The 252,683-nt window shown below is 39.0% G+C and overlaps 36 protein-coding genes and 5 long non-coding RNA genes across 53 annotated transcripts in view; 20 read left to right on the top strand and 21 right to left on the bottom strand.

The window, feature by feature from the left end:
• The first annotated feature begins 12,866 nt into the window (after positions 1 to 12,866).
• LOC133739874 (protein OXIDATIVE STRESS 3 LIKE 4-like) lies at positions 12,867 to 14,218 on the top strand. The gene is made up of 2 exons (XM_062167692.1): positions 12,867 to 13,534; positions 13,638 to 14,218. The coding sequence occupies exons 1-2, from the start codon at positions 13,191 to 13,193 to the stop codon at positions 14,035 to 14,037; spliced, it is 744 nt and encodes a 247-aa protein (XP_062023676.1). The 5' UTR covers positions 12,867 to 13,190; the 3' UTR covers positions 14,038 to 14,218.
• Positions 14,219 to 17,036: 2,818 nt separating this feature from the next.
• On the top strand, positions 17,037 to 20,451 carry LOC133740213 (uncharacterized). Of its 3 annotated transcripts, none has more exons than XM_062168149.1 (3): positions 17,037 to 17,413; positions 17,862 to 18,036; positions 19,819 to 20,451. In XM_062168149.1, exons 1-3 carry the CDS (start codon positions 17,063 to 17,065, stop codon positions 19,923 to 19,925), a joined length of 633 nt encoding a protein of 210 aa, XP_062024133.1. In that variant the 5' UTR covers positions 17,037 to 17,062; the 3' UTR covers positions 19,926 to 20,451. The 3 variants fall into 3 exon arrangements, with proteins under 3 accessions (XP_062024133.1, XP_062024134.1, XP_062024135.1); XM_062168150.1 differs by having other exon boundaries at positions 17,038 to 17,413; positions 19,830 to 20,451; XM_062168151.1 differs by lacking the exon at positions 19,819 to 20,451 and having other exon boundaries at positions 17,039 to 17,413; positions 17,862 to 18,305.
• Positions 18,639 to 19,294, bottom strand: LOC133740214 (uncharacterized). Its single transcript, XM_062168153.1, has one exon. It carries the CDS (start codon positions 19,005 to 19,007, stop codon positions 18,807 to 18,809), a length of 201 nt encoding a protein of 66 aa, XP_062024137.1. The 5' UTR covers positions 19,008 to 19,294; the 3' UTR covers positions 18,639 to 18,806.
• Positions 20,452 to 23,093: 2,642 nt separating the features above from the next.
• LOC133738707 (F-box protein AFR) lies at positions 23,094 to 25,193 on the bottom strand. Its single transcript, XM_062166288.1, has one exon. It carries the CDS (start codon positions 24,392 to 24,394, stop codon positions 23,231 to 23,233), a length of 1,164 nt encoding a protein of 387 aa, XP_062022272.1. The 5' UTR covers positions 24,395 to 25,193; the 3' UTR covers positions 23,094 to 23,230.
• A 1,271-nt stretch (positions 25,194 to 26,464) lies between these two features.
• LOC133741483 (pentatricopeptide repeat-containing protein At5g10690) lies at positions 26,465 to 31,523 on the top strand. The gene is made up of 12 exons (XM_062169380.1): positions 26,465 to 27,749; positions 27,839 to 28,021; positions 28,084 to 28,216; positions 28,376 to 28,473; positions 28,658 to 28,819; positions 28,928 to 28,996; positions 29,201 to 29,336; positions 29,590 to 29,822; positions 30,118 to 30,195; positions 30,601 to 30,669; positions 30,860 to 31,036; positions 31,193 to 31,523. The coding sequence occupies exons 1-12, from the start codon at positions 27,603 to 27,605 to the stop codon at positions 31,460 to 31,462; spliced, it is 1,755 nt and encodes a 584-aa protein (XP_062025364.1). The 5' UTR covers positions 26,465 to 27,602; the 3' UTR covers positions 31,463 to 31,523.
• A 626-nt stretch (positions 31,524 to 32,149) lies between these two features.
• On the top strand, positions 32,150 to 33,861 carry LOC133738433 (large ribosomal subunit protein bL28m). The gene is made up of 2 exons (XM_062165974.1): positions 32,150 to 32,475; positions 33,135 to 33,861. Exons 1-2 carry the CDS (start codon positions 32,276 to 32,278, stop codon positions 33,598 to 33,600), a joined length of 666 nt encoding a protein of 221 aa, XP_062021958.1. The 5' UTR covers positions 32,150 to 32,275; the 3' UTR covers positions 33,601 to 33,861.
• A 1,323-nt stretch (positions 33,862 to 35,184) lies between these two features.
• On the top strand, positions 35,185 to 35,562 carry LOC133737951 (uncharacterized). The gene has a single exon (XM_062165410.1). It carries the CDS (start codon positions 35,185 to 35,187, stop codon positions 35,560 to 35,562), a length of 378 nt encoding a protein of 125 aa, XP_062021394.1.
• A 465-nt stretch (positions 35,563 to 36,027) lies between these two features.
• LOC133735377 (uncharacterized) lies at positions 36,028 to 39,333 on the bottom strand. Of its 2 annotated transcripts, none has more exons than XM_062162788.1 (2): positions 39,047 to 39,333; positions 36,028 to 37,614 (listed from the first exon to the last, which is right to left on the bottom strand). In XM_062162788.1, the coding sequence occupies exon 2, from the start codon at positions 37,532 to 37,534 to the stop codon at positions 36,224 to 36,226; it is 1,311 nt and encodes a 436-aa protein (XP_062018772.1). In that variant the 5' UTR covers positions 37,535 to 37,614; positions 39,047 to 39,333; the 3' UTR covers positions 36,028 to 36,223. The 2 variants fall into 2 exon arrangements, with proteins under 2 accessions (XP_062018772.1, XP_062018773.1); XM_062162789.1 differs by having other exon boundaries at positions 36,028 to 37,603.
• Positions 39,334 to 43,873: 4,540 nt separating this feature from the next.
• Positions 43,874 to 48,205, top strand: LOC133738343 (E3 ubiquitin-protein ligase MBR2-like). The gene is made up of 6 exons (XM_062165866.1): positions 43,874 to 44,094; positions 45,635 to 46,853; positions 46,994 to 47,044; positions 47,124 to 47,222; positions 47,449 to 47,610; positions 47,771 to 48,205. Exons 2-6 carry the CDS (start codon positions 45,660 to 45,662, stop codon positions 47,954 to 47,956), a joined length of 1,692 nt encoding a protein of 563 aa, XP_062021850.1. The 5' UTR covers positions 43,874 to 44,094; positions 45,635 to 45,659; the 3' UTR covers positions 47,957 to 48,205.
• A 2,982-nt stretch (positions 48,206 to 51,187) lies between these two features.
• On the top strand, positions 51,188 to 51,952 carry LOC133737949 (uncharacterized). Its single transcript, XM_062165409.1, has 2 exons — positions 51,188 to 51,703; positions 51,785 to 51,952. Exons 1-2 carry the CDS (start codon positions 51,188 to 51,190, stop codon positions 51,950 to 51,952), a joined length of 684 nt encoding a protein of 227 aa, XP_062021393.1.
• Positions 51,953 to 60,259: 8,307 nt separating this feature from the next.
• On the bottom strand, positions 60,260 to 63,031 carry LOC133739095 (uncharacterized). Its single transcript, XM_062166818.1, has one exon. It carries the CDS (start codon positions 62,036 to 62,038, stop codon positions 60,779 to 60,781), a length of 1,260 nt encoding a protein of 419 aa, XP_062022802.1. The 5' UTR covers positions 62,039 to 63,031; the 3' UTR covers positions 60,260 to 60,778.
• Positions 63,032 to 66,823: 3,792 nt separating this feature from the next.
• On the top strand, positions 66,824 to 69,045 carry LOC133740131 (uncharacterized). The gene is made up of 5 exons (XR_009861031.1): positions 66,824 to 67,111; positions 67,394 to 67,589; positions 68,268 to 68,386; positions 68,486 to 68,587; positions 68,700 to 69,045. It is a non-coding gene; the product is annotated as an uncharacterized LOC133740131 (long non-coding RNA).
• A 2,979-nt stretch (positions 69,046 to 72,024) lies between these two features.
• On the bottom strand, positions 72,025 to 73,242 carry LOC133736380 (uncharacterized). Its single transcript, XR_009859527.1, has 3 exons — positions 73,142 to 73,242; positions 72,825 to 72,962; positions 72,025 to 72,432 (listed from the first exon to the last, which is right to left on the bottom strand). It is a non-coding gene; the product is annotated as an uncharacterized LOC133736380 (long non-coding RNA).
• Positions 73,243 to 74,199: 957 nt separating this feature from the next.
• Positions 74,200 to 79,687, top strand: LOC133739327 (uncharacterized). Its single transcript, XM_062167080.1, has 13 exons — positions 74,200 to 74,362; positions 74,517 to 74,564; positions 74,710 to 74,758; positions 74,862 to 74,910; positions 75,491 to 75,561; positions 76,628 to 76,686; positions 76,854 to 76,952; positions 77,297 to 77,354; positions 77,730 to 77,866; positions 77,950 to 78,006; positions 78,462 to 78,559; positions 79,021 to 79,205; positions 79,370 to 79,687. Exons 1-13 carry the CDS (start codon positions 74,285 to 74,287, stop codon positions 79,432 to 79,434), a joined length of 1,053 nt encoding a protein of 350 aa, XP_062023064.1. The 5' UTR covers positions 74,200 to 74,284; the 3' UTR covers positions 79,435 to 79,687.
• Positions 79,688 to 81,234: 1,547 nt separating this feature from the next.
• Positions 81,235 to 88,684, top strand: LOC133737948 (probable disease resistance protein At4g27220). The gene is made up of 3 exons (XM_062165408.1): positions 81,235 to 81,919; positions 82,023 to 83,638; positions 87,716 to 88,684. Exons 1-3 carry the CDS (start codon positions 81,235 to 81,237, stop codon positions 88,682 to 88,684), a joined length of 3,270 nt encoding a protein of 1,089 aa, XP_062021392.1.
• Positions 88,685 to 90,352: 1,668 nt separating this feature from the next.
• On the bottom strand, positions 90,353 to 93,731 carry LOC133739840 (uncharacterized). 2 transcript variants are annotated; one of them, XM_062167647.1, is made up of 4 exons: positions 93,492 to 93,731; positions 93,004 to 93,136; positions 92,834 to 92,918; positions 90,353 to 90,564 (listed from the first exon to the last, which is right to left on the bottom strand). In XM_062167647.1, exons 1-3 carry the CDS (start codon positions 93,653 to 93,655, stop codon positions 92,862 to 92,864), a joined length of 354 nt encoding a protein of 117 aa, XP_062023631.1. In that variant the 5' UTR covers positions 93,656 to 93,731; the 3' UTR covers positions 90,353 to 90,564; positions 92,834 to 92,861. The 2 variants fall into 2 exon arrangements, with proteins under 2 accessions (XP_062023631.1, XP_062023630.1); XM_062167646.1 differs by lacking the exon at positions 90,353 to 90,564 and having other exon boundaries at positions 92,661 to 92,918; positions 93,492 to 93,728.
• A 1,074-nt stretch (positions 93,732 to 94,805) lies between these two features.
• LOC133738138 (peroxidase 16-like) lies at positions 94,806 to 97,284 on the top strand. The gene is made up of 3 exons (XM_062165591.1): positions 94,806 to 95,197; positions 95,297 to 95,494; positions 96,088 to 97,284. Exons 1-3 carry the CDS (start codon positions 94,988 to 94,990, stop codon positions 96,658 to 96,660), a joined length of 981 nt encoding a protein of 326 aa, XP_062021575.1. The 5' UTR covers positions 94,806 to 94,987; the 3' UTR covers positions 96,661 to 97,284.
• Positions 96,912 to 103,714, bottom strand: LOC133738137 (plasma membrane ATPase 4). The gene is made up of 16 exons (XM_062165590.1): positions 103,415 to 103,714; positions 101,707 to 101,826; positions 101,369 to 101,605; positions 100,510 to 101,271; positions 100,295 to 100,417; positions 100,107 to 100,211; positions 99,877 to 100,021; positions 99,580 to 99,744; positions 99,116 to 99,354; positions 98,987 to 99,019; positions 98,812 to 98,893; positions 98,568 to 98,728; positions 98,309 to 98,482; positions 97,833 to 98,015; positions 97,536 to 97,717; positions 96,912 to 97,308 (listed from the first exon to the last, which is right to left on the bottom strand). The coding sequence occupies exons 1-16, from the start codon at positions 103,469 to 103,471 to the stop codon at positions 97,212 to 97,214; spliced, it is 2,865 nt and encodes a 954-aa protein (XP_062021574.1). The 5' UTR covers positions 103,472 to 103,714; the 3' UTR covers positions 96,912 to 97,211.
• Positions 103,715 to 113,239: 9,525 nt separating this feature from the next.
• On the bottom strand, positions 113,240 to 113,693 carry LOC133741013 (uncharacterized). Its single transcript, XR_009861548.1, has 2 exons — positions 113,422 to 113,693; positions 113,240 to 113,326 (listed from the first exon to the last, which is right to left on the bottom strand). It is a non-coding gene; the product is annotated as an uncharacterized LOC133741013 (long non-coding RNA).
• Positions 113,694 to 114,840: 1,147 nt separating this feature from the next.
• Positions 114,841 to 118,128, bottom strand: LOC133739760 (COP9 signalosome complex subunit 5b-like). The gene is made up of 6 exons (XM_062167556.1): positions 117,667 to 118,128; positions 116,844 to 117,125; positions 116,613 to 116,760; positions 116,435 to 116,517; positions 115,349 to 115,426; positions 114,841 to 115,237 (listed from the first exon to the last, which is right to left on the bottom strand). Exons 1-6 carry the CDS (start codon positions 118,075 to 118,077, stop codon positions 115,148 to 115,150), a joined length of 1,092 nt encoding a protein of 363 aa, XP_062023540.1. The 5' UTR covers positions 118,078 to 118,128; the 3' UTR covers positions 114,841 to 115,147.
• Positions 118,129 to 118,530: 402 nt separating this feature from the next.
• Positions 118,531 to 124,799, bottom strand: LOC133738159 (protein KAKU4). Its single transcript, XM_062165604.1, has 10 exons — positions 124,415 to 124,799; positions 124,017 to 124,087; positions 122,998 to 123,083; positions 122,404 to 122,489; positions 122,181 to 122,302; positions 121,696 to 121,875; positions 120,463 to 120,733; positions 120,232 to 120,321; positions 119,415 to 119,502; positions 118,531 to 119,338 (listed from the first exon to the last, which is right to left on the bottom strand). The coding sequence occupies exons 1-10, from the start codon at positions 124,659 to 124,661 to the stop codon at positions 118,891 to 118,893; spliced, it is 1,689 nt and encodes a 562-aa protein (XP_062021588.1). The 5' UTR covers positions 124,662 to 124,799; the 3' UTR covers positions 118,531 to 118,890.
• Positions 124,800 to 125,409: 610 nt separating this feature from the next.
• Positions 125,410 to 127,887, top strand: LOC133739935 (cytoplasmic 60S subunit biogenesis factor REI1 homolog 1). Its single transcript, XM_062167761.1, has 5 exons — positions 125,410 to 125,676; positions 126,099 to 126,692; positions 126,794 to 126,963; positions 127,092 to 127,307; positions 127,509 to 127,887. The coding sequence occupies exons 1-5, from the start codon at positions 125,572 to 125,574 to the stop codon at positions 127,666 to 127,668; spliced, it is 1,245 nt and encodes a 414-aa protein (XP_062023745.1). The 5' UTR covers positions 125,410 to 125,571; the 3' UTR covers positions 127,669 to 127,887.
• Positions 127,888 to 129,116: 1,229 nt separating this feature from the next.
• On the bottom strand, positions 129,117 to 132,204 carry LOC133739973 (uncharacterized). 3 transcript variants are annotated; one of them, XM_062167802.1, is made up of 4 exons: positions 131,988 to 132,204; positions 130,271 to 131,324; positions 129,676 to 129,712; positions 129,117 to 129,494 (listed from the first exon to the last, which is right to left on the bottom strand). In XM_062167802.1, exons 2-3 carry the CDS (start codon positions 131,164 to 131,166, stop codon positions 129,676 to 129,678), a joined length of 933 nt encoding a protein of 310 aa, XP_062023786.1. In that variant the 5' UTR covers positions 131,167 to 131,324; positions 131,988 to 132,204; the 3' UTR covers positions 129,117 to 129,494. The 3 variants fall into 3 exon arrangements, with proteins under 3 accessions (XP_062023786.1, XP_062023784.1, XP_062023785.1); XM_062167800.1 differs by having other exon boundaries at positions 129,117 to 129,470; XM_062167801.1 differs by having other exon boundaries at positions 129,117 to 129,470; positions 130,271 to 131,314.
• Positions 132,205 to 135,413: 3,209 nt separating this feature from the next.
• Positions 135,414 to 142,854, bottom strand: LOC133738503 (uncharacterized). Of its 3 annotated transcripts, XM_062166059.1 has the most exons (13): positions 142,714 to 142,854; positions 142,359 to 142,496; positions 142,135 to 142,244; positions 141,522 to 141,680; positions 140,914 to 141,135; positions 140,657 to 140,734; positions 139,815 to 140,281; positions 139,604 to 139,714; positions 137,511 to 137,989; positions 136,932 to 137,100; positions 136,160 to 136,399; positions 135,931 to 136,062; positions 135,414 to 135,819 (listed from the first exon to the last, which is right to left on the bottom strand). In XM_062166059.1, exons 3-13 carry the CDS (start codon positions 142,238 to 142,240, stop codon positions 135,688 to 135,690), a joined length of 2,295 nt encoding a protein of 764 aa, XP_062022043.1. In that variant the 5' UTR covers positions 142,241 to 142,244; positions 142,359 to 142,496; positions 142,714 to 142,854; the 3' UTR covers positions 135,414 to 135,687. The 3 variants fall into 3 exon arrangements, with proteins under 3 accessions (XP_062022043.1, XP_062022044.1, XP_062022045.1); XM_062166060.1 differs by lacking the exon at positions 140,914 to 141,135; XM_062166061.1 differs by lacking the exons at positions 142,135 to 142,244; positions 142,359 to 142,496; positions 142,714 to 142,854 and adding an exon at positions 141,243 to 141,319 and having other exon boundaries at positions 141,522 to 141,662.
• A 561-nt stretch (positions 142,855 to 143,415) lies between these two features.
• On the bottom strand, positions 143,416 to 148,435 carry LOC133738589 (protein ACTIVITY OF BC1 COMPLEX KINASE 1, chloroplastic). 4 transcript variants are annotated; one of them, XM_062166157.1, is made up of 14 exons: positions 147,936 to 148,435; positions 147,370 to 147,576; positions 147,075 to 147,164; positions 146,817 to 146,963; positions 146,431 to 146,595; positions 146,149 to 146,289; positions 145,886 to 146,065; positions 145,438 to 145,633; positions 145,125 to 145,252; positions 144,841 to 144,912; positions 144,276 to 144,388; positions 144,039 to 144,186; positions 143,864 to 143,933; positions 143,416 to 143,689 (listed from the first exon to the last, which is right to left on the bottom strand). In XM_062166157.1, exons 1-14 carry the CDS (start codon positions 148,251 to 148,253, stop codon positions 143,625 to 143,627), a joined length of 2,040 nt encoding a protein of 679 aa, XP_062022141.1. In that variant the 5' UTR covers positions 148,254 to 148,435; the 3' UTR covers positions 143,416 to 143,624. The 4 variants fall into 4 exon arrangements, with proteins under 4 accessions (XP_062022141.1, XP_062022142.1, XP_062022144.1 ...); XM_062166158.1 differs by having other exon boundaries at positions 147,952 to 148,090; XM_062166160.1 differs by having other exon boundaries at positions 147,075 to 147,150; positions 147,952 to 148,090.
• A 17,549-nt stretch (positions 148,436 to 165,984) lies between these two features.
• LOC133739171 (replication protein A 32 kDa subunit A) lies at positions 165,985 to 169,026 on the top strand. The gene is made up of 10 exons (XM_062166904.1): positions 165,985 to 166,334; positions 166,492 to 166,602; positions 166,708 to 166,805; positions 167,032 to 167,073; positions 167,180 to 167,257; positions 167,939 to 168,008; positions 168,133 to 168,237; positions 168,335 to 168,414; positions 168,588 to 168,656; positions 168,755 to 169,026. The coding sequence occupies exons 1-10, from the start codon at positions 166,230 to 166,232 to the stop codon at positions 168,828 to 168,830; spliced, it is 834 nt and encodes a 277-aa protein (XP_062022888.1). The 5' UTR covers positions 165,985 to 166,229; the 3' UTR covers positions 168,831 to 169,026.
• A 1,375-nt stretch (positions 169,027 to 170,401) lies between these two features.
• On the top strand, positions 170,402 to 172,155 carry LOC133739635 (transcription factor MYB1-like). The gene is made up of 3 exons (XM_062167418.1): positions 170,402 to 170,643; positions 171,121 to 171,250; positions 171,334 to 172,155. Exons 1-3 carry the CDS (start codon positions 170,511 to 170,513, stop codon positions 171,989 to 171,991), a joined length of 921 nt encoding a protein of 306 aa, XP_062023402.1. The 5' UTR covers positions 170,402 to 170,510; the 3' UTR covers positions 171,992 to 172,155.
• A 50-nt stretch (positions 172,156 to 172,205) lies between these two features.
• LOC133739633 (uncharacterized) lies at positions 172,206 to 176,394 on the bottom strand. The gene is made up of 10 exons (XM_062167417.1): positions 175,750 to 176,394; positions 175,569 to 175,660; positions 175,307 to 175,409; positions 174,903 to 175,165; positions 174,580 to 174,711; positions 174,186 to 174,308; positions 173,864 to 173,992; positions 172,988 to 173,205; positions 172,716 to 172,869; positions 172,206 to 172,618 (listed from the first exon to the last, which is right to left on the bottom strand). The coding sequence occupies exons 1-10, from the start codon at positions 175,946 to 175,948 to the stop codon at positions 172,400 to 172,402; spliced, it is 1,632 nt and encodes a 543-aa protein (XP_062023401.1). The 5' UTR covers positions 175,949 to 176,394; the 3' UTR covers positions 172,206 to 172,399.
• Positions 176,395 to 177,919: 1,525 nt separating this feature from the next.
• On the bottom strand, positions 177,920 to 182,240 carry LOC133739632 (3beta-hydroxysteroid-dehydrogenase/decarboxylase-like). Its single transcript, XM_062167416.1, has 12 exons — positions 181,888 to 182,240; positions 181,695 to 181,784; positions 181,467 to 181,600; positions 181,188 to 181,358; positions 180,938 to 181,063; positions 180,593 to 180,672; positions 180,157 to 180,355; positions 179,577 to 179,682; positions 179,247 to 179,421; positions 178,983 to 179,139; positions 178,742 to 178,808; positions 177,920 to 178,265 (listed from the first exon to the last, which is right to left on the bottom strand). Exons 1-12 carry the CDS (start codon positions 182,117 to 182,119, stop codon positions 178,120 to 178,122), a joined length of 1,683 nt encoding a protein of 560 aa, XP_062023400.1. The 5' UTR covers positions 182,120 to 182,240; the 3' UTR covers positions 177,920 to 178,119.
• A 425-nt stretch (positions 182,241 to 182,665) lies between these two features.
• On the top strand, positions 182,666 to 186,890 carry LOC133739631 (DNA cross-link repair protein SNM1). The gene is made up of 10 exons (XM_062167415.1): positions 182,666 to 183,485; positions 183,588 to 183,746; positions 183,837 to 184,232; positions 184,417 to 184,480; positions 184,582 to 184,799; positions 184,930 to 185,043; positions 185,309 to 185,414; positions 185,653 to 185,864; positions 186,154 to 186,257; positions 186,641 to 186,890. Exons 1-10 carry the CDS (start codon positions 182,952 to 182,954, stop codon positions 186,783 to 186,785), a joined length of 2,052 nt encoding a protein of 683 aa, XP_062023399.1. The 5' UTR covers positions 182,666 to 182,951; the 3' UTR covers positions 186,786 to 186,890.
• A 983-nt stretch (positions 186,891 to 187,873) lies between these two features.
• Positions 187,874 to 190,828, top strand: LOC133738104 (3-ketoacyl-CoA synthase 10). Its single transcript, XM_062165550.1, has 3 exons — positions 187,874 to 188,323; positions 188,742 to 189,370; positions 189,819 to 190,828. The coding sequence occupies exons 1-3, from the start codon at positions 187,904 to 187,906 to the stop codon at positions 190,381 to 190,383; spliced, it is 1,614 nt and encodes a 537-aa protein (XP_062021534.1). The 5' UTR covers positions 187,874 to 187,903; the 3' UTR covers positions 190,384 to 190,828.
• A 676-nt stretch (positions 190,829 to 191,504) lies between these two features.
• LOC133735207 (uncharacterized) lies at positions 191,505 to 192,479 on the bottom strand. The gene is made up of 3 exons (XR_009858839.1): positions 192,421 to 192,479; positions 192,046 to 192,331; positions 191,505 to 191,733 (listed from the first exon to the last, which is right to left on the bottom strand). It is a non-coding gene; the product is annotated as an uncharacterized LOC133735207 (long non-coding RNA).
• An 8,645-nt stretch (positions 192,480 to 201,124) lies between these two features.
• Positions 201,125 to 204,087, top strand: LOC133735237 (probable flavin-containing monooxygenase 1). Of its 2 annotated transcripts, none has more exons than XM_062162646.1 (5): positions 201,125 to 201,690; positions 202,085 to 202,325; positions 202,757 to 202,820; positions 203,053 to 203,403; positions 203,612 to 204,087. In XM_062162646.1, exons 1-5 carry the CDS (start codon positions 201,208 to 201,210, stop codon positions 203,988 to 203,990), a joined length of 1,518 nt encoding a protein of 505 aa, XP_062018630.1. In that variant the 5' UTR covers positions 201,125 to 201,207; the 3' UTR covers positions 203,991 to 204,087. The 2 variants fall into 2 exon arrangements, with proteins under 2 accessions (XP_062018630.1, XP_062018629.1); XM_062162645.1 differs by having other exon boundaries at positions 201,125 to 201,693; positions 202,082 to 202,325; positions 202,757 to 202,935; positions 203,054 to 203,403.
• A 497-nt stretch (positions 204,088 to 204,584) lies between these two features.
• Positions 204,585 to 210,523, bottom strand: LOC133738515 (uncharacterized). Its single transcript, XM_062166071.1, has 2 exons — positions 205,613 to 210,523; positions 204,585 to 204,919 (listed from the first exon to the last, which is right to left on the bottom strand). The coding sequence occupies exons 1-2, from the start codon at positions 206,806 to 206,808 to the stop codon at positions 204,871 to 204,873; spliced, it is 1,245 nt and encodes a 414-aa protein (XP_062022055.1). The 5' UTR covers positions 206,809 to 210,523; the 3' UTR covers positions 204,585 to 204,870.
• A 5,756-nt stretch (positions 210,524 to 216,279) lies between these two features.
• Positions 216,280 to 219,492, bottom strand: LOC133736824 (uncharacterized). The gene is made up of 9 exons (XM_062164421.1): positions 218,998 to 219,492; positions 218,687 to 218,890; positions 218,549 to 218,606; positions 218,394 to 218,456; positions 218,236 to 218,311; positions 217,536 to 217,651; positions 217,155 to 217,244; positions 216,928 to 217,059; positions 216,280 to 216,614 (listed from the first exon to the last, which is right to left on the bottom strand). Exons 1-9 carry the CDS (start codon positions 219,315 to 219,317, stop codon positions 216,480 to 216,482), a joined length of 1,194 nt encoding a protein of 397 aa, XP_062020405.1. The 5' UTR covers positions 219,318 to 219,492; the 3' UTR covers positions 216,280 to 216,479.
• Positions 219,493 to 220,139: 647 nt separating this feature from the next.
• LOC133736825 (E3 ubiquitin-protein ligase AIP2) lies at positions 220,140 to 221,560 on the bottom strand. The gene is made up of 3 exons (XM_062164422.1): positions 221,038 to 221,560; positions 220,546 to 220,949; positions 220,140 to 220,459 (listed from the first exon to the last, which is right to left on the bottom strand). The coding sequence occupies exons 1-3, from the start codon at positions 221,399 to 221,401 to the stop codon at positions 220,310 to 220,312; spliced, it is 918 nt and encodes a 305-aa protein (XP_062020406.1). The 5' UTR covers positions 221,402 to 221,560; the 3' UTR covers positions 220,140 to 220,309.
• Positions 221,561 to 221,640: 80 nt separating this feature from the next.
• Positions 221,641 to 223,925, top strand: LOC133736827 (uncharacterized). Its single transcript, XR_009859754.1, has 3 exons — positions 221,641 to 222,907; positions 223,266 to 223,398; positions 223,514 to 223,925. It is a non-coding gene; the product is annotated as an uncharacterized LOC133736827 (long non-coding RNA).
• Positions 223,926 to 224,372: 447 nt separating this feature from the next.
• LOC133736298 (F-box only protein 13) lies at positions 224,373 to 227,311 on the bottom strand. The gene is made up of 2 exons (XM_062163747.1): positions 226,340 to 227,311; positions 224,373 to 225,759 (listed from the first exon to the last, which is right to left on the bottom strand). Exon 2 carries the CDS (start codon positions 225,740 to 225,742, stop codon positions 224,474 to 224,476), a length of 1,269 nt encoding a protein of 422 aa, XP_062019731.1. The 5' UTR covers positions 225,743 to 225,759; positions 226,340 to 227,311; the 3' UTR covers positions 224,373 to 224,473.
• Positions 227,312 to 227,446: 135 nt separating this feature from the next.
• Positions 227,447 to 232,402, bottom strand: LOC133736297 (ubiquitin carboxyl-terminal hydrolase 18-like). The gene is made up of 11 exons (XM_062163745.1): positions 231,887 to 232,402; positions 231,150 to 231,348; positions 230,958 to 231,046; positions 230,742 to 230,827; positions 230,486 to 230,648; positions 230,251 to 230,374; positions 229,716 to 229,873; positions 229,368 to 229,452; positions 228,619 to 228,831; positions 228,473 to 228,534; positions 227,447 to 228,314 (listed from the first exon to the last, which is right to left on the bottom strand). The coding sequence occupies exons 1-11, from the start codon at positions 232,135 to 232,137 to the stop codon at positions 227,660 to 227,662; spliced, it is 2,085 nt and encodes a 694-aa protein (XP_062019729.1). The 5' UTR covers positions 232,138 to 232,402; the 3' UTR covers positions 227,447 to 227,659.
• Positions 232,403 to 240,875: 8,473 nt separating this feature from the next.
• On the top strand, positions 240,876 to 243,882 carry LOC133737947 (uncharacterized). The gene is made up of 3 exons (XM_062165407.1): positions 240,876 to 241,038; positions 241,402 to 242,845; positions 242,966 to 243,882. The coding sequence occupies exons 2-3, from the start codon at positions 241,414 to 241,416 to the stop codon at positions 243,880 to 243,882; spliced, it is 2,349 nt and encodes a 782-aa protein (XP_062021391.1). The 5' UTR covers positions 240,876 to 241,038; positions 241,402 to 241,413.
• Positions 243,883 to 250,427: 6,545 nt separating this feature from the next.
• Positions 250,428 to 252,683, top strand: part of LOC133739008 (histidine kinase 5) — a 5,432-nt gene continuing 3,176 nt past the window's right edge. The window contains exons 1-5 of the mRNA XM_062166717.1: positions 250,428 to 250,945; positions 251,287 to 252,099; positions 252,180 to 252,236; positions 252,329 to 252,556; positions 252,652 to 252,683. The exon at positions 252,652 to 252,683 is cut by the window's right edge and continues 269 nt beyond it. Coding sequence (XP_062022701.1) covers positions 251,380 to 252,099; positions 252,180 to 252,236; positions 252,329 to 252,556; positions 252,652 to 252,683 — 1,037 coding nt within the window. The 5' untranslated portion in view covers positions 250,428 to 250,945; positions 251,287 to 251,379. The remainder of the gene's footprint in view (positions 250,946 to 251,286; positions 252,100 to 252,179; positions 252,237 to 252,328; positions 252,557 to 252,651) is intronic.

Raw genomic sequence — 252,683 nt, 5'->3', positions numbered from 1 at the left:
TACTATACAGCCCCCCCCCCCCCCCCCCCCCAAATTTGCCAAGTCCCAATATAGATCAGCTTCTGACCACAAATCCATCACACACGGAATCCTCGTCTCCAGCAACGGCTCTCCTCAACTCAACTCCCTAGACTTGGAGTCACCGTGGTTCGGACATGATTCCTCTGCTAGGAAGCTGCATTTCCCATTCGAGAAGCAACTGGTACGCTGCTGCCTGCTGCAACCTGCTGGCCTCCTCTAATGGTTTGGTGTTTGTAGCATTGGATGAGAGGTTTAACATCTGGAACCCGTCGACTCGATTCTTCATGATCAAGAAACTGCCTGACATTGGTGCTGGGTATTTGTCGGCCACTGACAACTACAAGGTTCTGGCAGGCTACATGCTTAGAGGTCAAGAGGAGGGGGAGGATAATGGCGAGGTGGTCCACAATTTCTCATTGAGAGCACACATTTGGAGAATGATTGACATTCATAACCTCGGGAGCGATGTTTTTCCTACTCTTCATGGGACTCTTTCGAATGAGGCACTTCATTGGCTACATGGATACAGCAATTCCAGATATGATCTGGTTGCTTTTGATTTTGGCTAAGGAGGAGTTCCGGATAATGCCAATGAAGTGTTGGAAAATTTAATATTAAATATTTTATTTTTCATAATTTGTGGATGAATAATTTAGTGAAAATGTGTGAAGTTAAATAAATGTAAATGACTATGCATTGAGAAGTCATGACTGTTCACAAAGGACAATTTTTGGTGAAAAGTCATTAATCTTCCAAGAATCATCTTACATCAATAAAACACTTATCACACCGCATTCTGAATCAATCATTCATTGAATTCATATTTCCTCTTCTCATTTTACATATGAGTATTTTCTAGTGTCTTGAAAATTAAATGAGCACCCTAAGACAAAATTTTGGTTTAACAATCCTAAGACGAAATTTTGGTTTAACAATCTGCATAAATGATTTCTTGTTTTTCCTTTTAATATAGCAATTAGACCATATATTTACCAACATGAAGTTAGTTGGAGTTTGTATAGGAGTCATCTTGGGTTGTTGGAGGGTGCCTGTGTGTATCGAGTTATACAGATGAGACTTTTGCTTGTGACTCTATTGATTTTTGGGTGATGAGAGAATATGACGTGCGTGACTCAAGCTTGGACTAAGCTTTTTAACCTGAATTTTTCCAACTTCCCTGTGCAGCTATTGCTTGACAAATCACCGTGTGGTTTGTTTGTTACGGAAAGTGGCACAGTTGGCATTAAATGGACTGGCAACGGGATTTGGTTCATTGAGGATTGATCATAAAGAAAAAGAATAGCTTGGCCTGTATATGACTGAGGGGAGCCGATTTTTCCACGGTTGAATATGAAGAGTCTAATTTGGATCAGAAAGAAATTGTCAGAAAGACTAAAACCTCATATCGAAGCCAAAAAAGCTGAAGTCGTGAGGAATGTTTGCTCTTTTAATTCAAGTGCTGGCATCTTCATTTTTGACTCTGATTTCATGGATTTGAATGCTATTTGTTTGTCATCTGCTAATCTACTGAACAAGTTATTGATTACTCTATCTTCCAATGATGCCTTTGAACACATGATTGTGAATTCCTAACAAAAGAAATGGAGTTTCTAGTACCCTTTTTATGAATGCATGCTTGATGCTCGACTGGCTTTTTGACAAATGTATTAATTCTTTGGAAATTTTGCTAAATGACGGGCATGGCAGTCAATCTTATGGGATTAATTTCAGGCCTTGGTTTAGGCGTGGTTGCTAGAAATTAGATAGTTGGCTTCCTACGCAGTGATGTATGTAATGTACAGTAGTTGGTTACAACTTAGAAGACATCAAAGACGTACAAGTATCTTTTTTGGCCAGCATAGGATACCATTTCTCTTGGAGTTTTTAAGAAATAACCTATTACAATCGAAAATTCAAGATGGTTTTGCTTGTGATTTTTTTTTTTTTTTTGGCAATTAAAATAATTTATTAATTAAAAGGGAGAATAGTCACTTTGGTGGTGGTGACTTTTGTGAATGACAGTGTAATACTTGAGTAACCAAAGTGATATATTTGAAACTTGAGTGACCAAAGTGTCGAATGAGTCATAGTTGAGTGACAATTTGTGGAATTCTCCCTAATTAAAAAAGATAGTACGTAAGGGGGGGACATGAAACCAAGACCCTTAGAAAAAAAAAAAAACAGCTAACTCAAAAGACAACAAAACATAAACAAGATTAAGCAGAGCCGATTGAATCAAATATGGTTTTGCTTTTTATTTGAAATGAGGTTGCAAAGAATTTTCTCCTGTCCCTTTTGTTTTCTTGATTTCTGTTCTTCCTATTGTTTGCATGTAGGCTGTAGCATTAGAATGTCTCTCAGCACACTCGCAATAGTGATGTCAGACCAGTCATCGTTTGTTATGATGTTTGTGATGGTTATTGAAATCGTCAGTCCATATTGGTGACCAATCTGAGTCCCTCGATTTGCTAGCTCTTACAAGTTTTAGTTTGTCATTTCAAATAGCCACGATTTACGTAAACTTTGCTTTCTACCAAAGGCCGAGTCAATGGAATTTAACCACAAGCAGCGGCTTTCCTAGCTGTTTGACGTTATATCAATAAAGATAAAAATTTAATAAATGATTGGATTGCTTTTTGTTTGTATGCCTGCTAAGTTGCTATTTAAACCTGAGAAATCAACTCAACTACTGTGTTACATGCTTTGAAACTCAAACAGGGCATGTGAGGTTTGAATCAGTACTTTTCTGATGAACATTGAAGTTAACTTTTGGGATCAACTTGTTTAAACTTGTTTGGTTGGTTAAACACAGACCAACTTGTTTCATGCCATAGCTTTTTGTCCTTGTTAGGCTGCTGGCTTGGTAAGACTTAAATTGGTGTGTTCTACAAGTTTTTCAACACGAAAATTGCAAATCTGAAACTCTGTCTTTAGGATAATAAAACTGGCCGGGACCTTTCTTGGATAATTGGAATTAATCAACCTTTCTCGCTGGGGTGGCTGTGATGTAACACTTCCGGGTTTGGACTACTTTGGCTTGAAGAATATACTCAAATAGAACATCTTGTAATTAGAAATGAATTATTTTGTAATCTTTTCCATTCACTCATTGTGGAAGACTGGGAGTGCAAGAAACCAGTGAGAATTTTGGCTCAAGTGGTGATGGCGGGTTGAAAATTGAGTTAGCTAGATTAGCTTAAGGTTCGATACCCTCTAATGATAGTGCTAACGCATATGTTGTTCATTGGGATCAAGTCTTTTGGACCAAGTTAAAATCATCCCCAACTACTTTAGAGTTATTATTTCAATTCCTATGTGCCCCTAACTGCCCAACCATAGCATACCAGTGATTGGTGTGTGAATGATGTAGTGGTTGACTTGGTTTCTACTTTTTTCGCTTCGGTGAAGATGCCTCAAAGCTCTTCATGTTAGAAGGGCACCCCCACTTGATAAAGGTGGGTAGCATCACAACAGCATTGGAAAAGCCCTTCGAGTTAAAAGAAGGGCGACCCCCACTTGACAAAGGAGGGTAGCAATGTAGCATCACCTTTTTATTTTTTTGGTCGTGAAACTGATATTCATTAAAGTCAAAAGGCATAAGGAGGCCCAAACAAAGCCAAAGGCAGACAACATACCCCTCAAAGTCAGAAATTAATAAGAATTAAGACATAAGTAGGATAATAACTTAAAACCAAAATAAAACTTAAAGGCCCAAGCAGCCCAAAAAACTCAAACCCTAATCAAAGCTTCTTCTTCATCTCCAACTTGCAGCCGCCATAGTAGCTTCGTCACCGGAGCTCCGACGGAAATCGCGGGTGAGGATTGGTAACCAAGGGTGGTCTGCAGAGGTGAGGATACGGACAAAGCCGCCATACATTCTCCAGTTGACCGATTACGAGAAGATCTCGCATAGAGGAATAACAACCAAACCAAAATAGATCTCAGCAAAGAAACCTGAGATCTGAAGAGGGGGTTGCAGAGGAGTACGAACTCTTCCATGGCAGGGCAAGGTAGACAAGAAGGAGATTTGTTCACGGTTTGGACAACTTGAGGAGCAAAGGGACAGTTTTTGCTGAGAATGACCATGAGAACAAATCTGAGGCCACGTTTGGTTCGCGGAAAGAAAGCATCAGGAAAGGAAACTTGTTCCTTTCCAGTTTCCTTTCCTGCGTTTGGGATGCAAAAGGAAAGGAAATCGTTTCCTGACGGAAGGGAAAATAAGGAGGAAAGTGGTTCCTTCCAAATCTCAAATGAATCACTTTCCTCCCTTCTTTCCTTACATTTATTACTCACAACATATTATTTTATTACATTATTTACAAACTTTTTAACAACTTTCCTAATAACTTTCCTTACGTTACCAAACATCGGAATGGAAAGTTGTTGGGAAATTTAATTTCCCTTTCCATGGAAAAGACAAAGGAATTACTTTCCTTTCCGTGAACCAAACAAGGCATGAGAGTATATCTTAGAGATTCAGATCTAAGATCTAAAAACAGATATGATCCAAATAGCCAAAAGTCAGATGCAAAAGAATAGGAAAACAAGGAAATCAAAACACCACTTAGGTGAGGAATCACCACATGGGTGAGGAAAATCAAAGAAAAAAAAGTTGTTGCAGAGATGAGGGAGCCTGGGTTAGAGAGAAGTAGGAGCTTCTCTCTCTTCTATTTTTCATTAGCATCACCTCTTTAAAAAAGAAAGAAAAAAAATGTGCCTCTAACTGAGAAGATGTTAAAAAGAGATAATATCCTTTTTTAGTGTGAGAACCTCTGCCTTCTCTCTACAAAACCCAACCGACTAGTTTTCCATCTCCTCCCCCCTCTCTTGCCAGATCTAGATCGTTTTCCGATCTGGATCTCTGGTTTGAGAGTTGGGGGAGCGGCTTTTTCCAATTTACCGGCTTTATGTTTCTCTCTGTCCGTTTGTTTCTGTCCGTTTTCTTTCCCTCTACCGTCTTGGGTAGTTTTGCTCGGAGCTTGTCTCCGTTTCTGGCCCTGTGGGTTCCTCTTGTTCCCATTTTTCCTTTTTCCAGTTGTTTCTTTCTTCATCCTCTTCCCCTAGTAGTTCTTTCTTCTGTCATGATCGGTTACTTTGCTCCTCGGAACTTTTTAAGTGGGGTTTACTCACTATTGCACTGGGTGATGCTACAAGAGGCTGTGTACCTTTCGGTGCCTGTTTCTTTGGTCCCTTACTGGATCTCACCTAATCCTTTCATCCGGTTTATACCGGTTGTTGTTGTTCTGGCTACTTTGTTCTTGGCAGACTTGGTTCGCTGTGGTGAAGGTGATGTTTGCAAATACCTCTGGAAATCTGATGGTTGGGACATTGAATTCGATATGGGTCTTTCCTCTACGCTTTCGATTTGGTCGGATTTGGTGGGTCGGCTACTTTGCGGTGGTGCGGCGGTCTCATCCTTCTCGTCGGCTGTTGCAGTTCGTTCTGGTTCTGTTGTTGTTTGCTTGGGGCTTTTCGGTCCTTGTTGTTGGTTTTCTTGGGAGGTTTTGGGCCTCTCTGTAATAGCTTGTTTTATTAATTAAAGCTTGCTTTGTTCAAAAAAAAAAAAAAAAAAAACATTGTAGAGATAAAAATATCACTAACAAATAGATAGTGATAATATTCTAGTCGGCTACAATTTTTTATGGTTCTACATTTTGGTTAAAGTCTTCCTTGAATTATATTTAACAACCTTGAGAGAGTAGTAATGCAAATGTTATCTAACATTATCTGTTTATCATTTTACTTGTACCGAAATCTCTTCCAACTAAAGTCCTCATTTCTTCATATTTTTATCTCCACTTTGCAGTAAACACGACAAGGAATATACTCATATAGCATTCCACACTTTTTAGTTTTCCCAAATGTGACTTTCAACAATTTCAATAATGTCAACAAGAATATTAGATTGAATTTGTGCAATTTTCTCTATGAAAATAGTGTTTTTGTGATGAAAATTGAACACAATGTAGTTTAGCCAACTTCGTATAAGAGTGCATGTTAAAATGATCAATCGTTTACGCGTATGTGAATGACTGAATATGAGAGAAGTATGTTTTACACACACAAATCGGAAACAATGATTTCTATCTCATTTTGTATTGTCTTGAAAGTTAGGTTTGCCATGTTGTCCTGAAAGGAAGGGCATGCATGATGACTAGGAAGACCATGACCATAACGATAAGAATTGCCATTAATATTCTGATAATGAAACATGCATTGCATTGTTGATACACATTTCTTTTCAAATCCTTCTGGTTTCCTTACATTGGAGGATTGGGGACGAGGACTGACCGACTGAGACATCATATGGGTCATGTTTCAATTTTAATTTTTAAAGTTACCCATTAGTTTGCTTTCTCTAAAACTCACATTTATGTATTTTCTTAAATCATACACTTATATCAATCAACTCAACTCTGTCATCAGTTATCATTTTCGTATAAATCAGTCTGCGTGTCATCTATATAAATTTGTTTTTGTTTTACAGTTTTTAATGGGTACCATTTTGACCTAGAAATCAAAATAAAAAAGGGTTTTTGGATCTTAGAATACAGAATATTATATGTGTGAGGTTCTGGTTTTTCCTCAAAATTTTAAAATAAAATGCCGTGTTGACCATTAAGACATTTTTACAATCTTACGGGCAATATTAAAAGTCCTTTGCTTAAATTATTGAATATTGATCATCCATCTAATTAATTAACTAGTTTATCTAAAAAGATAAGGTGGATTTGCAGATGGGTATGAGCTAGCACTACCATTGGTCAGTCTTCTCAGCTTGACCTCGTACCCACCAATCAAATAATTTTGAATTATATATAATTTTCTTATTTAGCAAGCCTAGGTTAGAATATCTGTCTGCCATGCCAATAAGGCAAAGTCCACCTTAGTTAACACTTAACAACTTAAAAAATCGCTGTTTCTTTGTGTGAAAGTTGTGTTAATGGTCCATAATCCAGGTCCTCAAGGCATAAAAAATGAAGTAAAATCTTCTATGCTTTTACAAATCCAGCTCTCACTTTAACTGAATCAGCCAAATGTGTTGTACATTAAAATTTATAAATGTTTTGAAACATGCTACGTAAGTTAGAAACTGGTCGAGTTGTTACTGGTACGTATTGAAATTCATAAAATATGTACATCATAACTTTTTGAGATGCTAACGTCTTTCAAAACTAATTCTACGAAAAATGAATGTTTATGTTCTTAAATTAATCTACAATATAAATTGTTTTTCTTCAATGGCCCTAATTAGAGTAGTTGTCATAATTTGGCTCCTTTGCCCTTTGTTTAATCAAAGGTTTCTTTCTTTCTTACATTTCAACTTTAGCTGTAATTTTACCCCTTAATTAATTCCCCAATATTGGATTTGTGTGCCCAATTGGTCCTCCAAAATTGATAAGATTTGATTGAAAAGGATCCATGTTTTGAATTTTGATGATATTGCCAATTGCATTATCAACCACAGCTTAGATAATTAGTCACATTCATTATTGAAGTGAATTCTAGACAACTTCTTATAGGGACCCCATAAATCATATCCCCTATGGGTTTTCATTGCTTTGCTTTAAATATTCCCTTGTTGCTATTATTAAAGCTAATCCAAAACCTAACCATTGTGTGGTTGTTTTGGGCGGCGACTCGATCGAGTAAAGATCATATAATTGGAGCCCCTAATTTATATGATATGATGTGATATGACCCAATGGCTTACGAGGACAAGAAGAAGATGCCAATGGAGGTCAATACCTCAAATTTAAATTTACCCCAATTTTGAATTTACTAATTGTGTTCGAATATAGTAAGGCGGTGTCATTTTCACCTTCATATATGTACGTAGGTTAGGCCTCATCAAAAAACTCGCGGATCAAGTAGGTCGATAGAGGCCCGCCGCCCTGGAAGGCTAAAATCCAGGCCCGGCCCGTTAAAAAGCCCGCCTTGGTGGGTAGAGGGCCGGCCCGCCAAAAGCCCACTAGCCTCAGCCCTTAAAAGCCCGGCCCGTAAAACCCGTAAACTATTATATATGTATGTGTGATATATATATTTATAAACACACACACACACACACACACACACACATATATATATATATATATATATATATATATATATATATAGATCCTATCTAGAGCGGAGCTCCGCTTTGAAATTAATCGTGTGAAGTTCGAGTTTTTGGTCACTTTTTGGTCGCATATCCACATCTCGACCGTTCAGTTTTTAGGTACTAGTGTATAGATCATCTCTGCAAATTTTCAACCAAATTGATGATCGTTAAGGCATTGATAACTGCCTTAAAGCTAGTACGGTTCAGGTTGACAAATTCAGTCCGTCCATTGGTTTAAGCGAGTTAGATACCTTAACGATCATCAATTTGGCTGAAAATTTGCAGAGATGATCTATACACTAGTACCTAAAAAATGAACGGTCAAGATGTGGATATGCGACCGAAAAGTGACCCAAAACTAGAACTTCACACGTTAATTTCAAAGTGGAGCTCCGCTCTTGATAAAATCTGTATATATATATATAAACACATATTCTATATAAAAGTATGAGAACTTCCACACATACACACACACACACATATATATATAAACACACACACACACACACACACACATATATATAAACACATATTCTATATAAAAGTATGAGAACTTCCACACATATATAAACACACACACACACACATATATATATATATATATAAACACACATATTCTTTTATATATATATCTATAAGAATATGTGTGTGTGTGTGTGTTTATAAATATAAATAAATAAATATATATATATATATATATATATATATATATATATATATATATATATAGTGTGTGTGTGTGTGTGTGTGTGAGTGTGTTTATATATGTTTGCGGAAGTTCTCATACTTCTATATAGAATATGTGCATATATATTATACATATCATGACTGCGGTTGACCAATTCGATCAGATTCGAAAATATGGTGAAATTGGCTAAATTTTTTACCACACTCATAATTTATTGTAATAATCTCATCAAACGGTCGGTTTTTCCATTTTTATTGAATTGATAGGGGTTTCTCTTTGGAGTGTATGATATATAAATATAGGTTTATAAGAGTAACTAAGTTTGACCTCGTTGATTGAATTCGAAACAAGAACCAAATTAGCTGAATTTTTTACAACCACCATAAAACATTACAATCTCTCCATCGAGCGGTTGGTTTCTCTAAATTCATTTTCTACTTCATGGTTGCTTTAGAATGAACCTCAACAATTTAAATGCAATGTACAAGTCATACAACTTTAGGAGGCAAATTGATATAGGCCAACGTCTTTGTAATTAAAATTGAAATTTTCATCTTATGTACACGCACATCCATCGATAGGATATTTACAGACGTGATGTGAAAAAATAAGCACGTTTCGCCGTCGTCAAGCCATCGGTCAACCAAGAAAACATACAAGTGACGACAGTTGACCAATTCGATCGGATTCGAAAATATGGTGAAATTGGCTAAATTTTTTACCACACTCATAATTTATTGTAATAATCCCATCTAACGGTCGGTTTTTCCATTTTTTTTTGAATTGATAGGGGTTGCTCTTTGGAGTGCATGATATATAAATATAGGTTTATAAGAGTAACTAAGTTTGACCTAGTTGATTGAATTTGAAATGAGAACCAAATAGGCTGGATTTTTTACAACCACCATAAAACATTACAATCTCTCTATCAAGCGGTTGATTTCTCTAAATTCATTTTCCACTTCATGGTTGCTTTAGAGTGAACCTCAACAATTTAAATGCAACATATAAGTCAGACAACTTTATGAGGCAAATTGGTATACGTCAACGTCTTTATAATTAAAATTGAAATTTTTATCTTATGTCCACGCATATGCATCGATGAAATATTTATAGACATGATGTAGAAAAATAAGCACGTTTCACGGTTGTTATGCCATCGGTCAACCAAGAAGACATAGAAGTGACGACGGTTAACCAATTCGATCGGATTCGAAAATATGGTGAAATTGGCTAAATTTTTTACCACACTCATAATTTATTGTAATGATCACATCCAACGGTTAGTTTTTTTATTTTCTTTGAATTGATGGACGTTGCTCTTTGGAGTGTATGATATATAAATATAAGTTTATAAAAAAATTAGTGTCTATAAATATTTATTTGTAAAAGTAATGAAAGCCTAAAGAAGAAAATATATTGAAATATCATCTCGATATACCTAGCAAAATAAGTTGTGACAAACATTATATAGCATATGGTGTTTCGCCACTCCTCTGAATCTTACCAATTTAATTGATCGCCACTATTATTTAGGAGTTGCCCGATACCATTCGATATAGTAGCATAAATGTTTATTTTGTAAGTATAAAGTTTTGAGTTCGACTCAGACTAGTTGTTCTACATTTTTAGAATCTTAGTTGTTATATTATCAATTGTTTATTGACGATCTATTAAAAAAAAATTAGGAGTTTTTTTTTGACACACTCCTTTCGAATAATTCACGGTATCCCAAATGTTTTTGACCCAAACATTAATCTATTGGGGGTCTGGACAACTAACAAAGTATTGCAGCCCCTCCCTTGCCACATTTATAATTCAGTAAATAATATTAAATAAACAACTTAGCATTTGAACGCAAGACATGAAAATTCTATATCTTGAACATTCCCGTAATGGGATTCAATGCATCAATTAAACCACTTGTCGTAATTAAAATAATAAGAGATTGAGGATAGCTGCACAAGCATATATATATAATAAGAGTTTTTTATTTTTTCTCGGAATATATAATAAGAGTTTTGAACTAAAAGAATGCATAAAATGATAATTGATGTTTCAACTTTCAAGATCATGTGGCTGCTAATCATCCATAGATTTTGTAATAATAACTATGTAATTAATTAACGGGTCCACTAAGAAAATCCAGCTCGTAATAAGTCAGTAGAGATATTCGTATCTGTTTAGGGCAACATGGATAAGGATGTATTTATTACTCCCTCGTCACACTTAACCGACAATGATAAATAGGATTATAATACTTGTTAATCCTTAATTAACAGACACATATTTAATCTGGTTGTCCTATTTGAGAAATTTTATTTGCACATTGTTATATGTTGGATACACAACCCCAAAAATTTTGTTTGTATTTTGTACCTGTAAGTTTCTATTTCGGCCCGATGGTGATACACCTTCATGTTCACACCAAATTGGGATTCCCATTGTGAATTAATCACTACAAGATCTGGTATAGATCACAGCTTTAAGAGAAAGGGAGTAGAGTTCAACCATACTTGATAGAACATTAGAACCTTGAAAAAAAAACCTACAGATCAATTATTTCTTAGCAAACCGTCATCCGCTCACTGCTTACTTAGTTGCATAGAAAATGAAGAAAAACAAATTAAGGAAGAGTTGCAACCATTTGGAAGATAAACCTTTGAGAAGGTTTAGAGCATCTTTAATAATGCTAGCAATTTTTAGTCAAATTTTAGCCAAAGTAGCTAAAAAGTTATTTTGGCTAGCCACTTTAGAAATACGTCTGTATCAATGCTATCTATTTTAGCTAGTTTTGAATTTATATTATTTTTTAAGTGAACATTAAATAGTTTAAATGTATTTATAAATTATATAAAATAACTTAAAAGGAATATATTAAATTATAGAGAGTCTCATCTCGCTCTCTATATTTAAGAGCGAGATAGCTAAAAGTTATAATGGAAAGCCACTTAGGAGTCTGGTGTAGCTGTTAAAATATATAAAAAGCTAAACATGCTCTCCAAAATAGCTAAGGAGCCAAAATAGAGAGTATGCTAAGGGAATTTAATTTTTGCAAAAAAATGGTGAGAGATTTTAGTATGTGTATTTAGAAAAAAGGAATGTGTAAATATAATTACCCCTCCTATTTTCTTACAAAATATATTTCAAATGTTTTTGTTTTTCCTCTATCCATATCTTAATGTCAAAGATAAGATAAGATAGGAATCAAATCAGTTTGACATTATTTTTTTTAATGAAGAAAAAAATCAATCCTCCATCTTAGAGCTGATTTTCTATGACCAATCTCAAGCGAATTTGCACTCATTAAAATAATTGCAAACACAATTTTTAATAATTCAATCGAATAACATCTTACTGATTTGAAACCATATAGAAACAAGTTAAGTGATTTCAAAATATGAAATAACCCTGTAAATCTGTAACTATGTGTGTTTGCTTAGTGCTTACACAAATAAAATCGCAATACAAAATAGTTCCGCTCTCCTCATATAAAAACAAACAAGTTCTTTAATTCCATGAACGATTAGATTAGATTAGATTAAGTCATGCCAAATTTAATTTTATAACAAAACAAAAATTTCTCATATCTATACAAAATATTTTGTTATTAAAGTATACTCATTAAACAAGATATCCACACCAAAATGGTTAGTATTTTTTTTTTTTTTTGGCAAAGAAAATGGTTAGTATTGATCAAGGTTTATTGCTTGAAGATACCCAAATTTCCATCTTTCGATTTTGAATATGATTTTTTTGGTAGGTAGTCATAACACTTGACAAGTTGTAGTAGTACGGAAGAATGTGGACCATTTTTATTTTTTCTTGATCTAAGAAAGGGAAACAGGATAAGGGTTTGGACTATGGACCTAACCAGAACAAATTGATTTTTCCTTATCAAAAAAAAAAAAAAAAAATTAAGATTTTTGTGGTGGCCACGTCATGGCGAAGGTGTCAAACCGCGTGGCAGCTTCCCAATTTCACCGGCGGCGGGTCTTAAACTTAGCCTTCCTCCGTCTTGTCTCAAATATCGCGTGCCTCTATAAATATACCTCTGCCCTTAAACTTATCCTGTTCCTCTCTCTCTCTCCTTCTCTCTCTTAACTTATCAGTTTCTCTCTCTTTATCCTCTATCCATAACTGTTAACACAGTGGCAAGTTCCACCTCTTCGTCTTCATCTCCATCTCCTCCTCTTCCACCAAACGCACCGTTTTGTCTTCTCCTCCGGCTCCGTTTACGACACCGTCGTCTCTCCGATTGATGACTACAACCCCAATTTGGAAGCTCAAACGCAGAAGAAGACGCAGCGGAGAAGGCTAAAAATTCCATCACGCCTCTCTACCAACCGAACCGGAGACCCGAAATTGGCTTTGTTAATGGACGTTTTGGTGGGATCCACCTCGGCGGCGACGGCTTCCTGTCTGTTTCTCAACCAAAACGGCGTCGTAGGAGGAGGGGGAAAATCGGGGATCGGAGCTTGCGGCGGCGGAGGAGGAGGAGGAGGGCCGCAGAAGGCTCGATCGGAGCAGGCGGAGTCGTTTTCGAGCAGTTCTTCGTCCTCCATCGGGGCTCCGGATGACAGTGACGAAGAAAATGCATCCAAGCAAGGATCCGGTGACGTCACTGACAGCGAGGAGGTTCAGAGCAAGTTTAACGGCCGCAGAGGAGGATTGACTTCTCTGGGATCAATGGGTTCTCTAGAAGATTCTCTTCCCATCAAGTAAGATTTGAGGATTAGATCTGAAAATAATTAATTGCTGTCGCGATTTTTTGAGTGTTAATTACTTTGAAGAAGAGTTTAATTAAATTAAGGATGCATGCAGGAGGGGATTATCGAACTACTTCTCAGGAAAATCGAAATCGTTTGCGAGTTTATCAGATGTTGTGACCACCGCCACGACGGTGAAGGAGGTGGAGAAGAGGGAGAACCCATTCAACAAGAGGAGAAGGGTTTTGATCGCCTCAAAGTGGTCCAGAAAGTCGTCGTCGTCTTTTTACAACCACCCAAACCCAAAATCCATGCCATTACTAGCCTCCTTAAATGAAGATGAAGAAGAACAAGAACCAGAAGAAACACAAGAAGACCCATCATCAGGCCAATCTTCATCAGATGAGAAAGAACCACACATGGTCAGAACCCCAAAATTGCTTGACAGGGGATTGAAGAGCTTCAAGTCCAGGAGTTGCTATTGTCTCTCAGATCTGCAAGAACATGAACAATAAGAAACCACACCACCCACTTTGGCATGGGGCAGATCCCTTTTTTTTTTTTTTTTTTTTTTTAAATTTTCTCTGGTTGGTGGCAGGGTTTGTGTAATTGGAAGCCCACTATTAAAAAGAACAAAATTATAAAATGTGTATTTTTAGTAATACGATTCCCTTTGTTTTTTGTTTGGAGTTATTATTTTGCTATTTTTATTGTTACAGGATAAGGATATACATGATGAGCTGACTCGGATATCTTAACTGGAGGAGTAGAAAGACAAGTTTGCCCTCTTGTTCAATAATGCAGCTTGCTGAGTTTTTGGGCATAGGACTATAGGATATTGTGGGCTTTAAATATTAAAGATATACCTATGCCTATCCATAAAAAAAGGAACAAGAAAAGATGGTATGTCTCTCAGTGAGATTGAGCTGGACATAGAGATTAGAGATGGAAGTGGTTCACATGGTTTAACTTGGGTTACCCTAAAGTTAGGGAAAAGAACACAAATAGCTTCAAGCATTTTGTCATGGCGATGCAACCCAAGAAAAGAACCCAACAGAAACTGATTGAAGTGGAATTGAACGCCCAAACAGCGAAAAACAACCGCGAATGACGGAAGTCAAGTTCGAAAATGTCCGAAAGGGGTGACTTATCTGATCCATTAGGGAAAATGTGGTTGAAGAACTCAAATAGATTTCTTTCTAATGAAGCAGCATGATGTGGTGGGTGCTTGGGTTTGGTTTATTGCCTTCACGTCTCACCTAACTACAATGGAGTTTTGGTTATACAAGTTGGTGTCAAAAAATAACAAATTTGCTTTTGGGGGACAATGAGAGGAAATTTGGATTTCTTGAAATAATTCAATTTATTGAAAGATTTGCAGACAACCGAGTCCTTTTCTCAAAAAGAAAAATTGAATGGAAAATCGACGTGCTTGAGGTACGGTCCAAAAACCACCTCAAAAAAACGAAAGGAAAAAAACCCATTTGACTCGCTAGGATTGTTAATCACATTGATTGCTTCCATCAATATGTGGAGCCTCTTTATAGGGCTTTAAGCCTTTTACTCCAAAGGGAGCCCTGCCACAAATTCTCGTGGATAATGGGCTGAACCTAGGCCCAAGATGAAGTTTGGGTGTAGTAGTTATCAACAAGAAGGCCAGTTGCAGCAACTGAATTCCCCAATTCTTTTTTATTTTTTGGACAAGTTGAATTCCCACAACACCCTTGCAGCAACTGAAATAACCAAAAAAAAAAAAAAAAAAAAAAATGAAACATATTGAGAGATCAGAGATCTTGGATACCAAATCAGACTCAGCAAAATCTTCAACTGATTGTGGAGTTGATATTTACAAAACCCATCAACTCCATGACAATTGACAAGAATCTCTCAAAGCATTTGGCTTTGGCGCTGCTGTTGCTGATAGGTAATACTTTACTTTTTCTCTTTATCCCACCATTGACGAGAACAATAAACGATGATTCCATCAATTAAACCACCACCATCTTAATCATACCCAAATTGGATGTTGATCATATTATAATGATTAACAATTATGGAGAGTTGAAGACCTCTTTGTTTGAACTTAAGTAGCAAAACTTCAACTGATTCTTGTTGGGTATTACAAATTAGATAGATATCATAATAAAGTCGTTTACGATTTTCAAGTGAATATCACCATACTTGCCGATATCTTTAACTGATAAGAACTTTTGATTTTCCTTTTCAAAAAAAAAAAAAGAACTTTTGATTTTTATAAGCAAGGTTTCTTCTATTCTCCAAAAAAAAAAAAATTCATAAGCAAGGTTGATAAGAACTTTTGATTATTATTAAGGGTCTTTCTAAATGTAGCTAGCAAAGTTCTAAGTATACCCAACAATTTTTTTTTTCATTACATTTAATTATGTCTAATTAAACCAACTGATTTTCCCAAAATACCCTAGAATACAATGTACCCAGCAAAACAAAACCCCAGATTTTTATGCTCGGAATGACCCATCATGCCTGACCCAAGTCTTAGTTCATATTTCAATCCTTTTATGAAAGCCGCTGGTCAAGAATCAGAGAAAGTTAGACAAAACACACACGTTTTCAAAACTCGTTCTCTTTCTCAATGATTCATGAAATAAAAGAATAAATAAACAAGCTAAAATATGGAAGAATTGCTCTGTCTGATCTATGGCACTATATTGTACATAATAGGTAGCTAGGTTTTATTCTTCTAATAGTTCAAGTTTTGCAACTTCCATTCAATCAACAAATTAAAGAACGGGAAAAATGGGGACCTATCTAGTTTTGAGTCTTCTAGTGGCAGTAGTGGCTTTCGCTTCGTAAACGTCGGCAAACTACCCTTACTCCTCTCCTCCACCACCTGCTTCTCCTCATTACCTCTACAAGTCACCGCCACCACCAACGCCGTAAGTGCACTACGCACCATCCCATCAATGAGTAGAATTGAATATTAAATAGCCGAAATCGACGAGTAGAAAGACGTGTTCGATAAGAGGTTTTTCTTTGCTGGGTGTATCTTATGAGGGTAATTTAGGAACAATTGATGAATTTATTTAGATATAAAGAAAGATAATTAAAAATAAATATTTTGCATGGTATACTTAGAAATTTGCTGGGTACATTTAGAAAGATCGGCAGAAGGAGAGATAAATGTGCATATTCAACAAGGATATAATAGAAATGTTTTGAAAAAAAAAAATAACCAAAAAGAAATGGGATGTGTATTAAGAAGTGTGGGATGTGTATATGAAATTTCTCGTTGTAAAAACTAATTATATTTTGTTAAGTTTAAGTTTATAGCGACACTGATTAGAGTTTAAATCTCAATCTATTTTTTGTGGTCAAAGGTAAGGAAGTGCTTTGACATGACTCCCTTGCACAGATTAGTTTATAAGCTTAGATAATTTTTGAGAATGCCGTGTGATCTCAATATATATATATATATAAAAAAAAAAAAAAGGTTTTCATAGTAATTTTTGCATAAAGGAGTACAAAGAGTATAGAACTATAGATGCTCCTACGGGTAATTATATGATGGCCACCTGTATTGTCTCGCCACTTCGTTTCACTCTCCCCCTTTCTCATCTCTCAAGCACCCGAGTTGGATTCGGGCCAAAACCTTCACCCACCGCCCCGAGTCGACTCGGATTCAACTCAATGTCTCAACCGGCCTCGGAAGCCAATCCGGACTCCTCGAAACCCGAGACCCCCGACGTCCTCGTTCAGTACGTGGTGCTCCGGCGAGACCTAATCGACACGTGGCCGCTGGGCAGTGTGGTAACACAGGGCTGCCATGCCTCCGTCTCCGCCATCTGGTCCCACAAAGACGACCCACACACGCTCCAGTATTGTAGCCCTGAAAATATCGATTCTATGCATAAGGTAAAAAGTTCAACCTTGCTTTGTATCCATTTGCGGTCAATTTTGGGCGGCGAGATTGTACGGAGTTTTAGTTTCTTGGTCAATGTGATGCTTGAAAGTTTGAATCGTACAAATGTTAGTTGATGTTTTTGGTCCAATTACATGTTTGATAGTTTTCCTATTACACGCGACATTTACATAGCTAGATATATATGCAAGCAAGAATCTGTAGCTACATGTTTGGTTAATATGAGGTTGTGTAGTTTCAAACTATTCCTCATTTCATCGTGTTATTGAGATTTAGACCGAAATCTTGAGCATGATTGTAGATTATAAGCTACTTAAAGTTTGGATTTGTATTATTGTTGATCAGTTAATTGGGATTGCAAAGTTGTCATTTATTGACTGCTGGAACTATTAGCATTGTATATGCTAGTGGTTAATATGCTGTTCTTAACTTCTTGTGCAGGTTACTCTTGAGGTGAAGGGAGAACCTCAAATATTGAACTTGTCTGAGAAGCTCAAAGCTGGTGGCATAGAGCACAAACTGTGGATTGAGCAACCTGAGAATTTCCCAACTTGTCTCGCTACGAAACCTTACCCCAAATCCATCGTATCTTCGTATTTTAAAAAGTTGAAGCTCTGTAAGTGATGTGATACTCTGTCCTCGTCTGTTCGCATGGCAATTTAGTTGATTGACAGTGACAGATATTAATGTGTTCCTTACAGGAATAGATTATAAACTTCTGCAGTTTTGCTTTCCCATTGTGTCGAAAGTGTTAGAATATAGTCAATTAACAAGTCTCCATGTGAACGGTGTGATATTGTGCCGCCTTCATGTCTTCTATGGCGGCAAGAACTGTGTTGGTTTGAGAAAATGAATAGCATGTGCATTGTTGGTTTTACTGTGACACCCTCCCAATTTGACCTTATAACCTAGCAATTGAAAACTATTGAGGAAACCGACTTCTCTAGCTACCTTTCAGTTTTTCTGAGCTTTGATATTCACCTTTTATCCCTGAAGATTCAGCAATTGTAGATGTACTTATCTATGGTGTTGTTGATTAGGAGAAGTGGCCCAAATAGAAACCATCAAACTCTTTTGGTAACGTTGTGGGTTAGCAAGTAAAATCTAGAGGATAGCATTTTAGGTTCTGGATTCATTCAGAGCCACACTTGGATCAAGAATGAGAACAATGAAACAAAACATGAAAGAAAAAAAAAAACTAAACAAAAATGTTTCAAGTATGTAGAAAGAGTCCTGTCAATTTTATAGTTTCTCTATAATAACGAAACATCTCATACATACTTGTGCCAACAAAAAAAGTCACTACATATACACAAGCACAAACTGCAATCTTTCTATATTGCAGAGTTACAGCAATCTCTATGTTTTATGAGTCCTATCACTGGTTCACTGCACTACCAAGCGTCTAGCACAGAAGCTGCAGTAGAGCTTGCGCTTGGTCCTCCAATAGAGAGGGAAGAAACAGAACCTCCACTGTTTCTCTACATCCATGGCTTGAACCAAACCTCCACAGTACGGGCACGCCCCCGGTGCTGGTTGCCGCGAGAGAACCGTCTCATCCTCATCACAAACGAACACCAGACACATCGATCCTTCTCCCTTTTGCCTCGAAACTTTCTCTGGGTTTCTGGGTTTTGCCCCTCTTTTCTGTCTTGCTAGAAACTGAAATTCTTATTGCTGGTAGTTATATGATCGCAGAGTTACACAAGCCTTCTGAAATCGTTGTTGTTTGCTGGTAGATTTGGCCACAAAGTTCTGCAAGGTTCGTATTTATAGTCTGCTCCTTGGAGTTTTCAATTGTGAAGATCAGAAAGAGGTAGGGAACTTTCTTAATGGGAAAGGTCTAGATTCTGGAAAAACGTAGCTAGGTCTGGAAACTGAAGGAGAGGTTCGTAAGGTTTCAGTACAAGAAGCGTGTATGTAGAATATTCCAAACCTCGCACGTGTCCTAAGATAAGAATTCTATCTTGGTTTGGTACTAGGATAAGAATTCTATAATATTTGTGCTTGCATCATAAACGTGTTGACGCTGCTTCTACTTTACCCTTTTCACATAGATGATAATCCATGCAATTTTCTTCTGGGCTGCCGTCTTTCCTGAAAAGTAACTAAACTGAGAACTGATAAAAGGGAAAGATCTCGGACGATATGAAAGGTCGCCGATGATGAGTGGTGCGATTTGGTGACTATACAGTTATACTCGTTTATTTTTTTTTATCTAAATTCAACTTGCGGAAAGTTTAACAGCGAATTCATGAATTTTTACTGTTTTATTTTTTTTATTATAGGTTTTTGTCTATTTACCTCAATTCTAGATATTTTTTTTTTCACTTACCCCAGTAAGTTTTTTTTAATGAGTGTTTCTATTCATACCTCTAAAATTAGTGTTTGGCTCCAGTTTTGTTGCAGTTGGTCAACGGTCTCTTTTCTGCGCGGCCGTGCCAGCACCGTTCGGGTGCGGTCATTGGGGTGTCCCTTGACCTGATTTCCTTTGAGCGACTGTAGACGAGGAGAGCACCAACCTCGTCGTGGGGGTCTTCTGTGCCTCGTGGTGAGGACTTTGTCTTGTGTCACCAAGTCGATACTCAACGTTGTAGGTTAAGCAGAGCGCAATCACCGGGAAGTAGAGAGAACTTGCTAAAGCGTGACTTTAGCTTGGTTGGTTTGCGAGGGCTTTACCCTTGTTTGGCTGGTTCCGTAACCGTTGTGGTCGCGGTACTACAGTCGGCTCCTGAGGAGACTAGGACCGAAGCACTTTGACAGAGGGTTTGGTGGCACTGACAGTCGGCTCTTGAGAAGATTAGGACTGGAGTGTGATCACCGGTAAGAGAAAGAGATGGGTTGCTCTAGAGAGGCTCGGATAATCTTAGAGATTGATTGATGAATTGTGTTGTGAATTGTTACTTGTTGTAGCCTCTATATATAGGCTACCAAGCCATAGTGGTTGGCCTTAAACAAATCATGATGGGTTAGGTTTGAGCACTTAAACACTAATAGAATTTGTTAGGTTTGAGTCACTTTCTGTTCCTTTATTCCTTCAGTTATATTTCCACCAAGAAATCATAATGGGCCTTCGACTTCTTCATATCAAATTATCCATAATGAGTGTAGATCATTGTGGTGGAATTTCAGAGCTTAATTCCATGTTGACGCAGTCGGAATGATCGGATTGATAACCTAGGTTTACCAGCAATAAACCTAACAAAGAATTCTGGAGTCCACTAGAGATAAAAAAGAAAATCTCTATTTTATTGATAAAAGATGAAAGATGCGTTCTGCAGCCACATACGGCTGCTTAAATAAGAGAAATAAAACCCTAGGGCGACTAACATTGAACCCTAAAGCCCATGGGTAAAAACAAAACAAACTAGAAAACCTAAAATAAAAAGAATGCAAAACTAGCCTAAAATATTAAATCCCGAATCGGATAATTAAAACGACATATTTTGGCCTAAATCCGTTAGGGCTCATTAAAGTGAGGCTTGAAGATCTCGTCGTTCCCATTCTGGAAAGGTATCATGCGTCTCAAACGGACATTCTGGCCAAAAGTTAGTCAAATCTGATTCAAAATCAAAACCTGACTTTTAGCACGAGAAACCCGAAAAGTCCAAAACCAATTTTTCTTGAATATTCCAGCAGCTAATAACCTCTTTACACGTGAGTTATATATTTTCCAATCACTTTTCTTGATTCTATGCCGCTTTTTTACTTTTATGGTTTTCTGATTGAGTCGGGTCCATTTTCATCTTACATCACATGTGGTTGGACCGGAAACGCTGCTGGACTCCTTACAGGTCTAGTTTTCCAGTTTTGCTTCTGCAGAAAATTGGACTGATTGTTTGAAGGCTTTTCACTCAAAACTAGCTCTGGCACTCCTTATAAGAAATGATCCTTGGGATGTCTAGAATTAATCTGGAAAGTTTTAGCTCATTTGGATTTCGTTTGGTTAGTTTGCGGCCATTCCTTCCTTGTTTAGCTCGGTTTCTCCTAGCCGAAGTAGGAAAATGTGCTAAAGTTGACTTTTCATTTCCATGCTTCCATCATTTCCTTTTCTTGCAGCTCACATAATTTTCCATAGTAGGCTTTATTTAGCCTCTAAATAATATATTTCGAACTTGTCGACAATATATAGCATGAGCCACTGACATTGGCTCAATTTTTTCAAGACACTCATTGTCAGGCCAAAATGCTCATTTTGGGTTCAAACAGCGTGCACAAGATATTCTCGACTACAGGAAGCTTGTCGACGTGGTTAAGAGGACTATATACCCGAAGCAAACGATGTCATTGGGGAGGAGATCGGAGTCGCATACGTCGATTTATATGGAGGTTGGTGTCACAGACGTCGAATGAGCTGTGGAGATTGGAGAATTAGCTTGAAGTGGTCCAACGAGGAAGGAGGGAGGGAGGGGTCGGTGGAAAGGCGGAGAGCGTTGGATGGGAGGAGCGTGGGGAGGATGGTGTCGGAGGAGAGAGATCGGAGAGAGAGAGAGAGAGAGGCATGACGTAGTTTGTTAATTAGGTTAAGGGCAAAACGGTCATTTGATGTTAAATTGGGTTAGTGAGAACAAAAATCTGCTGCTGGAGTAAGTGAGATAATTTTAGCTCATTTTAGTGCTATTGGTCAAGGGCCCTTTTATTATTATTCTTGTTAGGGAAATTAATCCCTCCGCCACACAAGTACTAGAAGTAGAGATAGAAAGAAGAAATAACCAAGTCAAGAAGACAACAAGATTTTGACAAGGTTCAGACAATATCCTTGCTTACGTCATTGGAGAGTTTCATTTTCATTAATGAGAGAATTACATAAGTACAAGATTACATCTCTCAAGTTTATGCCCAACCCAAGCCCTTGTACACACTCTCTCAACCTAGAAGATCACTCTATCCCAAGAACTATTCACACTCTTGAACACAACTCACTTTGGTTCTATACACGAAGACCCTTAGAGTTGCTCTTGATCTCTCATTGCTTGCCTCCACACAAGCTTCATCTATTTATACCATTGATAGAAGTCTCTAGACTCACTTCATCAATGCTCCTTCATGAATCAACCACCCATCTCCCACATTAACTCCTTAGGAAGACTAAAAGGTCAAAACATGAATGTAACTATGCATTTCTTCCCAATGCATCAATTTGACCATGCATTTATACTCAATACATGCACTTGACCATGCATAGTTGTCACCTTGAATACACAAACCATTAATACCATGCATTCATGCTATGCAAAATATCTCCACCAAGGAGAGATAGGCACCAAACCTAACAATTTTTAACCGTTGGATCAAGATTTGTCGAAATATAGAGAGAATTGAGCGAAAATCTCATTTATTATCTAACTTTCCCTTAATTTGAAAATATATGCAAGAAGCTTTGGGACTTATTTAACGATTTTGGGTTTGAATTTTCTATGCAATAGTGAAAGCATGAAAGATTCAAACCCTCAACAACTCATTGGTCATTTTATAATGTTATGTGATCTAGGTTATGAGTAAAGGAGCAAACCGATTTCGATCTCCACCCAATCTAACTAATGATTATCGTCAGTTTTATTACCATAATTGAGCACCACTATGACTAGAAATAAAATCAATTCGTACCAATGAAAAATATTCTGCAAGATTTGGATAAGATCATGAATGATTTGATAACCCACCAAGAGATGATTAAAGATTTAAAGGTTGGAGCGTGAGTTGTTTCAATCAATTGTGGAAACAGGAGTAGCTGTAGAGACGAATATAGAAATGCCTAACCAAGCCAAAAACAGGAACATAATTGACTGAGAATCAATTATTCGATACATTCAGGCATAAAGCACTTCACAACTAGAAGGAGAAAAACCCCTAAAAGCACTTGGAGCTGGCAGAACCTGCCACTCAACTTGTAGCTCACCCTTTTCTGCTTCTGATTCAGACAGCCTTCCTATTCCCACATTCAGCCCACATGCCACCACATATATGCTCCCCTCCACCGCGCTCACAGCGAAAGGCCGTCTAAGTGAGTCGCACGGGAACTTGTCCCCGCCGACGTACCGCCATGTATCCTTATCATGGTCATAAACCTTCATCGGACAATCTCCATACTCCGAGATCACTAATAACTTGTTGCCCACGACCACGCTGACACCTGTCCACCCTTCCCTCATCCCAGGACTCATCTCTCGCCACGCGTCTGTTTTCGAGTCGTAGACCAGGCCGCGTGGCGAGAACATGAAGGGCCACGTCCACCCCTCGGTGACGTACATCTTATCCCCCACCACGTGGGAGTCATACTTGGCAAGTCCAGCTGGCATCGTGGCCAGTGTCGCCCATGTGTCATTTTCAGGGTTATAACACTCAACGGCCTTGATCGAGTCATTCTCGTGGGTCCCACTACCTCCGACCGCTATGATCTTATTATTGATGCTTCCCGAGTCAAAATACGATCGGGCGGTCGGCATGGGAGCCATGCTGGACCACTGATTGCTAGATGTACGGTATACAATAGTGGACCGCATAGACGATTCCGCGTCCGATCCACCCAACACGACAAGCATCCCCTGACGTGGCAAGGAGGCACACGCTAACCCCGGTGGACTCGCGAGCTTGGAATAATGCCCCGGCATCGGAGGTAGGACAAACCAACGGCCCGATCGAGGGTCGAGCGCTTGCCACTGAATCCTGGCCGTCGATTTGTTGAAGGCGAAAACGAAAAGATAAGGCAGCGGGAGCGAAAGTGACTTCTTGCAGTGAAGAAAAGCCGGGTCAGAAATGGCTCTCCTCCACGAAGCAGAGACCGAACGCACCAAAGCTTGGTACGGATACGGAAGGTAAACAAGACACAGCTCGGCCACCTCGTCTGGAAGTCCAGGAATCAATGGCTCAGATTTGTTGCTTCTGCTTGTGCTCCTTTCTACGTCAGAATTCTCAGTTTCTGGGGTTGATGCAGAGGAAGTCAGAGCTGCCATTGTTGAAAAACCCATGGACATAGAAGCTATTCTTCCACTATATCACAACTACCCAGATGGAGAAAAGGCTGTGAAAGCTTAAGCAGCTAGAGATTTCAGAGTGCACACAAGTGTTTGACGATTTGACTCGGGGAGTTAGAGTAGTAGTACTTTTGTGCCTGTGTTGAGCATTCTATTGAGTGTTTGGTATATATAGTGAGAAAGAGAGGAAAGAGATCATGTAGATGACGAAGCAAAGATTCACTTTGCGGAGAAAGGTAGGGAGAATTATTGGGTCGTCAAAGGAAGTGGAGTTGTTTATGGTAATTGGGTCACTTTGGAGTGGATTTATTCTAATGGCGTATGCATCTAGAACGCGGAATATAAGGTGGGTTTTAGATGAAAAGAAGTAGAACACATATACACCGGCGGATCCGAGAGAAAAAGACTTGTGTGGGATTAAACAATTGGAGCAAGAAGACGAAGATTTAGTGGAATGCGGTGGGATTGTTTTTTTTTTTTTAACAGAGATGAATACCTTGTTCAAGGGATACAAACTACAAAGGGTTGGAGGAGTTTGGGGTGAATTTAAATAAGGGGCAGCTCCATTGGGTTGGTTGGGGTTAGATCCAATTGAAGCAGAGTGGTGCATGATGTGGGGAAAGTGATGATATAAAAGTTGTGGGGTAGAAGAAGTAAGAAGAATTGATGAATCGAAAATGAACTTCATGGAGATATAGAGAAAGACTTACGATCACGTTACTTTAATCGTGTGTGCCCCATGATAATGGTTTTTGGCCCACCTCCATTGTGGTATGATTAGGGTTAGAGACCAAGCAATTGTGGTGTTTTTGCTTAGGTGATGAGCATCTTATATAGATTGTATTGTCAAATAGTTTAGTATGTTAATCTGGATTGACAAGTATCATACTATCATCTTTATTTATTTATTATTATTTTTTTTTTACGGAAGTTATGATATGATATCATGAATACGAGTGTATAGATACAAGTCAAGTTGATAGTCGATATATTTTATTTAAAATTAAAGGCGAAGATGTTTTTTGCTGATCATATTCATACCCTCTATCTTACCGAACTAATTAAATAATTATGTCGCTATTTTTTAAATGAAGAACTAAAATTTTAAATTAATTGGAAGTAATAGAAATAGAGAGATGCATTTGACTGCATAAAAAGAAGTGTGCAAAACCACACATTATATATAATATCGTTTTGTAATTACAATTGAACAATTTAACTATTTGATTTGAGTAGTATTTTACATGAATAATTAAATGGTCGAAAATCTAAAGAAAAAAAAATGGTTATGCACATAAGAATTTTAATAGTACCTCCACCTTCTAATTTCTAACTAATTTCTTTCTTGGTTGCAGCAACAAAATGTAGGACCATGTATTGCTAGGCTACTAGCTACACGATTTGCGTATTAAAAATTAGTGTTTTCATTTTCAAGGCTTTTGTGGACCAAAATTATTAAAGCGTTATTTTTTGAAGTGTTGAAGATAAGTCCGAAATTTCATTATCAAATTTAATTCATTCAAATTATATCAACACCATTTGAGTGATAAGTTAGGACCACAATAGTTACGTCTATTTCTGTGTCATTGAAATTTCCATGCACCTGCCGTCTTCATGTGTGAGGGTCTAATTATTCATAAATTTTGTTTGTTAAACAATCTGATATATCTACTCAAAACTTTAATATACATCATCATGAATCTAAAAATATTGTAAATAAAACCATGCAATTTTTGAAACTGATTGAAAGGACCAAAACCAAAATGAGAAATGAATGCAGCACATGGTCTTTGGGAAAAAAAAAACACAAAAGAAGCCAAGAATTTGTTTGCCCACCACAAAAAAATAAAATAAAATTGAAATGAAGTGTTATGTCGTTTTCTCGTGTTCCAGAAGAAATCTGATCCCTTTTCCAGAATTCCCTGAGCTGTTTTTGCAGGCTATTGGGGTCAGTTTGAACATCTTGGTTAATTTCAAAGGCACTGCTTATCCAAATCAAATTATTTAAACGAATGGACAAATGAAGCTTCATCTTCTACTATTGCAGCTACCTTCATTCGAGCTCCACCCATTTCATTTTATAGTTGCCGTCAAAGTGTGAAAAGTGGGAGGTGTTCGCTTTAGAAATTCTGAGCATGAAGCTCAAAAAGTTGACTCTGATGTGTTGTTTATTCTACCATGAATCATAAACAAAGACGTGAATGATGACTTGAATGCATGTGGACGGGTTCAGGTAGGGTAACAAGGTTCGTCAATTATGTTTACAACAAATTTATACTATTTCATGATTTTTTCATTTTTAACGTTATACGGAATTGTGATTATAAATGTCGCATGTTGTCTTAAGTAAGTCGTACATTTGAAGAAATTTTGGAGTTGATTCACTTATAACGTCACTTTAGTATCAAAGTATGAAGAAGATGGTGGGGAAGTTCATCAACCGGCATGGTTTTTTGCAATGAGAATATCACTTTCGCAGGGAAAAAACAAGGTCATACACTCATACTTAGTTGCTTGCCTGACATGCGCGCATATGTTTTCAACTATTTAAAAAAGTGCCTTTTTGTTTGAAGGGATTGGTCTCCATGTCCACCTCGTTTTGTACGATATTGATAGTGTTTTTCAACTCAATTGCATTATGTCTATGGTGGATAGGAAATGTTGTCTTATCACACCTATTTATGTTATAGTTTTCACGGTACATACATGACAAGTTGAAATTTAAAGAGAAAAGTAAAGCAAAAATATGAGGATTTCAAAAAGAACATGCAAATCATTTTTCTGTTACCGCTCATATGATGTATTATCATGATCGCACATTTGATATAAGTAGTCAATCGCAAAAAACAAACAAACGAAAAACACATATACTCGATAGTAAGAAGCAGAGATACGTAACCAAGACAAGTAGTTCGATAGTGCGACATAACGTGGTTCTTAGGCTGATAAAACGAACTCTGAACAAAGGAAGAAGTACCACCCGCAGAGATTGGGGTTGCAATAATCGCAAAAGTGAATTTGAAGTTATATCATGCTTGGGCCGGGCCTTAGTGAGAGAAAAGATCATTGGGCCTGTATGGCAGCAGAAGCCCATAAGAGTCCAGCAGACCTCTACTTTACCCGCCAAACGGCTTCTCCGTCTGAGACAGACAGACATTATCCGTAGATGGCCGATGGGTAGCTCTCTCACTCTTTTTCACCATAAACAATGCAAGCCTTCTCGCCCTCCTTCGCCGCCTGTTCCTATTTTCCGATACGACGCCGTCGCATCATCACCGCCTCTCCCCGCAAATCCAACCTCAAGCGACTCACCTCCCGCGTCGTTCAACTCACTCGCCGACGACAGCTCCACCAGGTCCGGTCCTCCTCCTCCTCTTTTTTTTTTTTGTTCGGACATTTTCTTCTTCTTCTTCTTCTCAATTTTGATGATTTTGTTTTGTGTAGATAATGGAGGAGATAGAGATCGCTAGAGAACGGTACGGGAAGCTGAACACGATAGTGATGAACGCGGTGGTGGAGGCGTGTGTCCATTGCGGCGACATCGACTCTGCACTTAAGGTGTTCGACGAAATGTCTAAGCCGGGGAGCTGTGGCGTTGATACTGTCACATATGCTACCCTTTTGAAGGTACTATTTCTCTTTTTTTGAATTTGGATGCCATGGATTTGATAATGTGTTTTGTTATAAAGGGATTGGGCGGGGCGAGGAGAATCGATGAGGCATTTGAAGTGCTTGAATCCGTTGAAAGCGGTGTTGCTGTGGGAAGTCCAAAGTTGTCAGCACCTCTTATTTTTGGACTGCTGAATGCTTTGGTTGAAGCAGGTTAGAAATGCAAATTACAATGCGCACATTGCAATGTTGTGATTCTAGAACAGCCAACTGTAGTACCTAATTTGATTTTTTTGGCTTGATTACTCGGTATGCTCTGTTTTTATGTTCTCATTAATGTGCATGTGCTGCTTGCATGTTGCTGTAGTGCAGGAGATTTACGCCGAGCTAATGGACTTCTTGCACGGTATGGTTTTCTGCTTCGAGAAGGTGGCAGTCTTTCGCTCAGAGTCTACAACTTATTAATGAAGGTTCTGCACTCACCTATATGTAATTCTTTAAGAGACTTGCACAAACGAAAGTTTTAGTTGTTTCTTCCCTTTTCAAGAACTGAGCTTTGAAAGACAGATACAGTTATTTTGCACATGGATTATCGTAAACTTGCAAGTCTAATTTGATGTTGTTGCTTAAGGGTTTGCTGCTTTTGATTTTCAGGGATGTATTAATTCAGGCCTTCCTCAGGGTGCGATAGACATGCACAACGAATTAATACGTCTAGGGTTCAAGCCTGATAGGCTCACCTATAATACTCTAATATCTGCATGTGTAAAAGCTGGGAAGTTGGATGCCGCAATGCAATACTTTGAGGAAATGAAGGTCCCAAGCTATATGAAAGGCCAGTTTAGAGCCTGTGTATAATATTCTTATAGTTTTAGTTTGTCGGCTGCATCAAGGAAGTTACTGAAATATTGTTCCGTTTCGTAGGATGAAGCGCAGAAATTTAGTGATGCTGGTCTATTCCCTGATGTCATCACCTATAGTACATTGCTTAAGGTCTGCATATTTTTGTTTCATTTACTTTCATGAAGTTATATGAAAGTGCTTGTACTGGAACAGCTGGATTTTTTTGCCCCCTTCCCCTTCATTGAGGAATTGGCAACTTTATTTTTTCTTTTTTGTTGGCAAATAACGTTAAATTTTCAGTTCCTATCATCAAGCAAACTGTGATGTTTTGTGTTCCTATATCTTCTCTGGCAGGGTTTTGGGGATTCCAAAGATATCCTTATGGTTCATAAGATTGTTTCAGAAATGAAAACATATATTGGTTTGTTCATTGATCGAACAGCATATACGGCAGCAGTTGATGCTTTGCTAAATTGTGACGCAATAAAGGGTATGCTGTACATAAAACAAATTAAGTTGCCAAAATTTTCTTATGCCTTCTGATTTGAAATGCTATTCGCTCCATTGTACATTCTGCAACATCACATATGTCAACCACACCAATTATTCTGCTCAGTGGCTGGACTAGTTAAAAAAATTCTGTCCTTTTGCTTATCACATTTAGAAAGATGCTGGATTTTTGACGTGTTAAAATTTGAAGTTACTGCTTCTGCTTCTAACAATAAATATTGTCTGATGCTTAGGTGCTTTATGTATTTTTGGAGAATTATTAAAGCAGGCTGGTGGAAATCCAGAGTTGCGACCCAAACCTCACCTCTATCTTTCCTTGATGCGTGCCTTTGCTGTTAGAGGAGATTATGACACAGTAAACAGTCTGCATAAGCACATGTGGCTAGATACTGCTGGAACTATCTACCCAGTGATTCATGAAGAAGCTGATCATCTTGTAATGGAGTCAGCTTTAAATGACGGGCAGGTACGATATGAACTCCCCTATGGTCTTCTTCAATGGGGTGTTACTGCATAAGTCTCTTTCATTTCCTGATTAGTAATTACCTGGATGATGTTAGAGCCATTTGGATGGTGGTTTTAAAATCCAGGTACTTCACAGGATAAAGAGCCTTCCTTTAGATTTTGTATTTCTCTGTAGTACTAATAAAAATGCACACCCGTAGTTCAGTCACTGATTACTTTTGCTGCAACGTGATTAGCAAGAGAAGTTGACTACTATTTGCCATTTTGATATGATTTTCTACTTTTGGTTTTGTCAGGTAGATTTGGCCAAAAATTACCTTGGAACCATCATTACAAGGTGGAAGAGAATAGCGTGGACAAGTCGAGGAGGCATGGTATGTAATTTTCTTTTATCTTCCAGGACTATGTATGAAAGAAAATAGAACTAATATGACCATTTGTTTGCTGTTGACTTCTCTGGCATTAGAGTACCTGTTGATGATTTAAATTATTGTAACGGATATAAATTTCCACCATAATGTTATATATATTTCTAAACATTTTAGGTGAAAGTTCTCTTGACACTTCAAACCAATATCAAGAAACTTGCTTTAAGGATTTTGTCACTTAACTGGCACTTTTCTCATTTAAGTTCAAAACATTTAGTTGAATGTTCGTTTTTAGATATGTGGTTGGTTTACTATTATACCTTTTACTTGAAATTTTATTACACTACATGTTAGTGTTTTTCCGTTTCCTAGTCTAATTTCATTTGTATAATTTCTGGCCTTGTACTGCAGGTTGCTCTACGCACAGAGGCCTTGTTGGGAAACACAAAATCGATATTGACTCCTTATCTACTTCCTCAGGTCCTTGCATATTCCTTGGCTTTAGAATTGTAGGGAAGATTACCATACATTACCTAATGTCCTAAAAGACTTGGAGAATATTCTGTCATGTATAGGGTATGAGTGTATGTTAGATGCTTCGTACTGGATCTACAAACTGGGTGGCTGTAGTTAACTTTTGTTGTCTGCTATTTACACCTTTTGGATTTAGGTATTGGCTAGTGATCCGATTGAGAGTGTGATGATGCCCTTTGAAGCAGCTCGGCCACTTCTTGGGACTGTGAAGTTGAGTGAGGTGGCTATGCGTTTCTTTAGAGATTCAGCAGTGCCTATCATAGATGACTGGGGTAACTGCATTGGAGTATTGCACCGTGAAGACTGTACAGAGGTAATTATTATGATGTTGCAAACCAAATGCTTTCTTTTCTTTCTGGGTACAGTGATAGATCTTCTCTCTAACATTTCATATTTATTGGAACAAGCATATTTGTCTCGACAGCTATACATATCATGAGCTAATGCAAGTATGCATGCTATTTTGTAGTTGGATGCCCCTCTTTCTTCAATGATGAGAAGCCCACCTCCCTGTGCCGTAACAACAACATCGATTGGCCATGTGGTGGATCTAATTGTGAAGCACAGATTCAAAATGGTAGTCGTAGTAAACCATAGCTCCTTGTTTGGTGGTACTGCAAATTTGAGGGCTGTAGGTGTTTTTACAGCTGAGCAACTGTGTAAACTTGTCACACCAGTATCAGAAACACCACGATTGAAACCTTCTTTCTGTAGAAGTTTAACAATGTGCTGTGTATGAGACTAATATTCTCCTTGTAAATACAATTTTGTTATATATTGTAGTGAAAACATTTTTTCAAGGGTTTAGACTTTAGAAGCTAATTAAGTTTTTCGATTCTGAATTTGAGTATCATAAGATTGTACTCAACAATAAATGTTATCTACAGAAAACGACTTAAATTTTCTTTTTGTTTAAAAGTCTATATTTTTGTTGTGCAATTGCAAAAGTTTCTAATAAAAAATAAAATCAGAGGGTATGCACTTTTATTGATGAAGAGTTTGTTTGTTCGTCAACAAAAAACTATCACAAATAAGCATAAAAAAAACATGACACACTATTATGACGAATATTGCATCGAAACCTCCCATAAGACTAAAATAAAAACATGCCGGTAAATTTTCGCTTGTACTAGGCTTTAAAAGTGATTTACTTTTGGTTTTGCCTACTGATATCTCTCCTAGGAATAAATATAAAACAGTTTCTTACCCAATTAAGTTGATCTAGTTGAAACATGCTAGACTGCGAGTGGGACGGACGCTGCCGGCTTCTCCTGGTCACAAGAGGTCTCTGGTTCGAATCTCAGCTTGAGAAAAACATCCCTTGGAGATGAGCCATACCCAAGTTACTCTCGGCCCTAGAGTGGTAATTCACTCGGCTATCATTTTTTGTACCAAAAAAAAAGAGAGAGTATAAAACAGGGTAGACCTCTCAAAACGCACCGTATGCTCTGTGACCGACTGTGTTGCATGTCAGATTATCACAAACACTGAAAATGAACTAGGCCTCAAAATCGCAGCAGTAAAACCCTAGGTTTATCGAAGACGGGTGAGAATGGCGCTGAGGACGAAGGAGATGATGAGGAGCGTGATGAAGAAAGTCGGAGACAAAAACCTAAACCCCCGATTGAAACAGGAGCTCAAGAAGAATCGCTTGCCCGACCCCAAAATCGTCATGGGCCGAGCCCAACGTGGCATCTTCGCCGGCCGCCACATCCAGTTCGGCAATAACGTCAGCGAAGACGGCGGCAACAAGTTTGTATCTTCCCCAATTTCTCTTGCTTTTCAATTTTTAAGGCCAAAGTTTGAGTCTTTGAGCTCTGTTACATTGATTCTATAGCTTTTCTTTTAAACCCTAATTTCTTACCCTAACAATGCTAAAGATCAAGGCTTTTGAGCCTAAAGTATTGAAAATGATTAGTGACTTGATTATATTTGATTTGATTTGCTTTGAATGTGTTATATCCTGTGTGTTTCTAATTTCTGATTATTCTCAAATGTTGAAGTAAAAGAGTTGTTGAGGTTGGTAGTGGTGCTATGGTGTTATCATTTTGATCATTGTTGATGTAGAAATTGTATTCTCAAGTTATTGGAGCTAGGTTGAGCTGGGTTTTATCATGAAAAAACTATTATGCATTCGATTTTGTGACTATGGGTTGTTGTTTCTTCTAATGATTCTAGATAATGTGGACAAGTGCCAGGAAAATACTAGAGGTGTGTGAGTCTCATATTTGTTTGCTGTTGCCAGGTTTAGATTGTTTTGTGGTTTACTGTTTTCTTTATGCATGTTATACTGCAATTTGTAAAACTGGTTCTAGCGTATATGAATGCACTTTAAAGTTGTTTTGGTCTGTAATCTTGTAAAAAGTTGCAAGAATGGGTTATTTATGAACCATAACTTGTTGTGTTGATAGGACAAGGAGGAATTGGAAGCCAAATGTGCAGGAGAAGCGGCTCTTCAGTTACATCCTAGACCGCCAGATTCGAGTCAAAGTCACCACCCACGCTTTGCGTTGCATAGACAAGGCAGGTGGGATTGATGAGTACTTTCTCAAAACTCCTTACCACAAGATGGACACCGAAATGGGCCTTGTCTGGAAAGCCAAAATTGAAAAGCTGTATGAAGAGGTTGGGCAGACAGGGGGATATGCTTTCCTACAACCTAAAGATGAACCCAAGGTTGAACAGGAATTTAAAGAACTAAAACTAGATGAGAGGGAAGTCAAGAGACAGATGTATGGTTGGTCGAAGAAACTAAAACAGATTGAGGAACGAAAAGACAACCAAATCAGTGATAAAGAAGCTCATGAGGAAGGTGCAGGAATAGGGGAAGCAAGCTCTCATGTAGAGGATCATGAGCAGTTGGTTGCAAACTCCTGAATTGAAACTCTTGAACCAGCTTTTGGGATGTTCTCATTTTTGTCAGCTACACCCATTTCTGGAATTTTGTCTCTTCAGGATTTTCAGGGTAATTTAATTCTAGCCATAGCCAGCTGATAAAGCAGAAGTTTGTGATCCTTTCTGATTGTGAAAATTCAGTTCCTTGTGGTTTTATATACAATTTTGTATCAAATAATTATCATACTATGCATTTGAAATTTGATGAACCCTTTGCAATGGGGATGAAGATTCATTTAGCTGCATCTTAGTCTATAAAAGTTGTAAGGCATATGAATCATCTGAATGTGGTAAGATGGGCAAATATTGATGGATCCAATATTCATTGCTCGGATCCACATTTGGATTTAATTCCTTTGCTGCATCTTTAACAGGAGGTGTCATGGAATGTAACTAATATGACCATTTTCTTAAGAAACTGCTCGAGGATTTTGTCATTTAACTCACACTATTTTCATTCAAGTTCAAAACATTTAGGTGAATATTAGTTTTAGATATGTTGGTAGTTGACTACTATACCTTTTATATGGTTAATTGTGCGAAGATCTACATTGCTTAAGGTCACAAAGACTTGGGAATGTTCTTGTTTTTTTTTTTCAGCTATACACCCCATTTCTGGAGTTTTGTGCCTCTTCAGGATTTTCCGAGTAATTCTACACTTTGCCGCCCAGCTGATAAGCAGAAATAGTTATATATATTTTTCTGATTGTGGAAATTCACTTGACATTCCTTAGGGTCTTATATTTAATTTTGTATCAAATAATTATTATACTATGCTTTTGATGAGTCCTTCGAAAGGGTGAAGATTCATTTAGCCGTGTCAAAATCAATGAAACAGAAATAACATCCAGTCCGGACCGAGTCATCTTACGAGTTACAACTCTATTGCTTCCATTCACTCCCTGTTTCATGATGATATCCGAATATACTGTCATTCATTTTCTACTTCCTGTCACTGTGCATGTTTCCATTCTATGCCTGATGACGTCGCTGCTAATTGCATCTTTCTTTCTCAATGTGATTGATCTCTTCCTCTTGATCATGGTGATTATTATCATACTGTAAAGAGGGCTATATTCATGTTCAATTTCCTCCTGAATTTTACCTCATGTTTTATGGCACATCAAAGTTTATACCAACTCGATCAGGCTTAGTCAGCATAGCTTTCAAATCCTTAGTTAGCAAGTTATGGCCCCCATGACAACTATATCTTGTTCCTACATTACAAATAAACGATTACTTGACAATTCTTCCATTACTGAAAGCATCTCTTTCACACTTCACACTTGCCAATACTCCCCCTCTTTTCCCTTTAAAGTCATATATGTAACCAAATTATACCTGTAATTTCGTCTTAAAAAAAAAAAAAAAAATTAACAATAGCTGTAGAACCTGTCACATCCAGAATTCTAACACGCCAATGACTCAATCATTCTCTAACACGCTCTCTAGTGACCCACAAAGTCATAGCAGTTTCTTGCTCAAGAATCTTCTCAGTTATATAAAAGCGAAGCCCTCTTCATTAATCACCACCATATTCATTTCCAACAGGACAACATTATAGTCATGGGTAGAGTCAGGAGTTCGTCACTTGTTAGTCACCTGAAGAGAGCAGTGAAGAAAGTGAGACTCATTTTGCTTGGCCTTAAACTACAAAGGTGGCGTGTAGGTTCAATTCTTGGATGTGGTGCAACTAAAAGGCGGTGCTTGAGCTTCAATGACAGATTGGGTTTGCAGGGCTGCATAGAAGAAGTTGATACATCTGATGATCAGAATAGCTCCCACTTGAGAAGAGTTCATAGCACAATCAGTCGTTCTTCTTCGATTGATTATCAGGATGTTGATCAAAGGGCTGATGCATTCATTGCTAATTTTCGACGGCAGCTCAGATTAGAGAGACAGGTTTCTCTGGAGCTAAGCTACTGCCGGAAGGAGAGTTTTTAGAGACAAGAGAGTTCATTGTTTTGTTTAGCTGTATTGCAAAGAACTAAGGATGGTACAAATTTGATTCATTTATTGCTACTACTACTTCATTTGGGCGTTTTCATGAAAGCCATTTGATGTAGTTTTCCAAACAAAATAATTTTGTTGGTTTTTGCAGCTATGTATTACTAGTTCTGAATTGAGTGTTATCTACAACTGCTGAGTTTTGTTCTGTATAGCCATATGAATCATCTCAATTTAGCAAGAGCCACAAGATGAGAAGAAATTAATAGATGCCAGTCAAATATCCAAAAGATAATGAATGGCAAATTTATGCAGGAAACCATCTGCAGTTTCTTCTGTATTTAGCATTACTGTATATGTATATCTATGTTCAGTTCAGGAATATCTATAAGAATATGCTTTTTTTTTTTTTTTCTAAACCTTTTATATCTATGTTCCTTATTCCAATTTCCAAGCAACATGTGCAAAACCAATTAATGTACAGATTATATTATGTTACATCATTATACAAGTACATTTCGACAAAATAAGGGAAACTACAAATTTAGTGACACCTTCCTCCCATTCTAATATCAGAAAGACTTGCTGCATATGTCAAATGAATGTGTGTTAGTTTTACACAGACTGATTCAGTTTATAACAAGAACATCAATTATGGTTAATTTAATTTGGATCCTGATTCATGATCTATGACAGTCTCAAAAGCCCCAACCAAAGCTTTGACCTTGTTCCTCCTCTTCTCTTGGGCCATCAGCTTACTCGCAGTCTCCTCAATCACATCATTGTATGCAGGAGCCGCCTCCTTCTTGTTATTCCCTGTAGTAGCAGCAGCCGCTTGCGGCGTTTCTGTTACCTCTGGTTCCTCAGGCTTTGCTTCTTCTTTGATATCTCCATCTTGCCCTTCCTTTGGATCAAGCTCATTGCTTCCTCCATCAACGACTTCCATATCCACCTCATTCTTGTTTTCATCTTCTTTCTTTTCTTTGATCACCTCCTCAGCTATTGTTTCCTCGCTTGTCAGACCCGAACCCTCTTCTGGGTGGTGATCAATGTCATTGCTTTCATGATCTTTGCTAATGTGATTAACCTCTTCAACTTGATCATGGTGACCATCAATATTTTTCTCTGCTTGAGTAACTTCTTCATTATTGACATCCACATTTGCTTTTGATTCCTCTGCTGCATCTTTAACAGAAGTAGTGTCATGACCATTAGCTTGATCAGTATCTGAAGCATGATGTTGCTGCTGATCATCAAGATCTTCTTCAGCTAATTTAGGGTCCGGAAGGTCTTGACTGTTGTCCTCCTCAATACTCTCAATCTTATCCACCTCTCCAACTTCATGATGATCTAAAGCTTCCAAATTAGTTTCAAGATTAAGAATTTGTGTTATGTCATGACTCCTCGGAGCTCTTGAACTACCAGTAGTACTTCTACTACTTCTACTTTCCTTCTTACTTGAACCAGAAGTGATACCACTAGTGCTTCTCCTCAAACTAGTGCCACTACTCTTTGCAAACGAAGCCTGTGGTTTGGTTCCAGATACAGATTTACTGGTGGGTTTTGGAGCATTTGAGATGCTTTTAACTGAAAAAGATTTAGATCGAAGTGCTGGGTCTCTTGACTCTCTTCCTGGGGAGATGATTTTCCGTGGTCCTGAAGGTGATGGTGGCTTGTCAAAGGATCTTCTTCTATTTAGTGTAGGCTTTGGGGAGTTGGAGTCTTGATTATCAGAGACATGATGTTTCTTTAATGACCTGGACTTGGTCAAAGAAGGAGTCTGGCGTGATGAGCTTGCGGTTGATCTCAAATAGTTTGGCACTGGTTTTGCTGTTGATGATGAGTTTGAGGTTGAAGAAGGTTTATCAGGAGTAGTTGGTTTTGTGGGTCTTTTGGTGAGGCTAGCTGGTGATGTGCTACTTCTCCTCTCCCTCCCAGGAGTAGTACTATTTTTTGGTTTTGTTGCCATATATGCAGGTAGTACTGTCGAATTTTGTGATGATCAATCAGCTTATAAGCTTCAAAGGCTACTACCTCCCTGCATATTATCTAAACAGATTCATTAATTAGAACTTGGGAATTCTAATCTGTCCGTATGCTCTATCTGCTAATGATCTATAAACAAACAAATATGACTGCCAAATTGAATATATAGCTCCTCATAAGTCATAACTGAGAACTTCTCTCTAAAAGATTGACTTGCTACATGATCATGAGACTTTTAACCCGAACATATGTTCAGGTATGATTTTTCGTAATGATTTACATTGACAATCAAACAACATATCATTCTAAACTCTGAACTTATATGTTGATGCAAGAAACTCTATATGCAGGTCATTGGCATTGGGTCGTCCAGAAATAAACTACAACTTCATGGGGATGGGGAGGAAAGAGCCATTGGTTAAGCCCATCTGGGTCATGCATATAGGGCCAAGATGCAAAGAACCAAATGTGGCTGGCTAATTCAGAAACAACTCTCAAGCCCAAAGCTTTTCAGTCGGTATCAACTCCCTTATTTGTTGTGTGCAAGGAGAAAACGAATCCAAGTATAGGGGAGAAAATGAATTCTTGATCCTGGATATGTTCTAAAATATTAGCAAAATTTGACTTTACTGCAGAAACGGAACACCTTTTGTTTCGTTTTCTTATTCATTTTTGGTGTCAAGTGTCAACAACATATTAGGAATTTTTCACATCAGTTAAAAGAAATTGGCTTCTCTGCTATAACTATAATTTGCTAGAAAAAAAAGTGCATCATCTGGCCCTTAAAATTTCTTGATGTTTCTTGATGTGACATCAGCTGACCCTTAAAACTATATCTGACGGTTGTGATAGAATCCAAGCAAATTATAGCATGTCATATTATAGCAGAGAAGCCAAGTCCCAGTTAAAAATACATGAGAATCGATTTTCTAATATAAATCTCTCATTTAAAAATATATATGCAAGAAACGGGTCTAGAGCCCTTTATTCAAAAAAAGAAAAGAAAAAAAGAAACGGGGTCTAGAAGAGATTTCTTCATTGTACATAAAGTATAAACTATTGATCCGACTTTGGGGATCATCAATTTTGGTGTCACCTTCCTCAAGTCTTGTTCTATACGATATCAAAACATTCCATCTTTAACCCCCAAGACAAGCAACTGAAATAGTATCTTTTATAACAACCATGCATCTGATATATATACGTACAAAAGCAACCAAAAGAAGGGATTCAAAATTGAATATTTCACCAGATCAAAAATTCCATCATCAAAATCTACACATGCATGATGTTATATATGCTTGATGATCGATTCAAATGCCAAGCAAAGAGACATCCCCTCCTCCTTGTCCACCAATCTTAAAGTCAAATAAAAACTTAAAGAAGCAAAAACAGAAGAAGAAGACGGATCTGTGCAAAAGGATATGGCGTAAAAGAATGTAAATCAGAAAGAACAGAGTGAAGAGAAAGAAAGAGAGAGAGGGGGATAACGTACCTTGATGGAAGCAAAAATTGAAGGAAGAGTAAAATTAAGGGTTGGATGAATTATATGAAGGAGGAGGAATATAAGGGAGGTTTGCGGCAAAACTGAAAATAAAAGAAAGCGGGAATTACGTGCGCACGACTCAAATCAGAAAAACTGGTGGTGGTGTTTAATTCATATGGATGGATCGCACAACTCAAACTGGCGAGGTGTTGTGTTTGTTGGTGAAGATTAAATTAGTCGGAGGGCATGAGAATCAAATCAATGATCCATGTCTAATTTTGTTCATCAACAATCGAGACGTGTGGCTGCATTTGACTCTTTCATGCAATGTAGTTCATCAATATTTTAGAAGCCGATTCTTAATCTTGGTACTAACGGAATGGATCGGATATGCTTCGTGGCTTCTTTTGGAGTTTGGAATATGATCAAATATTTCCGGAAAAAAAAAATGCCGGCGATTATGATCTATATTTGTTTCGGTTATTTTACAAAATAATGTTACGCTAATCAAATTTTGTTTAAATGCGTTGTTATAAATAGTTTGGTTAAGAAAAGGCGTCTACATTGAACCGAAAGTTCAATAAATAAATCATTGTAAAAATATGAGGTCATTTTTGTAAAAATTCGAGAAGCCTAAACAAAGTTAATTATGCCCATTTTAACAAAAAAGAGAGAGTTAATTATGCCCTAAATCAGATGGAAAATGTAATGCAAGGCAAAGTGGTAGAAATCATAAGAAGTTTTTTTTTTTTTTTTGAATTAATGGTAATTCCATTGATAAAACTCATGCCAAAAAGGTCATTACATATCCACCTGCTGCCTCACAATGTTCAGAACAAGGCTTCATGGTGAAACCACAATGATACATAGGATAGACCAACTATATTCGAACTTATCGCTCACTTAAAAGCGAGCCTGTAAGTTATGGAAAAAAAAAAACATAGCGAATAGACAAGCAAAACTACACTCGTTAGAGCTCATTAAGTAACCTAACCTAGCTAACAAGCATAGGGCCCTAAAAAAATAGGGAATTATTTAGCTAAAACAAAAACTAAAAACTAAAAATTAGAGGCCACAGCCCAATAGCCCATAGTTTGCCCTAGCTTGAGCCTAACAGCAAGCAGCCAATCTAACCGCTGTCGCACTATGCCAAGCCACCAATAGTCTAACATAGCAGCCCCGCCGCCGCCACGAGGAACACCACCACCATCATCACCTGATGCGGTCAACCAGAGCCTTCAACGAAACCCAACAGGTGAAGACCCGACCTACCAAGATCAATCTCCACCACACCAAATCACCACCAAACAACTCCGCTGCCTACGCCTCCATCAAAGCCATCACTTGTGCGTTGCCCCTCGACCCACCATGTTGCCGTCAATCCCACATGCCACAACGCCCAATAGACCAAGATCCGGCAGCGATGCTGTCAAACTCCAAGCAAAGAGACAAACTGAGAACAACTATCAGCAAGCCTTTGAGGCCTGTCCGGCAGCAGCCTTGACATCACGCGATCAAGGCCGACATAGATGCCAGGCCACCACCGGACGAGCGCCGTTCGAGTACGCTGGAAGACGCGCTAGGGTTTTAGGAGAAAACTTTGAAGAGAGAGAGAGTGTGACCAACCAAGTTTAGCTAGCATTATAAGAAGTTTTTTATTCGAAGGCAAAATGGTTGAATGCACAATGCCTAAGTTCCATTTCACTAAACTTTTTACTAAATTAATCATATTAATTTGAAAATATAGAATAATATTTTTAGAGTGCCAATAACAATTCTCTTTTTCGGCCGGTATCACTCATAAGAGAATAAAAAGCTCATTAGACTTGTTTTTCTATTTTTATTTTTCCTACTTCCAAGGCAGGAGGTGCCACCGATTACTGGGCTGCGTCGTCCTCGTAATGGTGACGAGGTAATTATTTCTCCAAAAAAGCTTCGTCTTAGTTTGGCTGTGGGAAAACAAAATTTGGATGCAGTAACTATGGAGCTTATTGAGGCGACTCCTAGCACTAATGATCAACCAAAGAGAAAACATGGTCGCCCTGTAAGCAGTCTCAACAAACTGCCATATGGTACTGCGGGAAAGAATAAGACAGTCAAGAAGGATGAGGAGCAGAAGAAGACTCCAAAAAATAGCAAGAAGACCAACATGTTGCCGAGGTTGTTAGTTGCTGAAGATGGTGCTAATCCCGACCCTAAGGGGAAGGAGTTGGCATTGTTTTAGGGTTCTTTATCAGAAGTCATTCTGGATGCAAGTCTTGTTTCTTGAGTAAGGTTTAATCTCTATATGCTTTTCTAAGATGTTTCTTGTTTGTTTTTGTACCACAATTGCGTGCTGGCAAGAATAGGGTAGATGATTAATTTTGCCTTAGAAAGCGAGGTTATCTTGCTTAGTATAGGCTTGCATTCAACGAGCGTCCCTTAGATTATTAATGAGTTTAGTTTTGGCTTAGATAGGTTTATGGTTCTGTTGACCAGCTTGCTTATGTAAGTTTTGTTAGACTCTGGTCTGCTTTATGGTTTGATTACTAATGCAATCAACTCCTTTTCAAAATAAATAAATAAATAAATAAACAAAGTTCTAACTTGGAAAGGGGTTTTGTTTCATTTTACTTTTAGTTACTTGTAAATTGGATAAGAGTGCTTGTGGATTGTCTATTGGTTTGAAACCCAATTAGAATCCAAAAATAATGTGATTACGTACGAACTCATGTAAAAGACTAATTATGTGGCCCTCTACATGTCGAGGCATAAAGCATTTAGCCAAGCTGTTCTTGTGCCTTTTCTTATAGTTATGGACTTGATTAGGTATAAGAACTTTAAGATACAATTGATGTGTAAAGTGCAATTGTAGCTAGCTAGGTATGCACATTTGTATCGAATTTGTGCCACATAAATATAAATGATATATAAATCTCTGCTTTGCTTTTCTTGTTGTGCAGGCCGCCCATTACTTAATAATTTCGACCACAATGCTTATGGCATTACGCTTATCTTAATCCAACACATCGCTAAAGAACAAGATCGAAGAGCAAACACAACTAGGGCTACATCATAGATAGTGGCCGGTGAAATTAGCTTAGCTAGATCGCTAATCATCTTTCTCTTCTGCTAACAGGCAGACATGCACCTACTCGTTCTATATACTTTTATCTATCAGAGTTTGGTAAATTTGGTATAATATTGAAATCAAAATGTGTATCCCATTTGGACAGGTAAAGGGTCTACATGTTGAGGGTACTATTCCACATTGGAATGGGAGGCTAGGTAAGTCTTCAAATCATGTTTATACGTTTTTGGGAATTAATTGTTGCTGGTGTACCTTATTAATGTTATGTTCATTCTATGCAGATTTTTTTTTTTTTTTTTTTTTTTTTAACGTGAGAGTTTAGAGAGGGTTAGTGTGACTTCATCGAATCGAACAAACTAACTACAACTCATTCGGATTAATTTCACGCACACGCCAATATTATAATTAGTTACTTGTCCGTTGTTAAATATGTTGATTTCAAAGTGAATGACGAATTAACAAGAAACCGTATTTTAAATCTAATATATTAAGAGTGTATATATTATCAGATTACCTGCACAAAAACTTATTCTCGACATATATAGCACATTGTTGATAGTGCAAAAGTAAGGGCCAGAGAAGATATGGGGCGATCGAGCTTCTTATTCCTCATCAAGTGACTATTATGATGAATATATGAGGAAGGAAGGTACGAACGAATTATGGAAATTGAGACCACGACAGACGGGCGCAGCAAGGAAAAAGGTCATGATCATGATAACAATACCCATCAAATTTACTCACATGCTGCTTCTCTCTGAAGCCATCTTTGTCAGTGTGAAGATTTGTATATATTTTGATTTTTGAGTCTCTAATTTGAGTGATTGTGAAGCCTCAAGTTTACATACGTCGTGCTCCCCAAACTCTTCCTTCAAGAATCTGTGGATTTTCATCTTTGACAATTCCACAGGTTTTGTGGATAGAATACTTGTGTACTCGGATTGCTAGCCAAGGAAAAAAGTTTCGAACCCTAATTATCTGTCAATTAAGAGAAGAGGGCTTGTATATATTATTGAAATTAAAATTAAATTTCTTTTATTGATTCAAGAGGTTAAGATGATATTTAATTAGAAGTCCTCAATCAACTTGTAAGAGCTTCTATGTACAGTGGGCAACAAACATCAATCATCCCCGATTATTAGTATCTACAATATGCTAATAAATAGAATTATCGGACATGTATAAAAATAGAATCATCGCATAGTTTCCTAGCAATCTAGAGCAATTTTTTATGCCAATCACAAATAAATAAATTGAAGTGAAGCTTCAACATACTAATACAATAAATTACACCAAAACCACGTCACGATATCAGCTTTCGAACCCCTCCAACTTATCTAGAGCTAAAAGGAAACCGGTACCCATGAATACAATCCTTATTACGAGTTGGATACGTAGCCAAGGCCTTATCCACATAAGTGAATCCACTTATTCACGCATCCTCTAATAAGCGATTGCACCACACGCGCATCAATCATTGCGTGGTTGAAAGTAAAGAAAAAACCCAAACAGAAGAGAAGAAAAAAATAGAGAAAAGTTAGGGGACGGCTGATCGAGGAGTTGGTGTGGGGCTTCCAGTCTCTTCTACAAACATTAACACCCTTCCCCTTCTTTGACCCTTCCTTCACCGTCCTCCTTCCCATAACCCTCCATCTCTACCGTCGATATGATCCGACGGCTCACATCTAACGCAACCGACCTTTAGGGACGGGCACTGCTTTGGTGGTTAATTGTTCTTGTTAAGCTTCCAAAGCAGGAAACTCAAATTTAATTCAAAAATAAAATTAAAATTTTAAATAGAAAGAAGTAAAGGGAGTTTGGATCATTTCATTCTCTCGCAGAAACGTTTTTGCCTCCTCCGAAAAGGAGAGCCCTTTCTCTCTCCAAGTCCAAAGCTTGAGATAGACTTTCTCTCTCTAAAGTCCAAAGCCATCAACTTTTCGCTTCTGGGTATTCAGGCCACGAAGAACACAAGCAGAATTGTTAGGTAGAACGAAGAATCATCATCCTTTACCTTTCTATATAAGTTCCACTGATTGTTCACGTATATTGGGTTTTTCTTTTCTTTTCTTTTCTTTTTTGAATATGGGTTTATATCTCCACGATGATAATCAGTTCTGCTGTTCATAGCTAGCTGGGCTTTCATATTCAGCATCATCATGATCATGATTCTATTTTTTTTTTTTTTTTTGATGTTCCGCTAGTTGCTCTTTCTCATCAATAAGTAAATAGTATTTTGTGAAGCTCTGAATTCTGTTTTGGTGGTTTTATCTGTGAGAGATTTAAGCTTTTGAAGCCCTTAAATGAAGGGATGAGAGAGGCTTTTGTAACCATTGCTACTTATTTTGTGTGGAGAATAATTCAAAGGAAAAAAAAAAAAAAAAAAAAAAGGAATGAGAAGCCCACTTTTTTTGGGGATGATATAAGGGGCGTGTGGCCATCTGGATCCTTTTTCTACTCATTCATTTGTTCCTTTTCGTGTTTTCACAAAATCAAGATATTGGGTTCTATTCCCTATTATCAGTTCTTTTTCCAGGAATGATTCAACTAATGGAAACAGAGGAGGTCTTGATATGCTTATATTGTGCTTTGTTAATCCTAGTTTCGCATATTTCAATCTGATTATCAGTGCATGTTACGGCTTTTTTGATCGGTTCTTGTGTATGCTGTGTTGAACGTTTGTGTGTGTTTGGAGTTGTGCAATTGCTTTGTATAGGTTGGACTCGGAAAAAAAAATCCTAATGATGGATATGAAATTTATGCATCATTGTAGGGTAGACATCAGTAGTGATAACATATATGAAAACACGTATTCATGTTTATGGAGTGATTTGTTAATGACTTTTTGGCAAGATGACAAATTTGTGTTATAATAATGGTGGCAATGAAATCTGTCTGAATTTCAGCATAATGCCAACTTTTTATATGAGAGGTTTATAAACTTTTATATCGAGTAAGAATCTGAGATCAAATCAACCATGGTTGCTGGCTTTAGCAGCCTTTCTCAGAATGGAAGTAGGGGTCTGTTTTTGGCTAATGTCATTCACAACAACCAGGAAGCTTCTTACTTGATTTTATTACTTCCAGAAGGTGAAATCAACCAGTATATGTCCAGCCCCCAGTATCAATTCTGATCAAAAGATGTTTAAATGCAACCCTTCGTGGCCCAGTATTCTTAGACTTTAATTAGATACTTGAAACTGGAACCTTAATCATTTCGGTTCGCTTATACCAGTGGGTTTTCCATTCTCCCTTTATTTATTTTTTCGGTTTACATTGAATAATTTGACTCAATGTGTGATTTCTTTCTCTACAAAAACTGTGTGTATAATTTGCCTACAAATTAACAAACCTAGCCTATTAGCAGCTTTTCTTCAGGGTTATTAGTTATAAACAGTCAATGCTCTTTTTATCGTACTAAGGTTCCTTTAAATATTGACAATGTGTATCGGAACTTTGAAGCTTCCTATTGTTTTACTTGGAAATGGCATCTCTGATCTAAATTATTGATCTTACTGTTCTTATAGAATTGAAGGACCCAGACCGCCCTTCATGGATGAGTATTCCGGTAAAAGAGCTAGTGATGGACTTGTCTCTAGAAAGGGGCCTAGTCTTGTTTTGAGGGAAACTCCAAACAAAGATCGTAATGCTCAGGTCTGCAGCCGACTGGGATGCAGTGGAAGACTGAATTCTGTGAAAGGTGCTCAAATTGAAAAGGCCAAATCTTCAAAGCCTGCATTCCGCTCTTCTTCAAATGGTAAAGAGATAGTTGGAAGTTCCTCTAGGTCTTGCATTTCTGTTGGCAACTCAAGAAAATCCGGTAGAGAACCTTGCAAAAAGCTATCTTCTAATTTGGAAACAGATTCATCTGAAACCAGCAGTGTTCAGGATGATCCAGAAGTGTCAGAAGTCACTCCTCCACCTGGAAAGATTCAGAGAGGACTTCACCCTGAATCTAAAAATGGGGAGTCTAGTGAAGTCTCCTTGATGGAAGTTGGAAGCTCCGATGTATCATCAAATACAAGATCCCGGAGGAATTTCAATCAGAGAACTGGATTGCGCAACCAAGAAACGTTATTGGGTTCTTCTGTTCCTTTCGGATATAAAAACAACAACCAGACAACACGATCTAGCACAACCAGGAATGGCTTAAGAAATCTAAGGTGCAATTCAGTATCTGATGTTGTTCCGTCCAGTTGTTCATCATCAGACTCGAGCGTCAACAGGAGGGAGACCCTAAAGAAAAGAATTTCTGAAGGAGAAAGTAGCTCAGCTGCTAAGGGGAAGAAGATGAATGGGTCATCTTCTGGGCAAAACTCCAGTTCGAGCCATGGAATCTCAATTGCTGATTCAAGAAGAGGTAGAAATATACCTCCTAACAGGGATAATGGTGTTGCGTCAGTTAGGACTCGGAGAACTGTTACTGGTCACACAAGGGCTAGGATTTCTAATCAAGGAAGTGGAAACAATATGTCAAGCAATGGATCTTCTGCAGTTGGCCCTCATATGTCCCAACCTGAGATGTCTATCGATATGAATGGTGCTAGTTCATCACAACACTTATCTTCTGAAGCTCCTTTAAATCGGCCAAATTCTTATAGTAGACCAGGTAGTAGCAGTAGACCAGGTAGTGGCAGTGGGAGTTTACATGGCATGATGCGATCTGGTACTGCAGATATTGGTTTTTCCCGGTCTCTAATGAATCAGGATGGTCAGCGACGCTACAACATGGATGGAATTGCAGAGGTATTGTGCAAAAATATTAATGTACATCTTATGATATCATTTATAAGGTTTTCCTTGCTTCCTTGGTGTGGAGATTTGTAAAAGAACTGATGTAGTGATGACTTCATTCTTTTATCTGTTCATTTCATAAATTTGTGTAGGTATTGCTAGCACTGGAGAGGATTGAACAAGATGAAGAGCTATCATTTGAGGTAGTTAATTATAGGGTTTGGGTGTTTCTGTTCAGTTGGCTGAGTTTTGTTGTTAAAACTATTATTTGTCTTATTGCAGCAAATACTTGTTCTTGAGACCAATTTGTTCCTGAATGGCCTAAACTTCTATGATCAGCATAGAGACATGAGACTGGATATCGATAACATGTCATATGAGGTTTGCTATTGCTGTCATATTGCTACATTACAATAGTAACTCTCGTTGTTCTGTTTTGTTTTAATGATATTCTGACTTGGTCATGATGCCTGTAAATGTTTCATTACCATCAATGCCACTATAATAAAATCAATCCTAAGAATCAACTAATGGTGGGTCAATAACACAATTTGTTGCGGCCATTCTTATATCTTCAGCAGTTTTGCTTACAGCATTTCACTGGCAGGAATTGTTAGCATTAGAAGAGAGAATGGGTTCTGTAAGCACAGCATTGCCAGAAGAAGCACTGACAGATTGCATTAAGAAAAGCATCTATCAGTCTGAACCTCCAGAGGATGCATCCATAGGCTGTGATAATAAGGATGAAGTCAAATGCAGTATCTGCCAGGTCACTTACCCATAGCTCAGAACTAGTTTTTTTTTTTTTTTTTTTATTTGTGCAAACAATTTTTATGCTTCCACAACTGTTTTTAGTTATAGGGTTGCACACACATGCATCAGATTCCTCATACAGAGACTAACAGCCAATACTCTTTGATCTTTTACAGGAGGAATATGTGGCTGGAGACGAAGTTGGGAGGTTGCGGTGTGAGCATAGTTATCATTTAGTCTGCGTAAATCAATGGCTGCGGGTTAAGAATTGGTGCCCTATATGCAAGGCGGCAGTGGCTACAGCTGCGGCTGAACCCTCATCACCATCACCATCATCACCCTCATCACCATATTCGACATAATTCAATCGTTAAAATCTTTTGGAGGAGAGGAGAGAGAGAGAGAGAGTGAGAGTGAGACATTCCTCATTGTACAAAACTTGCTTCTCCTCCCTTTTCTCTTCTGTTTTAGTTCTCAACCTCTTAATGTACAGATCAATTGTCTTTCATGTCAACTAGTTAATAAACCCGAGCTGTTGGTGTTACAGCGGGTAACTCTGCACTCTTTGTGGAATTGTGAATACATACAACAAAGTGGTGCTCTTCTTTCTACATTTAGGTTTTTTTTTTTTTTGGATTGCCCAAAAAAGAAAAAGGGTGTTTGGTTGGTCTATTTGGTAGTTTGTTAGTGGTACCTTCTCCACGTGATCTTGAACACTCGTAGCCCCCTTTTGTATATATCAACCCAGGCAGATCAGGAACTTGGCGTGGACTTTATATCTGGAAAAGGAAAGAATTACCATTTCTTTTAGCGAACCCCAGACAAGTGAACGTGTATGATGGGATTGGTCCCCATTTTCATTTCCACACTAGAACATCAGAATCTGGGAAGTTTTAAGAACCTGCCCCTGTCGATTTTGGGTTTGATTCATCTTGTACTTGTAATGCACGTAATAGCATAGGAATCTCAGAAACGGCCCTGGTTGATTTCGGGTTCAGATTTTGCCTGTACTTACTTGCGGCGCAAGCAAGAGCATAGGAAACAGCCCCTTTCCTTTCATATTTAGGTCCAAGAATCAGAATGTAAGAAGAAAGGAATCCTCATCTCTACCATCCGGTTCTGATATGATCATCAAGAAACTCACTGCCCCGATCCTCCCAGTCGAGAAACGTTGCTTCTTCTCTTCCATCAGCTGTTATCTTCCTCCTTCCCAGCTCTTCTTCATCCTCTCTCACCCAAATTGGCAAAAACACCCTTCCCTGAAAAAGCTAATCCCCTCGATATCCCCATCACATGTCACTTTTCTCTTTAGTCTTTACCCTCAACCTGGACCCAAAAACTGCCTTCCAATTTTTCACATTTTGGGTCTACCAAAACCCTAGGCTGCTTTCAGGTTCATTACGTCTACATATAACTGTTTGATATTGGGGCATCTTAGAAATAGGGATATGGATATATAGTGCTTTTAGGGTTCTTAAGCTAATGTGTGTGATGAGGGTTGTGAAAGAAATGTGGTTCATTTAATAATTTAGTAGTTTAGTACAGGGGCTTTGTGAGGCGGGGGAGGTTGATGAGGCTTTGGAGTGGTTCTCTCACATTGGGGAAAATGATAGGTTCTGGAATGTGAGAACATATAATGTTGTTATTGATGCATTGTATGGATTAGGAAGGAAATCGGAAGCTGTAAAATTATTTGATAGAGATGTTGTGAGCCGGATGTATGTACAGCGTAACATGTGTAACGGAACTATGCTGGATGACGCTAGAAAGTTGTTTGATTTGATGCTAGAAAGCTACAACATCCGATAATACATAGATTCATGCATATTGCAAGAAGGGAATGGTTGAGACTGCAATTGATGTAGACATGTAGTCGAAAGATTGTTGCCCCGATGCTAAAACGTTTAGTATGTTGATTATGGTTTGTTAAGAGGAATCAGGCAATGGGATTGCTTGATAAAATGCTTTAAAGAAAGCTCTCACCAGATGTGAATACATACACCTCATTGATACAAGGGCAGTGTAAAGCAGGTCATTTCGACGGTGCTTATAGGCTGCTTGATTTGATGAAGCATAGTGATTTGGTTCCTAACCAGTGGACTGCTAGTGTTATTATCGACGCTTTTTGTAAGAGGGGGAGAGTAGAAGAAGCTCAAGCCTTCTTTGATTCTCTCTAGGAGAGAGGCATTAAGCCAAATAAGGTGATATTGTTATAGTGTAATTGATTTTATACTATTAATGTCTATATCATGTATTAGGTACAATAGTAAAGAGATAAGTGTAATGGAATGTGGGGGTTATAATAGTGTATTTTCTATGCTTTTTTAACCCTCCAATTTGAGAAGAATAAACTCACCAATTCACTCTTCAATCTCTCCATCTACACTCTCTCCTTCTCTCTGTTTAGTTTTCGATTGTTCTTCAACACGTTATCAGCACGACGCTCTAGAATTAGAATCGAAAAAACAAGAGTAGAGGAAGTTCATCATCCGATCGAAGTCATTTTCCTAAACCTACAAAAAAAACCTCCAAACCCTATCACATATCAAAGCTCTTGATCCAAGAAGCCCAGAACCGGTTTCAGAACCTCCAGAACCGGCCGGAAACCCACTGAACCGGCCACCGAAAAAATTGAACCGCTGCCGGACCGCTGTCGAGTCCTGCCGAAGCCCTGCCGACACCTACCGAGCGGATCTGCCGAGACCTGTCGACAGCACCTGCCGACATCTGCCAGGGACCTGCCGACATCTGCCAGGGACCTGCCGAGCACCTGCTGAGACCTGCCGAGCAACTTTCTGGCCACTTTCCGGACAACTTTCCGACACTTTTCCGGCGACTTTCCGGACACTTTTTCGGCGATTTTCCGACACTTTTCCGGCGACTTTCCGACAACACTATTTCAATGTATTCTTTACTAAAAGTTCCCGCTTTTGAGTTTTTACTCCTTTTCTTTTCTTGAAAACTTACAATTGAAAAAGCGGAATTATAGAAATTCACGCTAAACGAACTAAGAGCGTTCGTAATCGATGAACTAAGAGTGTTCATAAGACTTCGGACTAAAGAGCGTCCATAAGCATCGATTGTTTCGGTCTAATCCAAATATCTTGGAAATTGATTTCTTGGTAGCATAGCTCGGAAATCTTGTTATTTTAGTTTTCGTGGAAGTTTAAACTCCGAAACTAATATATCTTCTCCTTATTTTCAGGATGTCGAATGAACCTAGACTCGACTTTCCCATGCTTGACTCAACAGGCTCAGAATACCACAGTTGGGTCACCGATGTTGAGAACCACCTCACTTCACAAGGAATATTGCATATAATCCAGGTACCTAACCCGGATCTTGTGTTCGCTCGAACACCGACAAAGCATGCTCATGCAGTTATATTGATGCGACGTCATATGGACAAAGCACTCAGGTTAGATTATATGTCCATCAAGAATGCAAGAGAGCTCTGGGTAGCACTAGAGGAGCGTTTTGGCAATATCCAAGATACCCTCCTCCCTGACTTGAAGGGTTAGTGGAACAATATACGCTTCTCCGACTTCAAGTCTGTTTCTAAATACAATTTAGAAGCTCTTCGCCTCAAAGCCATGTTGAGGTTCTGTAACAAACCTATCACAAAAGAAGAGCTAATTGAGAAGACTCTCTCCACCTTCCCAGTCTATGCAATTGTACTGTCAAAGCAATATCGCACTGACTTCAATGCTGGACGAATTACGAGGTTTAATGAGCTTATAAATATTTTGTCGGTATCTGAGAAGCACGACAACATCCTCATAAAGAATTATAATTCAAGGCTCGTCGGAACCAAGAGCGTTCGTGAGGCAAATTATAGCGCACCCAAAAGAGAACGCAAGGAACGGTACCCTAATAACAGGGGATATGAAGGACAAATGGGGACATATAACCGCTCCAATAAGGAAGGAAACCGCAACTTTAGAGCGGGCACACGTGATGGTAACTCCACACGTGGGAGAAGTGGATATGGCAACACCATGGGCCGTGGAAGTAGCACCATGAGCCGTGGTGGCAACATGGGCCGTGGAGGTCGCCGCATAAGACGTGGTAGTAGCAGTCGAAACCCTCCTAGGGAATATCCACAAAATGCATAACGTGCACCTCAATTAAAGGGAGGCAACCACAATGATTTGTGTTATCGATGTGGATCAACTGAGCATTGGTTCAAGCTATGCAAGGCAAGTGACCAACTAGTTGCAAAATACAGGGCATATAGGGACCTGAGAGAGCAAGAAGTTTACCTTGCAGAAGATGAAAATGGTGAAGATGTCAATCTCACCATTGAGGACTTCAAAGCTATAGATGAAGAGCACAAAGATGCTGCAGACTTTGATTAGAATAGTCCTTTCTATTTTCCAAGAACGGCAAATATGCCTTAGTCAATAAATGACAATTGTATTAACTCTTTCTCTACTGGCGCACCCAATGAAATATGATGTCTAGGAAAGTGATTAAGATTGGGGTATTTAAGTGAGCCTCGCTCCACCAACATCTCTCTACTTCTCTGGTCATATTTTATTGGAGTTACCAAACGGATTGAGTGACTACAATTTGTCTAGGTTTGATTTTTGGAATGGACTTTGGAAAAACCATGATGTAATCATTGGAAATTTTCCTTACTAATAAAGTATCGCATTATGTCATAAGACATGTGTTAATATTCCGAGCTTTATTTTTTTCAGTATGTTTTCCGGAGAATTGGAATGCCTTCTTGATAGTGGTACCACACATACTATATTACGACATAGGCAATTATTTTTATGGATGACGCCTAGTCGATCCTCCGTAACAACGATGGCAGGACCATCACAATTGATTCATGGTCGAGGACCAGCTCAATTTCTGTTACCAAATGGCACAAATATTAATGTTGCCGAAGCTCTATATGCTCCAAGCGCCGGAAGAACCCTATTGAGTTTTAAATATATAAGAGCCAATGATCTTCATGTGAAAACACATTGTGAGAATGGACAAGAGTTCATTTGCATCACCTCTAATAACTACGAAAATACACAAGTATTAGAGAAACTAGTGTGTCGCTCTAGTGGATTGTATGCAACCACTATTAGAGTCATTGAATCCAACCATATCATGAATGAAAATTTATGGGATTCTGACACATACAGGCTTTGGCACGATCGTTTGGGACATCCAGGTCGTGATATGATGCTCCGTATATTAAAAACTTCACACGGACATCCATTCTTCAAAACGAAAAGAAGTACGAACCAAAGATTGGTCCAAAGAGTTACTTCTGAAACATATAATTCGTTTTGCAAAGCTTGATCTTTAGCAAAGGTAGGATCGAGGCCATCCTATGCAAAGGACACTAAAGACAATATACCATTCTTGCAAAGAATACAAGGTGATATTTGTGGACCTATCCAACCAACTTGCGGACCATTTAGATATTTTATGGTGTTGGTTGACGCATCGACACGTTGGTCACGTGTCATGCTATTATCCACAAGAAATGCTGCATTTGCTAAACTCCTAGCACAAATCATTAAGTTAAGGGCTCACCACCCTGATCATCCTATTAAGTCAATTCGTCTTGACAATGCTGGAGAGTTTACATCAAAGACTTTTAATGATTATTGCATGTCCATTAGGATCGAGGTTGAACACCCTGTCCCTCATGTACACACCCAAAATGGTCTCGCAGAAGCTGCCATTAAAAGACTTCAAATGGTTGCTAGAGCATTGGTCATGCGCACCAATCTCCCTATCTCTGCTTGGGGTTATGCAATATTGCACGCAGCTGTGCTTATTCGTCTGAGGCCCACTGCCACCCAACCCTTTTCTGCGTCTCAGATGGTGACTGGGTATGAGCCTGATGTCTCACACTTACGCATATTTGGGTGTGCAGTTTATGTGCCAATTGCTCCGCCACAGCGCACCAAAATGGGTCCTCAAAGACGATTAAGCCTTTATGTTGGATATGACTCTCCAACCATTATCCGCTACATAGAACCCTTGACAAGCGATCTATGTACCGCAAGATTTGCGGATTGTCACTTTGATGAGACGGTCTTCCCGTCGTTAGGGGGAGATATGAACACTAATGTTCAACAGAAACGACAGAATTTGTCGTGGTCTGTCCCCACTTTGTCTCATCTTGACCCCAAAACCGCACAGTCCGAAATTGAAGTGCGGAGAATTCTCGATCTTCATAACGTGGCAGAATCAATGCCTGATGCGTTTTCTGATATCGCTAAAGTGACGAGATCATACATACCTGCTGCAAATGTGCCTGCAAGGATTGATGTCCCTAAAACTAGAGGACATGACGCCATCTCAAAAATACATTATGAGAATAGTGCCAACATCCCCTATATGGGTGACGCAGTGGCTAGGACCACGACTCCTGCCAGGAAGCGCGGGAGGCCCAAAGGTTCGATGGATTCTCGCCCAAGAAAGAAAGCGAGTTTGGCACAAAATAATCCATTAATCATCGATACAAATAATCCATCTCATGAGAATATTCCGGATTATGGTTATGTCCAAGAGACATCATTGGAGGATGCTCCAATAACAGAACCAATTCCAGAGAATAGAGAGATCTCCATGAATTACAACAGTATACATGTGATGATGGATAGAAATTCTATGACTATTGATGATGCATTTGCATATCATATTGCAAAAGGAATTCTAGAAAACGATGATATCGAACCGCGCTCCGTTGAAGAATGTCAACGAAGAGACAATTGGCCTAAATGGAAAGATGCGATCCAGACTGAATTGGATTCACTAACAAAGAGACAGGTATTTGGGCCTATAACGCTGACACCCCCAAATATAAAGCCTGTTGGCCATAAATGGGTCTTTGTTAGAAAGCGTAATGAGAAAGATGAGGTTGTTAGATACAAAGCTCGCCTTGTGGCGCATGGTTTCTCACAGCGCCCTGGAATCGACTACGAGGAGACATATTCTCCCGTAATGGACATTATAACGTTCCGCTACCTTGTCAGTTTGGTAGTTTCCGAAAAACTAGACATGCAGCTTATGGATGTGGTTACAGCATATCTCTATGGCATGGGGATCTAGATTCAGAGATATATATGAAGGTTCCAGATGGACTTCAATTACCCAAATCAAGTGGCTCTAAACCACGGAGCGCGTTTTCAATAAAATTAAGACGCTCACTATACGGATTGAAACAATCCGGACGGATGTGGTATAACCGTCTAAGTGACTACTTGATTGGAAAGGGATATGTTAACAATGAAATATGCCCATGCGTGTTCATTAAAAGAACAAGTTCCGGATTTGCAATTGTAGCAGTTTATGTCGATGACATGAACCTAATTGGAACTCTAGAAGAGTTAAGAGAAACTGCTAAATATTTGAAATCCGATTTTGAGATGAAAGATCTTGGGAAAACACGGTTTTGTCTCGGAATAGAACTCGAGCACCGTAGAGATGGGATTATGATCCATCAGTCAGCGTATACTCAAAAATTACTAAGACGCTTTAATGAAGATAAAGCAAAGCCTGTGAGTACTCCCATGATCGGCCGTAGTCTTGAGCCCAGAAAAGATCAATTTCGTCCAAAGGATGAGGACGAGGATTTATTAGAGGCTGAAATATCCTATCTAAGTGCAATAGGCGCATTATTGTATTTCGCTCAATGCACAAGACCGGATATCTCATTCGCAGTGAACTTGTTAGCTCGACATAGTTCTGCGCCAAACACGCCGCCATTGGGTTGGTATAAAGACAATCTTTCGATACTTAAGAGGTACGATTGATATGGGCTTGTTTATCCCTACAGAGAGAAAAGAAAAGACGGAAGCATGGGATCGAACCCCACAAGGCAAAAGGCCACCTTCCAAAATAAAGGCGCTGGCGACACCGTCCATGGTAGCCAACGTTCTCCTCCTCCCCTCCATCAAAATAAAAATGATGTTTTGATGGGCTTTGCTGATGCAGGGTATCTCTCTGACCCTCACAAAGGTCGCTCCCAAACAGGTTATGTCTTTACCATGGGAAGCACCGCGATATCTTGGAGGTCTACAAAACAGACCCTTTTTGCTACTTCCTCAAATCATGCAGAGATTATCGCTCTACATGAAGCTGTGCGTGAATGCATATGGCTAAGGTCTATAATTAGACATATTCGAGGAAGTTGTGGTTTGAAGTCTACCACGGATGAACCTACATGCATTTATGAGGATAATGCAGCTTGTATTGAACAAATGAAGTTAGGTTTCATTAAAGGCGACAACACCAAACATATATCGCCTAAGTTCTTTTATAATCAACAACAACAATCACTTCTAAATATTGAAGTAAATCAAATCCGATCAGAGGATAATATAGCAGACTTATTTACTAAGTCGTTACCAAAATCCACCTTCGAGAAACATGTGAAGAGCATCGGATTGAGAAAGTTATCTGAACTCCCATAATTGTAATTATCAGGGGGAGTTGAAATTAGGAGGAATATCCAGACCATCGTGTACTCTTTTGTCCTTCGTCTAAGGTTATTTTTCCCACTGGGTTTTTACCTGGCAAGGTTTTAATGAGGCACATCTTTAGTATGGTCGCCCCACTTATACTGCATCCCTCTCGTAGACATACTACCTACTTATGATGCTGATAAGAAGACTCCACTTATCTCCGAAGATACGGTATTGCTACTCCACACTCATGCGCGTTGTGCTCTTTTTCTCATTCGACCATGATTGTTTTTTCCCACAGGGTTTTATTACTTGGCAAGGTTTTTAACGAGGCAACTTAGAAGCGCATCACCAAGACAATACTATTAAACATGATATATCCAAGGGGGAGTGTTATAGTGTAATTGATTTTATACTATTAATGTCTATATCATGTATTAGGTACAATAGTAAAGAGATAAGTGTAATGGAATGTGGGGGTTATAATAGTGTATTTTCTATGCTTTTTATCCCTATATAAACCCTCCAATTTAAGAAGAATAAACTCACCAATTCACTCTTCAATCTCTCCATCTACACTCTCTCCTTCTCTCTGTTTAGTTTTCGATTGTTCTTCAACAGATATATAGTTATATACTGTTTTGATTGATGGTTACTGTAAGTTTGGGGAAATCGGTGATGCTCTTTCTTTCTTCGATAGAATGCTTAGTGAGGATTGTTTGCCAGACTGTCACAATGCGTTTATACACTGGTTTTGCCAAAAAGCCAACACAACAGAAGCAATGTCAATGGTGGGCAAGATGTCAAGTACTGGTGTGAAGCATTGGAGTCATGCAAGTTGCTTCTATGCGGACTTTTTGATGAACATGTGGTGGCTCCTATCCAAAATTTTCAGCCGATAGCACACATTGTGGCTCAACCTCAAGTGTCTATCACCACGAATGCTGCTGGTTCATCACAACAGTTATTTTCTGAAACTCCTTCAATTCGGCGAAAAGGTAATGCATCCGTTCTTTAGTTAATCTCATTATTTCATAAAATTGGTGTAGGTGTTGCTGGCTATTTGGAGCATAGGAAGAGGTGAAGAAGAGCTAACATTAATGTAGTTAATTATAGAGCTTTTTGTGTTCACTTATCGATTGTTGGTTGTTTACAGCATTTCACATTTTCACTATTTGATGGCAGGACTTGTTACTGGGCAGTGTAAGCACAGTGTTCACAGAAGAAGGAATTTTCAGATTGCCCTAAGAAGCAGATGTGATAATAAGGATGATGTCAAATTGCTGTATTGCCGGTTCCTTTTCTCATAGGTGTTGATTTCGTTGTCCTTGTACAAGGACACAGATTCTTTATATAGCACAGTGATAGTTATTGCCCTCTCTTTTCTTACAGTAAGCGTGTGTGGCTGAAGATGAAGTGGGTTCTTGCGATGCGAGCATAGTAATCGTGTTGTCTGTGTAAACCAGTGGCTGCCGCAGCAGTAGCATCACCCTGACCGTCGCCACCGTCTCCGAAACTCGATTGTTAAGTCTTTCAGAGGAGAGATAGAGAAAAGAGGAATGTACTTTGTACAAACTTTGCTTCTTTTACTTATTTCCTAGTAGTTTTTACCCTTTTTTTATGTACAGATGAATTCACTTTCACGATTTATTAGTTGTGAATGTTTCCGTATGGTTGTTTAAACTTTAACGATGACCCTTCTTCTCTAGAATAAGAATTCCCATTATAGTTCACTTTTCGACTTTTACTGCGATCATTATTTTATCCAAAGGAGGTTACAAATGCCCAAAAAGGAAAGGTATACAGAGCTAGCCTGTATTTTCTTGGATACAATTTCAGAAGTGGGGAAAGGGGTTGGGACCAAAAAGTTTCCAAATCAAAACTTGAATAGATTGACTGACTAGGTTCCGGTACAGACTGAGCCTTGGAATAGTGACGTGTGTAGGAACTAGGATATGGGCATAAAGTTAAGGTTTGGTTCGATTGAAACAGGTAAACGTGGCACTACTTTAAGGATGTCCCAAACCGTACATACGTACTATTGCGGAACATGCTGCTCATCATTCCTGCGCACAGCCGCCAGAGAGACAGACACAGAAACTGAGTTCACCGGAAAGATGATCGGAATCTTCAACCCGGATATCAGAAAGGGACCCACATGTGCCAAAATGTCAACCACATGTGGGCCCTACATTACCCTGCTCTCCCACAACAGAAGAATCACAAACACAATTAGTGACCTGAATGTTAACAAAGCCAGTGTTAATGATAATGAATTAATGGAACCTCTCCAGATTCCGAGTTAACTAACCTAACCCGACCGTGGAAGCGGTCTCATATCTCAGAAGTCAAAGCAGAGATGAGTGCGGGTGTCATCTTCCCCAGCACAAAATGACGAGGCCAGCGACGCTTACCAAGACAAGTGAGGCTAGGCTAGCTAGTATCCAGCAGACACATCAAGCCCCAACATGTTTGTTTTGTCTCTGCAACTCTATTTAGTTCCATAGTCCCAAAGAACCAACAATGATATAATACAAAGAATATGCAGCATCCCAACTCCAAATTCTCTGCTTCTTATGAATCTGAAGAAGCTCCCTACCAGAACAATTCAGACTTTAAAGAAGATGCAGAGAACTAAGCCTTGGGACCTAAAACAATTATTTTTTGTTCAAAAAGGAAAAAGAAAAAAAAATATATGTGTATATACAAGTATATATCACATCAATCATCCATCATCTGTGAATCAACAGTTCCTTCTTCCACTTTCTAGAAGCCTAGGCAAGAATGTGGCAACTTTCTAACTAGCCTTCACCAGAAAATTCTATATTTTATGTAAAGAAAGAAGCAATAAATTGTAAAACAAACAGAAGATATATCATAGTTCCATTATCCAAGGACTTTCCACAGACCTGGGCAAGATGTATGGTACCATAACCTATTTATAAGTACGCTTAAATAAAAATAGTTGAAACAAATCTGTATGTTATTTCCTAAACGTTTCAAGGTAGACCACAATCAGGTTGGGCCTAGGGTCAAAACCCACTCAGAAACAACAACCCAGATACTTCTAAGCTGCAGTTCCAAGAACAACCTATCTTTAAGCAAACAATGAAATAGAGAATAAAATAATCATAAGAAAAAAACTGCAAGTAGAAATATGTTTACAGAGAATTGAGCTCTTCTTGCCTTCTTGGTTACCATGAGAAGTTAGCACAAAACCTTGACCAAATTAATTTTTTTTCTTTATTATCAAGAAAGTTCTTTTCTTTTATCAGAAAAGCATGCTCAAAGTTCAAGCTTGAAATGTGACTCTGCTCAGACACCTAAACCTAAGCAAAAATTTAAGAAGTAGGAGAATGAGAGTAATGTATGTAAGATTATTTGCCTACACACAGATGTACAAATAAGTGATATACACAATTGTACAAACAAGTGAAGTATGTACAAAGAATTTGATCTTCATGAACATTAACACCATCATGATCAAAGTTCAAGCTTGAATTTTAACATCGCTTCGACGCCTTGCCCTAACCAAAAATCTAAAAAAAAAAAGAAGGGGAAAATGGAGGAAGAGTGAGAGTAATGCATGTGAATGAAAATTTTGGCTCATACATTATACTTTTCACATATAATTCAATACCAAAAGTATATCAAAAGCATCCTATAACATTAGACAATAAACAATTGCAGTAAATCTGCATGTATATCCACTCTCAACTATATAATCCTAGTGTATATGCATGAATGTCAAACCACAAGTGCCCATCATATTTCATGGAGAGAAAGAATCTATATGTGATATTAAAGCAAATCCAAAGCTCTAATCACCTACAGAAAAGTTTCAAATTATGCAAAGAACTTGATGTGGATGTAGTAACGGTATTTGCTTATTAACAAATGTTGCTATTTTACTTTAACTTTAGTTGTGTATGTATATATATGTTCTACACATTCTGTTGCTTCTTATACTTCTTATTTTGGCTCATACTCTTCTGAAGCCCAATTCACCACTATGAGTTCAACAAGCTGAGTAGTGAAACTCAAAGGCTAGTTTTTTGAAAAGAAAAAAGGTTAAATTTGTAACACATTACCAAAAAGAAGAGACCATGGGTTGGTATGAGTCATGAATAATGTGTGTGTGTGCCTGAGCGAGCGTGTACTTGCTTGCTGAAATATAACCACAGCATAATAGTGTTATTTAGTTGAAACACTAAATTCATGCTATCAAGGACAGTCCAATGATGTCAATGTGTTATTGTTATTGAAATTTCAATCAATTCTCAGATTTTAAAAATACATACAGAGCATACTGCAGCTCTTACACAAGGAATTGTACCTCTCACCGAGCTACAGAACAGTATCCCTGCAAAATTTTCTTATATTTCTTCTTCCTTGGCTGCAATTACACTGAAAGCTTGAGATCTTGAGTGATTGCAAATACAGCAGCATCTATGTTAAACAACAACAAAACAACCAAACATGGGGGTTTAATTTCAAAGCACCCCTTGATTGGTTGCAGTTAGATCTGGATCGGTCCTGGCTCTATAGCAAGCAAATACAGCCATTTGATGCTTGAACAGATGATTTCATTTTGGAAGAACTGGAACTTTACCCACTTAGGAACCATCTGGTCCATCCTGACAATGTGAATGGAATTAGTTGTATCAATGATCTCGAACAACCATCGTCAGGACTTCGAACTGGAACAGACCGACCCAACCACAACTTTGGGATGAAGGGTATCTTCTTAATGATGTTTCATTCCTCAAATGACTGCATACAAATCTTCTCCAGCAGCAATGGCCAGTCTTCTCCAAGTTGCTGTGGATTTAGCTCCATTGCAACCTTAAAATCAAGCAAAGATATTGAGCGCTGCGGTCTTTCCTCCTGTGAAACTTCCAAGGGCCCATTGCTGCCCTGCATATGCGGGTGATTGCTTGGCCACATGCCATTAATAACCTTTCCTTGAATCTGCTGCTTTGGTGCAGCATTCTTTCTTGGCTCTAAACCAGACCTTGATCCCACCAGCTCAACACAGGATTTGATCAATCGCTTTAAGTACACATCCAACACATTATTTAACATATTGGCACATTCCATAGAAACACCTCCAACACCTTGTGCTGCAGCAATCTGCTCCATACGGTTTCTCAGGGTCTCCGTATCAGACAAAACCCCACTGTCATAATAGCTAACAAAATCACAGCTGCTACCCACCGGAATAGCTTTGCGGGCCCCACCTACACTGGCTGAGTATAATGGGATCCCAAGTGGAGCAAGAAGAGGACTTCTGGAGAAACTCAAACGGTTTGATTGTTCCGCCTCTTCCCCATCTTCCATAACTGCAAAGTTGGCCTGATTGCTGAGTATCTGTGGTTTTCCTGTGGGTCGCCTGACTGCACCATCTCTTTCACGTTCAGGTAGCTCGGCAACTGGTTGAAGATGCTGCATTGGTCTCTGATAATCAAATGGATTTGCATCCCCATTCTCCGTGATAATCTTACTGCCACTATCCTCTGAACCTGTGGATGGATGTGACACACTGTCTACCTTCCCATTTGGTCCAAGTGGGCTAGGCCTATCCCTTAGCTTCCGCTCACGTATAGCGGACCTCCCCTTCCTTGGGGACACAGGCAAAACCCCATTAGACCAAACAGACACATTTTGATTCTGATTTGGGAAAAGGTTCCCACTTTGTTCGTGCCCATCTTCCCTACTCGGAGAACTGTTTGCAGCTTGCACCCCAGGTTTTGCAGGACCTGATGAATGAACTGGTGGCGGGATCTTGCCTTGGCATGCATTCTTCAAGATTGACAGTATAAAATGATTGTGCAGCGGCAAGTTTTCACTTCCTAACACGCGGTGGCACAACTTATCAAACTCTTTCTTGCTCAGCTTCTGACTCAACAACTTGTTCAAGTAATAAAAGTATCGTTTCGACTTCTCAGGCCCGATCCTCTTCACTAACTGAGCTCTCAAATCACCCAAATCGATCCTCGACAACTGCTGAGGTTGCATTTCTCAACAAACAGATTCATACACCATCCACAATACTTTACAAATCCCCCAGCAACCCCCAAATTACTGTTACTCCTATCTCGAAAAAAACCAGAACTTGCACTCCCCCATATCATTCATTTCAAATCAATTCTTAACACTCTGCATATCACACCAAACAGAGCCACAGTCCAGAAACCCCCAAAAATAAAAAAAGTAAAATAAAATTAAAAAAAAACCCCAATCTCAAATGAGACTACCGTTAACCTTCTTTCCAAACAACCCCGAATTGTCCCGCCCACAATCCACACAATGCAAAACCAAATCCCATCTCCTCAATCCCAAAACCCTAAAGATCAAACCCACAACACACCTAGCTCAATTCATCGAAAACCAATACAAATCAAAAACCCTAAGTCCGAATCACCACAAATTCGGGTCCGGAGTTCCTCCCAAACTTGAATTGCACCGCCGCGCCAATGCAAACCCAGTATTGAATTCGCGCAATTGGCGAGCTCCGAACTTCAAGACTTGAAATTTGAAGTCCGGGGAATGAGATCAGTGAGTCCGGCGAAACAGAGCTCGAATTGCAGATAGAAATTGGGATTTGCAGATAAACAAATGAAGCGCCAAAAAAAAAAAAAAAAAAGAGAAATTGAAATAGTGAAAGGGTTTGGGGGAGAGAGAGTGTGAGAGGGCTTTTGGAGATTGATTGAACTCTGACCTTAACGAGCTTGACGAATTTGCAGAGGGAAATCGAACCTCACTGACTTGCGAGCTTTGCCTTTCGCTTTCTCGCTCTTCCTCTTCTTTTTTTTTTTTCTTTTTTTGAAATTTTGGGGTTTTTTTATTTTTATCTAATTTTGTTTTTTTGGTGCTGCTGATTTATATTCGAACATAGGCTCTCTCACCTCTCTCTGTGTAGCTCGATCGCTGCTCTATTTCTTCCTTCTTTCTTTTGTTTTTCTCTCTCTTCCTTCTCTTCTTTCTCGGTTGCTCTCACAAGGTCTCACCTTGTATTTTTTTTTTGTTGCCTTTTTTCGTTCTATTGATGAACATAATACCATGTTCATTTACACTTCATTTTTTGTTTTTTGCCAACAAACATCGATAAGCTAATCAAGTGATTCACGATTTAAAATTTAAAGTTTATGAACTTTAATGTGACTCGATTGATAGCGAACCGTGTAAATTAAGTTGGTTGGATTTTTTTTATTGCCATTAGGGTAGAAGTCATCTCTTGCGCTATTGTACTGGTGTCACGTGTGATTATTGTTTAGTTTTGTCAGTAATAAAATCTTTTTTAACTAAGGCTCTATAGCCTGAGAGGTTAAAAAACGCGGTTGGATTGTTACAGTGAGACTTTCCGCCAGTGCCTCATATGGTCGATGGCTCATAGGTGGCTATGATTGTCAGCATTTGGAACGGTTGGTGCCCCATATGAATTTCGACCGAATATGTATGTTTTTGCTATTGAGTTGCAAAAATGTAGATCGCTTTTCATAGTTGGTGTGACTAGAGTTTGTTTATGTTATTCTTGATCACTGTGGCGGTGTGACTAGGATTCGTTTATGATATTATTGATCAATATGGTGGTCTGCGTGATTTGTGTTGAGTCATTACCATGTTGATAAACCATGACTCGTTTGTGCACGTTATAGATCACTTATTATGTTTGTATTGTTAGCTCAGTTTTGAATTCTTAGCGTATAAAAGTATTTTCACAGTGCATCGCTTAATACGATGGAAGTTGATTGTCTCTAGTTACATCTCTACATGGGTATAGAAGAAATATAGGTTGTACTAGTTTCAATATTTGTAACTTATTGTTTCCGATTGTTCAACTTGTTCTACAAAACGATTTATAGCTGAAAGTGATGTTACATGGTTACTGATCTCCTTTCTGGTTTTCCCAAACAAGAACGAGTTATTGTGTACATAATTCGTTTGCTTACATTTGTTATGAATATAATTGTCGTTCATAAAAGCTCATTTGAAGTAAAGTATTTTTTTTTTTAACAAACCCAAATAGGGTGACTATCATTCATCGAAAGCCAGAAAGGGCCATTACATATCCTCCCTCTACCATCAAGGGGTAGATAAAGAGTTTGTGGTAGTAGCACAGTGATACATAGATTAGGTCCAATCATTTGACGGTTCTATGCTCCGAAATGAAGCCTATAGACTATTAATTACTACATAGCAAATAGGCCGAGTACACTAGACTAAATGACGCTCACTAAAAACTATAAGCATAGCTCCCTAACAAAGTATGGAATTATTTTAATCAAAAAGACTAAACTAAAATAGAGGGCCTAGAGCAAAAACCAGCCCAAAACTAGCAGTCCACACAGCCCAAGAGAAGGCCCGACGCAGGCCCAACAAGAAAGCCTGACCCGAGCCCAAATTCAATCGCCAGCCACACTGTTCGTCGACCTCCGCTACCTAGCGCCGGACTTCGCCGCCACAATCCAGCACCGGACCTCACCACCGATCCAGAGCCAGATCTCGCCTCCTCAATTCCACATCGGACTCACCATCGCACCCACGTCGAAGCCCGATAGAGCCAGGCCGCATCGAACCCATCCTCCCAAGATGCAGCCGATCCTGGAGGTGCCCCCACTATGCCGACCCACGCCATGCCACCGCCCACACGCACTCAAGATTTCGTCTGATGCTCATAGTTAGACCATCAAGCCAGACCCTAAGCCAAACCACATCCCACAAGACTCAGGCAAATAGTGATCAAACACCCGTCCGGCAGCAACCCATTAACGACGTGGCGGACTGACGCAAACCATGAGAGCCGCTGGACGAGGAGGACGTCGCAAACCCTTGACCAAGCCGGCCGAGTTTTTTGGAGCTCGAGAGAGAAAATTAAACAGAAAAATTTGTCTTTTCATTCAACACAAAAATGGATGTTATGGAGGGCCAATTCTTAGGTGCGGGTAGCCGCACCACGTGTACGGTGCGGCTGCCCAATCAAATCTCAGAAATTTTTGTCTTTGTTCCGAAATTGTCCCTGGTTTTTAAATGTGAAATACCCAAAATACCCCCCTGCTAGGGGAATGATTGGCCTGCCGCATCGCCACGCCGCACCACGTGGCGGTGCGGCTGCCCCACGCAAGAATCACTCTGTTATGGAGAGCCATTTGAAGTAAAGTATGAAGTTAGGATAAATAAATTTCAATTTTTAAGAAAATGGTCGAAAATTTTCTCTTGAACAAGACAAAACTCAAAACTGGTTTAATTATTCTGTTATCCAAAAATAAATATGAATAAAAAATAGGGTTTTTGTCAATTTACCCAATTTTTAGAGATTTTTTTTCTCACTTATCCCATTAAGTTTTTTTAATTTCTCCTTACCCAAAACACTCTAAGGAAGATACCCCATAAAGTTTTTTTTTTTTTTTAAAATTTTTAATACCATTTTACCTTCACCCATGTGTTACTTAGAGAGAGAAAGAAAGAGAAAATAGAAGAGAGAGAAACCATAGGAGACTTCGCCGGAGCTCCGTCACCGGTTGTCGGATTTCGGTCACCGGTCGCGCGGATTCATGTCACCAGCTGTCGGATTCCGGTCACCAGCCGCCGCTGCCGACCGGATTTTCCTGAAAACCTCCCTGAAAGTCCCTAAAGAGGTCGTCGGAGATCTCATAAATCACCGGAAAGGTTTATTGCCCCCAATAGACGTCTATTGCCCCCCAATAGATGGGTAGTAGACGTCTATTGCACCCTAATAGACGTTTCGATCACCGAAATGGGAACTGATATTTCTAAATTAGATAAATAAAACTTTTGATAGAAGAAAAAAAAGAGGAGATTACATCAATTCAAAAAGTCTATTGCCCCGCAATACAACTTTTTTTTTTCCTTCTTGCATTTCTGGCTTTATGCCCACAGTCTAAAAAAAAAAAATGCTCTATGCTTTCTTGCACTCTGAGAATATCGAAACAAGCTGCTCATCCTTCAATTCTTCATCCCTATCAAGCCATATCTAGCCCAATTCGTCGGCGCTCACCTATTGGACTTTCTATTTGCTGCTCAGGACTCCTTCACGTATCGCTGTTGTGGGTGGTGGCGTCGCTCGACTCGCACCCGAAGGTTCTGGCCAAGGTCCGGGAACTGATCACGGCGGACCAGCTGGCACGGATAAGGTGAGGTCGTGAGGTACCGTGCTCCGGCCACCATGGTCCCTCACTTTGAGCCTCCGACGAGTACGCCGATGCAGATCTAGTGAGAGGGATGAGAGAGAGTGCTGAAACAGTACAGATCGGAGAGCGAGAATTCTGATTCCTCGGGGTGCCGGACTCGAGAATGACGACCTGCAACGCTGTCGCGAGAATTCCGATTCCTCGCCATGCCGGAGGCGTCAGGTTCAGAATCTGGGGGAAGAGAGAGAGAGAGGGGAGAGAGAGCTGTGCATCGGGGAGGAGAGACAGTGGCATGACTGTAGTTAATTAATTAGGCTGAGGTCATATTTGTCATTTCTCTTTAAATTGGGTTAGTGAGACTAAAAATCTGTTGCTGGGGTAAGTGAGATAATTTTGGTCAATTTTAGTGCTTTGGGTCAAGAACCCAAACAAATATTTGGTATTTATTTTCTTGCAGAATTTTATTTAGGGACGATGATAAAAGAGGTCATTTTAAAGTACTTTATGATAATCCAGACACCACAAATGTCCCCCTGATAATTAAGGTCACCTATTAACAACCTACCACTAAAGTTAAACTTAATTACAAAAACTGCCACTGCTGGCTCTCGTTCCCTCCCTTCCGTTAATATGTTATCCGTTCAGATTCAACCCTTTACCAAAATCTCTCTCTCTCCACAAACCCTTACCATCCCAACCTCCTTGACCGCAACTCCTTAAGACCTTCCTCGACTTCTCCGACTCGCCGCCCTTCACCATCGATCTCTCCTTCGAGTGGATCCTCGACTCCCGTGACTCCGACACCGATCAGATCAAGCTCATTGATCGCGCCCTGCAGTTGGGATCGGTGCTCCTCGAGGCCGGTAAGAGCTCGGCGAGACGACGAGCCTCCAAGCACAACTCCATCTCCTGGGCTCTCCCTCTCGACCTCACCATCAAGGTAAGCCCATGTTTAATTGTTGAAGTAAAATTTGAACTGTAATTGTTGCCGGAAACTGGTTTGATCGTGTTAGTTTTTGGGCATTCCGATTCTTTTGTTTTGAAGTTGCACTTTGCCGTTTTCAGTAGCACTGGGTTGCACATAATCAGATGGTTTATGTCAGTCACTGAGTTAATTTTAGTCCTACCTTTTAAAAAAAGAGTTGGTGAGACTTTTGATTGGGAGCGTTGAGACCGATATATAATGCGTACATGTCAAATTGAATAAATATTGATATTGCAGGGATGTGATGGGTCAGTTTTGCTTGATGGATCAGCGAGTGGTCCAAGTGAGCAGGAGGCACCTCCAAACCTGAGTTTGAGGGCCACGGCCTTCGAAATCATCAATGACCTCCGTGAGCTAGCTCATAGCAAATGTGGGAGGGTTTGTTTCTTGTGCTGATATAGCTGCTCTTGCTGCTAGGGATTCTGTTTTCCTGGTAAGTAATTATTTTTTCCTCTTGCCAATTATATTGTTATATATATGTATATCACTTTATACATCCATCTAATGTAGAAATGAGCTAAAGACATAGTTGATATCTGATTTTTGACCAATTATTGAGATAGGTACTCAATAAAGGCAGAAATTTTTGCAGTTTTTTGAAATATTTACTGTATGTCAATTGGATACAGAAATCTATTTACATTTATGATTGCCTTTTGGACTTGCATTAGCTATTGATCACCAAGTAGGATCATCTAGGCTAGAAGATATTTAAGTAATATGAAGATAAAGAAACCAACTCCTCTCTCACAAAAAATGCCTCATGCAGATCCATTGGCTCTTCGATTCCAATCCCTCCAATCTCCCAAATTTAGTAAAGGCTCCGACTCTCTCAATCTCTTCAAAATATTAATCCAATCTCGATCCACTTCTAATTTTTTTTTCTTCTAGACTCATTGGCTTTGGCATGAAAACTCATAAAGAATGTTTCAAAGTTTCCAAGTTCTTGAACTACTGAACTGTTAAACTGTTGCTGATTTGAAATTTTTATAATTATGTTATTTGATGTTTCATGCCTTTTTCATAGTTGGAATGTGATATTTAATAGATTATATTGCATTGACATTCTATTGAATTGGCTTTGTGTTTGATCTTATACACCGTAATGCAGTTTTTGTCAAGTGGTTTTGTTGTGATGCTTTTTCATTATGATGGTAACGTTGATGAGTGGAAGCAATTTCAATGGAATGATCTTGTCATTTATGTGTCTGTAGTCAATCAAACAAAATGGTACACATGACTTATCTTCATGCCTTCAATCATTTCATTTGTATTAGAAGTTGGCTTATTTTAGATGCATTTCTGAGTGATAGCTTTCTTGATGCCTAGGTGGTTCGCAAAGCGTTTCTTACATCCTGATATAGTTGATCAATATAGTCGCATTCTTCTACGGGATGAGGACCTTGGAGTTGACAATTTCAATCCTCAACGGTACTGTAGCTGCATTTCCTTTTAGCAAAGTTAGGATGCTTGCTTGCATTTGAACTACTGTAAAACTCTGTTGCTCAAACTCTATATTGTTCTTCTTCTACAACACTTCTAGGTATGTGTCCATTGTTCGAAAGGAAGGGCTTGAAATATCACAACCGGCACTTGATTTTTCCAAGACAGAGGTGAACTACATGGAGAAACTTTCGAAAGAGGAGGGGATTCAGAAGAAACTCAGCAAGGATATTTTGCAATATAAAGCTCATATAATCAAGATATTTGCGGAACATAGGCACAATTGGATCTCTGCAGATTTAGAGTTTTAGAAATTTGCCTAGGGCTTAGGATGCAAGTCACTGATGAATTGTAAACTCCAGTTTATTAAATAAATTAGCTTTTTGTATCTTTTTATGATGTCACTGTTATGTTTTTTCCTTAATAAAACATTATTTTTATAGATCTTTTACAACACATTCTAATTTTCGGCATCTTTTGAATTCAACAAGTCAATGTCACTGACCATGTCCAAGGTTGATCACAAGTCAGTAGACAAGTCACTGAACATGTCATTGGCAATTGCATATCACTTGTCAAGTTATTGTTATATTCATGTCACTGGTCATGTCACATTGCATTTCACTGTAATATAAGTCACTGACCAAGTCACTGGCCAAGTCACATTGCATCATTGACCATGTCACTGTTATATACTTGTCACTGACCAAGTTACTGGCCAAGTCATATTGCATATATTCATAGTAATCTCCTCAAGGGAAATCTGGATGAGGAGATATCCCCTCAAGACCAATATGAGTGAGGAGTAATCTCCTCAAAGAAAATCTGGATGATGAGATATCCCCTTAAGGAAATTTGGGTGAGGAGTAAAATAATTCCCTAAAGGCTAATCTGTGTGAGAAGAAATCCTCTCAAGGCTAATATGGGTGAGGAGTAATCTCCTCAAGGGAAATCTGGGTGAGGAGATATATCCTTAAAGAAAATTTGGGTGAAGAGTAAAGTAATTCCCTAAAGGCTAATCTGTGTGAGAATAAATCATCTCAAAGCTAATATGGGTGAGGAGTAATTTCCTCAAGGGAAATCTAGGTGAGGAGATATCCTCTTAAAGAAAATTTGGGTGAGGAGTAAAGTAATTCCCTAAAGACAAATATGTGTGAGAAGAAATCCTCTGAAGGCTAATATGGGTGTGAGAAGAAATCACCTCAAAACCAATATGAGTGAGGAATAATCCTCTCGAGGTGAATCTAGGTAACTGCCAAAGTCACTGTTAATCTCAAGTAACTGACCATGTCACTGTCAATCACCGAACAAGTCACTATCCATGTCACTGACCCAAGTCACACTGCATGTCACTTACATATTTTGGAATTTTCAAGTCACTGTCTGGGTAACTATTAACCTCAAGTAACTAACTAAGTCACTAATCATGTAACTGCCAATGTCACTGTCAATCAAGTTACCGGCCATGTCACTGTCAATCAACGAACAAGTCACTGTCAATAACATGTCACTTGTCAAGTCATTATTATATCCATATCACTGACCCAAGTCACACTGCATGTCACTTACATATTTTGGAATTTTCAAGTCACTGTCTGGGTAACTATTAACCTTAAGTAGCTAACTAAGTCACTGATCATGTAACTGACCATGTCACTGTTAATCTCAAGTAACTGACCATGTCACTGTCAATCACCGAACAAGTCACTTGTCAAGTCATTATTATATCCATGTCACTGACCCAAGTCACACTGCATGTCACTTACATATTTTGGAATTTTCAAGTCACTGTCCGGGTAACTATTAACCTCAAGTAGCTAACTAAGTCACTGATCATGTAACTGACCATGTCACTGTTAATCTCAAGTAACTGACCATGTCACTGTTAATCACCGAACAAGTCACTTGTCAAGTCATTATTATATCCATGTCACTGACCCAAGTCACACTGCATGTCACTTACATATTTTGGAATTTTCAAGTCACTGTCTGGGTAACTATTAACCTCAAGTAACTAACTAAGTCACTGATCATGTAACTGACCATATGTCACTGTTAATCTCAAGTAACTGACCATGTCACTGTCAATCAAGTTACCGGCCATGTCATAGTGACATGGTCAGTGATCAAAACTAACACAATTTTTTGTGTCCTCCAATAAATCAAAATTGTATAACATAAACATAAGTAACAACAGTTCCAAAACAACTACAAAATGGCACCAACAAGATTCCCAATAATCCACTTTAAAATGGCACCAACAAGATTCTCAATAATCAGCTTTAAACGTGTATGTTACAATTCTAAATTACAAACTGTCAACAGATTACTTCTCCAGAAACACAGACGAATAAAAAAAAAAACAATATTGCATGACACTATACAAAGCTATCTCAGGGGGAAATGTGAAATATCTAATGAAGTTATCATCTTCCAAATGCTATTACATGTTTCATAGGCAGTCATCTTCTCTGCATCAAATTCAAAGTTTTGTACCGCTTTCGTATCTATATCCACAACATCTGTAATTTATGGCTTAAGGAGAACAAGTTCATTGCAATACTAAAAACCCATCAGATTTACTAAGAATTATTGCACAGTAGAAAAGTGAATAAACGTATGAATGATTTATTGAATACAAATATTATATGCATGTGATAACTACTAAGTAAGATGTTGCAACAGTAGGATATAGCCCAAGATTCTTGACTGATCATCCAGGTTTGGTATAATATTTGTAACAGAAGCATACATGGAAAGCCTCCTCCTGCATATAAGAGAACCCAACAGTTCATTGATGGAAATATAGACATGATTTGTCAGTCTGGCAGTCAGTACCTAAAATTTAAATTGGCTTGGGAATTCAATGCCAGAGAAATGCTTATGTCTCTACAAATGTACCCCTGATAATATATTACTACTTTTTTTTTGTAAATGTTATTTTTGTTGTTTATCACCAAATATTATGATTCTTATTACCACAAAAAAGATGTTGTAGACCTGTTCAGGCCCTAGGTATGAAAGAATCTAGTAAACCACTATGTCCTGAATAAATGCACACAGCCATGATAGATTACGTACTTGTTGAATTTGAATTAGCACCATCCACTCTTTTAGCAGCACTACCAGGTTCAACTAGGCTACAAGTAGATGCAAAGTCACTTGACCTCTCCTGAGACACATCAGATGAAACATCTGGCGTATCTGGCAAAAGGATTCAGCTCAGATTTGCAATCTGTATAAATTGAGAACAAAAGATTAAAGTGTTCTGCTCAAATGAAATTAGTTCATTGTTAACAATCCTAATGACTTTCCTTTGGGAATAAAGGTAAACCAGCTATCAGACCCAAGCTAAACTATATCCATGGACCTATTGCACCAGCCATTCTACTAACTTCTTGATTCCAGTTCTTAATTTGCACGTATATCACTACGTAACAAAAGCTGCTAACAAGTGAAGAATAAGAAAAGTAATGTTTGATAAATCATCTTTGACTTTATTTAACAGCAAAACAAAATTAAAAGAACAACAAAGTAAACAAAACCTAGCTATAAGAAAATGATGACCTTCTAGCACTACACGAGCATTATTCCCTGAAGCTAGAAAATTAAACCGGCCATAATAATTTTAACTGATTCAAGAGCATGCAGCTAGTATTTGCTCTAGTTAGTATTGTTATTAGAAGATCCTTCCGGGTGATACATAGCTAAGTGTAGATTGTTGTTAACCTCTGTGAAGCACCATTAGCTGCACCATATCACCGACCTGAAAATTCTCAACTTGCACCATCCTTGACCAGCCGCTTGTTAGACCATACCTGAGGTTTTGATACCTTACAAGGGTAAAAAAAGTATTAGGATGCCGAGGTGATAGGAACCACAATGGAATGGCTTGGTTCGAAGCAAAATTAATATCTACGTTGCATAAGAATTGGGGTAGAAAGTGAATATGTGGAGGGTTGGGAGAAAGTGAATATGTTCAAATTATCGGCCATAACGGCATTATTTCACATGTTCTGCTCAAATGAAATTAGTTCAGTGTTAACAATCCTAACGACTTTCCTTTGAGAATAAAGGTAAACCAGCTATCAGACCAAGCTAAACTATATCCATGGACCTATTGCACCAGCCATACATAGCATAATCAACGTCGGGAGTCTCAATTTGCAGAAGTATGTTACATATGCAGTAAAATGAACACATGACTAGCAAATATAGTTGTTACCTTCAAGAATCAACATGAGGATTCTGAAGCAAATATGTAGCATTATGCAGCACAGCACTAGCCTCCTCATTCAAAGCATCAATCGTGCGCAACTCTCTGATCTCATCCTGCCATTTCTCCATTTCCTCCTTGTGAATCCTACACAAAAAATTTCAGTCAGGCATAAACACAAACACCTTCCGGTCACTATTGAGATACATTTTCTTGTTCTTTTCGAAACTCACAGATTCAATCTACAATCACAGTCACAACTATTTCTCACAAGCATCTCATCAAACACCTTATCTACACAAAAATCTATGCCTAATTCAACGAACCTCTCTTTGGAGTTTTTGCCGGAGCTCATTGGAGGAAGCTAATTCGGCCTGAAATTCATGCAACCTCCAGCCATATTCTTCATCAGATTGCTTCTGTTTCTGTATCCAAACACTTAAATTGATACGATCGAGCAAAAAAAAAAAAAATTCAATCGAAAAAATGCTTAAAGTGAATTTCAGAGCAAAACCTGAACAAGGAGTGACGAGACGTCGAGGACGAACACATTATAGAGCTAGATGCAGCGATAGTCGACGACGTTCTCGTCAGCCGTTGTTTCGAGATTGTGCCGATTAACTCTTCTTTCCTTCGTTTTATCGGCAGAGAAAGCTTCGATCTATTCTTCTGATCTCGACGGTATAGGCATTGCAGGCAACGGCGAATTCGACGCCCCCGGTTCCCGATCCGGCTCGGGTTCGAGCGCGGAAGAAGGCAAAGGACAAATGACTGTCGTCGAAATTCTCATTGTCGGAGGACGAGGCTTCCAGGTCGATAGGCACGGTGGAGGAGATTCTCTCCCCGGACTCGAAGAAGCGATCATCGTCTTCTTCGTTGTGGAGGTCGTCCCAGTTCCTAGTCCTCTTCCGCTCCATGGTCATCTTGTTGCATTTAGGGTTTCAAATTTCTGGGCGATCGGGCTCTACTGTAATGGGAATCAGAAACATGTATTAGGCTTTAAGGGTAGAATCGGAATCAAAAAAAATTAAAAACTGACATTTTTTAACATCAACTTATTATTCATAAGGACTAAATTAATATTACTAATAATTTACAATGGACCTTTTTATCAAGTGGAAAACTAGATGACATTTTTATCATTTTACTCTCTAAAGTGACCTTTTCTTTCATTTCCCTTTTTATTTATTTATTTATTTACCTTTTTTTTTTTGGCAATAATTTTTAATATTTTCCTTTAAAAGTAAGAAAATAAGGTGGGTCTTCTATTGCTACTAATTTGCCTCGTATGGGCCCAGAGTGTCTTTGTTTCACTTGGCGGCCCTTTCATATCAGTTTCGGATTCGGGTCAGAGTCAAATCACCCGACCGCAAATAAGCCCTAATTTCCGACCAAAATTGAAAAAAACACAAAGCCCTAATTTTGAATAGGACCCCCCTTTCCTCTCTGCTCTCTCTGAGCAATCGGCGATGGATTACAGCGACACAGACGATTCGCTGCGCCGGAGGTCCAGGAAGATCGCTTATCTCGGCGAATCCGCTCGCAGGGTCAGTTTCTCATTCGTAATTAATCGTCTTCGTTCACAAATTTTCCTACTGTTTCAATTTGATTCATATATCAATTTATCGATCATTGCTTTCGTATCGCTGCGAACCTGAGTTGTTATGGACTGAGGAGCTCAATCTGTGTTGAATAATGCAGCAATTTGAATCGCCAAGTGAACGTTCCTATGGATTAATGGGAGAATTGGTAACAATTCTTACTTGTTATTTCTTTGGATGTGTTTCTGTGCTTCGTAGTCTGAAATGTGTTATTGTGATCTTGTTCCTATTGGTATTCTCTAGGTATATTTTGATAATTTTAGTGTAATTATTTTTTGTGTTGCTTGTAACAGAACTATATGCAGGAGGAAGATATTCGGCTAGAGGCGACACGATCTAGATGTAAAACCAATCTCTTTTCGTGTTTTATTTATCTTCGCTTTGTGTTTACCACCTGTGTTTTGTGCCTCTTCCTAGTGCCTGAAGCTTTTTCTGTACTTGGCAGTGTCGAATGCTTTGAAGAGGCATGGTGATTTAGCCGAGCGTATGTCTAGGTAAAACCTTTTCGGAAATTTTTTACTCTTCATCATGTATTTTTGGTTGATAGTTTGCATTTTATGGAGCTGTCATTGCTTAAAATCTTTATTCAAGTTATCTTGTTTTGAAATTTGTTTTTGAGGGACTTCAGTACCGGCAGTTCTCTTGTATCTCCTGGCACAGTAATATATCTACAATTTTTGTATACTGTAGTTATCCTTGTTTTCCTTTATGTGTCATACATGTGTCCATAAAATGAATGCTAAAGTCGTTTCTTTGAGTCCTTCAAACTAGTATTAAAGATATATCATCCAAATATCAGTAAGGGTAGGTTATTATCACGGATGGATTTTGCCAGTACACTATTGCTGGCTGCAAAAGGAATTCAAATTGAAGACCTCGGGAGTTGTACTTCTTGGCCTCGAGGTTATTAAGAAGTTATGTGCATCATTTTCAAGAGGATGCATTCATTGAAATAGGAGAAAAATGTTGTGGAGTAGTGGAAGAAGTCAATGGCTTTAATAAATTATCTTGTATTACCAGCATCTATATATGCAGAAACAATTATGTGTCCAGTTGACTGTATTGGTTTAACAGGGATTCTGACAAGACAATTTACGAGCGTCTACATAAGGAATTTGAAGCTGCACGGGCTTTGCAAACTCAAGGTAGCTCTGAATAGATTTTATAATGCTTCATTTTAAAGGTATAGTTGCATCTAGCTTTAGGTCATCATGGCAAGTTTCTCTTTCTTTGCTTCACTTGTTTCTAAAGTTGGAGGTAAATCCTTGGGTGTGGAAACTAGAGTCCTGCATCTTCTGTGAACTGCAGTGGTTTTAAGTCTATGTAAGTCTAAGGAACCCAACCATGATTAGGTTGTGATATCTAAGTTGACGATGAGTCTTGTGGGTTACTGTGTGATTGTATAATATAACCCTCTCTGAGGATTACTGTACTTTGTCCCCCTGGGTCATTCAATGGGTTACCATGCAGTGCATATGTAGGTCTAGGGATTGAATCACCAACTTCGGGCTAGTTGCTTTTGGTACATGTCACGAAGAAAACTGCAAGAATTAATAATAAACATTTAGAAATGACTGGGTAGAATTTCATTTTTCTTCATTAGTTGTGTGCTTGTGCATCTGCTTTTGACTTGCAACACTAATTGATAACGCCAATTTACAACTAATTTGAATTAGTTGGGTGTGTAGAGCTCTAGTGGTTGATATCATTAATCATTCACCAAAGGCCCAAGTATGAATACTGAATACTCTCTCCCTCACTCCATCATCTGTCAGAAATAAGTGATTTGAAGTAGTAACCAGTTGTCTGATTTACAAGTAAAGGGGAAAAAGAGCTGAGAAGAAAATCCGTAAAGCAAAATTTGGTTCACTCAAATTTTTGCTGGGAGGCACAAGTTTATTGATTGCTTGTTTAATGGCTCACCTGTGTTGGAATTACTTTTGGTGCTCACACTTTTTTGATGAAAGCCTGTCTACTTGCATTTTATTTGCCAACAAAATTATGGTTCTAAGTGCTATGAATCTTGAAAGTAATTAAGCTGAACTTATGAAAACCAAGTTTGTTATTATGCTGGATTGTAAGCTTACAACAAATAAGTCATCCTATCTAAATGCTTTTTCCCCAAGCCTTTCTATTCTTTCAGGAGAGCAAGCTTTGTTTCTATTTGACTATGAACTAATTTTTTATTTTCTTTTTCTTTCTTTCTTGTAGAGATTTATTTAGATGGCGAACAATGGAATGATGGACTGCTAGCCACAATAAGAGAACGGGTATGGTTCTGTCGGATATTTTAAAGTGATTGAGATTTGTGGCTCTCATTATTAGTTGAATGTTAGAATTCAATGATTGAGTTTTTATCTGATTTTCCTCGTGCTGTTCCATGTCTCATGGTAAGCATGAATACATGCCTAATCTAATTGATTTAGACTTTAATCAGGTTCACATGGAGGTAGACAGAAAGGCGATGGCAAGAGATGTAAGCACGTTGCACAGTCCACATTTCCAAGAGAGAATCACTTACAAAGTTGGGGATAAGGTAATTTTCAGAAGATTTGTATTTAATTAGTAATAGGGGTGGAAGTCATTATGCCATATCATAGCCTTGGTTAGAAAATTAGGACATATTGTCCCAATGCAACCAAGATCCTTTCTAGTCCAAGAATAACTATGCACTTGTGCAGGTAGTTAATCAGGTCATTAGGACTTTACTAACCTCTTGCTGACTTAGTTTCCAAGAACATAAATACAATTTATTATAATTAAATAATAAATGCAAATATACGGGAGGTTGATGACATAAAATTGGTTATATTTATTTTATTTGATATTGGTTGTAGGGGAGAAGTTTCCTGACTATTGGCCAAATTATTCTGTGAACAGGTGATATGTTGTTTAGAAGGAGCAAGAATTGGCATACTGTATGAGACATCTTATGCGGGTATGCTTTGTATTGTATTTTCAATCAATTACTAATTCAAGTGTTAGCTATAGTTCATGACATGTAGAAGTTTGATGTTAGCAAGAAGGGAATTTTTTTTTGGAGGGGGGGGGGGGGGGGTTTGTGCCCGCCTCTCTCTTTCCAATGTGGTTTGTAAAAAGGGGGTGCCAATTTTACCAACCTCTTTTCTGTTGGTGACATTAGCAGACCGAGGTTGAAAGGTAAACAAGATTAAGGGGTCATCTCTCTCTTTTTGTGGCCTTATAGGTTTGCTTAGGGCTTATATAGATCGTCAAAATATTTAGCGGTTGAACACTCATGGGCCTTTTGCCTTTAGTACTGGTAAAGCTAACTTGTATTTCTGTAATGGTGCAGGAGAACCTTGTGATTTATACCATTTAGTACTTGAGAGCAAGTCATTTCTAGAGAAGATGACTGTCCTTGAACACACCATTCCATTTTTTTTGCCACTAAGAGAAGCGGAAAATGATCTTCTTTCCTCCAATGCTATGGTAAGGTTTGTTTCCTGCATTGGCCTTGCTGACTCGATATTATTACCTGGTCTCATATTTTATCCTGGATGATCTGCTTTCAGAAATTTATAGATCATGTTGGAGAGCTTTTGCAGGCTTATGTGGACAGAAAGGAACAGGTACTTTACTGGCATAGCTCAACATTAAAAGGGAATCGAGTGACTTTAGAATCCAAGATGTGTGCATATAGAGAAGGCAAATTGTAACTATCAAAATATAAAGAGGATTATTATATAAGCATACTCGACCTGCTCTGCACCTGAACTAGGTTAAACCAAGTCCCATTCCTTGTGGTTCAAGCCCAATTCTGCTCCATTAGATTTGGGTGGAGGATGGGTTACCTGTAGCATCCGTACATCCATGAAATGATGATAGTATGAATATATGTGGAACTCAGAGTAAAATTGAAGTGTTGAAAAGATAAAAGAATTGCTGGAAGTAACATGCAACGTGTGATGGATTTGTGTTAGAGCTCTGTTTAATGTTATTAGGTTTCTCATATTCAATATAGATATTTTCAGTAATAACAGGATTTAATTTGATACTGCTGCTACTTCACTGATTTTGCATGCAGGTTCGGCTCGTCAAGGAGTTATATGGGAACCAGATTAAAGAAATTCACTGTAGCCTGACCTACCATTTGATTTTGTTTGCAATTGCTGATTTTGGCTGGTTGGTATTTTCCTTTTTGCGTAATGCTTTTTTTTTTGTTGCTTTCGATATAGTATTGCATTACATTTTGATATACTAAACACGTTAGTAGTCATCTGTCAGGATTTTTTTCTTTTGGTGACCACATATAATTTGTAGGTCACATGGGTTTTACATATTGAGTCTTTTCCTTATGAAGGTTATCTTTTGAGATCAGCAGTTTGTTTTTGTTGCTGATCTGCGAATATCCTAAGTTGCAATCATGAACTCGCCACTTTTTATATTTCTTTGAGAGACAAATGTAGCTGGTACTATCTGTTGCTTTTGATATCCGCTGTCACGTGATAATAGATTGTTTTCCAAGTCATGAAACTAAATTACACCTGATTTTTCTAGAATGTGGTAAGCATGAATAGATTTATCTTCTGAGTAAAGATGTTTATCATCACGCTGAAGGGTGTAATTTTTTTTTTTTTTTGCAGCAAGGTAATTGTTAAGCTTAAATATGCAGATCTTGTTTCCGTACTTCCAACTAATGTCAGTGTGGTAGCATGGCCCATTCAAATCCGGAGATTCAGTCTAAATACGTCAACCATGAATACACTAGAAGGTCCAACTTGCCTCCTCTATGCAGAGGATGCCTTGCGAACTATGAGCTTACCTGAAGGTATACTTGTAATGTATGATGTTTTTCCTTGCATAGTACTGTCAATAACAAACTGTTTCCTGATGATATGAACCCGTGACCTCCATGATGTTCATGTATAGGCTTCATATGCATCTGCATTTTCTAATATAATTCTGAGTTTGTGTTTTTGGCTCCTACACCAGCATATGCAGAGATTGTCTTGAATTTGCCGCAAGCTCTTCGGGAAATGCATGAGGAGTCCCCTTAATATCACACCTGTGAATGCATCTGGATTTGTACAAAGCCATAGCAAAAATTGGTTTCAGGAAAAGGATAGCTCTAGTTGTTTAGTTATAGGCCAAAATCAGTAGATTTTTTTTTTTTTGTTCATCTCATCATTGTATATATGAGACCTTGAAATATTTGTATCAGGAGTCTGGTGTATCCAATTTGTCCATCACTATAATCCAGACCTGTTTATACTTGAATAAATTTTGTAGCAACTTGCATTAATTCATTTACTTCACCATCGTAAATTGAGAAACCTTCCTATAAAGATCAATTACACTGTCAAACAATCCAAAAATTGGTAATATTTAGGGTATCTCAAATTTAGGTTTCAGACAGTAAACTGCGAAAGTGTTGGTTTCTCAAATTTGAGGGCCGTTCTAAAATTTGGGAATGCAGGCTGTTGGTTTCTCGAAGTGTTGGTACTTGGTAGTGTTCGTTTCAGCTACCAACAATTGGTCCACATCCAAGGTTATATTTCCCCTCCCGCGCAATTCAAAATCAAGCACTTGAATCACACACTCTGGAATGGGCTCCGAGTCCATGTAGCAGCAGCAGAAAATGGCGCGTATATCCCAGATTCTAAGAGTGCTAGTTCAGTTTTGTCCAACTCCCATGCCCAATTTGATTGCTTGCAGAGGAGGAGAGAGAATGGTCCTTTCTATTCTAAAGCAAAGCAAAGAAAAGCAAGGAAAAGAAAAGAAAAGAGTGTTCTGAAGAATCTAAACTTTGGAAAGAAGACAAGTTTAGAATGAAAGGGGGTGTGGCAAACGAAAGGGATCAATCCCATTCTAAATTGTCCATAATGTGTGCTCTGTTAGTTTTCTTGTGTTGTGTCTAATTTTCTCGCTGCTCCAAAGATCTTTGCATTTCTTTCTCAATCTGGTTTACAAACATTTCAACAGATCGATAGAGAAAGATAGGTACGCCTTGCACTTGCAATATTATTAATCAATCTCAATTTCGTTGCTTTCTTTCTTTCTTTCAGTCCCTTCGTAACATATTGATTCTGTATTCTCTGCTAGTCATCAAAATTCGAAAAACAAAAAGAAACTCTCTGTTCGACTTCATTATCTGCATTCTTCTTTCCATTCTTTCTTTCACCGTGTTATTGCTTCATCGATCTGTTGCATCTGTGAATCATTCACCCCACCGCAAAACCAAAAAAAAAAAATTGGTGCTTCCTTTGGTTGTTTCTCTCTTTCTCGTCTCTGGTATATTGATTCATTTATCATTACATTATCAATCTGTTCTATTCATCCAGAAAACAAGAAAAGAAAAAAAGAAAAAAAAAACAATAAGAACAGTGGTCCTTCATTTTTCTTTAGTTGTCTCTTTCCTTTGTTTCGTTTCTTCATCTTTGAAACGTTGTTATTCCAGTCAAAAAAAAAAAAAAAAAAAAAAAGACAAAAGATCAGTAGTGAAAGAAAATGGACATTGGTAGAACCATTGGTAGAACCATTGGCAGAATGGGCAGTGAAACCAATTCGGCGACGGTTGAGTTATGTGTTTCACTACAAGAGCAACATTGAGCATCTCAACGAACAGGTTCTGCTGCTGCGTGAAAAGAGAGAAGGAGTGGACCTGGAGCGCAAGATGCTTTAATGACTATTGATCCCAGAGTTGAAAGCTGGCTGGGCGAGGCACACAAAGTCTTAGTGGAAAAGGACAAGGAGGCGTGTTTCAGTGAAGAAAATGTAGCGGCAAAGGTAGCGTGCTGTGATGGGTGGCTTCCAAATATGAAGTGCGCCGTTATTCTTTGGGAAAGAAAGCTAAGAAGATGACTGAGAAGGTGGATAATCTTCTTGCTGAAAATCTCAGGACTATAGCGCATCCTGCTCCTCACCCAGAGGTGGAATTCCAACCCGGAACCAACTTCCATGAAGGTGCCAGCTCCTCTGGAACATCAAACCATGATGGACAGCCACCTGCATCTGTAGGAAAGACAATCAATTTTGATTCCAGAAGATCAACCATTAGAGATGTGATGGAAGCTCTCAAGGGGAATCAATTCAATCCGATTATCATATGCGGCATGGGTGGTATCGGGAAGACAACATTGATGGGGCAAGTTTTTGAGAAAGCAAAGGAAGAAGGTCTGTTCGATGAGTATACAAAGGCAACCGTTAAGGAATCTCTTGACAAAGCTCCTGACGTGATTCAGATTCAAGGTGAACTAGCAGAATATCTAGGTCTGCCACTTGAAGGAAAAGACAGTGGTCCAAGAGCAAATAAGCTACGTCAGAGATTATCTCAAGGCAGCAAGAAGATCCTTGTAATGTTAGACAATGTTTCCACAACAAACCCAGACTTTTTGTGGGACATTGGGATTCCCCCTAGTTGTAAACTTTTGGTGACATCAAGACAACAAGATCTATTCAAGGACATGGACACAAGAAAGAATTTCCCCATTCATGGTTTGCCGGATCCTGATGCCTGGAGTCTGTTTAAGAAGACAGCAGGAAGTTCTATCGAATCTGATCGCGAGTTAGAAGTTGTAGCAAAAAAGGTTTTGACTTTTGAAGGAATGTGCTGGGTTGCCCATTGCAATTTCAACTGTTGGAACAGCACTAAAAGGTGAAAACATTGCAGTTTGGAAGAATGCACTAAGGGAACTAAAGAAGGCTAGTCCAGAAAATGTTCCAGGAGTGATAGAACATGTGTATGGCAAAATCAAGTTCAGCTATGAATGTTTACCAAGCGAGCAAGCCAAATCATGCTTTTTGTTGTGTTGTATATTTAAAGAAAGCGCTGATATAGAGATAGAAGATTTGGTTAAATTTGGGCTAGGTTTCAGGCTCTTTAAAGGCATTGATTCAATGGTTGAAGGAAGAAACTGTATGGAAACATTGGTTCAGACACTCAAATATCGCTTTTTATTGTTAAAGAGCGATAAGCCAGAGTGTGTGAGAATGCATGATGTGGTGCGTGATGTTGCCGTGTATATAGCTTCTGAAGAGTTTGTAGAAAAGAAAAATGATAGAATTGAAAAGAGAATTGTGGTGAGAGACAAAGCAGAAACTGTGAAGTTGATGGATTGGCCTAAGGATAGTGGTTCTGAGCAATCTATTTATTGCAGTTCACTGAGTATCAATGGGTTTTGGCAACTTTTATTGTTGAGAAATGAAGTTGGACCTCCATTGAAGCCTCCACCCACAATTTTTAATAGAATGGAAGATCTCAAGGTTCTAGCAATCATGAGGATGTCTCTGTTATCATTAGTGCCATCACTTACAGTTTTGAAAAACCTTCAAACACTCCGTCTAGAGAGCTGCGATCTGGTGTTTGATGTATCAGTCATTGGGCAGCTAAGGACACTCGTGATACTCAGTTTGCGTGAATCCGAAATCAGGGAATTGCCTGATGCATTAAAAAATTTGTGTAATCTGAGATTGCTTGATTTGTTCGAATGTGAGGATCTTGTAATAATCCCACCAGGTGTCGTATCAAGATTATCCGGATTAGAAGAATTGTACATGTGGAACAGCTTTGAGAATTGGGTTGTTGATAAACTAACCTCAATCAAAACAACCGATTGGATCTCTCAATTAGAGGCTGAGAAAAGAGTTAGACCCGAACAAGTGGAGGAGTGGAAGAGAATCAACACATTGGCAGCTGAACAACCAGCCAAGCAAGAGGAGATTATTGGGCTTTTCTTCAAATGTGAAGAGACGACAAGATGGGCCAACTCCATGGACTGGACAAGTGGGATACTTTCAGAACTACTTTCCTTGTCCGGTTTGACTCGTTTCAGTGTTTTTCTACCACCGCTTGATATTCTGCTAACAACCGATGTACTGGGCAAGAAGCTTGAGAGATTTCAGATCTCTCTAGGATGGACTAATCCATCGAGATTATATGTCCCGCCTTCTGAGAACTACTTGAGACTTTTTGATCTTGATGCAAGCTCACTCGTGGGTAGTAATATCAGTTGGTTGCTAAACAAAACCAACACTCTTGAGTTAAGCATGAAGAATTTGACAGATCCTCTGAATGTCTTCGATTTTGCAAACTTGAATTCTCTGGAACTCGAGGACTGTGATGCTCTGGAATATCTGATTGACATGACACGTGTAAATCCTGCTACTCCAAGCAGTAGCATCTTTCCCCTCTTGAAGTCACTGCGAGTCTTTTATGCAGCAAGGCTCAAGCATATTTGTCATGGTGAGCTGCTCCACACCAAGGTATGTTTTTGTCCTCTCTTTTTTTTTTGTTTTTTTTTAAAGGTTGTCCTTTTCTTATTTGATCATAATCTTCTTCAGAATGTCAGACCTTTAGTTTATCTTTACTCCTGCTTGTTGGTTACACTTTTAACTCTTGCTTCATTTAGGCCTTCAATTCTTTCGAGACCTACAAACACTAAGACCCCCATATTAAATATTAGTCTCATGATACACTACATTATTTACTGATCTCATTACATTATATATATATATATATATATATATATATATATATATATATATATATATATATATATTTCTAACAAATGGTCACTAGTGAAATAGAGAAGCAATCCGCGGATGCGACGATATGAAGAAGTTTTATTTAGGACACCAAGGTATTGGTCTATTTGAGTGTTTGGGATCCAGATATTTGAGCATCCCCAACAGACTACTTATTTTAAAGAGAGAATTTCACAAATAGTCATTCAACTATGACTCATTCAACACTTTGATCACTCAAGTTTCAAATATATCACTTTGGTCACTCAAGTATTCACAAAAGTCACCCAAGGGGCATTTTTTCTCACAACAAAGTGACTTTTGTGAATGACAGTGTAATACTTGAGTGACCAAAGTGATATATTTGAAACATGAGTGACCAAAGTGTCGAATGAGTCATAGTTGAGTGACCAAAGTGACTATTCTTCCTATTTTAAAATAATTTGAAAAATTTAGTTAATTTTAGGGTAATATTTCACTCCAGCAGATTTTTTTTTTTTTTTTAACCAAGGAAAACTTCATTCATGGTGGTGGATTACCCCAATTGTTTACAATCATTCTTAAGTAACTCCAGAATGAAGTCTGGAAATTGAACTAGCCAAACAGATGCATTGCTAGCTTCATAGGCCGAGTTGCTAAACAATGAGCTACTCTATTCACTCCAGCATAATAGCTAAACGAAAGTTAAATTTAACTTTTGTTAAATTCTCTAGCTAAATTTAGCTAGAGAGGACATAGAATTTAACTAAAAGTTAATTATATTTTCCAACGTTCACATAAATTTAGCTTATCTTACTGGAGCAGATTTCAAAAACTAAACCTATATATCTGTTTTAGCCAAATATAACTAACAAAATAACTTTATTGTTGGAGATGCTCGTCTTTTCTTCAAAATGTCACGGCCTTAAATTACTCATGTTTATCTACTCTTTATTTGTTTAATCATTTAGGCCTTAAATTTCTTTACACCGAGAGAAAAAAGAAAAAAAAAGGCTATAAAACATGTTTATATTTTGGTAACCTGGACATGGTCATATAAAATATTAGATAAACATTAGTCGTTGAGTTTTGAGTTGAACTAAGGTCTTTCCACTCATAACAAATTTTATAAAATTAGAAACTAAAAAAATTAAAATCAAAACCAACGTATGGGCTCCTTCTCTTCTTCCTCTAGCTTTCGTATCAAGTTAATCTTAGGGCACATTTACTTACTTGGAAGGAAAAGGAATGATTACGAGGTAAAAACATTCCTGCGTTTACTAACACATAAAGGAATCAGAATAATTCCGGGTAAAAGAATTCATGCGTTTACTAACACACGAAGGAATCGGAATGGATGTAGGTCTCACCTCCTTATCAGGAATCGATTCCTGAATACTCAGGAATTCGATTACGAAGGGGGGAGATGGGTTTAGGAATCATTCCTCCGGAATCAATACCGATTCCTTTCTTCTCTCATTCCACTTGTCTCCGATTCATGATTATTTTCCATTCCAAGTAAGTAAACGTGCCATTAAATTCTCTTTGCATTGGGTTCTTATGGGAGTTATTCGGTAATTGCTTGTACTAACAGTCAGACCTCCCTTTTTTTTTTTGTCAAATGAATGAACAAATTTTCATGGTCCAAATAGTGTACTTTAATCACTTTTCTGGATTTTTTTTTTGTCTTATTTCATATTGTTTTTCATCAGCTTAAATATCATTTCAATATCTTAATTCATGTTGTAATAGCCCCATCCCTTGGAGATGTACAGTTGAAAAGAATATAGGAAAAATAGCCACTTTGGTTCTTCAACTTTCACCCGATCAATACTTTCGTCCCTCACATTTAAAAAATATCATTTTAATTCTTCAATTTTAACTCCGTCTCACACATTCGTTCTTGTCGTCTATTCCCCTATCATAATCCTATATAGAATGGGGGTATTTTGTTCATTCACTAAATATAATTTAAATATAATTGTATTTGAGGAAAAAAATGTAATCCGATAAAATGACACTTTATTATTAATTTTTTATCAGAATGAAATGACACTTTATTTTGGTTTTCACTTTTCAATATAAAGTGCAAATCTAACTCCCATAAAAAAAACGGAGTGGAAACTTTTATTCTCTAGAGACTGCTGCTGTCTTCCAACTTAGGGTTTTGTTCCCTTCCTTTCATTCTCGTCCGGCGGCTCTCGCGCCGAGCGGGGCCTTTGGTCTCATCGGATTGCGGTGAGTGCAGCCGGGCGAGGAGTATTTTTTCAACGGAGCTCGGTGGCTTTTGCAAGATTGAGTCTCTCTAGGATCGTCGGGATTGGGGTTTCAGGTGGGAGGTCGGCGTCGGGTTCTAGATTGCAGCTCTGAGACTATGGAGGTCGCAAGCACAGGTCCCATGGTTTGGGATGGTTTCAGTTTCCTCCAGATTTATTTCAAACTATGGTGGAGGCGTGTAGAGGGAGGTCGACGGCTTGGGGTGCTGCGGATCCTCATCCGAGGGGATTTGGGTCCGTGCTTCGGTACGCCGGGTCTCTCTCGGACTCTTGGAGTGTTGTTGAGGTGGTGAAACGCTGGGGTGTGCTTGGACTGGTGGTGGCGGTCACGTTTTGCAGCGGTGCAGCTTTTGCCCTAGCAAAGGAGGTGGTGTCTGGGCCTGAGATGGGGTTTTCCCGTTTTGGACCCTGGCCTGGCTTTTCTTTTTGGGCTCAATAATTGCTTTTATGGTTTTTGTTTTTAACTTATCCAATAACTCCCTCTTTTGGGGGAAGATAGTGGGCTTCGGCCCAAGTTAGGTTGGCTAGGTTTTAGTCAGCATAAGTCTGCACGGTTATGGTTTCTTTTTACACCAAGTTAATGAATCTCCTGGAGTACCACAATTGAGTGCATTGACGAAGGGAGATTCAAGGTAATTTTCTTAGTGTAAGCTGAGATTTGTAATTGTGTAGGCTCTTGAATATTTGAGCGACAATGTACTAATGGATGGTACACTTTTTCCCTTACCTGCTAGACCACTAATGTAGGGTACATGCATATGGGGATTACGTGTAAGTGCCGTTCTGGCTTTGGGATTGAATGAAATCTCTATTAATCTATATATATATATATAAAGTGCAAATAATTATTTTTTTAAATAAAGGATACATATTTGTTCAATTATTAGAATTATTATTTTTTATTAGAATTAATTGATCTCTTGGAAAAAAATGGAAATATTGATAAAAAAATTATAATGAAAAGATATATTGATAAAAAACAAAAAATTTAAACAATATTTTTTATTTAGTAAATGAAAGAAGTTTAATTTAATTTTTTAGTTCTTTTCTCAATATTTATTTGTTATTTGATGAAAATATCCTCGACCTAATTGAGTTTTTGACGGTAAATTTAATGGATGGACAAAAATATAAGAAGAGGTTGAAGTTGAATGACTAAAGTGATATATATATATATATATATATATATATATTTATATATATATATATATATATATATATATATATATATATATATTATAATAGGAAAGGTCATCTAGTCAATGAAGTTCAGCAAGCAATACAAAAACGACGTGTACTTGTGGCCTTGTGGGGTTGTCATCAACCGTCATTTGCAGAGAACCCTAACACATTCTAAACAAAGAATAAGATACCTAGAACACCCAAGTACACCCACATTTTAGAATTAGATCCAAACAAAGAAAACTAGAGTCCCAAAGATTTAAAAATTGGCAACGGGGCTTCTGTTTTTTTTCTGCGACTTTTCTCTCAAAAAAAGACAACCAAGTTTGGGAGACAATACTATATACTAATTAACTGACTTTGATATATGTACTTGCAGGTTCATTTTCCAGTCTTAACAAAACTAGAGATATGGGGCCTGGGCAACCTAACAGAGATATGGGACAGCCAACTTTCACCCGAATCCTTCTGTGAACTTAAATTTGTAGATGTGCGCGAACTCTTGTGTGTGGTACCATCATATATGCAAAACAGATTGCAGAAATTGGAGCAGATAGGGGTAGGTGGATGTACTTCACTAGTAGAGATTTTTGAATTCAGAAGATTTAGTGTCAATGAAGGGGATGCTTGTGAGTCAGCTGGGAAAACACTTTCACATATTTCCCAACCAGATCAAGGAACAACGCAAACAAACGAGAAGATCATGAATGTCAGACAATCTCATCAAGCCTTTCAGAATCTGACACTCCTAAAAATTTGGGACTGTCAAAGTTTGAGAACTCTGCTCTCCCTTTCAATCGCCAGAGGTCTTGTGAAGCTCCAAAGACTAGAGATAGAAAACTGCGAGGAGATTGAAGAGATAGTAGCAGCAGCAGAGGGTGATGAAGAAACAGAGGATGACAACATCTTCCCTCAGCTAAGATATTTGAGTCTTGACAATCTTCCAAATCTCAGAAGCTTTTCATCATTTCGGAAATGTAGTTTGAGAACTCTGCTCTCTCCTTCAATCGCCAGAGGTCTTGTGAAGCTCCAAAGACTAGAGATAGAAAACTGCGAGAAGATTGAAGAGATAGCAGCAGCAGCAGCAGCAGAGGGTGATGAGGAAACAGAGGATGACAACATCTTCCCTCAGCTAACATATTTGCGGCTTGAGGATCTACCCAATCTCAGAAGCTTTTCGCAAGGCAAATATAATTTCAACTGGACACTAGTGAAAAAAATAACAATCCAAGGATGCGGCAATATGAAGAAGTTTTGTTTCGGATCCGTCAGCATACCGAGGAAAGTGACGTTGGATGTTGGTGAGAATGTTTTGCAGGAGCTGAATAACAGTAGAAAAGAAAAATGATGGATCAGGTATGTGATTGCATTTCTACTCTTAATTGTTTGTGTTTTTAATTGACGGAGCATATATATATATATATATATATACAGTCCGGCTACACTAAGGACGTCCTTACCTAGCCTTAGGTACGGATTTCAGGTTTTCACCCACTTTCCGATCACATTTTCACATCTTAACCGTTCAGTTTTTAGGTTCTAATGTATAGATCACCTCTGCAAATTTTCAGCCAATTTGGTGATCGTTAAGGCATCAAAAACTGCAATTTACCATTATAAATACGAACGGTTCCGGTTCGACAGATTCGGTCCGTTCGTGTAAATTGCAGTTTTGGACGCCTTAACGATCACTAATTTGGCTGAAATTTTGCAGAAATGATCTATACATTAGGATCTAAAAACTGAACGGTTAAGATGTGAAAATGTGATCTAAAAGTGGGTGAAAACACAAAATCCGTACCTAAACCTTACGTAAGGACATCCTTACCTGAGAAAAATCTTATATATATATATATGTATGGCCATGATTGAATGTGTAATGTAATACATACAGTGTTTGTGTTTAGGGCCGCTCTAAAATCTATTTAGTTCAATAAGGGATTGGCCCATTTCCGGCCTTCGGCCCCCGAGCAGACAGGGGGACGCCTGCTTCTCCTTCAAAATCACGACTCACCAACTCATGGGCCACCAGGTGTTATTTGAAATGGCGCTTAGGGACTACTTCAATTCTCATGGGCCATCATCATGATAGTTGCTTATGCCCAAAATGCCAATTCATTCCCCATAGGCCTTGCCACACCAACACCAATACCATGTCAGTATCCAATTTCTTCTTTTACTTGATTCACTTTAATCAACAGCAACACCGCTTTAGACTTGAATCAACTTACCCTAACTTGCATTTTAGTGCTCATCAACAAGCTCCTTTGCTAGACAATTGCTCTGCTGCATTTTTTGCAGCTTTGGTTTTTTGAGTTTTGATTTTTAGTATTTCAAAGTTTCGATTTTGGATTTCAACATATAAACCTCCCAGGACTGCTATAAAAACACCCGTCGGATTTCAAACTAGTACAATCTAGGCTTTTGGCACCGCCCAAATTTCACACCCAATTTGCCTTCACTTATTCGTGTCCAAGATTCAAAGAGTGCTAATTCAGTTTTGTCCAACTTCCATGCCCCATTTGATTGCTTGCAGAGGAGGAGAGAGAATGGTGCCTTCTATTCTAAAAGGAAGAAAAGAAAAGAGAAAAAAAGTGTATTCTGAAGAATATAATTTTTGGAAAGAAGACAAGTTTAGAATGAAAGGTAGTGTGGCAAACGATTCTAAATCTCGAACGTTTACGATCTACCAACATGTTCAGAGGGTGAAGAAACAGAGGATGACAACATGTTTCATCAGCTATGTACTCAGACACATTATGATCTGCCAAATCTCGAAAGTTTTTCTCAAGGCAAATATAAGTTCAAATGGCCAGCAGTGAAAGACATAAGAATCCAGGGATGCTGCAATATGAAGAAGTTTTGTGTAGGATCCCTCAGCACACCAAAGGAAGTGGAAATAGATGTCAAAGATGCCGGTTAGAGTCTTTTGCAGCAACTCAACAACAGTAGAAAAGAAATCTGATCGATAAGGTATGCGATTGCATTTCTACTCTCTACGTACAGCATTCTCATTTGTGTTTTAATTGACTGAGCTATATCGGGATGAATGAATGAATGTGTAATTAATGCAATATATACAATTAATGTTGTGTAGATTGGATACAAATTGTGCATATCTCTGTTCGTGGGGGAGTGAGTAAATCCAGGAGCTGCATGCCGGTACGTACAGATTGAGGTATTGTTATTTATGTCTGCAGAGTTGCCTGCTCGAGCGGAGACTTCAGCCTGAGGTCAGAAGCAGTGGCGATTAACAGTTCCTTCTGTTATTTCAAATAAGTAATAGAAACTGCATTGTAGTTTATTTTGTTGGATTGAGAGCTTTTTGTAATTTGAGATTTTCTGTTGGTAGTTTGGGTGAGGGTAGTCATCTTATGTAAAAAAAAAAAAAAAAAAAAAAAAAAAGAGTGAAAATTGTTCAACTACAATTGAGTGTGAATATGGGTGTTGTTGTTTGGGATTCGAATGATGATAGTTGTGTGGTATGTATTGAACAAAACAAAAAGTGTGATTTTTGTTTTTGTACTATTCAGAGTGTGAGCGAGTAATTTTGAGAGTGTTGGTCTATTTAGTCATTTAAATGTAATTTGTGGTTTCTCAAAAAATTTGGGAAGAACCTACATATTCATCTCTTAAAATGAATATAAAATAAATATGATCAATCAGGAATGCGATTGCGTTTTTGACATCTTTTCAAGATAAATGAATGTGTAATGTCATATTTTACAATATTTTGTGCAGTTTTTTTAGCTCAAACAAAACTAAATTTGAAGCAGGAGTCTAAAGTTCTAAACACACTATTTTTATAAAATAATTTTTAATGTTTGATCGTATAAGTAATTTGAACAATGTCTCAGGCTTCCAACATCCACTCAATACCTTCAAAAGTAAACATGTGAATTGCTAAATGACACATATTAAGCAATAATACTTTAGAGCTCGATCCTCATAATAACGTAAAGTATCCACATTTATGATATTGTAGAGGTTCTTATGGTCTTCGAAAGTCTTTCTTAGCACTCATGTATAATAATTGATTAAACTAGTGATATTTTCCAAAAACTCGTGTGCTATGGCAACTTGGCAAGAGGTTTTGGCTCAACCATGGGCCAAACTGAAGAGGGAGACAAAAAGCAATTTTGTAGAATAATGAACTTTCAAGGTTCGTATGAGACGACTGAAATATGCCTCAGTCGTAGGAAATCCTCTACATGCCTCAAAAAATAATAATTGGATTGTTAAATGCTATTCGATATATCTGATAAAAAATTATGATATTCTAATTGTTCTTACGATGTTACAAGGTCTTTTATAAGCCCTCATGAACAAAAATATTTGTTGATTTAAAAAAAAGTGAAATGTGCCGAAAAACTCATGTGAACACTATCTCAAATATGGCCAAATTTGAAGTCGGGGTCAAAAATGCAATTTGTTAGAATATGAGTTATTGATGTCATCTCAGCCTTTGGAAATCTATTCGATACCTCACACGTCGCAATCTGAATGGCGAAATATCACACATTAGGAGTTGGATATATTGAGTTCAATCCTCAGAAATAACATAATATATCTTATTTATGATACTTTAAAGGATTGTATGATGCTACAACAAGGGGTTTTGGCTCAAAAAGGGAAAATTTATTGATTAAAAAAGGTGAAAATTACCGAAAAACTCATGTGCAATTTGAAGATGGGTTCAAAATGCAATTTTGTTGGAAAATGAGTTATAATTGCCCATATAAGACAATTGAAACATCTCTCAACCTTGAAAATTCACTCGATAACTTCAAAAGGTGTATAATTTTGGCCTTTGATTAGATCACTATGAGTTATTTAACGTATCCACACCACTGGCGGAACCACGTTGGAGGCTGTTTGGGCTATAGCCCAACCCATATTTATTCGTATGTTTTATATAGTATATGTGCGCCCCTTTACACGGAGCTGCAGTTGGTTCAGTTGGCTAAGTTGCTGCATGTGTGACCCTTCTATGACAAGTTCGATCCCCCACTTATCCAATTTTTTGTGTTTTCTGCCTCTTTTTCTGGTTTTCTATTTCTCACCCATTTTCTTCTCCATTTCTTCTTTGCTTACAATATTGTTCTTTCCCCTATTTTTTTCTCCCTTCCTTCTTCTTGGTTACTATTTTCTTTCATTGTTTTGTAAATTTTTTATAAATGTTTATGTATAGAATTTTTTTTAATTCATTGTTTAATTCTTAGTGTCTTAAAATTTTTAGAAACATTATCGACAAAAAAAAAAAAAATCTTATAAGCAATCTTAGATTAGCCCACCCCACTTTTGTATCCTGGTTCCGCCACTGATCCACACAGAGTATATTTTTGGCTTTTTATTTGATCGGTATGAGTTATTGAACTTATCCACAAAGAGTTACTGAACGTAATACACAGAAAGGAGAAATTTCGCATAACATCTACTCAATGAATTCAAAAGTTTTCATAATAAAATCTACAAGAAGCCTACTTCAGCTACTCACATTATCGAAGAGCTTCGCTTCTGGAGCCCTACGCTGGTTCATAGAGGCCTAACATGTGCCCATCAATACATCGCAGGGCAGCAACCTGAAAACATGGTCACAATGTTAGATTGCTTCATTCGCCACTAAAATGCGTGAACGGGTGTCCTTAGAAATCTAGCAGTCGTCACCTTCCCATGGATTTCGTATTTGATAGGACCATCTAGCTCAGCTCCTAATGCCATTAGCTTCGTCACTGTTTGGTTAATGTCCGACACCGTGAAAGATACAAGGGAAGAGTAGCCCTTCTGCATGGCATGGTCACTGTGAAGCTTGATTAGCAGCTGCCAGTTTAAGTCATAGGCAAACCCCATATAGTTGAAATCGAAAACAATAACCAAATAGAGGCCAATGCACACAAGCTAAAACAATGCCACCATGTTAACAGATGAAACACCAACAACTATGAGATTTCGAGTTTCAAATCAACTCCAACCATTAATCTTATTCAGAAAACTGGAACATGGGTCTGTTCGAATCATGATTTTTTCTTCAAAATACAAAACACAGAGACAAAATGTAGTAGGGTGTGGTGTGTGAAGAGCTCTCACAGACATTTCGTCGAACACATGGTGTGCATTGAGAGCGAGTTTTGGAGAGAAGAGTATGAGGGAATTACTTGGGGGATTGCATGAGGGCGAGTTTGAGTGGGCCGGACTGAAGCTCGGCCCAGCGGAGAGTGCAGACGTTGACGGTGAAATCCAAGCCTTCGGAGTAGAACCGAGAGGCTTTTGGGACGTCCTTGTGCAATTGCAGTATCCACCTAAACGACGCCGCTGCCATTTCTCTCCATCCGTTGGTGGCTTTTGGAGACTTGAATAATATATTGGCATAGCCGCACCAGCTGAAACGACATTGTTCTGGCCGTCGCATGTAGCGAAAAACGACAACTGAAGATAAAGCGTTGGCATTGGGCTAGCCTTAAATGTGGATCTGGCTCTATTGCAATGGATATTTGGGTTATTTGATAATGGTCTCCGCCTCTCTGCCTGGTAACATGTGATGGGCCGGGTTCATCCTAAATGGGCCGAGTCAAATATAGTTCGTAACTATGGGTCGAGTTAGTGGACCGAAACGACTCGCATATTAGCGTTAGAAATGATCATATCTAATTTTCTTGTTATAGTCTTTTCTTACTAAAAGAAAAACTAATATTTGAAAGTATTCAACAATCAATTGAAAGTATTCTTGATGGTGAATCCTCAAACATGTTCTTTATTGTCCCGGTTAACTTGATGTGCATTATTACTTTAAATCTCATTTTTGATTTTTCAAACAAGAAAGGAAAGCGATTGCTTTTGGCAAGACCTTTTCAATCTGGTTGAAATTGAACCATGTGAGAAGACTGGCGCTCTTCAAAGTTCAAACTTCAAACATCAAACAAAGCAACACATACTACAAAATAGTCTACACTCTCAATCTTATTTTATATTCTGGGTCACCCATATTCCATCTGGCAATGCTTGGGGTTGCCACATTACAATAATGAAAATGAACTTTAGTTAGTAGGCACTGCTTCTCAGTTCTCACTTTTTAAACATAACTAATTAAGTCATCATTGTAATCAGTATACTTTAATTTGTTCCTTAAACCCCACATGGCACCAGAACATGACCTGCAATAGCAAATTTGGATTTTAGCTTCAAACCATGTTCCTCTAGAGCGATTATGGATTTCTAAATCCTATCTGCTTCATGTCGCAAGCATAAAGTTGAATTCATATAGATACAGAAATCCAAAATGGATTTGAGTCACAGTCCCACTAAAGCAAAAGGAGCAATTACTTTAATGTGACCACGACGAAGAGTCTAGGAGACCCTAAAACCAGCCAAACATCTTAATCAGTAGTAGCTACTAGCTAGGCCAGGCATGCTTGCCAAATGCCAATGGTCATGGCCTGTTTTTTCAAACTTCACCCCCCTTTTCACCCAGACATTCCTTTATGGGTCTTATTTTACTATTCCCTTGTTTACTCCATGCCTCAGTTACCTCTCCAATGTTCTTTACAGATAGACAGAACCAACCCAACCCACCTCCCATCATGCTTTAATATTTAAACATAACAATTGCAATCAAGAAAAACCCCAACTTCTTCAAGTTTTAATTACACTAACAATGAATGCTCATCTTCTTCCTTTGCTCTCTCTTCTTCCTCTTCTTCTTCTTCTGAGCACAACTAGTGCTCAACTTCGAGTCGATCATTACAGAAACACATGCCCAAATGTCGAATCAATTGTCCATGCCGCAGTTAAACAGAAGTTTGAGCAGACATTTACGACTGCACCAGGCACTCTCAGACTCTTCTTCCACGATTGCTTTGTCCGGGTAATTCCCTCTTTTACTTTGCTTGTTTTGCAATCAGTGATCATATCGAAGAAAATAAATGGAACTGAGTGTGGAAGTTTTGGATGTGTGTATATATAGGGTTGTGATGCTTCAGTGATACTAGCTTTTAGGAACCACTCGGCGGAGAAGGATAACCCGGACGATATGTCACTCGCCGGAGACGGGTTTGACACGGTGATCAAAGCCAAGGCTGCTGTTGATAGAGTGGCTGGATGCAGGAACAAGGTTTCTTGTGCTGACATTCTTGCCATGGCCACAAGAGATGTCGTATCACTGGTAAACAAAAAGTTATATTTCCTCTTGATTTTGTTAGCTCGGCCTACTCATGATCATTCATTTCCGTAAAATTTTCTTGAGATTCAGTGATCGTCTAACATCTTATATTAGCATCGTATCATAGTCTTAATTTAAAAATTGACTCGATTTCTCATTCCTCACATTAGGATTGTTTTCAGTAATAGTTCATGACATTTTAGTTTTGAGACTATATTACAAGGTTCTGGCTGGGTTCACAACCTCAAATACTTCGTGTTAATTCAATTTGACACCATTTTTCAACACTCTAAACAAGGTTTTAGGGGGATGAAGGTGATTGTTGGTGCTTCCAGTTTTAGTGGGGGAGATTATTTTAGGGGCACAGAATGAATGTGCTAGGGTCCAAAGTGATAATTGTTTGTGCACTGTCAGTTCACATGTAGTGCGGTTTCGTGTAGAAGCCAATTCACGGACTTCACTCTCCACTCTCCACCATTGCAAAGAAATTTGTCTTCTTTCATACCTTGAAAAGTGAAATGCTGCTTTTCCAATACACTGCATCATCATTAATTCAATCACTATTTTTAAACGTTTTTAGCTACTCTATGGTGCAGAGTGGAGGACCATATTATGGAGTTGAATTGGGGAGACTTGATGGGAGGGTGTCCACAAAAACCAGTGTGAGGAAGCATCTTCCTCATCCTGATTTTAAAGTGGACCAACTGAAAGCTATGTTTTCCAAACATGGTCTCTCTCTAACCGATCTCATTGCTCTCTCGGGGGCTCATACGATCGGGTTCTCACACTGCAACCGATTCAACCACCGGATACACAACTTCAAGAGCAAGAACAGAATTGATCCGACAATGAATGTGGATTACGCAATGAGCCTCAGGAAACAGTGTCCGAAGAATGTAGACCCAAGAAATGCGATTACTTTGGACCCAACCACGCCGCAGAGATTCGATAACATGTACTACAAGAACCTTCAGCAAGGAAGAGGATTGCTTACTTCTGATCAGTGTTTGTTTACTGACACCAGAACAAGGCACATTGTCAACTTCTTTGCAGCAAACAACACAGCCTTTAAACATGCCTTCGTGGCTGCTATTACAAAGCTTGGTAGAGTTGGGGTTAAGACCGGAAAGCAAGGTGAAATTAGACGGGATTGTACCGCTGTAAACTAATTCATCATAAGTAATATGTAGTTTTCCGAAAAAAAAAAAAGTAATATGCAGTTTACTACCCAAGGATTTTCAAGGAACCTCTAATGTCAATCTTGAAAACAAGAACTCAGAAAATCGGGTACCTCTATAGTTTACTAGCTAAGGATTTTCAAGGAACCTCTTGTGTCAATCTTGAAAACAAGAACTCAGAAAATCGGGTACCTCTAATTCGAAGCAAGAGAACTACTAAAATTTCTAATGAAATCCAGAAGGGTGTCTTAAGAATCCTCCAAAGGAATTCCCAATTTCATTATGAACCATCCAAAGTGAAGCCCTTAGCATATGTACAATAAAAATGCAAAGCATGCAGCACTGACATGAAAGACAATCGATGAGAAAAAACGAATACTGTAATTCATGTTATTTGGCTTGCCAAATAGGTAACCATAAAAACCTAAACTAGTACACTAGTTCAGCTCTCATACGGTTATTACTTTAGCTCTAATCTAGACACTAGTCTTGATATCATCGAAGCATTTAGCCTCGTTGTTCCCTACAGAAAGCTCCTCTCCTCAAACTGTATAATGCTGTTGGATATTATCAATGTCGAGCCCTTTCAGCTTCACAACAGACTCAACATGACCCTTCAATGTAGTCAACTCCCTAAGCCTGCAACAACAGTAAGATGAATTCTCTTAGCAACTCCACAACAACTTTTATGTCACAAATAGGATTTATGTTGAGTCATCTTAGACATGATATAGTATATTAATCATAGACCTGCACCACAGTCAAGGCAAAGCCTCTTGGCTCAAGTCTCCGAACAAGTTTGCTTCCATTGAAATATATTCATTACTAGAACTCAAAAACAAGCAGAGTATATATTTCGTGCTTACCTTGCAACCTCAGCCCTTCTCTTAGCTTGTTCTGCAATCTCTGACAGTTCCCGGTAACTGCTCTTGTCACTGAAGATATTGCTGCTTTCAGGTGGTTGAAGACCATGTAGGGTCCTTTGTGCGGTAGCCCACTGTGCTTCTCTCTCCTCTTTTCCATAGTCTTTCTTTGTAGTAAACGCAGTCTGTCAATGGGAAGAGAGAATAGATGAAATAATGTTAAAGAAACTTGCAGGATCTGAACAATCAACAAACAATTGGGGTACCTATAATTCTAAAACATTAAATCATAACATTTACCTTGTTCTCCAAAAGGTTATCCCAAGCTTTTCCACTAAGGATGTAGCGGATTGCAAACTTCAGAAAATCAAGAGGTATATATGTCACCACACTGAAAATCCAGATAACACCAGCCCATCCCCAGCCACATCCCTTTATCCGTGCAAAACCCCAGCTGGCATAGACCGCTATCAGAGTCGCCACCTGCCATACTCAAAACGTGAATTCTCTTGTTTTGTACATCCAACATCAAAATTTAAAGATGTCATAGCAACAATCAATAAAATTGGGTCTTTAACTACCCACTAAAATTTGTTATGCTTATTTCAAATAAATGCTCTCTGCACGATACATGTTGTATTTCAGATAAAAACAATACAACAAGTGATACTATAGTCTTTCTAAGTGTTTTTGGCATCAATAAAAGAATCCACGTGCAGCGCAAGTCGCAAAGGAAAACTGTACTATGTAAGATAATCAGGCTGTAAAAAGCTTACCAATTGAGCAACGATGAAAGCTCCAAGCAAGAGAAGTCCAGGGCGTTCCATAAAGGAAAAGCTGCGGGACCTTGTGACAAAGATAAGGGCTTGGCTAATAATACTCACTTGTAAGTATAACGCTGCCATCATTTCACTAGGGCTATACCTCAAAGATCGCACACCAAACGTCTTCTGCATTATTGAATGAGAGATTGTAAATGGTAACAAAATTGGGGAATACGCTTTTCTAAACAAATCTGAGCAAATTTATTCCTACCGAGAAGAAGTCTGTATCTCGCATCAACCAAAAAAACACTACTGTCATCAAGGCCATGTAACCTCCAAGAACAATGCCAGTAGCAAAAATTTCTTTCAGTTTCCAGCTGTCTGGCATTGGAGATGGTTTCACTCGGTCCTTGGATATTGTCATTATCGTTCCTAAGAAAATGGTAACCACAAAGTCAGACCAAATATCACTCTAATCTAGTAGGGTGAACTATATAAAAGTGCTTAAATCTTACCATCATTTAGTATAGCGATGATCAATACCATGAAGGGTGCAAAGTCAAACTTCCATATCAAAGCGATGAACATAAAGCCAAACTGCCAGAAAGTATAGCATAATGAGAACAAATACACAGCATAAAATACAAAAAGCAACACTAACATCTCAAAACCTATTATTGCTTCACTTACCACTATACGTATGGTAATTGAAACGGCGTAGATCTGCAAAACAGAGTAGAAGAAGTTGAGTGGCATGAAACAAAGCACTTATTGAAATCTATTTTTTACAGTTCAGAGAAGAGCATTAAGGTTACTAACAGTATAGTTCTTCATCCTCTGGAATATGGCCCTGCTTGTAAGTACTGCGCTTATTATCACACTTAATCCAGGTTCAGTCAGAACAATATCTGAAGCACCTCTAGCAGCATCAGTAGCATCAGCTACAGCAATTCCAATGTCTGCTTTTTTCAAAGCAGGAGCATCGTTGACACCATCACCAGTCATTCCACAGATGTGCTTCCTCTCTTGCAGCCTCCTTACAATTTCATATTTGTGCTCTACAATATGCAAAAGTGGTGTTAGAAAAAAGGGAGGCATAGTAAAATGTGACAGACTACTAATAGAAAACAAAGGGCAAAATGGTGAAGCTGTTTCCAAGTCCGCGAGACAAAATTTAGTAATATATGGCAATTCATATTCAAAATTTACTCCTACAGGTAGAATTTAAATGACTGAGGAAGTTGAGTAGTTCAGGACAGGAAAGAAATGCCAGAAGAACACACCTGGAAATACTCCAGCAAATCCATCAGCCTTCTCAATCAATTCATCAATGGGGAGAGCAGAAATGGACGCATCCTTGTCTTGGCCGAGCAATGCAGAAGATGGATACATGTTTGTTCCCATACCAAGCCGCCGTCCAGTTTCCTTGCCAATGGCCAGCTGATCCCCTGCACAGTGTCAAAAATTATACGTAATGACCAAAACACCATAGTACCCGGACATGGAAAAAAATAAAAATAAAAACTACTGGGGAGGGACTCCGATGGTATAATACAGAGATTAAGGAGAAATGTACTTACCAGTGATCATCTTCACATTCACACCAAGATTGAGAGCTCTGCGAATAGTTTCTGCACTGTCATGCCTGGGAGGATCAAATAACGGCAACAAACCAACAAACTGCCATGGTGCTCCTGGACTCTCTTTTGTTTTCTCAGGGATTTGCTGGAGACATTAACAACCTCAATAAGATCAGGAAATTATTTGTGAATCAGCAGCAAGTACATAATAAAGGTAACATATATCAAACCTGTCTTGCAACCCCAAGAGATCGAAGCCCACGTTCGGCAAATTTATCAATCACGGCATGAACCTTTTTCTTGAAATCTTCCTTGCAGTTGCATAGGTCTAATATCTGCCATAAAGGGTAAGAAAAATTGGAGTTTGTCATCTAGGGGAACATTTTGATCAATACCAAAAATTGAGGCCTTACATTACCTGCTCAGGGGCACCTTTGCTAGATCGATGCCAATTCCCATCAGAATCAATGTAGGTCAAAGCAGTCCTCTTGTCAACAGGGTTGAATGGAAGGAAATGGATTTCTCTGACACCAGCTCGCGCCTGCCAAATTATGTCAAGTATCAAATAAAAGTATCTTAAAGTCTTGGAGCTGGAGAGATTGGTAGCCTGTAGGAAATGGGAGACAAAAATACCTCCTTTGGATCAGCAAGCATATTTACTATGGCAGCATCAATAGCATCCTGATTTTCAGTCCTAGAAGCCCTTGCTGCAAGAAGGATAACATGCTCTTTCTCCACACCCTTGGGAAACACTTCAATCAGATTTCTATCAACTGTCAGCTTGTTCAGGGTCAAGGTCCCAGTCTTATCACTGCACAGTACATCCATGCCAGCCATTTCCTCAATGGCAGTCATTCTCTTAGTAATAGCACCTTGTTGAGAAAGCCTGTGAGAACCTATAGCCATCGTGACAGATAAAACAGTCGGCATAGCAATTGGGATTCCACCAATCAAGAGAACCAGCAAATTATCAATCCCATCCCTGTACTTGCGCCTCTGAATTGGGTACATGACAACAATCTCAATAAGTATTCCCACAGCAATTGAACAAATGCAGAAGTTCCCAATGGCTGTGAGAACTTGCTGGAAATGCCCAACATTGTTGGTGCTGTCCACAAGATGTGCAGCTTTACCAAAGAAGGTGTGCACACCAGTCGCAATGACCACTGCTTCAATTTCACCCTGTTTACATGTTGAGCCAGAAAACACTTCATCTCCAGGATTTTTAGTAACAGCAAGGGACTCGCCGGTTAGGGCAGACTGGTCAATCTTCAGAGGATCACCCTCAAGAAGGCGAGCATCAGCAGGCACTATGTCTCCCAACTTAATGCTGATTATGTCTCCTGGAACCAAAATTGAAGCATCTTGCTCTGTCCATCGACCATCTCTGAGGACCTATATCATGACACCACCAAAAAAGATCAAAAACATACCAAGCAGAATATTCACTAGACACATATAAACCATGAAGTTCATCACTTTCATTCTTCACCTTAGTCTTAGGAGCAAGACCAGCCATAAGTGCAGCAGCCGCATTACCAGCATTGTTTTCCTCAATAAAACTGATGGTAGAGTTAACGACCAGCAGGACCATAATTCCGACAAAATCCTGCCAATCTGGAGGCCTTCCATCACCATTTGCCAGGACAATAGCCATCAAAGCAGCAGCTTCCATGACCCATGACAAGGGATTCCACATGAACCCCAAAAACTTGAGTAGTTTGTTTTCCTGTTCACAGAGATACAATTATCATATGCTATAACGAGACTTTAAATGGTTAAAAGACATATACAGGAGAACATTTGTCTGTTAAAATCTACAAAACAAACCTTTTTCTCCTCTAACTTGTTTGGTCCAAAGACTTGGAGCCTGTTCTGACCCTCGTCGGAGGTAAGACCTTCCCTTGTACATTTCAACTGCTCAAAGACTTCCTCAATTGGAATCCGTTCCTGTGAACCAAAAAATGAACACTCATAAGTGAGCTATATTGCAAAGTTCAGGAGTAACTGCATGCAACCAAAAGATTTGTTACTATTTTTTATTTTCAGCAAAATAATTCCAACTTATTTCACGCATGCCACTCCCAGATGTATGATATTTCAGTTAAATTGGTTACAGTTAACCTCGTTGCCACCACAATACATTTACAACAGAATTAAATAAAACAGTTCCCCATTAACCAAGAGAAAAAACCAAATGATCGGTCAATATCAACAGGTCATTGTCAACGTTTAATTCAAGACTTTGCTTTCGGTAAACAGAAAATTACGCTTCCACATGAAAGCAATCAATATATTCACAAGAAAGACGTGAAGATCTGATTTTGCTCACTGCTGAAATTTAGAAAAACACCCATGCCCAAACAAATTGCATGGACAAAAAGTCAAGCATGACTGTTACCTTATTGACTAAGACAACAAATAGGAAGTAAATGAAAATTAAATAACCTTGATATATTGGGATTGCCAATAAATACTGCAACTACCTAATTTATCCAATCACACATGAAGTACAAGCAAGGTACTCACCCAAAACAAAACAGGAATTATAACAGAGGAAATCACAGACCCAGGTCATAAATGGAAATATACAACAGAATGATGAATATTATAAACAAAAATTAAAAATATTAAATCTGGGTACGTATGAAACACGGGTTTGAAAGAGGCACGTAGAGGTCATTTAATATTCCAATAGTCAGCCATGTTCTCTAAGCAAAGCAGCGTGCGTTGTCAAGCCGCTGATTCCATGTGATTTTCGGGTGCGTATCACAACCACACTCCTCCAAAAAGCGCAGACCAATATGAATAATGATTTCTTTTTTCTTTTTTGGTTACAAATATGAATAATAATTTTTCAAAAAAAAAAAAAAAAAAATCAGAACCCTTTTTTTTTTTTTTTTTTGATTTCTGTTGATGTGTTTGGACGGTGGGGGGGGATTCGGAACCAAAATAATAACGCTTGGAATTTAAGCCAAAGAGGGGGACGACCAGAGGCATCTGGGCCGTACACGCAGGCATCCGGGCCCACGATAATAAAGAGTCCAAAATGACACAACGTTTCCGATGAAACGCAATTTCAGTTACCTGAAAAAGGTCCTGGTGTGTGTGTGACCGTACTCTCTCTCTCTACGGTCACCGCCGAAATGACAGACCACAAAAAACTAAAACAGTCACCACCGCAGTGAGTAACAAAAAAAATAAAATAAAATAAAAAATCACGGATAATCTAAATCTAAATTTCCGTTTGGTGAGGCGAGAAAATATAGTAGAAAATTAGAAAGAAGAAAAACATAAAATAAAATATCCACCAGACTGAAAATCAACGAAGAGTGTACTGATCATCAACGAAAAGCGAAAAAACAACACACAGTATTAAACCAAAAGCAATATGAATTTCCATCAATTTCACATAGATCCAAAATTCTCACGGCGTTTGGTTTCGTTTTCTTCTGAGCAAACCAAACGCATGCAGCAGAGTCAGAGAGACAGAAAGAGAGAGAGAGAGAGAGAGAGAGAGAGAGAGAGTATTGTATACCAGATCGACGGACTCGTTTTTGATCTCCTCGAGGCTGATGGCCTTGGGGCCGCTCATGGTTGCAGAGTGGGTGAAGCGCTGAGCTCAGAGGGAGCTCAAAGGCTGAAGAGAGGACTGGGATTGTTTTGGTTTTGAACGAAAGAAGAAAACGAAGCGATTGAGGATTTTATAGTGCGGAAACCCTAGAGAGAGTCATGGTGGGAGAACGACGTTTAAGAGGGAATGAGGATCGGGTCAGGATTCGGGTCCGGGTTTCCGGGGCCGCGAGATAGAGAGAGGTGTGAATGAGGAATATGAGAGGGATGAAGAGTCCTGAGTAGCGTGATTTATATACCCGCATTTTCGCTGGTGTTGGGGGTGTGGGACCCCGCTCCGACGCAGACCCAAACACTTGGCCCGTTTGACCTGGCCACGCGCGCGTGGGGAGGCGAGCTCCCGTGAGGGGGTTTGGTTTTGAGCCGGGGGAGTGGAATTGACGGTTTTAGCCTTTGCGTGGTAAAATGAGATGAGGTTTGGTGGTTATTTAATTCTTTTGGGTTACGTTGGGATTCTCAATTTTTTCTTTTTCGGTAGGATTCATTTAAAAGTTAAAACGGTCCAAAACTCCAAACTGACTGCGATTTTCTAGCAAGAAAATACTCATCCGCATTAATTTTGTTGAAATTATAAATAAATGAATTTTAATATTGAGGTTTTAGTTTTACTGTTCTCCTCATGCGCTCGTTCAACAGAGTCCACCGATGAGAGTGACGTTGTATTAGATAATGATCGACTTTTGACGTAATTTAAATCTTTAGTCGTTTACAAGCTTTTGCCATCTGCCTTTCAACCAAACGAGACATAAATCTTACGCCGTCATGTATGCATTTTTTATCGTGTACTAATTTCTAAGAGGATTGACAAATTCTTTTCCTATGTTTTTATTAAATTTTTATTTCTTTTAAGAAAAAATATAATTTTAGTCACTCAATTTTCACTTGATTGACACTTTAGTCACTCATGTTTATAAAATCTCACTTTAGTCACTCAATTTTAACTCCGACTATCACTTTAGTCCGCCGGTGAATTTTTCTGATAAAAAAAGTCACATGACGCCTCACATGCCATTTTTTAAGGGTTATTTTCGTCTTATAATTTCAGAAAATTTCAACCTATATTCAAACCAAATGTCTTACATCTCTTCAACATCTTAAAATAACCCTTAAAAAATGGCATGTGAGGCGTTATGTGACTTTTTTTATTGGAAAAATTCACCGGCGGACTAAAGTGATAGTCGAAGTTAAAGTTGAGTGACTAAAATGAGATTTTATAAACGTGGGTGACCAAAGTGTAGATCAAGCAAAAATTGAGTGACTAAAACTGTATTTTTTCCTCTCTTTTTTTATACCAATTGTTATGTAAATTTTATTTTAAGATTCACAAGTTGACGACCTTTAGTATCTTTTCGTTTTTACATGTAAATATAATGCTTGTAGGCTTATAACAATTTATTATTTGGCTTCGATTATTATAATGCGAGCCAAGAAAGATCAGCTCTAGGATTTAAAAGAGCAAATATAGAAATTTTAATAGTTTTTGATGTTGTGCGTCCTTTAAACAATAGGTTTATCATAACCCTCACTAACCTAACCAAATTTTCCTTCATTTCTCATCAAGCGAGTCATAGATCTCATACACTACAATGCTATGTTTTTTTTTTTTTTTTTTTTTTTTGAGGTGAAAAGGTCAATCTCATTCAGCATTTCAGCAAGCAGTACAATAATGACTTGCCCAGAGGGCCGTCAGTAGAAGCCATTACATAGAGCACACAACCCTAGCACACCTCTCACACGAGCATACTACTTAGCATACCCCTAGCACACCCACCTTTTTAGATTAAGCGCAAAAACAAGAAACTAAGTAACCTCGAAATCAATAAACTACCTACGAGGCTGCTTGTTTCTTGTCGATCTTCCCCACTCAAAGAAAGAAAAACATAGGCTCATCATCATTTTGTAAAAAAGGATGAGAACCCACTAAAATAAAAAATACAAACTTAAAAATTATGTGAGCCCACACTGAAACCAAGGCCCACAAAGGAGCCCAAAGGAGCCAGAAAGCAGTCTTCTTCCTGGTACAAGCCCACTCGGCCCAACTAGGGCAGACCCTAGCAAGAACAGGGACTCGGACGTCCGCCACCACAGTCCAACCACCGTTGCCTCCGTCACGAACCAAACTCTGCATCTGATCACCCTCAATGGTATCCCGACCAACAGCGACGATGTCAAAAGCATACTCGTCAGCACCTACGTTAGAAGAGCGCCATTACCAATCCACCGAACCATCACCGCTGTCGTCCAACACACCTAAAGATCCCTCGCCACCGTCTGATGAGGAAGAACGATCCAGCCAATCTGGATCCCACCAATCCCCGTCACCAATAACAGGCTTCCAACTATCTCCAGGTGCCTTCAACCAACCCGCCCCAAGCTTCAACCCTTCCCCAGTCCTCCCAACTTGAGGATCACGGATTTTGAACCAATCCAACACCAGATCGGGCTTCCGATCTCCATCCCCGCAAACGCCATCCGCGAGAACAACTAAAAGCAAGAGACCATAGTCTATGAACACGAAGGAACGCCGAGCAAGCCCGCTGTCACCCACGAGTAAAAAACGAAAGGGAGGAGAAACCCCCTGCTCAATCGCAAGTACAAGACCGCCGCCGTCGAGAGAACCCTCTAACGAGGGTTAGAGGAAAAAACATAATTTTCATGAACTTGGATACTACAATGCTATGCTAGTCTATGTTATTAAAGTTTGTATAGGTCTGCTCACCTAAGGGACAGTTTTTAAGGGACTGTGAGGGACAAGTGAATCTGATGGCTGAAAATAAATGCACAGTTTTAAATTGTTATAACTTATGCTTTTATATTTAGGGTCCTGGACCCAAAGCACCAAAATTGACAAAAATTATCCCACTTACCCCAACAACAGATTTTTATTCCCACTAACACAATTTGAAGTGAAATAACAATTTTGACCTCAGCCTAATCAAAAAACTACATCAATGCCATCGATCTCTCATTGCTCTCAGATCTCTCTCTCTCTCTCGAAGGCTCCGTCACCGTGTTCTTCCTCTTCCCTTTCGACCCGGCCGGATCCAACTCAACCAAATCGGAGTCCAACTCGACGGAGAAGCTCACCCTTGACATCTCGTTCTCGCTGACGATCAAGGTCGATCTGGAACAGCGACTTCTTCAGCTTCCTGCCGCCGTCGAACTCACTCCTCCACCACCTTCTCCACACCTCGAAAAACAATGTCTCCGCCGGAGATCACGACGCCGGGGACGAGCCTCTTTCGCCTCGATTCCACTGCAGCCCACCGGAGAACAGTCATCTCCGGCAAGATTCGGGTCCAATTTCAGGGTATTTCGAAGCGGGGAGAGATGGTTCTTGTTCGGCCCAGTCTCTCCATGTCCGGCCAGCTCGACCGTGGGCTAGTGGCTTGGCTCAGCTCCGAGAATTTGTTCGCAGTCGACCCGTCGTGATTGTGCCGGTGATGGCTTCTTCTGCACACAAGTCAAACTGTACAAATAGCCTCGGTGTCTCACCTTCCAACTGGTTTTGTTCAATAGTCTGCTCTGAATCTCTCTTCTGATCTCCCTTCTCCAAAATTGGGAGTGAGTTAAAATTTGATACCTTGAAACATGTTAGGAGTTGTCATTGGGTGGATTTTCAATAGTAGCTCAGAGTTTGCATTGTAATGTCTGTTTGGGTATGATTTGTTTTTTTTTTTTCAAAATTTGGATGGTGGTTGCAAGACAGAAGGCCCAACAGAAAGAAAAAAAAAAAAATTATTGGAGGGCAATATGGGTCTATTGGGGGGCAATAGACGTTTTGAGTTAAATGTAATCTCCTTATTTTTTTCTTTAATCAAAATTTTATTTATCTAATTTTAGGAAGATTAGTTCCTATTCTGGCAATTGAAAGTTCTATTAGGGGACAATAGACGTCTATTGGGGGGCAATAGAGGTTTATTGTCCTCTATTGAGGGGCAATAGTCGTCTATTAGGGGGTAGTAAACCTCTATTACCCCTCTATTGGGGGGGGGCAATAGACTATTGGGGGCAAAAAAAACTTTCCGGTGAGATTTTCAGCAAATTCCGGTGGGCGGCAGTCGGAATCCGGCGGCCGGTGACGGGCTCCGACGAAGTTTCCTATAGTTTTTTTTTTCTCTCTCTCTCTCTCTAAGTAAATAAGGGGTGAGGGGTAAAATGGTATTAAAAAAAAATTAAAAACAAAAAAAAAATCTTAATGGGTTATTAGGGAAGACTCCCTTAGAGTGTATTGGGTAAGAGAGAATTAAAAAAACTCAATGGGGTTAGTGGGAAAAAAATCCCTCGAAATGGGGTAAATGGACAAAAACCCTTATATTTAATACACTTGGTTGAGATGCATTTGTTCCTCACATTTCCTTAGGTGAGCAAGCCTGAAAGTTTGTATATAGATAGCAAAAAATTTTCAAGGGGCGCTTAATTATCAGAATTATTATAATAAAATAAAGTTAAATCCGATAATATAGTGACACAATCATATCAATTTCTCTCTAAACCAGTAATCTATACCGATACAAACATAAGTTTCCACCCTCGCCATCCACAGGAATCCAAACTTTTATTTTTATTTTTATTTTTATTTTTATTTTTATTTTTATTTTTTATGGATGAAATGTGTTGCCTTCTTAAACAAACTCATATCTACAGCACTGGCATGGTTGAGTCCGAATCATCATATTTGGAGTTCTAGACTTCTAGTGTTCCACTACGAAGTGTAGCCTTTATTGGGGTTAGGTGGCACAGTTTCCCAAGTGATTTCCACAGACTTTTATTTTATCAAATAAATACTTAAAAAATAATCAGGTAGCTCCAATTAAATCTCTCAAAAAAAAAAAAAAAAAAAAAAATAGTTTCCGTTTTATACTTTGAGTAGAAGTTACAATCTTATCAAAAAAAGTAGAAGTTAAAACTTAAAACATACCACTAACGCAAAATGGTAAATTAGCTGTATAATTGTTGGATGTTAATCATTGAGGTTGAAAATACTAATCACTCTACTAGGCGTGAAATTAAAAAATTGAAGCAGTTGTAGTAAGTTGTGCATCAATTTTGTAGAGCAGACATTTTTGCAAATTAATATTTCTTTCCTTTTTCAACTCATTTAGAAATAATGGAATTTCTTTAATTTTTTATACCCTAATACTATTCCATATTCTCCCCAAAAGGTTTAAATTATTGAAACCAAAAATAAATTTATTAACAAATACAATCTATTATATTAAGCAAACTCCTTGAGAATTGTTAAAGTTTTGAACTTCTTATAATGTCAATACTCTCTTAATATGTAGAAGAAAAAAAAACATTTTATCAGAAGAAAGTAAAACACGAAAAAATTGTCATTTACCGCACAACAGGAAGAAAAAAAATTTATCTTCTTCATTTTGTTATAATTCATTGTTTATTTACTGTTACCATATAACACACGCTGTGTCAAGACGCTACTACGAAATTATTTTCTTAAAAAAAAAAAAAAAAAAGAACCAACACCCCAATAGTACTTTGGAAGGAATAAGGAATGGAGCGTCAAGATAACGCGCCCTTGCATGCGCGGACGGGTGGCAGATTCTACCCCTAACAGAAATCTCTCTCTATCGCAATCTTTCCAGTCCATTAAGCCTCTAATATGGTTTTCAAAGTGAACACGTGTCAATCGATGGTGGCTCGAGGCAGGAAGCTTCCGTACCCTTGCTGGTCCCTCAAGGCGGGACTGGCGGAGAATATATATCATAATATTATTTAATTTTTTATTGCAAAATATTATAATGGTTGTTCAACCCAGGCGTTTCGGTCTCCGACTAAAAAAAAAAAAAACGCAGGCGTTTCGGAGTGATTGGTGTGGGATTGGATCCCTTTTTGTGGCAAAAAATTATATTATAATATTTGATAAATTATTAATTATCCCAACATTTTTATGTAAATTTTGATTAAAAGTACACACCCGCTACTTCAGCCGTACAATAATTTTGTCCCCTGAAGAAATGATTATAAATTTGGGGAGATTTAGGATTTGTTAAATTTGTCTCATATGAAATCCGTAGAGAAGAATGAAGAATCCTGGTTAATGGTATACATTAGTACGAGGCAACCAAATCCACTACCAAATGAAGCCATACCAAATGGTGTGATTTCATACCTAATTTAGTTAGGAAAAGTCATTTCATTTCTTATAATACGAATGATTTTGGAGTGAGATTAATAATGAAAGATCATCATTATGTATGAAATGTGAAATTTGGGAACAGGTGAAATGTGAGATTTGGGTGCTGGGTGGATTTGTTATTAGGATTGAAATGTATCTATACATGAGACAAAAATAAGGAATAATTAAAATCTAAAAGAGGGTAGAAGTTGTTATATCATTGCAATTCCCTTCGTACCAGTATCTGAAACTCCGACAAATTAAATATGTCAAAACTCAAATGTCACAAAATTAGGTCAAAAATATCCGGTTAAAGGCCTATATTACCTATGGATGCTTAAACTTTGATTTGATTATGACATTCTATTGTCATGCATGAATGACATTAATTTTTATCTTAAAGAGAGATTATAACATATTTGTCTCTTGCTAAAATATCTAATTAGTTCCTTAATGCCTTGCCAAGGTGTAAATTTGCTTCTTGGAGTATAAAGTGTTTACTTTTATTGTGTCATCTATACCCCAACTAATGTTTCTTTTTAACTTTTACTTCATGATCCTATATGTAGTAAAGCATATAAACCATGACTATGAGGGGAGTCCATGACCAATTGACCATGATAGTGGCATTGCCAAAGAAAAAAAATGTCATAGACTTTTGATCTTGCACGAGGCAGAGGAGTAGACGACCATACACACAAGCAATATGCTTTTTGGATAGATAGTCAGTAGTCTAATATGCTGCCGTAATTGGCTTTGGCTTTTCCTCAAAACAGTTGTGTGCATTTTGAGTTGTAATTGTTTGGTTATTGCGGAAGAGATTTCAAAGTCTAATTGATCCCTACATTTGTGGTACCTACACCAGATAATGATTCACATCTTAATAGGCTAAGACTGTTTGACACTTGAAATATCAAAGTTGCCAAAGCCTATCACATATAACTGCCACATTAAAACTTTTGGACCCTCATATTAGAATTACCTATGGATGTTAACGTTGGGATGTTAACTTAAGATGATAAAATCACTAAATTGGGGAATTTTAGGAGGTACTTTTACTGTCTGTTAACGAAATTCAACACTTCCAACAACAAAAAAGAGACAAGGGTGGTGGGTGGTGGGTTTAAAACTATCTCTTTCATTAAGATTTGCGACGATTGTTGTTTTATTGGTCCGTGTTTAGGGTTTGTATCTCATAAGGGTCTAAATCTCTAACCCTATGCTTTGGACCTCTAGACTGTCAAAATGATTTTGCTCTTGTATATATGGAAGTGATGATCCAAGTTTTTCAGATGAATATCGTACCAAAAAGGGTCTAAAGAGAGTAGAATAACTTTGATAATTTGGGTTATGTGAGTACTTTTTTTTTTTTTTTGGTCTAAGGGTTATGTGAGTACTTAATTAGAGGCTTTTGGTCAAAATAGAACGCCTACCTTCACACAAATATCTTCACACGTGGAGAGGGAGGAAGGTTTGGATTAAGAGGTTCACACAAATCCATCTAAACCAGCAGGATAGATATAGCGTCATTAATTTGTAATGGTGATTACTAAAGAGACTCTGACAGGGACGAGCTATATTATAAGCCTGCCTGAAAAGAAAAAACACATTGCAGTCAAGAAGAAGCTTCTAAATTACTTTTACCACTTTTTTCTTTTCTCTGCCATTTTCTTAATCTTAATCTGCAGAATCTTCTCCTGTGAATTATATTCATATGGGTATATGTATACAAAAACAAACACTTTACTTTGCATTTCTTGACTATCAATCTAAACCAGTAGAGTACGTATTGAAACAGTGCCAGTGAACTTGCTGAGAAGTTGCATTGTTCAGCAACTCATTTCCAAAAACTACTACTTGACTTTGAATTCCGACCATTCGAATAATCCTAAAAGTCTGTACGGATTGAACGAAACTTGTACCACACCAGAACCAGAAGAAAAAGAAGAAGAAGAAGGAGCTTTCCACAGGAAAAGTCGGTTCGTTAGGCGAACATGTTTTTTTACCTACTTTAATTAGGACTAAAATCTCATTGGGCGATTAGCAAAACCAGATTAATTATTATGAGTTCAATAACAGCGACCATCTTTCCCATTCATAATAAACCCTAGAATAGTGAAACTGGCCCAGGGTTTTGGTTCCAGAGGGCCCACCTACTTCATTTAGGTCCCTTCAAATTGGAAGCCTACCCTTTACGACCAAATAAGAAGAGAATTAAGATTTACACAGAAATGTAAAGCAGACAATGTCATTGTGGGAAAAGAAAGGCAGAGAGCAAAGATGCCATGAGAGAATAATTGCTAGCTGCTACGTACTGCTGCTAAACATGAAGCTGCTCTATTCTATTATGGCCTCCAATTTTATTGGCACCCATGCTTTTGCGCACATCACTAGGACAAGAAGATTCTCATGAGGGGTATAGGCATGGACTTTCCGATCGTGTGTGTGTGAGTCTTCAAAATCACTAAGTACTTATATACCCTATAAACTGCAAAAGGTTTTACTAAGATATCTGCTATATATGTTCTCGGTTTTGTACGGTAGAAATGATGGAAGTCCCTACATGATGGGGATTAGACAACCCACTTAGCAAGTGGATGAGCATTTCATTTGTGAGAGTATTCCTAGTGACCCTTTCTCTTTATCATGTTACACATAATTACTGTATGAGCTAATAGTTTTTAGGATTATGATGTATGCTGTTTAATATGGTTTCAAGAGTTTAGGTTCTAAGACTTGAAATAATTGTCGTATCGGAACTTTAATTCTAAAGGATTTTAGCTCCGAAAACATAAGTTCTAAGAGGTTTTAGATTAGAAATTTCCAATCTCTCACTCACTTGTTTCTTGCATCATGGGATTAAGCTTTTGGAGGCTAGTTATTGTTTAACTCAGCTAACCTTCATTGAAGTTACTTTTGATCTCTCCCTCCCTCCTCACATTCAAATTGAGATCGAGCGTATGTGAATAAAAATGGTAACTTTATTTACATTATTGATCGATTAAAGGGTTAGTGTGTTATAAATTCTTTTTTTCGACCACTAAAAAATTCCGAGTTCCCTACACTTTTTGAGGGAATTGAGAGCTCCCTTGGTATAGTATAACCTCCCCCAGAAATTCACAGCAACGTGAGTCTGTGAGAATAATTAAACAAGAGAAAGAAAGAAAGTAGGGCTTTACTTTTTAGTGCAGTGCATGAGCAGACTTTGAATTCATTATAGTTTTTTTGTTTGAAACTTATGTCCAACGAAAGACCTAGTGACCCTCCTCAAGACATGTAGTAATGAGTGTGATGCCCAAAATCAAATTTGGGGTCCTCACATCTTGAATTTGACTTTGTAATAGGAGAGGGATCTAATTGAGAATTTTGCCTACCATATAAAATATTAATACATAGGAGGAAAGCTGTGCTAAAGCTGGTAATTATGCTATGTTGTAATCGGGTTACATATCGAGTTATCTTTCCGCTGTGTCACTGCTATGTTAAAGTAAATAGAGTAGCTATTTGTGCACTCTTTGCTAGTTGGTGCTTGTTAGAATACAAGTCTCCTGTAGAGATTTCTGATCTTATTTCGGAAAATACTCTAGATGCTTATTGTAATCAGGGGTTTAGGCTCCATGTCCCCCCCTTGTATTCGACAGTTTCATTAATCAAGGCTTGAGGGCAGCCGCACCAGCCCTTTATTCAAAAAAAATAAAATATTAATACATTTTCCCAAATATGAAAGACCTATTTCCCTAATAAAGTGCATGGAGAGAGAGGTGGAAATCAACCTCTTCTTCAGATTTCATTTTCACTAGGAGTACTTGATTCGGCCATCTCATTCCTGTTTAGATTATGCTGAAATAAAACAAGTAAAGAAAACAAAGAATGAATGATGTTGGATTCTTGGGCATCTCCCTATCCTTTATGCAAATTGTTATATAGGAAAATTGTACACCAAGACATGGAGAAGCCTCAAAGTGTGACTGTGCATAAAAGAAGCTAATTAAGTTGGGCACGACGGATCACATGGACATAACACAAATTAACCACTTGTCCACAAGTTATAGTGGACCATATCTTTTTGGAAAATGCCTGAGCTCATGAAATGCCCCCCCCCCCCAACTATTTGAGCTATACATACAACCTAAACACAATGCATCTAATTAGGGCTCTATCTAGGTTAGTGGTGGAGGCTTATTGTCATGTGAAGTTGTCACAAGTGCTGGAAAGTTATATACACAAAAACAGGGTTAGATATATAGCTAGCTAGCTTAGCTAAAATTGAAAGAGGACCATTGCCTGTGAACCAAACCTTTTTGTTATCTTCTAAGAATCTAATCCTAGCTAGCAAAATGGTGGGGAGAGAGAGACACAGAGAGAGATAGAGAAGGAAGAGGAAGTTGGGAAAGTCATGAAGGGCATGATTTGCTTGGAGAGTCCACACAAAACCCACTAAAGATAAAAAGTGAGAAGATTTGGTGAAGGCTTTTTCTCTATAGTGGGATGGTGATGGGTGAGAAAGATGGGCATTGGTGACGACAGGTCCCAACTTAAACTTTCCGGCATCTGCATATAATCTCTGCAGAAGAAGAGGAGGAGGAGAGAAGCTGCAGAAGGAAGGAAAAAGACCCACGAGGGTTTTGCTTCTCTTTGCATGTGAAAGCCACTAATGCATCGAACCTGCACCTTCATCCTTCATATCACCGTCCATTTTTTGTTGCCAACCATCCGTTTCTTTTTCTTTTTAGATTTGTATCACGTATTGTTGCATTTGGTATCAGTCTATCAGATTGTGTACCTTGGATTTATTTTCATGTGTTTCGGACCCTTCTCTATTTCTACTCAAACATGCTGATGCTACAAACACGTCTGTTGGAATTTCTAGCTACCAGCTAAATGAGCAATGCACCATATACAAGCCTACCAGGGACTCGGTGACAATATGACGTCAAAATTCATATGATGCTTCGGTTGGTAATTTTGTTGGGTTTTATGGCCAACAGTGATCCGGTCTTTGATCAGACCCAGTTTTGGTCCGACTCGGTTATAAAGCCCAACCATTTTCTACTTTTTGCCTACTGAAAAGGACAAACTACAGCAGGCTTTGCTTGTCTATGCCCCAAGATGTTCCTTTCAGGACCAAACTGAGAACCAAGAGAAGTTGGTTGCTGACTCGTTGCCCAACCCATTACTGAAAAAAGCTCAGCTAAAGTAAAGCAAAGCAAACCTAGTAAAGACCATACGAGGTGATAAAGGCCTACTTACAATATACCGATTAGCTTTGTCAACATGCACCAAACACAATAGATATATAAATTCTAGAATTAGCAAAATGGCAATCCCTATAAAATCACCATCAACACCGCAGGGAGCCTCAGGGATTTACAAAAGTGTAGCAAGCAACAATGGACTCAAATATCAGTCTATAAACCGAAACCCGGACTGGATCAAAATTCAACTGCAGACAGGTAAATGGATCAAGGATCAGTTGTTGCTGCCACCAGAATGCTAAAATCAACTTTCAATCATTGGTTCAGGACCAGATGGTTCAGTGTTGGATCTGTTGGATTGCTGTACGGAATTGAAAAGAATGTCCTTGATAACCTAAAGCAAAAACAGATAAGAGCAAAGTAGTTAATAAATGAAATGATTCGATGAAAACTAATTATTAGTATGAAAACTTTCTGCACTTGAGCTCTTCAATTATACGCTCACCTGTGACATCAGACCATGCACCTGCTCCACAGTTATCTTTGCACTATCCCTAGTAATTTTAGCAAGTTGTGATTCTTCCTGCAACTCATGAAAGCAATAAAATTAGCAACCGTGGGCAAGCGTGGGGTGAATAACAGTAACACGATGTTATAACCTTCCCCTTTAATCACAACTATGTCCTGTAAGGAATGAAATCACCAGCTATACATTTGCAAATTTATACGGATCTAAATCACTAAATGGCCTGTGAGTGTGACCAACTTAAAATGACAGACCAGACTGAAAAAATATTGCATGGCTACTATAGTGATAGGCAGTGAAATGTATAAAATAAACAGGATACATCCATATAACATAATATCCAGTGACGATTACGTTAAAAACACAAACAACTGCAGTATTCATTTTCCTTTCGTACTATCATTTCCAAAAAGACCGGACAGCCAAGTGTAAGAGAACTGAGAGTGAGTGTGTGTGTGTGTGTGTGTGTGTGGGGTAAAGCATAGGAAAAGATCAAAAGGGAGAACAAGATGATGTGATGACGAAGGACATTAACATTTGCTTGTTGCTTGTATCAAAACTTTAGTTATGAAAAAGTTGTATTCAAAGTCATTCACCCTTCAAGTTTGCATTAACATCTACAAACATACACATAGAATAATATAATCACTGAAGTGTGGTAGTCTGGTAGAGCATAGGAAAAGATCAAAAGGGAGAACAAGATGATGTGATGACGAAGGACATTAACATTTGCTTGTTGTTTGTATCAGAACTTTAGTTATGAAAAAGTTGTATTCACCCTTCAAGTTTGCATTAACATCTACAAACATACACATAGAATGATATAATCACTGAAAACTTCTCTTGATGAAATTAATATGACCGTCATGTTGTGCTTTATATGACTAGATGAATGAAACATATGAGAATGGTTGGCGATTAATGTCCATACCATTCTCGGATTCTCCCACTCCTTTGCTACATACACTTTCCTTTTAGCACTTCCAGTATAATTGGATAATAATTTATTTAAATGTGAAGAAAGGTTTATCCTTGTCAAAAAGTGGACGCGGATGAGACACTTACATCCTTCTTTCGTTGTGTGGGTGTTACTAATGGTCCAAAGCGGGAATGAGACAAATGATTCTCTGCTTGCTCCAGCTTTTCAGCTGCATAATGCAAAGGACAGAGCTTTAAACTTGCTAGAATACAAGAAATATAAAATAAAAGGTACTCAAGTAGGTTGCAACAGCTAAGGAAGTACCTAAATCCGAAATTTGTCCTGCAACATAGTCTCCATTACCCAACAAAGGTGAGGAAGAGAGAGTATTCACCCAATACTTGTTCCAGAGCAGATCCAAGAGGTGGGAGTCAAGACAAGACTTGAAATAAGTGATATCCAGAGAGTAATACTGCAGAAACAAATGGCAATGGAGCTAAGATAACAGCAAACTAAAATCTTCACTAAAGAACTGGGAGACAAAAGGAGAGTAACCTGTTTACAGTGCACACCAAAGTCCTCAATTTTGTTAAGAGGAATAGTCTGATACTCGGAGATGGGATCATCTGGAGGCTTATATCCCTCTGGGTATGTCCTGAATGCACCGATGTCAACTTTTCCAGCAGACACTGTCCGAGTTGGGTCGATAACAACAGCCAAGAAGGGCTCCTGAAATTGCTGGTTTAACATCTGAGTTGAAACATCAATACCCGAAAGCCAGCATCCATAACCAGGGTGAGAATGGTACCATCCAACAACATTCTCCAGTCGCCCCGCCTACACAATAACATAATGTATTAACCTTAAAAAATGTAAAACAACTGATACATAGGACTCTTAACAGAAGAATTCTATTCCAAGTTATACTAAAATCATTTGAGAAACTATGTGTATCACATTTAGCACAAGTCCCACTATGAATCCTAGCAATTCAAAATCTCACATCTAGCACAAGTCCCACTATGAATCCTAGCAACTCAATATCTCAGTAGACAAGTAACTAGGGCACCATATTCAATGTAGTGATTCATTCACAAGCAAGCTCTTTCCTTTAGCTTGTAAGACATACAATGTCTCCAAAATGACATAATTAGGGCTTTTTAGGGTAGCACTAGGGTTTCTAAATCGCAACCAATGCAGAAATTCCATGATGCAATTCCTCAACCACAACAGCAATTAAGTAATAACTGTAACCAATGCAGAAATTCCACGATGCAATTCCCCAACCACACCATCAATTCAATTAGGGTTTCCGAAACGCCTCAGCCAATTAGGGTTTGTAAAAAATAAAAAAATAAAAAGGAGAAGAAGCACGGACCTGTTTGTTAGTCTGGGAATAATCGACCATATACTCATAGGCATCGGCCTGGGCATTGACCCTAGTCTCGGTGCCCTCAACCGGCAAAGCAAAGGCGTCCATGACGATGATGGCGTCGCCGTCGGTCTTGCCCTGCATGAGGCCCATGACCTCGATGGTGCCGCCCGAGCGCGCGTGGACGACCATCTTCAGGAGCGCGAGTGCGGAGATCTTGACGCGCTTGAAGAAGTGGGGATCGTTAACCCACGGCTTCTCCTGCTGGAACTTGGTCTGCGCCGCCTCGTCGTAGTAGAATATGGCGTCGGCCGACGGGTCCGTCTTCGTCCTCGCCGCGCCGCCGGACGGAGGCGTGTCCATCGGGACTATGTTGTTCTCGAGCTCCCAGGTTTTCTGGGCTATTTCGGCATCCATGGTGCTGGTCACTCTCTCTCTCTCTCTCTCTCTCTCTCTTGTGTGTCACTGCGAGAGTGGGTAGTCTGGTAATTAAGTAGTGGATCGATGCCCAGAAAGGGTAAAAGCATAGTTGGACCGTCACTGGGATACGTTTTTGGGCTTTGAGAAGGGTGACTGGGATAATACACTAGCAATAAAGGCCCAAAAAGATACAATGTATTTCAAGGATAAAATTGTTTATCAAGAAGTGCTTTTATCCTTCTTCACCTGAAGAAGGGTAACTGAACAAGAAAATTACGCTCGATTACAATTAGATGTAAATCAACAATGGAAAACAATGCAACTTCACAATAATCTTCTACATTTTGATTTACATTTAATTTAATGATGGTTGAACATAATTTTCTTAGTTAGTAACATTTAATGATGGTTGAGCATAATTTTCTTAATCAGTTACTGACCAAACGAATATTATTTCTATTCTCATGTATTTAATAAAAAGTTGATTTCCCTAAAGAAAGAGAAATTCTTAAGATGCATTACAAATTTAAAACCCAACTCAAAGAATTGGACTTTCACATAATATAAAACCCATCATACAATGGGGTTTTCAGATTACACAAAACTGATCAAATTCTACTTCTGGAGAATGCTTTCCAGTTCAACTTAAGTTCAGCTAAACATGGACTAAATCCGCGGCATAAATACCCAACAGTAGTTCCTACCTCAATGACATTGAACAAAAAACACAAAAAAACAATTAATTTGCCAGGTTACAGAGGCTAGTTTACAATAAATTACAGACTAAGATACAAAGGCGCATTTCAGCTGTCATTTACCCCGTGGCCTGCCTCTCCTGTTGTATCTGGTGAGTCTTGTTGCCTTCTTCGGCTTCTCAACAACGCTGTCTTCCTTGGCTACTGCAGTGTCATTTAATTTCGACTGAGGCTGGGTCAGCTCCTGTGATAACTCATCAGGCATACTTGAACTGTTTTGGGAGCCACTTGGAGCACTGTCATTTTCCTTTGTGCCATCATTATCATTTTCATTCACATCTGGGACCTTGACACTGGCTTCATTCAAAGGCATAGAATCAGGGCCATTTGTGCCATCAATATCATTTTCATTATTCTTGGAGAGGTCGATGGTAGTTTCCTTCTCAAGCTCAAAGGTTTCCTCCACTAGGAGGTTTGGAACTATCTTCTCATCACTTGAACTGACCTGATTTATTTCTCCATTTAGCAGTGTGGTTTCCTCTCTACCCAATTGGGTAGACAAACTGAAATATAGAAAACAAATTCAATAAGATTAATGGGCAATGCAGCCCTAAAGCAATTAGGTCAACAAACACTAACCTCGGTGCTGAAGAAGGGAAGCCATTAGTGGTATGAACAGTCACTTCTTTTGCCGTTGTTGAAAAGGTTTGATCATGCACCTTTGAATCTGGAACAAACAATGTATAAAAATTGGGAACTCATGTATACACAAAAAAGCATGTAGCAGGAGTTTTATACATCAAGCATTTCCTATATGAGAGAAGGAAAAAAAAAAAACCAAACAAACAATCTGACATTCCAGCAAGGTAGAATGGAACATGACAAGACAATGATTACACCAGTTCTATGCAAGGACTAAGCAACAAGCAGTGCCTACAATATCCCAAGTATAGTTAACAGTACAGTTTAGAGATTGCTAACTACTAACTTGAGTGTATATGGGATACAGACAACTCCATCATCAAAGCTACCTGAACCTCTAAACTGATCTGTATCCAAATGAATAATGATGTATCAAAAATCTACTTGCACACATGGCATATTAAATATTCTCTACTATATAGTGTCTACCTTCTGAGTTTAAAGCATTTGTACATATGATGATACACCAATCAACAATAACATATCGCACACCAAATAAAAAAAATAAAATTAAATAAAAACCTTGAAGAGCCAACTTAAGATAAGCCACAACTCATATGAAATAGATAGAATTTGGTTATTCCATAGTAATTTAAGATCTTCCCATGTTAAGATATCTAATTCTTTCTGCACAAATGGACTAGCATGTCCCCCTTCATCTCAAAATGCCAGCGCATCATTAATAAGCTGTACAGTAACAACAACATAATGCTGGCTTTTAAACCATGGCAACCAATGTATCAAGGGAGCTTACATTGTATGGTTTCTCCTACAATTGCACTTGGCTGTTCAGTCCCACTAGTCAAAGCTCCTTTTTGCAGCACATCTTGTGTCTTCTCCGTAACTGAAGGAGTGATAAATGAAGATCGAAGTTACATTTTACTCTTTTTTACACTTATAAAATTAGGCCAGTTCAACTACAGATGACAATAGATTACTGTAATTTAAACCACAGATATAATTCAATCCATAAAAAGGAACATACCGTCAGAGCTATGTGTTGTAGTTATGCCTAAAGACGGGTCCATTGTTAAACCTGCAGCTGTTCTAGGATTCTTAAGTTTATCTCCCAAATCAGCTTCTTGCTTTCCATCTGGCAGAGACTTCAAGGTACTTCTATTTTCCAGAGAATATGCAGACCAATCAATTGTCGAGGAAGGTAGAGACCTTAGCATTTCTTCTGTTGCCTTAGTACGCACTCTTCGTATTTCCTCCTGGATATTCCATGACCCAGTAGCAGGCGAGTCCCTTTTCAGCTGCATTGAAATTTCAGATTGCACCAACATGAACATCAACAAAGAGAATACACACCAATCCCAAAAACAAAGACACGTGTCCTCGTTTCTGTTTCCCTGATTTAACAACCATGGAAATGGAAAACATGTGCCAAGACATTGTTCTCACAGTTAATAATAAAAGAAATAAAGAAACATACATACAAAGTTCAAGGTCAATATTGGTTCCAATAGTTTATTAATAAAATCACATTATTTAATGAGGAGCCGCCAATTGCTTTCCACGTTTACAAGTTTAGTTGAGAAGAACCAAATTTTTTTTAGTTCTTCCAAAAGTCCCTGATGTAATTGTCAAATGCCTTGTTTTTGGATCCAAAACATTGCTTATCATGTAACTAAGGATAGCAAGTGAAGTTGTAAAGTGCAGATAGCCAAAACATTGCTTCAATACACGGAGATTAGTGAGGATCCATTCAATCTTCATCAGTGTAGGCCTATGTTTGGCTATCTGCACTTTACAACTTCACTTGCTATCCTTAGTTACATGATAAGCTATTCTTAGTCTTACTTGGCCCAGCAACCACAACACTAATTAACATTCTTAACTTTCAGTGCAAGTACTACACTCTTCCTAAAATCAGCAACTCAGCCTGGCTTATGCTCATGGTCACACATACCAGTCTATATATCATGACCAGAATCTATTCCAAATTTATTCCTGATTCCAAGAACGTCATCACATTTCAAAAACTTCATTCATCCAAAAGTAATATGACTTGTAAGTTTTGTACTATCTCCAACCTCAATCTTTTCTAAAAAGGTAGTAAGGGATTGTCACATGCATTTATCAATAACCCCCAAGACTAGTATCTTTGTAAAGGGGACTTCAAATAATAATGAGTTCTACTGCAGTGTCAAGACCCCTACAAGTCACAACACCCAAGGGACAAAAACAATACACTACTACAAATTTCATATGTTACCTTGGACTTGACAGAAGTTCCACCAATTGAATATGGGGTTTCTTCATTAAATAGTTGCAACCCTAGAGGTGATGTAGATCTCAATTCTCCATGCTGATTTGAAGGAGATGCCCATGGAGGTAGTGCCCGCATGTACAATTTGGCCACATCTACTGGGGAACCACCATCATCTTCAGCACCCTGCACCAACAGAATCAACTTGAAATTATAACCGACATGGCATTGTCATTCCTTCCATAGAAAACATAATGATATAGCGAAATCACCAATTGCTAAACATTTGGTGTCTACCAAATTTCTCACAAACTGGAGAGGCAGTGGCATATGTATTTCTTTCCATAATAGATTACAAATTTATGATTACCTACTTCACATGAGGAGGTATATACAAATTTTTAACCATAAGACTAAATACCAGACATGGGGGAAGAGATGCAGATATAAAGAGAGAGCCATGCTATAATATCAGATGAAATAGAACTAACTTGTGGAAACAGACTTGTTCCATGATCCAACTTCGATTTTGAAGCTGATCCCAACCTCTTCTCCATCACCCACTTTTTGGCCTCTGAAACAGCTGTTGCAGAAAGATCAGTTGTATCTATATCTGCAATATGATCAACACCATAAGTCAAATAGGGTAAACTGGCAAGTTTTAGTCCTACATATAAGCACTAATATTGCGAGTTATATTGTTAGGCATCTCACTTGGTCTGGTATTTTCCGCATCTTCAGTGGTGGTACAGCCTACGACTCTCGATTTAATAATCTTTATTAACTTATCACACTCATCCCTGGACAAAAGGCAAAGTTGAAGTCAAATAATTAGTAAAGGAAACTAAAGAAACGATGCATAACGCTAAGATATTTTCAATAAAAGACTAGATTTTAAACCAACTTAGTACGCACCGTTAAACTCGCATAAACCCTCAATATGCATGCCCTCAACTTGAAATCAAACCAATTAAAAAAAAAAAAAAAAAAAAAAAAAAGAGATCTCTGACCAACTTTGTTCCTCAGCATATAAAATCGAGATTCAAGAACACAGCACTCATGGGAGTACTAAAACTTAAAGAACAAAATGTAGAAAATATATCAAGGAGACTTTCTTTCTTACTAAAAAGTAAAAATTTAAGCTAGGGATACAACTAATATCAAAACAAAAACAGTTATTCCAGGAAAAATAGAAGATAACAACACATGACCGATATAAAAGTTGAAACAGATGAAGCAGGATACAACCAAGGAACTCCAAACGTAAAATTTAAGAAGTACAAGGTTTTGCTTCAAGGAAAGTGTTACCTCGAGAAGGTCTCCTGCCTCAGCAGCTGCTCAATTGCATGCTTGGTTTCCCCCTGCCTGAATACTGTTTCTGATGTCCCATTCCTCTAAGTCAACCACAAAAATCAATAGTGCATGTGTAATAAAACGAAAATAAAACCAGAAAAGCCATATGTGTGTATATATATCTCATGCATCGTATAAAGAAACTTGAAAAAGTTGCTCAGGTCAGAATTTAACTACAGGTAATTCTAGTACTGTTCATATTGTATGTGGTCACTAAAGGTGGTTTAAACCAAGAATCAGATCATTGTTGCCTAAAACTGTAACAACAGTTTTTTCAACAACGTATAGCTCCCAGATATCCCACTGAAACAAACCTTAATGTTACCCCTTTGTTGCTGCTAAGAAATTTGAAGAAACCTGCTATTTATTCTTAACCACCCCACAATATGCCTTCTGCAACCTGAGTATATTAATTCTCAACTAATTATCTGAATAGCGTGCTTTTCAGGAGCTAGAGCTCATTACAGAAGTGAAGATATGCTGATTTCCAATACTGTCTATTGACAAGAAACTGGAGGTTGAACCCTAATAGGATAATATCTGGGTGAGTGGGAAAAAAAAAAAAAAAAAACACTGATTTCTAGTATCAATAAGTTATTTGTCCTATTCCACTGATATTGCAGGCAGTTTTGATAAATCTTGCCAAAAGTGCCCTGTTTATGCATTTCAGGTAGTGACCAGTACAACAAACATAAACCATCTTCAGAGTAGCAAACCACAATCATACAAAACATTAAAAATTTGAAATTGCAAGGGGAGAAAAAATAACTCCAACTATAACTTTCAGTCACTTCACTCAGAAAAGTTCAACAATTGTGCATGCTTACTGTAAAGTAAAAAAAATTTCCTACGTGTATTTTTAACTGTTGAAAAAATCTAGTACAAGTGCTTCCAAATATCCAAAAGAACTTCCCAATCATAACCACAACGATACGCAAAAGGCAGAAGAATAAATGACATGTATATCAATTTACCTTGTTCAATGCATCATCTTCTTGAGAAGAAACATAATCATCATCACCTTCTTCGTCGTCACTACCAAGCTCTGAAAAATTACACAAAAAATCCAGTAAAAAACGGAACAACTCCAGGCCAGATAGGCAGCTTTCGTTATGCTTTATTAAAGCACAGAAACGCCATACATCCATCACATACATTCTAAGTTCGCTACCACTCAAGTATGAACAAAACAGATTCAAAAATAAAAAAAATAAAAAAAAGTATTTTGAATTGCTCCTCCTAATTGGCAACATGTAAAACCTAGCCAACTAAGTTCACTACAGCTTGACCAATTCCTACTCCGAAAATTTCAAAACACTAACTACTGGCTTCCCTAACAAATACATAGCAGAAAGGAGCTTCGAATTGGAACCTGAAGAGGAAGAGGAGGACGAATCGGAGCGGAAAACAGAGGAGAGGACCTTTCCAGCGCCGCTGACAATGGAGCGAGTAGGGGAGTAAATGAACCTGGCGAGCCAATTAGGGTTTTCAGGAGGAGGATTGACGGTGAAGGTGGGGCGTTCGTAGGGAGTCCTGGTACGAGCGGGTCGTCGGGTTCGGACAATCTTGCCGCCGGATCCGGCTTCTAGGGCTCGCCGGGATCTGGAAACGGAGGCCATGCTAGAGAGAGAGAGAAAAGAGAAGGAAGAGTCGAGTTTGGGTTTCTCTCACATATCTTCTTCTTCTGTGTTTGTTTTAGGAGGGAGGGGTTGATTCCGTTGCGACATGAAGAGGACCCAGCTTTGTAGCGGTTATTTCTTTTTTGTCTGCGGATGGATTAGCCCTTTTTTATTGTGACGACACGTCACTGCTTTTTTTTTTTTTTTTTGGTGAGAAATTTTTTTTTTATATAAATTCAATGATACTAGATAAAGGTAGGAGTGATAGAATTTAAGAAAGTTGTTTTTATTATTTTGTGAAAATTTTAATAAATAAAATATATATTACCAAATATTGACCGTGTTTTAAGGATGCGGCTGTTGCCACCTTACTATTTTCTTTGTTCACCCTACTTGCTCATTACACCCTACATTTTAATTTCAATTATTATATTTACTTATCTAAATCATTTCTCTTTCCAGAAATATCCTTATATAACATATTTTTTTTAACGAAAATCTCTCATTTAATTGATACCAATAAACAAATATTAAAGTTTCTTAATAATTTACTTCCATTTTTTTAAATTTTTTTCTTTCAGTTTCAATGTTCATGGACCAATCATGTGATTCGGAAAAATTCGAATAATCGCATAGCACCGGTAGGAATGAGGTCAAATATCAGGAAACCAAAACTCCGGGCCTAAAGGCCCTAAATCGAACCGTCCAAAAGAACCCAAAAAGAGCAAGGCCCATAGGATGGTATCAGACGCTGAGCGCAATCAAGCACGTACCTTCTCCCTTTGTAGCCACCCACCGTTTCCCTAACACCGACTCTGAGCCGAGCCGTCGCACATTTCCTTCAACCCTATAAAACCACCACACAGCCTCCTTGGTATCAAAACGCAACCGTTTCGTTCTGCGATCGAGGATGTCAGGGCTAGCTTGCAACGCCTGTAACAAAGAGCTCAAGGACGACACCGAGCAGAGGCTCCATTACAAGTCCGAATGGCACCGCTACAACCTCAAGCGCAAGGTCCCGTCTTTCATTTTTTTTTTTCATCCGCACAGATTTCTTTAATGAATTAGGGTTTTGATTAGGGGAACTGGAATAAGAGAACGATTTTCCAATTTTCTGGGATCAATGAAAATTGCTTTAGTTTTATTCTTAACTTGTGTTAGAAAATTGTGATGCTTTATGAATTTTTGTTTTGTTTTATGGTTGAAAGATGTGGATTTATGTTTGTATGATATTACGTCTGTATTGATCAAGATGAGCTAAAAAAAAATTAATTTGGATTCATTGCCACGGTTTATAGAATATTTATGGATATTTTGCGGAGAAATAATAATGATTATTAAGGAGAAAGCTAGGACTTTTTTGTATTTGGTTGTCAAGCCAGAGTGCTCATCGATTAAAAGGAATCTCACATTGCTTGTGTTTTGATGGTTCATCAGGTAGCTGGGGTTCCTGGAGTGACAGAAGCATTGTTTCTTGCAAGACAAGCTGCACTTGCTCAGGAGAAAAATGGTGCAAATGAAACCCCAATGCTCTACAGCTGTGCTCTTTGTGGCAAAGGGTATAGAAGTTCCAAGGCTCATGCTGAGCATCTCAAATCACGAAGTCACATTATGCGCGCTTCTCAAGGGACTGGTGATGAAGAAGAAGACAAGGCAATAGTCAGGCCACTTCCGAGTCGTGCGAATAAAGCTCCCCCTAGGAGAGAGGAAATTGATGAGGAGAGTCACGAAAGTGAAGAAAGTGGAGATGAGTGGGAGGAGGTTGACCCTGAGGATGAGTTGGTTAGTGAGACTGCAAAATCTTTGACTGGTTTAAATGTAGATGGGCATGCTTCTAATGAGGATATGGATGAAGATGATGATGACGATGACTATGAGGAGTTGGACCCATCATGTTGCTTTATGTGCGATAAAGAGCATAAGACCATAGAGAGATGCATGATTCACATGCACAAACACCATGGATTCTTCATTCCTGATATTGAGTATTTGAAGGACCCGAAAGGTCTTCTTACTTATCTTGGTCTCAAGGTACTGAAATATCTCTCATGTTCTTTTTTGAGAAAAACTGTTACCTATTTTTGGCTTTCCCCTTCAGAAATTGCCTCACTTTCATGGCTTGCTTTTTTCAGGTTAAAAGGGATTTCATGTGTCTGTACTGCAATGATAGGTGCCAACCCTTTAACAGTTTGGAAGCAGTTAGGAAGCATATGGTGGCAAAAAGCCACTGCAAGGTACACTATGGAGATGGTGGTGATGAAGAAGAAGCAGAGTTGGATGAGTTCTATGATTACAGCAGCAGGTTTTGTTCTTTCTCATACATTGGCTTGTTCAATACTTGTATTGGCTGCTATTTTGTTATGTTACTAGTTTTAAGCATTAGTTTATGTTAGTATATCTTACCTGGACTGCTTGTATATTGGGTTTCAGTTATGTCGATGAGGCTGGCAAGCAACTAGTTGTATCAGGTGAGACGGCCAACAGTGTCGAACTTGGGAGTGGTGGTGCTGAGCTCATCATTACTACAAGATCTGATCATGGGATATCAAGCAAAGCACTTGGTTCCCGGGAATTTATGCGCTATTATCGCCAGAAACCACGCCCATCACCTAACCATATGGCCATCACAGCTGCAGTGGCTGCAAGGTTTGTTTCTAAATCCCTCATACTGACTCTTCTCTGTAGTTTCGAAAAAACAATGAGGCAGTGCACCCATCTAATCTAGATTTTGAGTAAATAAAGAGAACTTCCCATTTATTTCAAAAAAAAAAAGAAAAAAAAAAGAGAGAGAGACCTTTTATATGATGAGCTTTTGCTGATGGAGAAAATTGTTTTCCTTCTTTTCAGGTACAAGAGCATGGGGTTGGCAACTGTGCAATCAAAGGAACGAATGGTGCAGCTGAAAGTACTGAAGGAAATGAGAAGATCAGGAGTCGAGGCCATGCGCAGTAAGATGGGAATGAAAAGCAATGTGATCCGAAACCTCCCCAAGAATGTTCCATTCTAGTCCTTTCAAGAGTGTTCTATGCCCAGAGTTTTTTTGTTTAGTTCCTGCACTTTTCATTTCTCAGTAATAGTTTCTACCAGTAAACATCATTAAAATATCTTGGGGTTTTGCCTGTCTGACATGAATTGCGGGTTCCTAAGTAGCAATATTATAGTACTTACCATGGATTTTCTATAAGTTTCAATGTTATAGTACTTATGAAGTTGTATTTTTTGTAAAGTAATGATGCGTGTCTGTCCATCATCTATGTTACATGGACACATCGCCTTAAGAGTGCAAGGGCAGCTGCACACATATGAACACATACAGCTCTTGTGAAAAGTATGAGCATTCGCCCTGCGTGATTCTTTGGGCACATACGGTAAAAGACCCTCAGTCAAAATAAAAAGAAGAGAGTATCACAAATGGTCATTCAATTTTTACATATTCGACACTTTGGTCACTCACTTTTTAAATATATCACTTTGGTCACTCAACTTTAACTTTGTTATTTAATTAATTTTTTTCATTAAAAAAAATATTTATCACAATATTAATGATATTTTCATCCAATCAATTGTGAAAAATTGAGAAATCTGTGTTTTCAGAATGATTGGGAGAAGTGATTAAAGTGAGATAAAATGCTCTTTGGGTGACTAAAGTGATTGACAGAGTAATAGTTGAGTGACCGAAGTGATATATTTGAAAGATGAGTGACCGAAGTGTCGAATGAGTCATAATTAAGTGACAATTTGTGGAATTCTTCCAATAAACTAGCTTTCTGTCCTTTAATACCATTGCAACATGCACTTTTTCATGTCCACTTGGAAACAAATTTTCACTGTTGTGCTCACAGACACAGTACTATGATTTGTTCACATACATTACTGTGTTGTTTGCTTTGTTGGAAGTATTGGAGGGAACTAATAATGTTAACTATGGAGATTTTGTTTACACATTACTTCATCCATTTACTTTTCAAGTCCTCGGATAAAATTAGACGCAGAATAGGTTGGTAAAACAGACGTAATTCAGTAGGGGATCTGTAATTGTCTCCTCACTTGTGTGGCTGCATCATGAGCAAATTTATCAGCACACAAAAAAAACATTAGGAAACCTAATTATAGATCCCCTATACTTGTTTTCTTATGGGTGCATCCTAAGCATATTTTTCAACACAAAGAAACAGTAAATTCATTGATGTATCAACTATGCTCGACATGTGGAGCGACAATGTGATGAGATTACTTATGATAAACTAAAAGTCTGACTTTAACAACAGAAATGACGTTACGTCGTTACCTAAACTAAGCCTGCATCTTTAACAACAGAAATGACGTTACGTCGTTACCTAAACTAAGCCTGCATCTTTTATGAATATTTTTGAACATGCTTCCAAGTTCCAAGAAGATATGTCATTGATGTCATTTTCAGATACGGAAAGAAAAATAAATACAGATCAAAAGACGTCATTTTATTTTTATTCTTTTTATTTAAGATTCGGGTGGGCAATCACTAGGTCAGGTGATTTGGGTTAACAAAGGAAACATCATACCTTCCATAGCTGTATATATATTACACTAGTCCTTTAGACCACTGAATGCAAGAAGATTATAGTTCTAACAAACGGACCCATGCAGCCAATGGATTTGTCATGTAATGTCCAATCAGTACATCTAATTACAGATTTAAAAAAGCTAACACTGTATCTAGATGCATCTTTAAGCACTGAAGAGATCCACAGCAAGCATCCCGGTGCTTTCCACTTCTCGACTTCCAATGGATCTCTTTCTGTCTTTCCCTTCCTTTCTATCCTATTAGCACTGCCAGAAGATATAATACCAGATCTAATGAGATACACACATTGCCAAAATAGTGTTACAAATTCAGGGAACTGATATTTGATAAAGGTAAGTTTCACAACCAACTCCACACAGAAAACTTAGTTTTATATCAGCTGAACCAGATGTACAAAAAACTTAAACCTACACGAAAGAAGATGCAGGGTGATCAATGCATAGAGCATACCTAACTGTCATAGAAGCGAGAGCGTCGTCTACGGGAACTGCAAATACAAGAGCAGTGTTTATAAATCATAGGTAAAGACACAAAACCAATGAATTCTAGGGTCATACTCACATAAACTAAAACAAAAGCAATAAGGCTCAGCACCAGCAGTATCAGTGCCAGTGCTGAGCTCCCAAAACCCCATCAAAATGTTCCTACTGGGTAGTGACACAATGAACTAGGTCAGGTGACAGGCCAACAACAAAATTAATTAAATGTTACATTTGTTATGGTATTGCAGTAAGATGGTGCACTAGGTTTCTTGCAGACCAGGATTTGTCCAAAAAGATTGCTAGTGGGTACAGGATAGAACATGATAAGATAGACAGTAATGTTGTCAGATGACTATTTTTCTGCTAAATAGTTATCAGGTTCACTTCTGAGACCATCAGATCCGGTCCAAATGAAAATCAAAATTGTTATCAACAATTGATCTACAAACACAATTGTAAATGGAAGAATAAAATCAGGAAAAAGAAAAGGGCAAGGATCATAATCGAAAGAGCATCCAATCTTTCAAGGAATCCCATACAGAAATGAAAAAGAGACTACAAACCTGCGATGACTTGAGCCACCCCTGGAGGAGCCACTTGAACTCATAAACTCATCATCAATCTCATCTGCCCTGTAGTCTGTGAAGTCAACAGATGTCACAGACCCGTCATCAGAATTTGCATCATAGCTTGCTCGGCGGCCTCCTCTTCTAGTGTCACCAACTCTTGACCTTCTTCTATTTCTGGAATTCCTCAAGTTATCAAATACCTGATACAATATACAGGAGGTCCACCAGTTACGTTCGTCGCCAGGGAAGTCCTCGAACTCATCCCCAGTCTCATCATCACCATATTCAATCACATAATCTCCTAAAACAACCCCCCGAGGGACTTCCGAATGTATAGTGCTCAAAACATCTATGATCTCCGAAGACTGTTGGAAATTTTCCCAATCAAGCTGCCGAGCAGGATCAATTTTTGATGGTTGAGAATGAGGGTGCTCCAGTTCAGCATGTTTTTGCAATTCCAAGTATGTACCCATAAATGTGCATCGTTGCTCCTCGCAACAACGCTTCTTCACATCGAGATGAACACGAGCCTTATCGACAACAACCCACCCAGTCACTTCACCCCTACACAATGGGCAAGTTGGCTTGCAGTTGTCTTCTGACGCCACTGGCTCAGTGTCACTTGTCGGACTAGCATCAGATTTTGAAGGAGATGACATACCATTTGCATTTTTGAAACGGTCCAAACAATTTGAGTGCAAGTGATTTGTGTCACAGACAAAAGGACGGCATCCATTATTGTGTGATGTGCACTGTAGGAGTACGCCATTGTGAGGGAAATCCAAACATATAGGACAAGTCACATCTTCCCAATTTGTATTTAACTCGATATCATCCACATTGAATAAACTGGGCTGAAGCCCTCTTCCATTAGAAGCTTCAAAGGCCATGAAGGAGATATTACTTAAAATAAGCACAATCGCATGACACACACCACCGCACACTTGGATCAGAAACACCACTTCAACAAATGTAAATTCCAAGCACAAACCCACCAAAACTTCCAGGTTAAGAGCCAGTCATCCAAGACGATAACACCTACACAAGACTAAAGGATCACAAAAAGTATGGACGAATTTAGCTCAGCTGATCAACCAAACATAAATTTATCAATCTATCTCCTCTTCAATTCGTTTAGTGTTACGCCGTACGTTTATTCCCAATTCTTCATGTTGAATGTTGATTACAGAAACCCAAAAAGAAAAAGTCAACCAGGCTGAAACAGCCATCAAATAAATTCCAACAAGTAACTTCAAGCCTATTGACCATAATCAAATTCAATAACCCATATGATTCAGGCATTAAAGTAACAAACCCAGAAACTACTCTAACGATTCATCAATAAAAGGGAGCTCAAAAGTCAGTCAATCCATAATTGTGGACATCAAGTATCTTGATCAAAGAGAGAGAGAGAGAGAGAGATAGATAGATATTCAATGTTATTCAAAGCAAAGATGCATCAGAATCAAGAAGTAATAACAAAAATGATCAAACCAAAACAGCAAAACTGAAAATGATCCAACAAAACAACCAAGGGGCAGGAGAATCATTGGTCACAAATTAAAGGGACGAGCTTTCACACTCATGGGTATTCAGAAAAATCAACAAAATTGAATTCAAATCAGCTCACATGCATAGTATCCCAGAAAAGAAAACAGAAAACCCAGAAATTGGAGACAAAAAAGAACAAGAATTGGAATCTGGTTCTCACCTTAATATATGAGAATCTTGGAGTGGAAAATGGGTGAGAAACCTAGGTGGAGATAAGACCAACAGAGACAGAGGGCCTCTTTAATTCTTGTACTTGGTTTTGTTTAATTGATTTGATGAGAGTAAAGAGAGGGGGGAGAGAGAGTTTGTTGTTCTTTCTTTGTTGGTCTGTGTGTGATTGGGAAGGTCAGTTTTCTGAAGGAGTGGGTTGGTAGAGTCCCTCGCTCTCTTTCTTCCCTTTTTTTTTTTTTTTTTTTTTTTTTTTTCAAAAGAGGTATTATAAAAAGGTAATATTTTTCTTTCTTTCTTGGGTCATATAAAAGGTAAAATAATAATATTAGACAACCAAAAGCCATATGACTTATACACCCTTGTACTTTGACCAAGCTCATGTGACGGTGACAGAAGCATCCATTGCTACCCTTTGCAATAATATTGCACTCTTCAAAGTTCAAATACATCGTATCAAAAAAAAAATATATTCAAATACATGCAAAAGAAAATTCCATCCCAACGACACAATTCATGTAAAAGACTATTGTGGTGTTATTAACATGTACTTAATTACTTAGGTTAAATTTCTTTAAGTACTAAAATGATTCTCACAAATTAAGCAAGCAATTTTGAGCCACATTTCATGTTTAGTGGGGTAAAAAACGATTTTTTTTTTAAATTAATATTTTTTAAACAAATATATATAGATATAATGCTTCTATACGTCTCAATTGTTTTCCTAGCGTACTTAACTATATGTCTACTTTCCTCTTGTGTTGAATGATGAAAACAAATTGGAAGTTTTTTTTTTTAATAGGTTTTGATATTATTAGAAATCAAAGTTACAAAAACAGGTCAGAGTCTAATAGAACTTACATAAGAAAATCTAAGAACTAGTCCGGATAACCTATCTAAGTCACACATAAACTCATTGTAGTCTAAATGATCGCTCACTGAAACAGCAACCAATAAACCAAGTAAGAATAATCTCGCTTTCTAAGACGAAGTCTATCATCTAGTCTAATGTGCCAGCACTCAATTGTGGTACACATATCAACTAGAAACATCTTAGAGAACCATGTCAATCCTACTTGAGAAGGCTTGAAGTTCAGAATGTCTGGATTTTTCGTGCCCTAAGCAAGTACCTTATCTTTCCCCTTAGGGTCAAAGCTAGTACTTGCCTCAGGCTCATCAGCAGCCAACAACCTTGACATCATATTGGTCTTCTTGCTCTTTGCCTTGTCAGATTCTCCATCCTTCTTTGCATTCTTTCCTTTTCCTGTTGTCCCATATGGCAGCTTGTTCACACTACCAATTGGGCGCCCTATCTTTCTCTTAGGCTGTTCAGTATTGTTGGAAGGTCCCTCCAGCAATCCCATGCTCACTGCATCCAGATTTTTCTTTCCAATAGCAAGACTCAAACGGAGTTTTTTAGGAGAGATTGTTACCTCATCATTTTCTCTAACTCTGTGTTGTCCTGTGATTGGATTTTCATTGTGCCTTAGTTCAGGCAATTCTCTGATTTGCACCTATCTTCGATGACGTCACATAGTCACCACAGATTGAGGAAGAAGTGCTTCTGGTATACTCATTGGTACTTAAGCCTTGAAGATTATGGTTTGGTTATTCGCCACCACCCTATTGAAATTAGAGTTTGGTTCAGCTTGTCCCAGCATAACAGCCATCGCCGTGGGTGGCGCCACCATCCCCACTGGTGCATCATTATCTTCAATTAAGTCTAGCCCGGAGCAGGGAATGCCAACGTGAGTAACCAAACCACATGTGCCACAACGACCAAAAATCTTGTCATGCCTGAACTGCACCATGAACTGAACTTCATCTTCTACCCAGATTCGACGATGAAACAACAGAGGCTTCACATAGTTGATCTCAACTATGATGAGCATGACACGATTCCTGAATGTCGGACGATCGATCTCTTTGAAATCGTCGAGCGTGCTTCCGATAAGGCGCATGATGCGCTCTAATCTGAACGCCGGCGGTACTCCTTGCAGCGTCATCCAGTATGATGACTTCTTCAGCAGTACTTCCGCCGCCGGGCTGACACCATCATACGGTGCAAGGGCTATTGGAGCTCTGTTATAGCCCCATAGTCCTCCTTCCCAAACCTGATCAACATCATTTGGGTATGTGAAAGAGAACAGGACCCTGTCATCTTCTCCAACTTCCTCAACTCAGAGACTGTCATTAATCCTCCATGCAGACCGAAACATTTCCAGGAACGATCGACAAGAGTATTCCCTCGCCGTAAGTAACTTGCCAACCATGAAAGCTTCGGGTTGTCTCAACTCCTTGGAGGGGCGCAGATCCACCGGTTTCTTCCTGTCAGCCAAGGCTAGGGAGGAGGCCAAGCGGGCTGCCATTGCATCGAGCGGTGCCATTGACGCGAAAGAGAGAGCTACGTAGTCGACAAAAAAACCCTAACCCTAGGTTAGAGAGAGAGCGGCTGCGGCTTGACGAGGAATTGGAAGCTCTTATTTACATATGATCGTGTAGATTCTTTAAATTTTCTTCTTAGATTTGAAATTAGTATGGATATCATTTTCACTCAATTAATCAGTAACAAATTTGTTCCAAAGGGAAATACTTGTAAAATGAAGAATGTAAAAGAAAAAAGGATTAAATTATGTTTAGTCCCTGTACTCTGACTCTTTTTTCGTTTCAGTCCCTGACATTCTCATTTAATCTGAAAAGTCCCTGAGGTCATAATTTCCGTCTAATAGGTCCTCGCCGTTAAGATTCCGTCAAGTTGGGCTGTTAAGTTGCTGATGTGGCACTCAATTAAGGTTGTACCACGTCAGCCTGTTAACGGAATAATTGGACGGCGAGGACCAATTAGACGGAAATTGTGACTTCAGGGACTTTTTAGATTAAATTAGAATGTCAGGGACTGAAATGATGACAGAGTCATAGTACATGGACTAAACAAAATTTAATCCAAGAAAAAAAATGGAAAAGAAGAGAATTGACTTTGTTTTTTCCGATAAGAGAGAATTGACTTTGTTGGGTGTGGAGTTGTGCCCACTCAGGTCGAGTACGTCCAAATCTCAAAAAGTCAAGTCTTGCAAATCCTCGTGTTCCATAGACCACACTTTAAAAGTCCTCCACTTTTCTATTTTGGTGCAATGTTAAGCATCAAAAAATGAATGAATATTATTGAAGCTTGATAATGCATTTTAAAGAATGCAAGTGGCCTACTATTATCAATAAAGAAAAGGTATTAGAATCATCCAAAAATTGATGGGTTTTCTTGATTTTGAACAAGTCCCGGTTTAATGTAATAAATAGGAAAAAAAAAAATATAACAAGTTGGGGTTTGCAATGAACTTGTGCGACTTTAAGGGCATATAATAATAATAATTATTATTATGTTTCTAAGCTTTCACCATATGAAACCAGAGAAATAGACCCATTGAAAAGCAAGAGTCCAGCAGCTAGTAGCTACCTTATATGGACTTCACCTCTCTCTAAATGAATTCACATGAAAGAACCAATAAATTATACAAATTACGTATCGGCTTGGGTCCGCTATCACAAACCACTTGAAGTGGTGAACATCATGTGTAGATGACCCGAAAGACTGTTAAATGTACATACAACAATCAACCCCAAAACAAAACCACCACTCAGCCATTGCGGCGATCGGTACTAGTGTACATGATGTTCTCCCATGACAACTGCTCGAACTACTCCTGCTCCTTTATAATCCGGCTTACAACACCGAGGGCCACAGTGTTTCCTGATGCCCTCAGAGATACGCTCCCTAGAGCTTTAGAACTTGTATACTCTTCCACACAAACTGGTCCTTGCAAAACTACCTGAAATAAGCAGAGAAAGCAAGAATTGGAATAAGGATTACTATTGCTTCTGTAGCATTTTACGAATAACATGCAAATCTAAAGAGCGGAGATGGTTTTGATTTCAGTCACCTCTATAACAGCCCTCTGCTTTGCAAGTAGACAGCGAGGAGACTTTTTCGTCACTTTTCCCTTTGGATCAATTAATGACAATATTTTTACAACTCTTGCAGCCTCCTTGGCGTGGTGTATGTGAAATTCCACCTGCTCATTCCAGCCATAGGTTACATCATTTTCCATAAAAGAACTGTAGGGCAAACAGGAAAGAATTTGTTCTCAAACCAGAATACCAGATACATACCTGAGAGCCAATTAAAATAGGGGTGGCGACATCCAAAAGAAGCACTTTCAATTCCAAATGTTTTGCAACTGCAACCGGAAAACCAGGGTGACAGAGCACGCCCCCTGCCATCACATGACCTCCATCAATGCCTTGAAGAGTAACACCCACATTGTCACCAGCTCTTGCAATGGAACATGCCTGAGAATCCCGTTCTAAAGAGCGGACAGTCCCTAATTCTCCTGAAGGCATAACCAGAACCTACAGAATTTTACTTGTTATAAGGCTTTAGTATAACTAAAACTACAAGCTGTTGATGTGTATATACTCGATTTAGTTAGACCAGAGATCATCAATAATATGCATAATAATGATATCACATAGATCATCTTCATCTAAGATATTTCAAAAGAAACACATATCACTTATTTAACAGCTGATGCAATAACCAATAAACTGTGATATACAAGTATAAACAGATAATTCCCTCGACTACTATCATGTATATATACTATAACGTTCTCTTGTCAGATTGTTGTAATATGGATCAAACGTGCAAACAAGCATCCGCCAATGGTTTGGATTGTCATGTCTGACAAGACAACATTTCTCCATATACATACGTACATACTTACACGTGTGGACATCCTTAGACAGGTGAAATCTAAGACTTTGATTCAATGAACTATCAATTTGGGAATGACCAACTTTTAGTCTGATTGCCTATAATTATATTAGTTATGTGGAAAGTACACAATAACCTCTATTTCTCTCTCAAATATATGGTACATACCTTTGATCCACTCCGAAGAGCTCCTGCTTCCAATTTACCACAAGCAGACACCTGTCCCAGAGAAGTAGATCTAATGACATCACATATTGGCATGAGCAGTGGCCTTTGAAAATCTCTCGTGGGAGGTTGAAGGGAATCAATTGAATCCAACAGGGAAGGTCCACGATACCTGCATTTCAATTACCTCAGTCTATTAACTCGTTGCAACATCAGCACATAATTGAAAATTTTTCCTCACATAGTTATTAAGAATGCCAGAACATCTACTGCAGAAGGTGAGTAATACTATTTTCATGACATGCATCTTACCATCCCATTATTGCCATGACTTAAGGCCCTAATGGAACATGTAATTTACTAGTTACCGTCCCATTATCACTATCACCATAGATTCCAAATTGTGTTCAATTATTTTACAAGAAGAGATACATGTACTAACACTTTCTGTTTTTACCATTTGCCTCACTGACAAAAATGAACATACTTTCTAATTCTAATTTCTGACAAGAATAAACTGGACTTCTTAGCTAGCACGTGAGAATAAGATAATACAATCTATATGAAAGCAAGCAAACTCACCAAGACAACAAACGAGCCTCAGAAGGAGCTGATACCAAATTTTGATTTTCCATGACACTCAATGGAACCCAATACACTGAAGAATCTTTGAAGCCACGGGAATGGAGAAATGTTCCAAGTGTCTGTTTGATTTCATCAAATCGATCCTTGGAGTATTCAACAACATCCATCTTGTTAACCGCAACTATAATTTGATCAACACCAAAGCTTCTGATAAGTTGTGCGTGTTCCATAGTCTGTCCCTTTATACCAGCTTCGAATGCACCACACGAAGCATCTACAAGAAGTATTGCAGCATCAGCTTGTGTTGCCCCAGATATCATGTTTGGAACAAAGTCTTTATGGCCAGGAGAATCGAGCACAACAACATGATACTTTCTGGAATCAAAATATGCAACAGCCACATTCATAGTTATTCCTCTTTCCCTTTCTTCTGCACTCTCATCCAATGCCCAAGCATATGCAAATGACCCCTTGCCCTGAATAAATATTGAACACAAGTTGAAATTCAAAAGAAAAAAAAAGGGGGCGTGACCACTTACCCAATTTCAACCTAAAAATTGCCCACTCACTCCACCAAGAGTTTTTTGCTCCCATTTACCCAATTTAATATTTAATGACACTTTTGCCCTTAACTCAATTAATTAATTACATTGCATCTCCTTGCCTCTCTCCTCTCCCCGATCTGCTCTTTCTCTATCATCCCCAGTCTCTGATCTCTCTCTCTCTCTCTCCCCCTCCCCCCCCCCCCCAAGAACCAGGTCTACATCAATTTCCGATTGGCTGCGTGCTGGCTTAATGTCCATTGTCGTCGTCCTCGAGGATCATGGATCGCAGCTCGTCCCGCGCCGCTGGAAATCTCTTCCTCGAAGCACTTCATGAATGAGTTGAGCTCCTAAGTCACCTAAACGGGATCGAAATCAGCGAGGAGGTCCAGTAGGTCATCTCTAAGTCGCAATTTAAGAAGGTTCCAGAACAACAAAATGGTGATTACCAACTTAAATGGAGCTGGGTTGGATTTGGATTTGGTATTGGCTGCAATTTTGGGGTTGGATTTGGAGGTGTAGCTTTGAATTTGTTGGGTCTAGATCTTGATTTAGATTTCTTGTTGTCGAAGCACACCTGAAGATCCATTGTTTAGGTGTGTTGTTCTTCCAGATCTGAGCTTTTTAGAACCTGGATGTTTGATTAGTTTCTCTTAAGAACCTGGATGTTTGATTAGTTTCTCTTAACAGCGTAATATGAGGTTGATTATTTGAAGTGGGCAATTGTTGGGATGTTTTCAGATTTTTTTTTTTTTTTTTTTGGGGTTAACTGTGGGCAGAACGAGAAGGAAGATCTTGTTCTGGGCTTGGAGTCTAGTCGCCGGAAGATCTCGTCGGGAAGGCACGTTGATTATTGAGGGGCAATAATACAATTAGTGGGACAATAATATGATTACTGGGGGTCAATAATACGATTATTGGGGCAATAATAAGATTATTGGGGGGCAATAATATGATTACTGGGGGGCAATAATATGATCAATTGTGCCTGTAGTGTATTCATTTTGGTTTGGGGAGTTTATATAATTCACTAGACAGAAATAATATGATTATTGGAGGCAATAATATGATTTTTGGAAGGCAATAATAAGAGTATTGGGGGGCAATAATATGATTACTGGGGGGTAATAATATGATCACTCGGGGGCAATAATAGCCGGATTCTGGATTCCGGTGACCGGTCGCCGGATTCTGGTCATCGGTTGCAGGATTCCGGTAACCGATCTCCGGATTCCGGTCACCGGTCGCCGGATTCCGGTCACAGGAGTCGACTGCCGTCCACTGGTCACCGGAGTCCGTCAAGGTGGAGGATGACTTCTCCCTCTAAGTGAGAAAGAAGGAGAGGGCAAAAAAGTCCCAAAAATAAATAAAAAAGAATTAATTGGGTATTAGGGAAATAATCCCTTAGAGTGTTTTGGGTAAATGGGGTTTTTAAACTGTTGGTGGAGCAAGTGGGCAATTTGTTAGCTGAAAATGGGTAAATGATCATTTCCCCAAAAAAAAATCAAGCCTAGAAAGCTCTCACTCATGAAATTGCAATGAGGTTACCTGTGACTTTGCCTCTTTCTCATATTTGTGCATGTCTTTTTTAGATACCCGTCCCAAAAGGTGAAGCAGTCTACCTGAGAGTGTTGATTTTCCTGAATCAACATGTCCAACCTACATTGACATGTGAAATAAAAATCGGCTTCATTCCCTATCACATAGTAGCAACACTGGTGCTAGCACTAGGATATAAAACCAGAATTAGGAGGCTTACAATTGCAAGATTCAGTTGAGTCAATGTATCAACAGCTTTGTCAGGAAGCATCCATTTTTCAGGTTTATAGTCTGCTCGTGAATGCGATCCGCTAGAACTAACAATTTTCGAATGCCCAGATCTAGCATCGGAAGACATGTTCTTAGAGCTAGTAGTAAGACTCTCAGGCTTGCCTCCAATCACTAAAGAACTAATGCCCTCTTCCATATGAGAGCTTGTTGGCTGCAAGGATGAACTGTCTGACAAACTACCATTTGACTGTATAGTTGTGGTGCCACTACTTCCATGGGGATGGCTAAATGCCCTATTCCCTGATGAAGTTCCCTTATCTAATCTAGCTTGTTGGTCTTTTTGTGCTGCAGTAGATGAGCTATCTGACCATTCAGCACTTGATTGTGCCCTAACTGCACTATTCTTCTTAGCAGCTTTCGAGGAAACTCCCGAAGACTCTACGTCACTAACACTGGCTGCAAGTTAAACATAGTAGATAATTAGAACAGAAGTATAGACTAATTAATCAGAAGACTTTCATAGTATTCTGAGAAACAGACATTTCTTGCAGGCCCAAAAGAAAATCATTGTTCCAAACTAATCCAAACTATGTGAATTTATTTCTGTCCAGTTTTGGCAAGAAATCCTAGACCTCCTCTAAAACTCAGCAACGCTTGCATTACACATATGACATTGAAATCATAAAACTTATAAGACTTTCAAAATACCATTCCTCCAGCTCTTTTCATGGCTTATTATAAAAAAAATCAGAACTTTTTCTTTGGACTGGAATCTGTGACAAATCAAATCACATCCACAATGGAGTTCTAATAACAATAAGAAAACGGTACCTTTTGAACCCACTTTGGAGGATCGCAATCCATTGGAAACCACATCATCTGGGGATGGAACATCAAACTTGAAAGGAGCTGTATCATCAATGCAAGTATTGTTAGAACTGACTGAACGTATGTCACAATCTCTACTAATAAAATTCTTAAGAAGCAAAAGACAATTGAATGCTTGGATTATAAAGTATCTCTCAACAGATAAAGTGGTGATGTTCTAGTTCTACAGATCCACATCATCTTTTGGAAAGGGTGCGGACCTATATTAATATCATCATTCTTATGAATAATAAAAGCATTTTGGAATTCATGAATGGGTCCTTGGATATCCCCAAGCTTGTAGAACTTATTTCCCTCTTCTATCAGAAAATCATCTTTCTGCTGATGAAATAATACAGCCTTTTGGGTTATCTTGCGCGGCAACGATGCAAAAAGACACTTGGCCATTACGGATGCTCCAGAATCTTTGCATCTGCCTTCAACTGCATGAAAGAGATCTACTCTAAAAAAGGGAAATAAACTTGATTTTTCTTTTTTATATATACGAGGCGATAAAATTGAAATTAGCCTGAGTAACAAGGACACTAACCTAGAAACTGGTGCCTGAAACATATGAGATCTACCCCAAGAGTGACCTCAAAAGATAATGGAATCAAATGTAGTACCCTGCCCAACCGAAAAGTGCATGCAAATTCTTCTAAATAGAAAATTAAAAGCAATAATGATGAAAAGAGGAGGGCTAGTTAAAGGAGTGTCCTTGTCACACAGAGTTGAAAAAAAAAAAAAAAAGTAATAATACAGTAGCTCATTTACTGCACAGTAGATACAAAGAAAAAAAGATTGATAGAAGCATGGATACCCTTATTACCTGTTTTCTTATCAATATTGCTTCCAACTCTACCCAAAGGTTTACGAAGAACCCCACAAATGTCACACGCAGTCAAACCTTCTTCATTATCATATGTACAAATGGAACAACGCCAAACATCACGCCTTACAGTTTCCTGCTTTAACTCAGGTTCTTTGCCTATTATAGTATATAGAGGTTTACCAGTCAATAACACAGCAGTAAATAAACAATGTAAACAGATGGAAAGAAGAAAAAAATGGAGATTTGGCATTTTAAAAACTCAGCAAGTTTCAGACAGGACTATAGTAAATCATAGTATGAGACTTCAAAAAAAAAAAAAAAATTGGAGGAACCAAAATCTTCTGGATGCATAGGCATTTTCATGATAAAATAAAATTTGTGTTTTCCGGTGATGAAAGAATGATCCAACAAAATAGTGTGGTAAGGGAATAAAGCAAAAGAAAAAATCAGTTCCTAACATGCATATACCGCGCATAGTGAAATTGTTCTGCTAACCACTCTTCTGTTCAATGAAATATAAAAGTTCAACAAATTACTAAATAGCTGCTGTGTACCAAAAAAAAACTACCTTAAGAACAGGCAACTAAGAGCAAAGAAAAAGGCCACTGACCATTATTTTCTATTTCCAAATCGTGGTCATGGTCATAATCATAATCTTCATAGGCATCGTAGTCTTCATCATCGTAATCAAGCCCGTAGTTTACTTTACGAGGCATGATCCTATCGCGAAAAACAGCTCAATTAAAGCCACCAAAACTTACACAGAGATACCGAAAACCAAATCTAACCAAAACAATACAAATGTGGAACTGAATGAACCAGAGCAGGACATACCCGAAAGATGCACAACCCTTGATAAATTGTTGTAAGCTTAATCTAATACACAATATTGCTTATCAATGTCGAAAAGTGTCTGGTTTTGAGCTATTGTAATTGAATATACTGCTTTGTCTTTCTTCCACATTAATAAAGCTGCACCCAAACATTACAGAATTATCAGCAGCTATCATTATGATTCCATTTACATAATTAGGATCATACAAACTCTTCTTTTTTTCTTTCAGAAAGATGGAATCATTGAAATCGTAAACTGAAGCAAGTAAGCAACTTGTTAATTCGGGGAGAATGAGAGAATTAGGGGTGGGTGGAGTCGGGTAAATTCAGAGAGCTGTTAGGAATTAGGGTTTACCTGGTGAAGGATTAGTGACGAGCAAGGAAGATGGTTCGGTTTGGTCTTCTTCGCTCTCTCTCTCTCTCTCTCTCTCTCGCACTTTAAACTAAACTAGGGACATTTTGCAACAAGATTGAAGGAGAGCGTCGCCTGAACCCTTTTTCTATAAGAAATAGAAAAAGAAAAAAAGAAATATTATTTCATGTCGGTATTTACTACTAGAACAAAAATATATCATTATTATTTTTTTTTTATTTTTATTTTTTATGAATCGGAGTAATATCACTTTAGAAAATAAAAATTGTTTGCAAAAAATTGTTTGATTACTTTGGTTGCAAATTTGTAAGCTTCAAAAAATTTGTTTGATTACTTTCAAAATAAATTTATTTGATCAGAAAATTCGTTGTCTTTTTCTTAACCGCAAAATTAAAGTATATATATTTTTCTTAAAAAGAAAGTTTTTCATACTGTATTTGCAAAATTACAATGGATGATAACAATCTCTCGAACAAGAAGTTTATCTTGCGAGTTATTTGGTTCAACTTTGTGCAATTGTGCATTGAAAAGTACAAGTTCCTTGGTTCAAATTTTGTGCATTGAAAAATGGATTGCGTACCATACCGTATATAGAATCACATTCTTATGGGAGATCCTTTTTCTTTCTTCTTCAGCATAGGGGGATCCCTCTGGCTATGGAATTAAGTGCTTTGCTCAAAAGACTACATTTGAATTGCATATACTTGCTATACCAAAATGTTTGGTTCTATACAGACTACAGAGGCGGCGTACTCTCATTTACAACACTGGCAAGGCAATTTACAACTTCAGACAATCGGATGTCGAACAATAATAGGGTGTAAGATTGGTTCGTATGGTATTACTCAGTAGTATAGTAAGTTCTGTGTTTGCAGCTACTCCAAAACTTCCAGCTATCTATCAGTTAAGACGGACTCGCTCCACGAAAGCATCACATCTCGAACGAACGACGGAAAGTCTGCAAGTTGCAGCACAAAATTTTGAGAAACCAACATAGAAATGGATTGGGAGAAGTGGAGCGCATAGACTGTACTTGGGCCCACCGACTTGGGTAGAATTCCAAGTGGTCTCACTCTTTTACCCACTATTGTAAAGATGTGTTGAATATGGAGTAAATAGTAATGAAGTTCACCTCGTGCTACTTCCACAGCAACCGTTGGTATGTCTATCTGATCTTCAACCAGTCTATACACATCCACGAGCTACAGAGAAGAAATTGACAGCATAGCTTGTCATAACTTGGTGGAAGAGGAGAATTAAAACAAAAATTTAGAGAAAAAAAAAAGTTCCTTCTTAAAGTTTCATACCTCTTCTATGTGAAGCTTTGAATCTTCGGTCAAAGCAAGAATGAGCTTTCTACGGATTCCTTCGTCAAAAATGAAAAGGCGAGCTCCATCTTTGATGGTGTCAGTGAGGTCCAGTTTCTTGCTAACTTGCAACTCTCTTAACCCTTGCCTGCACAGAAGCGCACAGAGAAAATAGATTACGCTGTTACAACTTTCAAGCAGAAGAATAAACAAAATTGTTTATTAGAAGATACAGACATTTCTTTCGCTTGCAATGCAGGATTGCTGCTCATCATGGACACATTTTCTTTTGCAAGAACAATGAGATTTTCTAGCCGCTTCCATTGGAAAACACCATCCTTAAATAGTACCTAAAAAACATAGCAAGTTGCAGATTATTATTATAGGATTACAATTCCAAAAACCACTATAGTGAGTATAGTCGCATGGCTGACTGAATAAATGATAAGAAATACATAAGCCAAACCAAGAAATGATAAGTATATATTTGTCAGAAAATTAAGAGAAAAGTTGACCAAATATAGAAATAAGTATGATGGCTTTCATTGGTACCAAGTGCAAAAAAAAGCTTTTCATAGCCAAGAGAAAATTCCTCAAAATAAACCATAACAGTTCCCATAGGCAACATAGCTCATTTCAATTTTTCTTCAAAAAAATAAAAATAAATAAATAAACAAATATGGTCATTTCATTCAGAATCAGTTGTTGATTGGAAGGCACTTTCACATGTAAAGATATGCTCTGACATTCAACACACTTAATCGAAGGACATTATAGACATAATATACAGCTTTGAACTTACTTGTATGAGGCGTTCACGCAGAGCCGGGTTTGGATCTGTTAGGAGGCGTTTTGCCACATATGGATATGCAACCTATTTGACTGAAGAGTGTCAACAATAGTGTGGGAAAATAAAGCATGTCATACAACAAGATGGCTATCACCAAACAGTCTATCCAGGACGTGAGGTTTCTAATTGTAAATCATGGGTTTCTCTATAAAATTTCTACATACCTAACTTTATCAATTCAGAAGATATAATCCCAAGAAAAAGTGTGAGGGAAAGAGAAAAAGATCTGCCCTTACCTCAAGAAATTTGAAATCTGGCTGCAAAGTAAAACAGATACCCTCTTGAGTCAATAAAGATCTGATAACAAGCGAAAACCTCTCTGGAATACGAATGGGATAGTTGTAAACTAATTCATTAAACTTCCCTGCACCAGCAGAACCCATAGTTCATTACATGTATTATGAGTGTGTCCTAAATAGACCAGCCAATGTAAACCACAGTCAATAAATAGAGGAAAACGTATATCCAAGATTTCTTAAACAATGTTGACAGACATCCACAGGAAAACAAAACTGAAATGAACATCAAATTTGGAGGATATTAACTTACCAGTAACACTTCGAAAATTAAAGTCAGACAGTCCTTTTCCAAGAGAATTCTGCCAGATTGCTTCTAAAGCTGGAACAATAGGAGAGACATCAGTCCCAGGAGCCAAGAAGCCCAGTCTGGTGAAATCATTTGCCATCTCAACATAGTCCTCATTTACAGCATGGACGACAGCATCGATCAAAATCTGTTTGTTTTGCTGAAATAAAAGACATTTGAGCATAGTACAAGAATTAGTAACAAACTTATGGCTATATATCTTTATATGATGCCTAGATATCCAATTGAAGAGAGACATCCTATTATCCTGTCTACTGCAATATATTGATTTCGTCCATTAACCCCAATAATCAACACAAATGCAAAATGCTGGTCCCTATAAACTGAAGCGAAAAGAAACAAAGACAAGGCCTTATCTACATATCAAATGTCTTTGAAGTACGTATTTCACCTGACTAAGCACAGCAACATTCCCAAAGTCCACATATCCAATACGTCCATCACGCATAGCAAAAACATTTCCAGGATGTGGATCTCCATGGAACAATCCAAATTCCAGTAATTGGCGCAACGCAGCACTGACTCCAACAGTTAAGAACCCATTTACATCAATACCGGCTTCTCTAATTGCCTGCAACACATGGTGGGATATTATTGATAGACAACTGATATCTTATCATGGGGCAACAGCATTGTTCCAACTGACAATTATACCTGTGGGTTAGTGCACCGAACACCATCGATCCACTCCATTACTAGAACACGTGGACCAGAAAGCTGTTTGTAAACGTCAGGTATCTTGACAGTAGGATCATCTTTAAAGTTCTCAAGAAAATCTTCAATATTGCGGGCTTCCTGTAATAGAGGGAAGAGAGTTTTATTAGTAATTAAAACTTCAAAATAAAACTGCAACCACAGTGAGAGTAGAGATTGAAATGCAGATATGGCAGGCGAGGTCTATTTTTTGTGCTTCTATAGAGCAGGTCTGAAAGGTACCAAAGTGTAATCAAGCTCCTCCAAAAGCTTCTCACCGAATTCATCAACAATGAGCTCAGCATTGCACCCAAGTTTCTGTAGACTGATTCCATTTAAGAATGAAGCAAGATTACGGAACAGAAAAAGATCCCTATAAATTATAGGTTCTATCTCTGGCCTTTGTACCTGCAAGTACAGAAGAAATTGAATATTATATTTTGATCGGGCTTGTTCTTACTCCTGCAAGTAAACTACATGTGTAGACACCTCAATCATTTTTTGCTACAGGAATGTATTCAAAGTACAAGTTTTGAGGAAATCAAAATATCTATTAAACGAGTTAATATGACACTTAAATATACATGTGTGTGTGAGAAATTTGGAAAACTTGATGGTATCGGATAAACCTTAATAGCTACATCCTCGCCAGTGTCACGTAAAGTAGCTCGGTAAACTTGACCCAAACTGGCAGCTGCTATTGTCTGTGGCGAAATCTTACTGAATACAGCTTCAAGGGGTTGACCCAACTCCTCTTCTATTATGTCAAAGGCAACCTGAACAAATGTAGAGTACGGTTATAAGTTTTTAGAACCCCAAAACTGTCTCACGAGTGACAAATACAAGCAACTGGAAACAAAAAAAATTTTGGTAGAATGAGTTTTTACCTGATTGGGGAACGGAGGAACATCATCTTGGAGAATGCAAAGTTCATTCATGTAATCTTCTCTGATAATATCAGGTCTGTTTGCAAGAACCTTTCAATACATGAGTCAAATCAGTCATGCATTCAATAGAGCAAACTCAGCAAACATATGAATGTATAATACAATGGCAGTACACAACAAGATTTTCGAATTTGAAGTAGCAGAGAAATCTCCCTTTTCAGTTCAATCAATTGATAAAACAATATGAACATGCTGGTGATCATAAATTCAACTTCACTGCTGGTGTTAGTCTCACCTGGCCAGCTTTGATGAAAGAAGGCCCCAAATCACACAGGAGGTTTCTAAGCTGTCGAGCACGCTTTGGAACAACTTCTTGATCCCTTCCGACGAAGCAGTCATACATCAAGGCAGACCAATACAAGCCCAAAGTCCACACTATCTCCACACCTCTCGAAATTAGCGATGCAACTGCCCCATTGGATTCCAACACCTTATTCCTCACCTAAATTGTAAACAACAGCATGAAGTCCATACCAAATGATTTACAATTTCCAAACAAAATCCAAAAAAAAGCTTCTTAGACCAGATATTCATCAAAATTCACCCGCAAAATAAACACTAATTCAGTTCCAGAAACACAACAGGCTACTGAATTCGAATCACGTATCATCATCAACACAAAACTTAGCACAAAAATTGAAACTCTTTTAACTGCAGAATCATCACAATTCACCGGAAATTAAACACTAATTCAGCTCAGAAACACGAGAAAATACTAAATGCGCTAAACTAACACAAAATTTCGCATAAAAATTCAAAAGAAAAACAGATAAAATGAACATGCTGGTTGAAATCGCATACAGTCTCGGGAGTATACTTGCGAAACGGCACGCAAACGCCGCGCTCGAAGTCGAGCTGCTCCATGGCGGCGCTAGACTTGCTCAGCTTCCCAAAACCGATCTCGCCGTCGCTCGGAGACGCCAAGCTCCGCCGCGTTTCGGTCGCGGCATTCGAAACTCGGAACCTCCCGCTTCTCCGGACTCTTCGCCTGTAATCAAACGAACTCCAACCTTCCGACGGTCCATTTATTTGACCGGCAACACTACGAGCTCCGGCGGAGCTCAGATGCTTGGCGGGAAACGGAGCTGCCTGCGTGCAGTTTACAGAAACGGAATTCATGGATGTGATTCTGGTTTTTCAGTGGAGGTGATTTTGAAGACGCGGCATAGAGAGAGGAAAAGAGAGCGAGCTGCAACCACTTCAAAATTTTGGTTTCTAAACAAACAATGATATGGGTGAGGGAGAGGAGGCCACATAAAACTAACTGTGTGATCGTAATTTTGGATAGTCCAACAGGGAAAGTGGCTAATTTGAAAGTGATGTGCTGGAATCTGCCAAATCTTTTGTTCTATCCTAATCCATTAGGCGGTTATATGATTATATTCGGCCAGAAATAAAAAAAATTATAGCTTTTCCTTTGGGTTATGTTTGGGCTCTGAATTCTCTTGGGCCGATTCTAGTTTTTGAATTTAGTATTAAAAAAATAAAATAAAAAATTTTCAAACTCTTCTAGCTTGTGCTAAATTAAATTAAAATATTAACTACAACATTGAAGGAGAAGTCGATACTTGACTCAAAATCACCGTATTTGCATTTGATGTAGTCGTTTGTAAGCTGTATCTCAATTTATGGGGTTTTATTTTCTATACCAGTAAGGGAGCTTCTATTCATACTTTCAAAATTGGCATTTAAATTTTTTCTTTTTTCAAATAATAATTGACTTTGTTAACTCGTGTTAAATTACCAATAAAGACACAAAATAAGGAAGGAAAAAAAAAAAAAAAACTTTTCTTACCTCTACATACAGTAGTAGTGTTTAACTTGGTGAAAACTTTCTCATCCATCGAAAGCCCTAAAATATACATCGACAAACATTATCTATGCTGCTGTCAAAATTTTGTGAACTTTGTAGTTGATCACCTATCAATAGAAATAGGTTTTCTTATGAAAAAAGAGTTTCAGCCATGAAACTGATAGAAAATAAGGGAACAAAAAATTATGGAACTATTAGTAGGAATGATGGTGGAAAGAAGATTTGACAAGGGTGAGAAGAGTCATTATGTTTCATTGATTCAACATCTATCTAACCTCCATAAGATTATAAAACGTTGAAAATTTCCTAGAAAAAGTTCACACATACAAGGCTGTAAACAACCTTTATAAAATTACAAATGATAGAGAGAGAGAGAGGACTACCAACTAGAGATTTTTTTTTTCTTTTTTAGCTTATTTGTATCAAGGTAAAATAGAATTGTGAAATCTTCAAAAATTAAACGAGGTCCAACTACTAAAATTTGGAGGTAAGAATAGAATAAATTTAAAAAAAAAAAAAAAAAAGTTTTTGTTGATTTTATTTAGGGGTGGACAAAATGACCGAAAAACTGAAAAACCGGAAGGAACCGATCCGGACCTGGCAGTTCGGGTCGGGTTTTACACTTAAAATGACTGCTTTCGGTCCGGTTCGGTCCCATTACGCAGTGTTGCCGGTCCGGTCCCGGTCCCTGACTTTCGCTGACTTCGTGGACCGGAAAACCCGAACATATGTATGTGTCATCCATTTATAGGTTAGTTTTTGGGGTCTATACTATTAGTATGTACACATTACTGCATGTAATCCTCACCCCAATATAAATATTCTTCTAAATTCTCAGCCGCACAATCCTTCTCTCTTCAGCCAGTCAACCCCAATCCCCAACTCTTCTTCTTCTTCTTTCTCTTCAGCCAATCAACCTCAATCCCTGTGGGGGTGGTCGACGAATCTGACCCTACAATCAAGACAATTAACGAGAAGTAATGGCAGCAGTAAATACAACAGTTAATGTAGCCGTAACAGCGACGATAAATGCGACATTCAGTATGATAATCATGGTCGCCAATAAGTGACGGTTATTGCAGAAATGACTATGGTCTTAATGGCGGTGTGCCGCTCAAGTTACCACAACTTGCTGTGCAAGTTTACTTAAACTTGCAGTCCACGCCGAAATACATCTATAAATAGGCGGCTCGACGTCGAGGTAAAGCATCGAATTCCAATTCTCTCTACTTCACCACTAAGAAACGTACTGACTTAGGCATCGAAGGGTTTTCTGCAAGTACCCCCCCTCCTCGAACCGACGGTCAAACTTCGAGTCAACGCTCCAAGGAAGCTTCTCGATCAATCCTGGTCAGCTCCCGCTCCAGTCTGCATTCATTGGTGAGTCAAACTCTTCTACGGAATTTTTCGACACCAACAAGTGGCGCCGTCTGTGGGAAACACTTATCCCTAAAAAGTGATGGCGGGAGCTGCCCCTGACGAGATTCCATTTATGTCACTAATGACTGGTAGTGATGAAATTCCTCCCCACCAGCCGCCGAGTAGATCCATCCCGAGCCCCATCGGCGACCTGAACTTGCCTCTAGCTGACGAGACGCAGAGGCTGAGGTAGGAACTCGAGCAATTTTGGAAGGAAAAGCGGGACCGCGAGGCTCGTCGTCGGCGAAAACGTGAAAGGTTCCTACAACTTGACAGTGATTCGTCAGACGACGACGCCATCGGCGATCTCCACCAAACCAATAACGTAGCAGCAAACGCAGGCGCCAGCGGCGTTATCGGGGGAATCTTTGGTGGACCCCTCGTCGAGGGGGCGGGAGGCACATCAAATGGGGGGCAGAATGGCAGAGCCGAACTAGGCCAATCCAAGAGGGCGCGCAACGAATCGTGGCGCGAGAAGATGGAAAAAATGATTGATGCTTGCAAGCGTGCCGGCCCACGAGATCTGGCGGCGGAAATCGCAAGGGACGTCGGTAAGTCTCCATTTACCAACGACATTTTGAATGAGGCAAAACCCCGCCGGTTTACCACGCCGGTATTCCACAAATACGACGAAACGACCGACCCGGTGGACCATGTCAAGGGGTACAAACAACAGATGTCCATCGAGACAACCGACGAGAAATTAATGTGCAAGATATTCCTTTCTAGTCTCATGGGGCCGGCGTCGACATGGTTCCAAGACCTCAAGCCGCATTCCATACCGGATTTCGACACATTGAGCCGTGCTTTCATTTCACAATATTTTTGCAATCGCAAACAAAAGAAGGATATGGCGACTCTTTTCAGTACCAAGTGTTGTGAAATTTTAATTAAAACTCGCAAGCGCACGAATCGTCGTTAGTATAGTGTGCAAGTACGAGGTCGTTCCAACTGAGGATTGATAATTAATTTAAATCCTAACCTAATTAATCCAAACACAAAATCACATAAACAATCAAGTAAAAGAAGATATTGATTTTTGGGTTTACGAATAAAGGAATAATGTGAAAATTAAAGAAACAAACAAATAATGATAAAACCTAGGGTTTCGAAATCAACCACTAACAATCCTATTTATGTTTTGATGCAATATTAACAGATTCTTTTATTTATTTTGATGACAATTCTCGTATCTAAGTCCAGGTACGGCACTTAGACCATAGTTTTCCTTAAGTGTATGATTCTCTCCAGGTACGGCAGAGGTCGTATATCCTAACATGCAGTTTATCCAGGTACGGCATAAATTTAACACATAGGACTCATTACGTACTAGAAAATAAGAGAATCATGCAAACCATTACTTCAGGTACGACAATAATATAATTCACAATTCTTAATCACAAGAAGCTAATTTGAATTATATTGCAGGTACGCCTCAAATTCATCTTCTAATTACTAGATGTAAAGCCCTAAGGTGATCAATTAAAGAACTTAAACATAAAGCATCAATTCAAACAGTGACTAAGAATTCATCATAAATAAACTATAAATCCATCAATATAACATCAAAGTACATAAACAATCATGATAGGGCATCATCTTAACCCTAGAAAAAGGTTTAGTAAAAGATAACTAAATAAAACATAAAAAGAATGGAAAAGATGGGAAAGATGGATGAGTCGTCTCTGCTCCGTAGGCGTCTACATTGTGCTCCCGAGACTCTCCTCTCATGTAAATTTGTGCTCCCTTATATAGGCAAGATTTCTGCTCATCTTTGGCTTCATGTTTCCTTGTAAAACTTGGATTTAGATTCCTTTCTTCATTTGGAATGGGAAAAGCTTGAAATATCTCTTGTAAAAGTAGGAATAAGTTCCTCATTGAATCCTCATCTGAATTAACTTCCTTGAAACATTAGGATTGATGCTCTTGTGCCGCGAAACTTGAGTTCTCCACGAATGGTTGTAAATTCCCGAGCAGATTTCCTGTCCGACCTATCTTCACTCAAACAATCATAACTTTCTCCAGAAGTATCGAAATTGAGATCTGTAAAATTCTACAGAAAGTAGACATCCGTAACTTTCCAATGATATAAGGTTCATTGTCTGATTCGATCTGAGTAACTCCCAGTAATTCGAGGAAGTTGGATGTTCTGCACAGGCAGATTCCCAGTCTCAGATTGCACATTGTCTTTTCAATCCTAGTTAGCTCATTTTATCTTCTTTTCTTCTTTCTATGGAACAAACCTACAAAAACACTAAAAGATGTAAATGAATCATAAATCAAGAGAACTAAACATAAATATCAAGATTAAGAGGCATAGAAATATAGGAAAATATGAGCACATCACCAAGCAGAAGCCGGGGGAAAAGGTAGGGAAATTTTTCGAAAGGTTTACAGCTAAAATGCGCCATGTTAATTGTGATCCCCAATTCGCTGCAATCGCCTTCCGAGAAGGATTGCTTTCGAGGACGCCATTATGCGAAAGTTTGCTGCGTGATCCGCCAAAGGACATGGACGACATCATTACAAGGGTTTAGGGCGAGATCAGAATTGAAAAAGCTAAAGAAGCACGCGAAGCCCAACTCACTGCCGTTGTCACCGCGACAGAAGTTGAATGGAATAACACAAAGAATGACATTCAGAGTGATAAAGGAGGGAAGCCTCAAGATTATCTCCTTGAAGAATGGTTTACGATTCACCCCGTGACTATATACCAAAGACACGGTCATGAAGGAATATTTGAAAAGCCGCCCCCCTAACCGGAGGCTAGTGACGAGGTTGAAAGAAGTCGATATTGCCCGCTCCACGAGACAAGGGGGCACGGAATATATAAGTGTTAGGGAGTGCGACCAGCAATCGTTATAGCAATGAAGGCTGGTAAACTCCTTCAGTATAAAATGATATAAATTAAGGCAATCAGAGGGTTCATGGAAAAGTCCACGCGCCGAAATTCATCTCGAGTAATGGAGAAGGTACGATAATATGGTGACTTCATTTTGATCAAAAGATGGCACAACTCGTAAAACTCAGGTAAGAAACATAAAAGAGTTTAAGTGATTTTTGCGCGTGTTGATATCTCATTCGAGAGACTATTGAAATTATGTATTTTGTATTTCTCGCGTGAATAATATCACTGGGACTGGTTCCTCGAGTAGGACAGTCCTATTAATATGTATGACTGGTTCCTCAAGTAGGACAGTTGCATTCAATTTGTAGAAATTGGTTCCTCAAGTAGGACAATTGATTTGATTCGTAGGAGCTAGTTCCTCGAGTAGGACCCTCGCCGGCGGCGGGGTGGGATGATGGACCACACACTCGCTGCGGGCGGGGGTGGGATGGCGTGCCTCACCCCTCGCCGTGGGTTGGGGTGGGATGATGGACCACACCGTCGCTGCTGGCGGGGGTGGGATGGCGTGCCTCACCCCTCGAGGTGGGATGGTGTGCCTCACCCTCGAGGTGGGATGGCGTGCCTCACCCCTCGAGGTGGGATGATGGACCACACCCTCGTTGCAGGCGGGGGTGGGATGGCGTGCCTCACCCCTCGCCGAGGGCGGGGGTGGGATGAAGGACCTCGCTGCAGGCGGGGGCGGGATGGCGTGCCTCATCCCTCGCCGAGGGCGGGGGTGGGATGAATACCACCCCCTCGCTGCAGGCGGGGGCGGGATGGCGTGCCTCACCCCTCGCCGAGGGCGGGGGTAGGATGATGGACCACGCCCTCGCTGCAGGCGGGGGCGGGATGGCGTGCCTCACTCCTCGCTGAAGGTGGGGGTGGGATGATGGACCACACCCTCACTGCAGGCAGGGGTGGGATGGCGTGACGGATTTTAATCATGCAGGATATGGGGTGTGTAACCGGTCCTGTCCAAGAATTGGGGGCAATCCTATCCCCAGATGTTGTTAAAACGCGATGCGTTGCGGATAGACCCGCCATCACGGTTTGGTTTCCATCTTCTATTGTTTTGCACAGCTCCATGCCTCGAATATTTTACTCTTGTTTTGTTTTTCTTTCTGAGCGTCTGCGAGCACAGCTAAGAAAAACAAGAGGGCCACTAGGAGAGTGGAATACAAGGGGGCACACAGGAGAGTCAATTCGAGGCACCCTCGTCAAAATAGACTTCGATTTTGAGGCATCCTCGCCGAAATAGACTTCGATTTCGAGGCATCCTCGTCGAAATAAACTTCGATTTCGAGGCACCCTAGTCGAAATAGACGCCGATTTCGAGGCACCCTCCTCGAAATAGACACCGACGTCGGGGCACCCTTGTCGAAGAGGACACCTATGCCGACGTCGAGACGCCCTTACCTTCGTCGAAATGGACGTCGACGTCGAGACACCCTTGTCGAAATGGACGCCGACGTCGAGGCACCCTCGTTGAAATGGACACCGATGTCGAGGCACCCTTGTCGAAATGGACACCTACGCCTACGCCGACCCAAGGTTGACGCCCTCAACGTCAAGGCGCCCTCGTCGAAGTGAACACCAGTATAGAGATTGGCACTAAAGGCATTGAGAAAGACATCACCGAAATCGAGGTTAGCGCCGAGGTTATTAGGAAAGAAGTCATCAACGTCAAAGTTGGCGCCGACGTCGAGGTTGACACCAACGTGGAGGATAGCGCCGAGGTTATTAAGAGCGACATCATCGATGTCGAGGCTGGCATCGTAGTTATTGAGAAGGATGTCACCGACGTTGAGGCTGGTGCCGAGGTTATTGAGAAAAAGTCACCACTGTCGAGGTTGACACCATAGACATTAAAGAAGACGTCATCGACGCCTACGCCGACATCGTGGTCATTGTGAAGGAGACGTCATGATGTCGAGGCCGACGTCACAGAATGTTAGGTGACTACGAAGGGAAAAGAGGAAGAGTCTCACAGTATGGTACCTCAGGCTCGGAGTCTGGTTTCAGCTGCGCTCGGGGCACGGCTTAGGAACGAGGTAGCTCAGCAGGGGCACCGAGCGCAGGCGGGACTAGAAACTAGGCTTCGGCGCTGTGGGCGAGGCACCGGAGACTCCACAAGCAGACGAGTCAGCGACGTAGAGAACTGATTTCGGCACGTCGGCATCGGCGTCGTCGACGAGATGAGATGCCGACTCTAAACAAGGAACGAGGATCTTCTTATACGGGCATCTACATTTTCAACACAAGGAATACCTAGATGAAATTCAAAGGGTGCCCAAAGAGAAGTATAAAGATGTGGAGCCCATAGAGAAATTTGAGCTTTGGAAATTTTCTCTTGGGATGAATTCCCAATGAGAAAATTTGAGAGCATTGTGGGAGTGGTCAAATTCTGCTGGATCCGCAATTAAAGCGATTAACTCCGTAGTTAGTATGGCGTTAAATTTCAGTCATGAATGCGGTGATTATTACTACAATAACTACGCACAATGATTATGATTTAAGTGCGCAATGAATGACTATCATAAATACGCAATGAATGACGGTCGTAAGTACGCAATGATTAACTGTTATTAGTGCAGCAATAATTGTCATCATAAAGTGTTTAAATAAATGCAGCCATAAAAGCCGGAATAATGACGGCTTGCTCCCTAAGTAAGTCATCGCCTATATAAAGGAGGCTCGACGTCCAGGTAATCCATCAAATTCCAATTCTCTCTACTTCACCACTAAGAAACGTACTGACTTAGGCATCGGAGAGTTTTCTGCAGGTACCCCCCTCCTCCTCGAGCCGACGGTCAAACTTCGAGTCAACGCTCGAGGGAAGCTTCTCGATTGTTCCCGGTCAGCTCCCGCTCCAGTCCGCATTAATTGGTGAGTCAAACTCCTCTACGGAATTTTTCTGCACCAACAAGTGGCACCGTCTGTGGGAAGCAATTTTCCCTAAAAAGTGATGGCGGGAGCTGGCCCTGACGGGATCCTATTTCTGTCACTAAGGACTGGGAGTGATGGAATACAAGCCCCGAAGTGATAAAAATCTGGGTAACGTAAACTAGCATTCTTTCCTTTAGTAATCATATTTTGATTTTTTCCTTTTATATTTGAAATATATTTGTGGTTAGTGTTGTTGAAATGTATGTGTAAGGCTGGTGGCCAGAGTAAATACCCAAGGCCGGTGGCCAAGGAGAATAAAATGTTGTTGATCAGATTCAAAGGGAAATGAGGGCAATTCCATATCTCATGCTGAAAATGAATCTTCACCTTGAGGAAAGAATCGAGGCGGCTAGGGCTCGAGGAAAGAATCGAGGCGGCCAGGGCCCGAGGAAAGATTCAGGGCGGCCAAGGCCCGAGGAAAGATTCGGGGCGGCCAGGACGGCCAGGGCCCGAGGAAAGAATTGGGGTGGCCAGGACTCGAGGAAAGAATCGGGACGGCCAGGGCTCGAGGAAATAATTGAGGCAAGATTCGAAACAGCCAGAGAATGGAAATTTCCTCTTAGGAGGAGTGTCTAAAGAGAAAATTTGGGGGCATTGTGGGAGTGGTCAAATTCTGCTGGGCTCGCAATTAAACCAATTAACTCCGTAGTTAGTATGGCGTTAAATTTCAGTCATGAATGCGGCGATTATTACGACAATAACTACGCACAATGATTATGATTATAAGTGCGCAATGAATGACGGTCGTAAGTACGCAATGATTAACTGTTATTAGTGCAGCAATAATTGTCATCATAAAGTGTGTAAATAAATGCAGCCATAAAAGCCAGAATAATGACGGCTTGCTCCCTAAGTAAGTGATCGCCTAAGAATTGGTAGTGTCGAGGTTCGCTGCAGGCGGGGGTGGGATGACGTGTCTTACCCCTCGCCGAAGGCTGGGGTGGGATGATGGACCACACCCTCGCTGCAGGCAGGGGTGGGATGGCGTGACGAATTTTAATCATGTAGGATATAGGGTGTGTAATCGGTTATGTTCAAGAAATAGAGGCAATCCTATCCCCATATGTTGTTAAAACGCAATGCGTGGCGGATAGACTCACCATCACGGTTTGGTTTCCATTCTTCTATTGTTTTGCACAGCTCCATGCCTCGAATATTTCACTCTTGTTTTGTTTTTCTTTCTGAGCGTCTGCGAGCACAGACAAGAAAAACAAGGGGGCAACTAAGGGAGTGGAATACAAGGGAGCACATAGGAGAGCCGATTTCGAGGCACCCTCGTCGAAACCATGAAGGCGATTTCGAGGCATCCTTGTCGAGGCAATTATTGGATCGTCACATAAGAGATTATCGGCATCCATAGAAGCCAAGAAAAGTAAGGGGGCATATAGGAGAATGGAATACGTGTCCAAGCCATGACGGTCGTTGCGGCCGTCGTCGTCGTCACCTGGGCATCATCACCTAGGCCGACATTAAGATTAATGCTATGCCGATGACGTGACACCCTCGTTGAGGCACCCTTGTCGAAATGGATGCCGATTGCCGACGACGTGGCACCCTCGTCGAGGCATCCTTGTCGAAATAGACTCCAACATCGAGGCGCTTATGCCGACGACGTGGCACCCTCGTCGAGGCACCCTTGTCGAAATAGACACCGACATCGAGGCATCCTTGGCGAGTAGACGCCCACACCAACATCGAGACTTTGCCTACTTCGCTCAATGTTGAACGAGTAAGAAGGTCAGGCTATAGCGTTGTTATAGTAAAATAAAATGTGTTTTTATTTATTTATTCAATCATCGAGAACAAGGAACACTCGAGGCTAGAATTGAAAGAGACATCAGAAGCAGCTAGAAACGGTCACCTCCCACGTGACCTTTATTACATGAACATAATGCTGAAACGAATGAAAATTCGAAGGAAAACTTCAATTTTGGGAGGTGCCGTCGGAGCCCACGTAGTAAGGCAAAAGGGACTCATCTATCCCGGGGAAGTTCAGTATCATGCGTTGTCGGTATTCGGTGATGGCATCGCGATATCCATCTTCACAACTTTGAACGCGGACCTCGTCCAGAAACCTTTCTCGTCGATAACATTCGCGGAGCTCTACTTTCAGGCACTCCGCATGGTCCCTCGAGCGTTGAAGCTCCATTGACAAGTTGTGGACCTCCGCCTTCAGATTGCGCGCCTCTGACAAGGCATGCTCGAGCGAGTCCTGTAGTACGAAGGATTCCTCTCTCAAAGTTCAGAGGCGATGAGATTCGGGACTTGTTCCCCTGTCAGTACTCATGCTCCGACGACGAGGGCGACTAGGACCGGCACGAGCTCTTGGAGAGCGAGGAAGACTCGCCTCAGCATCTGCAGGGTAATTCAATACATCTTCGAGGAACTGGCGAGTGTCGAGATCAGATGAGAATCCCCCTGAGTGTTTGGAGGACCTGGACAGAAGGATAAAACTTTAATAGACTACCCATGCCTATAATAAAAGAAATAAGAGAGAAGTAAAGTAGGAAAAGAGAGAAACCTGTCAGATGAAATCGTAATAGGAGCTTGACGGTCAGGAGTGCGTTCCTCAGCACCAAAGATCTGTTTGCTACGCCCTACGGGAGAGTTGAAAACGATACGGATTTGTCTCTTTTGTGGAGCCATGGAGACGGAAGGGAGATTCCAGAAAGGTACGAAGAAGATGATGTTCAAATCAGGACAGATACATAGCTATTTATAAGTAGAATATGGAGATTTGAAGATTCAGAATTGAAATCCAGAATCAGCAAAGTGATAACCTTATTATGAGATGGATATTAGCATTTAAAAAGGCAATATTCGCATATGAGGTGGCGAGAAATCAACAGTCAAGTATCTTTCAGACATCAGTATCGAATCAAGGATATCATAATTTAAGGTGGAGATTCTGCATTCATCATTATACCATGGGGGATAATGTAAACAAAATCTATGGGGGCGAGATTACAATCAAGGGAATTATGGCAGTTTTATTGAAATATTGAGACAATTTATTGGATGAAATCAACTCAACAAGGAGGGAAATACACAAAGCCACATTTAGAAAATACCGAATAAAAACCCTATGGATTCGAGGAAAGTGAAAATGAAACGTAATGTGCTATCTCCAACACTTATTTGGAGCAAGGAAGGGATGATACTTCGTCTTCTCCGCCAGGCCCCTCAGAAGCATTCGACGCCGACGAAGGAGCATCCCCTGGTAGCATACCACGAATGGGAGAGTAGTCCCTGGGGGCAAACCCATAAAAGCAATCAAATTCGTCGGGCCTTACGTAGCATCTATCATCCTCCTTAGTTAAAGCCTGGTTCCATCCGAGTCGGAAATGTTTGGCGGACACGCGCTTCATTTTGGCGACACCCTTTTCAAACTCTTCGTCCTTGCTTCGAGTGACCAAAGCCAAGTCAGTTTTTAACTTCACTACCTCGGGATTTCGGTCCTCGAGGATGAGACTCAGCTGCGTCATTGACTCCATTTGGTCGTTTAGTTCCTTCTCCTTGGATTTTAGCTCTTGGTCAGCCTTCTCAATGCGTTGTTGCTGCCTGGAATGAAGAGCGTTGATACTGGGCAAAAAACGATGAGATGCCATGAGGGCCTGCACAAGCGGAAAGAAAGATGGGATCAACGCATGCATACGTGAATAAAAACCGTACATGAATAAATTTTTTTTAAAAAAGGGAAGCGGTACTTACATCAAGCTGGAAGGAGCATAGGTCGTCATAGAACTCTATAGCGCTCTTGGGAGGCCTGCCCGATCTAGGGTTCGATGACGCCAAGGCGCCGGCAATGGCTGACGTCGCCAAGCCGTTGGAATCTAAGGATTCACCAGCCATGACAAAAGAGCTATCTCGTTTCTTAAATCGCAATTCCAGAGCTGTAGGAGGAGGCGGTTGCATGGAAGAGGATGGACCCGACAAGGGTGAAGGGGTGCTTGTCGGGGGCACATGGGTCCTCGAGGGAGCAACATCAGTGGTAATATCCCTCAGGGACGTCGAGGAGGGCGAACCACCACGAGAAGAAGAGTGCGAAGCTAATTGAGTAGGCGATGCACGAGATGAGTCGTCACTAGCAGAGACCTCCACAACCTTTTGCTTCTTTCGAGGAGGAGGAATCATTTGAGGGAGTTCCCTCACGACGAGGAACGACCTTCCCTCATCAGTTTCATCGCTCTCAGGGTTATCCTCGAATCCTTCGGAGTTCACACTGTCATCTTCTTCCTTCGCTATCGAAATTTCTGAGCAGGGAACGATTGGTTTGAAGGCACCCTTAGCCTCAAGGTATTCAGCAAACAGGGATTCACTGAGGTCGGTCCAGTAGAAGTGGCTTTCTATCTTCGCAACAGAGAACGCTAAGGCTGCCCTTGACCTTGTACCAACCACATGGCTTTGATAGCGGCCGAATAAAGTTGAAGGGCGGCTGGATGTCATGTCAAGGAGATTCCCGCGAGTCACAAATTGAGAAGGATACCATCCGTGACCAACGAGGTGTCGCTCCAGCCACTCTACACGGTTCGGTGGAATTTTGGCCTTCGCTTGGGAAGGTTTGTAAGCTGCACGGCGAGCGGTCAAAGTTAGTATGTGGATAAGCAGTACAATGAAAAGGAAACAAGATCTAGGCACTTACCAAGATCATCCGCAAAAGCCTTCGGGGGAAGGAGGTCCAATTCGAGAGAGCGCTAACCGCCGGTAATCATCAGAGCCCTAGATTTTCATCCTTGACAATTATTGGAAACCACGAATGCCTTCATCTTTGGAAAGGGGGTGAAGTTAAAATCGGAACTTAATCACCCTGGAGCAGTTATAGAGATAAAGAAAGTCGGATAATCCCAATGAAACTTCCCATTTCCAACCCATGATCAAGAAGGCCGACAAGAGGAGATAGGAGTTTGGGGTAAGCTTAAATGGGTGTACTCCAAGAACGGCCCACATAAGCTGGAAAAGAGGGTGAATGGGGAATCGAATATACCGCAGCTGCTCAGGGGCCAATATCAAGGCATCTTCGGGGATGTTTCTGCTGGTATAGATGTCCGCATCCGCAGGAATCACCGAAAGCTTAACTCCAGGCGGCAAGGAGAACACCTCGGCATATTTCTCCAGGATGTGATTTTCCGGCCGCCAAGGCGTAGGTTCAGTAGTTGACTCTGCGTTTGTCCGTTGACTCTTCGTTAAGTCGGTAGTTTTGATTCGAGCCATGAGGGTACAAGGGGACGAATCTGCGAAAGGATAAGTGAAAAAGTAAAAACCCAAGTAGCGATGGAATTCTTCTAGCTGTGGGATTAGAAGGATGAAACCTCAGAGCAAGAGAGGTCGTGGTCAACGGGACTAGAGGAAGAAGGGAAGGTCAACAAAAAAAAAATATCAATGTATAGATACATATATATATATATATATATATATATCATAAGATAATAAAATAAAACAAAGGGAAGCAGCAGAAGAAAAAAGGAGCAAACAACAGACAAAAACAAAAAGGAAGGAGAGAATGTAGTGGGTACCAGGTCGGGTCCGAGCAAGGGGGCACGGATCGGCGAGGGAGGCTGGACGGCGGGGGATTCGCCGGCGAAACTCAGGATCACCGGCAAGGGCCTGGGGCGACGGGGGACTGCTGCACACCGAGGATGGGTCGAACGGTGCTGAGGCCGTGGCCGGGTCGCACGGGGCTGGAGGTTGGGCAACGTGGTGCTGGGGCCAAGCGGCGTAGCGCTGGGGGCTGAAGCGGTTGCGCGGCGACGAGGCAAGAAGGCGCGGGCCTGGGATCAGTCCGAATGTAGGCGAGCCAAGGAGGTGCGACGGCACCGATGGGGAGCAAGAACAATTGTTTTGGTTCAAAGCCAATTTTTGAGGCTCCATTTATAGGAATGTGATGACGATACCTTTGATGCGAAGAGAACCCAGAAGAATTCGGACCAAATTGAGAAAAATCAGGGATGAAATCGAACTGCAGGGGAATCCGGAAAGCAAGAAGGAACTGAACATTTCGATCCGGGTCAGACCAAGTTGAATCCCGGTCGTACTCGACTCGCCCAAAAAAAAAAAAAAAATTGGTTCAGGCCCGAAGGTGGAAGACCAGATTTGATCTTAGAAGCAGAGTTGGGCCAAGAATGGTACAGTGAGGGCTTGGTGTGGATCTAGGGGACCTCATCTTGGATTCCTTCTCAAATGGGTGCCCAAAGGAAAAGCTCAGGTAGCCTATTTTCGAAGTTCCAGCTTTTGGAAATTTTCTCTTCGGATGGGTGCCCGTCCAAAGAGAAAATTTGGGGGCATTGTGGGGGTGGTCAACGAATCTGACCCTACAATCAAGGCAATTAACGAGAAGTAATGACAGCAGTAAATACAACAGTTAATGTAGCCGTAACAGCGACGATAAATGCGACATTTAGTATGATAATCATGGTCGCCAATAAGTGACGGTTATTGCAGAAATAAATATGGTCTTAATGGCGGTGTGCCGCTCAAGTTACCACAACTTGCTGTGCAAGTTTACTTAAACTTGCAGTCCACGCCGAAATACATCTATAAATAGGCGGCTCGACGTCAAGGTAAAACATCGAATTCCAATTCTCTCTACTTCACCACTAAGAAACGTACTGACTTAGGCATCGGAGGGTTTTCTGCAGGTACCCCCCTCCTCGAACCGACAGTCAAACTTCGAGTCAACGCTCCAAGGAAGCTTCTCGATCAATCCTGGTCAGTTCCCGCTCCAGTCTGCATTCATTGGTGAGTCAAACTCCTTTACGGAATTTTTCTGCACCAACAATCCCCAACTCTTCTTCTTCTTCTTTCTCTTCAGCCAGTCAACCCCAAGTCCCCAACTTTGCTTCTCCTCCAAAAACTAAAGACCCCATCCCCGTTGTCTATTTTCCTCCTCGCGTCCTCAGCCACGAGCTTCAACGGTTGCAGGTGATTTTGCGGCGCCGACGAGTGGGACGAGGAGGTGGATGCGGTGGGGCTGCGGTGGCTGAGGGGATGAGAGTGACGGGGATTGGGTGATTGGGCGCGTCATCAGGTGAGGAAACTACGTAAAGGTTGAGTCTTTGGGTGTTGGGTGTGATGTAAAGGTTGAGTCGGGTAATGGTGGGTTGGTTTTAAAGGTTGAGTCTTTGTTAATGGTGGGTTTTTTTTTCAGAGGAGGAAGAAAGAAGAAGAAGGAGAAGAATAAGAAGAAGAAGGAGAAGGAACCAAAAGCCAAGATAAACCAGCCCGTTTTGTGCCGGTCCGGGTTTAGGCTGATCCCTGTTCTCTGCATTTGCAAGTCCGGCCCGAAGTACCTCCGCTGGTCCCGGTCCCGGTCCCGGTCCCTGTAAAAGTGATGCCGGTCTGGGACCGTGCCCAACCCTAATTTTATTGAACGATAGGCATTGTGGGAAAATTAGGGAGGTATAGATAGCAAATTGGTTATTTGTAAAAGTAAATTGAAGGAGATCTAATTGCAAATTTTGGAGGTATAAATAGAAACTCCCTACCAATGAGTTAGGATGACTTACTCTTTACATCATGTAGTTACTTTAGGGGACGAGCAGTATGTTTTCAAATAGTGACCAAACCCTGTCATTTATAATTAAGGGTGGGACTTGTGCCCCGTGTTGTATGCCTCCAAAACACTAGTATCACCTGATTTCTTTAAAAAACACATTCAGATAGAGAGAAAACACGTGCACGCTATATTATCTCAGTTTCTATATCAAATCATTCATTTGTATATCGAGCGAAGACAACTACTAAGATCCATTAATATTGAACTTAACAATTCTATGAGATAACTTAATCACTCGAGAGTCGAGACATGCAATTTGGCATTCTTTAAGTAGTAAACCAGTCTCTATACATTTTTTTGACTTTCGATCTTCAACTGAAGAGAGTTCAAAATTGGCTATAACAACAATGTTATATATCCACTCTTTGTTAGTTGGTCCATGTTTGAATACATATTTTTAATGGAAAATTCTACTATTATCTATACTATTATTAAGAGAGGAGAGTTTGTTAGCCAAAATAAAAAAATTTGACAGAAATGACCTTAGAAGATTAAAAAACTTTGAGAATTAATTAAATCACAATGACAATTATGACATTTACAAAATATATTTTTATTATAAAAAAAAATAAAAAATCCACAACCCACTTTTTACTCCCATTATCTTCTCTATGTAATGGCAGTTTTCTTTTTTATTTCAAAAAAAAAAAAAATACTTGCACATGCAAAGCGTGTATGGAGAATGACTAGTTTATACTTATTGTAACCTGAGATTTAAGCATTATATCTCCCTTAATTGTATTCAACAATTTTATAAATGAAGGCTTACTGGCATTTGCACTTGATCCTTTTTTTTTTTTTTTAAATGTCAAAGCGAGGTAATATACCCTTCCATTGACAGAGTTGACAAAGCTTATATCTTGTAACTAGTGATTCTAAAGTGATGAGAACATAAAGGACGACAAGATCATCGATAAAATTTTATTGGCTTCTTAATCTTCAAAGAGGCAAGGTATGCGCTCTTTTATAGCAAATCAACACATGGAATGTATAAAGTAAATGGAACAGATAGTGACATAACTACTGTGATAATTGAAGGGGTCCAGATGCCGCCGCCCACCCCACCCCACCCCACCCCACCCCCCAACTTCCCAACATTTTTTCAAAACTTAATTACATATGCTGATATGCCCCAATGAATAAGTACATGCATCCACCAAAAACTGAAAAGTAAATTTTGGAAGGCAATTACTGGTCAAAATTAAAACACGAGTGAAAATTATAAGAATATGCTTTTACTTTCAAGTATGGTAATGGTAAATTTTTATATATATTTTTTGATTTGTCAATCACACGGTGTTTTCAAAGGCTTCCTAGGTCCAGAGACTATTCCGTGCTCGGTAAATTTTTATATTTAAATCTTACCCAAATTTGGGATTTGGATTCGGGAAGGATTTGGGTCCGAATTTGGGACCCAAGTCGTACCCAAATTCGGATCTTGGATCCGAGACAAATGCTCCTTTTGTGCTGGTATTAGTTCTGGTTCTTGGGAGTTCGTCTACTGATATTCGAGTTTTTGACATCTCCGGTCACTTTCGAACTCTTGGTGAGCGAATCACCTATCTTAGGTGATTCTATCATCGGTTACGGTTACGGTTACAGTTACGGCTACGTATACTACTACATTTACACTGCTCTCATGACATATGCAGTGCAGCGATACTAAATTTTTTTGGTATCAAGTCACGTCTTGGTTACCCTTTACTCTATATGCGTTTGTGCATCTTGTTATATTTTAGTATTTTTTCTTCATTATAGATGCGTTTGTGCATCTTGTTATGCTTTATTATTTTTCTTTCGATGCGTTTTTATTGCTCCATGTACTCCTCAGTTTCAATTAATATAGCTTTGTCGTCTTTCTCATAAAAAAAAAAATTCATATATATTATTAATATAATTAAACTCCACCCACATGTTCATTGAGTCTGAGAGATTTAGTTGAAATTATTATCTCATGTCATAATTTAACTCAATCTGCTGAAAAGTTGAATAAATTGTTTGATTTATACAATTAATATGAAATTTGTCCACCTTAATTTTTTATTATTTCTCAGCTAAATCCAGCGATTAATTATTCAAAAAAAAAAAAATCCAGCGATTAAGATATTTGTATCCAACAAAACCTCATTGGTTCGAAAAATCCAAAAAATTCAAATTTCTGAGGCAAACTACGAAGTATGAAGTCATAAACAAATTTATTCAAGAAAAAAAAAAAGAGAGTCATAAACAAATAAATTCGGATCTTTGACTTCCGTTCGGATCCGACCCGAGGGGCCGGAGTCGGACCACAAAGGCATAAAACCGTGGAAGGAAAGAGATGAAGATTGAGCGGGAATATTGAAACGACCTTGGCGGGAAGACAATTTAATCCCTATATACCTCATATAAATACCACAGTTTTATCTCAGACCTCATACCCCGCCACTTTCACTCTCTCTCTCTAGATCAGATTGATTTCTCTCTCCAAGGGTTTCAGAAATGTTCTCAGGCAGCCAATTCGACGCCACCTCCGCCTTCGGCGGCGGCGGGTTCATGTCTTCTCAGGCCACTCAACACGGCGATTCCAATCCCTCCGCTGCTAGGGTAAAACATCTCTTCCTTCTCTCTCATCTGCAACTATTAAGCCCTAGAGTAACTGTAGCGAAAGTGAATTTACAGATCGGCTATGATTTAGGGCTATTTCACTGTAATTAGGGTTTCGGTTTAATTCGGCGCGTGGTTGGTTTTGATTGTGTTGCAGAGTCGTGAAAGTCACGGACTGGTTCCTGTGACGGTGAAGCAGATAAGCGAGGCTTATCAGTCTGGTGATGAGAAATCAAACTTTGTGATCGGCGGTGCTGATGTGGCCAATGTATTAACCTTTTTCATTTTTCTCTAATTTAAAAGTTTTTTTTTTTTTTTTTGTCAGTAGTAATTGTGATGTGATTGCTGGATTTCTGATACGTGTTTGGTTTAGGTATCTGTGGTTGGGATGGTCTTTGAGAAAACCGAGAAGACCACTGATGTTTCCATTACTGTCGATGATGGAACGGGGCGAATCAAATGCCGGAGATGGTAATTTTTGCATTTTTATAGTTGGATACTAGAGCTTTTGAAGAGTTTGTTTAGATATTTAGTGCACAATGTGATGCACAATTTACCAATAGAAGCTAGAACCGTGTTTTCAATTTTGAGAATTGGTATCTTGGTAATGGGTTGGCTAGGTTTTAATCTTTAAGTCATGCATTCTTCCTGCTTTTCTGCAAAATCAGTTGAACTCTGTGTGTTATTTGTTTAATAGGGTCAATGAGAATTTTGACTCACAAGAAATGGAGGAAATACAGTAAGTTTCAATTTCCATTGAGATTATGAGCACTCTTATAGATGTTTTGTAACACCAAAGACATAATGAGATTCTTATATGTCAATTCTAATCCACTTTGCTATAGAGATGGAATGTATGTTCGTGTCAATGGACATCTGAAAGCCTTTCAAGGTGTTCGACAGATAGTTGCATTCTCTGTGAGGTATGAATATATAGAATCTGTATTCTTTCAGTAATGCTCATGTCTGGAGGTTTCCAATTGGATTTAATATCTAATGCTTCACCCCTCTTATTGTACTGGGCCAAATAGCTTTCACCATGCATATGACTAATGTCAAATTGTCAATTGGAAGTAGAACTGTGCCATTAAAATAGGTGCCACACACACACACATATATTTATATATCTGCACATAGTAGACACAGGGGCATGGTTCGCACAGACACATGAACAAAAATATTGTATCTGATTTGTTTGTTTCAATGGTTTCATTATGGAAAGTCGAGGAAAACTTGTTTCAATGGTTTCAATATGGCTTAACAATTCTATTAACTTGTTTACAGGTTTTCCCCCTTTCCCTAAGTTCTGTAGAAATCTTAAAATATTGTCCTGTTAAATATGTTGGATATTAGATAAATTTTGTGGCAAAAAGATGTTGAATTTAGATATACTCGGTTTATGTTCTTTTGTGATGCAGCATGTTGGAGAATGTTTTTATCTATGTAGAAATTAGTCTTTTTGATTCACTGCATGAAGATAAACTTGTATTTCTTTTGGATACCTTTATTGAAAAAGTGTGTGCTCCGTGTCATGCTTGTCAATACTGCATTCCTATAACTAAACTAGTCAATAGTATATGATTCAAATTTGGTTTGTGTTGCAGGCCTGTGAAGAACTTTGATGAAGTTGCCTTCCACTACATTGAGTGCATATATAACCATTTACAGTTACAGGTATCTATACTAATTTGAAGTAGTGAGACAATTACCTTGATTTATGCATTCATTCACTCAATTATGAATTTAAATATTATGTATCTCTTGTGTTCTTTTATTTATGGTGTTATTACATTTGTAGAAGCTCCAAGGAAATGCTGTTAATCAACCTCAGCCTATGGGATCATCTGTGTACACTCCTGTGAAGAGTGAGCCAAGTGGATATCAGACAGCCTCATCAAACCAAGTGCGTTATCTGAGTAGGACCAGTTACATGAGTAGGACAAGTTACATTTCAAACTATTCCTGCATAGCATGTGCAATTAATGGTTCAATTTTTGTAGTTCTCGGGGCAGCTTACTATTGATGGACGAATGAGCGCTCCTGAATTGATCCTTGAATATTTGTCGCAGCCTTCAAGCATGTGAGTTACCATGTTTCCTTTTTGGGTTTTGCTAGTGTTGCCTTGTGTAGTGTAAGATAGGGTGTCTCCCCATGTTTGGTGTTACGAGTTTTACCTGCTATTTCACTTGGCCTTGTGTTGTGTAACATGCGTTTTCTCCCCAAGTTGACTCTTGTTACTGGTTTTTATTGCAGTGAGAGTGCAAACGGAACATCGACAGAAGAGCTTTCCCAGCGCCTAAAACTCTCCATGGACAAGATCTTGTACGCTTCCTCTCCCTCTCTTTACACCTGTGTACACACACAGAAACCTATGATTCATGTGAGGTAGCTTATACTTGTAATTTACTTTTCTGTGACAGGGTTGGTATCAAGTCTCTTGATGACGAAGGCCTAGTATATTCCACAATCGATGATTCTCACTTCAAGAAATGTTAGACGTGGCCAGTCTTCTTCACGAAACCAACTGTATGCCGCTGTTGGAAAATGCTCATATGACTGTTGGGTGTATATTTCTCGTTTAACATTCTCTGTAAAACTGTTACTCTGTCAAAGTTTGCTGCTTCAGTGTTTTTGTAGACCGAAACATTTTCCTCGACCCCCGAAATGGTTATAATTTCGAATTCACAAACTACTTCTGTACTTTTCATGATTTATTACTACAAAAAGAAAAGCACGTACGAGTGATAAGCTGTGGTCCTCAAACCGGGAAGCAACTAGGAGGCTAGGTAGCTCCCTGCATTAAAAACGAGCCCGCATGGTGCCATGGAAACGTGACAAATCTAAGAACAAAGATATCTTCCCTACCATTGGTTCACCTAAATTTCAAGCTAAAACACAAAAACGGAACTCTCAATTTCTCACTGCCTTCAAAATTCAAATGATGCACACAGAGACTAAAAATTTTTCAAGTACGTACCCGAAAAGATGACTGCTCGCCGTCTTAGGCTATCTGCCCCCCACTAACTTTCAGCACCTAACGAATTTTCAACCAGAATTATTGAAGGACAAGCTTGTTGGTTTGGTCTTTTAGAAAGTCAACATGGCCGGAACAAACTTTCTGCTCAACTTTGGACGTGGTTGAATGACAATCGTCATAAGTTAAACTACGACGTACAGACGAAGATGGTGATAGATTAGAATCACATTTTGAATTCTCAATTCACCTAGTATTATATTATTTTAAACGTACTTGCACGTGATCTAGATTAAACCCTAATTACGCGCCCTAATTTACACCAGCTGCAGCTGTAAACCTCTTTTCGATCGTCGCCTTGTTATAGAAAATGCTTATCTTGACATTATTCAAGTCACTTCACTGTCCGAAAAAAATCGAATTATTAAAGTGTTCTATTACGTGATATTAGAAGTATTAAGTTGTTTAATCGATGAGATTTCAAGCATAATTATTTAAAATATCACATTTATCTATATTATTATTAAGAGAAGATAGTTTGTCAACCAAAACAGAATTTTAATCCTTAAAATATTAAAAAATCTTTCAACTGAAATATTCGACAAGGACAAAAACACCAATTCACAAGAGCAATTTTCTTCATATTCTATGAAATAACTGCCCACGTAATTATACACATTCATAAAATGTATTCCGCCTCTTAGTTTGTTTAATAACTAGAGTTTTCATGAAACGAGTGGAGCGGAGTGGTTTGTGAATGTCCTGGACCACGTTCTCTTGGGCAAAAACAAAGTGGAATTGTCATTCATTAAATGAGAGTACGAGACTATGAGAGTATGAGACCGAGGATACGTATGTAACAATGTGGTTGAGAAATATTATAATTCTTTCTTATGATTTGGTCAGATTATTAGAAAATATTTTGTTGGGCCCATGCATCACGTTGAGAATTTCTTTAAGAGGGAGTGCGTAAATCGCTTTGTTTGTTTTTAATAGGTGGGATGCTCGGCTCAGATCTCTATGGGAAAATAGTGACGCACATTTTTTATGGGAAATTTAACCGTACAATAATGGAGATTGAGATTCAGAGAGGCTTTTACCTATAAAAACCAGACACTAGCTTTCGTGCCAATTGCCTCATTACTCATCGCTCACTACTATTACTACTACTAGCTACTAGCTACTAGCTCAGAATAAGAACGATGGGTAGAGGTCCTCGGTGTTCTAAGGATGGACTCAACAAAGGGGCTTGGATGGCAGCCGAAGACAAATTGCTCTTGGATTACATCAAGAACCACGGTGAAGGCAAATGGAGCAATGTTGCCAAAGAAACAGGTTACAAACAATCCCAGCTTCCATCAGCTTCTTTATTACTTACCTGTTATGGCATTACTTGTGTTTTAAGTGATCTCAGAGAGAGAGAGAGAGAGAGAGAGAGAGAGAGAGAGAGAGCTCTTTTAATTAATGGTTTTCAGAGTTTTTATGGCAAATTTTCTTTTATATGTAAATGGAAATGATCCCAAGAAACGCTATGTTTTCAACCATTTTTGGAAAAAGAGATCCAACAACAAAGTTTGCATCATCCCCACTTGATCTGGCAATTTGCTGCTTCTTCATTCTGGGGATCGATGAGAGGCCAGAGTAGGTTGACTGTACGTTATATGATGAGTTAGTAATAAATTAATCAACCACGCATATAATTAAATAGTTAGTAAACAAACTAATGAAAATTAAGAACAATGTTACGTTTGTGTGTGTGTATATTTCAATATAATGCAGATTTCTGATGATGATGGATGGTGATATATGCAGGTCTTAAGAGATGTGGGAAGAGCTGCCGGCTTCGGTGGATGAACTATCTGAGACCAGATATTAAGAGAGGCAGCATTTCAGATGATGAAGAAGAACTAATCATCAGACTCCATAAGCTCCTAGGCAACAGGTACTCGTTAGTTTATTTTCTCTGTAATTAATTAGTGTAGTTAAGGTGAAATTTAGGAAGAAATAATTAACAGAATTTTGCAGATGGTCTCTGATCGCAGGAAGACTTCCCGGGCGAACAGACAATGAAATCAAGAATTACTGGAACTCCAACTTAGCCAAGAAAATGGCACAAGCTCAAAGTTCATCTCAGTCCAAATGCAATAATGTCATTGTCCAGCAAATCCCTGACCAGGCGCAGCCGCAGCAGCAATGCAGTAGGGTCAGCACTGTCGTTCCCCCACGGCCACCTACTAGTACTACTGCTGCAGCTAGTCCACTTCCTCATAGAACCCTTGATGACTTCTCTAATAATGTGGCCATCAATAATACCAACGACTTGGTCAAGGCTGTTAATTCTGTCGACTCACGAATCTCCAGCGAAGATGTTTCACTATCTACAGCAACCACTACTAATACTACTAGCGATGGTGATGATCAGTTAGGAAGTTCGCCAACGAATTTTATGATGGATTTCAACACTGACGATCACGAGGACTTCTGCAAAATACTGGACTGTGACTTTGCAAATCTGAACAATGCCATTGATGGAGATGATGAGCATCAAGGTAGTCCGGTTTTAGTACTACCTAAGCAGATGATGGACAAAAATATTCAAGCTGCTGATTTTGGGTCCTTGGCTTCATTTCTGGAGTCTGATGAGGATTGGCTTGGGAATGATCTAAATGTCATGTTGAGTTAATTAGCTTTGAGGGTGCACGGTCTCATGTGTGCCCTACAGTGCTTCCTATGATTAGCTGCTAGATCCAGTAATTAGCTATATTTATGTTCTAGCTAGGTACGGCTCATGTTTAGTTAATACCGTGTGAATAAAACCTAATAATAACTGCCTCCATATCCAACCAATATTCTCCTCTCTTAACTGTTTAAGGTTGTAAAATGCATTATCTGAAATCAATGTATCAACAAATGATTCGACTTTAAGCATAATAATGTAGGGGTACCAACTCATTCAAAATTTCTTGTGCACACAAAGCACGCACTCCTATAAATAATTTGAGTACTAGCTGTGGTAGTTTTCTCCTTTGAAAACATGTGAGGTGAAGGCATTTACCATGGAGATATAGATATAGTAAGATGATTTTACTTCTTAGGCTCTGATTAACAACTCGTATACATTACTGTTGTTGTCTCCGTTAACACGCTTCAACATTTCAAAACTTCTGCGACTCCCTAGAAAGTCGATCCGTTTAAAAATTGCATAACCGCGTTGTGCTGTTTCTTTACTTGCATACACTGATCGAAGCCGATCCGCGTGCTTCGAGTCTGTGTGAATTGCAGCCTCTATTTCGTGGACTGACATGCTCTCCTGCAATAATAAAAGACAGATGAGAGAGTATGAGACCCTCCATTAAACCAATGACTCAAAAGTTTACAGCAAAATAACTGAGTGTCTCAATTTGTACCTGGTAATATGCATAGATATGATCTAACACCTGCAAGCATGTAAACCCATCATTGCTGAAAAACGTTCTGGAGGATGGCCCCATCTCAGCAAATCGGTCAATTGGGAAAAGGATGGTAAGAAACTGGTTTTTAAATATCAGCTCCGATTTCTCACTGTGGACAATCGACAATTACATAAAAGAGGTCTGTGAGATACGTGTGAAACAAATCTTGGGAATTATTGTCTGCTTTAAGGAGGTGGGGCATGGGAAGACAGAGACTAATCAACTACCTTTCCTTGAGTGGTCTAGTTAAGTTTGCAAATGAAGCCTCTGATTCCTTGCCATCACCTTTTGCATCAAAGAATACAGATGTTTGATGTTCACCAACATCTTCAGAACTGAAAGTCTCGGTGTAGATGGACGCCGCCGAAGTTGGCTCTGAAATTGACCAGCAAATGGAATCCAGAAGGCTGCTAGGAGTTATTGGACGCATGGGGGTTTGACAGGTCTGCCATAACAACAGAGAACGTAACTTAAATGCTGCACTGTGAAGTATATAATAGCAAAATACGTATTCAATGATGCTGTTAACATTGAGCAGGCACTATAAAAAAATCCTTCTAATGCACCAGCAGAAAGGTACTAAATAGCAGGAAACTGATCGTCTTCTTGTATTTGTTCACCTTACATTACTGGTATGAAGCAGTTCAAACACCTACCATAGACACCTATTTTCTTTATCAGCTTAAAAAGTCACCTATGCCAGCTGGAAGAGTCAGCAAAATTCAAAACCCTTCAACTACATGTCATCTAACAAAGAGCTAAAAACATGAGATAATCGTCAATATTGGCTCAGTTTTATAATCTGAAAATCTAGGTCCCAAAATGACATAGAAAAAATCTTTACTGTAGACAGCAGCTGAGTTTACCAAGTAACTTGTATTTTCTCATTTATGTGTTGTACACTTATACTCAAATTTAAGCTGATATAAAGTAATTCTGTAACTCCTTTAAAAAAAAAGTAATTCTGTAACTTGAACAAAAGTACAAAACTATGGTTCGCTCCCAAGCAGAGAAAACAACAAAAACTTAAGTACTTATCATACTAAACTAGATAAGAAGCACGGATTGATAACCCATAGAAACCCAACACAATTAACCATTACCTGCATTCGAAGACCACGGCGATTTCTAACCCCAGTTTTAGCAGAATTCACAATCTTTTGCCTCTTCTCAAGGTTTGCTATATTTCTGTAAGTCTGAGCATCTTCAGGGACATTTTGCTCAGTTGTTTCCTGGTAGAATAAGAAAAAGAATATTACCAGCAGCACAACTTGGAAAAACCAAACTCATATTACTACACAAACAAAAATTATATCATTTAGAGCACTTCAGCATTGCATCCCAGCAAAAACCAAGGGTTTGAGGCAGAAGAGAGATAAAAAGAAGTCCAACATGACATTTACACAATAATTTGTAGAAAAATACCTCATCTGCATTGCCATTTTGCAAATCTTCAAGTATCATACCAACTTGCCGGGCCAAGTCTGCAGACATATACACAAGCCTTTGCACATACTTCTCCTTGACTGTTTTCAAAACCCACAGTGGCTGACACATCAGAAACAAAATTAGTTTTATTGTCATAAAAGAAATATACAGGGCAACTTTACAATTGCAGGTCATGACATTAGGAAAAACAATATGAAGACAGCCAAAATTATAATAGGGCATCAAAAAGTTGATAGTGTAAATTTATTTCGAGTCTCAACATATACCCCCAATAAACCATGTGCAGTCTAGATCCTGATTCAAATATATGCCGAACACAAGAATTTTGACTGAAAGTAAAATACAAACAAGAATGGCTTGCAGGTCTCACTGTAACGATATTGCTAGAGTGGCCAAGATATTTACGGCTGGAAGACCCTTCACACACCACATGAGTGGCTCGGCAACCAACAAACCATTGATCCAGGAATGTGGCACCCTCTCTACTAGCAGCCTGAATAACCTGCAAGGATGATGAAATGATTTTGAGACACTAAAAGAAACTTTACAAACACAAAGGTGTCACTTTTATCTAGTCTGACATTGGATAATAATATCACTTGTAAATCTTTCTTTTTAGCTAGAGAAGAGAACAAGGTCCTAACCGTTTCTTAAAAATACTAAAGTACATCTTGCCTAGAAATTCAACTTTACCTTGTTCCTCAGTTCAGCTGATATATCCAAGTCGACATACATGGAGTGACCAGATAGAGTAGAATCAGAACTTCTGTTACAGTTAGACTCTCTTCCAGAAAATTGTGGTTCTTCAATCATGCTTAACTGCTTGATTCCATGAGCACCAACAGGAAGACAAGAATGTTCCGTACCAGAAAACCCAACAAGCCTATTCAACTCATCCAAACGAATACCATTCTGTCCCAAACTCTTGATACTATAGAGTGATTCACTCAGCCTCACTGCAAACCGTTAAAACGCAACTGGATTTATACTAAGCTTTTGGATTTCTTACATGAAATGTACATAAAACAGAGTTCAGCCTCTAAAAGTATTCGTCAAATCAATGCAGGCAATAAGTATATAAGATAAACCATACTTACCATTCTTCCTAACACTGTCCACAAACCACCCAATCGTAACAATAGAGAGGCCATTTCTCGATCCATGCTTCAGAGCATGCTCAAATTTGGGACCACCAAAGCTGTAACACTTGTTAAAGAATCCACACAAGCCTTGCAATGCACATCAATCTATCATAAACCCTCAATCCTACCAAAGAAGATTGACAAATTTCTCCCCAATCACATATTAACAAACCCATAAAACAGCTGCAAGTAACATAATTTCGAAAAGAAAGGATATTTGGACCACCAAATGTGTACATTGGGGATGCAAGTGAGGGCTATACTGCCCTCCCAATCTCTCAGTTGCTTCCATCACTTGTTTCCTCGCTTCTGCCAAATCAATAACCACCACAAACTATTTACCACATACTCAACAATTTACCAAGTTTCAATTCAAAGCTTGCTGCTTTTTTTCTTACCTTTAGATAAACCAGTAACGCATATAACAAGCCCGGAAAACGGTGCGTTTGATCGGACGACCGTCTCTGACCCAATAGAGTTGGCTGCCGGAGACATTGGCCCAAAAGTTTTCTGAACCTTAAACGAAGGCAACGGAGAAGATAACCCACCAGACAATCTAGAACAACCCTTGCTCCTTATCACTTCCACTCCACCCATTACTACAAACTCCACTCACAACATACAATGATGGATTACTGGGCGGGAAAAAAGGTTTGAACTTTGAAGCAAAACTGATGAAACCCAATCAGGGGAGGAAGAATTACAAGAACCCAGAAACGAAAAAGAAGAGTGGGATGCGTTTGCAGGAATGGGAGTCCTTATTGGAAAGCGAAGATAAGAAAGCAGAGAGGTCAGAGTCGGACAAAGAGTGGATTTTGGAAGATGGGTTTGGTCAATTTGGATTCATTGGGTTTGTGAGAACCACTGAATGTAAAGGTTTCGAGGCAGAAAAAGAATCCAAGTTTTTTGAACTATTATGTGCTGTGTTTATGAATCTGAGTACTTTTTTCGGTTTTCCGGAAAATAAAGTGAGAAACGGGAATGGCCTGATTTTTGAAGAGGCAGAAGCACGAGCAGTTGGTCAAAAGGTTGTGTTTGTTTTAACGAGTTGGGCGGGTTAAAAGAGTCGGGTCCCCACTAAGGACAACGAGATGCTAAAGATGGGTATTATGATTTGCTTGGTGATTAAGCTTGGTGTTCATTATTGATTTATATCAACATGACAACTGACCAGCTAAATTGCCTGAATGTCACAATCAAAATTAGTGCTTTGAGATAATTGCATAAATGTCACAATCGAAATAAGCACTGTGTTTGTACCATAGTAAAACACAGAATTGATATAATACGAAAAAAAAATATAATACATGTATCATTCAGATTATGCACTAATAATGCGCTTGTATCCAGAAATATGTCGTTTGAGCATGAATAAGTTACCAAATTCGAATCCCATTTTTCGGAATGACAAACCCTAACAACAATACTAAAATGTCCATATCTCTTTCAACAATTTTTCTAATTTCAGAAAAGAAACATCGACATTTCTGGTCAGTGGTGATGCGACTTGTACTAGTTTATTTCTTGCGGGTGTTCTTGGAAGTTGAATGGCTGTACTTTACAGATTACAGTCGTTTTCCATGATGCACAAAGTTGACTGAATTCTTAATAAGGAGTTGCACAAATTTGTGATATGAAATAAAGGTAGAGATGTAACGTGCAACTGATAACGCCACCTGTGGTGACTCCAAACACATAAACAATCATTATGGTTGACTCAAATTAGCTATTATGATAAGCAATTAGTCATGCCATAATGTCATGGATGGCTTATCTTCACAAATAATAAATTTCATAAAAGCTTTTATATAAAGGTAGGAATATAACAGTAACAACCTTCCCCAGAAACTACAAACTACAAAGCAACAATGCTGCACTGTTCTTTAGTCTTTCAGGCAATTCCCAACCAGTGCATCCACTAAAACAATGAGAGGAAGACAATGGGAATGTCAAATGAAGAAAGACCAACTAATGATGAAAAGTGGGTAAAGTTAACATTAAAAGGAGAGAAAACTATGAAAAGCATTTTCTGGTCCCATCTCGATTGGAAAAAAAAGATGATGGAGCAATACACAAAATGTGTTGTGTTTTTGGCTCGTTGATACAATCTGAAAAAATTAGGATGCAGAATTCAAATCCAAGTCTAGAAAGGAAAGAGGTTTGCACGCAACTTTTCTATAAGTTCTAGGAAAGTTAGTCTTTCAAGTTCTATTAGGATTTGTATTATAGGCTTTGAAAAACTTAGTCTATTAGGGTTAGGAATCCTAATCCCATGTTGTATCAGCAACTTCTATGTCCTATAAATAGGAGCTGCAGGGGGTTTTCTGAAAACTAAGACAGAGAGCGCAGAAAACTGAGAGTCGAGGTGATAGAGAGATAAGAACTAGTTTAAGGGGTTTGAGGGATCTGCAATAAGTACATGTAAACACCTAAATTCTTCATAGTGCTAGTGAATCTCTCAGGAGAGATCACGAAGTGGACGTAGGCTAAAGTTTTGGCTGAACCACTATAAAACTGCTGTGTTTTGTTTCTGTTTTCAATTCATCCATTATTCTGATTTTGCCTTAGTAAGACACAACGATCTTAAGGGGGCTTACACAATAAAATGGACATACACAAAGAATTAGTTGAAGATTAAAGAAAATGGAATACACAAAATGGAATCATTTTCTTTCCTGGGACACAGCACGCATTTCTCTATGAATTCCCACACAATTATACCAGAATGACAACATGCAGGCAGCAGGACTATGAACACTATCAGCAAGTCACTCAATCTTTTTGGATGTACTGAATTTTCGGAGCATATTGGACTTCAATTTGCATCCACGAGAGAAAGCTTCTAGGACCATGGCATCGATTTTTTCTTCCTGCTTTTCGTACACATAGAAGGCGAGAAAGGCAGTGGAAACTCCTGGAAGGATAAGAGAACAAAGAAACTAAGAGTTAAGGGAGGGAAGAAAGAAACTTCTTGATCCTTCAACAAACAAAGAATGAGATACAAAAGTTTCCACTACAACATTGCAACCAGGTCCATACAAGGAGAAATGAATCAACAGTAAGAATCATCATATAACTAGTTGAGAACAGTCCACTAACAGCTTAAACAATCCCATATTTCATCTACAGGCAGTCCCCAGATATTCAAATTCTCCAAACTCACTGTCCTCCCCTACTCCATTGACCAAAATGATATACAATTCCAAAGTTGTTTCTCTGTAATTGCATATTAACACTTCACATTCTACATAACATTGCCAACATTTTCAGAATGTGTAAACTTTTTATATGCCTTCAACTTCGAATAAATGCCTATGCCTTCTTTATTTTTGTTGGTAAACGGGAAAACATTGTGAGTTTGAATTCACGTTAGGAAGAAGAAAGAGAAACCTATAATAAATGAGTGCTGAAGTGAAATGGCTCCAAGGAAGCTAAGAACCAGTAAGGATAGAGCCACCTACAAGCAACAATATTTTAAGGTAAATGTCAGAAAGTTCCATTATAATAGCATATATTATGTGCTGATCAACAAAAATTAGAAGTATGCATTAATGCAATACTGAACTCCTATCAAAGGAATAGATAACCAGACGCAGAAATGAAGTTAAGAACAGCAGCAAATGGTCAATACCTTAAGAAACAATATCCAGTCATTTCCTTTCCCAAGAGATTTTAAAGTTTTCACAGATATATTCCATGATGAGGCCACCGACCCAGCAATTTGTTGTGACATCTCTTCTGATAAGTTAAAATGTGATGACTGAAGCTTCTCGAGTTTATATCCTAATCTGGAGTAATGAAAAGCAACTCAGTACATGCTTCAGTTCATATTGAAAGCTGCTTCAAAGAGCAATTTCGCATTAAGAAACATATGCAAGAAGGGCATAGGGCATACATCTTTTCTGGTAAATTGCCAGAGATGAACACGAAAATTGATGTGAACATGAGACTCTTTGAAATTACGGTAATAACTGTAGCTTGAGATGCAATGAAGTTGTAGTAGATTGCAATAAAAAATAATAGTGCCTTGAATGTCTGTTTTTTGTCCTTCCACAGTAATGCATCAGCAACTGTAAGGGCAACAGGGCAAATGGATTGCTTCATTATAACAATATATCAGCGTAATTTCATTTATGCTGAATCGATCATAAAGATGCAAGCATGATTGTTTCTGGTGACATTAGAACATATATCAAACCAAAAAGAAAAAAAATTAATGTCATACCCCTCCCACTTCCAAGATACACAGAAGCTTTAGATGGCCCTTCTCTTTTGGGTCGATGTTCAGCCCTCAAGTGTGGGTATGACTCGATTGTCCTCTTAAGACCCTCCTGAAGAAAATAAATGACAGAAAAAAAAATTATTACCTTATTAGTCAGTTCATCTTTAATAGAAAGAGAAGCTTAAAGCCACTTCATACAGATTTGCATCTCTAGTCATATATTAGAAAATATTATATGGCTTTTCTTGCCCATCTTAAAAGACATCTGAATATGCTATATCCACCAAACAAAGTATGATACTTAGAAAACTATACTTCCTACACACAAGGATTGGAAACTTCCTGTTGGTAATGCAAAACTAGGGACAAAACTTTAGTTTTTCAGCCCTAAGTGTGGGTGTGACTCAATTGTCCTCTTAAAAGTTAATAGGTGCACAGTCAAAGTGAATGTGGTTGGGAGCTCCAGCAACTTAAGAGCCAAGTGCAATTTTATTGGTTAAATTTTTTTTTTCTTTATCAAAGTACAACTTCATTGAAATAACCAAAGAAGTTGATCACTCTTATTATGAAAAAAGAATAGAACCTGAAGCGAAATGATGGGGGTGTAACCAATTCGATCCTGTGCTTTTGAAGATTTAAAAGATCTGGTGCAAGAGAGAAGTCTAATTCTTGAAGGCGTCAACTGTGGAACCTTCATCCCATATGGACCAAAAAGCTTAAATGTCCACTCCACCACATGTGCAATTGGCATCATAACAGCTGCAGGGATTTTTATCCTTGGTCTGCAAACAACATTCATTTGGGGGGGGGGGGGGGGGGGGGGGGGGAATAAAGCAAAATAAGCATTGAGAGAGAGAATTTGAAACCAGAAAATAGAGACTGCCGGTTTATTTTAATCTTAGAAAGAAAGTATCAAAAATAACCAATAGACTACACTACATGTTAAGGGGCTGAGGATGTAGAGTATAGTGATCAAATAAAAGGTATGCTTAATTGACAGGAATAAGAAGAGGATGTACCTTTCATAGCCAAGACCTTCTAGAATAAGTGACATAAACTCCCAAAACTTGATAGGTTCCATATTGGTTATAAAATATGCCTGCCAAAAAAAGGGGTCTCCTTTTAGCTAAAAATGCCAAAACTTGTCTTCATTTAATTTATCTTGACATAAACAGACATCCAAAGTAAAGCATGATTCGGCCATGTTTTAATGAAAATGTAAGGAAACAGAATGTGAAGAGATGGCTCAGTAGAGAAGATGCATCATATTTGTAAATCTATACTCAGATTATTGAATTCCATTTTGACAACATCTATATGCCTTCAGACACAAGTTTTAAGAAATTTATGTTACTCAATTGTACCTGTCCTGCAGCTTTCTCTGCAACTGTCCCTTCAGACGCTAGAGCTCGTTCTGCACATATATGGGCATGGGCCACGTTTTCAACATACGTGAAGTCATAAATGTTATTGCCATCTCCGATAATGAACTGATCATTAAGAGCAGAAGAAATTGAGCATCAGATATTTTACATTTCACATTTCACAATGGTGTGTGAATATGTTTATGTGTGTGTTCTAAACTAAAATTCATCTCACGGATAACCAAAGTACCTTGGATTTCCCTGCCCTGGCGGCAACAATTAAAGATGGAACAAGTAACCTATCACCGGGTCCGAAAATGCTGCTAGGGCGTATGCAGCAGGTTAGAAGCCCTTTAACACCGTTTGCCTTGATTACCAACTCTTCTCCTTGCGCTTTAGTGGCCGAATAAGTATCATTGTGCTGAAACAAGTACAGACAATCCAAAATCAAAGCTGTAGGGGCACAAAATTCTTGTATCATTGAAATTCAATAGCAATAATTGTAGGTTCAAATCAGGCTTGTGCCTACCTTAGGTGGATATGGCAATGACTCATCCCCATCAATAATGCCATGAACCCCATCAAACACAACACTAGGAGAGCTAGTGTATATGAGCCTCTTCACTTTCTGCTCAACACAAGCATCAATCACATTCTTAGTTCCTGCATTGCATAGTTGAACATCAACATTACCAAACAGTCGAAAATCGAAACCAACAGAAGAAAAAAATTGCACATTCAAATTCTGATTCAGCACCTTCCACATTGACCGAATGGTGGAGCTGGTAATTGTTGATGGACGAATTGGGAGCCGCCATGTGGAACACAACCTCAGCACCTTGACATGCTGCACAGATTTGATCCAAAGCACGCAAATTTACTCACTCAATCGATAACTGTAAAAGTTCAATTTCACATAATTAACAGCTGAATTTAACAACTATACTGACCTTGAAGAACTTGATCCTTACGGCGGAGGTCGATGGAAATGTACTGGGCGCGGCCGGAGTTCAAAGCATCGGCGAGGACTCCGTTGGACTCGGAAGGTTCGAGATCGACGGTGGGGCCGAGGTCGGCGATTCGGACGCGGAAGACGTTTTGGCGGATGAGCATGAGAACCAAATGGCGAGCGGCGAAGCCACGGCCTCCGGTGACGACGCACCATCTCTCATCGCCGGCCATCGGTGAAGTGAAACAGATAACGAAGCTTTCAGGTGAATCAGAGATCTGAGGCGCTGAGAGAGAGAGAGAGAGAGAGAGAGTGAGTTGGACTGAAGAGACGAAGGTGACAAAAGCTAAGAAGAAGAAAATCACAGAAGTCGGGTTGACGACGGACCATGGGTGACCCACCCACCCGCCAATTCGGCCCAAAAATAAACGATCGTGATCGTCTGCTTTTAGCAAATGTGCAATTCGTATTGCCAACGGGTAAATCCTGAGCATGAAAGTAATCTAATGCTTTCAGTTATGCCACGACAACTAACAGGATCACTGCCGTTAAGTTTCCGTTACTTAACGTCTATAGCATGAATTAGAGAAAGAACACTCAACAACAAAACCAGCAAAATCCAGAAGGGTATTTCATTTCAATTCACAACACCCAACAAGCAGAAACAAAAAATTGAAGATCCTGAATCGAGAATTAAATCAAAGCTTGAGCCCACCCAATGCTGGCACTCAATCACAGATGCACATCTAAAGCATAACATATATATATACCAGTAAAAATTGAAGAAGGAAACGGAGCTGAAGATGAGAAGAAGCTAGAGACTTCAAACGGCGGAGCAGACCAACAAAGTTAGGTTAACGTCTATAGCTGATCTAAGCCGTTGGATTATTTGAATGGACAATATATGTCGAGAGCTTTAGGATCCGCTTTCAGGCGGGCTCTGCAGAAAAGAAATCGTTTCATTGGACTCTCAACAAAATTCAAAATACCTCCACTTCAAAAAAAGAAAAAAACAAATTCAAAATACCTCACTCAAAACTCAAAGGTCACAACTTTTCGCCAATCATGGCTTCCAAATCCAGATTCAACCTCATAGACGACGACGACGATTTCCAAACCCCTCTGACCCAAACCGCCACAGCTCGCACGCCCTTCAAAAAGCCCAAGCTGCTCTCCGGCAAAGAAAACGTTCCTCCTCCGCTTTGCTTCACCCCCAGAGACTACTCCATTTTGAACCAAACCCAGGTCTCCAAATCCACGCCAATCGAAGATTGCAGCTTGGATTCGCTGCCTGAAAGCCTCGACTGGGGTGAGGAAAATGAGAAAGGGCAAGGGGGGTATTTGCGGAATTCGATAGAGTCTAGGTTGATTAAGCCCGGAGCCGATTGGGGTTTTGGTTCTGGTAATGGCGAGGAGATTGATGTGCTGCTGAGGCTGAATGGGATTGAGGAAGAAGGGGAAGGAATTGTTGAGGATGAAAATGGGGGTTTGGTGGTTCAGTGCCCTCTATGTGAGATTGACATTTCTGAGCTGAGCAATGAAGAAAGACAGCTCCACACTAATGATTGTCTTGACAAACAACAAGTTCGACCTGTAGACGTAAGTTTAAAGTGTTTGTGTTTTAGATGCTAAAGATTTGGTCTTTTTCTTTTTTGGTTGCCGAGTGCTGATTTTTACTCTAGGGTATTTCATTTCCAATAGGAACAAGAGAGGGGGTCTGGAATTGCTCATCATCCGATGGGGCCTCGAGTTTCTGGGCAAGTTGTTGAGTGGCTACGCGGTCTTGGTTTAGACAAGTATGTGGAAGTTTTTATAAGGGAAGAGATTGATTGGGATGCTCTACATTGGCTCACACAAGAGGTAGTGAACTTAACATATACTGACATGCTTGCTTTGTTGTTGGATTGAATCTGTCTTTTTGATTGATTTGTTTTAACTGTGGTGTTATAGGATTTGTTTAACATTGGCATTACGGCACTTGGTCCACGTAAGAAGATTGTGCATGCACTCGCTCAACTTGGACAAGGGACTAGCAGTGGAATTGAAGCACAAACTGCACAGCCAACAAAAAGGAGTGCCAATGGGGTCGAGGTGCTCGATGATGCATTGGAAGGAACAGTTGGTGATAGTAGTAAATCAGCTTCAAACAAGTTGATTACGGATTACTTTCCGGGATTTGGTGGTGCTAGGAAGCAGCTCTGCACCACCTCCAGAGAACAGCAAAGGGTAGAAAAGCGTCAGTCAGGTGCTGGTCGTAAACGTGTTGTGGTGAAAAATCATGCCACAAATAGGAAACTCAGGGATGTTCCCTCATGGTGTTGTGTACCAGGAACACCATTTCGAGTAGTAAGTGGCTTTGCAAACAATTCTAAATGTTACTGTTTTACTAGATTGTTCAAAGACATATCGGGCATTTTTCTCCTATGTATTGTTCTTGAGCTTTAGAATAAGTTGTGGTTCTTTTGCCTCCTTCATATATTCTCGTGATGCAGGTAGTGTTGCTAACTTCATGCATCTTATTATCGGGCAGGATGCTTTTAAATATCTTAGACGGGATTGTTCTCATTGGTTTCTCACTCACTTTCATATGGACCGTAAGAATCTCCTTCTTTCTTTGTTGACTAACTAGGCTGACTAATTGCATTATTTGTAAGTCAAGGTTCTCTGGTTTGATAGGATTGCATTTGTTCTGCAGATTATCAAGGTTTAACAAAGTCCTTTTGTCATGGAAAGATCTATTGCTCCTCCATTACAGCTAAGCTTGTAAACATGAAGCTTGGCATTCCATGGGACAGTATACAAGTTGTACCCCTCAACCGAAAGATCAATATTGCAGGTATTGATGTCACCTGCTTGGATGCAAACCACTGCCCTGGTTCCATAATTATACTTTTTGAACCGCCTAACAGTAAGGTGTGGTCCAAATACTTTCTAACGTCCTCTGTCATACTCATCTGTTCTTTCCTTAATAGAAAGACTAATAGTCTTTTTTCTTTTCCCTATCTTCTTTTTGGATAATGATCCTGATTCCTTGTGTATCTAGGCTGTTCTACATACAGGGGACTTTCGCTTTAGTGAGGATGCAGCAAGCATGACTGTTTTGCGAACATCTTCTATTCATACGCTCATCCTTGATACCACTTACTGTAACCCACAGGTAACCCTGGCACATGAATTATCACATTATGTCAAAAGCAATTGGTTCAGAATTGCAACAATGTCAATATATGAGCTAGTTTATATGATGACAGTAACTTTAGGCAGGAAACTACTGTTCTTCCGAGACAAGTTAATACTCCAAATTTACTCTTTTTCTTTTACCCTGAACAAACTCTGTTTGTTTCTAATCATTTGAAAGTATTATACATTATATGGATCTTGAACCGAAGTGAAGTTTACTCCCTTTTCATGATTTATTGCAGTATGACTTTCCAAAGCAGGAGGCTGTAATTCAGTTTGTCGTTGATGCAATTCAAGCTGAAACTTTCAATCCTAAAACTCTATTTCTGATTGGCAGCTACACAATTGGTAAGCTCAGTACTTCTCTCTTTTCTTTCCTACCTTCTTGCCCTTAAATCTTCCTGGTTGACAAGCATATTATTGTTCGGCTTTTAAATTCCTCTAAATGCATTTGTTCTATTGTCTGGCTCTGTATTATCAGATCACCACAAGTGGTGATCAAGTTGCTTTCCACTATCTCTTTGACCCAGTTTACTCATCTCTCCCTCCCCATCCTTGTGTTGCATGTATTATCATTTTGCAAAAGGAAAGGAACGCCTTTACTTGGAGGTTGCTCGTGTGCTCCGGAAAAAGATTTATGTCACTGCTGGAAAGCTGCATATTTTAAAATGTTTGGATTTTCCTGAGGAGGATATGCAGTGGTTTACATTAAACGAACATGAAAGCCAAATTCATGTGGTGCCAATGTGGACACTGGCAAGCTTCAAGCGACTGAAGCATGTATCAAATCAATATGAGGTGAGGGTTTATCCTTTTTCAGTCATATTTTATGACCATGGTTATGTACATGTATGTCCTGACAATTATGTACCATCAAAGTTTCAATTTAGTCTGCACAATCTCTTTGGACGATTAGGATAAAATACTTGACTCTGATGTGATGTCAAATTATCATCAGATCATGATTTTCTTGACTAGATTAAAGTTCACTTTTCATGAAATCAAATTCTACTGATTAATAATTTGTGAACTTAAGTTTGAAAGTGATCACTGTTGACTAATTCTTTGGTACGTGCTTAACAATCAGAGTCGATACAGTCTTATTGTTGCTTTCTCTCCAACTGGTTGGACTTTTGGTAAAGGAAAGAAGAAGTCTCCTGGAAGAAGGTGGCAGCAGGGTACCATTATAAGGTAACATTTCTTCTCCTTGATGATTATCCATGTCATTATCAGTTTCTTAAATGTTCAACTAGTAATGGTAGAACACTTGCAAGGATTAACTTACACCAAGTCATTCTTGATCTGGAGCCCAATAGTATAAGTGAATGACCTCAAATTCTATTGATTGCTCAACGATACTGATAAACATTCATGTAATAAACATTTACCCTGCAGTCAAATTTTCCATTTTCACATCAAACATGTTCTAGTCATGTAGCTGTTGTGTGCAATATTATGGCTTGAACAGTGAAACACCATGAATTGAAATATGGAATGCATGTTTTCCAGTAGGGACTGAAACAATGAAGGATACGACTAATTAGAGATGATGTTCCCTTTGTTTTATCCTCCAGGTATGAGGTGCCATATAGTGAGCATTCGAGCTTTACAGAACTCAGACAGTTTGTGAAGTTTGTGTCCCCTGTACAAATAATACCAAGTGTGAACAATCATGGCCCAGATTCAGCGAATTCCATGATTTCTCTTCTCTCTTCTTAATTCTTTGTCCAAAAGATTACAGCTGTACTTGTGTTACTGTTCTGTAATGAAAGATTCAGCAAACTACTTGTGTTACATATGCGAAATGTAATACTACTTGTGTTACTGTTCTGTAATGAAAGTTACATTCCACCAAATAAAGAGGGCGTTCTCATATCTGGTTGGCTGACATTAGTAGCACTTGGATTCTTTCTCAGATAATGACCCAGCAATTTGTAAAAATGGTGTTATTTGAAGGATAAACTAGAAATTAATGCTGGAATTGCTAACTATGTAAGTATGCATGCAGATTGGCTAGCTGACTTTGTGCCGGCTTTGTTGTTAGAATATACGATCATGTTGACCTGCAACCATATTCAAGTATTATTCGTATGTCTAACTCAATAGTCAATACTCAATACCATCGGGTCCTCGCTATGAATGCTCATCGTGCATCGTTGCTCGACAAGAAGCAATGTTGCGAAGGCGTGATTTAAGGTTTAGTACACACGAATGAAAAAAAAAAACTAAAAAAGAAAACTGTAAGACACACTGGGGTCTCATGTCAACAGTAATTCGTTATATGCATCAGCTAATATTGTTGGTTCATATATACTCTGTGTTGGTGTAAATTTTTGGGCCTGAATATAGTCCAATTCGATCCAACAAGGACATAGAACTTTTCATTCCCTGATCCTACACCTGGGTAAGTACAGTTGAATGGTAATGGTAGCTCAAGTTGTAACAAAGCACGGTGAAGGTGAAGACAGCTAATGAGACTTTGTAACCAGTACGTAGTACTCTGTTCAACCACCCTCCTTAACCTTAAGTCACCAGTGGTTTTGGGACCCTCTCTCTCTCTCTCTCTCTCTCTCTCCCCCCAATACTCACAAGGTGCATGTGAGACGACCAAGGCGAGAAGAAGACGTACTCCCCTTTGGAGTTTGGACTTGATGATGAAACGTACTCAATAAATGAAGAATTTAAGACTCTTCAAAGCCTCCCAACTAATCATCCTGATCTAGTTGGTTCTAGTTGGCGTTTGCATTAACTATCTTCCACCCACCGCCATGTCTTGTTCAATGTTCATGCATATAACCCCTCCTAGCCTCTCTCTTCAAACTTAACAGACACTAACAATGTCAGACATGGCCAGTGAGAGAGATCTCTTATCCACTGAGATCGTCAACCGTGGGATCGAGTCCTCCGGCCCCAATGCCGGCTCGCTCACGTTCTCCGTCAGGGTCCGGAGGCGGCTGCCGGACTTTCTCCAATCGGTGAACCTTAAGTACGTCAAGTTGGGCTACCACCACCTCATCAACAATGCTATATACCTGGCCACCATACCCTTTCTGGTCGTGGTTTTCAGTGCTGAGGTTGGGAGTCTCAGTAGGGAGGAGCTGTGGAAGAAGCTCTGGTTTGATGCGCGTTATGATCTTGCAACCGTGCTTGGTTTCTTTGGGGTCTTTGTGTTCACCTTGTCTGTATACTTCATGTCACGCCCTCGCTCCATCTACCTCATTGATTTTGCTTGCTTTCGCCCTAGCGACGATCTAAAGGTACTTTTCGTTACAACGTTCAATCTGATGTTATGTTGCTAGATAGGTAATCTGGATTGTCATTTCAGTAGCTTCTTGGTTTTTGTTTAAAATGGTTGTTGAATTGTGTGCATGATTTATGGAAATATATATATATATATATCATATCGCTTGTTTTTGGTTTCCTGTACTTGGAAAATATATGGAAAGTTCCTCATCAAATAGTTGGCGATGAAAACGATTTATTAACAATTTTCTAGCTATATGTGGACGTGTTCATGGGATTCTAAAATGGAAATTAATGTGGAATTTTCAATTGAAACTAGCGGAAATCTCAAACAAATATACTATGTACCTGTATTTTTCCTACTTCGTTGTTGTCTTCTGTCTGTGACAGATTGATGGGTATAGTAGCTTATATTGGTGATATGTGTTTCAGGTGTCAAAGGAGCAATTCATAGAGCTAGCAAGAAAATCAGGCAAGTTTGATGAACCGAGCCTCGAATTCCAGACTCGAATTCTCAACTCATCAGGTTTAGGAGACGAAACCTACATCCCAAAGTCAGTGATCACCTCCACCGAGAACACTGCAACCATGAAAGAAGGTCGAGCCGAGGCCTCAATGGTGATGTTCGGAGCACTGGACGAGCTCTTCGAAAAGACCAAGGTCCGTCCCAAGGACGTAGGTGTTCTTGTGGTGAATTGCAGCGTATTCAATCCCACACCCTCCTTGTCCGCCATGATCATAAACCACTACAAGATGAGGGGCAACATTTTGAGCTACAATCTGGGCGGCATGGGGTGCAGCGCTGGGATCATAGCCGTTGATTTGGCTAGGGACATGCTTCAGGCAAACCCCAACAACTATGCTGTGGTGGTGAGCACTGAGATGGTGGGATATAATTGGTACCCGGGCTGTGACAGGTCTATGCTCATTCCCAACTGTTTTTTCCGCATGGGTTGCTCCGCCGTGCTTCTCTCCAATCGCCGCCGTGACTACCACCGTGCCAAGTATCGCCTCGAACACATCGTTCGAACACATAAAGGCGCTGACGACCGTAGTTTCAGGTTAGATTTCAACCACAGTTACAACAATTAAATGCATATTATGATTATATCCCTTGACAATATGCATTCTGAAAGTACTAATGAACTTTACTATTGAAAATGATGGGTTTTCGAATATTTCACTATATATTCTAACTTAATCATACAGATTTATTTAGGTGGCCATAAATCTGATCAAGTTCTTTCAAAACATTCAGTAGGATATGATGACGTTTTCTTCTTTCTAGTACCTTAATTACTGTGGAACTTATATAATTGCAGTCATAATAGGACCGGACCAACCCTAATTAAGTACGAGAAGTTTCCCTTTATTTGTAGGGGGCTTAATTAAAAATTAGGGAACCAAAAACTAAACTCTGAAATCTGAATCCAATTATTTTCTCTTACGTGATGCGATTTATTAGATTAGTGAATCTTGGACCTAACTGTTAAGTTTAAATTTATACAGGTGTGTGTACCAAGAAGAAGATGAGCAAAGACTCAAGGGGCTAAAGATCAGCAAAGAGCTAGTGGAAATTGGTGGTGACGCACTGAAAACCAACATCACCACTCTCGGACCACTAGTCCTGCCCTTCTCGGAGCAGCTCCTCTTTTTCGCTACATTGGTCTCGAGGCACTTGTTCAACAACGGAGCTTCACAGCCCTCTTTATCGTCAGGCAAGAGACCCTACATTCCCGATTTCAAGCTGGCATTTGAGTGCTTCTGCGTGCACTCCGCGAGCAAGACTGTGCTGGATGAGCTGCAGAGAAACCTCGAGCTCAGCGACGAGAACATGGAGGCATCGAGGATGACACTACACCGATTTGGTAACACTTCGAGCAGTAGCATATGGTATGAGCTGGCTTACATGGAAGCAAAAGAGAAAGTGAAGAGAGGAGACCGAGTTTGGCAGTTGGCGTTCGGGTCTGGATTCAAGTGCAACAGCATTGTTTGGCGGTCCATGCGCCGGGTTAGGAAGCCTTCAAGGAATCCATGGCTTGACTGCATTGAAAGATACCCAGTCATGAATTGAAATTGAGCTCTAGCTAAGCTAGGGTTATGAAGATATACTGAAGATGAAGAGGCCTAGTTAATATGGTTGATTAATGTGGATGATACGTACTGATGACTAAAAACTCATTCAGTCTTCTTTTTATTCTCTTCAATAATATTCTCCGCAATTCTCTTTTAACTTAAGACATCGATAAGGCCAGCATAAAAAAGGGCTTTCTTCAATGCGGGATCAGATAGGAATGTGAAACAGCAGCGGAGTGGTTGCCTCACATCCAGCTAGCATTAGAGAATTCTTGGGCATATAGATGTTGTAAATCAATTGTACGTTTTCAAAGTATTTGAATTAGGGCTTTGTACGTTTGTGTTAATGTTATTTGCACTTCTAAAAGGAGGTGTCAATAGTATTCTAGCATGAATGCAAACCTTGAGCGATTGCAATAATACTTGTGATGTTTACCTTCTAATAGTGTGATATTTATTGATGCTTTGAATTCAAAACAAAAGCAAGAGCGAGCTAGCTAGCTAGTTAGGTCGACATCACATCCCGCAATATTGATGAATTGTTGCACATATATATAAGATCGATGTTGTAAGGTAAATATATTATTGAAATTATACGAATTCAAAGTAACTATTTCGAATCATCGTCTCATCTCACACTATAGCATTAGGGTTCTGAAAAGTAACTATCTACGAATTAGGGTTTTGAAAAGTAACTATTTATGAATAATAAGGGCTTTGAAAAGTAACTATTTTGAATCATTAATTATCTCACATGCATGCATGTGGCATTAGAGAATTCTTATGCATATAGATGTTGTAAAGTACGTAACTACGTACTATATGAATCAAGGTTCTAAAAAACGCTAGGCGGGGACTAGGCGGTTTTTTTTTTTAATTTTTAATTTTTATAACATATAATTATATAAATATAAATAAAAAAAGATATTATAATATTTGAAAATAGTAAATAAATAAATAAAAATAAAGTAATTAAATAAAAATATCATTGAACATTCAACAACCATTTCTATATATGCAATTAAGTTTACCAAAAGTCAAAAACAATGAAACCTCAAAAAGTCCATAACAGAGCCACAAAGCATAATTAATCTGACTGATACAAGTATACAACCTGTCACAGACTCTCCTAGCTCCAATCACATTCTTATAAGCAACAGAGAGGAGGTTTCTTTCCTCCACAGTTAGCTCCTCAACATCAACAATCTTTGCGACCTTCTCCATATATAAACTCAACCATCTCCTCATAACGCTCAGCTTGCTCAGCCAACTTGGCCATGTAAACATTCTCCTCGCGTGTAGAATCAGTTGGCGACATCTTTGCAGTGTATTAAGAAAATTCTCAAACCTGAAATGTGTTAAACAATCATCAATTGAAGCCACTATTTACACACAAATATCACCACCAAAACAGAACAGTCCAAACAATCAAACTTAATCTCATGATTCTCATCAACAACTCAACAAGACAACAAGAGTTACAAGACAACGGAAACCATGAGTCATCTACTCTGACTACTCATCAACAACACGGGTCATCAGTTCATCACAGTTCAATACAATACGCAGCAACTTAACATTCACAGTTTGATAACATTCACAGTTTATAACATTCACAGAATCACAGTTTGATACTTTGAGAGTTGAGACAATGACTCACCACAAAACCCAGAAATCACCGAGCTTGCAGAATCCAAAACCCAGAAATCGAGCTTCAACAATCAGTCAATCACCGAGTTTGAAGTTTGAACCCAGAAATCAAGCATGAAAAATCACCAAGCTTCGAGGTTGAACCGAGCTTCAAGCCTTGAGCCCAGAAATCGAACCCAGAATTCCCAAAAATCGAGCTTGAAGAATCAGTGAATCACCAAGCTTCGTGGTTGAAGAATCACCGACCTTGAAGCCTTGAACCCAGAAATCGAACCTAAAATCGAACCCAGAAAGCCCTGAAAATCGAACCCAGAAAATCAGAAATTGTGAGATTGAAACCCAGAAATTCGATTGAAAGACAAAAACCCAGAGAAATTCAATTTACCGGCGAGCTGGAGAGCTGGCCGGATACTCGGAGAGAGATTGAGAGTCTGAGAATCGACGGATCGAGGAGTGGCGTTCCTTCTTGATTTCGAACCCAGAAAGGGAGAAAGCGCCTAGGCGCCGATCGCCCAGCCCCGCCTAGGTCGCCTAGGCGGCCGACTTTATTCCCAGCGCCCAGCTCGCTCGACTAGGGGAGAATCAGAACGGTATTGCTTCGCCTAGCGCCTAGGCGGAGCCGATTTTTAGAACAGAGATATGAATTAAAGTAAGTAATAAGTTAGCACTCCAACCGCATAATGCTAGCTCGAAAATATTGCAATAATACTTACGCCACGCAAACCCTGACTTATTGTAATAATTTTTGGGTGCGGCTATTACCACCCTACGAATAAAATAACTCATAAGTTTTTGATTTATTAAAATACTAAGATATCTTAATATAAAATTACAATAAAGGACAAAATCTTATTATAATTTTATAAATTTTTTTTATTACCTATACAGAATACGTACTTAAACTTTAGTCCTAAACAACTAAGAGAGACGCGAAAGAAACCAAATAGAAAAAGAATTTGAGTTAAATCCTATGTTGAAAAAGGGTAGTTGGGGTACGGTAAATGGGTGAACAAAGTAAATGTAAAATAAATAAAAAAATATGTGTAGAGTGAGAAGAGAATGTATGGTAAACAAAGTAATTAATAGGGTATTAGGGTGGCAAAATTTTTCGTTATCATGTCTACCTTATTTACATGTTGATGCTTTCAATTGCAAATAAAAGCATGACATAGCTAGCTTGCTAGGTCGACACTGTTGTATAAATCCTATCCAACAGGGAAATCATAAAGTCCAGATGTAGCCGATAATGATATCATCAAGTAGCTACTAATTAATTAACTTTTATGTGTATTCAGCCGTCACCACCACGTACATATGGTAGTTGAAGCTTTAATTTCGACTTGATTAGGGTAGGTAATAAATTAAACGTGAGAGTTGATCCAACGCATAGATCCAAAGCCTGGATACCAGTGTGTTTCTGATCGAACCGTTTTAATTTTGGCACGAAAACACTCTGCCTCTCAGTTTGTATGACCATAAAATTAGGTCACGCAATTTTGGTTGCCACCTCTTTCTTGTTAATTTCCCACATACTCATAGACCATGCCAAAAGCATGAACTTAATCTTCAGTAGCTGAAGCCCCCGTATATATCTTGTACATTATAAAATGATCTTCCTGGTCTACCCTAAATCATCAATTATTCCCATCTGACACTAAACCTAAAGCTTAAATTAAACAGTACGAAACAACCATCAACCATGGCAACTAAGAATATGATCATGATCTTGGTTCTAGTTATTAGCACCATCTTAGCAATTGGTGTAGTAAGCGCACAAAAAGACACCAATAGCATGAGATTGGCAGCTCGTGACGCCATAACCCTGGCCGTCAGCGAGATTAGCAACACTCAAAAGTTCATCAACACTATCCCAAGGCTCAAGATGGTCGAGACGGCAATGCCTAATGAAGCGGCGCTTGGTAGTTGCGTGGTGGGTTTGATCGACAGCTTGAGCAATGCGCATAGTGTGCTTCAGAGGATGCGACATCTTAACAAGGCAACGTTACCCTTCATTGATTCAGATGTCGATGCCTTGAAGAGCGCGGTGGTGAGTCGCATTGCGAGCTTCAACAACGTGTGCCAAGTCGGGCTGAAGGATGTCGACAAGACCATCGTGCTGATGCTGAATCGGAAACTAGAGGACATCATGATGCTGTCTAATAATGTGATTAATCATGTCTCTGAAATCAAACGTACTGAGCAACTGATCAAGAATTCAGGATAGATATGATGAATGTACGTAAGTGATAAGTGCCTGAGGGCGAAGGCACATGTTTGTTCAACAAAAGGATGCCTCTAATTTAGTGGATCGAAAGTGACCCTGAAGTTAATTTGGTGTTGAACTATTTTCAGCATTTAAAGTTTTAAACGTTGGTTGAGACTTGAGAGTTTTAATTGCACGCGCGTACATGCATTTCAGTTATTAATTACTTAGACCTTGATTGCTAATAACATAATAATTTGCGAGAAGAGAAAGTGGCCGGATCGAAAGTGACTCTGAAGTTTGGTGTTGAACTATTATCAGCATTTAAAGTTTTAAACGTTGGTTGAGAGTTTCATTTCAATTATTAATTAATTAGACCTTGATCAACATAATTGCGAGAAGAGAAATTTTTAGGGTTTGCTCCCAATATGGTATTAATCTAGAATTGGTGAGCATCTCCCCTTTTCGCTTTGAACTATCAAGTTTTCAATTTTAATTCTGTTTTAAATCAGAAATGAATCCGCCTAAAATTTAAATATGGACAGTGCGTCTAGACTAATATATAGGTAGCTAGTTACTAAATAGTTGAGTAGTGGCGAACACTTTTCTACAACAACATAAAAGGGAGGGAGTCCTTCTAATGAGGACTAGTTGATGACTTTTCTGTTAGACCACTTTTCGATCACATTTCGGCAAATCAACTATTGGATGTTTAGATATCTATGTGTAGATCATTTATGCAATTTTTCAACTAAATTGAAAATCGTTAAGACATTCATAATCATGACATATCAGTTACGAATATGAATGGTTCATGTTTGATAGATTTGGTTCGTCCATTGATTTGATCTAGTTCGGTACTTTAATGATTAGCAATTTGGAAAAAAAATTTCAGAAGTGATCTATTCATACATATATAAACATCTAATAGTTGATTCGTCGTAATTGTTTGGCTCCAGTTTTTGTTGCAGTTGGTCAACAGTCTCTTTTCTGCGCGGGCGTGCCAGCACCGTTCGGGTGCGGTCGTCGGGGATTTCCCTTGACCTGACTTCTTTCAAGTGATTGTAGACGAGGAGAGCACCAACCTCGTCGCAGGGATCTTCGTGCCTCGTGATGAGGACTTTTGCTTAGTTTCTTCAATATCACACAATCGATACTCGATGTTGTAGGTCGAGCAGAGCGAAAAATCACTGGGAAGTGGGGATAACTTGCTAAAGCGTGACTTTAGCTTGGCTGGTTTGCGAGGGCGTTACCCTTGCTTAGCTGGTTCTGTAACCGTTGTGGTCGCTGTACTACAGTCGGCTCCCGAGGAGACTAGGACCGAAGCACATTGACAGAGGGTTTGGTGGCACTGACAATCGGCTCTTGAAAAGACTAGGACTTGAGTGTGGTCACCGGTAAGAGAAGGAGAGGAGTTTCTCTTAGAGAGGGATTGCTCTAGAGAAGCTTGGATAATCTTAAAGATTGTTGTTGAATTGTGTTGTTTTTTGTTACTTGTTGTAGCCTCTGTTGGAGAGGAAAGATCCCACATTCGAAAAGTGACAAATAAAATATAACTTATAAGTGGTGGATCTCACCCAATCGTACCGAGACCTTTTGTGATTAAAACCCAACACCTATCGGGTGGTTAAGTTGGGACAGTATCGGTATAATGGTGGACCACGGGCCACGCTTGTCGCTGTTTAACATGGTATCAGAGCGGGTCTCTCTCCAATTGCGTCTTCAATTGTCATGGGCCCGAATTTGGGTTCCTTATATTGCCATCGGAAAATTCCGATTGGATTGTTACCAAGTGTCCGATGTGGGCCTAGGATTGTTATATTGGTCAAGTCTCTAATATGAGACTTGTGTCCCAATTTCCAATGTGAAAATTGGATTGTTAATTAATTTCACATGCAGACCTAGAGTTAGGTTGCACGTGAGGGGGCGTGTTGGAGAGGAAAGATCCCACATTAGAAAAGTGACAAATAAAATATAACTTATAAGTGGGTGGATCTCACCCAATTGTACCGAGGCCTTTTGTGATTAAAACCCAACACCTATCGGGTGGTTAAGTTGGGACAGTATCGGTACAATGGTGGACCACGGCCACGCTTGTCGCTGTTTAATAGCCTCTATATATAGGCTACCAAGCCATAATTGGCCTTAAACAAATCATGATGGGTTAGGTTTGAGCACTTAAAATACTAATGGAATGTTAGGTTTAAGCACTTAAAACACTAATGGAATGTTAGGTTTAAGCACTTAAACACTAATGGAATGTTAGGTTTAAGCACTTACTGCTCCAATTTTTCTGCAGCTATATCTCCACCAAGAACTAAAAATGGGCCTTCGACTTCTTCATATCAAATGATCCAAAATGAGTTTAGATAATTGTGGCAAATTTTCAGAGATTTCTTCCATGTGGTTAGGCCGGAAATGCTTCTGGACTCCTTACAGGTCCAGTTTTCCAGTTTTGCTTCTGCAGAAAATTGGACTGATTTTTTGAAGGCTTTCCACTCATAACTAGCTCTGGAACTCTTCATAAGAAATGATCATTGGGATGTCTAGAATTAATCTGGAAAGTTTTAGCTCATTTGAATTTCATTTGGTTAGTCTACCACCCCTCCTTCCTTGTTTAGCTCGGTTTCTCCTAGCCGAAGTAGGAAAATGTGCTAAAGTTGACTTTTCATTTCCATGCTTCCATCATTTCCTTTTCTTGCAGCTCGCATAATCTTCCATAGTATGCTTTATTTAGCCTCTAAATAATATATTTCAAACTTGTCGACAATATACTTAAGCCACTGATATTGGCTCAATTTCTCCAAGACACGCCTTGTCAGGCCAAAATGCTCATTTTGGGTTCAAACAGTAATGTAATCGAAAAGTGGGTTTCCCCAAACCATTGATTAGTGGTCCTCATTAGAATGACTCTCATAAAAAGGATAATCACATAAAGTGCAGTACGTGACAACTTCATTGCTTTTTTAATTTACATTTAGAAAAATCATATACAAAAACTTTTATATATATATATATATATATATATAAATATAAATTGTACAAGAGTCTCGTGTAAGTCTAAGTATACGAACATCGTTTTTTTTTTTTTTTTTTTTTGGAGAATAGATTTAATTCAAACATTAAACTTCATCAAACATTTTAAATGAAAAATAATTGAGAAATACCACTAAATTAATAGTTTTTTTTTTAAACAAGTAAATTAATAGTTAGTTAGTATGAAAGATTTATGAATGTGTTTCCTTGTAATGTTTATAATAATGAATTCAAATAATTCCGGAAAATTAAAATAAATGAATGAAAGGAACATGCATCTTGTAATTATCTGTAGTATGAGCTTCTATAATCTTATGATGAACGTAAAGGTTATAGATAGGGTTTATAAAAAAAAAAAAAAAACACCTATCCGGCCAGGGCTTCAATATGTAGAGGCTAGGTTATAGCTGGCAAATAATAAATACCGGATGAGTAACAGTCACATGATCGAGATCAAGCAAAGCATAAGAGATGGAGGAACTAAATGGTTGACTGATTAAGACATGCATGGTTTTAATTATTGTAAGAGCTAGTTAGGCTGTTCATTAATTAGAGATAGTTTTGCTACAGTTTGATTAGATGTCTTGCCAGCTAGTATTCCCATTGAACATTGTATGACGAAGCATCTGATCTAAGCTAGCTTAACCTTGTTATCAATTCAAATACGAAATATTACACTTCAAGAACCAATAAACGTAAACAAATGAGTTATTTGGCTTCGTTAACAAACGTATTGACTACTCATTAATTACCAAGTCCATACAGCCATCATGGTCGTGCAAACAGTGCATGGCAAAACAGTTTTTTATACCTGAATAAGGAATAAGAAAATTCAAAGAATATTTAGTTTTATTAATACATCGGTTCGGATTGGATGATTGAGACAAGTTGTCGAATTTAGATGATCAAAATTTAGAGGCAGTTGAGTTGCCTCTCTTATCTTTTTTTGGTTTCAAGACATATATTTGTTGTATTTCTAGCTGTAAAACTATACTTGAATGTGAAATTGTTTACATAGTAAATTTTATTTGTCATGGTCTTTTAGGTTGAATTATTATGTGCAATTTACTTGTTTATGAATAAGATCCAGGCTAAGTCCTTTTCTTTTTCTGATTGATTAATACATGTTGTGTTTGACCAGTAAATAATTGTCAAGACATGCATCCTCTGGGGAACGTTGTGTTTCATGCACATTCTTGACCTTGAATCTGGAAAATATGCAAACAAAGACCAAAAGCTAGGTCCCTTGTTTTGAAAATAAACAGAGAAAAACTATGGACTTTCGAAATGTATATTTGGCAAGTGGTTAAGATTAAACAAGCTATTTTCGTGGATTTCAGTATAGTATAATTTCTCAACAATTACCGAGTCAACTGACTCGTAAGGGCCATAAACTACACCCAAGAACTTCCAAGTATTTTCAAGTCAAATACTTGTTTAGGTTTGATTTTTTTCTTATGAAAACCTAAATTTTTCCATCATGCCCATGTACCTGAAGAAAATTGAAGTTCTTGACCACACAGTCCTGCGCTAGTGGATAGGTACGTTAATTAACTAATATAAATTTCTGTTTGAAAATTCAATAAAAGGCCGCTTTAATTAGTTTATGGTATTGTCGATTCTTTATGAAAATTACCCATGAATTGCTCTAAAGTTGTTAATTAGTTTGTTGGTATATTCTACAAATTGTCAAAATTAACAACATCAGACTTCCATTCAATAACCATTAAAAATTTACCGAAGACATGGACGTACATATGCCTTCTCTAAATCCACATTTGTCGAAAATCAAGACCATGAAATCTGTGCCAATATGCTAGTGTAATCAGAGAAGTCTACTAACTGTAGGTAAAGATTTCATCACGCTGAGTTCATGGTCATATTGATGCTATACCAGCAAATTAACGATGAATCAATTATTAAAGTGCATAGAGTTATAAATTTCTTAGAAGCTTCATTTCCTATTATAAATAAATGTGATATGCTTAGTTGAATTAGAATCTTTAGAGAAGAAATTATGGACTTTGAAGTTCATAGGGAAAGATAAATGTTTTTTTTTATTTTTTTCTCAAATTTTTTATACGTGATATGTTGTCTACAACAGTCAATTGGGAATATATCTCGGTGGAAGTAATGAAGACAATCACTACAACTCAAATTATATTTAGGCATTTAGACATAGCTAATTACTAATGAGAGAGTAATAAGGCGCATGAATAGAGTACACAAATTGCCTTCTCGTCAAAAAAAAAAAAAAAGAGTACACAAATTGCCTCAACGAAAAAATTACAAAAACAACCGGACAAACAAAGCAAATTAGATAATTAGAATTATTATTGAACTAAATCGGATTTAGTTAGTTTAAAGCACTGTGGGGGAAGGCAACGTGCTACACACCGCGTTGTATATTGGCATCTGGTCTTCGCCGCGGCAAAATCATACTCGCTTCTTCTACTACTACTCAATCTCAGAGAACGAGTACTTCGGTTTAAACTAATTAAGTCCTACGAATAATTTGACATTATACAAATTAATTAGTACTAATCAAACGCAGCGCGTATAGTTAGTAGTATAACAGCCATGATTAGGACACATAAACCCTTCTCATTTTAATTAGTGCATGCATTAGGACACATATATACTCGATCACTGTGCTAAGTGGAACTACCTCACAATTTTAATTGAATTTAGTGGACTCGAAGATCCCAAAGTATATATACGTACATGTGCATTGACCTTAATTTGGTTAACTCATCAATCACTAAACACCAACACATGCACGGTCAACTTCAACTAATAGTAATTTTCATGGGAACGCGATCCAATTCAAACCAGTCTTGGACGTCTTATCTCTAACTAATCCACATATAACTATTAGCTCCATGTCTCCCAGTTTTTCAATAATTAATTTTCCTTTTGAAAGAAAAATGAATGGTACAAGAGGTAGGTACTAACATGTTTTCTGATGGGTCATGAGCTACGTAAGTACTATAATGTGGGATATAATATGTCTAAGATGAATTTTGCTTGTAATGATCAAATCCTAACTCAAGTATGAGGAATCTTGGGTTCAAATTCTTGTAAAAAAAAAAACACGTGAAGGACCAATTTTCATCCCTATATAAATGTTTGAACCAATTTCACTTTCATCATACCCAATTAATTGTAAAAGTCTCTTTTTTATATTATTTATTATTATCATATAAGTGACCAAAAGTGAATATTTGTAATAAAAAATTTAAATGCAGTAATCAGTAAATGTTATAAACTACTAAACTATAAGTCTTTTACCTTCAAACTTTGAAATACAAGCTAGTCACGTACTCTAGTGGAAGTGGTGATTAGTGCCTAGTTTTAATGCTGGAAAACCAAACTGTATATATAATTAACAATTTATGTGTCATCAATAGTCAAGATTAACTAGTTAGAAGGATGAACACGCCGATCGATTGCAGAGATTGAAACTACAAATTAAGACACAAATGAAAAAGACAAATTATAAGGAGCAAAATTAGAATTCTCCATGTGCATTGTGGTTTCAAATGCACAAAAATGTAAACTATAGGAGAGAAAAAGTACTACTAAACATAGACTGTATAGTAACTTGAAAACAAAGGTAGAATGAAACAGAAATTAGATTTTACCAACTAGGTTAGGAAGATACTTAAATAATATAGATTGCAAATGGACTAGCACTGAATCTATACACCAGGTCAACAACAACACTTTATAATATAATTCCATTTTTTGTAGTATACGACTAAGGTTATTTGAGGAAAATGTCAATACTTCTATCCTATAAATACCATAAAGCTCCTCGTTACTCCAACACATGCAAAAGTTCATTACAAGGTCATATATAGCTTTTGCCGCCATATCCAGCTTAATATTCTCCAACCCTTTCTAGCTAGCCTTTTGGTATTCACCAAAAACATGGCTGCGCAACATCTTAACCAAACCCACCTTCACTCAGTCTCCAAAATAGGCATCATAGGAGCTGGTATTAGTGGAATCGCAGCCGCTAAACAGCTTTCGGGTCACAGTCCAGTGGTCTTTGAGGCCACTGACTCGATCGGGGGAGTTTGGAAACACTGCTCTTACAATTCCACCAAACTCCAAACCCCTCGTTGTGACTTTGAGTTCTCCGACTACCCTTGGTCTGAGAGAGACAATGCAAACTTCCCTTCTCATGTTGAGGTCTTGGATTACTTGCATGGCTATGCCACACACTTTGACCTATTGAAACTTGTCAAGTTCGGTTCAAGGGTTGTGGAAATACGCTATGTAGGTGATGATAGTACCAGTACCCAATCATCTGAAAATTCGAAATCCGGGGAGTATGGGAATCTTTTGGCCGGCCACCCAGTTTGGGAGGTCGGAGTTCAAAGTTCCAACCACCCAGACAGTACCATTGAGGTTGTTATTCTGAAACTTGGGTTTTAAGTTGCACCAGTTTTTTCATCATTTTCATGCATGCTGCTTGCGTTTTATGCTAAATTTTGCATAATTGATCGATCTTCATGATCTTCTAATAATTGGGAAACCTATTAAACACAGAGCACAACACTATTTATACCATATTTACTTATCATATCTCCTAGGGATTCGTTTATATTAAGACGTACATGCATATAATTATCAATATGATAGATATCGTGTAACTTGGGTAATACTCATGCTTGATCTCTGTGTTAATTTCTGTTGAATTTTGATTTTGTCCATAAATGTAATTCATAAAAATGGTAATTAACCCTTATACAAAAGTGATCGAATATTAATTAAAGCTTATGTATACTTTTGGAGCAAGCAGTGGTATGTATTCGAGTTCATTGTGGTGTGCATCGGGAAATATGGAGACATACCTAGAATACCAAGCTTCCCTCCCAACAAAGGTCAAGAAGTGTTTAAAGGAAAAGTCATGCACTCCATGGACTACTCTAAGCTAGACCAAGAAGCTGCGCGTGAGCTCGTCAAGGGCAAGAAGGTTGCAGTCATGGGCTACAAGAAGTCCGCCATCGATCTGGCACTCGAGTGTGCAGAGGCTAACCAAGGTACATATCGAACGATATATATATATGTCAAGTTAATATTTTAATCACTCGTAAAACTGACGTAAAATGATAATCTGGAAGAGAGAATAGAACCATATTCATGATATCGAATCTATAAGTTGTAACGACGACTAGGTGGACAGGATGGTCAAAATGGTGGAACTGTCAGTATGAAAAGTGACAAATGCAACATATAAAACTCAGTTGACCACACGCTTTGATCTAGTATTATTGTAGCATTATCAGTTATAATCATGCCACGCAACAACCTAAATTAGCCTAAAATAGCATCAAGTGTAGCACACCATGTGATGTGACAGTTTAGCCAAAAAGATAATTAACAAATAATCAAGTGGATTCAAATCTTGTGTTAAAAGCAACATTTTCTGGTGTGCTTGATTTTAAAGTTTTTGTGTTGGTGGATTTTATAGGACCAGATGGGCAACCATGCACAATGGTGGTAAGGACTTTGCATTGGACTGTTCCATCATATTGGATTTGGGGACTTCCATTTTTCCTGTTTTATTCAACAAGGTCTTCTCAATTCCTTCATGAAAGACCAAACCAGAGCTTCCTCAAAGCCCTCTTCTGCCTTTTTTCATCCCCAATGGTAAATTCATGGTTTCCCTTACATTAATGATTAATGTATCTCAAACTTACGGTAAATTCATTAGATCAAAAAGTAACAAAACTCGATGTAACTAATTTGGTACTTGTTCATAAAACAGAGGAAGGCGGTTTCCAAGTTCATAGAGTCATACTTGCTGTGGAAGCTTCCTCTAGTGAAGTACGGCCTAAAACCTGAGCACCCATTTTTGGAGGACTATGCTTCTTGCCAGATGGCTATTTTGCCTGAGAACTTTTTCCCTGAGGCAGACAAGGGTAACATACAGTTTAAAAGGGCATCAAAGTGGTGGTTTTGGAATGGTGGAATTGAATTTGAAGACAACACCAGACTGGAGGCTGATGTTGTTCTTCTTGCTACTGGTTATGAGGGAAAGAAGAAGCTCCAGTCTGTATTGCCTGAGCCTTTCCGCAGCCTCATGCTTGACTCTTCTGGCACTATGCCCTTATACAGGTACCCAACAAAACTAATATCGATTTCAGGTTGATATGTTATGGTGTTCGATTGTTGACTATTGAAGTCAAAATTATACCCTTAGAACATAAACATCTGATTGACTTATGTTATGTTCGATCTTGATTCTTGACTAGTAAAATCACAAGTAGTAGTGTACATATATTGAATCCCATTATTGATTTTTTGAATAATTGCTTAATTGCAGGGGTACAATCCATCCACTGATTCCCAACATGGCATTTGTGGGTTTCATAGAGAGTGTTTCGAATCTGCACACAGCAGAGTTGAGATGCAAATGGCTATCAAGAGTTGTTGACAAGGAGTTCAAGCTTCCGACTGTGAAAGAAATGCTTGATCAGATAAGCAGAGAGATGGAAGTGATGAAGAGGACGACGAGATTTTACAAGAGACACTGCATTTCCACTTTCAGCATCAACCACAGTGATGAGATTTGTGAAGAAATGGGATGGAAGTCTTGGAGGAAGAGCAACTGGTTTTCAGAGGCTTTTAGCCCTTATAACAGCCGAGACTATAATGAAGAGAAAGAGGATTCAATTTTCTTGCACCCCAAAATTAACATATAGATGCTATAGATACTGATCTATCATCCATGCATCCCAAAATTAACATAGCATCTATGCATCTATCACCTATGTATTTTCCTATAATTATATTGTTCATGAGCTGTTTGATCAATAAAAGAGTGAAAGTATGGTTTATACAGTTGGTTTCTTTTCTTTCTTTTTATCCCTGCTGTGTTTTTTTTTTTTTGGGATCAATTTATCCCTGCTGTGTTTAAGAAGCTGTCTTTTGTAGTCGAAAATGTCAAACTTCTTCTTTAGTCAAACAAGGAATGACTGATCTTTTGGGATGACCTTTCTGGCTGCTTGGATAAACCTAATTTGATGCACAAGACAGAACTGGACATGTAAATTTTGCCCTTTTGTGATCATATAAGGTCAGAACTCAGAACTCAGAACAATCTCTGCTTAAAGGATAGAAATACCCTCCTTTTTTTTTCTTTTTTTTTTCCTTGACTGAAGGATAGAAACACCACTTGAAAAGCCAATTGTTTCCTGATTTCATTATTTAGAAAGAACGAAAGAAAGAAAGAAAAATTGCTGTAATTTATAGGTAGTTGGCAATAACAGGTATGGAAATCAATTTGCACAGCCCTGAAACTTAAAAAGATTGAGATTTATATAACTCCATCAAATATTCAATATATTATAATATCAAGCTGCGAAAAGACAAAAAGCAGACACTCTCCTCTCCTCTTCCTTCATTATTTCCTCTATGGTCTTGGCTCTTGCCTACTTTAATATATATTGCAAAGCCTTTATTGTATCCTCAACATGAAAGGAAACTAGAAGGAAAGAATTAAAAGTATTCAAAGAATTAAAAAAAAAAAAAAAAAAAAGGCCAAAGATTTGATTAACTAAAAAACATCAATCCTTGTCATTCTCAAGCTAGCCATTCACCATCAAAACCTTCAAATTCTCCAATGTCCATGCTGTTTGTCACAAAAATCACAAGGTGAAAACAAAGCAAGAAATGAGTTAGCAAACTTATCAAATGCCTTAATTAATTCAGAGACATGCAACAAAATAAATTTCCTTCTACAAAGGCCCTAATGCAGAGAAAAAGAACAGAGAATTAACAGTTGGAAAAAAAAAAAATCCTGCGAGTTGGTCAAGTACTCAAACTAAGGCATCCTTTATAGAAATGCCACAATATCTGACTTGGGCGTGTAGACCTACACTTTTTTGTTTACCAACTTCAACAATTTTCATCTTTGGGCCTTGGGACTCAAACTCGAGGCACTAAATGCCTCTCAGCCTCTTCTCCTCATCATATTAAACTCACAGAGCTCTCAGCTGTATTGATCAAGCTGATCAAAGAAAAAACCAAGAAACAGAGAAGCTGATCAAGCTGGTAACAATTTCTCATGGCCTTCCACCTATTTTAATGGCTAGCTAATGGGTCCAGGTAACATCACACTAATGACAACATAACACTATGGCAATTGGTGAGATTCAAATATACAATTACTAAGTCGAGAAAAAAAGACAAAACGAAACAGATTCTAATGACGCAATTACTAAAAATATTTCCACTTTATAAAAACAAGAGACTGGACCCTTATACTACAAAGAAAGCTATGGAACAAAAGCCGTTTTTTCCTGAAATTTGTTTGGTTTCTTACCAAGGCAAGGCAGGATCTTGAAAATAATCTGCTGAGTAGTAATCATTCAAATGTTGTTGAAAACTGCCCTCATTTGCATTCAGCCAGGCTGGAAACTCCAGGACTTCATCAAATGGAAGGTGGCATCCATCATCATCTTCAGCCTTTAAGAACTTGAACCACCATGCTGAAGTTACCAAATTCATGGTGTCATTCCATTCCATCTGATGCTGCTCTCCGATTGATCTGATCTCCGCCATCTCCTCATCATCCATTGCTGCATGCAAGCCATCTCCACCGCTAGTAGTGATGCCAGAGTCGTCAACATCAGCTACAGCAGGGGCCTCCATTTCCATGTGTGATATCGCGGCTGATGAACCAGGAAGTTCATGATCAGTGGCAATAGAAAGACTAGGGGAAGAAGATGATGATGGAGATGAGGCCGAGGCTGAGAATGAGACTGAGCCTGAGGTTGAGTAAAACGGGGGACTGTTGCTGTTGTGGTAAAGGGTAGTGTTTATATTGTTGAAATCTTGAAAGTTGAGGTTCAGGCCGAGGGTCTGGCTTGGAAGAGCTGTGAAATCGAAGTTTTCATAAACAGGTGGAGGAGGAATTCTGGAAGTAGAACTCCAGGAAAATTGATTAGGAACAGAGGGATATTGATGAGAAAAATTGGATGAGTAAGGCAGGGTTTCAAGATAATTGGTTGAATTTGATGGGTAAATTCTAGGATTTCTCCTAGATTTAATCCTTCCTTCTGGCTCAGAGCATGGGTGGGGTTGAGGCAGCAATTGTTGCGATTGTGGCTGTTGTTCTTGTTCTTGATGTTGTTGCTGTTGTTCACTGGCTTGTTTCATAGCCGCTCTATGAAACTTTAGAGCAGTGACAATCTCCCTCCTAGCCTCAGCCATGTTTAAGAGCCTTTCTTGGTAAGGTCTACTGGTGTGGAGTCTCCTCCTTACTTGTTTTTTGTGCTGTTGAGGTTGTTGGGATTGCTGTGCATTTTGGGTTTCACTAAATCCTTCCCTGAATTTGGTGCCACAGTCCAGGAGGTCTTTGGGGTTCATGGTGTCTTTGGTTCTTGAAGAGGTGAGTTGTTTCACTAGGCTACGGATATAAGCACCAGATAGATGATGAGGTTCCTCTTTGAGCTTACTAAGGTCATCTATTTCCATTAACTGATCAGTCTCTTGCTTTGAGGAACGACTCTGCCTCATATCTCTCTCAGTTTAGCTGTGAATGGAAGGAAGAAAGGGTGGGTAGGTTGGGAGGAGAATCATGGGTTTTTTCCTATATTCTGAAGAACAAAGTACACTATGCAGCAGATAAGCACAGGTTGATCTGAAGAAGTCCGGAGGCCCTCATGGATGTTATAAATAGCTGGGGACAGTCTAGGGTTTTTAAATTTCTTTGGATTTTTCCCTGATTTGGCAAACCTCATTTGTTACTGTTTTATTACCTGCTTTAAATGGGCAGTTAGGAAGTTTGGCCTTAATAAACACTAGAGAGATGTATGTTGGCCACATTTTGATTAATAGAGTTTTTGCAGGAGACTTCTGACAGTCCAAGGTCTAATGTTAATAAAGTGTTCATAAATGACTATGAAATATTATTGTGGACGAAGTAACTTATGAATCTCGACTTAAATGATTGACTTATGAAAGTAGAGATCTCAGGTTCAAATCATCATCTCAACAAAGAAAATGACGAACTATGCACATCAAGTATTACCAATTCACCATATACTTATCAAAAAAGAATGGCATCACCATATGCAGAAAAATCATTCTGTAAAAGGAAACTCAGAAACTATAGCAATGCTGTTAAGACTCTTAAGCATGTACACTCTCACTAAACCAGTAGTCCAGTACTAAACTACAGTCAACTGAAGCCTAACAGAACAAATTCTAGTGTGAACTGTTGCCATATAACTTTCAACCATATCTTGTGCAGAAGCTTTGCCGTGTACAATTAGGACATTATTCTACATTGACTACTCAATGAAAATATTTATTTTCCTCAAAAAGATTTTTATGAGTGATCATAAAAATGATAACAGATGGAGTAGACTTGGCATGCATGCAATATCAGGACTTAAATTCACCAAATATTCAAGCCACAGCCCATAGAAACCTCCCCAACAACGTGTTCCAATAAATATGTACAACAAAAAAATAAGAACTGCCCTCTCCATTTGTAGAGCAAATACCAAGCAAACTGAGAAAATGGAAAGAAAAACACAAATTTCAGCGATAGCAGTTATTTTCCTTAATATAAGTTTGTGTATCCTATGATCCTAGGTATTACTGGATGATCTTTGGGACTGTAAGTATCTGGTTTACAGGTTGCTCAAGACAGAGAGGACGTTTTAGGCCTAAAAGAATTGACGGGTAGTCTAGTGTGTTGTCTATGAGTAAAATGGGGACCAGGCTCTGGAAACGTCAGCAAAAGCCTACAATAGACTGACAGAAGAATCTCCATTACTGTTGTAACTTCTATTATAATTTCTTTTATAGTGAGAAAAAGGAAACCATCCAAATTTTCTGTTTTATACAAGTTGTTCAACATGATTTGAGTCTGTTCATGAGACACAGAACTTGGACCTATTTGCAAGGGCATTTCCACACCATATTACAGGACAGAAATGCTCCATACCTTCCTCCCTAAACCTTTCCTCAAATTATTAGCTCTTCTTTGTTACTGCCTTTTCTAAATCAACTTTTTACTGCCAAATTCTTTACTGTAATGGTGACTAGAATTTCCACACCACCATGTTACTGCATGGCTTCTGTGCCTCAACAGCAGAGTTTAAAGGCCTCACTTACAGTTAAAATCAACTACTCAAGTCTAGAGAACATAACTTTCTTCTGCTAATCATGCTATACATCTCAGGATTAATAAAAGTGAGCAAATTTTTTTTTTTTTTTTTTTGGGTAGATTGGAAGCAATTTTTTAAGCACTAGAATTTCTAACTGTTAAATCAAATATCCCCAAAGAGGAGGGAGATCATCTATATCTGTTCAAATAGTTCCACGTCTTATTTGACTCTGTCAGAAATGTCTGCATAGACTTTTATGCAGAATGCTATGCAAGTATGTAACAATGTAAACAGGGGATTGGTACAGAACGTTATATCCAAGTGTGAAAAGTGAAAACTAACAGCTGCAATCCAGACCATTGTCTCTTTAGTGATTGCATCAAGTAGAACATCAAACTACAAGTATTCATAATCTCACAAAAACAAATTATTGCCTAGGCAAGCTGTCACTAACCCCCTCATTTATATGGATATTTCAGTTCTCAGAAAAAACTGAAATCCAAGTGGATCAAACATATATGTGAAAAGATAAGTAAAGACATTTCTATGTACGGGTAGAAAAAAGTTAATCGCAACAAAATTATCTCTTTCACTTTTATTTGCTTTCTTATTTTGTCTTTAAGTATGAAAGAAAACACTAGAAATAACTTCCAAGTTCACAAAAAGAAATGGTGAATATTAACTATAACATCATCATATGAAGTCTATGTAATACTTAAGCAAGAAAATCCAATGCTATGAGCCCTCTTGGGTTTCCATTAAACTCAAAATCTATTCTTATATATAACTAGATTTTTCAGAAGTCGAAGCCTAACTCATTTGCATTTGCCTTGGAGAGAAATTTTAGGATTTGAAATAGCTCCCAATGTGATTTCTTAGTTCTAACGTATGCAATCTCTGACCTCCTCATACAATTGGAGAGTTCAGTTCTCAGAAAAACATGAAAACCAAGTGGATAAAACGTATTAGACAAGATGCTGACTTGTCTTGCCGTCCAACAGTCTAAAACATCTAACAAACATATAGCAGAATGGGGATGAGAGTGAAAAAAATATGACAAGCTACGCAAGCACTCACGTCATTGAGTTGAGAAAGTAGCCATTTGGTTACCATTTTCCAAAAGAAAGGGCAACTCCTTAACTCAGTATTGGAACAAGTAAAACCTCCAAATGAGTTGAGTTGAATAACAAGACCTCAACTTTCACAGACTAGCCCTCTAGAAACGCAACAGAAGCTAGCTATTCATACAAACTAACCTAATTTGGACCAACATTTCATCAAATGATTACCAAAGTTCTAGTCTTTAGAAGTTTAACATTGATGTTTTATATAGCACAACTGAAAATTACCCCCTAGTCAAGCAATGGCATTTCTTATTCCAATAAACTGGGAAGGTTTTAACACGCCTAATAAATCACACAATGCAAACCAAGCAGAAAACTTGAACCTTTACAATGGACAATGCAAATGGGAAAAATGGGATAACCATAACTGTGTTGAATAAAATAAATAATAAGCAAATTGCAATAATAAGAGAGCGTATGAGAGAAGGAGAGAGAGAGAGAGACTGGCCTTTTTTTCTGCGGTGTGTCTGTGGATAACATCAAAAAAGCTTAGATGGATGGATGAGTTTTTGTTTGTGATAAAAACCAAAGCGAAGCAGCCAGCTTCCACCAATGGGGTTGCTTAGCAGCAACATATTGCAGCAAGTGCCTTCCTTGAATATGAAGATAAAATATATGATAAACCCAAAAACAAACAGATGGGTTTTGACGAATCACATATCACCCACCAAAATCCAACCGCCCCTTCCCACACCTTCTTTCTCTCTCAGATCTCTTTCTATTGGATTCTATTCACACTCACCGCTCTGTGAAAAAATTAAGCGCCTTTTTATTAGTTTTTGACTTTTTGGTTTTTGGGGTCTCGTCTCACTAAAAGAAAAGAAAAGGAGAGTCACTCGGCGCCCACTGAGCTTTGTGCCTCTGAGAGTCACTGCTTGCAGGCAGACCCTGCAGCTCGTGCCCTTCTCCCTCTTTCTCTGGGGTTATTAGCCTTTAAAGCAAGCAATAATGAATGTGTCATTACCCCGAAATCTGAATTAGGCAGAGGACGCACGGTGACACTGTATATGGGAAATAGTAAAAGGAAGACTCCACGGTCATGTTAAGGGTTCAAACCGGAGTGTGGGATTTCCACACCTAGAGGCTCTTACCAACTCGACCACCTATGGTGGTTAAATAGGTTTGAAACTCATCCTATCAAATTTGAGAGTCTATTTTATTTAGTGTAGAAAAGAATTGAGATTGATAAAATGAAACTTACATAAAACACAACAAAAGATTTAAACTATCTGATTATTAACATGGTAGGTAACTGATGAAAAAAATCATGTTCAATCAACGTTAGATGTAAATCTACAGGTGAAAAATAAAATCACTCAACTTTCTATCATTAAATTTACATTCAAGAATGATCGAGTATAATTTTAACAATCATTTACTGAGAAGATTAATTTAAGATTATTGACATAATTTACCTCCTTTCTCTTTGTAACCTTCTTTTCTTTAATAAATTTCACTCGCTTGGTCAAGTTTTCAAAAAAAAAAAAAATTATTAACATAATTATTGTACTTCATATTAAACTTGTTGCTCAAAGTCAATGGTCTATGTATCCTCTATCTAATCCAATGACAAAAGAACCATGTCCGTAAGAAAAATGGATGAAAAGTTTAGTTAAAAATAAAAGAGAAAATTATACAAACAGTATCCGAACTAAGGCCGACTCCTAATTTTAGTACCCGACTATGCAAAATTATCACTTTGGTACCCCAAGTTTGAAGCCCAACCCAACAATCGTACACACCGTCTATAACAGTGTTAAGAGCCTAGTCACGGGGCAAAACTTGAAGGGTAATTGGGTCATTTCAACCCAAATTTACACTCTCTCTCAATCAAGCCCAAATTCAACAATTCCACCCAAATCACAACCAACTCCTCCACTTCGTTCGCCTCCTCCACCACCACTAACCTAAACCGTAACCCAAGAAATCCCAACAATCCATGGAATCGCAATTCACAAACACAATACACAACCAAATCCTTCACAAACTTTATCAATTTATCTTTAAAATTCGTAAACCCTGTTGCACATAGAGAGAGAGAGAGAGAGAGGTGAACAGTGAGGGAATACATGGTCGACCCGGAAACCGACGAGGTCTTAGCCAGAATCCGGCTCGTCTCTTCCGAGAGCAACGAGTTTTTTGCTCAGGACCAAGGCTCTGTGGACTCTGATGGGTCTGACAATCTGGAAAAAGCCTTCTTCTTTCGCTAAAACTCTGATACAGTCTAATGCCAACAATGGCTGCAGCTTCTCCGTCCCTAGGTACTGCGCCGAAACCATTTTCCCGAGGCTCGACTACTCCGCCGACTTGCCGGAGTAGATGACCGGCATTTACTGAGCCATAATCCAACACCCCTCGTCGACATTTTCTAACGACCGGGTGAAGCACGTTCGTGAACCAAAAGAAGCTCGTCGCCAGTGACTCAATTGTGTTCCTGCGAGCCGAAAACGGCGGCCTCTGCGTCGAGATTCGGCAGGCTAAGTGGGGATCGCTGGCTGGGTTGTCAAAATCAGGGTGAAACCACGACTGTTTTGGGGTGTGTGTGTTTGGTGGGGTGGTAAGGCTTTGGTCTCATATATAAGAGGTCAGGAGTTCGAGCCCTATCAAGGGTGGGAATGGGGTGAGGTTTTTTTTTTTTTTTAAAAAAAAAAAGGAGAGAGAAACCAAGTTGCAATGAATTAAAAAAAAAAAAAAATCTAGATTAAGACATGGAGTGACCAAAATATCCCTCAAAATGTGCTAAGTGGCACAAGACTTAACATCGTTAATAACGGCGTGTACGATTGTTGGGTCGGACTTCAAACTTGGGGTACCAAAGTGATACTTTTGCATAGTCGGGTATTGAAGTTAGGAGTCAGCCTTAGTTCGAGTACTATTTGTATAATTTTCTCAAAAGAGAAATAAAAGGAGAAATTTACCCATTTTGCAATAGATTTGACCTTTTCCTTTTGGGGGGTGAAATTTGCACACCCCAATTTACATTCTGCACACCCTTTCTAATTTTTTAATATTTTCTGATGTCCTCTCATATTTGTTCCCATATTACCCTTCTTCTCCCACAAGTTATCCCATATTTTCTTATGAGTCCAGTCCTCCACCGCCTCCGCCACCGCCACTTGGGTTGTGGCGCTTGGGCTGGGACTGAAGAAAGTGCTGCTTCTGCTGAGCAGAAGTCATTGGCATGAAAAAAGTTTGGATTTTGATGAGGGAGCTGAGATTGGTGCTGGTTCATGAACACCTGTGGGTTCAGAATCTGAGGCTTTTCATCTGGGTTCTCAAACTGCTGGTGATTCTAATAGACCATTCCATGAGGCAGCGAAACTGGAAGTGCTGAATTGGAGAAATTGGAGTTGTTGCCGCCATTATTGTTCATCAACCCAACATTTGAAACCTTGTAATTTAGCGGTCCAGAAGAGCTGGGCACAAAACCCATTTTCCCATTGAAACTAGAACCGCCGGAGAACCCCAAATTGGGACCGGAAACGCTGCTTCCGATGTGGTCGGAACCGGAACCCTGATCAACCATTCTCAGACTCGCATTGTCGCAAACTCAAGAGAGTTACGGTTGTTCCCACTCTGCAACAACTGCTTTAGCCCAAACGACGCGTCGTCCACGTCGCCCGAGATCCACCGGAGAAGCGATTGGTCTTGACCCGGAGACGCCGCCGTTTCGGACAACATGGTCTCCCAGTCCTCCAACCCAAGCCCTCCACATCTCCCGTCACCCGATCCGGTCACGGACTCCAGACCGCCGCTGGGAATTGACTGAAGCTCGCAGGTCCACTCATCCTTGCTGCTGCTGCGCGCCGCCGCCGTGTTGGGCTCGGGTCCCACCGGCGAAGTGTCCTGCAGAAGCGGCGTGGTGGTGTTGCCGTTGTCGCCGCCGTTGAAGGAGGAGGAGAGAGTGGATGCTGAAGTGGGTGGGCTCGGGCTTCTTCTCATATGAAGAACAGAAGTGGGTTCGTTGCTGACGAAAAGCTCATCTATTTCATGTTTTCATTTACAGAATTCTGGGTTTCTTTTGTTCTTTTTTTGTTTGAGATTTTTGGGTCTGCTTGATTGTGGTTCAATCCAAAAGGAAAAAAGAAAAAGAAATCTTGATAAAAGCTTTACATCAATATGGACAATTGTTCAATTTCTATAGATGTGAGAAGTCAGTGGTAAACTATAGTCTGTGAGATCGTTCCAGGTGATAGAGAAGAGGATTAACTTGTGGGAGAAGAAGGGTAATATGTGAAATAAATATGAGAGGACATCAGAAAATATTAAAAAATTAGAAAGGATGTGCATAATGTAAATTGAGGTGTGCAAATTTCACCCCCTTCCTTTTTGGGTAGGGAATTCGAAGGGTGGTGGTGACTGGTGCGGTTCATTCATTTATAGAAATAATTAGTTAAAAAGAAGGGTGGGTGGGACTGCCTGCCAAGACTGAGGACAAGATGTGACGCGTCATAATCAACGGCAAATTGCCACCGAAGATGCTGACACTGAGGCTGCCACGTGGGCTGATTTTTAAGCTCCAATCAGAACGAAGCTGCCACGTGGGATATGGCCAAAGGAACAGAGAATAGGCAGCAGCAGATGTGACCCTGCCCTACCCAAGCCCAAAGAGCCTGCGCCTTCCATCAATACCCAAAACTTTACTATCTTCGACAGATTTTTTTTTTTTTTTTTTTCTAAGAGTTTTTCCCTTACTATCTTCTTATTATGTCAATTTTTACGACTAATGTCACAAACCACACAAGCTTTAGTAGATGGTTTAAGAACGGCTCTGAGGCTTTCTCCTCCGCCATCTACGTTCATGAAATCGGTGTCATGTCAGTCAATCCATCTCCATTGACGCTTTTGATTTGGGCAATGTACGTAGAGGAGGAGGATACGTAGCGATATGTATTTGATTAGTTTAAAGATGAAATTCTAATTTCATAATTATTTTGGTGAGTTTAAAGTGTAAACACATGCAATACAATATAACTGTACGTGTAACAGTCAAGTGTAACTGCTAGCTTTATTAGCAGTGTAATAGTACAAGTATGGGCGTTAAGCAAAGTAGAGCAATAGCACATGAGATTAGAATCATGCAAACATATGTTGTTGGTGGTGTGTTAAATGTTGAAAGTGGAATTAGTTAGCTAGCTAGGGACCTCTGAGAGAGGTAGCAGATCAGGATTCATGCAAGTAGTAGCTAGCTAGCTAGGTTAATTAGGTCGTCAACTGTTCACAGTTCACACACAGAAGAGATCAATATATCGAGCCTCTGGTGAGTAATGGTGATGATGTTCCCACTAGATCGATCATTTAACCCCCTAAATGTAAAGTCACTATCCGCTATAAGTGGGGGTGGGGGTGGGGGTGGCGGTGGACCATAACCATAAGTCGACCATTACCATCTCTCTCTCTCTCTGATCGAGCCCGCCCTTTCGACGCAGGATAGTCGCTACAGTGTTTTCTAGAAAGAAACTGATCGATCATCCATCACCGGCCAGAAAAAAGCATCACAATTCAGAGGAGCTATGCCTCTGCCTTAACTACTTGGCTTGTAATTAACAAGTTGCAACCAATAAAAACCAAGCAAAACCAATCCTTATATATAATTTCTACCCGTATATATATATATATATATTTCTCATCTATATCACGCTACGTACCAACCTATGGCTATGGCCCAAACTACCTATATGAATCATTATGGTGGTCACAAACAGCCAGATACCCTCCATTCTTCCTCCTCTCTAACTGCTATATTTTCATATTTATCTTCTTATCCATCAGCATAATATTATTGATGATATATTTCTTACATGATTGAGATGAATATAATGATCTCATAGCAGCTAGCTAGGGTTTTTGGTTTTGATTTTTCTTAGTCCAATTAAATTAAATGCGGCAACATGATAAGGGCTGCTGGGCGGGTGACATGCATGCAAAAGCAACAGAATGGTGCATGCATAATTATAACTCACCCGCTACTTGCTCCTCAATCACAAACCCCGTCCCGTTCATTTGCAATCCGTACTGTAGCATGATTTTGGATGGAGAAAGACTTGCGTGGGGCACCCCACCACCACGTGGTGCGGCAAACCAATCACTGCTCAGCAGGAGGGTTTTTTGGGTATTGTATTTTAAAAAATAGAGACAGTTTCAGAAAAAGGGGAAAGATTTCTAGTTTTTGATTGGAGGGCTGCACCGCCACGTGGTGCGGCAGCCCCTATGCAAGAATTTCTCTTCTTGATGAATATCTGAACTGAAGGAAAATGCTATCACACTTGACACGTACGTGGTCAAAGTATCGTTCAAAGTTTTATGTCTATATAAAAGATTTACGCATACAAATTTGCAAAATTACAAATTGTTGAATCATTTAGTAAATATTTCAGTAATAATAACAACAAAATTGTGTTCATCTATTTGTAGTTCATTGGTAGAGCGATTCTTGAAGCCGTGTGATGTCGTTTGATTTTACCTATTCCTGAAGCCATGTAATAATAATTTAAGAAAATTATTGAAAAAGAAAAAAATGGCCATGGCCTCCTATTGTTGACCCAGGGATTTGTTCATAATAGATCCATAGGTCCTATGGAGCATTAAGTTATATTGATTGAAAAACATGAACATGCACAAGAGGTTTTTCATTACAAGAACTTATCGCAAAATGGGATTTTACCGTAGAGGAATTACACTTTGGTAAATTTGACCAAGAGAAAGTGAAGAAATTGATCTTAGATAGCACTATAGCAGGCCCAACATTCAGAAAATGCAGAGGTAATAAAAGCCCAACCCATTGTGATACCGATAGGCATAATATACAACATATTGGGATGACAATTATAATATAAGCAAACCAGCTATTGGGATGACAATTATAATAATTGTAAACATAAGTCTGACTTCCTTCAAGGGTTTAGGGGAGTCAAAATGTGTATATCTTTCTTTCAAAATAGCTGCCTCAATCTTCAAAACCTCGAAACCAGTCGATTATAGTTCTTGATAGGACTCTAACATCATTTAGCGAAAGAGTTTTAAGACTCTGAGCAATAGCATCTGCAGGAGTGTACAAGGCACCTACTTGCCACTTGGGCTCCTGAAAATACCATAAATGAGGATACATAAAGATAATGGATGGCAAATTTGAGAGCTTCTAATTAAGAGAAAGCAGCAATGGAGCTGATAATGCAGTTAGATGTGAAGACTACATTCTACGAGATTGAGATTGTTCAAGTATTACGACGCAATTCTCAATTAACTTCAGAGGCAAAAATAGCTCGTACTACAATCTAATTTCTGCACCTGTTTTGGATGTGGCTAGTATTTGGTTGAACTTGTTATGAATGACACCTAAACTACCAAGCTCACTCAAAATTTTGGATTATTGAGCAAACAAGAATCAAGTTCACCTGGACGCATGGTGTGATATGGTTACCACTTATCTCGACCTTTTCTAGTGTCCCGCCAATAGCTTCCACACGAGGCTTCAATGTGTCCTCGAGAGTATCTGTCTCATCAATTCCGTCAAAATTGAACTTCACCTATAGCAAAAGCAGTATATTGAAACCAGAGTATAGATTATTGCCATCGAATTTGATTATGATACAGAATAGTAATAGTGGGACATCATCCATACCAGTAGAGTGTGTTTCACATTGTATGAGCTCTTAAAAAATTCACGATTTTCAGAGGGTGTTGGCTTAAACTCTGATGTCCCTTGGGTTACCTGACAGAAAGATTCACTTCTTATAGAATAAGCAAGGCTGAAATCCACAGAACTAAACTCTGATATTATGTGTTTAAGTATAAGTGAACGAATTCTTCCAAGACCACCAAAAACAAAAACAAAAACAAAAACAGGGTTTGCACTGGTGCAATGAGCAACTCTTCTATAAGCATGACAATTTTACTATGAATTAAGAGATTATTTCAAGGACCATTGCTAGTTGAATGAAGCAGACCAATGATTCCTATAGGCAACTGAATTATCTTCTGAACCATAAAGATATTAAGATACCTCATTCAGCACCAACGGCAACTGATCAACAAACTTAGTGAGTGAATTTAGAGTTTCCTTTTCATTGTCTGGTAGAACTGCTCCAGCTGCATCAACTAGAGCCTTCCATGCATCTCCTAGATATGGGAAGTTGTGAAAAGAGGGAGCATCAGATACATATCTATTACACTGTCTTGAAATCCCACATTTTATGACACGGCATGCCAGTCAAATTCAATAGCTCAGTTAAAGGGTCAAAGGATTGGAAGAAGAAGATGGATATAGTAAATGTGGAGGCAGGCAGGTGAAAATGTGCCTTACCAGAAGAAATAACATCATGGGATAAAAAGGTTCTGAACTTACTCTCATGAACCAATACAAATAAATACAGAACATAGTATTGATCAACACTCCTTTCCGGACTGACTTGATAAATAAAGTATATCTAAATAGTTTATATCTGTACACACAACATCAATGATAACTAAATGGATTACGAGGAATATAAGCAGTAAATGTTCTTCCAGGAAAAGTAAATCATTCTTGTGGCATGATAGGTAACCAAGAGGGCACTCTGACTAGCTCAGTAAACAGAAAGCAAGGCATGGATATACTCCTATAAGTAAGCCAATGTGCAACCCATAACTAGAACAGAAAAAAAAAAAAAAAAGAAACGAAACTAAATATTGTAATGGTATACACATGTCGATCAGGAAGCTACCTGAGGCAGTCCTAGCCATGGAAGGAACGGGAGATGCGTCTACAATAGGGACCATCTGATTAACTAACGGTCCAAGCTGCACAATAGCATTATCAGATTTTAGCAACCTATATCCAAAATTCCAACATATAGTAGAATCAGGTATTAATATTAATCACCTGCTCAAAGTAAGGGACAGCCTCTGTTGCTGGTCTATTGTTGTATGCGATTATGGCATTAGCCTTACTACCACAGGACACAATATTGCTCGTCAAACTCAACAAACAACACTCCATAACCTACACACCAAAAAATCTTGTAAAACAAACCCTACCTTTGGGATTTTATCGGAGAAATAGCTCCCAGCGAGCACTTGGAGTAGTGCACCATTGCTACAAAAACGGAAAGACTAGTCATCAAACCAATACTGCAATGATAAAAACTTCGAAATTAACCACTCAATTCTAATTACCTATGGCCAACAGAAAACACTGGCAACTCAGCTAGTTGGGCAGGTGATAGATCAACATTGGGCAATCCAGAGGCTAAGATGGTGTCCAAGCAAGAGTTGAACCTCTCATAGACTTGGTGAGCAGCTTGGACATGATCAAAGGTCACATTATACGGCACTGAAATAACCAGAAACCCCTCCTTGGCCAATAGCTCAGTCAAGTAGCTGCAAGAATCAAATTCCACATAAACTTCCATCCCTCAATAACAAAATGAACAATTAATGGAGGCAAAAAAAAAAAAAAAAGAACAAAACTTTGGTGGAGTTGGGACCTGTAAGTGACTTCAGGAACAGCCCCGATGAAGGCACCGCCCAGAAACTTGATGATAGCCCGGGGCTTCTTGCCGGCCGGCGGAGGGATCAGCAAGCAAGAACCGCTCCGGGTGTAGTTTCGGATGCCTGGGCCCACATACCCATTACTGACACTAGTGGTGGTGTTGGTAGTGGATGAAGTTGAGCTCACTGCAACAACTGCTCTGCTCTTCCATGGAAATCGGAAGAAGCAACTATGGCCATGACGGTTGACTCGGAATTGAGGGAAGTCGTATGCGCATCCAAATTTGGCGGAGGAAGACGAAGTGGTAACTTCCATTATAAAGATGGATGGGTAATGGGTCCAAAGATGAGTTCAGACTTCAGAGTGAGAGAGATAAGCAGAAGAGTGATGTTGGGTTTCTGTTTTACGGTTGTGCCACGGTTGCAACAACCATTTGCCTCAAATGGCAAATTTTCGACAGCCACTAGATTTCACGTTAATTACAAAGCCGTATCAGTCTCATTTGCCTTCTGTGTGATGTCAAGAATCGTGGTCATAGGAATCTTATTACGTCTCTGAAAGACTCGGGCCCACCTTTGGAATGGGCTCTCCTAGGCCCGATTTAGCCGATGAACCATCTAATTTCAGTGAAAATTTTTCTATATGCCAATGCAAGTTGTCTTTAATATTTTTAGTTACTAAAAAGTGCAGTGCACTTCATCGGCTATTTCTATTTCAGTGTCCAATTCTGTTGTAGAGTCCGGAAGATAATGCATAATGCTGCAGTAAAGAAAACATACAGATTGTCCAGATGTACCAGAAGCTTTGTTAGGCGAGGTCATTCATCGCGTTTTGCTGAATGTTAAGCACCCTTGTACCTAGCAGTCTAAAACCCTAGACCCTAAATTAAGCTCTGAAATTAAAAGAAATGGTTGCTCTCAAATCTCTATCCCCTGTGACTAAAGTGGCAACAAAAAGTTTGGAAATGGGAACTAAACCTTGCCAAATCCCATTACATTTCAGGTACCCGGTGTGTGATTATACCCTTATAAGTCTAAAGTGAAACAAATGAACGAACCCCATCAGTTATAAGAAGCCATTTGCATCTCAAACATCATTCTCAGGAATCAAACTGTGCGGTTTCAAGGATATTATCACTTATAACGAAGAGAAACTGGCAACATGTACTCTATTCAATGTCTAAATAACAACTTACTATACCAGAGATACAACACATCCAGTAGAATGTGATGGAATGAATATTACTTATATAATTGAAGCTGCAAATTGGACAAATTATTCCCATAAACAAAATCCTCTTCCAAACATTAAACATACATGTATTCACCACCCCGAACCGCATTGGCAGCGCCTTTTCTGTCTTCTTCAGCCTCCCTCTCCCTCTCCTTCCAGCTCTCATATGCATGATCATCAGTCTCCAACTCATGCCGGCATATTGGACACGAATTGTGCTCATCCTGCACAGCCAAAATCACACTCTTGAATCGAAACAAGACACAAAGCAAATCATATCATTATAACATTTACAACAAACAATAATTACCAGCCAAGGTTTCAAACATGGTGGGTGAAAAGTGTGCTTGCAAGGCAATTCCTGCATCTTGTCATTCACAACCAAAACCTCTTTACAAATGCAGCAGTCTGCTTCCTCTCCCAGCTTCTCCTCCGTAATCGTAATCACCGGAAGATTCGCCACCACTTTCTTACTCGCCGGCGGCACCCTCGGCGCTCCTCTCACGTCGTCCAAAATCCCAGGCGGCAAAACGCTGTCAAGGTCGTCGATTAGCGACTGCAGCAGATTCGCCGCGCTCTCGGGTTCGGGTCGACCCGAACGCGAAGACTCGGAGGCGAAGAGAGTGGCGGCGGAGGCCATGAGATTCGACTGGACCAGCCACTGCGGTTGCGGCGGCTCCCGATCCACCGTCAGATGCCCCTCGAAAAGAAACCCTAATTTTTTTTTCCCACAAATTCAAAATTTTCGATTAGAAAAATACCAAATCGGAATCGAGCTCTGAAATTCGGAGAGATCTAAAACCTTGATTCGGCGGCGAGAGATTGGGAGGCTCGTCTTCTTGGCGAACGACCTTCTCGGCCTCGGAAATGTAATTGAGTAATTGATTCTTCTCGGCCGGGTCGGAAACTAGGGTTAGGGCGAGGCGGAAGAGGGCCAACCCGGCGGCCCAGAAACCGGGGGAGGTGTAGCGGGTCTTCAAGACGGTGGCGACGCGGGAGATGACGGTGTAGTAGGACTTGCGAAGCGGCGGGGAGGCGGAGGAGTAGCGGTCGCGGAGGAGAGAGACGAGAGCGGCGACGGCGGGTTCGAACTTCTGCTTCTTGGAGACGTCTCTCTGCAACTCGTCTAGTCTTTGCTTCAGGTATTGTTCATCTTCGAAATCCATCGTGTTTAGGGTTTTGATGATGAAGAAGAAAGATTCAATTGGAATTGGGATTTTGGATGATGATCGAGCTGGGTTGTGTTTATATTTGGCGAGGTTGGCTTGGCGAGGAGGTCACCGAAACCGAAACCGAAACCGAAACGAACAAGGCTTGGGGTTCAACGACACCGTTTCCGACGTCGTATGTTACTTTCCTCTATATATCAAATCCTGTGCAATAAGCCCACACATAAAGGCTTAAGAGTTAAAGCCCAGTTTAAAAAGAGTCAAAAGGCCGATAAACACAGTTCAAAACTCAAGAGTCAAGAGACACCAACCTGAGCTTGGCAGGAAATGGGGCGGGGTTGAGTTCCTTCATCTTTTTACATCTTTGATCATGAGATCACGTTTCTCACATTTCGGGTAAAGTTGCCTCCTTTTCATCTTTTGCTTAGTTTGGTTCAAATCAATCAATGAGTGCCTTTGTGTTTCATTCTGAGCTTGTTGTTATTTTCTAAGAAATTTTGAGCTGATAGATAGAGTAGGGTAGAAGAAATGCGTGTTCAGACCGGCAAGAAGAAAAGGGTAGAAAAAATGGGTTCGATTGATAGGATCAGTGCATTGCCTGATGAACTAGTTCGTCACATACTTGCCCACATTAGATTCTGTGAGGACCTCCGTTTTGTAACAACTTGTGGACCTCGGTTCCCAATCTGGACTTGTACGACCGAAGAGATTTTCCTGCTGATGATGATGTTCGGCTTCGTCGCCCTCGTTGTGATCGTTTTGCAAGGTTTGTCAGCAGTGTGCTCTATTCAAGGGACGCAATAGACATAGGCAAATTCTCTCTGTCGGTTGGCACTTGGCACACCCCATCATTTACCTGTCATTGAGGATTGGATTTGCGCTGTTGCTAGGCGTAATGTTGTTGAATTACAACTTGCATTCCATGTGCCTAGTATTTTTTGGATACCTCGGTGCATATTCATGTGCAAGAGACACTGAGGGTTTTGGGGCTGTACCTGTGGGATTTCGACTTTGCTACTGATCCTCCTACATCAGGCTGTTTCCCAAGTCTGAAGGTCCTCCACGTTAGAGTTTCTAGTGATAATCTATATTTAATGGGGAAGCTGTTTTCTTGCTGCCCTGTGCTTGACTATTGACGGAAAAGTGAAAAATGGAGACACTGATATAGGTTACAATTTCAATGTTTCTGTGCCTCAAGTGAAGACGCTGAACATAAGTCTTCAACTGGGGATGGCAAGGCCAAGAAGAGGTCATGAGTATGAACAGTTTGAGACTCGTATCAATGTTTATATCGATGCCCCAAAGCTTGAAAAACTTGATCTCAAAAAGGATGGTTTCACAAATTATGTTCTCATGGGGAGAGCCAAGTCCCTAGTTAATGCCAGTATTGATGTCAGAGATTCTAGAGCCAAAAATCCACCTCACTTTCCCTCTTGTGCAACTGCGCTTCTGGTTGGAATTTCTAATGTGAAATATCTGTCTCTTTTGGCTCCTTGGTCAAAGGTTAGTATATCTGAGCTTTTGTTCTTTTACTCTATACTTGTTAGGATAGATTACAGGACAAAACTTTAAAAAGGTCATCTCCTATCTCCAAGATGGATAAATCGGAGGAGTGATTGATAGAATGTGGTGATTACTAATTTGGTTCTGGTTTGACACGAAGTCAAGTAGAGTAATAGAGTATAACTGTACAAGAGGATTCTAAAATTTCATTCCCTTATAAAGGCACATTAGGAGTTTGAGCACCTTCGTTGACATTCCAATCATCCAACATATATGAGAAAAGATGCATCTCTATTATTTCATTCTATTTTTTATATCAGCACTTTTCACCTGAACAATCTTTGTATTTATCATCTAGGATTGGCGTCTCCCTGCTTTTGATCATTTGAAACAACTACTGGGAAGTAGTTCTTGTGGATTGCAATTACTGGGAAGTGCTGCCTGAGTTTCTGCACTGTGCACCTAATCTCGAAGATTTGGTCTTAGAAAATGTAAGTAAGATCGGTTTCCATTAAATGCAACGTTATACCAGTATGCAGCTGTTAAAGTTGATTCTTATTTCATGATCTTTTTTTTTTTTTTTTTTGATATTTATTTCATGATCAGGTAACTGAATGTGTGAGACAATATCCAAAGTGTGAATGGGATCTACCAAAGGATGTGCCTATTTGCTTGTTGTCACACCTGAAGACTATCTCCATAAGTGGATTCAAGGGACAGTGGGCTGAGAGGGAGATAGCCAAGTATCTCTTGAAGAATGGTTCTTTTTTGGATAAGATGCTGATTTACACAGACGGTGTGTATGCGGTACGAGACTTTCACAAGGAGTTTTCAATGTTCCATAGGATGGTTAAGTTCATTCAGATGTAAATTTAGATTTCACGAGGTTTTCAGTTCATCTCATGGTTTTGGAAGATCTGTAATCAACCTTGCAGTCTCTTGGTGGAAGTTTTGGCATGCTTGTTAGAGACTGGGGAAAACATCCTCAATTGCAGAAAAACAGTACTGTTTGAAACTATGTAAGTAGTGGTAGACACCCTGGTTTTTCAATTTAGTCTGTTTCTTTCTAAGGTACACAATTTCTGCATTCTCCACACTCCACACTCCACACAAAAAAGTGGGTCACAAATACATCAACACAACGCTATGAACTATCAAGTATCTACGTGATGTAGCTCCCTCAAGATTGATTAAATTTCAAATCTCAAGGGTAACATGGACCATTTATAAAGAACACCCCTGACTTAATTCAGGATTAGCTTCTTTCCGATTGTACTACGCATTGATCTATTCGGTAACATTGACGTTATTCTTCAGAAGACCAAAACAAATGCAAGAGCAATTTGCATTATAAACTTCAGTCCAGTTTCCCTTTGCTAAAGTTATCATTGAACACTAGCAATATATAATCTAAAAGTACAAGGTAAAAGAGAGATAAAAACTTCTCCATCGGCTAAGAATTGCATAAACAATAGCAGTGCAAATAGAATTTTAAAGAATTACAATCAATACATGGTAAAAGAATAAAACAAAGAAAAAAAAAAATCAGAAACCAAGCACTCCAAATCATAGAGAAGCCTCAATCCTTGGCTGGAATGAGAAAGCAGACATAAACTTGATGGCTTCACCATCCACGTAGCATTTGGGCAATTCAACCCATTCATTAGCAGCCAAGTCACACATAACACAGCTAGAAATCTCTGCAGAGCTTAAGCAAATCAATATCTGGTCACCTGCCCCGACACAGTTGATATCCACATTCTTGCCATACCACTCATGGGACATTGCTGGTGGCATTGCTGCAATTTGTTGCCAGCTTCGAACATCCTCATCATAACACCAAACCCTAAGGCTCGCACTTTCAAAGAACTCTGACAACAGAACCACCAGCATCCTGCCTCCACACTCCACCAAGTCAATGGAGTACTCATAGAAAACGGGGAGTAGCCTCGGGTACTCAATGAAGCACTTGGAGGTCAGATTGCAAGCCACGATTGAGCCCGAGGAGCTAAGGAAATGGACTATTTCCTCACCATCTTTGTTAGTGATAACAGATGAGTATTGCTTAGATGGGCTTCTTTGCATATTGGTTGCCACTACATTTCCAGCCTTGCTGAGGAAGTAAACAGCACTGTCATCATTCGAGTCAAAGTCTGTAGAATCATCAAGTTCCTTTGAATTATCATCATCATTGAACTTCTTGCACAAGGTGATCTCTTCTTCCCAGCAACCGCTGCTTGAGTTGTACACTCTAAATGACAGCTTCGGAAGCTCACCAAAGACAACTACAAGCCTGTAAGAGGACTGGTCATGCTTGTTGGGACATGAGCTCATCACAATGGCATGGAATGTGAGGCTTTGTAGGGCTGGATCGAGTGGAGGTTGTTCATTGCAGGACCCTGTCACAGGATTGCACACGACGAAGTTGCCATATGAATTTCGGAAACAGATAAAGCCACCAGAGGCTGAAACAGGCATGGAATTGCAGTTGGAGTTTGTCTGGAGGAGAGGTGGATGGTTAAGTTTCTTCCAGTTTTTTTCAGCAGAGTCAAACACAATGGATCGATTGAGATGAGAGTCGACCATGAAGAACCATGGATCCCGAGAAGGGATTTGGGAGCAGGCAAGCTTGAAACTTGAAGAGTTTGCAACTGATTTCCATCTCTTGCAAACCGAAGAAAGGCGGAAAAATGCAGAGATTGGTAGCCTAGACAGGACCCCTTCAAGAAGGTCTTCATTAAGCTCATCCATCAAAAATGTGCTTGAAATGCAATTCTCTTCTTGGGACTTTCTCTTCCGAGTCATCATGAAAGCTGAGCAATTTTCTTGCTCCATTAATTAGACAAAACCAGCTGCAATAACCAAAAGACTGAGTGTTACTTGTGAAATCTATATCCATGCCCATCTTGCACAATAAGTCTCGAATACATATCAGAATGTACATCAATGTAGTGAATAAAGATTCCAACTTTCAAGAAAACTGTGGAGTCTAGTGAACAAAGATTTCAACTTTCAAGAATATAAAGAAAAATCTGAGGGTTAAGTTACTCAAAAACAATGGCAAGCAAGCAATTAGAAACAAATTGGGATTGAAAACAGTACCCATTTATGAGAAAATGCATTATCTGGGTTGTCAAGACAGAAATCAAATAGACTAGACTAGGACCCAGAAGAAAGTTGAAGGGTGGTTCCAACTGTCAGACCCAGAATTCCAACATACGCAGTTTCATAGATCGATCTCAACATACACAAAAGTCCCAAATTTGACCAATGAATCAACTTAGTCAGTCACATTCACACATAGCCTAAACTAAACTAATACCCAACAAAACAATTTAAATTCAAGAGAAATGAGTGAGGTTAAGAGTAAGAACAGAACACAATGAACAAGAAGAAGACAAAAAGAGAAGATAGAACAGAGAGAAAATGTACCTGATGCTATGTATGGCTTTGTGCTCCGTGAGTCTGAAATGGAGAAACACAAAAACACCAAGAGAGTGATAGTTGAGAGTAGCTAAGGCTTTGTTGGTGGGTCTTTTAAAATGGGCGTTGAGACTTAGTTGGGGTTTGACAGGAAAAGCAAAAAAGCAAAGAAAAGAAAGAAAGAAAGAAACAAAGGTGAGGAGGAAGGAAGGTGGGAAATTTCCTGTGTAGCTCTTTTTGCAAGGGTTGACACTTTGTTACAAAACCGAATGAGAATACACGAGCGGAGGAATTAGGGTTTAGCTCTGCTTTGCTTTCTCAATCCAATTTTATAACCAAAAGAGAGTATTGCTTTTCATACTCGCTCACCCAATACACAGTGTGAAAGTAGCTTAGACTCATAGAGTGAGAGTATATAGTTGACTCTGCTCTCTACCCTCTTCTCCTTGGCCTTGGATTCCAAAGCCCAAACAAAGACTAGGGCATTTGGAATACATTTTTGTACTCACTTTAGTCTTCTTTTGCAAGTTTTTAACCTAAAAGAGAGAGAGAGAGAGAGAGAGAGAGAGCATCTGGGCACGGTTGCATAGCTTGCATTACAATACAATACAACTAGAAAATACAAGCTCACATTGTCAAAGGGGCTAAATAAGATGCTGTGGTGCTGACCTTTGCAGTTTTGGCAAAGCAAAAGCGACAAGTCGTGGCCTCGTTAAGGAATCTAAGCCGCTGGCTCTTCTTCCTCATGTGATGCCATGCCACTCGTGAACATAAAACATTGTCTGTCCTGTCTTCAAAGTCAATGCCCAGACCAGATTCTTCTTCGAGTCCCAGAACTCAAACCAACCAAGCAATTTTCAAACTAGAATACAAACAACAAAAGACAAAACTGACAAAGCCGCTGATTACGTTCCTATTTTATTGTGCCTTCTTCATTTGCTTTAAACGCAGAGATCTCCATGCCTACCAGGCCCGGGTCTCCAAGTGGCCTTCTTTAATTTGATCTATCAATTTTAGTTAATTATCCAATTCATTGTAAAGGGTTAACCTTGGTTTGTTGAAAAGAGAAACTATAAGTTCTAGAATGGAGGTTTAAGATTGAATGGAAGCTACAGAGACCCAAAAAGAATACCTCTTCCAACTCATTATGATGTTTCGATTACATTATGACGATTCTCCAACTAAGTTGTTAAGATACATCTGAGTTTCTGCAAATAGTGAAACCCCAGACCATGAATTTCCCAGCTCAATCTTTTCTTCTGATGATGAGGGGAGCTAAAGAATTATGAACAACCAATAATTATTGTTCAGAGATCCACCTTTAATTGTTTACCCGTCGTCAATCTGTACTAATCTATGATATCCGTTCCCATTCATTAAGCCCGGATGTTCAACTGGAGAAGCCGTTTCATTCGCTGCATCAATTGTTCCGTTGCTTTTGCAAACTTCAACGTCCTGTGCCACGAGTGTGCTCGACTCCCACTCCATATCATCTGCAGAAGAGCGATCCTTCTCACAGCATTCTGATGCCTCCTCAGACACAGCCCGATATATGTCATTAGCTACATCCACGCCATTTGGAACTCTTCTTACTTTATCCAGATCCGATGCAGTGACAAGAACCTTCTCGCAACCAGAAATCTCCCCTGAAGTGGATGGACTTGACTGTGAATTGACCGTAGCTTCTTCAATTATGTGAACCTCTTTTGAAGCAGATGAGGGTGATATGAGACTGGACACATTTGTAACACCATCAGAATGCTCTAGTAAAGCAGATGAGTCTTCTACACAGTTGGTTATTTGTGGGGGCAGACTAATGTCCAATGGCCCAGACCAATAATGGGGAGCCAGATCTGCAGACTCCATAGCAGAACATTTAACTGGTTCATTTGGGAGAGTCTCTACTTCAAGGGTGGCATTGGGCATTTCTTCCTCTTTCCTTGAAGGTTCAAGGATGCTTAGACAAGGTGATCGTGCCTGAACCCTGTGAAACGACAGAAAAAGCAGGATCATTTTAGAGAGTATCCAACATAATGCTTCTTACCATGTACAACGTCAGTTTGGACTTGCATCTGCAATCCCCCACAGCACATTTGTATAAGGTACTACCTCAAACTAAATATACTACAAACAGATATGCACCTGCTATATAAAAGCATATATGCTCCCTGAGAAAGCACCTCTTCCAAATTAACAGTTGTAACCTGTGAAAAGTAGCAAAATAAGTCAGCCAACAAGTTTCTCGGGTACATTATGCACATAAAAGTCATCAAAGGGATTGGAATTACCTTGCAATCATCAATTCTGTACCACTTTCCAAGGAAATCCTTGGTATAACAGATGTAATGACCGAAGTATGAAGCATTCAACATATCCACATGGACAACAACACCATAAAGGCTGTAAATATCTGTACCATCTCCCGCTTCACTCATGTACGGACTGAGATCTAGCGTCGCAGGGAATGTAACTCTCTTGTTAATTTTCCCAAAGCGCCCACTCTGAAATGTTCGTCAACATAATAGTTCGTAGATCAGTAAAACACAAATATCAATCCCTACGAATTTGACAAGAACAAAGAAGAAGATCCAAGCATCAACCAGGGTGACCAACTCAAAGATGATGCTTCTTAGTCGTAGGTACAGCCTCTACAATACTTAGTAATGGTGGCTATGCATTCTTCACTTGGAAGGTATTCCTAGTTATTTGTCATAGTGTGTGCAACAAACAATAGACGGTTATATACTTATATTAAAAATCCAACTTGCCAACTGACCAAAATACCACATTCATCTATCAACTATAAGTCCAATTAGGACTGTCGGGGATTAACTGCTTTTCTGAAGTACTATATACTATTAAATAAGACGCGATAAGAGCTACAAAAGAACTCATGGAATGAGAGAGGCACTGATTTTACTTCTTGATGGAGGTTTTTAATTCAATTGAAGTTGTTTGGGAAGGATCAACTTGAAATGGAATATGAGTTCAATCAATTAACAAAACAACACATATAAGAAGAGTATAGTGTTGAAACCTGAAATCTCTTCAAGGCAATTGTCAGAACATTTGGAGCACGTTTAACGGAAAGTCTCTTCCAAGCCTTGACATAGTCATTGCACCTATTAGCAGCAACATATCAAATCTCATAAGAAACCACATAATGGAAAAGATAAAAAAATAATAAATGGAATTGAAAAGTACATAGAATATATCTATTGAATGACTTGAATCACAACAGTCAGAGAACGTCGTTCATAATACACACACACACACACACACACAACCCCACACAAAAAAATCATCTTAAGATAAATGAAACACAAAAAGGGAAAGAGGAGAAAAATATTAGAAAGGACAAATCAGAATTAGGAAGCACTCATACCCATCACATTTGTACATATTTTCTCCATGAAGCGACTCCCTGCCAGTGTATTGGACTAGGCATTCCTCCAATGATGAAGCATCCCCATGAATCTCAACAGTTAAATCCATCATATTCTCATATTGGTTTGATATGTTATTGCATTTTGAACAAATCACCTGCAAAATATTCGAAAAACAGAAAACACATCAGAAGGCAATTGGCAGGGGTGAAATAATAAAGAAGGCATCAAATCTGCTTTAAAAGAATACTTTCTACCACACATTCAAACACAAAGTCCACATGCTTAATACCAGAGCACATTTCCTTCCATTGTATACAAACCAACAAAAAAGAGTGTCAAGTAAGGCTCAAAACCTAAAACAGCAAGAAAATTCATAAAGCTTAAGAAAACGATTTTTTCTTTTTTCTTTTTCACAATTGTAAAGATAAGAACCAGATAACTGCATGCAATTGTAAGTAACATAGCATTACAAGTAGAGAAAACACAGATTTGGAAGCAAGACGTAAATCACTTGACCAGAAGACGCATGACCTGAGATTGTAGCTGACCACCAAATATATGTTGAATGATGGTTGTTTCTTGAGAGTGAGGATCAACATTTTTCTCTCCACCAAACTCATCAAGACACACTGACTGCATTGTATCAATGGCAAACCTACAAAAGAATACAATGAACTTACATGAGCAACCATCATATACCACTAGATTGTTAAATTCAACAATGTATTGAACAGAATAGCCATAAAACAGTGCAAGTAACACAAACCTCATGAGTTCATGAGCATCCTCCTGCCTCCCATAGCCAAGATTTCCACCAATATTAGGTAGTCTAGAGATAATGTTGGTTGGAGAAAAGGCCTGTGAACTTTGACTTGCTCTTTCAAGATGGCTTTCAAATTCACACAGGAAGCACCACTCATCCCGTATGCCTGGAAACCAAACAAACAAGAACTGTTAAATAAGTGAAGAATGCCATAACCGCAAGGAACATAAAGCAGTTTGGAATGGTTTTGAGACTGTACATTCTTTCCGATGGCCCTTCTCTAACAAGTACGCAACAAGTGGTCGAGTGGATGAAAGGCACTGGAGAACAACGTTGGCAAAGCAACTGCAATAATTGAACATTAGAAATATAAACAAGCTTGTGGCTAAACAATGTGTATGATGAAAGAGAGAGAGAGAGAGAGAGATAAGAGGTTCATGAAGACATACATGCATGGTATTATTATTTCACAAACCTGTTCCCGCAGTTTAAGAGCCCACAAGGAGGAAATTCGGCCTTCTCCCAATGGAAAAGTTCAACAAATTCATCATAGGGGAAAAGAATCTGAAAATAATTAGGTTTCTGTTAATGCATCTGGGTGTCCAATAAGAAATTACAAAGAATATGAAAGCAGCATTTACTTATGAAAAAAGAACCAGAACTTTACCTTTTTTGGCTGCTTGAAACGCTTAGAGATGATTCCATGAGTAGGAACAAGTGCAATTCCTTTGAAATTTTTACGCATAGGAGTTTTAAATCTACCATTACTCGATGTGTTTTGAGCTGAGCTGATTCTGCCAGCTAGTATATCATTGCATTCAGTCTTATGACCTGATCTCCAATGTTCTGTCTGGCACTTTTGCGAGCTGAGAAAACAAGCAAAGATATAGAACTAAAACTTCAGATATGAACATACACTAACATTTCTAAGATAAAAGAAAAGAAAAAAGAAGACTAAAATTTCCCTGATACAACCACCAATTCATCCATTCAGCAAAGTTTGAATATCCTGATACAAACCTTTTATAAAACCCCCTGTATGTTAATACAATTTCAATACAAAAAACAAAAAGGTATCTATGTTATGGATCACTAACCATAGAACATCTACAGTATATTTGATACCCAGCATAGCGCAGAACCTCTTTGCGATTAAAGCCTAATTAACTGCAATATTTGGCGAGTAATTACAACAAAGAATCAACATGAATGACCCTAAAACAAAAAGTCACAAAGACTAAATCTTTGACATAACAAGCTGTACATACCATATTAGATCAACAAAAGATAACTCAGTAAAGTAGAATCATCAAAGACTAAACCTTTGCCACAATTCATTCAACAATTACCAGATAAGAAATTACAGCCATTAAAGAAAAGTAAGCTCAAAGAAAACCCAATTACCAGTATTTAACGGCTTTGCAGCGAGAGCACTTCTTGACGCCGGAACCGCCGCAGACGGCGCAGGCGGGATCGTTGATGAGCACACCGGGCATTTGGGGCGTCCGATCACCACCGTCGAAATTGGCGTCGACCTCAAAGTACTTCGACGCCGTGTTCTTGACCAAGTGTAGCACCCCAAACGCTAAAACGAACAGAGTGAATATCAATTGCAGGAACCAGTTCAGATCCAAGCTCACTCCGGCGACATGCATCTACGCCGTGTTCTTGATCTCCGATACCTCCTCCTCCCCAACCCCTGCTCTTCTCATCGATGCTGCAACTTCCACACTTGCAATTTTAGGGTTTTGACCCAACCCGCCCCCAAATTCTCCAATTAGGGTTTGTTTTTTCTCTGGTCGGGAATCAATGATTTTGGGGGTGCAAAGATTAGGGTTTTTAATCCAATAAACAAGACAAAGGGGAAAAGCTTATATCTTTATACACAACAGACACACACCTTCCTCTTCTTACACCAGAAGGTATTATTTTTAGCTTTTGGGTCAAGTTAACAAAAATCTATAATTTACTGGAAATTTCCTCTTTGGCACCACGACGTCGTTTCATGGTCCTGGGGGTGTGGGGCCCACGAGACAGCACTCTTTTTTTTTTTTTTTTTGGAAAGTAAGGGGTCAAAAGACCCAGAAACAAAGAAACAGAAAAGAAGGCTAACTAGCTTGGCCTATCATCATGCCTGGCAGAGATTCTTCTTTGCCGGGTTATACCATCAAGGTCATCAAGGTAAGCAGAAGAGGCATGAGTGGGAGGGCTATCAAACTCAATTATCCCATAATCATGATTGATGCTCTCCTTAGCAAGGCAGTCTGCAACCATATTACTTTCTCTATAAATGTGCTTTAGGGAGAAGCAAATGAAGTTTCTGATCAAATTTTTGCAGCAATAAATAAGAGAGCCCATGGGATGAAGAGCGACATCAATATGAGAGATCAACTTTGCCAGGATTGCAGAATCCGTTTCTACTTCAACATGAGTAATGTGAGCTTCAAGAGCTTGTTGGAGACCATAGTATAGGCCCCAGGATTCAGCGTCTAAAACTTCACCTATGCCCAAGTTTATCTGGAATCCCTTGAGCCATAATCCATTAGAACATCTGATAACCTCTCCAGCACCAATTTTTCCAGAATGTCCATTTCTACTGCCATCAATGTTTAATTTATAGGTTCCATGAGGAGGTTTCATCCAGTTCAGCAGCTTAAGACAATAAGTTCTGTTCAAATCAGATTTCAACTGAGCATTGTTCCATTTAGAGATAGCAGCATTAATGACCATACCTGGATAATTTGGTTTTCGAAAGTGAGTCTCAAAAATATGTTTGTTTCTCCATTTCCAGATAAACCAGCATATGAAAACAAAGGTAGAACACCAAAGATTTCCGGCATGACATTTGGCTTTGCAAAAAAGATTCGCCTGTAACCAACCTTCCCAACTCATGGAGAAAGTAAATTTCACAGGCTGAGGCAAGGTGAAAGACTTCCACACATTAAGAACAGCATGACAATCTTTGAAAAGATGAGAGAGGGACTCACTAGTGCAGTGGCATATAGGGCAAGTATCATCATCAGTGAGGTTTCTTTTAACTCTGTGAGCATTGGTGAGAAGTTTACCATGACAAAGGACCCATAGGAAGGTCTTGAGCTTTGGGGGAATTTGCATTTTCCAAATAAATTTCCAAGGAGAGTTCATTTGGTCATAGTCCTCAAAGAAAGTGCTGTAAGCTGACCTGACAGAAAAAGAACCATTGGAAGTGCATCCCCAGATTTGGATATCATCTTCACAACCATCAAAACCAGGAGGGATTCGCAAAATTTGATCAGTAATAGCAGTAGGAAGACAAGCAGAAAGTAGATTCAAGTCCCAACCATTATCATTCCAGAAACTACAGACAGTAGCCTCACAATTAATAATAGACTCTGGCAGAGCATGATTGATGAGTGCAGTAGGAGGGAACCATACATCAGTCCAAAACTTAATTTTCCTACCATCACCAACCCTCCATATAAGACCTTTTTTCAATAGGTTGACACCATGAAGAACACTTCTCCAAGTACTGGAGCAGTCTTTAGATTGTTGATGGTTTAGGTCAAACAAATAGCCATGCTTCAAATACTTTTCTTTATAAATTGAAGCCCACAAACCAACATCATTTTGGAATAACCTCCAGCCGGCTTTAGCAAGCATAAATTGATTCATATCAGAAGCTTTCTTAATTCCTAAACCACCAAGGTTCTTAGGCAAGCAAGCAATATCCCAGTTCACCAAATGGATTTTTTTTTTATTTTCAGTATCTCCCCACAAGAAGTTCCTATTCATTTTGTCTAAGTCATCACAAATAAGCATGGGCAATCTAGCAGTCTGCATAGCATAATTAGGAATAGCAGCAGTAACTGAATGAATTAAAGTTACTCTGCCAGCTAAACTTAAAACTTTGCATTTCCAGCCAGCCAATCGACTTTGAACTTTGTCTAAGATGCTAGCATAAGTAAACTTAGTAACACGAGAGTGGATGAGAGGCATACCCAAGTATTTTCCCAAGTCGGTGGTAAGAGGAGAGCCACAAGTGGAACTGATATCAGAAGCAATCTCATTGCTAGTGTTAGGAGAGCAGAAAATGAGAGATTTCTCATAGCTGACAGCTTGTCCAGAGAGAGAGCAAAAATTATCAAGGCATTGCTTAATAATACAGGCTTGGTCAAAGGTTGCTTCAGAGAATAACATCAGATCATCAGCAAAGAAGAGATGAGAGATTTTAGGACCTGATTGAGAAGCTTTTACAGTTTTCCAAACACCAATATCAACAGCAGATTGAATCAAGTGGGACAATTTCTCCATGCAAAGAACAAAGATATAAGGTGAGAGAGGATCACCTTGTCTTATTCCTCGTTGAGCATTAAAAGATTGAGTTAGTTCACCATTAAGACAAATCTGGAAACTTGTTGATGTAATACAACTCATAATAAGTTTCACAAGAGGCTGAGGAATGAATGATTCATATAAAACCGACTCAATGAATTGCCAGTTGAGACGGTCATAAGCTTTAGATAAATCCACTTTCCAAGCAAAAAAGCCTCTCTTTCCAGTAGACCTTTTGAATTTGAAAAGAACTTCCTGAGCAATCATTATATTATCTGAAATCTGTCTACCAGGGACATAACTGACCTGATTAGGACTGACTAGCTTTTGCATGAGCGGTCGAATCCTTGCCACAATGATTTTTGAGATTACCTTGTAAACAGTATTGCACAGGCTTATAGGTCTGAATTGCATCATACTTTGAGGTCCACTGACCTTAGGAATTAAAGAGATAATGGTGTGGTTCAGACCACAAGGAATTTCACCAGAAGTGAAAGCATTCTGCACAATCAAAAAGACCTCTGTGGCATAAAGATTCCAAAACCTTTGGTAGAAAACAGCAGGAAATCCATCGGGTCCAGGAGCTTTTAGTCCTCCAATTGAGAACATGGCAGTTTTAACCTCACACATATTGATTGGCAGACATAAATCATTCAGCTCATCAGGTTCAAGAGAAGGAAACAGCCAAGGAATAACAAATCTAGAATCCTGTGTGATGGAATTAGAGAAAAGCTTTTGAAAGAAAGCAACAGCCATATTCTTCAAAGAATCTGTGTCAGTTTGCCAAACCCCATTATCATCAAATAATCCTTCAATCTTATTTCTCCTCCTCCTCACAAGGGTACTCAAGTGGAAAAATTTTGTATTTCTGTCACCTCCTTGTAACCACTTGTTCCTCGATTTTTGTTTCCAAAAAATATTTTCCTGGTCTCTCAACGTTTCATACTCAATCAAAAGCTTAGCTTCAAGTTTGAGAAGAAAGGGATTGCTGTACCTATCAGTAGCTTTCTGAATTCCACCGATGCGAGTAAGTAACTGTCTCTTTTCTTTGAAGACATTACCAAAAGTGTGTTGATTCCAGTCCAGAAGAGCATGGGATAGATCTTGAGTTTTTTCAACAAAAGACCCACAAGAGTTTTTCCAGGTATTATCAACATAAGGGGCAAAATCATTGTGAGTCAGCCACATAGCCTGGAATCTGAAGGGGATAGCAGCTCTATTCACAGAATTGTTAGAATGAAGCTGTAAAAGAATAGGACAATGATCAGATTTCATTTTAGCCAAATGTCTTATAAAAGCTTCAGGAAAGTACGATCTCCAATCACAAGTGCAAAAAGCTCTGTCAAGCCTTTCTTTAATTCTGTTATTAGACCAAGTAAAGTTGGACCCAATGAAACCCATATCAATTAAGGCGTTATGATCCGCCCATTGCTTAAGCCCTCCAATTCTTCCACGCATAGAACCAAAGTTTTTGTCAGCAGAGGAATAAAGCTCATTATAGTCACCAATAAAAATCCAAGGCAACTGATGTGTTGAAACCAGGTGATCAAAATAATTCCATAAATTGCTTCTAACAGAGTTAGTAGGACTAGCATAAAGCACAGTAAGCATCCAATTAATACCACCAGAGCGAGTCACTCTAACTGTGATTGATTGACAATTTTTATCCACAAAATCGACCTTTAATGGATTAGATTTCCAAAATAGCCAAATACCACCAGAAAATCCATTGGCTTCAACAATGATATAATCAGAGAATCCAAGAGATAAGATTGAATCTTTAGCTCTAGAAAATTGGACACGGGGTTCACAAACAGCTAAAACATCAATTGAATGTAATTTAACAAGATCTGCAATGTCAGATCTAAATTTCTCACTTCCTGCACCTCTAGAATTCCAAAAGAGAGCTTTAATCATTGGAAAGCAGATAATAAGAGGGTTGAGACCCAAAATCAGTTATCAACCATATCCTCCATATTTGAGGATAGGTTAGTATTCTCACCAGAGACAGTAAATATCATGTTGTTCAAGTTATCAGAAGCAAGGACAGAACACACCTGGCCATTGCTAGTAGAAACCTCAGTAGTCGAATCCATTTCAGCGCAAGTTGACTCCAAATTTGAACCGCTTTCAGGAGGGCAATTCCCAAATTTGGCAGAGAGATTGGGTGGAGGATGTGGGTCTTGAACTGGGCTGGAAGAAACTGAGGACTGATTTTTATCCGTGGGTATAGGCTGAGATGTTACTTTAGACTTCTGTGCTAAAGATGTCACAATGTATTTTCCAGAAGGTTGATTGGATCTTCTTCCTAGGTTGAATTTAGGAGCAAATGGTCTCGAACTAGACTTTCCATTAGTTATGTCTTTGAGAGGCTTTTTCTGGGATCCCGGAGGTTTGCCAATTGAGATGTTTTTGTTGGAAGTAGAAGCATGCTGCACATTGTCAGTAGTGATCATATTGGCTTTTTTTTGAACTTGTTTCCACATACGCACCACTGCAGGTTCAGAATGAAAGGCTTTGGGTTCATTTTATTTGTCTGCACCGCTTTTTTACTAAATATGGCAAAAGTTGAAATATATGATGCTTTCAGTTAGATTCATCGAATTGGAAATAAATAATTTACTTCTGAGTTCAGAATTAGGCAAGAAATCTATTTATGTAAATTCTCTGGGCTCCATAACGTGAAGGCAATTTTAGATTTTGCAGACCATGATCAAACTACAATTTTTCATTAAGAGTGTGTTTGAATGAAGGAAAAAGTGAGGGAATTTAATTAAAAGTGTGGATTTCCCAATTTCTTAGGACTGTTTCCATCGTTTGGCTTCTTATCCCGTGAAATCGGCAATTTCCACGGGAAAAAAATCGTGGAATTTGGGGGTGCAGATTCCCGACTTGAATTCCTCTCAAAATAGGTGTTATTTGTCGATTCCATTATTTCCTATTATTTCTTATGTGATTGTTGTGTTGATATACTCAAATCTAATCATTTTTGTTCATGTTCCAACTTCCAACTAAGGTAAGAATTTATAGAATCATAAAAAAAAACCCACTGCTCGAGAGCCTCTCTCTCTCAAAACTAGAGAGAGAAACCAGATCTCAGATTCAAAACCAGCTCCTCCCCCACTCTCTCACCCAAATCTTGATCCTTCCGGATCTAGACTGATGGTAGAAGAGTTGGGGGAGGCCATACCAATCTGACTTGTATCCAATTTCTCTCCACCCCTACTGATCTTCTCTTTCATCAAGCTGTTCCAGCTTCTTTCTCATCCTTGTGGTGATCTTGTTACCCTCTGTGGTGTAGTTCTGGCTATGTCCAGCATGGGAGGACTCTGTTCCTCGTATTTTCTCTTCTTTTCCTCTCACTGTCAAGCAATTCTATACGTTTCCAGGTCAAAATTTAATCAATCCCACAACACAGCTCCTATCTCTACCCAGAACCACCAAGAAGGTCCTTATAGCTGCGACCACAAAGTGCATGTCACTTACCTAGGCGAGTATGGGTGCTCACGCATGGGTTTTTCACCCCCCATTCTCCATTGTTACTGTTACTGTTCTTGTTCTGGTTCTATGTCCTGGATCTCTGATCCTTGTCGGCAGCAATGGTTACTACTTGGTCTCGTTGGTGGAGAAAAAGATGCTTTTGTGAGGGATCTCATTCCTTTGGTTGTTGGTTCTCTTTTGATCTGTATTTTGGAATTGGTTTGGCATCGGTTTATCACGACGGAATTTCTGGGTGTTCTATGTCCGGCGGCACCTCGGCTACTGTGTGTGTCTCACGGCACAAACTGGGTGGCAGCAACTAGGGCTTTTGTAGTGGGCTGGGCTTCTCATCGGGCCTATGTCTTAGCTTTTATTCTTTTAAGGATTAATTTTCTGATACTGGCTCTATTGGAGCACAGGAGAAAATTAATTTTCCTTTTTAGTTTTTATCTGTATGGGCCTGTCTATCAGACTATTTAGGTGTTTTTCTTTTTTTATTGCCCATTGGGCTAGCTTAATTGATCCCCTCTTCCAAAAAAAAAAATCATTTTTGTTCATGGTGTCTAATTGTGTTTAGAAATGAGTACACTTGGAGGAAATGAGGTCAAAAACCGAAAACCACATGGAAAGAATGAAGGAAAGAGCAAAGGAAAGGGCAAAGGCAAGAACTATTTGCAGTGGAATTTAAATATGGAGCGTGCTTTGGCTGATATACTTCGTGAGGAATGAGGTCTGGACCATAAAGGAGATAATGGTTGGAAAGCTGTAGCTTATAATACAGATAAATATTTTATCTGCACAGTTTGATATTCAAATAAGTGCTGACAATATAAAAAACCGTGTGAAATCATGGAAAAAGTTCTACGGAATTGTTAGTGATATCTTGAGCCAAAGTGGATTTAGCTGGGATTCCTCAACACAAATGATAAGCGTTGATGAAAACAGTGTATGGGAAGAATATGTGAAGGTATGTAATTTTTATTAATATTTTTTTCATAATATCATTCGTCTATTTTACTAACTTTTTCTTATGCAACTTTTATTATTTGTTTGCAGTCTCATGATGAAGCTGCAAGCTTTCGGTTTAAAAGAATCCCAAATTGGGATGATATAGTTGATTTGTGTGGCAAAGATAGAGCCACTGGAGAGGGTGCTGAAACAGGTTTCGAAGCCACTGAGGTTATGACTCCTCCTGCTAATGAAGATAATCATGTCGATTTGGAAGGTGATGACCAAGCATCAGAAGATATTCACATTATTGAAGACATTTCAACGAACCAAGCAAGTTCTAAAAAAAAAGAGAAATGAAGCAACAGTCTCTTCTAGTGCACCTCCTCCAAAGAGAAGAGTTACAACTAAAGATGTCTTAGGTACTTCCGTGGATAGAATGGCTTCATCTTTTGAAGAACTCATTCGTGCTACCACAAAAAGTCTTGCCCCGAAAGATGTATGGACAGAAATAATGGCAATACAAGATCTTTCTAGAGAAGAATAGATAAAAGCATGCGCTTGGTTTATAGAGAACGACAAACAATTTCTCATGTTGAAGGAAGTCCTAGTGGAAATGAAAAAAGACATGGTGTTGATGTTTATTTCATATGGATCTGCATAGGATCTCTTGTTAACATGATATGAGCTGGTACTTTTTTTTTTTTAGATTTATGTTTTTGGTTATTTAGTATTGTCAGAACATAAATTTGGATTTTCCTAGCAAGTAAATTTGGATTTTTCTAGCACATGTGTTGGTCTAGCTTAAATTTGGATTTTACATTTTCATTGCAGTATTGATTATGGTATCTCTTCAATCAGTTGATCGTTTATTTATTTGATTCGATTTAAATTCCATTGACCAAAATTAATCCAAACACTAGAATTCATAATTCTTGTCATTTTAAAAATTCTACATTATGAAATCCAAACAATGGAATTCTCAATTAATGGAATTTAAATTCATGAAATTGTAATTCCCATGATTTTAGAATTTCTGTGGAAATTTAAATTATTTTATCCAAACACACTCTAAAGAGTTTTCGTTTTAATTTACTAACGGATGTAAAATTCAGGCTTTACTTATAATGTACTTAACTACTTATCCCGACTTGAACATGAGAACTTGTGGCAAATAACCACTATAGTACCACACCAACCACCTCAACGGCTCAACGTTAATCTCCTTGTCATACACAGGGGCGTATCTAGTAACAAGGCTGGTTGGGCTATAGCCCAAGGGAGAATCAAGGAGAAAAAGGCCCAAGTATAGGTATTGCAGCCTACTTAAAAAAAAAAAAAATTATATATGTAAACCCGAAACACATCATATTAAATTATTAAGCCTACTTCCTTTAGTTCCTTTATTCCTTACCAGAGAGAGAGTAGCCGACAGACATCAGTTCCTCTTAAAAAAATAAGAGAGTAGCTCCTCTTATTGAATCTTGACTTCCTCAATTCCTCAGTTCCTTTCCTCTTCCTCAGACCTCAATTCCTCTCAGTTCCTCTTCCTTCGACCGAGCATCAGTTCTGAACTTCGTCAGTTCCTCTTCCTCAATTCCTCCAAGGCTCCAACCCGATTAGCTCCAGATCACCCACATAAAGGTAGTTCTAAGTTCTAATTTCATCTCTCCCAAGCCCCATTGATGGGTTTTGCTTGCAATTGACTGTGAGCTTTGAATTTCAGAGGCTTCAATTGAAGTAATCGAAAGACCGGAACTTCGTAAGAGATCATTGAATGGCAAAAGTCTGAAATCTTTCCAAATCGTGTCATTCCTGTGAGTTCTCTCTTTCTAATTCTCTGCTTAATTAATTGCTTGGAGGCAGTGGATGTTTGAAATATGTGATAGGGATGGCGGATGGGCTATTGATAAATGATAATCGGTATATTAGTTGCTTTGCGGTGGATTAATTGGTTTGCGGAATTGCGGTGGCTATTGGATAATTGGAAGCTTGCAATATTAAATATGGATGTTTGAAATATGCAATATTATATGTGGTTGCTTTCAGTTGCTTAGTTTTTGTTTTTTGTTGTTTTTGTTTTGGTTATAAGTTATAACCTGGTGCTTGAATCTTGATGTTGGTTTTTGGTTTTTGTATATATATATAATTTTAATAATGATACATATATATTATTATAGGTATTGAATACAATGATGGATCACCGAAAACCCAAGCGGTATAAAAATCTTCTTTCATGGTTTACAAGTGATACTCCATCTAGTGGTAGTGGGAATGAGATTGGGAGTGGGAGTAGAAATGTGACTGATAATTCTGTGAATGATGTCCTTTTAAACTCTTGTCCATCTAGTCCGGTAGAAGAGTGTGGTAATGATAGAATTGAGACAGAAGTGAGTTTTGATGTTACTTCTCTTGAACGTGATCCTGGAATACGACGTCCAATATGCAAGTATCCTTTGAATGAGCGTGACAATATTCGAAGAGCTTATGTGGTCTTAGGACCATTTCAACCCCAATTAAGTAGTTATCCATCTTCTTGGGATGGAGGTCAAGGTCAAAAATTTTGTCATAAATGGTTCAAAGATTGGCATTGGCTTGAGTATTCCATAGAGTTGGATAAAGCATATTGCTTCCCTTGTTTCTTATTTGATAGTTATCCATCCCATCATCCAGCATTCACTGAATATGGGTTTCAAGGTTGGAAGAATGTTATGTCCAAACAATCTGGCATTTTGGGTCATGTGGGAGGCGTTAATTCCCCACATAATACTTGCATGCATAAGTGGGATACACTAAGAAACCCATCTAAGCATATTGAAAGAGTGATTAGCACACAATCATCACAAGAAGTAGCAAATAACCGACTTCGGCTTAATTCTACTATAGAGAGTGTAAGGTTGTTGGCAAACCAAGGATGTGCTTTTAGAGGTCATGATGAATCGGCTAATTCATCCAATGGTGGCAATTTCAATGCGGTTTTGCAAGCCTTTGGAAGAGTTAATTTAGAAGTCCACAAAGTTTTACATAATGCTCCTGGGAATGCCAAGTATATTTCTCCAATTATTCAAAGACAAATCCTAAATATTCTTGGTAACAAAGTTAGAACCAAGATTCGTGAGGAAGTGGGAGATGCTAAATTTTGTATCCTTGTTGATGAAGCGGTTGATGTGTCTAATAAAGAACAAATGGCTATCATTCTTCGATTTGTTGATTGTGATGGGTTTATTAGAGAACGATTTTTCAAAGTTATTAGTGTTGCAGACACTTGTTCTCAAACTCTTAAAAATGAGATATCCAAAGTCCTTGCCCAATATGATCTTCAAGTAGAAAATATGCGTGGCCAAGGTTATAATGGTGCTAGCAACATGCGGGGTGAATTTAATGGTTTACAAGCTTTATTTCGTGAAGAGTGTCCATATGCATATTATGTGCATTGCTTTGCTCATCGCTTACAATTGACTTTAAATGCCGCAGCTAAAGGAGTGCATGATATTTGGCAATTCTTTTCAACTCTAAATGTGATTGTTAATTTTGTTGATTCTTCTGCAAAACGGCATTCAGCATTAAGAGTCATCAGAGAAGAAGAAATTGCAGATTTAGTGGCTGCAGGTACCCTTGAGACAGGTACAGGGGCTAATCAAACTTGAACTTTGCAACGAGCAGGAGCTACTCGTTGGGGCTCACATCTTCGCTCTATTTCAAGTTTGATCAAGTTATTTGGAGCTACTCAAAAAACTCTTGCAGATTTGGTTACAAATGGACCAAATAAATTACAAGGAGAAGCAAGGAGTGTAGGTAGGGCTATGAAGCGTTTTGATTTTGTGTTTTGCTTGCTTTTGATGCATGATGTCATGAAGATTACTGGCTTTCTTTGTCAGTCATTGCAAAAAAAAGCCATAGACATCTTGAATGCTCTAAATTTTCTTTCAATAACAAAATCAAAACTTCAAGATATGAGAGAAGATGGTTGGGATGATTTGATTATGAGGGTTGAATCATTTTGTTGTGAGCATGATATTGTTATGCCAGATATGTCTACTCCTTACAAGAAAGGTACAGAGCGGGCTTGTGAACAAAATATTACAAAGAAGCATTTTTATCGGGTCAATATACTTAATGCTGTAATAGACTTTCAGTTGGCAGAGCTGGATAGTAGATTTACAGATAAGTCATTGGAGCTTCTTGTTCTTAGTGCTACATTTGATCCACGTGATAATTTTCAGTCATTCAGATCTGAAGATGTTTGCAATCTTGCTTTGAAGTTTTATCCTATGGATTTTTCATCATCTGATATGCTTGCTCTAGATATGAAGTGTGGATATTTTCTAACAGATATTCAGAGGGATCCAAGATTTGCCAAGACAACTTCTGTGTCTAATTTGTGTCGGCGGTTAGTTGAATCAAGAAAGTCAGCATTCTTTCCTATGATTTATAGATTGATTTGTCTTGTGTTGACTCTGCCAGTTTCTACAGCAACAACAGAGAGAGCATTTTCGGCTATGAACATCATTAAAAATAAACTTAGAAATAAGATGGAAGATGACTTTCTTGATGATTTGATGGTTCTCAACATTGAAAAAGAATTTGCTGATAGTATTGACAATGATTCTGTGATTGCTGAGTTTGAAATGAGTGGACCTCGGAGGGTACGATTTAGTTAGTTTTATTATTTTACAACAAGTTTATGCTTGTAACTTTTAATTTAAGGGGTTTTGGTTTTATGCCCCCCCCCCCCCTATTTTATGTTTTGAATGATAATATTAAAGGCGTGAGGATGAGCCTCCCACTGGGTTCCAAACCTCAAAAGAAAAAAAAATTACGAGCTTGCAAAATTTGTATGCACTTAAATCTAGCCCAACCCCTATTCCGATCCTGGATACGCGCCACTGGTCATACAATAAATTTATACATAGCTTTTAACATACTTAGCTCACCTATTCACTCATGTAAGGACTTTTAACATATAGCTCACCTATTCAAACTCAAATTACTATTAATGTTTTGTTTTGGCCATTTGTGGTTCTAAAACACACTATTGAACTCTCTGTCCACTAATCAAATAATCATCATCTTTTTCTTTTCTACTAATCTCAACCTAATGAGATCAAAACCCGATAGCCTTAATATGGCATTAGTCTATATCCACTAAACACCACCATCTTCTTCTTTTCTACTCTGAAGTCTGAACCTAATAAGATCAAAACCTGATAGCCTTAATTAGTCAGAGCTTAATCGTAATTTCTCTTTTCATATTGTTTTTGAATTTATTTTTTCTCATCAAACTCTATTTTACTGAAAAGATAAGCCAGGCCAAAGGAAGTAACCATAGCATTGATCCAAAAAACATTCATAGCATATTCTTCAAGTTCAATAAGCAGAACAAACAGCAAATGAAGAGCATAACACCGAAAACATAAAAACAAATGAAGAAACTAAAAGCCAGTTTTCAGTTGCAGCACACATCAACCCTAGAGGAGCTAGGAACAAACTTTAGAGCAATCACCAAAGCAGTTCTAGACTGCAACACCCAGATTTCACGATCCAACATTTTATATACGGAGTTGCAAGCCAATTCACAGCTACGTTTGAATTTCTGTGCACCAAAACCCAAGTTGCAGGGCATATATACCAGAGAAGCTTAGAAGACATATTCTATCCATTACACGTATTACAAATCCCAAACGAAAACCAGAACTTGGATCAGATCTCAGTCGAGTAGAAGCAGACTCTCTCTATAAACATCAACGTACCAGCAGTCTTCGAACATACCTAGTTCAATTTCGTGCCCTTGAGGAGTACCTGAAACAAGTATTGGTGTTCGACTATCAGTCCTGATAACCATATCAATGTCTTGCCCACTGCCACTTGTGTTGAACCCCAATGGCCATGCTATAGATACAAAACTTTCCATACAAAGAGTCCTGGATAGTTCCAATTTACTTGTTACCATGTTCAGAATGTATATCTCACAGCAGCTTGTATTCTTCCCATCATATTCAGTGACTTTGGGCCGAAACAAACAAAGTGAATTGTTCCACACTTGCATACAGTTTGGATGCATAAGTGGGAACAAGTCCCTACTATAGCTCCTGGTTCGAAATGACTCGTTGTGCACATCAAAAGAAATGATGGACAAGAGGTCCTCAGATAGAATCCAATACACAACTCCGTTCACATTTGGGGCGAAAATAAGCATCTCATGGAACAGGGGGGACTCTGCTTATTCTTTTCCAAGAATTTGAATTAAGACTGTATACCTCAACTTGAAAAGAATTTTAAGAGTCAGTATCATGGTGCCCAAACTTTATAACCTTATAGTCATTCCCACCTGCAGAATGGAATCCCATCCCAAGAGTAACTTGATAATAGTGGTCATTAATGGTGCTTGTGATGAGGCCATATAGGGAAGTCTTCTGATTTTTCTAATTGATGGATTCCACAAGTATATAGGTTTATCTACACACAGATGCCTGTTGGATATGCAAAGCAACCCATTGTATGAACCATAAACAGTTAATTCAGAACCCAACTCGTACACAGCATTCTCAGGAAGCTTTATATCCAAATCCCTAGCAAATGTTCTAGCACAAATGCGTGACATGCAATCAATCTCCGTACTGCGGACGAGTAGATAATCGGAAGAATTTTTCATGGGATTCCTTTCAAGATGGAAGTGTATGAAATCAGAACTTGTAATTAAAGTCTTGAAAGATTTGCAAACCCATCTTAGCAGGAAAGCAGATTTCACAGGTAATCTTGCAAAGATATCAAACAATATTTCTGCAGGTAGGTCTTCGGTGTTGGGCCTTCTAGCAATTAGAGTTGTGGGCCTGCTAGGCTGTAAAACCCAGGTATATTATGGGTTGATATGCCCAACAGAAGAGAGGCCCATATACACCCCCACCAAAGCCTTGTCCTTGGCTTACCTATTTGAATTTGGAAAACTGTCGTGGGTTTTTGGCAACGCGAGTAATTGCAATTATAGGCTTCATAAGGTTGTGGGCCTAGCTAGGTAATGGCAAATGACATATGAATCTGTCGTGTAGAATTTTTTCTGAAGATATTCATTTGACGACCAACATCTTATCCCTAAAGATGTTTTCATATACGTACATTAAAATTCGTGAAAAGATGGGGAAATCATCTTTACCGATGAAAGTTCATTGAGAAAGAGCGACTAAATATCGAGGTTTCATTCAATGCATTGGGTTAGCGTAAACCAACTAACATGTACAGATAGACCATTTATATGCTGGTAACTAGTCTAGCATAGGCTAGTCCTCTCGTATTGAAGTAGTGCTATACCCCTTTTAATTGGTTCACGATGGTCATTATAGAGAATTCATCTTGTTTTCCACACTGTTATTTTCTCAGTTGATATAAAATTTCTCTTGCTATTTCTTATTTTGGTCTTTAATGATTTGTATACCGTAGCATTTTTCTTCTCTAATTAATTTAATGTTAAATGCGACAAATCAATAACTTAGTTTTGAATTATTTAAGATAAATAAGATACGAACAAGAAACGATAGATTTATCCTAATTCTTTTGGAACAATAATTAGTCATTGAACAACAATTGTAGTTCTTTTTCTGAATGTTTGTGTTGCTTTAATCATTGAGCCATTGTTCGATTGTCTCATATGGGGAAGGGCAATGAACCCAGACTAATGGATTCATCGATCATATTTATATGACATTATTCCTCCGCAAAATGCTATAAAAGGGGAGAAGGGGCCGGACCTCCCTCTTTACATGCTTTCTATCTTTTCCCTAATGCATTAAATTAAATTGTGTGGTGTGGTGGGCAATACTGCCACGTTAAGAAATGAATGTTGGTCCTAATTAGTGCACACCATTATTGTCCTTATAAATATTGCATGGCATATTTAGTACATAGATATACTAGGAAGTTAGTACCAAATAATCTGAATGATGACAAGGATATGTCTTCTTCTTTACCAATAGATTTACCTTTCTCGAGGATCAAAGTCTAGCCCTAGAAAGTTAGGGTTTTGATACAGAGTATTCGCTATGTGGGGATAGTTAACCAAGTTAAGCAAGAAAACCCGGAATGGGGTTGTCCGCCACTTACCCAATGCTCCAAAATTGTCCAATCCCCATCTCCATCATATATATGATTTATGCCCAATGGCCTCGATCTTCTTAGTCTAACGGTCTAACCCTTATGGCTAAACCATTTGCATCATTTATATTTTCTTAATCGTGACATATTCAAGGTCCTATAGATAGGTGAATGCATGAACGTGTTAGGTCATTTTGTCAGCGAGTTGTCTTTAGGATTATTTATATATCAAATTAAGGTTGTTGATTGTTTAGTCCGGAGTTTGTGGATTGTGTTTGGTCTGGTGTTTTTTAGACTTGCTCTTCCTTAGCTCCCAAATCCGGGATTGCTTGGGAGATATCATACATTCATAATTGATAATTCAAATCATCGACCTCCAACCTTGGTGAATAGTATGATCAATTCACTTTATAATTGATTAAGTTGTAGCCTCACAGGTACTCCATCATTTCATACGACATGTGTTGGACCACTTAAGTTTTATGCCAATTTGCATGTTATACTTATGATGGAAGAGGGGGATTGTATCAAATGCTATTAGCGGTACAATAGAACAGTAAATTCTATATATTATAAGAGTATAAACAGTCCAAATCCAAGTGCAATAACACTATCACTAATGCATATATTAGTTTTTTTTTCAAAAGAAATTAACAATTTGTTTAGATTAACGACTAATTTTATGTATATATACGGTTTGAAGAAACTTATGTGAAAATTAGGTGGTTTAACGTACTCCATAGAGATTATAACACGAATAAATCTAATGTGACCACTCTTCTATAAAACTTCTGCTATTCTTCTTCGAACCGAAAGTTTGTGGAAGTTCTGGCGCATATAGTAGTCCACAGCGTCCACTAGACACCACTCACTCCCTGCCCTGTTCTAGTTCTGGGTTGTGGCTCGCAGTTGGCCTTTGGAATTCTTTTTCCTCTTGGCACATGTTGCGATCCAAATGTCCAAGCTGCTACGCTCCAACTCCCCAATTATGCAAGGTTGACCTCCATTGAACTTGGACCCAACTGCACTCTAACGTATCTGTAACCATAATATCTCAATAATCTCATCTCAGTACGAAAATATTCTATTTCTCAAATAAAAAAACCGAGAACAATAATTATACATGCATCAGCGAAGTCGGAGTTATTTATACACGATAATGGGTTAGCTAGCTGTCGTCAAAAAAGTGCGCCACTAACAGGAAAACTTATGGGCCCCGCACTCAACGTAGCCCGGCCAGGAAGCCATGTTAGCCGGCGACGACTGTAGACTGCAGATTCCGTCCACTCACGCCAACCACCTGATGCTCGCAGCTGACAGTGTGCCACGTCACACTCAGCAAATCATCTGTGAGACTCAGAATTATAGTTTTGTTTAAGTGCATGGATCCGAGGCCAACACGTACTACATGTTCCAATCCGGTTGCCCTGGTTCGATTAAACTAGTAGGCCGAGGACGATGACTGTGAATAAGTTTCGCCGGAACCAAACAACCCGATATCATTATCTTTAGGTATAATGCATGTGCTTAGTTTGACATGGATTAAGTTAAACCCACTCTCCTATTTTATACGTTTTTAACCGACCAAACAAGCGACAGATCAGAGGGCAGCAAAATTTTTCGTAAATTTTGGCACCAAAATTTATGGTGGATTGCATATTGGGTTTTGTGCTAATGAACTTTTTTATACGTGCATTTTAATTCATGCACATGTTATGCTCCGTCTTAATTTGTGTACGACATACCAGCACCAATCCCTTTGCCCAGTTGTTGTTAAAAAAAAAAAAGAACATGAAAACCCTAGAAATGTCAATGCAAATTGCTATAATTAACAGAAACCCTAAGACAATGCTTTCATAAGTACACGTACGATGAATGGGATTGGATCGAATCGATCGACTAAGGGGGAATTAATTAGTCCCTTTGTTAGGGGAAGCTGTCTCAAGCAAACACGCACAAAAATTAGAATAAACGAGGGTAGCAGATCGGTGGTCCCTGAATTAATTTCTCATCTTGTGGTTTTTTCACGTAAAGGAGCCAGGGTTTTCTTTGGGATGCAGTTAACTAGGATATAAGAAGAAATGTGAACCGCCATTAATTAGTTGTTTATTCTAATTAGTCTAATTAACGGTCTTAATTCAGGGAATTGCTGAGACAAAACGTTGATTAATCTGATCTAAGAAGACACATACATGGTAAACGTACATTGAACGTGTAGGTCATAAACAACGTTTTGTCGTCATTAGTTTAAGTCATTATGTAACTAATTAGGTGAATTAAATATTTAAGTCACCTATGCTATCACACCTGGCAATCTTTGGACATCACGTGTAACCTTGCTGTCATAATTGATTAATGATTTTTTAATTTTTTGGATAACTCTATCACATATAGAATTTTTGTAGATAGATTATTTTTTAATTTTTGGACAAAAACTATATTACATATAAACTATAGGCAGACATTTATATATAGACTGATTGAGACACTACCATAGACAAGTTTATATCAAGAGAAATTCTTGCGTAGGGTCAGCCGTATTACGCGACGGTACAGTTGACCAATCAATAGCCATAAATTTTTCCTCTTATTTTGAAACTATCCCTGCTTTATAAAAATGAAATACTCAAAATACCCCATGCTAGGGCCCTGATTGGTCAGCCGCACCACCAAGTGGTACGGCTGACGTATGCAAGAATCTCTCTTATATCAAACCCAGATTTCCAACTAATTATAAAATATTTGTTATTTGTTAGTGTTTTTCATAAATTATTTGGACTCTTTTAGTCCTACCTATTATAATTCATAACTCATAAAGGTGCAAAAAGTAGCAAGGAATATTTTCTTTCCAAACCCATAAGTAAATTAAATTCCCTATCAAAAAAAAAAAAGTAATTTAAATTCAATTTTGCAAAAGGAATGAAATTGAGTCCCTTAAGATTGTTTTAGAAATAAATAAATCCAAAGCTTAAAGCTTGCTTTGTAAATAAGAAGATTTCCTCAAACGCCCTTTCCCTTCCCTTTCCTAGCAAAGCGCGTGCTCTCACGTGCCGTCCCATACACGTCATTACCTGGGAAAAAGGCGGGGAACAACAAACCCATTTAGAAACTCCAACTCCCAAAAACCTTCCACCCCCCTCTCTCAGTCTTCAACTGCCACTTTTATTAGAGAAGAATTTCATTCCAAGACTTGTAGCTAGTCTGTGGTTTTGGTTTTGCAGAAGAGGAGCTCTGAATGTGATCACTTGAAAACCCAAAAACACAGTGAATTAAATAGCAAGTTTTTGCTCAGATTCAATTAAAAAATTGGCATCCCAATAATTCTCTAATATTTTTGACCTCCAGATGCACATGGCTTCTTGGTTTTCTCTCTTCCTCTCCCACATTTGTTTTTAGTTTTCCTTTTCCTCACATGCTTTTCTCTCTCTCTCCCCAACTGATTCTGATTCTGATTCAATACCAGTACTACTACCGAAGATAGGCTTTTTGACTAATCAAGCAGTTGATGAGATTCCTCTCAGATCTGCATCCATAGCCTTTTTGGCCATTCCCAGACTCTCTTCTGCTGCTTCTTCTTCAAAGTGTCTGCTTTTATTCCTTCACCAAGAAAAGGGATTACTTTGAATTTACCACAAAAAGGTTAGATATTTGCTTTTATCGATCATTCTAAGCCCCATTAAGTTGTATTTGACTTTCTGTTCACGTATCTTGTCGCCAAATTCTTGTTTTCGCCCCGCTTTTCATGAAAAATTTGAAACAATTTAAGACTCTTTGTGTTGCTCTTGGCAGGATTTTGTCAATCTTAAAACTCAAAAGAGTTCAACCTTTTTCTTGATTTTGACACTTTTGTTTGTCACGCTAATAAACTAGAGTAACCCACCAATATGCAAATGACAGGGTTCAATTACTTTTTGAAATTAAATTTCGTAAATTATGCTTATTTTCCTGTTTTGCTGTTAAATTTTGATTCTCTGATGCAGAGACTACTTAGATAGTGGTGACCAATTAAGCAGGAATCAGTAGCATTTTGGTTATGATATGTTTTTAGAGAGAGCTAAATTGGATTGAATCTGATGGTTTGTGAAATGGAGATCGATAATATTGAAGAAGTGGATATGGAGGAAGTCCTCCCTTCTATGTGGCCTGAGGATATAGATTCCGATAAGCAATTCAACATTGAAAAGCCAGGAAAAGATCAAGACATGTTGGAGGAGGTCACATTCAAAGAGAAACCAACTACAGTCGATTTCAGGCGGCTGTTGGAGCTAACCAAACACACAGATACAGGCTCTTCCCAATTAGCACACCTCGTAAAGCACTGGGAATATAAGCAGGCGAATGTGGTGAGACTTCTTAGAGAAGAACTTGATATCCTCAGCAAGCAAAAGCAGGAAGTTGAGCTCAAGAAATTGGAGATATTGGAAGAGCACCGCTTCGAGTCAGAGAGCTATGGCGGTGACAGACGCCCCATTTCCATTTTGGATGAAGTGTATCAGTTATGGGCTCCGGATGTTCCTCTAAAGAAGCTTGATGTTGTTGTGGAGAGTAAGAGAGTCGAGACAGAAGCCGAGTATGACAGTGTTGTGTACTGGAAGCAAAGGGCTATGCATTTGGAGAAGTTGTTGGAGGCAAGTGTTGCGAGAGAGCAGATTCTTGTCGATAAATTGCAGGAAAGCATTAAGAGTATTGAAAGACAGTCATCGCCGGTTGATGAGCTGTCTGAGATTTTGAAAAGAGCAGATAACTTCTTGCATTTTGTTCTTCAGAATGCCCCTGTTGTTATTGGTCATCAGGTAAACTGAATGCTACTCTTATCTTTGTGCACCAATTTTACCTTCAAGAGATTGAAATGTTTGGTTAATTTGTGTTTCAGGATAAAGAGTTGCGGTATCGCTTTATCTACAATCACTTCCCAAGTTTGGGAGAGCAGGTAATTTCTTGTCACTGAAGTTCTAATCTGAGGAGTGACTCAAGTGTGACAGTAGACCAGACCGCCCTAAGTTTCTTGTTTTCTTTTGCCAGGACATTATAGGGAGAACAGATGTCGAGATTTTCAGTGGGGCTGGAGTTAAGGAATCTCAAGACTTCAAGAGAGAGGTTCTGGAAAAAGGGATACCGGCGAAAAGGGAGATTACATTCGAGACTGAATTGTTTGGGTCAAAGACGTTTTTGATATATGTGGAACCTGTTTTCAGCAAGCCAGGGGAGACAATTGGTATAAACTATATGGGGATGGAGGTGTCTGATCAGGTAATGGTGTTTTTGTTTTAGTATACAATTGATTCAAATACTTCCCTGCTGATAACTGATGGGACTTTGTTTGTGTTTCAATTCTTGCATAATAGGTGAGGAAAAGAGAGAAGATGGCAAAGCTTCG

Source organism: Rosa rugosa, chromosome 3 (assembly GCF_958449725.1).
Source record: "Rosa rugosa chromosome 3, drRosRugo1.1, whole genome shotgun sequence".
NCBI lineage: Eukaryota > Viridiplantae > Streptophyta > Magnoliopsida > Rosales > Rosaceae > Rosa > Rosa rugosa.
The sequence above is the reverse complement of the archived record's forward strand: the minus strand, read 5'-3'. Positions and strand labels throughout refer to the sequence as shown.

What these genes read in the sequence shown, in the direction of transcription:
- LOC133739874 (XM_062167692.1), top strand. Translation starts at nt 13,191, where the DNA reads ATGGACGTTTTGGTGGGATCCACCTCGGCGGCGACGGCTTCCTGTCTG. An exon ending in GAAGATTCTCTTCCCATCAA is followed by an intron (nt 13,535 to 13,637) that starts GTAAGATTTGAG and finishes GGATGCATGCAG; the next exon opens with GAGGGGATTATCGAACTACT.
- LOC133740213 (XM_062168149.1), top strand. Translation starts at nt 17,063, where the DNA reads ATGATGGCCACCTGTATTGTCTCGCCACTTCGTTTCACTCTCCCCCTT. An exon ending in ATATCGATTCTATGCATAAG is followed by an intron (nt 17,414 to 17,861) that starts GTAAAAAGTTCA and finishes CTTCTTGTGCAG; the next exon opens with GTTACTCTTGAGGTGAAGGG. An exon ending in TTTTAAAAAGTTGAAGCTCT is followed by an intron (nt 18,037 to 19,818) that starts GTAAGTGATGTG and finishes GTTTGGCTCCAG; the next exon opens with TTTTGTTGCAGTTGGTCAAC.
- LOC133740214 (XM_062168153.1), bottom strand. Translation starts at nt 19,007, where the DNA reads ATGTGTCTGGTGTTCGTTTGTGATGAGGATGAGACGGTTCTCTCGCGG.
- LOC133738707 (XM_062166288.1), bottom strand. Translation starts at nt 24,394, where the DNA reads ATGTCCATGGGTTTTTCAACAATGGCAGCTCTGACTTCCTCTGCATCA.
- LOC133741483 (XM_062169380.1), top strand. Translation starts at nt 27,603, where the DNA reads ATGCAAGCCTTCTCGCCCTCCTTCGCCGCCTGTTCCTATTTTCCGATA. An exon ending in AATACTTTGAGGAAATGAAG is followed by an intron (nt 28,820 to 28,927) that starts GTCCCAAGCTAT and finishes TCCGTTTCGTAG; the next exon opens with GATGAAGCGCAGAAATTTAG. An exon ending in ACCGTGAAGACTGTACAGAG is followed by an intron (nt 31,037 to 31,192) that starts GTAATTATTATG and finishes GCTATTTTGTAG; the next exon opens with TTGGATGCCCCTCTTTCTTC.
- LOC133738433 (XM_062165974.1), top strand. Translation starts at nt 32,276, where the DNA reads ATGGCGCTGAGGACGAAGGAGATGATGAGGAGCGTGATGAAGAAAGTC. An exon ending in AGCGAAGACGGCGGCAACAA is followed by an intron (nt 32,476 to 33,134) that starts GTTTGTATCTTC and finishes TTGTGTTGATAG; the next exon opens with GACAAGGAGGAATTGGAAGC.
- LOC133737951 (XM_062165410.1), top strand. Translation starts at nt 35,185, where the DNA reads ATGGGTAGAGTCAGGAGTTCGTCACTTGTTAGTCACCTGAAGAGAGCA.
- LOC133735377 (XM_062162788.1), bottom strand. Translation starts at nt 37,534, where the DNA reads ATGGCAACAAAACCAAAAAATAGTACTACTCCTGGGAGGGAGAGGAGA.
- LOC133738343 (XM_062165866.1), top strand. Translation starts at nt 45,660, where the DNA reads ATGGATGAGTATTCCGGTAAAAGAGCTAGTGATGGACTTGTCTCTAGA. An exon ending in ACATGGATGGAATTGCAGAG is followed by an intron (nt 46,854 to 46,993) that starts GTATTGTGCAAA and finishes AAATTTGTGTAG; the next exon opens with GTATTGCTAGCACTGGAGAG. An exon ending in ATGAAGAGCTATCATTTGAG is followed by an intron (nt 47,045 to 47,123) that starts GTAGTTAATTAT and finishes GTCTTATTGCAG; the next exon opens with CAAATACTTGTTCTTGAGAC.
- LOC133737949 (XM_062165409.1), top strand. Translation starts at nt 51,188, where the DNA reads ATGTTGAGGTTCTGTAACAAACCTATCACAAAAGAAGAGCTAATTGAG. An exon ending in CTAGGGAATATCCACAAAAT is followed by an intron (nt 51,704 to 51,784) that starts GCATAACGTGCA and finishes CATTGGTTCAAG; the next exon opens with CTATGCAAGGCAAGTGACCA.
- LOC133739095 (XM_062166818.1), bottom strand. Translation starts at nt 62,038, where the DNA reads ATGCAACCTCAGCAGTTGTCGAGGATCGATTTGGGTGATTTGAGAGCT.
- LOC133739327 (XM_062167080.1), top strand. Translation starts at nt 74,285, where the DNA reads ATGGATTACAGCGACACAGACGATTCGCTGCGCCGGAGGTCCAGGAAG. An exon ending in AGAGGCGACACGATCTAGAT is followed by an intron (nt 74,759 to 74,861) that starts GTAAAACCAATC and finishes TGTACTTGGCAG; the next exon opens with TGTCGAATGCTTTGAAGAGG. An exon ending in ACGGGCTTTGCAAACTCAAG is followed by an intron (nt 75,562 to 76,627) that starts GTAGCTCTGAAT and finishes TCTTTCTTGTAG; the next exon opens with AGATTTATTTAGATGGCGAA.
- LOC133737948 (XM_062165408.1), top strand. Translation starts at nt 81,235, where the DNA reads ATGACTGAGAAGGTGGATAATCTTCTTGCTGAAAATCTCAGGACTATA. An exon ending in GTTTAAGAAGACAGCAGGAA is followed by an intron (nt 81,920 to 82,022) that starts GTTCTATCGAAT and finishes CTGTTGGAACAG; the next exon opens with CACTAAAAGGTGAAAACATT. An exon ending in GTGAGCTGCTCCACACCAAG is followed by an intron (nt 83,639 to 87,715) that starts GTATGTTTTTGT and finishes ATGTACTTGCAG; the next exon opens with GTTCATTTTCCAGTCTTAAC.
- LOC133739840 (XM_062167647.1), bottom strand. Translation starts at nt 93,655, where the DNA reads ATGGCAGCGGCGTCGTTTAGGTGGATACTGCAATTGCACAAGGACGTC. An exon ending in GCCCTCATGCAATCCCCCAA is followed by an intron (nt 93,137 to 93,491) that starts GTAATTCCCTCA and finishes CAAGCTTCACAG; the next exon opens with TGACCATGCCATGCAGAAGG. An exon ending in AATACGAAATCCATGGGAAG is followed by an intron (nt 92,919 to 93,003) that starts GTGACGACTGCT and finishes CCATGTTTTCAG; the next exon opens with GTTGCTGCCCTGCGATGTAT.
- LOC133738138 (XM_062165591.1), top strand. Translation starts at nt 94,988, where the DNA reads ATGAATGCTCATCTTCTTCCTTTGCTCTCTCTTCTTCCTCTTCTTCTT. An exon ending in TCCACGATTGCTTTGTCCGG is followed by an intron (nt 95,198 to 95,296) that starts GTAATTCCCTCT and finishes GTGTATATATAG; the next exon opens with GGTTGTGATGCTTCAGTGAT. An exon ending in CAAGAGATGTCGTATCACTG is followed by an intron (nt 95,495 to 96,087) that starts GTAAACAAAAAG and finishes TCTATGGTGCAG; the next exon opens with AGTGGAGGACCATATTATGG.
- LOC133738137 (XM_062165590.1), bottom strand. Translation starts at nt 103,471, where the DNA reads ATGAGCGGCCCCAAGGCCATCAGCCTCGAGGAGATCAAAAACGAGTCC. An exon ending in CTCTTGGGGTTGCAAGACAG is followed by an intron (nt 100,022 to 100,106) that starts GTTTGATATATG and finishes TAATGTCTCCAG; the next exon opens with CAAATCCCTGAGAAAACAAA. An exon ending in ATTTGCTGGAGTATTTCCAG is followed by an intron (nt 99,355 to 99,579) that starts GTGTGTTCTTCT and finishes TGCATATTGTAG; the next exon opens with AGCACAAATATGAAATTGTA.
- LOC133739760 (XM_062167556.1), bottom strand. Translation starts at nt 118,077, where the DNA reads ATGGATGCCGAAATAGCCCAGAAAACCTGGGAGCTCGAGAACAACATA. An exon ending in TTGGTGTGCACTGTAAACAG is followed by an intron (nt 116,761 to 116,843) that starts GTTACTCTCCTT and finishes TTGTTTCTGCAG; the next exon opens with TATTACTCTCTGGATATCAC. An exon ending in TGCATGGTCTGATGTCACAG is followed by an intron (nt 115,238 to 115,348) that starts GTGAGCGTATAA and finishes TTTTTGCTTTAG; the next exon opens with GTTATCAAGGACATTCTTTT.
- LOC133738159 (XM_062165604.1), bottom strand. Translation starts at nt 124,661, where the DNA reads ATGGCCTCCGTTTCCAGATCCCGGCGAGCCCTAGAAGCCGGATCCGGC. An exon ending in AAGATGATGCATTGAACAAG is followed by an intron (nt 123,084 to 124,016) that starts GTAAATTGATAT and finishes TGGTTGACTTAG; the next exon opens with AGGAATGGGACATCAGAAAC. An exon ending in TACAACACATAGCTCTGACG is followed by an intron (nt 120,322 to 120,462) that starts GTATGTTCCTTT and finishes TCACTCCTTCAG; the next exon opens with TTACGGAGAAGACACAAGAT.
- LOC133739935 (XM_062167761.1), top strand. Translation starts at nt 125,572, where the DNA reads ATGTCAGGGCTAGCTTGCAACGCCTGTAACAAAGAGCTCAAGGACGAC. An exon ending in GCTACAACCTCAAGCGCAAG is followed by an intron (nt 125,677 to 126,098) that starts GTCCCGTCTTTC and finishes ATGGTTCATCAG; the next exon opens with GTAGCTGGGGTTCCTGGAGT. An exon ending in ACAGCTGCAGTGGCTGCAAG is followed by an intron (nt 127,308 to 127,508) that starts GTTTGTTTCTAA and finishes CCTTCTTTTCAG; the next exon opens with GTACAAGAGCATGGGGTTGG.
- LOC133739973 (XM_062167802.1), bottom strand. Translation starts at nt 131,166, where the DNA reads ATGGCCTTTGAAGCTTCTAATGGAAGAGGGCTTCAGCCCAGTTTATTC. An exon ending in GGTGGCTCAAGTCATCGCAG is followed by an intron (nt 129,713 to 130,270) that starts GTTTGTAGTCTC and finishes TTGTATTTGCAG; the next exon opens with TTCCCGTAGACGACGCTCTC.
- LOC133738503 (XM_062166059.1), bottom strand. Translation starts at nt 142,240, where the DNA reads ATGCCTCGTAAAGTAAACTACGGGCTTGATTACGATGATGAAGACTAC. An exon ending in GAATGATGATATTAATATAG is followed by an intron (nt 140,735 to 140,913) that starts GTCCGCACCCTT and finishes TTGATGATACAG; the next exon opens with CTCCTTTCAAGTTTGATGTT. An exon ending in CTCAACTGAATCTTGCAATT is followed by an intron (nt 139,715 to 139,814) that starts GTAAGCCTCCTA and finishes ATGTCAATGTAG; the next exon opens with GTTGGACATGTTGATTCAGG.
- LOC133738589 (XM_062166157.1), bottom strand. Translation starts at nt 148,253, where the DNA reads ATGAATTCCGTTTCTGTAAACTGCACGCAGGCAGCTCCGTTTCCCGCC. An exon ending in TAATTTTCGAAGTGTTACTG is followed by an intron (nt 145,253 to 145,437) that starts GTAAGTTAATAT and finishes CTGCTGGTGCAG; the next exon opens with GGAAGTTTAATGAATTAGTT. An exon ending in GCATTGCAAGCGAAAGAAAT is followed by an intron (nt 144,187 to 144,275) that starts GTCTGTATCTTC and finishes GCTTCTGTGCAG; the next exon opens with GCAAGGGTTAAGAGAGTTGC.
- LOC133739171 (XM_062166904.1), top strand. Translation starts at nt 166,230, where the DNA reads ATGTTCTCAGGCAGCCAATTCGACGCCACCTCCGCCTTCGGCGGCGGC. An exon ending in CCAATCCCTCCGCTGCTAGG is followed by an intron (nt 166,335 to 166,491) that starts GTAAAACATCTC and finishes ATTGTGTTGCAG; the next exon opens with AGTCGTGAAAGTCACGGACT. An exon ending in AGACAGCCTCATCAAACCAA is followed by an intron (nt 168,238 to 168,334) that starts GTGCGTTATCTG and finishes CAATTTTTGTAG; the next exon opens with TTCTCGGGGCAGCTTACTAT.
- LOC133739635 (XM_062167418.1), top strand. Translation starts at nt 170,511, where the DNA reads ATGGGTAGAGGTCCTCGGTGTTCTAAGGATGGACTCAACAAAGGGGCT. An exon ending in CAATGTTGCCAAAGAAACAG is followed by an intron (nt 170,644 to 171,120) that starts GTTACAAACAAT and finishes TGATATATGCAG; the next exon opens with GTCTTAAGAGATGTGGGAAG. An exon ending in CATAAGCTCCTAGGCAACAG is followed by an intron (nt 171,251 to 171,333) that starts GTACTCGTTAGT and finishes AGAATTTTGCAG; the next exon opens with ATGGTCTCTGATCGCAGGAA.
- LOC133739633 (XM_062167417.1), bottom strand. Translation starts at nt 175,948, where the DNA reads ATGGGTGGAGTGGAAGTGATAAGGAGCAAGGGTTGTTCTAGATTGTCT. An exon ending in ACTCTAGCAATATCGTTACA is followed by an intron (nt 174,309 to 174,579) that starts GTGAGACCTGCA and finishes CTGATGTGTCAG; the next exon opens with CCACTGTGGGTTTTGAAAAC. An exon ending in AAAATGGCAATGCAGATGAG is followed by an intron (nt 173,993 to 174,185) that starts GTATTTTTCTAC and finishes TTATTCTACCAG; the next exon opens with GAAACAACTGAGCAAAATGT.
- LOC133739632 (XM_062167416.1), bottom strand. Translation starts at nt 182,119, where the DNA reads ATGGCCGGCGATGAGAGATGGTGCGTCGTCACCGGAGGCCGTGGCTTC. An exon ending in CCATTCGGTCAATGTGGAAG is followed by an intron (nt 181,601 to 181,694) that starts GTGCTGAATCAG and finishes TATGCAATGCAG; the next exon opens with GAACTAAGAATGTGATTGAT. An exon ending in GTATCTTGGAAGTGGGAGGG is followed by an intron (nt 179,422 to 179,576) that starts GTATGACATTAA and finishes TTGCCCTTACAG; the next exon opens with TTGCTGATGCATTACTGTGG.
- LOC133739631 (XM_062167415.1), top strand. Translation starts at nt 182,952, where the DNA reads ATGGCTTCCAAATCCAGATTCAACCTCATAGACGACGACGACGATTTC. An exon ending in TTGAACCGCCTAACAGTAAG is followed by an intron (nt 184,800 to 184,929) that starts GTGTGGTCCAAA and finishes TTGTGTATCTAG; the next exon opens with GCTGTTCTACATACAGGGGA. An exon ending in CCACTTACTGTAACCCACAG is followed by an intron (nt 185,044 to 185,308) that starts GTAACCCTGGCA and finishes GATTTATTGCAG; the next exon opens with TATGACTTTCCAAAGCAGGA.
- LOC133738104 (XM_062165550.1), top strand. Translation starts at nt 187,904, where the DNA reads ATGTCAGACATGGCCAGTGAGAGAGATCTCTTATCCACTGAGATCGTC. An exon ending in GCCCTAGCGACGATCTAAAG is followed by an intron (nt 188,324 to 188,741) that starts GTACTTTTCGTT and finishes TATGTGTTTCAG; the next exon opens with GTGTCAAAGGAGCAATTCAT. An exon ending in GCTGACGACCGTAGTTTCAG is followed by an intron (nt 189,371 to 189,818) that starts GTTAGATTTCAA and finishes AAATTTATACAG; the next exon opens with GTGTGTGTACCAAGAAGAAG.
- LOC133735237 (XM_062162645.1), top strand. Translation starts at nt 201,208, where the DNA reads ATGGCTGCGCAACATCTTAACCAAACCCACCTTCACTCAGTCTCCAAA. An exon ending in CAGACAGTACCATTGAGGTT is followed by an intron (nt 201,694 to 202,081) that starts GTTATTCTGAAA and finishes TTTTGGAGCAAG; the next exon opens with CAGTGGTATGTATTCGAGTT. An exon ending in GGCACTATGCCCTTATACAG is followed by an intron (nt 203,404 to 203,611) that starts GTACCCAACAAA and finishes GCTTAATTGCAG; the next exon opens with GGGTACAATCCATCCACTGA.
- LOC133738515 (XM_062166071.1), bottom strand. Translation starts at nt 206,808, where the DNA reads ATGAGGCAGAGTCGTTCCTCAAAGCAAGAGACTGATCAGTTAATGGAA. An exon ending in CAAGATCCTGCCTTGCCTTG is followed by an intron (nt 204,920 to 205,612) that starts GTAAGAAACCAA and finishes TGTGACAAACAG; the next exon opens with CATGGACATTGGAGAATTTG.
- LOC133736824 (XM_062164421.1), bottom strand. Translation starts at nt 219,317, where the DNA reads ATGGAAGTTACCACTTCGTCTTCCTCCGCCAAATTTGGATGCGCATAC. An exon ending in TGCCGTTGGTGCTGAATGAG is followed by an intron (nt 217,245 to 217,535) that starts GTATCTTAATAT and finishes TCTTTCTGTCAG; the next exon opens with GTAACCCAAGGGACATCAGA. An exon ending in ATGTGAAACACACTCTACTG is followed by an intron (nt 217,060 to 217,154) that starts GTATGGATGATG and finishes CTTTTGCTATAG; the next exon opens with GTGAAGTTCAATTTTGACGG.
- LOC133736825 (XM_062164422.1), bottom strand. Translation starts at nt 221,401, where the DNA reads ATGGATTTCGAAGATGAACAATACCTGAAGCAAAGACTAGACGAGTTG. An exon ending in TCTCTCGCCGCCGAATCAAG is followed by an intron (nt 220,950 to 221,037) that starts GTTTTAGATCTC and finishes AAAAAAAATTAG; the next exon opens with GGTTTCTTTTCGAGGGGCAT. An exon ending in CATGTTTGAAACCTTGGCTG is followed by an intron (nt 220,460 to 220,545) that starts GTAATTATTGTT and finishes TTGGCTGTGCAG; the next exon opens with GATGAGCACAATTCGTGTCC.
- LOC133736298 (XM_062163747.1), bottom strand. Translation starts at nt 225,742, where the DNA reads ATGGAGCAAGAAAATTGCTCAGCTTTCATGATGACTCGGAAGAGAAAG.
- LOC133736297 (XM_062163745.1), bottom strand. Translation starts at nt 232,137, where the DNA reads ATGCATGTCGCCGGAGTGAGCTTGGATCTGAACTGGTTCCTGCAATTG. An exon ending in TGCAAAGCCGTTAAATACTG is followed by an intron (nt 231,349 to 231,886) that starts GTAATTGGGTTT and finishes TTGTTTTCTCAG; the next exon opens with CTCGCAAAAGTGCCAGACAG. An exon ending in AATATGTACAAATGTGATGG is followed by an intron (nt 229,453 to 229,715) that starts GTATGAGTGCTT and finishes TGCTGCTAATAG; the next exon opens with GTGCAATGACTATGTCAAGG.
- LOC133737947 (XM_062165407.1), top strand. Translation starts at nt 241,414, where the DNA reads ATGATGGATCACCGAAAACCCAAGCGGTATAAAAATCTTCTTTCATGG. An exon ending in TGCAGGTACCCTTGAGACAG is followed by an intron (nt 242,846 to 242,965) that starts GTACAGGGGCTA and finishes AAACTCTTGCAG; the next exon opens with ATTTGGTTACAAATGGACCA.